Source organism: Gymnogyps californianus, chromosome Z (assembly GCF_018139145.2).
Source record: "Gymnogyps californianus isolate 813 chromosome Z, ASM1813914v2, whole genome shotgun sequence".
NCBI lineage: Eukaryota > Metazoa > Chordata > Aves > Accipitriformes > Cathartidae > Gymnogyps > Gymnogyps californianus.
Window position 1 is genome coordinate 82,189,323 of NC_059500.1, and position 269,832 is coordinate 82,459,154.

Below are 269,832 nucleotides of genomic sequence, written 5' to 3' on the forward strand. Positions count from 1 at the left end.
AGTATCAGGAAAGGCAGCCACTATGCTTAAACTCTGAAACACGGCCACATTTTGGTACCATTTCACTCGTACAAGGAAGTTATTGTAGATACAGCGGAACAAACTGCACGAGCAAAAAACGTTTATGATGTAGGATTGCATAAATTCAGTCTTGAGGTCTAATGTTCTTTTCTACAGTCAACTACTACAACAGCTTTACCAGCCGAAAGATAAGCAACCTCAGCTACAAAATGCCAATAAAAGAAAAAAGAAGAGGGGGGGGGGGGGAAAAAGCAAAGCTAGTTTTTGGTGAAAATTAAGCGTGTACGTTGTTCTGGATGCTTTTCATAGGTCAGACAGCACATGCCTGAACTCGCGTTTGAAGTGTTGGTTTCACAGCGATGGTAGTTTTTGTGATTTGGTTTTTGGGGCGTTTTTTTCTGACTCCCAATAGTGCTGAGATACATTATACATGCAAAAATCAGTATGGGCCAGTATTGTTTTTGTCCTAGGAACTTCAAAGTGTTTTTGCAGACCTCCTCAGAGTGAGATTTTATAAGCAGACTTATAAATCCACAGACAACTTTTTATGACAGAACAATAAAAATATTCCCACATTTTAACGCTTGTTTCAGAGAAACAGCAGTTGAGAAGTCAGTTACCTTAGTAACAGCTAAAGGCACACAGTGGGAAAATGCTCAACTTAATAATCAATATTTAAAAATGAAGACAGAACTGGAAAACAGCCAGCTTTCTCAAAGCCATGCTTTGTGTTAAATTTGCTTTTTAAATAAGTGCCAATCTGAGCAAAGAAAGGCATGCTTGAGCATAGCAATTGAACAAAATTAACATTTAAAAACAAATTTTAAAAACTGCTAACAGAAAACCTAACATATATTAAAGATATTTCATACAGAGTCCTCTTCCAGATGGATTTTAATGGATAACTACATTATCACAGATCAAGATATTAAATCCCAGTTCCCATCTATACGTACCAAGAGTTTCTAAGAAAGTCTCTTTGTTGTACATATAAATTATGATCCTGAAAATGCCAGTGAAAGACCATTATCCCCTAAAAGACCATTAACCCCATTTTATAATTGCTATCAGCAACAAAATCGTTGCGGAAGAGGATTCTGCAGCAAGCTGTCACTTAGGCTGAACGACAAGCATTGGTTTAATCAATCTGTTGGGAATCGCACTCTGAATAATTTACATCGGAGAGAGGTAGAGACCTGAAGAGCCTGAGAGGAAACTGCTGGCCTAAGATGAATTCTGAGAAATAGCACTATGTTAAAACCGCCTTACAGAAAGACTGAATTCTGCTTTGGATTTTTTTTTTTTATTTTTAAACTGTGATGACTACTATAGCGTGGAAAAAAGGGATAAGATGCAATTAAAAAAATTAAATTCAGAGCAATGCAAAAACATTCATTTGCAAAACGTGAAAAGAGGTAGGTACAATAAATAAAGGTCTTGTAGCTGAGCAAGTGACGGAAGAGCGTGGGCTTGCTGGGCACAGACAGCAAAATGGTGGCATCATCCTCATTGTACATGAAGGGGAGATGAAGGCACTACTGAATACGTGCAGTAGATGCAAGTGCTCAAGGACTGTCGTTTGGAGGTAGTGCTGGTACTATACAAGCAATAAATTTTCTTCTGTCATTAGCTGGGTGATGGTTAGGGGAAAAGATAACTTCTCCCTAGGGAATGGCCTTAAGTCTGTCCTTCACTGGTAACAGCTGTACTAAACCCTAGTCCGTTTGGAACAAGGTATTTACCCACCGGCATAGACCAACAGAATTCTTCACAGCACTCAACTTTTTCTTTAAAAATGTGCTTTTTGGATAGTAATATACATATATAGTACATACAGGACTATTACAGTTTGTATATACATAGATTATATACATGATGTTTAAATCAAAACACACTCCTCATCTAAAAAGGTGACTGCAGCATGGCGGGATTTAGTGTATCTGTAAGAGACTTCACATTCTATTTTAATCCTCTGAGGACCAGACAGGGTACCCGGTCATAAATTTGCTGTTTGGATAGGATTTACACCAACTAAAAGTAGTCAGATGCGGAGAGGTTTTTTTGAAAGCTCTTAATCATCGTGGAATTGCTGAGACTTCAGGAACCACAACCACAAAAGCGGGTAAGTTAAGATCTACTTAGACACGACCATTATGGAAGCGGAAAGGGCGAAATGCTCGCGGTGCCGAGACGAGCGGGGCTTTCGCTGCTGCCAGACATCCTCGCCGCATTTTGGCACGCTGAGCTACGGCAGAAGCATCGCCGCTCTGAACGGTCTGCAGACCGATCGCCATCAGGATCGTTGTACAGCGTCGCTCAGCCCCGGGAACCCACCTTTTCCCCTTCTCAAGCAAGGAGAGCGGCTCCGCAGTAACTGAGGATTCCACATGTCATGACAAGTACCAAGAAAAATCAATGACCGCTTTTGTGAGTAGCTGGGCCCTTTCAATGTCTACCTGGTGAGGTCAGAGGGTTCGTTCGTTTTAACTTACAAGTTAGGTAAAAAAAAAAATCCGAACAGAATTTGAATTGATTGCAATTATTCATTAAAGGTTGTTGTAGACAGAGTTCGTGTTCACTCTCAAAGAAATGGCTTACATTACTAACACACTATCTTACAGTTTTTTTGTGTTAAAACATTTCACTACTTATCCATTCCCTTTTGTTTTTAAAACTTTTTTCTTTTTTTTTTTCAAGTATTCTTCATTTATCTAAACCCTGTATTTGCACAACTGGTAAAATTCCGGATGGCTATTGAACCGAACAGAATTTTTCCATGGACTGCGATGGCTAGGACTAACCCACTGAACATAAGTAGGACTGGGGACCCAAATATTAAACTGGGTTGCCTTAGCATGTCTTATGCTAACTTACGAAAGTTTTTGACTTTTAAAAGCACAGAGAAAGCCAACAGTAGGGATCAGGATGATGCTCGTCTATACTAGAAGCAGGAGGCCTAAGGCAGTCCCTTGTCTCGAGATTATTTCACTAGGACAAAACGTTTGCAAGTCACTAATGTAAATTTGGTCAGGGAGGACTGCCAATTTATTTGAACTCCCATGAAGCAGATGCACTGGATGTGGGTAAGAGGAGCAAGAGCATTCCTCAAACATAGAATTTGTGGCAAATTCCACGTCAGTGGAAACAAGTAGCGTCCAAGCCCGTTACCTTAACCGACGTGATAAATACATACTTGCACCTTCTGCGATTTACCTTCTCAACTCACTATCGTGATACAGTTACTAGCAAGAACAGGAGGCAGGATTGCATGTCCCGTTATTAATACATACAAAACCACCTAGCTATTAGACAAATTATATGTCCTTCAAGGCAGCATAAGTGTCTCAGATTTTGTTTTTGATTTAACCGTTACTTCTTCATAGACACCTCTGAAGATCAAAGTAAGTTGTCTCCCACTCACCATTCTTTTTTGTTAGTGGCTTTTGGAGATGATTATGGGCTTCGAACTATGTCAACATAAAATCAAGCAGTAAAAAATAAATCTACATTTCAAGTATCCTTATTTCTGAGCTGCAAATTACCAAAAAAATCACATACAGATCAGTCTCTTTTGTACTGTACAGTTTAGCATCCATTTATTACTGTGTACTGGTTCTTCCATAAACCTGTTTGGTCCATATTTAAAGAGCTCCTTAAATTTCTTTTGTGATTTTTCTTTCTTTGCTGGAGGTCTCTGGGTATGAGAGGTGGGCTTAATTATACTTTCTTCAGACTTTATTGAGAAATTCCAAGTTGAGAGAAGCAGGGAGATGAATAGAGTCCATGGTTATGGAGGATGGGTTGAACGGGAACAAAACTGGGAACATGTGCTTGAAGTCTAACAGCAGCTGCGGAGGGTCATTTCGCTCTTGCAAGTGCGTCTATGAGGTGGGGGAGAAGAAAACAAATTTAGTGTCAGTTGTTGCCTCTTCTTTGCATTTGTCACGTTTAACATCATCAAAGGTTTGAGAATGTACACAATTTTAGAGATATTGCAAAAACCGGTGAGAAGTATTTTGTTCTCTATTGCAGCAGCCTTCCTCTGAGCAAATATTTACAGGAACTTCTACATAAGACTGTAGGAGACACTGCTTCAGAAGAACCTGGCTACGTTTTCTACATGACCACGAAGCAAGACACAGGACTTGGAAACAACATGACCCCCTTGCGCAGCAAAAGCGGCACTGCGTGATACCAGCAGACTGCTTTTGATTCAGCCGCTCAGTGATGGAGACATATTCTAGGAGTAGTTGAATGCATTTCTGTTTCCTTTTCCTCCCTCCTCCTTGCGAGCATTAAAAGATGTTTGGTTTTCATTTATTTATTTTTCCTTTAGTTGCCAATTTCTGCCTTGCACCTCAGAAGTAACTCCATTTCACCGATGCTTCGCTGACTCCTGCAACCTCACTTCTGAGTCGCGTAGCTACTAAAGAGCATTGGATTCGCTGAGCTGGGAACTTAGGTGCTTATTGCTCTTCGTGATTAACAGCCTGATTAGCCCTGCAGCTGTATGTTGCGAGTAAGCGTGTGCACACACAGAGCACTAAATTCAGGACAACATGCAGCAGCATGCCTATTACAAAATGCCTGAGTTAGTAATGATTTAATACAGACATCACTAGTACTATCTCCTCCACTTTACAGCCCTTTAACTTACCTGTATGTCTCGTATGAAAGCTACTGTCACACGTTCTTCAAACTCATTCACAGGAGTATAGAGATTAAGTATCTTTACAATCTGTTGAAAACAAAATAGGATTACAGACAGTCATGAGAAGCCAAAGTTTTCCAGAATACAAAGCACCACTAACAGTTTGTCTTGATATGGCCATAACAAGCCTCCCATGACACTACTGAGAAGGAGAAGCAGCACAAGTATCATCCTGGTGTTCCTTTGCCTGCTGTAAGGTGTGGTAAGCCTCTATGGACCTGTCAAACTTACTCCTAATGGCAACACTTATAAATTGGGAACAGACTTGAACAACAGATTTATACTGGGACTCCACTCGGTTGGCACATGGTGACATGGATGACCACTTCCCAGTACTTCTGATGTCACCTCTACAACACTTCTCCTGATGCTCCCTCACTCCTGCTCCTCCCCTACCACCCCTCGGCTTCTCTCAGGAATGCACGTTCAAGACAGAGAGATGGAGATACAGGAGAAAGGATCTCCAAGAACCACTGGAGATCAGCTCACACCTCTCACTTCTCCCTTCCTACGACATTATCAAATTAAGGCCAGGCAATCCAGCAGCAAAAAACCATGAGTTTATATCCTCCTGGAATGGAGTCTCAAAGTTTAAGGTCAGAGCCAGCCAGTTCTCAACCTCCTGCCCCAAATATGAATCCTCGGTGGGCATCCTGCAGACCTAGCCAGGTTAGACCTTGGCAAAAGACAACAGGTGGGTTTAAAAATCCCAAGTGTCCGATTTATACCATGAACTCCTCAGGGCTGGGTTTCATCTTTGCAGATTTCTGGAGCTCCAGCGCCATCAGCGGCACTGTAAGAGAGGAGCCACCGCGGTGAGCACCTCTGACAGGGGCCAGTACCGAACATCAGCCCTGAAAAGGACCGGTTGTCCCCACTGTGGGAACGGCACGCTGAGTCTGGGCAGCGAAGAGCTGGCACCGGGAGACCACCCTTTCCCACTCCTTTAATTCTCGGTACCCTCTGGTGTAAATCTTTGCCCTGCACCCTACCTGCTGGGTCGTGAGTGATGTGCACAAGGAGCAGATGGCCTCGGCATCTTCCGAGGTTTTCTTTTTCAGCTGCAGAAGCTGTGCTGCCTGAATCAAGGGCTCCAAAGTTTGTGCTGCTCCACTCTGCTGCAGATTCTTCCCACGCAGCCATTCCTCCAGCTGGCTTATGTTAAACCTGGGTAAGCAACCAAGATAAGACATGAGCTGAGAGCTGAGATAAGACGTAGCATCTCAAAAAATCCTCTATGAGACTCAAGGTATGTTGCAGTGCTGGTATATGTGGCTTTGTGTGATGCATATTTGTGATACACATGGCAAGAGACAACCAGACCAAAGCTTAATACTCAACAACTCAAAGCAAAATTTATACTTTATGTACCTCAGAAATACATGAGCCGTGTAACAGCTGAACAGCACAAGGGATGTGCTTTTCTACAGCATTCAGATTTGTTCAAGTTTCAGAATTCAATTAAAATTAAGCTTTAAGCAAGTTTTTAAACGCTAACAAAATCCTGCAGGGTACCCAAGTACCTTTGAAAATATCTACACAAAAAATGCCTTTGCTTGTGCCCACTCCCAGGCTCAAGGGGAACATGCAAAGGATCCACTGTGGGAGGGGGAGAGGGTAGCAAAAAGAAGGTTTAAATCATTTACACCAAGAAGTAAGTTGATAGATTTATGCCGGGGCTGACAAATATTCACGACCCCTTTCTGGCAGGTTTGCACTAGCTGTCCTTTCAAATTTCAATCCTTATTACAACATTACGCTAAGACAGCGATGGGGCACGCGGGCCCCTGATCCCAGCCCAGCAGACGTCGGTGCTGCCACTTGCCTGCAGCTCACGAGAGGCCAGAGGCACTGCCTGCAGCAACAGGGGTTTGTCTTTAAGATCCACCTGCAGAATCGGAGCCTTTGACACTACAGCACTTGTTACATTCAAAGCAGCAGACACGGCAGCGGGAGAGAACCACGGAGACGTCTCCATCCCAGTGTTCAATCTATCCTACATCACTTGGTGTAGTCTTTGGGCTGTGCAGCCTTCTCGCTCAGGCTGGGTGAGGAAAGGCTGGGGAAAGCCCACCCCAGAGATAATTACTGTAACATACGTTTAATTCACAAGCAGCACAGCAAACCGCATTGCACAGGCATTACTCAGTGGGGGTAAGCTCTAACTGCCACTGCATCAGTCTCCTGCTGAATGCAAACAGTTTCTCCCCTTACTTACAAAGCTGCATTTTATTTTCCTATTTTCCACCACCTTATAAAATTAACAAAACTTCCTTAAAGCAGGTACATTCCCGCCCCAAGCCCCCGTCCCACCTTAGCTGCATGCCCGTGCTCCACGAGCAGACATCCTTCCTCAGCAAGAGGTTGTTCAGGGCGACCGCGTTGATCATGTAGAAGAGTTGCTTGAAGACCTGCTGCACGATCTCTGGGTCCAGACCCTGGTCAGACATGATGCTGTGGAAGGTGTTCAGCTGGCGAATGATCGCGTCTAAGCTGTAGGAGCTGTCACCATCTGCCATGCTGGAGGAGCGATTCCTGTAGCCCATCGGTTTGACACCAGAAAGCCCCTGGATACTCTCATTTTCCAACACCGCAGACACTGAAAAAGGGGGGGGGCGGGGAAATGAGCTAAAAAAGCCTGCATCCACCTATTAGTCACTAAAGGTAAGAACCTATTCCTCCGTGGGCAGTGATAAACATGCAGCGGTCTCAGTGATGCAACACGATGGATGCTGGGAGGTCTGAAGGCAGGACAGATCCGTGAATTGCTAGCGTACTGTGATAATATGAAATAGTTGAAGCACAGAAAATATCTCTAAGATCACACTTTTTTTCCTTGGTGTTACTTCACAGAAATCCCTTACCATGCTGCAGAAACAGGGAAGAGCTCTCCTTGGAGTTGTAATCAATTCTCCCTCTATACCCACCACAGAGCCTTACATTCTGCAGTTAAAGTGATTAATTAGCTCAAAGGATTGAGAGAAATGAAGATAGATTAAACGTAATAAAATTCTTACAGCCTGACTAACCGATAGTGGAACAGGACAACCTTCTGCAAGGAGCAGGAGGTACATGCAGTGATAGTAAGGCAGCGATGCCATCAGATGCACCCAGAATTTGTGCAATGACATTTGGAGGGTAAAGGAAAAGAGTCCCAGATACAGAGGAGTCCAGGCTGTGAGCTCAAGGAAAACACCAGCAGCTAGAAAATATAAAGCACCGAGAACAGCCCCTCAATTAGCTTAGCAAGGAGGAGGACAGATTTAGTTGAGGAGGTAACTCTTCTCATACTGACTCACCCTTGCAAAACAAGACCTTTATTAGTCTCTTTTTCCTCTTCCCAATTCTCTCCTCCTTCATAAAGCACATTTCCACCCATAAAAAGCTTAACCATGAACCCGGTCTGGAGGGGAACGCTGTTCCTACGGACTCACCAGCACCTCTGTCACCTCTGTCACTACCTCCCCAACAGAAAGGAAGGAGGTGTATTCTATCGTGGGGGAAAAAAAACCTCATCCCTATTAGTTTCTGTGATGGGGGAAAATAAAAACTCATCCAGGTCTGCCTCCCTAACTCCAGGTCACTGCTAACACAAGGACCTGCTCCAAACCAAGACTTTTTTTGTAACGTACACCTCTTTGCCAACTGCAGGCTTTTCCTTTGGGGCGAAGTCATGCTAGCACTGTACAAAGGTCTGAAAAACACTCAGAGTAGATAATTACAGCAAAAAAAAAACCCCACAAAAACCTTCCTAAAAGCTAATGTGCTGTGAACTTACCGATCATGGGTTGGAGTATGCCCTCTGCTATCTTAATGAGCTGCTGGTAGATCTGGATGGAGAGGTGGCTCAGCACTTGGCGGTATTCGGTCAGGTCAAAGTTCTTCAGACAGTGCTCGTTCTGCTTCGGCGTGTTTTGTGTCATGAAACCCTGAAAAGGAGGAGATTAACACACCTGGTTTCCTTATTCCACCTATTTATAGTCCAGTGAAATCACTGTATTAAAAAAACCCCTTAGAGTACAATATATCCAGATATGTTACCAAAGTACATTTTTACTCTATTACAGAAAAGATCAGGACTCATAAACCACCTTTGATTTACTCAGCCGTTTGTTCATAAATTATTACTGGAGGGCTGCTTTTTGAAGAAAAGCATCATTAAGCGACAAGTTTTTCATTTCAGCTTTAGCAAGGAGCAACATTTGTATTAATTGCAGTATATATATGAACTAGGAAATGACATTTCAGTCCCTGAGAAACTTTTTTTAGCTATCTGTTTATCCCTGTGAGTCGCAATTATTTACGGGAAACCAAATATTTTGAGATTAAGATTTTAGAAAAAGAAAAAAAAAAAGATAACCACATGCTATATGCTTTGACAACATTTTAAACTGAAGTTCAGAAATCTCTCCAAGTAACTGAATTTATTCCCTGCCTTTTGCTGAAGGAGCAGCTGATCTCTGATCCTGCAAATGGACGCTGTAGCCCTGAGTTCTGGGCTCAGGCGTTAATGCCAGTTTTGCTGACAGAAGCAAAACTGGTCTAACTTCATTTTGTAATTAACACAGACGCTTTAATTGCCTGTTCATATGGTCTTATCAATTTGGTGCCAAAATGAGAACTATGCAACTTTTTTTTGTCATTTACTGACTAGCAAAATGCAAAAATACAACATGCACAATTTGAGTTGACTTCAGAATTTCTCCATTTTCCTGACTAATGAGGAAGTGTCGTGCTCTTTGTGCTGCAAGATTGCATTTAGTTTGGGATTTTCTTTTAAACCTGTTTTCTTCAAAATAGGTTGGATTTCAAACTAAAGACAACAGTATTTTGGAAACTGCTCAGAATGATTTTTCCCCTCTGTTTTTTGCACTAAATTATCAACTGAATTTGCAAATAGCTGGTTCATTTAACACAGGAAATCATGGCAAAGAATGTGAAATTTAAATTTGTTTGGTTTTTTCTTTCCCTGCTGGTCTTCTGGGGAGGATTTGCTTTAAATGTAATGTTGTTATCCAGGCAGAAGAGGGCAAACAGGAGCATAACTATTAGTAAGTATTATCTAAATTATTTTTCTTTTCAATTTAAATCTTGGAAGTCCAGCACTGAGATTTTACACACCAGTCATTATCTCGTAAATGATCCAAATAGTTAATTTGATTCCATGGAATTTTTTTTCTTTATTCTTAAAGCTTGATTGCTCAATATATCTAGCACATATCAAGACTAAAAGAGAAACGACATAATTTGGCTCCGTTGAAAATTTTAATACCCAGAACATATGGCTATAAGGATGGCAGTGTGTAATCTATTAAGAGGACTGTGATGATCTGAGTTTGTCAGAAGGGATTGGCTACAATAAAACTTATTTCAACTTATGAAATATTACTGCGGTGGCAAGAAATGCGAGGATTTCCTTCCCAAATCTTACATTATGATTATGCATTTTTGCTCTCTCAAAGTGTGGTTATTTTGAACTAGTCGAACAGAACAGGGAAAAAAAAAAAAATCAGTAGAAACACACAGAATAAAATTGCAAAATTTGGAACAGTCTTCCCTTGTCTAAAAATCTTGGTTAATGAAAAGCTGTGAGACCTACTAAAACCAGGGGAACAGCCTTCAAAACAGCCTAACAGAAAGAAATCCCCTGTTCAGACAAATCAAAGTGCATCATTGGCTATGAAATTCAAAATATTCTGTTGCGTGTTATGTTGTAAGGGTCCTGGTTTCAGCTCTCAAATGTCTTGTCTCAGTGCAATGCCCCATGAACCTCTGGTCCAGTTCACACCAGATTAGAACGAAGAAATTCTTTACGATGAGGATGGTGAACCACTGGCACAGGTTGCCCAGAGAGGTGGTAGATGCCCCATCCCTGGCAACATTCCAGGTCAGGTTGGACGGGGCTCTGAGCAACCTGATCTAGTGGAAGATGTCCCTGCTCATGGCAGGGGGGTTGGACTAGATGACCTGTAAAGGTCCCTTCCAACCCAAACCCTTCTGTGATTTCTAGGAGCTGCTGTTATAGCTCCTAGGGGAAGCTGCTGGTGCTCCTATATATAATTATGGCTAATTATATCCAAATTAACAAAGCAGAAAAGTCAGAGGTGACCCCACGCCATAGCCAGAGGGAAGCCACTAGACCCAGGAGACCTGAAGACCCTGCCTGGAGGAACGCCAACGTGCTCAAGATCAGTGACGAGTTTCTTACCGCGTCTCCGCTGTACTGCTTTAAACAGTGCAGGAGGCGACATGTATTCGCCAGCCAAAACGACGTCATCTGAAAATCATCGTTGTGTTTCTGGAGGAGTAAAATTAAAACATGTGAGACCCACTCCCCCTTCAGTGGGGGATGCTGGCATAGCAAGACAAAGTGATTTTGAGTTTCCCCACCTAGAATCAGGAAGCTCGCTCTCTGCAGATGGGCAATATGAGCCATTTGTCCCCTGCAAACTTTGTTTTTTTAATCTGTAAATGTAAACAATTTTATTGCTAAGATCATAATTCTCCTTGTTCTTCTAAAAAGGGTTTGAAAATCACTACGAGAGCTGAACATCACACACTTTGACATGGTTATTACCATCTTACACCATCTCCAGCCCAAGACAAGAGAAAACGGACACCTACCTTCAGCACTTTCTTAATGCCATTGATGGCGGAGGTGAGCAAGGAGTGCACTTTCTGGTCATCGTTGATGTAATCTGCGTGTCTGATGCACATGTAGAGGATGTAGGCAGGAAGGCAGGGAACAGTAGCAGACACTGCCTGGGGCTTGAGATCTAGAAGGTTCGGCATTTTGGGTTTTTTTGGTTTGTTGTTTTTTTTTTTTTTTTTTTTAAATCCTCTTAAAATTCTCCAACTGCCATATGAAGCAGGGAACACCAGAGCTGGAGACGTACCCAGGCAAACCCCTCTCCCCCTAGCCCTGGGGAAGCTGAGATTTTGGCTCTGCAGCTTGCATCCCTCTCTGCAGCGTGGACACAGAACCAGAGGTCCAACTGCAGGACCTGCTGGAGCCGGCCAAAGCAGAAGAGCCGCAGCACGAGGGCTCGGGAGGGTAGCATTGTCTGCACTGAAGTTTGTGACACTATCCCATTACACCTCACAGATGCACAGGTAGTACTAGATCTTCTTTACCATTTAAAAGCCTACCCAAAGCAGCACACAAATAACCCTAGAAAAGCTCCCTGAAGCTTTCAGGAATACCTCCCACAGGTTATAAACCCCCCCTCTGAATTCACGACTTATTAAATCACTCTGTCCCTCAAGATACTGAATCCTAATGGTAGCTGTGAGAATTTGCAGCCTCTAAAGCAAGAGCCTGTCTGAATAGGGGAACTTCAAAGACCACAGCAATGGGCTAGCACTACTCTTTAAGTACTTTTTAGATCCTCACTAGACTCTGCTGGGGTTAGAGAGTGATGGTAAATACTAACACTTCGCCAGGGAAGCATGACTTCTCTAACAGTGTTGAATAAGGGGATGCTGCAGCAATTCTGATCAGACCTTCCAGCGTAGAAGAGCTCACAAGTTTATTAACCGTCATCTGTTATTATCTCATAAACCAAACTACCTTTGTTCCATTGCTGCGCAAAATCCCCAGGGTCTATCCTTTGCTATCCCCTCCCCATCTATTACCACATCGTATGAAGCTCAGCAGGTTACTGCCTGCTCTGAAAACCACAGCCTCCTTTTTGTACTTTCCGTTTTTTGCTATCCCTAAGGATTATATCCATGCTGGTCTATCTGCTTAGTGCTGCGCTGCTTTACCTACCAAAACTGCCGTCACCATAAACATACAGCCCAAGGAGGGATTAATTTGAGAAGATCTATTTGCCTATCTTAAGATCTCCCAGGCAAGAGAAGAAGGAGCCAGGCACAGGAGCAGAGCAAGTTCCTCACCTGTAATGAGGTTTCGGATGAGGAGTGGCTCGTCTTCTTTATAATATTCCAACATGCCCTGAAAATCTTTCTCCTTCCTCTGGACAGCAACTTGCATGTTACGCTCATGCCGCCTCCTCTCCGCCGGTACCATGGCTTGGGATGCTGTGAAGAGAAAAGAGCACGAAAGGTGGTACCTGGTGATCGAGAACTATTCACGTCCTCTATTGGCCTTAGAGCAGACACCAGGTCAAAGCATTATATATTAAATTTCCAATCATGTCATCAGCTTTGACAGACTTATAAAAATATAAAGAACCAGGTCTTGAATTACCGGTCAGCAGTAGTTCTGACTCTGAATGAAAGAAAGAGTGCAAAAGTTGGACCTAAAGAGGAAAAGATGAAGTCATTTTTTACTTTCTAAGGAACCACAGGCTAGAAGGTAGTAACCCCATGGGAAGCTGTTCAGTGTATCATTTTCACAGAGGACAAAAACAATAGCCAGGCCATGAAAAAAATACCTAAGCATCACATCTTCTGGCTGGCTGTAAAGCTGAAGAACCGCGGTGGCACACGCCATTGAGCGCTGTGCTTCCAGAAAAGTTTAATAAAACAGGAGAGACCAGCGTGCGAGTACTGGAGCAAACAGCAGCGGGCTGCATGCAAATTACACTGACAGATACCAGCTGTGCTAGCCGTGGAAAACCTCCAGTTATTCAGCTTAATTTCACTTAATGCCTAGTTTTCAGAAATTAGCTCATGAGAACAAGGTTATGTGATTAATCACGGCATCTCCAGAGAATGGGAAGCTCCTTCTGTGCAACACTGATGTCACGTTTGAGGTGTTTTCTGATCAAGCAGAATATACATGTATATTTTAATCCTAAGTGGTTTTAATTCCCCCTCAAAATTGCCAGATCAGAGCAGTTGCCTGCTAGCCACTGGTCTCCTCTATCTCTGCTTGGGTCACGGCACTGACAGCAATGAAAGCAAAAAGGTTTCTTTAAATACCCTCCAAACCCTGGTACACCAAGCGTCAGACGAACACCTCCAGCAAGCGCTCGCCCTCCACCACTTCATGGACCCTCTTCCAAGTTCGCCACATTCAACCACGTTAACCAGCTAAGGCTACAGCAGCGCAGCTGTACTTGCTCAAAGGCAGCCTAAGCATGACCCAGGAGCTTCATTTGGACTTTCGGTTCCCCTGCTGTCACGCCAATAATGAGCTCAACGCTCGCTGCTAGTTCAGTGCCAGAATGAGCAAAATCTTACTTTAATAGAAAGAAAAAGAAAAAAACCTGCAGCTTTCCAAGGCTGGCTAAAGAAGTGAAACCAGAGTGCTGTTCCCCCACCCCAATGTCTACCAACAGCCAAGTCACCTTCAAAATCTTGGACCTTCTTCATGTAAATCTTCAGCTGCTTCTTCAGCTTCTTTTCATTCTTTTCCAACTTCTCTAGCAATTCTTTAAGATCCTGAAAAACAGAAGATGCGTTGGGTTAAAAAAAAAAATTAAACCCAAGAACAACTCATTTGGGGTGAGTCTGAGGCTGGAGTCACTCGGCAGCCTGGTCTACGCACCACTACTGCACGGTGTGTGAGCATCTTCATCGAAGAAGAGCCGTGTTATTTCTGGATCGCTCAGAGACACCCTGACCTACACCGCAAAGACTGTGGATGTCATGCGCCTGCTTTTTCTCCAAGTAGCCTACAGCAGGCAATACTCACAACACACCACCCAAAGCATTTTTACTCCTGGCTGTTAATCATATTTAAACAGTTCCAACACTATTTAGATACTAGAGTTGTTGAGAAAGGCATGAAAGCCCTCGCCTGAACATAGGAGGGGCCAATACTCACTCCAGACCTTGCACACAGATAGAGGAGGTGAGAAAATTTATCATCAGTCAGGATAACTTTTCAGAGTGGCAACTGCCCCCCACATCCCAGATAAATGCGAGTAAGAAGAAAGGATTGTGTTGACTTTGTGCATAATTAAAGGGAACAGGGGTCCCCAGCGACTTCAACAATCTCATTTGGTAGGCAGTGCCACAAAGTAGGCAGGCTGAAAAAACCATAAAAAATAACAATAATAATACAAAAAAAGTACCTAGGAAGTCACAAGAGTCATATAGCCACTGAACAACAGCTCAAGGCCAAGTACCAACGCTCCCAAATGCGCCAGTGGGAGACGCTGAAGGATCCTGCAGAGAGTTTAGGAGGGGTGGAAGAGACCCCAGTGCCTTCCCCTCCCCTTCACGTTTCCTATCTCCTTTCTCTCAACCTGTTTCTTTTTCCTTCTTCCTTCGGCTGTGTTTTCAGTACAGTCTCTTACCAGATTTTCATTGGTGAGACGTGTAATTTCTTGCTGAAGTCCAAACTCCACCTGGGCCTCCGGAGAAAGCTGCAGGGTCTGCAGGAAAGCCTGCTGCTGTTTCTCCAGCTCTTCTTTCATTGCATCCACCTCATTTTTCAGAGCTTCTACCTCCTCCTCATGCTCTCTTCTCTGATCCTGGAGCTGTGCTTCCAGCAACCTGAGAAAAGGACCGCACCGATCAGCCTGCGATTTCAGCATCGTGATAGTAAGCACCATTTGAGTTTAGACCCTTCAAAGTCAGCCAACTTGGGAGATGTTTCCAGTCAACCTCCCTATAAAACTGACACACACAAAGGGCTGCTATAGCTATTATTGCCATATTAGTCTGTCATTTGCTATACTGCAGATTAAATACTTTTGAAATCAGAGACACGAAATCAAAAGTTTTGGGGATTTGGGTTTTTTGTTTTGTTTTCGTTGGGTTTTTTTGGGTTTTTTAATAAAAGGAGGGGGCGGGGGGGGGGAGAATCCAAGAGCTCCCTTTTTTCTGCAACCGTATCACAAATTTGGGTTCCTTTACTCTTCCCATTAGCAAAAAGCAAATGCATGGCAAGAAAGCAATGCAGATCAACACCTGCGGGTTTTTTTTTTTCAAAAGCTCAGCTTGAAGGGCCTTTGTTCTTGTGCTCACCCCCTTTCAGACATCAGTTCTTACTCCTGAAAACTGAACTGCGTATCTTGCAAATGGCTCCATTCGGCTGGACTGCTACAGGCTTCATTTGCTACTGCCGGGAGTTTCAACAAAGGCAGAAGCTGAAACCCTTCATTCCTTCTAGTTGTTCATAGAGTTGTTATTTATTTTTGCTTAAAAAGAAGTATATTCATGTATATCTCAATTTTCATTCATAAACTACCTGCAGAAAACTACGCACAAGGCAATTCTCTGTCACTGCGATCGGTTCCTGCTCTCAGCTTTCATCATTGCTGCTGACTTCACCAGGATTCTTCAGCGGGGCAAAAAGACTTGTTTCCTTGTACTCCATGACATACAAATACTAACACCATGATACACAGCTGACAGAAGGCACCAAAACCAGCCCTTCTCCCACTTTTAGGTGGGCATCCAGCTTTTTCTCTAATAATTTGTCCTTTAACCCTCTCCTACCCCCCTTTCCCTACACCAGGTGTCCTGCCAGCCCTGCATACAAGGACAACCTGGGGCCGGGGGCGGGGGGGGGAAATGCTGAGCTAAAGGGTTAGTAAAGCATTTATTTAGTGCATTATCCAGCCATTTGCTAAATGAGAATGCCTTCCTTAATCTAGTGGAATAATGATTCATCACTTTAACTGCCCTCCCGTACATACCCTTGCTGATAGGGATGCCGACAAACCTGGCAAGTGACATGATAATTGATTTTTTTAAGGTATCCCCTACCCTCTGCTAAATGGAAATCTCCTCCTTAGCCCACCAGCTCTCTCAAGAAGCCTGAAATAAGTGACTCCAGAAGGGATGAGGACTCTGAGAAAAGCGTATCAAGCCAGAAACTCCAAAATATTAGTCCCAGACTACACAGGGCGATGGTGGCGAAGAGGAGGAATGACCCGGGGGATAACCAAGCCCGTGTCCTTGCTGTAGCTCATGGACGTGCTCTCCTGGGCAGAGCTACGGACAGCCACACACCCGGCTCAGGGGCTTCATCTCGTCTGGCATCGGATGCAAATGGCAATCCTCAAAGATGAGGAAGACTCTGGTGTCAATAGCTTAGCATTTACCCAGGACATGCACAGACACAGAGCTGTGCCAGTGGGGAAAAAGCTACAACTCTTTCGGGTCCACTAGGAAATTCATGGACATTCACGCCTGTGAACTGTTTCCCTGCAGGAACAATTAAGCATGGCAGGTTTTTTTGTTGGCTTTTTTTTTTTTTTTTTTTTTAAGGCTTGTATAAAAGAACGCATGCTTTCTATGGAAGATTTCTGGATGAAAAGCATTAATCATTCTCCAGTTTGGTTTTTTTGTTGTTGTTGTTTTTACAAGGTCTAAACAACCCAATCTCTACTCCCGCTTTGCAGCAAAACATAGAAGATATTTTCCAACTATAGAAACATGGGCAATAAGGCACTCAGCCTCGTAATCATGTTGTCAGGAGTTATATTCTTAATAGGCTTGGAAAATACAGGCCCACCATGAAATAACTATTAAGTACTTAATTTTCATTTTATTTCTTCATGTGGGTTCGGATTAACCGTGAGCCACCCTCAGAAAAAACACACTCCTCCTACAAACTTGGGTTCCCACATTGCTTTGAAAAACAAATTAATCATCCCTGGTATTTTTCCTGTTATTGTCTGGTTTTACTCTGATCCCTCTAGATGTGACTGCTTTAGACTACTTCATACAAAAGTTTATTTTAACTTTTCCTCTCTGTAGTGTCCTTAATCAGCTCATTTCATATCTTTTATAGAAATCATATATATTGGAGCCTCATAACCACCCTGCAGGAGAGCACAGACTGATTAACATTTAATTATCAGCTCTTCCAAGCACGAGGTTGAACCAGGAGAAGAATCCAGGACTCCGTCTGCCTTGCTTTAATCTCCATTTGTGTTTCTAAACGTTCATTAGCTTGGAGATGAGAGATCACTACAGAATCACCAGCATCCCCAGGAGATACGGAGGTTGCAGGTACGGCCCTGGTGTGTCCCACTGGGATATTTGCCCACCAGATCAGGACATGGGGAGAGCTGTGGAAGGAGGCACTGCGTGTCCACCACGCACCTTCCTCCTTATACCTATAGGCAATGCATGGATGGGAGCACACAATCCCCAGGAGCATGCAAAGCAGACAGCATCGCAATACAAGCACAGGGACTCCATGTCTGACACGTCAAGGATTGGGAGAAAACACTTTAGGGAGGTGCTATATCTTAGTGCAATTCAGAAAACCACCCATCTAAAATGGGGGTTTTTTTGGCTTCGTGGAGATTACAGCTTCCCAAACACCTTTATCACACAATTTCCCACTATTGTAAAATAATTCTTACTGAATCACAGCTCAGGTATTAGTGACAACAGCCACCATCAGCAGTGCCCAATTAGAATCACAACGACTCCCCTGAAAATTAGAGGAGGGTCTCAATTCCTTCAGTTTGGATATCCTACCTCTGGCTGCTCCCAGAGAGGACAACAGGTCCTACAGAGGACAACAGGACAACAGCAGAGGAAGAGAAAGAAACAAAAGGGCAAGTGAAAGGGAGAGAGGGGAGAAGAAGCAGTAGGGGAAAAAAGAAAGTGTTTGACCTGGCAACTTGCTTTAAACCTTGATAAGCCAAGCCGAGCTCTCCATCTTCATTGAGATACCCCCAGTCCTCAGTCTTGCTAGAAATAAAGGACAGAAAAAGGAAACAAAAGGACAGAAAAAGACAAAAGGTCAATTCCAATAGAAGGCGAAAAGGTGCAGAACCCTTATTAATTTAGTTTTATTTTTTAAAGCATGCTTTCATTACATTATATTTCCTTTTCCACCATGGTGAAGGAGAACCATGGCCCTGGTTGTGCCTCCTACGACACCCCTGGCTAACAGAGCTTCTCCTCTCTCCCCAGCTGTGCAACGCATCCTCGTGCAGCCCTTTCCTCCCCGACTCATCGCAGCCAACACGGGAACCCAAACTTATTCAGGTCGGAAGGGATGATCGCAGATCACCCACTCCAACCTCCTGGCAGGGCATCATCATTCCTGAGATGTTACTGTTTTTACCGAAAAGCCCAACTCCTGGAGGTCAGAGCCTGAGTTTTCATTTCTGTATGGCTAAACTGTTTCCCATTTGATTGCAAGGAAAAGCTGGCAAGCCCACACCACATCAGCTAGCTGAAATCCTCATTAAAACCTTCTGCTTAAAAACCAGGGAGGAGAAACAAGGACCAAGAGGGATAAATGAGAGAGCAGAAGTCAGCACGAGGGGTAAGGAAGAGCTGTCCAAACGCAAATGGGGTAAAATGAAAAGCACTGAGCGATCCTCAGCAGCTCCCAACAGGCTTCCTTGCTTCCCCCACAAAAAAATTAACTATTTTTGAGCTGGAACAGCTCACATGCACTTTCAACCCACAGTGCAAACATAATCCAACCCCGTATTTTATTGCATACTGATAGCTTGGAACAGCTCACTCCCCTTCCAGACCTTCTGCACTCTGGCACATCTCACTAATGAGACATTTTTAAGACAAGTTTCTCCGTTTCCTTCCTTCTGCAGCAACTTCCACTGGTCTAAAATAAATTCTCTTCCTTCTACTTCAGTCGAGAGTCTCCTCAATCATCAAATCAAACACATCAGCCTTTCCTCAGAGCAACCTTCGGTCCAAACACCCCTTCGATGTTTGTTTCCTCACACCCGCATGAGATCCAATCTCCTCCGTACCCATCCAGGCAGAAAAATGCCTAGAAAAGTCTCATCTCACTTTAATACTAAAAATTTCCTTCTAACAGGTGGGGGGTTTTTAAGTTATAAAAGGCAGGAAATTAATTTATCTTCTTTAATGAGGTGTTGAACACATTACAAATGAGTGATGGGAGCTGGTCAACCTGACCAGGAAGACTTGCTACAGCAAGATTTTACTTGGCTTCGATACGAGTTAGAAAACAGTTTTTCTTTTTGGAAATAATAATAATAAAAATAAACAACAACAACAAAAAAAAAAAATCGCTCAATATATTATTAAACTTTCAGAAAAAAAAAAGAACCAAGCCAATATGCAACTCCTACTTTGAAAAGAGGTGTAGCAGATGCCATTCCCTGGCAAGGAAAGCTCTGCATATTTAAATGGAAAAGTACAAATTTTCTATAGCAAATTTTCACGTGAGGAAAGCAGTGAGAACTGTGGTGGCGGCAACACTACCACGACAGGACTCGAAAGATGTCTCACTGCTGCAGGCAGCTGATACGTCCCTTCCATCCTGGTGTACGAGCATGGCATTTCTCAAAATCAGCAAACATTTCAGGCATTAACATTTGGAAAATTCATCTGTTAAAGCCGTATGTATGAACTTTAATTAAAACCTTGTGTTTACCCCATGCATAGCAGGTTTCCAAAAGGGTCTGTAGGCTGACTGATACAGGGAGGTTTCTTGGTCTCATTTGGGTCAATTTGTTAGTAGGGTATTTTTTTGGTTCAGATAATCTTAATAGAACATGTATTTAGGCACTGAAAACCAAGGAAAAAAAAAAAACAAACCAGGAAGGATCCTCACTATTTATTACATATCAGTAACCTGGGAAATCTCACAGGATGAGCAGCATTTTTAAGAGATGCATTCTCCTGGATAACCTTTGCAAAGGAGCCTTCCTTCCTTTTTTAATCATATGCATTGCGGTAAATGAGGAAAGCAGCTCAAGGGGGTGCCGTTATACTAAGATAAAACTGCCCTGGGAAATAAGCATTCAGTCCGTGTCCGTCAACACGGCACTGACTCAGAAATCATTGAGATCCCCTTCTCCCAGAAGTTCATATTGACCAAGACATTAAAAGTCAATAGGGGTCCTTTCAAGCTAATTAGATTAATTAGTATGTGCCAAAATAATTTCCTAAAATGCTGGGTAAATCCTTCTCTCGAATAAGGCTGAAGGGATTTGAAAAGGCATGATTCACAAAACCTCATTGCTCCTTTATCTTTATCTTGGAGGTACGGGTCTGGGGGAGCAGCTGGCGACCTGCAGTTGGCAAACTGCCTTCATGAAAGGAGAGAAATTCCTGCCCAAATGCCTCCCTCCCCTCCTCCAAGTAGCTTAAAGGAGGTGCACGTATACCAGACCCCAGAGATGTTAATTTTAGCATCTTCAGATAATTATCATCTCTTAATAAAGAAGAAGGGGCATTTCATTTTCAAACACAGATACGCCTTTTTTTTTTTTTTTAATTAAATGGAAAACTAATGCACATCACAGATTAGATATACGACAGAGTGGGAAGCAGTGATAAGAAGAGACGCATTGGAGAGTGGTAAGCAGAGATATGAACCCTTTCCGTGTGATGGCCTCTTTCAGCCGCAAAAGCATCCTTCACATGAAGCCGGCGTCAGCCCTTCACTTTGCACTGCAGCTGCAGGTGGGACTTACCCAGCAGGAAAAAAAAAAAAACAAAACCATGTACCCTACAGAAATCACTTGGAAGTTAATCACAGAAGTTAATTTCAAAGACTAAGCCTGATTTGCTTTGAGCTGCCAGGTTATTATCTCTAACATCATCACCTGGTCTTTTGTTGGCTCTATGTTTCCACCAAGATGAAACAGGCTTGAAAGAAAGATCCCAAGAACTGAAACAGGGAACAAAGAGCCTACCTAGCTTCGCATTCAGTTACTGAAGCAGAAAATTAGCTGGAAACTAACTTGATGCTTTTCCCTTTAGCAGTTGAAAGTCAGCAAGGCGGAGGGGGGGGGGAAGGAAGGAAAAGAAAAAAAAGCTGAGTTCACCGCATTTATAAAGGGCTGCTTTTAATTCAAGTTTCCCCTTGACCTGGCATCAAAGGGCTTTCCCCCGGGAGCGGCGTGGAGAAAGAGAATCACTACGTGGGCAGGGTTAGCGGCACCTGGCAGTTTTTCCTGTTTTCCTCCTGCTGTATTTAAAAGTCCTGGATTATACAGACATAGAGTGAATAAAAGGTCTATCTCCCACCAAAATAAAGCCGTGCTCCATCCCCAGCCTAAATAACTAAGACACAATGACTTCAAGCTAGGAGTGACCGATGGGTGGACCGTGGCTTTATCACATCGGTCAGACTGGACTGGTGGAAGAGCATCCACCTCAGTTAGAAACCGCCCACAGAATGAGAGGTATCAGGGTAAAGAGAAATGGGAGTGCTTCTTGCAGCACAGGTGGGAGAAAAAGCGGCTCTTGCTTATTAATCCCACTTCAGAATTGCAATCCCACCAGAAAAGCTTTCCATTAAAATATTTATTGATCAAGATTAGAAAGAGAAAGCAGTTTTATTTCTCATGCTGACATACTTGGGTATAGAGCCGCCTAAGTACGAATGCAAATTTGTGCTGGGGGGAAGCAATGTTAATTTATATCCACAAATACAATAATCCATGCTCCCGGAGCGTTTGTTTTCATCTGTTTTATTGCCATCGACTCCAGCCTACAGTTTATAAACCAACCCAACATACAGACAAACGCACAGGGCACCATATAACGGGGAAGCTGGTGGTGATTAATGAGCCATCGGATAAATCACCGCAGCAAATCAGGGTGATAGTACATAGAGGTACTGCTACTCTAACACAAGAGCCAAGCTCCAGCCAAGCTTCATACGGGAGGTAGACGAGAGAGGTAATAGGAAACTGAGCCTGGAGACTGCAGATTTCCCCTCCCAAATCTCAAGAGGCCAAAAACCACCCAGGCCTGATCACATGAACTTCTGAAATTGCAGCTCACTTGTGCAAGCGCAAGGAATGAGATTTATACGCTGTGGAAAATTAGATCATTGCGGCATTGTTGATGATTTCTGTGTTTGATTCAATCCTCCCTGCAGAAGTTGTTAAGTCTGGAAACCAGAACGGCTGAAGAAGGACCAGAGTCTCCCGGCAGGTTGAGTGAAAGTGGACAACATGTACTCCAGGGTGGCCAAATATCAGTTACTATTGGGGACCAGTGATACAACCTGGTCAGACGCACGCCCTATGAAAGCAACAACTCTTATTTTGACTCCAACTGCTTCACCAACACCTGAACACAAACTAACCATCCCTACACGTGCACACTGGAAAATGCAGTTTAGGGAGTAATTAAAGCCATGTCTGACAACGGGATTTCACATCCCACACCAGTGCCCACAGCTCCAGGAGAAAGTTGGAAGGAAGTAAGAGAAAATTCACAGAATTCATTAAGTGACCAAAAAACACACCTTGCAGTAGGAAGCACACTGAGCCCCACTGATTTCCTGACAAAAAGGTGATGTTTAAATCAATCTCATCACCTCTACTGCAGGAGGAGCAGAAATTTCATCAGCAAGTTCACTTCAGGAAAGCAAATGTTCAATGGCAACAAATTGAAAAAAACCAAACACTGGTCCTGATCCAGCCAGACATGATGCCCAGGTGAGAAACCAGTGTCATGGGAGTCCTGGACCCCAACACTCCCCACTCCTCCAGGTCCCCGGGGCCAAAGTGAAAGCTGGCAGTACTAGTGTGGGCAGAGCCTCAGTTCACCCATCAGCGTTTTAAGCTATATTTAAATGCAATGCATGTGGAACCCAGCCCTTCCAGCAAGTCCATCTTTGTACTCGCACAGGGTAACTGGAGAGATCTCCACAGGTTCTCCTAGGGCTCCTAGGGCTTTCCCAACAAGTAAAATAGATGCAAAGTCAGAAAATCCTGCCCATCCTATGGCAGGAATTTGGGAGACATACAGCACAGACATGATGACCAAAGTTGACTGCACAGCTATATATCTACATTGAATTTTTGCACATCAATCCGGGCACGTGGATTTCCCATTGCACCTTTTTGGCCATCCAGTTCTGAAAGCGTTAAGCAACTCTTCACAATTTTTCATACTGCATTCAAAGATGGTGTGCCTTTGCTCATATTCATACAGGTATGAATAAAATCCTAATTAAGTCATGGTCTTTCCCAGCCTGGACTGCTAAGAACCTTCTGTAACCAGTTTACAAAGTGGCTAAGCGTACTGTGTTATTAAAAGCCATTAATCCACAACAGTTAGGTCTTCTGACTACCTTGCTGAATGCAAATTATTTAGGAAAAAAGCCTCAAACATCTGTATTTGTCAAGAGAAAAGGAGATGAACATTTGATTTCCTTGCAATAAAATAAATATTATTTTTACACGTTATCTTGCTGTTTAATCCATGTAATTTTGTCTTCTTGCAAGATACTACTGTTTCACTTGATGTTCTCCTGGATAGCCGCAAGGATTGATTTAACGCCTCGCAATATAAGGACAGACACATGTTCACAATATTAACCCTCGCTATGGGAAACCTGTAATCAAACGAATGTTCCCGACTCTCAGTTTAGATGCAAGAAAACCAATAATGTGGGTGTTGCCAGAGAATACAGCGTGTGTTCGTTAGCTCAGTTCACCATCACGGGCTTTTGCCTCTGGGAAAACGAGAGGGGAACCATGCTATCTTCCCAGCACAGCACGAGGACTTACTTAAAATAAGTAACCCTTAAATATATCCCAAATCCTAGTCTTGCTACTATTTATGTACTGGAAGCAAAGTCAAAATCCAGTTTTGCTCACTTCCGTGTTGGCTTTTCTACCTGCCCAGTATCTCCCCTCTCTTGGGGACACGCTGCCCCAACGACGAGGGCTCCTCACTCACTACAAGACGTGCATCTTTGGTCCTATCTTTATGGCCCATCCTTGACCCAAGGTCCAGAACACAATCCAGAAGCTGTTAACTCTCTAAAACATGTTGTTAATTTTGGTCTGGATCTCATCTCTCACACTTTGGTCAGCCCCTCCTGCTGCTGGAAAAATTTGGGCCACACTTACCGGTTCGTCTCGCACATCCCCTGGTAGGCTTCAATCGCGTCCTCCTGATCTATGTGCTTGTCGCTGTTTGGCCAGCTGGCATTGGTGGTGATGCTTTCCTAAATTCAACATGCAAAACACAGCAGCATGACATCCTGCACATCTCTCCCTGTCGTTCAAAGTTCTTGATACTGAACAACTCCCGACCATCCTTAACAGAGCTTCCTCGGGGCATCCATCAGACTAGAGAGTTTCTACGAATTCATACACATGCCAACAGACAGCAGCAGAGATTAGGAGATGGAAGGAGGACGCAGTGAACCTGGGAGGCAGATAAGGGGGGTGTGCGGTCTGAAATACAAAACATACCAAAACCTCGAGGAATGATAAGGCAGTGAATTAAAAAGCCCAAGTGAGAGTCTTCAGAAAACGTACTCTTCCATCAGAACAGGCTCTAAACAAAAAGCCCTCAAACGACTGTGATGGGACAGGCTCTCTTCTTGCCTACACGCCAGTAGAAACACAGTACAGCTGTACCAGCATCAAGTGAGCAGAATCTGGTCCAGAAGCTCTTTTTCCCCCATCCCGTTTCCTTGCAGAATAAGCCAGTCGTCACAAACCATCACCGGGAACATCTCAGACCACCACACCTTAGGTGCAGGGCTGGAGAAGTTGTTCCTTGGTGTGGGCTGGCTAGACCTCATCAGGTATGGGATCAAGCACCTTACAGCAGTATAGACCACCACAGGACATATAGTCCTGGGCTGTCTGAAATTATGTCATGGACTATATCTTATTCATAGGTAGAACCTCCTACAACCCTGCAGAACCTCCTATAACCTCCCCGTGCCATCCTGCCACCCAGAGCCTACCACAGCAGAAATGGCATCGCTCAGGCAAGCAGTGAATTTCCAGCAACACAACGGGAAAAGGAAAAGAAAATCCATTACCCTCTCAATTACCATGTTTTTCCCCGTCTCTTTTTGCTGGGCTGCCTTCATAATCTGCGTCCTCAGGATGAGCACCTCTTCCTTCCGCACTTCCAACTCCTCGTTGGCCGATTTCAGCTGATTCAGTAAGAGGTTATAACTGTCCTGAATATCGTTGGACGAGTTGTTCTGGGTTGCTCGGTCTGCGATAGCCTTCCTCAGCTCATTAAGTTCATTTTTCAGCTTCTTGTTCTCCGACTCCAGCTCTTGCCTCTGGAAAATACCAAGCCATTAACCAGTTTAGATAAACTGTCTTGCAGCGCCTCATCCTTTTCCGAGATGCCTCTAAGGTAACTCAATTACCGATGACCACAGCCGAACGATCAATTCATGCCAGGATCTGGATTTTGCTGCCAGTCCAGCCACGCGTGGTTCAGAAAAGATTTTTGCTGTAATCAGTAGCCTGTTGCTACTTAATGACAACACTACAGGGTGACACAGAGGAGATTTTTTATTTGTTGACACTATTTTTAAACACAAAAGCAACCCATTAGAGAAGCCAAACACGATTGTTTCTTCTCCACCCCTTTTCCTTCTCAATCAAGAAATCACCACAAACCCCACAATATCTAGCTCATCTTTCATATTCATTAGATAAGCTGGAAGATGTCGATTTACATGATCCTTCATCATGGCAGACATCCCGTTAGGTGACCTACGGCTGTGTGAATACCCACTACAGCTTCTTTTCTGATACAGTTTGTAATTCCCCCACCCCGGCGCAATGTTTGCAGCTGGAGGATTTTCTGACCCTGATGTCTCATCAGCTGCTGGCTTTTGACAGGCAAGGGCAATATTGTACAAGTTTGACGCCAACTGCTTCTCCTGAATAACGAATGCACGAGCATCGCCGTGTTCGCCAAGAAAACTGAAGGGCTTATTTGCTTTTGCATGACAGTAGAAGACACAAGAATAAAACTCCAACAGCTAAGACAGCCTTTATTTCAGTATTTCACCATGAAGCAGGTGGTAACACCACATTTGGCAGCACCCAAAACCCACCTGGAGTATCCCAGCTGGATCAAGAGCAGCTTTGCTCCTGCAGATGGGGCAGTCCTTGCTATGGGTCGCAGCTGGGGAGCAGAGCCAGACCCCCAGGGTCGTGCTCATGGCCCAAATCCCAACAGCCCATCTTCTCTTTGCACCAGATCCTCCATCACCAAGCTGCTGCACGGTGGCACCCAGGACTGCTCCCTCCTGTCCCCATGCTTCCAAGCCTCTTGGACAACGCCGAAACCCAACAGTGTCGTGGTTTAACCCCAGTCAGCGGCTAAGCACCAGGCAGCCGCTCCCTCACTCCCCACCCCGCTCCCAGTTGGATGGGGAGGAGAATCGGGAAAGAAGGTTAAACTCGTGGGCTGAGATAAGAATGGTTTAATAACCAAAGTAAAATATAATACCAACAATAGTAATAATGAAATATAATAATAATAATTAAAAGGAATATAACAAAAAAAGGAGGGCGGGGGGAAGGAAAAAAACCCCAGTGATGCACAATGCAGTTGCTCACCACCCGCTGACTGATGCCAGAGCCGCGATCCGCCCCTCCCGGCCGATTCCCCCCTGTTTATATACTGGGCATGATGTTCCATGGTATGGAATATCCCTTGGGCTAGTTCGGGTCAGCTGTCCTGGCCATGCTCCCTCCCAGCTTCTTGCACACCCGCGTGCTGGCAGAGCATGGGAAACTGAAAAGTCCTTAGCTTAGGATAAGCGCTACTTAGCAACAACTAAAACATTAGCGTGCTATCAACATTATTCTCACACTAAATCCAAAACACAGCACTGTACCAGCTACTAGCACGAAAATTAACTCTATCCCAGCCGAAACCAGGACAAATGGGAACATCAACTGACTATCGCATGGAAAAACCAGAGATGCCTGCAAGCAAGCTGACAAAGTCTGGTGTCTGACTGATTTGGGATCAGCTCTTTCGTAGGAACCGACCGCCATCCATGTGGATTCTCTAGTCTCTACAATAGCACAAGCTCTTTCCCCACCGAGATCCAGCTGCTTCCCTCTCCCCGCTGCCTTTTGACCCTTTCCACAGCTTTCTTGCACAATCCCTCTTATCTATGGGATATCTGCTTCATTATCAGCTTCGGCTGAGGCGAGCTAACAAATCCAAAAATGGCTGGGGGGATGGGGCAATTTATACAATTTATACAGTGTGTAGCTAGCACAGCTGTGTAAACCTCGTTTCCATAGGAAACGGGTGTTATAATTATAAATCCTTACAAATTATAATTAGCATGCCTTATCACAGCAGAGGTGTGAACAGAATAGCTGATCTGGCATCTGGACAGCCAGCATACTCCTAGCTGAACAAACACCATCAGTTACGGAGCATATTCAGGTACTTTATACCATCTGTCATTTAAAAAAAAAAAAAGGATAAGAAATGCATTAGATCCGGCAATTCCTCCACATCCACATTAACCACAGCTCAGCAGAGGGAGCGTATGAGACACTGGCTTTTCTATAACTGGTTTTAAAACAAGAGTTTGAAAAGTGTGCGCGCTGTGGGGAATCGATACCAAACTGGGTTTAACTCTTCTTGCCGCGTGGCTAAAGCATCGACTCGCTTTCCGCTCTCTTCTGATCATGCTCAGAGACAGGTGAAGGGCAAGATGAAAGCGATTACCTGTTTTTCTACACAAATGGCTCTTCTGTGATTTCCGTTATTTGCTGGATAAGACCCCTGGGTTTTCTTTCTCCTTCCCTTCCTCCTCCTCTTTTTTTTTTTTTTAAATGGGTCAGCCACACTGCTAACTCCAGGGACTGGTCATATCAAGCTATGCTCTGGTTAGAAACAAAGCCAGGAAGATCAGGAAAGAAAGCAATAACCGACAACCCTGCTCCAAGAGCCCAAGCCCTGGACTCCTTTCAGAGTGTACATTTAAATTCATTCCCTACTCCTTTCTCGGTGGATTTCGTGGAGCAATGTTAAAATATCTATAGACACGGGCGAGACGTCTATTGTCCCCAGCCCATACACCCTTTTTGCACCAGCATCAGTGACGGCAGAACAGAAGCTAAAATAAAATGCTTTGAACGTGGAAAGGGAGATTTCTACTTGTGCTGTGAGAAATGCTCTTTCTCAGATTTATTTGACAAATTATACAGTCAGAACATCCTGAACTTGAACTCACACTTGTCCCAACATGTACAGCATTATGGAGGTGTGAAAGGGGTACCCAAGCACTAACGGTGATGGAAATAGCCTCACTCTTTAGGAAGGGGCTTATATAGCAGGGCTGGGTGAAGCATGAGCCTGTGTAAATGAGAGGTTAGCACTGCCATGCCAAGAATTTGCCCTCTCTTCTATATCTGGTACTCGATCGGAAAAGAAAATAAAATCCTCTAGAAGCTCATCGTATGATGAAAGAAACATCCCAGCCATGCGAAGAGCGAGAAATCAAATTATGCATTGTGCTCCTGCTAGGAACACAAAGTCAGGGCAAGGACGCCTTGGTGCTTTCACTCCCACTCCCACTTTCCCAGCCTGAAAAAACAAGCCGGAAAATACATTTTTCACTGGGGAACTTTTTGTTGTACAGGCATGACTCAAGGACATGACTCCCACCAGGGAGATGTTTCACATCTCTCCAGCCCTGCCTCATGGCTAACCAAACACCTGGCTGGGCGTACTTTGGGACAGTATCTACTCTATTTATCCATTACAAAGGACACAATTTATGCCTGCTGTGAATATATCAGTGTTAGCCCAAATTTCTCACATTTCTTTGCAGTGTTACAAAAAGAAACAACCAACCCTTATCCAAATGAGCCTCTCTAAGGAAGGACTGTGCCTCACTCGCTTCCCTCCATCAAAATCTGCACCGAGAACAAGATCCCCACCAAAAGCTAATCCCAAAGGCAAATCCCTGCCATCGTGGGTGGCAGTGACATCCTGTGCCGTGACAGTGCAGGACAATTAGACCGAGACACAAAGCTGGATGACAGTAGACACGTAGGAAGTAGCAGACCACGTGTTGGTTGCAAAAACCAAGTCCGCCTGGCCATCCACTCACATCCACACCTTGTATTGTCCCACTCGAGGCGCCGTGCACGTCAAAAATATCTTGAACGGGACCCAAAAGTGAACAGAAGGCAGTGAAGACTCAGGTCACAAAGTACTGAACAAGACCCAGAAACCTCCTTAACCCCCAACGAAACCTGCTCTTCAGCAATAGCCATATTGATTATGTTTAGCTAAACTGATATTTGTATGCATTATTGTAAAATAATGCATATACTTATAAATATATTTACATTTTTATTGTATTTCTATATTTTTTACTCATATTTATCAAAACCAAACCCTGGGTCACTCATGACCTTATCCAAGCATCTCTTCCCCCATCTAGTGGGGGAGGAGCTCCTACACCACGATGAGCTGTTCAGCTGCACCAGTAACAGTCTTCATACCTCAAAAATTTGTATTCATTTCAGGGAAATACACTGGTTTCTGAAAAGACACTGCAGCCACCTTTCCAAAACCTTCTGAAACCTTTCTAAACTGGCTAAGGAGTCTCAGTTTCCAAAAGATAGTGCATCAGTGGTGCATCAAAGCCAACATCCCTTCCTCCTCCATAAGCTGGTATCTCATGGACCACTCAAGAGCATCCACAGGAAGAGTTTGCTGCACGTAAGTTTTCAGACACCTCAGCCTAGTTCCCCAAGATAAAGACTTTTTAAGCTGACAAAAAGGAAAAATAAATCTAATTACACAAGACTCTTGAAGGAGCCAGAGACAGTATAAATATTTGAGAAACAAATTAGCAGGAGAACTAGAGAGAAGAGAGGAAGAGCTTTGTTATAGTCACAGAAGCAGCTGTCATGGGGGAAGGAGGGAAAAGCAGCACTCAAAATCAGCAGTAAGTCACTCCGTCATTGCAGATAGAGACTTCAGGCAGTGTCCTACATTCAGAAGTGGGGAAAACACCAGTGAGCTGTATTTGTCTCTCTTTTTCAGCAGTTCCTCTCAGGCCAACCCACCTATAGGGAACGCAAAATCCTTTCTTTTAGGACTAGGGGTTGCTTCTCACTATGGCATTTGAAGCAACTGCTCCTTGCTTTTCACAGGGACCTCAGCTCTTCCCAGACTGACAGTCACCCAACATGCCAGTACCCAAAATACCACGTGCTACAGCGGGTCTGTGCAGGTCTGCACTGCGTTAAAGCAAGCTCTTAGTCCTGGTTCTTCCTTGTTGCAACCCTCAGCTCATTTTCCTGCAACTCCAGCAAGAACCTTGTGCTGGAGAACCCTTAAGGAGAAACTCTTGCAGTGCAACGCCACTAAAAACTAACTCTGAGATGTGTTTCCTTTCAAGTTCTTTTTCTACCTGTTGTAGGCTAAAGGTTAAAGAACACTGCTTTTTTTTGTAACACGTGCTACCTATTCTTATGAAATGGTATTAATACAGAGTTATTAAGGTTTGTTAGGCATGTAGGACTACGTGTTAGTATGTTAGGAACGTAGACAGTAGGAAAATCCAAAATTAACATTTCCATTCTGAACTTCCTGGGTTAAAACTTGAATAAAACACAATTTGTGAACTCAAACAGAAGTCAGAACTCCAGAAGCCATTTAAGAAGGTGGCGGTTCTCATCTGCTGGGTTTTCCCCTTCCAAACTGCAACTTCACTTTGCTTTACAAGGTCAAGAAACTTAAAACTTCCACAGCCACATTTAACCAACTGGAAGACACTTGGGCAATGATCTTAAAGCTCCTGCCATGCTTCCACTCCAATGGGCTGTGCAGAGGTACTAATGAAACTCAGCAGGGTTTCCCTCAATCACAAGCAGCTTGTCTAGCAAGCACAACAAAAATATTGTTCAGAGACTAAAATTGGATGGACTAAGCGCCAGAAAAAACTACTGCTAGCGGTATACTCTTAGTGAGGGTTGAACATACATCCTTTCCATCTCTAGTTTCTGCTTTTTTGCATCCTTCTGAGGAGATCATGATGATCCTTATGGGTCCTTCCAACTCAAGATATTCTATGATAGCAAAAAATAGGTATTACTACTGTCAGATGGTTTAGTGTGATGTTACCCTGGCTAACATACATTCCTCTGGATTTCTCAGTTGTATTGCAATATTTGTTAAGGCGACAGGGAGAGAAGGAGCATCTGAAATGTAGGTCTCACTACCAAAACCCAAAACAAACAAAAAAACCTCCTTACAAAGCCTATCCCAGAAACTAGTTTTGCAAGGATGAGCAGGACATAAGAATTGGCCTAACAGTCAAGACCAGAAGTATCTGGGTACAGTTAAAGCAGGAGGACACAACCCACACAAGCCGCCATAGGAGCCTAGCAGGTTTTGGTCACTCTGTATGTCGTAGGGAGAAAATAATGGAGGCAGAACGGTAAGGATTTAGAGTTTAGGGACAAGATGAATTGCAGGGTAGGGCAATAGCTGGGAAGATGCAGGATGACTATGGTCAGCCAGCACTGCCGCTGAGAGGTGGAGGCTATGACTGCAATCCATGCAGCAGATTTATTTGGTTTTGACCTGAGTGGCACCTTGGGAATGCAAGGAAAGCGGACAAGAAGCAGAGTTGGAGCCTGGAACAAGAAACACGGTGGGTTTCAGCCGCGAGAATTCGCACCTACTGCAGAGCAAACTGCTGAGACCTGCAGTGCCACATCAAAGGAAACCCAAGAAAGTCCCAGGGGGAATACGTGCAGTGGAAAAAGCACCGTTCACCATACGTGGGCTTGTTACCGCCATGGATGACTCGGGACCAGGTAGACCAGCGCAGAACAGATGTTGCCCCAGAGAGAAGCATCTGTGAGCCCACCCCAGGCCCTTTCCAACTGCCATCTCTAATAGTAAGAGCCGATTACAGGAGGTTTTGGGTTATTACCATGTTCAGACAATTTGTTTGGGCTGTTGGAGCCATGCAATAAGTTACAGCACTAAGGAGGAGCACCTCACTCACCTTCAGACTGTTGTATGCAAAATCTTCGTGGTCCGAAGTCACTTCAGTCTTCGTTTCAATTACCTGCGTGGATTAGAGAGATAAATTAATATTTAAAAGCAGTCAGAGGAACTGGCACATGGCACAGGATGGCTAGGCATGCCTCCCTCCACAGCCAGCCCTGCCGCAGCACTGCCGGCCAACTCAAACATAATAATGTTATTAATTGGCATTAGACTGAGTTCCAGCAACACGTAGCGGGGCAGAGGCTGCTTCAGGAGAAAATGGTTTAATCTCTCGTTAATATCTTGACAACTGTGGCTCACTGCAGCTTTCAAACAATGACAGTCATTAGGGGAACAATCTTCAACATAGCAGTTGGGAAACAAGTTTTTAATCTGCCTCTGTCGCAACGATGAGAGGCTGGGGAAGTTTCCTATTTCATGTATCTCCTGCAAAATTGCTAGAGATGATCAGTAAGAATATCTGGTGAAGCAAGTAAATAATTACTGTTGATGCTTTTGTTGAGTCTCTTACTGCATTTGTCAACAGACACACAGATCTCACACTGGAGACAAATAAACAAAATAATTCCCAAACAAAGCAACAACAGCCCCAGAAATTTCAAATATGAAACCAAGAGCGATAGCATTTGCTCAGCATTTCATACAAGGGCATCTTTACTGCTTCACAACACCATGCACACAGCACCGCCGTTTCAGGGCATGCATCCTCTCCCACACTCTGGCCTCTGAACAAGCCGCAAAGCCTTGGTTACAGACGGCAGGGTAAGACATACACAAGAGATCTGCTATTAAAAGCCCCCTACACCAAACATCAGCTCACTGGCAGCTAGAGAGAGCTGTATTTTCCGACTCCCATTGCAAGTCAGGACCGACTCTTAAGTTACCACTGGGCTGTCAGTAATCTAGATTTTTTTTTTTTTTTTTTTTAAATGACTTCCAAGCAAACCACCCAAACTGTAGAAAGGTATTTTTTCACAAGGAAGAAAGAATATATCAAAGGAATATCCCTGCCCTGCAATACAGAGAAAAGGAAGAACCCATTCTTCTAACAGCTATCTTGCTATTTCTGACTTACTATACCATTTTTTAAGCTACATTCTTATATGATCATTACTGGGGAAAAAAACCCAAACCACACAGATTATAACAATACCAAACTGAGGACACAAGCCTGACAGACATGTCTGTGAAGTGCTTATCAGCTCACGCCACACACTGCTGGATGGGGGGGAAGCCAGGACTGCAAAGAAGCGCTTGAGTAACCCAAATCAACCGAAAGACATGTGGAGATGTGGGGTACACCAGGGCCTTTCTCTTCACAGCTCCCGAGCACTGACATGCCTCTAGGTTTGATCCAGCCAAAAGGTGGTATCCGTGTCCGTAAGGCTGCAGCATCACACCCATCTGCAATCCTCCAAATAGAATCACAGAATCATTTAGGTTGGAAAAGACCTTTAAGATCATAGAGTCCAACTGTTAACCTAACATGCCAAGTCCACCACTAAACCATGTCCCCAGGCACCACATCTACACATCTTTTAAATACCTCCAGGGACGGTGACTCCACCACTTCCCTGGGCAGCCTGTTCCAGTGCTTAATAACCCTTTCGGTGAAGAAATTTTTCCTAATATCCAATCTAAACCTCCCCTGGCGCAACTTGAGGGTCTTGTCGTATCGCTTGTTACTTGGGAGAAGAGACCGACCCCCACCTCGCTACAACCTCCTTTCAGGTAGTTGTAGAGAGCGAGAAGGTCTCCCCTCAGCCTCCTTTTCTCCAGGCTAAACAACCCCAGTGCCCTCAGCCGCTCCTCATAAGACTTGTTCTCCAGACCCTTCACCAGCTTCGTTGCTCTTCTTTGGACACGCTCCAGCACCTCCATGTCTGTCGTGTAGTGAGGGACCCAAAACTGAACACAGCATTCGAGGTGCGGCCTCACCAGGGCTGAATACAGGGGGACGATCACTGCCCTAGTCCTGCTGGCCACACTATTGTGGATACAAGCCAGGATTGGCCACACTGCCGGCTCGTATTCAGCCGGCTGTCGACCAACACCCCCAGGTCCTTTTCCACCGGGCAGCTTTCCAGCCGCTCTTCCCCAAGCCTGCAGCGTCGCATGGGGTTGTTGTGACCCAGGTGCAGGACCCGGCACTGAGCCTTGTTGAATCTCATACAGTTGGCCTCGGCCCATCGATCCAGCCTGTCCAGATCCCTCCATAGAGCTTTCCTGCCCTCACGTTCCCCTTCATCGTTCTGATCTTCGCTAACAAAACTCAGTCCACACTTCAAATTTCTCAAAAGAGAAGGAAACGGGATCAGTGCAGCCAGAATAAAACACACCAAAACTGATTCTACATTTCATTGCTTTCAAGATACTTAAGATACTGTCCTAAATCTGTTATAACCAGTTTATTTAAAAAAAAAAATATAAAAAATCAGTTCTGTCCAATTGTCCTTAGCTGCCAAAAAAGCTTCTCTTAATTTCCCAGCTGGATTTGCTGCCTCTTAACTTGAACTTGTCACTCTTAAACCTCAAGTCCTACATTGCATGTCCTCAGGCAATCAAGGAAAGCCAGTTACCAACATGAAATATTAGCATCAATGAAAAGACATCTCTTACCTGGGATTTCTTGCTCTCCTGCTCCTTCTTCTCCAGCTGGGTTTGCAGCTTCTTCCTCTCCTGCTCGAGCTCCCTCACTCGCTTCTGTAGCTTTAGGAAGAGGGTCATGTCCATGGCAGCTTTCTCCATCCCAGCCTCCTGGAGAAGAACAGGAGAGTGGGGGGGGGGGGAAAAAAAAAGAAAAAAAAAGACCTCAGCCAAGTTTTATAACCACGCACAGTGCCAGATATGGCCTGACTGTACATCAGCACCGACCCCAGCCACAGCCGGTAACAGGAGCATCCCAAGAAAGGCACGTACTTTCAAAGACCAAACCCCATTTTAAGCACCTATTTTTAATGTCAATAAACAGTCGACTCATTTTAATAAATCACTGAATGTTTAACAGCCCGATAGATAAGAGGGCTGATTGGGGCCACAGCTAAGAACATTAAAAATGCCCTACTGAGTCCCTTCTAGCCAAGTATTTATTAGTTGTTTTTTTAATTGGCTTCACTTGGAATATTTTATATCAGAGCATGGCCAATATTGATTACTTTGCCTTCAGCAATGCTCTCACAGCAGTTCAGAAATATTAAAGCAACATAACACAGTGGCCAACAAAGGGAAGTGGGGGTTTCTGCAGGCGTGCTACATGGGACACAAAATACAGTCCTGCTGGTGGGGTGCCAGATCCTAGGAACATTCGTCATCCACACATGCTCTCGAGTCATGAAAGTGGAGTTTAAAAAGCAGCCTATTCTAGCAAGTGTAAGCAAAAAAACACATTTCCCTTTTCCACGCAATTCTTGATAGCCAGGGAATAACTTATGCTGCTCTTTTCTGCATTAAGAGACTGTTGATTACAGGGGCTGGGCTGGCCAGCAAAGCATCCATGAAGATGCATTGGAATGAAAACGCTCGGGGCAAGGGGGTAATGAAATCTGGTATCCTTGTGGAGAAGGATCGCTATACAGTCATTGCCATCGGTGTCAGGAATAACTACATGTGACAACGCTGACCGCTTTGATGAGTTTTTATCAGTCTTTAAGCTGGTATGGCCAGAAGACAACACTTAATTATATTTAGAGCCCTACTTACATCTGACCCCACAAACGAGTAAGCATTTGCCACAGCACCACAACCCTGCAATCCCTCTCACACAATTAACAAGGTATTCCTGTAGCACAAAATCAATTTAATCCCTCACACTTTATAGTCCAACCTGCATTCCTCCTATGTGCTCCAAGACCCACGTCAACCATCCCCGCGGAGCAGGGCTCTCCTCCCCTCAAGCCTGCCCAATTTACTGTACCTCCACTTGTTGTATCACATCCTCAGTGTCTCCTATCTCAGAGGTTGATATGGATGGATAATTGGAATCGGACTCCAAACTGCTCTGGTTGGATGGGTTTCTTCTGTGCCCCGGTGCTTGCTGCCAAGGAGCGATGCAGATACATAATACATTCCGTGTTTAAGGAAGAATTCCTCGCGAAGCATTGTTTCTTAGAGCAAATATGTGTCCATATATTAAGGTTACCTTTACAAAAGGCTTGACTGTCACCTTACAGTGAATTCCATTTTCTAATTCTTATGCCCTACCATAACATTCATATTAACACAGGAGAATAGTTTAAAATAAAATGTGAAGTGATACAGAAGCTCAGTTTAAAAATTCTGCATGAATTAAAGGCTTTTCATGACACCAGATGCCTGTGAAGTGCGAACATGCAAATCTGAGCTCAAGATTATGCTGTTCACAGCACCCTCCAGGGCTCCCTTTAAACACTCAACCTTCCACCTAATCCAGCACCACTCTAATTATTATCTCATTTTCAACAGTTGTTCTAACACTTTAGCAAAGCTCAACCTAAAAACTTTGGCTTTTGAAATTCTGAAGTCATGTTGTTGGGGTTTTTTGGTTTTTTTAACCCAACACCTACACATGAACATCACTGAAACAAAAAGCAAAACAAGAAGCAGGAACCAGCTTTTGCTGAGATTCACAGATATCTCTATGCAGTTAACAGAGAAGCGTGAAAGATCAGGCTCCTTTTTCAAGGCACACAGTCGGTTTGGCTTCAGTGTAGAAGTTCAGTCTTAGAAATATCAAGCACAAAATGCACGATAATGTCAGTTCTATTAAGTGTTTTGGGGATGAGTGAGCCACATTATCCAGCCACCGACATCAGGTCGAGGACACAACAGAATAGGGATAATTTCAGTTTCGTTACCTTTATAATAGTCATTTCATCCCGCAAGTTGTCGTATCTCTGCTCCAGCCTCGAATACTCTTTTACCAGGTTCTGATAACGAGACCTCTCTTCTTCCAGCTCTTTCTTCATCTGGATATTTTCCTCAACTGTGTTTCGTGCAAATTCATCTTTAAAATAAGGAGGGGAAAAAAAAAAAAAAAAAAGAAAAGAAATTATGATCTTCATCTCTGAAATGAACTTCTTGTAAATATGTGCAATAACATTGAGTAATTAACAAAATGCTCTCTGCCAAGAACCTTTAAAATACATACAAGCATTCTCTAATATTTAGAGACTATTATAATCTAGATCTGTCTCCTCACCATTTGGAACAGCTTGAGCTCTTCTGCTCGGAGAGCAGAGTCCTCTGCCATTTGAGCTAAAGAAAAATCTCCGGCACCTACAAACCATCAGATCTATTATGCTTAACTCAGCTGTGCCAGCTCCAGCTCCCATGGGTCAGCCATAAACCCACTTAAGACCAGACCAGCACAGTATGGAAATACATTTGTGTTTAAGAAGTGCCTTTGGTACTCACTACATTTAAAGACTTCTCTGCCTGCTTCCCACCACCAGATTTGGCGTAGGAGCAAATCAACAGCAGCAACTCTTTCTCCTGTCACCATCAACCATTTACCATGATAAGACTGTAGAAGTTGAAAGTATCGAAATAAAATTCATTTCTTTGTTAAAAACTGCCTTTTGGAAGCAAATCTGGTCCCTCCCCTTTTTGAGAAACAAGCCAAATATAGTCCCCATCTGTCCTTTTAAATGGGTGAACACCAAAACCCCTCCACTTGCTTTCCCTGAGCTTCGATGCTCCAAAAGCTTCCCGTAAGAGATGAAGCAATATTTGCAGCAAGTTTCTTTTTAACATGTTATTTTCATTCCTTTATTTCGCATCGGGCTGAGAGCAAGAGGTACTTCACGAGTACCACGGAGCAGTGACAGATACATCCACAGAATGATGCATGATGCTCTTTATAAATCCTGCAACAAAATCAAAGCTGAAAAGGATAATAAAAAATAAAAAAGCTCAATACACACGGGAGTTTCTTTCGTGGTTTGGGATTTCCCAAGGTACGTCTCACCATCTAAGTCTCTGCTTTAAAAAACACTCACAGACTCCTGTCACGTTAGAGAAATCCTTTGTCACAGCTCAATATCGTTAACTGTGCTGTTCCTTGGATCCTTTATTCAGCAATCTTGGGATGCTGTTATTCTCTACCCTCCACCCCTAGCAGCCTCACTGCCTCCCACATCACCCACAGTAAATGCTGCAATGCAACTGAACTGAAAAGCCCTTTTGGGTACTTTATTCCACATTTCACCAAGTAAACCAGCCTCTGTCTCGCCATCCACCAGCAGGACAGCATGAACAGACCTCTCTGCACAGCAAAAACAACAACAAAAACATCCAGGAAAGGGGTGCAGGAAGATTAGCACTTTTCAAGGTAGGGGCTAACAGTGAAGCACGCAGGAAAAACAAATTTCAGGGGAGAACAGTTAAGCTCCTCGTTTAGTCGAGGCATTACAATGCTATAAGCATTTTTGCTTACCTTCAGATTGACACAGGATCCTGCTGTTAAGCTCCTCTTTTTCCTGCTTCAGGAGAGCGTTTTCTTCTTCCAAGTCGGATATGCGCTACGAAACAAGGCAAAGAATTACTGCTTGCTGCAGGTCAGAGCCTCTGCAGAGGGATTACATTTCACCTGGCTGGAGACAGGGAGCTTTGTTTGGGCTTTCTTTGCTGTTTAAAAGATCTATCCCCTTGTGCTTTGCCAGTTATCCTTTGTACATCAGGAGTTGAAGCGTAGGAGAACTGCACTGCAACAACAGAGACTAACTTTTCTTTTCCTGAGTGCATTTCTCCCTTAAATGAATGTATTCAGCAGAATCTTACAAAATACTGAGCAGCCGGACTTGGCGACCATGATCTGCAGGAGTGAAACTCCTACAAGTGATCAGGTCCATCAAATCAGAGGTTTATTTCCACATCTCAGCAGGCTTCATCGCTATCTTCAAGGCACAGCACTGACTGCTGTTGAGGGGGAAAAAAAAAAAAAAAATCTGCTGATTGTTTCAAGCAACATGGCACTTAACTACTTAAGATGGACACAGTGAATGTGAGCAATAATACTAAATAGTTCAGGCTTTTTTAGCTTCATGTGCATTACTTCAGGTAATAAGATTATAGTCCCTTTAATGCTTCACACTACGGCAGAACCCCTAGTACAGCGATGCATGGCATGCACCAGTGCCTTTGGTAATACAACAGGAGCATATATAGCAATTAACTCCAACGATTGCCTAGCAAAAATTAATGAAAACAGAAACTGAATCCTGCAAAATAGTTCTTTGGGTTGTTTTTTAACTACCTCTTTTTTAAAAAAGAAGGGAAGCAAGGCCACTTGTCACAACAACAAGGCTGGACTGACGCTGACAGCAACCTATCCTGTGACTCTGTTCACCCTCAGGAATTCCGATGCATTCAACAGCGTTATCTCAAAACACAAAAACATCACATTATCAAGTGAAATATGCTGCTATGGTTAAGCAGGATGATTCTGCTGCTGTCAGGTAGGAGAACAAACTGACATATCATCCCAGCGTAATGTCATTCCCTGTGCCTGCGCCGTTGCATCCTCTAGCCACGGCTTAGAAAACAGCTACACGCAGCAGAAGGATCTCAAGATGCCAACGATAAACAACACTGTACACACCACAATAAAAGTTTTCAGTGCCCAAGAATAATAATTTTGCTGTCACCACTAGACAAAATTTATAGGCAGCCCAGCTGGCACGCATGCCTAGCACGGACTTCAGTCTTCCACACAAAGCATGCTCAAATCAAGGTATTTTATCAAATACTACATATGCCAGATACATACTAATGCTGAGGATAAAAGCACAACAAATATTTTACTGTAAGTCACGACTGAAGCAGTCGTATCCCATGCACAGAAACTGGAAGACCCCACTACCCCTCGCTCTCCGATCTGTTCATTCGCTCCAGCGCATGAGACTATAATCTCCTGCACCTCTCTATATAGTAGGAATGCTGCAGTCTGGAGATACAACTAGAAAGTGAAGAAAACACAATTTAAGGTATGCAGAGCTACTGGTGTTTTAAATGCTCTGAACTAAGCCATGATTTTAATATTCTGTACCAAAACCAACTACATTCCTTCATTCATACATCACTTCAAATAAAAATCATAGCAGACGTGCAGCCACTAGAACAGCACTAGCGTTTTCAAGTTAGGAAGAATTCTTAAAAAAATTGAAGAGCTACAAGAGTAACGGAAGGGAAGGAAAACCTGCGTTGCAATGAGACAGCGAGGAACTCGACTCGTTTATCCCACCAGGGAAAAGATTAAAAGCACTGGCATTATTTTACTATTCCTCTTTAATGGGTGCTGATAATGAACTCTTCTGCCCAGAGGACAAAGTTATGACGGTTGGAAAACAAAACTAGACAAAAATTTGGAGTATTTTCAACTGTGCTGGGGGGGATATTTTAGAACTGAAAGACTTGGTAAAATCCACAACGATTATTCCCAGGTTTAAAAATTTCTAATCCAGATTGGGTACGGATATTTTTAAGATGTGATCTTAAGTGACTGAACTTGTTTATAGCATTCCTGTTTCCACTTGAAACAGAAACAAGCTGGAATTCAAAATTTGTGTTTAACAGAAACCAAATGAGAATGAAAACGGTCCATTAAACACAGGTAGAGACAGCGGAGCAGGTTACACAATGGCCAAGCAGCACAAACTCTATCTCTGGTACCTACACCGGTACCTTTTGTACTTCTTACTCATCTTTCTACAGGAAACAGATCTTTGAAGATGCTTCAAACACATCTGCACCTGCTTTGAAGGATTTCTATGGAAGATGTTGAGCAGTGAGCACTCGTGAGGGCTTCAGCCCTTATTTAAGTGTTACACGGCAACCATCTGCTCACGAGACCTGGCTCCGGTCCTCCCCTAATCCTGTGAGGAAAGGATGATGGCATTTAGGGTTTTCCTAATAAAATTCCTGGCCAGGCTTTGAATCATGCTAGCTCACCACGTGAGAAGATTAGGTGCTACCGAAAGGGCTAGGAAGAGCTGTTACTACTCACCCAGGTCTGATGTTTTAAACTTTATCACAAAATGGAATAAGAAGAGCTATTCTAAAATTAAGGAGTCAGAAAGAAAAAACCGTAAGGAAGAGATTAAGGACTTTTTTTCATTAACAAAATCATAACTAATTTGCAGAAGCTGCAGCCCCAGCTCAAGCCGATAAAATTAAGGCTGTCATCTCAGTCTCACTCAGAAGTGTCTGATGAGTTTGGGTATCACCTCCAGAGCGAATGCATCCCACCACAACCACGGCCATGGTGTAATCTTGACATTGAAGGTGAAAAGTGCTTCTCACCTGAATTCAGTTTCATGACACTCCCCACGCCTTTGGTAGTTCTTAGAACTACTCAAAAATCTCTATCAGAATTTTTCTCAGAAAGTGTTTTGGCTAAACAAATGTTTCCAGGAAGGAAACAGGTCTTCCCCATCTTCCCACTGACAAGGAACCGAAGGGAGCAATTGGAAGCTAATATCAGAAATGGGAGCCTGCACTGCTCAGTAGAAATGCTCTGTTTTATAATTAAACCATTTATTGTCATGGTAAAGTACATAGTATTTGCTCTGCTGTAGGCACTTCGACAACAAGGGAAAGCTTTTGCTTTGTTTTCACGCTTTTTGAAAGCATTTCTTTGGTCATTAAATCAACCTTTCTTCTGAGTGCTCGAAGGGCATCTGCAATCAACAACAAAGAGAAGCAGTTTCTCCCCAGCTGCATCACCTTCAAAATAAAGCATCCTTTCAGGCTTTAAAAGCCCGTGCTGCAGCCAGCTAATGAACTGAGCCCTGTGCCAAAAAGGATCTTCCAATTTGGTGCTGGAGCAAAGAAAATCGCTGATTCCATACGTCCCTGTGTGGGTTCAATACATGCGCAAAGAGCGGAGTAACAGCTTTTCTGACAGCTCGTGGTCCAGCCAAGAGACAACACGTGTACAGGCCTTTTGAGGAGCAGGCCCAAAAAGGCATTTCAGCTGTGCCAGTTGTTCAGATTAAGTTATCCTGACCACACAGTCCCCACAGCTCCTCACCCAAACCCACCATCTGAGGGCTTATCCACAGGGAGAGCTTGGCCAGGGCAGGTGCTGCCGAGTGAAGTGCCCCAGAAGAATCCCATCTGGGCACCCTTCCACCATAATAAAAACGTGGCTAATCCCAGACCTGGTTTTTTTGTTTGTTTTTTTTTTTAAATCTCCAAAAGCAACTCATCTTCAGGTTGTCACACAAAAAGCGCTATTCTAGAGTAACAGCTGCAAACCACCGTTTTCTATGCAATGTATTGAGTAGAAAAGCCCTAAGTTCTTTCCAATAGCAGGATCAAAGAAACCACTTCAATTGTCACTGCAGAAGAAGAAAGATCATAGATTTAACCCGAGCAGTCACAAGCATTCGCAGCAGGAAACTAAACCCATACCTTAGTGCCTTAGGTTATGAGAATGGGTGTCAAGGTTATTCAGAATGAACCTGGCCAGCAAAGAAATTCAGGGTAAAAGGTCCATTTTTTTTATTTGCAAAAAACCTGTACACTCTGAAGTCTTTCTCCCACTAGAACGCTTTCTTGTACAATGCTGGCAGCGTTGGACCACCTCCACCTCAAAAGGTCCAGAAAACATAGGAGTATGCATGAAGGAGGAGGAAAAAAATAAAAATCTTTAGTCTACATCACAACTCCAAACTCTATAAAGGTTCGTAACAACCAGCCTAGCTGGTGTTGGAGCAGTGCGTCTGCTTGGGAGGGACAAGTTGGTCCCCATACAGGTCATACTCTGCATATACCTACAATACCACCCACTACGACCAGCTGGAATGGCCATGGACTGCATGGCAGAAACCAAGCCCTCATGTCCCATATCAGGCTGGGCTGAGGAAGGACATCTTCCTAATATTTACAGCATCTACAACAGCCTTCCCCAATATTTTGCACTATATGCCACGAGGAATCACTGTATATACGCGAAGCTCTGGCATATCCACGGTTATTAAGCGTCCTTATTTCCAAACAGGTCTGGGTTTGGGGAGTTTCTTCATGGTTGGCAGTGCAAAAGGCGTCAAGACGGGGCATCCTCCTGACATGAGGCAGTCAGTGCTCCTGCAGGGATGTCCACCCGCCCTTGCTTCCCCATGACCTGGTTAAAAGGCAAATTCTAGGGGCATTCAGTGACAAAAAGAAAAAAAAAAATTAAAGAATAGAAATTCTTTCCCCTTCAGACTTATGGAGAGTGAGCTTTCACCAGCATGACCACCTGCAGGAGACCTACACGACATGAGATGTGACAAATAGAGGTACCTTTCTCAGTAGGTCTTTCTCCTTAACGTAGCTGTCTTCCACGACCTTCCTCTCGCCATGAGCTTTTTCAAGCTCCAGCCGGAGGTGCTCCATCTCTTCCTGCAAGCTGACAAGCTGGTTGCCGTCACCCTGGTGGCTCTGCTGATATTGCACCAGTTCCTTCTTCAGTTTTTCCACCTCAGAGGAGTGGGCTGATGCGAGCGTGGAGAGCTGCTCGTTCAGAAGTTTGTATTCCTTGTTCTGCAGCCGACACCCAAAAAGAAGAAAATATGACCATAAGCGAGATCCATGCATGTGCTGATGCACTACAAAAGTAACCGTTAAAAATCCTTGAGCATGGTGGGTAGCAAACTTCCGATAACAAACAATTCCATGCATCTGCTAATAAAGCTTACAAAGCTAAAAACAATTTCAAAACTGTGACAAAAGCTCAATGATATTTTGGTAACGATTACACAAGTATTTCTTAAATTGATCTTACACTTGAAGCAAAGGCAAACAACGCTTGGTAGCACTGGCAACCAAAACAAAAAACTACACTTTTATTACAGCTTCCAAACAATGTTGCTTAATGCAACTGGTTTGCAATTTTTTTTTGTCCGTAACATTGGGTTTGCAGTTTATCCTTTTATTCCTGACTCCTATGCCCGCAGGAACCTGGGGTGACAATGCACTGCAGCGTAATTGCAGCCTCGAGCACAAAGAGCTCCCTAAACCCCAGCTTTAAGTCGTGTGCCAGTATAATCATCTTTTTATTTGCTCAGATTCTCGCTTTTAAAGCATGTAGCCATGATTTGCTCCCAAGTTTTGAGACCTGAAAATTCAGCAGTCTCATTTGATTTTTGTGGTTCAAACCAAAGTCAATGGGAACTACATTGTGACTAATAAAACATCATCATTATTAGCCAGCCCCAGAAACGACAACGAATTCACAGCAGACCAAGAGTTTCAGTAAAGAGCCTATCACGTAGCTTTGCTAACATGAGGTAGATAATGATGAGAGCAAAAGAACCGTTTTGAAATTTAAAATGCAAGTCTGGTTTTTAAAGTTTCCTTTTCAAAAGCTTTCAATACAGCTTTAAAGATCTGAGCTCGTTATCACTCCGTGTACAACAGATCCAAAAGGCTTTCCTTTCTTAAATGGGACTTTGGTGGATATTTCAGTTATGTATCAGAAATATCAGGTTTGGTCTTTCCTGGTCTTGCTGGAAAACATTTGGCAAGAGATTGTTGTCCAGACCAGACGAGCATCCTGGTAATCTGCAGCTTAGCCTTTTGCTGTTTCTCAGAGCTTTAGTCACCAGCAGCGTTACACCAGCTCATGAGAAACTGCTCCTTCCATCCAGAAGTTTTTAGTTGATGTGGAGGCTAAGAAAAGCTTGAGGAGAAGAAGCCAGAAGACAAAAGTCTTAAGAGACAAATGTGTCATTTAAAAAAGTCAATGGACTAGGGAAGTCCTGATAGACAGTTTTTGACTGGTCAGGATAAGCAGTAAAGGTGCAAAGTCACAGATCCTGAGATGCAACTTCTTCCTCTAAGATGTTCACCAGAGTCAAGTAAGCAAAAAAAAAAAATTTCAATGCCAAAAAGTATGATCTCTCTCTGCAACAGGGTCAAAGGCTCCCGTTAGCTCCTCTACAACAGAGTTAGTTTTCAAAGAACTTTATAGCCTGGAAAAGAAAAAAACCACCCATGAAAGTAGAAAATTTTATCTTCTAGGTCTACACAGGTTCTTCCAGACCAGACCAGACAGGCCCCTGTACAAAAGCACGGTGAGTTGGTGGATACCGAAATCCCCATCCATACTTGGGATTAGTCTCTTTCAGATTCCCAATCTGGCTCGTAGGATCATTTCTTCTACCATTGCTCTGATCATCCTTTTGGCCCCTCTCTCTAGGTGACCTCCCAAAGCACCCCTCTCTCACTGCAGTCTCAGCGCTCTGAAGCAAGATTAAGACACATCTCAAATGGAAAAACAAGTAAACGAGGGACACGAACATCTTTTCCTTTGCTCCCTTGTAACGAATTATTAGTGAACATCAAAATTCAGTGTTCATGTGGTATTAAGGAATTAACATTTCTGCATGACCAAAGCCACTTCCAAAGAGATCCATTTAGAGAGACAAGCTTTGCAGAGAATGGCAATAATCACTCCAGTTCACAAATCTCTGCTGCTTCCCCCAGTCTCTGCTCGTTATCCGACACAAAACGTTTCATGGCTTTGTGTCCCAAGGTTTGTGTAGATGATTTTACACGCCGGCCAACTGAGATTTCAATCCAGATACAAGACAAATGCACAGGACTGCTTTTTCTTGTGATTAGCTACTAGAGACATGAGAGAGCATTTACTGTCTCGTACCGAAATGGCTGGTCCCCACTGCAATCGGAGATTGCTCAACAGACCCCATTAAACTTGAACTTCCTTTCTTCTAAATCATCATCCAGCCCAGCAGAGCTGGGACAGTCCTGATTTCAACCCAGGCTCCGTGAACCAATCTAGAGTTTATTTTGCTACCAATGGCAGAGACAACTTCATCGCTACTGTTACCCAAACTCGTTTTATTCACAATAAATGCTCACAGAGATACCACTGCTTGCAGAGACAGTGTAGGGAGCTCACTGTGAGTCTAAATATTGGCTGCAAGAACACATAGCACTAAATTAGGTTACAGCCTTAAAAGCGTCTCAGGCAGCTACAATATACACAGTTAAAAAAACCTCACTTGACTGAAAAGAACAAAAAAAAGAAGAAATTGGTCCAGTGTGGATAGAAAAAAGTGGTCCAGTGTGGATGTTCTGCAGCAAAGCAGATTTAAAGCTTTCTTATGTGTGCAAAAAATCCCCCACCTGATTTAGAAACTGAATTAAATAGGCCCAGTTACAGATGCTAGAGTGTGTGAGCTGAGGCTGACATATAATAATAGATTTTAATGTTTTCAAAGAAAGATCTTGTCTTCCTCACAGGCACACGGAGTATTGCATCTCTCTATTCATGCATGAGCTAAAGCAGCAGAAATGGAAACATTTTCTTCCACGGCTAGTCAGAAAACGATACAACTGCATCTCCGGGTTACCTGCAACTATTTTTTTTTTTTTTTCCCCCCCTTAAAAAGTTAATTGGCATTTTGAAAGGTCGTGTTTATAGATTAGCAAGGACTGAAATCAAGATACTTGAGGGAAACTATGATGCAACAAACTCACTGCTGCCAGAAAAAAAATCCAGCGCACTGAAAAGAAAGTCTACTGGAATGGTGCTCATGAGCAATTCCAAAGCATCCCAGGGAAACCTGTCAGTCCTGGAACGATGGTTAAAATCAGCTCACTGGACAGACTGCACGAGTAATACAGAGCAGCAATTCTTTCCTGCAAAAGTTACACAGAAAGCATCAAAGCAACTCCTTCAAAACGGTCTGTGCAGAGATTAAGGGAGATCAAGACGAGCTCCAGCCCATTATTTCTGCCTACTTAAAAGCTCTCCACATCTCCTTCCCCAAAGTAGACCTTTCTGCTGCTTTCATAATCCACAACAGGAAAGCCCACATTAACCAAAGATTGTTTTTTCTTTACTGTTCCACTCCCACACTTCCCCTAGCAGTAAATGGCATTGAATTGGGGGGGGGGGGGGGGGAATTAATACTGCTGCTCAACGGCCAAGTCCAGCAGCTCAGCAGAGCTAACGCAGACGTTCATGCTCACTGCACAAATCCAGCCCAAATACATGGACCTGAAATGACTTGTCCTAATTAATTCCACCAAATACCCTCCACACGAAGGGTCATATCAAACAGGTTTCTGATATATAAATATATAGAAAACCTTATGCCTAAGGTTTTCCATTCCTAAGCTATGGTTTGTCTGCAAAATCTAAGTATGCAAGCAAGGCGTTTTAAAATTAAACACCGCGGTTTAAAAGTCAAGACTCTACTGCAGTGCATGCTTTGCAGCCAATTAACACAGCAATGAAAGCGGCCAGCAGTAATGCAAATCCCCGGCTGTCTTGACTCTGCAGTATCTGAGCCAATGCAGAATCATTTCTCATCTTCTTCATCGCAAGACCTCTCGTGTCATACAGGGATGGGAGAGATTTAAGGCAGCGAGGAAACCGCGTGTGATATATAAGGGTCCCTGACAACATCTCAAACAGAACAATAAACTGCAATTACTAATAACTGGTACTACAAGTAAGTAGGTATCCTGACTTACAGAGAATGTTTCTCCTGCCTATAAAAAGGCTGTTTAAGGATATAGGTGGATATGAATTTCCCCGTTGATATTAGTGGATACAACTGGGTCCTACTCAGCATTTCTTACACTCATCCCTGAAGTCCTTGTACAGCACTGGGAAGCAACATAGCGGGTATTTATCAGAGTAACTTGCACACATGTTAGTAGGTGGGAGAACTCTCCTCCTAAGTGTATAATCAAACTATTATTCTGCAGCTCATTAATGACAAGTGGCAATTGATGAAGACCTCTCTGATCAAGTAGTCACAGTAAGACCATCAAGGCATCCACACAGGCGTCTATCGCTTACATTGCACCATCTCGCCCCTCATCACGGCTCTTACTTCTGAACAGTTGTTACGTCTAGTAACACAAACATGCTCAAACTACTTTGCAAAGTGAGTATTTACCCAATTTACTGTTTACCTTCTAGCTAACGTGATTCATAAGATACATGGTTCAGTACAACAAGCTGTGGCAGACACTGCATCCTCAGCGCTTGCAAAGCAGAAAGCATAATGGAACAATCCAGCCCAAAGCCTGTTTGACACAGGGATCTCATGTGGAGCTGGCTTGGGTTTTCAAGCAACAGCTTTCAAAATTGCCATTTTATCTTCCTCCTCTAAGTACTTCTGGGCAGTTCTCCCAACAATTACAATGCAGCTTTTGCAGCTTACTGAGCAAGCTCTTCAGACAGCAAGGTGGAGAGCCAAGATCCAAGTGCATCTGCACTTCCAAGGTGGTGTCCCACCCTTACACGTGTCTGGCCAGCAGCAGCAGAAGGCTGCCACCACCATGACATCCTTCCCAGACATTACGGGAAGATAAAATCCTTCCTAGGAGGGACAACAGAAGAGAGGTAAAGCAGAAGCAGGACCACACTTGTCCCAGCACAGCTCAGGACGTACCTGCTCATCGATCTTCCTTTGAAGCTGGACCACCTTGTTCTCCATGCCAATGTTGAGCTTCTTCAGGTGCTGTGCTGAGCGGGCCTCAATCTTCAGCGCCTTCAGCTCCTGCCTGGCCTTCATGCGCCGGTAGTAGCACTGCAGGACGATGGTGGCACCCCTGACCCGGCGGAAGCGAGTGCGGGCCAGCCAGCCGCGGGCATACTTCTGGAGGATGGTGGCCTTGTGCTCCGCGAGGATCTACAAAACATGGGCAGAAACGGGACAATCAAGGGAGAAAAGTCACCCACCGCAAAGGTAGCAGCAGCCCTGGTTTGGCTGCAACATGGCACTCAACACTTCCCAATCTGCCTTCGAAAAGGCTTCTCCTCCAAGCAGGAGTGTCCTGGTAGGTGCAGGGGGTGATGGCTGGAGATAGAGGCTGTTATTTTGCATCCTCTTTCACAGACGGGAAGGGGTACTTCAATCCCCCCTCCTCGGGGGTTTCTCCAGTCACCGCACTCAACTGGCGCAGCAGGACACGTCCAGTCCTCTCTTAGGAGCCATGCTGCTCTCTAAAAAGAGTCAAGACCTGCTTGGCCCCCGAAATGACGGGATATGATCCTGGCTGGTCAGTAGAGGACTCGATGGGGACAGGGGACATCCAGGCTCAAGTGAGACTTCACGGACCACCTCGGAATAGTACTCAGATCCACAAGATCCATAGCTAGCAGAATAAATAGCCATTAACACACATACCAACACTTAGCAATAAACTTACTGCCCCTTCAGCATCAGATATAGCTCACACCAGAACAGGTTTGTAGATTTTTTTTTTGTGTGTTCCACCCCTGCATTATGGTAATTTATACTGCAGATAAATGCTGTCCTGGTGGGATTTCCTGTCATGTGGATAACCTTCAAATAAATCCCTGGAGTCCTTTCACTACAGTCTGCAGCCAGTTCTCCTGCATGATTCAATTTCTAGAAACTTATATCTGGTTTTGTGAAACTTCTGGCACTTTTGCATTGAATTTCTCCCCCAAAATCTACAGCTATCTTTTCAGTAGGTGGCAGTTCAATTCCTCCCTCTAAAACTGAAGGCTGACACATCAGAGATACAACCAGCATGTTGTTAATAACTTTCTTATGTTGATCTATGCTGCAATATTACGAGGAAAGAAATAGCAGGAGAATTTGAAGATTACAAGACACTTTGCTGTTATTAGTTTGGGACAAGCTGTATCAGAAAAGGTACCACATCAGCTTCTCTTGCAAATCTTTTGTTTCACCCTAAGGCTTTCTTTGCACTTGGCAAATTTGAATTCAGAATAAAGGGATTGTGTGAAGTTAGGATGCAGTAGGAGTTACTCTGAAATGAGCTTTCGATGTCTCCAGCCTTAGCACTCTTACAGACGGAGAAAGCTGGGGGTGCCCAAAGAGCTAGAAGAAACCCTACTGGCATTGCCTTGGGGACCTATTCCAGCCTTACAGCAAAGTCTCGGAGGGCGCTGGGCATGGCAGTGCAGCTTCACCTGCAGCCCTGCATCTGTTGCTGAGCATGCACTTGAACCGACACCTATATCCAACACCTACATCCAGGTGCTCCAGAGATTAAGGATGTTTGAGAGGCCTGACCTTCAGCTAACTTCTACACCTTGTGAAGATTTTGGGTTGCCTGGAATCTCAGAGAGTTTAAATGCTGGACCAGCTACCTCCCCTGCAGAGGCTTCCGATTTAAAAAAAATAGATGCTGAAAAAGCAGCGGCAGCCCAAATTCCTGATCACCAGCACCCAGCCGCTCTGTTTCGGAGGACATCCCTGATCTCTCTGGTGGGTCACCAGGTGTCCAGGTAACCTCCATCACCTCCAGGAGCGGACTCTCCCCTCCGGGCCCATCGTGCCTCCAACTTCTTCGAGTATCCCCGTGACCACAATTAAGCATACATTTAGGTGACTACCAAAGGAAAGCTGGATCTGAGGAGTGGACAGAAGATTCCCCAAAGCTGTGCTCAGTTTCCTGACAGACAATTTCTCACTGTGTCACTTGCTGTCATCAAACCTTTACTGCCTTGCTTTCAGCTCCTGGTTTAACACAGAAAGCTAATGGAGAGAACTAATTAAAGAGGGATTTATATCAATAAATGACTTGATGCCTTCCATGACAGACCCTACTGGTCTTCCTACCATACTGGAAACGGCACCTGCAGCACGGCTCAGACACAAATTCGGTTTGCCAGGAAGGTTTTTCCAGAGTATGGGTTAGATCAAATGACATTTCCAGATTTCCACAATGCCTTCCGGCATCCAAATGACTAACTTCATTTAGCTGCTCCGCTGAGGTGCTGCTGCCAAAATCATTTTTGCTTGCACAGCTTTAAATGGCAATGCTCGCTGTCAACGTGTGCTCTCCAGAAACACCAGAGGCTGTCAGCTTTGTAAAACATCAAAACAGCCACAATAAACACATCACCGTGCTATGCCAGCAGAGGAAATATAAAGGCTCTTCCTACTCTTTTCTAATGCAAAGACACTCCGTGGAATCATACCTTGTGATAAATCCTCCTGACAAACATGCCCCGAGCAAAAGCCTGAATAGTGATGGTTGCGTTGCGGACCCTCTGGAAAGCTCGGAGGATCCGCAGCATTCGGTACTGCTTCTGGAAGATGATGGCAGCTCTCGTCCTCCTCAGGTGCTCAGCAAGTCTGTAAAGCACAGGAAAAAGGTGAGCAGTAAAACTAAACTCCTTTCTGTCGTAATGAGTTTTAAACCGGACCGAGAGAAAAACCTTTTGTCCAAAAGTAGCTTGATGGTATTCAAGAAAGACCATCCCAGCAGTAGGGCTAAGAAAAGAGCAGCTGAGAGCATGTCTCCGTTAGAATAATGGGAACACATATGCAATCAGACAGCGTCCATGGCACCCAGGAGCACTGGAACTAGAAATCAACACACCTCATTATTGCTAAACAGCATTAAAAATAAATATTTTCCAGCTTTTCCCTTGGTTTGAACTCTCTGCCTTACGTACTTGGGCCAATCAACGTCCAGGTTGGCTCCATCACTTCCCTAACTATAAAAAGCAAGCGTCGCATGGGGTATCTACCGACTCAGTGAAAACGGCAGCAAATTGATTTGACATTTAAACCAGTGTGCACTGGTTTGGCAACATTCACGAGCAGAGCCCCAAGCGATTCACAGAGAGTAAATAATGAGGGATGTGGTCAACTCCGTGCCATGTTGCTCCCATTCTCCAACTGACTTCATGTTCAATTTGCTGTTACACAGGCTAATAAATGCCCATAAACCCTCCATTTAATTTGATAATTAGCTTGTTTTGTTGAATTTATGATTCATTTATTGCTCTCAGTGTGAAGCATTATATAGATATTTGATCCACTTCTTTATTTTGTGAAAAGCATATCAAAACTAAAAGAGCCATATCAGATTGGCTTATATATTCTCTTCATCAAGGCTAATGGTTTCTCATTAGGACCCACTGAACCAGAGCTTACTAAAGAGGACAAGGGATGGTCCGTTTCCAAAAAGAGGAGAAAGCAGTTATTCAGATGAGATCCATCCCTATGAAACCTGCACGAAGAGGTGAACTGAAAAATCAAGTTGAAGAAACCCTGCAGCAGTGGTTTCGGCACATCTGCTTCCAGCCTCTCTTTTAGCTCATACCCCGTCACCTCGACATCACCAGGGATTCCTCCTCCCCTCCTTAGATGGATGGCTGGCTGATGCAAAGTCAAATATAGAGTCCAAGTCTGTAGGTGTGCATGGAGAGCCCATCGGAGAGGCTAAAGTTAATCACCGACTCTCCCTTTTCCTTAACCTTCCTCTCATTGCTTATGTCTCATTTGCCTTGTCTTCAAGTGAGCCGCAAGACTGCTGAGAGGGACCTGCAGCCACGAGCCTAGAGAACTACACGGACTTCTGAGGACAAGAAAAATCTGTGCTTAGTTTTAAATAAGTCACCAAACTGCCCAGCTTTGCTTATTTGAGACCTTCTCATCCCTGGATTCTCCACGATGCCGATCCCTTTCACAAATGGCGGCATTTGACATGAATAAGGGGCACAAGATGCAAGGTGACCTGTGTGTTGGGATGCTATTGCATTGCTTTACTGCTCCCTCACACCCACCCCACATCTGCTACCAGCAGCCTACTCTCCAGCGCAGCGTTATCTACGGAAATCCCAGCAAGCCACCGACACGAGGAAGGCTTGAGGTTCCTGCACACAGAGAGTTAAACATTGAGCTCTACTATTCTGTACTGTAAATAGCCCCATTGCCACTGATGTGGAGTGATTTTTCTCACTACAAAGGATACAGCAAATCAATTCTGAGAACCCCCCTTGGATACCAAGGAGGCACAAACCCGGTCCCTGCAGAAGAGGAGCGCGTACCAACTAGCAAAGTGCTCGCTGGCTGATCCAAATGCCCTTTGTCAGAGGTAGTCCCAGAAAAATATCAGTTCTATGAAACACTTCTACCTAAATATCTCAGAGTACTTTAGTCATCTGATTACAGCCTAGCTGCCTATGCTATAGCCCTGGCTCAGCACCTAGAAATTAAATCAATATAGATATGAAATCAAACTGAGACAAAGAATTTTGAACTCTTGCCCCCGAATAAAGCTGGAGAGAGGGGCCAGGAATGAGTCCTGACGTTAGCACAGAAACTTTGACCATAGTGGTACCTACGTGCACAATATAGGTCTTGTTTTCAGGGAGCTGAAAGGCAACACCCCATGCAGAGCATTTTCAATGTTTCTCATATGAAACCCCCAAGTTTAAGGTCTACGAGATGGAACAGATTGAGAATACAAGTGCCCAGAAATGTTTTTCCACTTGACCTCCCAGCTAGCCCTTCCTCGGAGGGCTTCCTCGGACCCACCTCCGTGCCAGGTGCCCACGCGTGTAGCGCTGGATGACGATTGCAGCTTGTCTCAGCCTTTGGTACTTGACCTTCTGCAGCCAGCCCCGCACTGTCTTCTGAATCATGATTGTGGCAGCTCTGAACTTATCTGCTCGCAGTTTCTCCAGATATGCCACCTGGCCTGCACGGAAAAAGATCTTGGTACGTCCAAACTGGAACTTGTCTGGATCCTTTTCAAAAGCATAAAGGAAACTAAATTTAATTAAGGCAAACATTTTTTTTTCTTCAGTCTATGTTGCTCAGTAGATACAGATTAAAAAACCCACTTTGAATCAAATTTATCAGCTCAGCTCACACCTCTTCTTAATTGGGTGATGAAGATATTATTAGACTCCAAACTACTTGAGCTTCTATATACCCATTGAGGAACGCAGCACTAGGATTCAGTCTTAAGTTCCATATATTTACACAAATTTTAAATGTTTTTTGGTTTGGGGGGTTTTGTTGTTTGTTTTTTAAGTTAAATAGAGCAATGCAATGCCAGAGGACTTCACGAAAAGATTTGTTTCTCGAAAAGATTAAGGCTTACACCTGCAAAGTCATACATGCACTGCAAATGGCTCTGCAGCTAAGGGAAACACTTGGTGCGTAAGGAGACCGGCTTTTGCAGAGAGGAACCTAATTGAGTAAATTCCTCAAAATCCCATGAGGAAAACAGAGATCAAAAATTAAAACCTGGCTAAGGTGCTGTGCACATTCTGGGCTGCTCAACAGCAAGACAACAGGAAGAAACGTTTGTGTGCACATCTGTGATTTAAAAATAATGCACAAGTGAGTAGTAAGGTTTTGGTGCGGACAGGTGGCAAAGACCTCTTATTTGCTTAAGAAAAAAAGTCCCAATCCATGGGACGCTTTTTCTACATACTGGTGGCTATTAAAAGTCTCCCACACATCAAGACAGGGCATTTATTGCATTTTTCTCTTACTCAGTTGTGCAAAGAGGCATTTAATGATTGACTAAGGTTCATGATGTTGTCCAAAGCTGGACCTCTAAAATGTGCTCCAGCTACAGCTAGCCAAAACCAGGAGGAGGGGTTGGGGGGGATGAATTTTCTAAACGTGACCAGTTGTTCACGTACAGCCGGCGATAGCAAGCTCTGGACTTCACCAGCGCTGAAATGGTATGTTCAGCTTGACTGCAATCAAGAGATCCCATGTCACGCTTGCTCTCGCTACCTCCTTACGAGAATATCTCATTTTGGAAAAAGCCCCAGGCTGCCTAGGCTGAAGAAGAACCCGCATGAACAGCTGGTGAAGTAGCAGCAGGAAGAGCAATTCAGATCATATCAAAGCCCCGAGCTTCCGTGCTGTAAAAATCATTGCCAAAGATTTGGTCCCAGCTCACCTTAATGAGGTCTTCCAACAGGGTCTGACAGATCTGCTTCTTGTCGTTCTTAGAGAGGTCTCTCTTTTTCATAAGAACACGGTATCTATTGAAAAAGTCATGGTAGGACCATCTGAAAGGCAAGCATAGACAGGATTAGTCTGCATGCTGGGCATTATTTCCTTAAAATAAAGCATTTGGAGTCATAGACGAGGCAAAATATGAAACTCATATACAGAGGGATCTCTCACCACTACCCTCAGCATAGATCGAAGCCACCTGAAAGAAGTTAGGTCACCCCAAATCTGACCCCCAGCCTCAGCCCTCCCCTGCCACTGAATGACCTCATCAGTGCATCTCTAGCCTGGAACAGAAAAGGCCATGGATCACCTTGTTTTCACTCCTCCTGATGTGCTTTCCAAGCTGCTGCATTTTACCAGTCAAATGCAACAATGCTGTTCCCTTCGGAAAGGATATGCTAGTTTTGAAGAGATCGTGGATCTCCTGATTTGGCCAAAAAAGTAAAAAAAGCAATCTTGATAAGATGATAGAGAATGAATCAAATAGAAACTCTTCCTTATTTTCCTTTTCCAAACTCTGTTGAATATTAATTTGAATCAATCAATTCATTAATCACTCCATGTTGAGGTCTGTGGCCGAGACCCTTAAAACAAACACAAAATCTTTGGATAATACAATCTTTTGTCTGAAAAGACAAAGCAGCCGCTTGGAAGATGCCTCACTGTCACCAGCAGTGAAGTTTCCAAACATGCAACACTAACTGAAGGAATTAGAGCACTGTATCTTACTGCTAGGAAATATCATCCCCTCCCACAGCTGTTAGATGTAGAGCCTGCAGACTGGATCCTGAAATTGGTTCAGCATCTGCCAAGTTTCAGCCTTCTCCAAATTAACACAGTGAGTTACGGACCCCTTAAAACCTGAGTTTTTAATTAAAACACTAGGCATTTCCAGCAATGTCAAGTACGGCCATCGTTATTTCAAAAAAATATGCGTAACAAACGTCAAAGGAAGATGGGAGAGAATTGCAGAGTTTTTGATTTCTGCCCTCACTCAACAAAACCATCTGTGAGCCTGATCCTCACCCATATGGATGTTCTGGCAGCCAAGATGAGAATAGACTGTATGAAGAGCAGCCATACAGAAACATCTCCTCCTCTGCCCAGCAGCCCCGTGCATGCCTTTGTTTGTGTTACTACACCCAATTCTTCCTATTTTTCCACTTCCAGAGATTAAGAGAAGGGGGAAGAAAGGCAAAATAAACTGCAAAGGGCCAGAGCGATGCTTGTGACAGGTCCTTATGCTTGGCCAGTTTGCAGCGGTTTGGGCGAGACATCACACCATCCGAGCACCTCCCATGCTCAAGACTGCAGCCTCTATAAAATACTTCATCTCTAATGAAACTTCTTGAAGGCTGGAAGCTAGGATATTTGGTAAGATAGGCATACCAGAAATATAGTACATATTTCAAAATACATGACCAACAGTTTCACATCAGTCCAGAAAATGCAGTAGGGAAGGAAAGCCAGTTCGATTAAAAGCAATACTCTAATTAAAAGAGCACAGTAGAAAAAAATGTTTACAATAAGAATGAAGGGAGAGAAAGAAAAGAAAAAAAAAAAAAAAAAAAAAAAGGCCTGCTAAGGATTGGGAGGTGTCACGCAATTCCTGCATGGACACATTGCACCCAAGACACTATTTGCAAAGAATACGGGAATGGCAAAAACTAGGGAGAGCCCTTAGCGCTGCACCTGAAGCAAAAGGTAAGATGGAGGGCTCCTGGAGACAGAAGGAAGAAGGAAATTGTGATGAGAGCATTTCCCATGCTCAGATAGCTCAGAGTAGCTCTGGAGTAGCCAGATTTAGTGATGATTTCATCCCTGTCTACATGGGCTAGCCCTGGGGCCAGGCAGTCAAGGCTACCCACCCTCAAATAACCAAAAGTACTGGATTATCATAAAAAAAAAAAAACCCAACCAAAAAAACCCCCACCTGCTATGTGGAGCTCTCTCTGGGGTGAGGCACAGCAAAACTGAACACAAAGATTATGCAAGACTACGGGCTTGTGTCATGTATGGTTTAAGTGTAAACTAGTTTTCTCTTTGCTTTCTAAACACCTTTGTTTTATAATTACATTTCCCATTTTGTACCCACACCTTAATCCTTTTGCTTTGTGCAAATAAAACCTGTTTTTATTTTAAGCACGTCTGAGGCTTTATACAGCTCCAAATCAAACCCGATAGGAGAAGCGGCGCACGCAGTGCCCGAGGCATGCCGCCAAGCACGTGATGCTGGAGACCTCCTGCCCGGCTCAGGTATTACTCAAGCCAGGGAGAGCTTCGGGGGGAGAAAAGAGAAGGAAGGAGCATTCCCATTAACCTGCCAGAGTCAGTTTAGGGGCTGATATTATTAACTGCTGCTATTTGGAGGAAGAAATCATCTTGCAGGTATCACCCAGGCTCCTCCGGCAAAGAGCAGATGGCGAAGAGGCAACACGCGTAACTGAGGGCATGGGTCCAAGCTGGGCAGAAAGCAGCAAAATCCATCATCTTCCTGCACCAAGACAGAGATGGAGATCCCGCAGCTGCTTCCAAACAGGAGTCAGACACCTGCAGAAATTCCTTAAAAATAGATCCTCACCACACAGAGGGTCTTTCTTCAGAGCCTGTCGTTCTCATTTCACAAGGTGGTAAAAACTGATTTTCCACTTGTTTCCATTTGAGTCCATCTTTAATATAACTACCATAACTCACTTTTTAGGAGTAAGTCTCCCATGAGATATTGGAAGCAGCAGGGAATAGGCTCACTGATTGCTGTCGGCATGTTTTGCTGGGCTGGTGGCATCCGTAGTCCTCTATCCACATCTCCCAGAGGTTCACAGCCAAAAACTGCACCTCCACGGCACAACACCGCTTCACCCTTGCTGCAGCAAGGCCGCTCTCACCATCCTCGCTGATTTAGCGGATGATGACAGCCCTGAGATCACGCTGCTTGTATCACGGTTCACAGAATATCAAGACAAAAGCTCTGCCACACCGGGGCTCAGCTGGTCCGTCAGGAGTTTCACCGGAATATTTGCAGTCCCAGTTCACAAGCAAAACAAAGCCGCAGGGGTTCATAGGTGCTGTTACAGGATCCTCCCCAGAGAAAGGAACAATTAAAGCACTCAGGTTTAATGTAACATGCCTGGTTAAACCACTTCAGGTTCAAGGCACTATAAAATTACCTTACAACTATGCGCTTCGAGAGAAACAAACACGATCCCCCAACCCTACAAGGGAGATCTCTCCGGTGCAGAAATACTGAAGCTCAATACTCTGGTGCACACACACTTTTTTTAATCCTTCTGCACACATATGGTTTTTGTTTTTTTTTTTTTTTTATGTTCAACATCTGCATCTTCAGCAGAGAAAAGGAAAAAAAGAGAAAACTTATTTCCCTCCTGCTAGACCACAAAGTGATTCCCAGCATGAGACAAAAGATGTGCCTTGTTACCCCAGAGCTTAGCAGGTCAGGACAGATTACGGGAAGGTTATACCTCAGTTCAACTTGTTGACAGGTATTAAAATAAAAGCAGATCTCGGGTTTTCAGGATGCTGCCACACGACACACAGCACGGGCATGCCTCATTGCTAGGAGCTGGAAACCACCAAGGGCCACTAAATAAATACAATTCCTTATAATTATCAAGTTATAAGATCCAGACAAGTGGTGTAGGCGAAGAGCTGTGACCAGGAGGATTTCTGTACCTGCACAACTGAGAGAAGAGGAAGAAAGAGGCATGAAGGACTGGACGGATACTACTCAGACTTTCCCAAGGGAAAAAAAAAAAAAAATCTCAGGGCTGAGATCAAGTACAACCAACCTCAAACATCAAAATTTTGCTTTCAAGTCAGCACAGGTCACTAAAGGGAAGAGGTCATAAAAGGAATGGATGGACACAGGAAAATAACTTATGCCTGTGAAGAAAAACCTCCTTGGGCTTGAGCAGCAAGGAGGACGCTCGAGGGCTTGGTCAGGAGCAGGAGACTTAGTCAACCCAGCAATTTCTTTGCCATCTACAGGAATTAGACAGAGGGAATAAGCCATAACACACGCCACAAATTAAGCCTTGTATCTGCGGTCTAAAGAACAAGATTTGGATGCTTTACACAAAACTACAACCGGGTGCAAAGCAAAGGGGGCTGCTCCTGCCCGAAATCGCGGGGCTACGAACCTGAGAGCACCCCTCGTGCTGCAGAGCCAGCCGGATTTATTACAACCTCGCAATTCAAGGGAGGGCTCAGGTAAGAAATCGGGGGTGAAACTGTGACTCCTGAGGAAGCCTCTGAAAAGCATCTCTCCAAGCAGTCAGCAACTGCCCAAAATATCTCCGACCTATTGTTTTAGAGCGATTACAGCAATGTTATTTCAGTGGCACTGAATGAATTGCTGAAAGGAGTATAATAAGAGCTTGAAGCTTTTATGATTTACCCACAATATGGTTTCTTTCGGTGGCCTAAAATAACTGAATGCAAAATCTTTCCATTAAGGGTAAATAAATTCATTGCCCCCCATCACCCAAGACCATCCCAGCGACCGTCTGCCGAGCAAACCCGGTTTCGTGTAAGAAATCCTGCCAGCACCACGTAGTACCATCCCCTGAAGGGATCAATATTTTAAGCAGTAAGGAGCTGGACTATATTGGTCTTTCTATAGGAGCCAAAGCCTGTTTGGGGGCATGCAGGTTGAATATTTGAGCCAAGATTTGACATGAAATTATTTTAGAAACTGCGGTTCAGGAAGAAAATGTCTCTTGCCTTGTTTACTGCAGCAGAACAGATTTGCCTTTCAATTAGCTCTAAAACATGCAGGCTGGCATGGCTTGAAATTATCTGGAATATATTCAAAGAGCAGAATGAGGGGGAAAAAACTCTCTATTTACATATTACACCTTTGTTGGGAGTGGGGGGAGTGGGCAAACAGAACTGCTGGCAGCCAAAGTCATTGATAGGTTTTGTTTCCCTGAAATGACTGCAAGACAGCTAAAGGCACATTATTTAAAAAAAAAAAAAAAAAAAAGATTTTCTATCCAAGGATGCCCACGATACATTTCAATTATGAATGTTTAATGTTTATAGAGTTGAGCAGCTGTGATTTCATACTGAATTGATACCAAGATGCTGCATCTGACAGTCAGCTCCAGCGACCAGAGGAAGCAGCCCAATGCCAAGAATACTTAAACAATAAATTTCATGCATAACAACTACAATAAGAGTATTTTGGAGAGACTGCAATGACGATGTTACTGAGAGCGATGGCACGGTGGGAGACCACTGCTGTTGTACCACCGACTGGCAATCACCAGAACCAGCAAGAAGAAAAACGTAGAGTTTTGACAAAATGCAAAACTGTTTGCATAAAAACCTGTTTTAAAGAGTATTTTGTTATTAATGGAGATTTGCACCAATTAATTCTTTACAGACTAACCTTTATGTAGCCAGTTGCTATAAAGAAGATGAATGGTTTTATAGTACAGAGACATCTTCCATGCTTTACCCACGGAAGTTGATGATAGATTTACTGTCTACACTTCTAAGTCCATTCATCACAGTCATTTATGTACATGCTAACAAATCCATTTCTTAACTGCTGCGTAACATTTCAAACCGAACGATACATTTTCAATTTACTTGAGATAGCAGCAGAGTGCAGCGTACCATGGAAATGATAAAATAAAGCCAGGCGTAACCCAAACTGGGGAGCGCAAGGCTTCATCTTTCAGAAGGAATATATCATGACTTACATGGGTTGAAGAACACTAAAAATTATATTAAAACTTTTTTTTTCCTTAAAGGAACCAGGTAAAAAAAGTTACCGAAGCCTCAAAACATTCAATCCTTCAACCTATAAAGTAACTGTGATGGAGAAGTGTGAAATAACAGCAGAAGGTGGCTTTATCCAGAGATCTCTGACCCAAAGCCCCATCACTCTCAGAAGTTACTCTTGTGACAGTATGCTGGAAAATATTCCGATGTAAATACTACAGGATGAAAATAAACATTTTCTCCTGTTTCTGTAATAAAACTTCTCTTGAGATAAAACATTTTGAAAATTCCCTGTTGCTCTAAAGGTAAATTGCTTACACCCAAGTGAAGCAAAACTCACAAAGATCAAGTTTTCCATTATTATTTTAAGTCGTTTAAATTTATAGCCTTCACACAGGATTTAAATTTAAAGCACTGACCCTCCCTTTTGGTTTTATCCTTAATCAACCATTACAATCCGACTTGTCTCAAAATACAAGGAAATACAGAGGAATAATCAATGCTCGCTGTGATGGAAAACGAGACAGATCTGCATTCGTAAAAATGCAGACAGAACTGAAACATCTACTACATTTCCCACAAAATAAGATCCTGCGGAAGCAGCTTTTGCCAAGCTGGTTTATAAAGCCAATTTAAATATACAGATTATTCACAATCGTTCAATGATGTTGCCCAACTCCGGGGTCTGGCTTTTCAAGACTGGAATTTTATGACCAAGGAGGGTGAACTACCAGAACCTAAAGGGAGTATCTTATTTAGCGCAGAGCTGTTCCAGTATACAGTTATCTCCTAGAAACATTAAAATAAACAAAAATCTGTCCTTGAAGCATCCCAAACACTGAACTGCAGAAGGTCACTCTGAAAGGCTGAAATAGCTATTTGCACCCTTTTTTTCCCCCCGGAGGAAGAACAAAAGCTGACAAGTTGCAGTGATTGAAGAGTTCGGTATTCTTAGTGTCCTGGGAAAAAAGACCTCATAACCAAAAGCACGCAAGCAGAGCCAAAAGCATCCCTTTTGAGTTTTTCAGGATGTAGCGGTCTTCGCACCGGTCAATTATTTGCCATAAATAGATCTTGGCTGGTCTCCAGGTGCTGCAGCGGTTTCTCCCCTCCCCAGTTACTAATTATACATCGATTTTAGTGCCATAGGGTCTAAACTGCAGAGTTAAGTGAGCAGAGATGGAAAAATGCTACAGGTTGTTAGGAAAATTATGAACGGAGAGGAACAGGGCATCCCTGCAGCCATGCTAAGACCAGTAGCAAAACCCATGGACAACCCTCAAGTCGGAGCTCCCCAAACCTCCCCTGGGACCCACACAACTGCAGAGCCAGGAGCCCCCACTGCACTGGGGAGCACGACCACTTGCTTAAGGAGCATAAAACTGCCTTTCTGTGGCCTTTTCCAAATGAAACTACAGCTGTTTCACTGCTTTAGGGCTTTCACTTCAAGAGGACAGACAGACGGATTTGACCCTGCAGCTACTTTAACAAAGAAGATAATAAAAGACCCGACCCATGGGCTGGTTTTTAATTTCCCTCCATGCCTTAGAGATCATGTAATTTAGGAACAACTCTTTCACAAATGCCTTGAAGATTTCAGGTATGTGAGCCAAAGGTGGTGCTGGGTCTTCTAACAGGGCCAGACCTCCAACGTGAGGACCCGAATCTCCACGTACCTCTCTGCCACTCTCCCACGCTGGCAGAGAGAGGGAGAAAATGGTTTCCATGAATCTTTTCTTCTTCTTCATTTTCTTTTTTTCCTTCTTTCCTACTTAAGGAGTTGAGCTCAGCCAGCCAGGGAGATCCCCATCACCAGTTTTTGCCTGTCCACGGAGCTCACGGCCAACAGAGGTTTTACACGGGTTAAGTGCAGCAGAGCCACCTCATGTCAATGCGCAGAAGCTGCCATCAATTGTCAGAGGCTCGTTGCAGCTTTGCACGAGATGAGAGTAACTGGTAAGGCAGCACACTCCTCCCCGAAAACCAGGACAGGGAGTTTCTCATGGCGTTCTGCATCACGCTTAGCCGACTCTTTACTGAGCGTATTTATAACTCCTTTGTTCCGTATAAAAATGCTGATGGCTATGCTGACATTAACACAAAGCTGCTTGGCACTAGAACGCAATTGATGCATTTTTAGAATTATCTGCCCTTGTCATCTTCAGGGTTTATTTACAGTTTATTTTTTCTGATTTATTAGGCCCTAAAAACCTCTTTTGAATTTTGTATCGCAATCAGCAAGAGCCACACCACCCATAACCTTTCCTTTTTAAGATGCAAGAGTTTGAAGCCTAGTAGGCTTTGGATGGGCGGTGTGAAAGTCTGCAATAATAATTTACCACCCTTGTTTTCTTTCTCTGCAAGTATAACCAAAAACTTTTTGGCTGAAATGACTATTGCAGCAGGTGTCTGAAGCCAAGGAAAAAAAAAAAAGAAAAAAGGAAAGCAAACTGTACAGTGCAAGGAGCTTTTGTATGGGGAGCTTCAGGCAAGCAGGGAAGAAGTCCTCTAGGGCAAGACTTTCTCCCAGGCAAGCTGGATGCGGAGGATATAGAGACATTACTTTGTTGCTGGCTGTCCACCTCCGTATGGGATCAAAGCTGGATTCCTTTTATCTGCCACGCACCAGCATTTTCAGAGATTTCATCGCATCAAATTACTTCTCAGGACCAAACTGAAAGGACCAGCTGGAATGCTGGACACAACACAACACACCCTCCAGCAGCCTTACTTTGCAGCTCATCACTTGATAACGAATCTCTTAGATTTGAGGAACCCAAGACCTAATGGGGGTTTTGCAAAATGAAAAAAAAAAAAAAAATAAGAAGGGGAAAATCTATCTTGGACATAAACCAACCTAAATAAAACCTGTTTGTCCTGAAAACACTAGTGTTTTCTTCTCCCTCCCTCGCCCCAGATAGTGAACTTGCTGAGTAAAGCACACCAGCAGCACAACGCCACGCAGAATTCCCAGCACGGTACCTGGACGGGAAGCCAGCTGCACTGATGCGGATGGTCTCCAGCACTCCACAAGCTCTCAGCTGCTGCACCGCTCTCTTCGGATCAAACCTGCAATTATATTTAGGATAGAGATTAACACAGTGAGACGGAACCCGCATCATCAACCCACCTGATAGTGACTCTTTTGGGGACAGCAATTAGCTTCCGATTTGTGGAAAAAAGCTCTGCTCTCGTCATTAGTAGAGGGGCTGAAGAATACCACACATCCATGGATAGCTTTTGTCCATAGCCATTCCCTTGCACACCTCAGTACAACCACAAATCCCATGCCTTGCTTTGGGAACAGGCTGCACAGATGTCACACGTTTTCTCTCCATGTCACAAGACGTTGTGCTTTTCAAGTGCAATGGACCTTGCTACTGCCCTACTATCAATGCCCAGTGGTACTCTTGGGACAAGATGACAATCTTGCAATTAGTCTCTACAGCCATAATCTACCCAGCTATGTAAAGCAATACAATTACAAGAAAGAAGGAAACAGGCTACCCCACCACAAGCTGCCTGATGAACCAGACAGTATTACTTTTGCAGCTATAAGGGCAACAACATATTTCCAGAAAGAAATCAAATTCAACAGCTAAATAAGTCTGATATATTAAATTCCATACCAAACCCAAGTAATTAACAGGTCTCACGGGTTTGCAGAATGTTAAGTTTACCAAGAACAGCAGTGCTCGTGTTCCAGACTAAGGGCTTTGGTAGGCGTCAAGGTATTTCTGCTCTCAGCTGTCTGCCCTCCTCTTTTTAGCTGGCATGACCCCTTACCACTCGCATCCCATTTCCATCAGCAATTTGTGCCGAAAGGCTTCGTGCCAACTTCCAGCTGAATACGTGGGCTGTGCTCTCTCTGGTTCCTGGCATGAACCCACTTTCAGATGGGTCTATCTTTGCACAGAGTGAGTCCAGGTACCAGCGTCCCCCATCGCTTCTCCCTCCTTCCACCCCTGACACCCAACGCATAAAGAGGTCCCAGCTCTCCAGCTCAAGACGTCGGACCCTGGAACAGGTCGTTGGATCAAGCTTGGACTCATAAGATGTAGATATCCATAGATGTAGATGTCCCTAGCTGTATGAGGTTTCCAGAACAAGGGTGAGGAACAAAAGCTTCTCAGGTACCTGCCTGGCCTTTCCTGAAAGCCCGAAGTATTTACAACGGCAGGTCAAGATTGCATGAATAATTCTGCCTGGCCTCTGCTGTGCAAAAGCAGCATAAGAAATAGTCCCCTGCTACTTTGTGCATTTTTAAATTCCCTGAACCTGTCAAGTCTACAGCAAATTATTCACTACAACACCGCAAACACGAGGCAGGGTGGAAAATCAGTCTTGGCTGTCACTCGCTTCAAGGAAGAAACCACAAGGGTACAATTTCCATAACAATAAATAATAAACAGGACTGGTAGATGGACGGGGAAGCTTCAGTCCTGGAAGATCCCAGGGCAATCTATGTTGTACACGAGGGGAACTTTCTGCAATGCGGCCAAGCCCTGCTCAGTGTGGGTGAAATGCAGTAACCAGAGCAGCTGCAGTCATTTATCAGCACGGAAAGCCAGGACCCTCTCCAGCAACTACTCCAGCTATGGGCTGAGGCTGAAATAAAGAGCTTAAAAGTGAGACAACACACATTATTATGAACTCCTTTTCCTCGTCGTGGCAGGCAGAAGCACCTGGCAGGTTGCTTTTGGCCTGGAAACCCAAGTAAGAGATCACAAACTCTGCCTGAAACGGAATTTGGAAGGAAAATTGTCAAAGGTACAAGCTGAAGTCAGGCATTCCCCTCACACCTCTCTCTGTGAAGTCTTATCCATGAGGGATCAACCTCAGACGCAGCCTGCAGTCAGATGCAGCAAATATCACTGCGTGATGCCAACGCTTCCTCCAGGATGGAAGTCTGACACCCCTCCCCTCCCTAAGAAACAAACTTTACATTTGCATCAAGATGTAAAGTAGGAACGAGAGCAATGCAGGTTGCAAGAGACCTTAGGAGGTCTCTAGTCCAACTTCAAAAAAGTTCAAAAGCTGGGGCAGCTCTAGAGGCAGACCCATAGCTCAGGGCTTTATCCAGTCAAGGGCTGAAAACCTCCAAAGATGGAGGTTGCACAACCTCTCTGGGCAGCATGCTCCACTGATAAGACTGTCCTCATGCAGAAAAAAAAAAAAATAAATAAAATGTTTCCGTATCTCCAGTCTGAACCTCTCATGTCAATTTGTGGCCATTGATTCCTGTCCTCCCACCACACACCACTGTGAAGAGCCTGGCTTCGTCCTCTTGGTAGCTCCTGTAAGTACTGGAAGGCTGCCATTAGGTCCCTTCTCTTCTCCAGGCTAAACGTCTCATTTTAGCAAAAATGTAATGTTCTTGTGAGCTGAAATATGTTATGTTTTAGGAAGAGAAAAAGGTCCGTGTTTTTTCACTGAACAACGCAACAGCGAGTGTTCTGCGTGCTACAAGATACCACTTCAACGCTAACCCAGAGCAGTGCCACTGATGTTTCATTTCACTAATGCCTCCTGGCACTGTGTATTTTTCAGCACAAGTGCCTCTGAAACACAGACTCCTTTACAGCCATCCCAGTGTTCTCCAGACCGGAGTTCTACATATAAGCAAACAGACTTTATTCGAGCCACACTACAGATACAAATTCCTCAAGCAGGTGGCAGCAAGATCAACATCGATCAAGATTCCCAGATCGCAATTTCAATTAAGCAATCGACAATGGGTGAGGAGGGAGAGAATCTCTTGCAGAAGAACCCCCAGTACAAGACACCTGAACCAGTACTTTCTGGCTTGTAGATGGGGATGCAACACCACCACCCCAACCCAAAGCACTCTCCTGTCGTTTCCAGCCCACGGTGACTCCTGCAATGCTGCTGGCTGCAGACAGACACCTGCACGCTGCTCCTCCAGAACCATTCTTGTGTCTATTTTCGGTTGCCCTTTGTTCCTGAAATCCTGAGCTTTGACAAATCTGACATTTGCCAGATGGGGAGCATCGCATCAGACCGAGTCATCACTCGGACTGCGAGCAGACACAAGCATAATTATCCTCCTGGTATTTGCTACCCCTAATGTCTTGGAAGTACAACTGAGTTCATTTAGATAATTACTGCACCTTGACAATGAGGAGCTTGCACATTTATAAAACGATACTAACTGTATCCTGAGCATCATCTGAAAAACTGAATTGCAAAGTTAAAGGCAAAGAAGTGAAGATGGACGGGCTGAAAGTAGAGCCAAGCAGGGACATGGAGTCTTGGAAACACCCTTTGGAAAGGCAAATCCGTTTCACCATGCAGAGCATCTACCACACTTCCACTACAGAAAGTTCGAAAATACTTTTGTGCTTTATCTAAAGAAAGCAATCAAACAAAAAGTGTCATCCTGAATTTCGTTTAAATGGACAACCTCTGCAACAGGCAACAAGAGACTGAGGCCCTAAGCTTCTGCAGTACCTACAAAATGGTACATGAAATAGATAAACAGACCACAGAAACTGCTGTCCCAGCACAGGCAGCCAACATAACCTTCTCCAGAGCTGTTAACTAATCATCTAATGAATCAGTTAAATATAAGCCAGTTCCTGAATGTCTTCTAACCATTAATAACCTTCGCTTTGCTGTTTGCAGGGGGAGAAGAGTCAAGCCAGGGAAGCTTCCTGGTGGATACATATCCGCCAGCATATCACAACCAAAGGTGAGTCTGTTTACGGATGCTTTGTCCTCCTTTGCAGGACGCTGTTGGAGCAGTCTCTGCACTCCAAGCTGGCACCGTGCTCCTGGGGGAGCACTCAGCCTGCACTGGATCAGCTGGAGGGCAATGCCTCCCTGCTTACGGGTTACCATTATAATCCTGCTTTCTTAAATGTCACCACCTGCAGTTTATGCCAGGACCTTTAGGAGACATCACAACAAGACCTATGAGGTCCCTGCATACTAATGGCCAAGCTTTTTTGGAGTTACAGGGAACAAAACTGGGTACAAATACATTATCAAGAGGTCAAACAAGGCTAACAGCTATTTGCTCGCAACGTTCGCAGCTTGCGATACATCTCTGAACTACAGAGGAAGATCAAGACTGGCTTTTTGCTTCAGCTGTTCACTCACCTGGAAACCTACCTGAAGTTGATACAAGTCATGTCTTTACTTTTTCTACATTTATTTTGGAAGCATCAAAACATTTTTGTTCATTTTACAAGCCATTGTGCAAGCACACTACTTATCTCCACTTTTTCAGTTCCTTCTCTGCTACTTTTCACTGTTTAGTACTGTAACTATTTAAATCAAAGCGATTCTAAGATGAAATCGTACAAAGACCCTATTATTGCCAAAGCAAGGATGATCAGTATTAGCAGAGTATATCTATGAATTATTACGACCTGCATTAGTCTTCATTTCAGGGGCACAAAAACCGCATAATGAAACTCAAGAGAAGCGACTCCAGCAGACTACTGGGACCTTCCAGTTACGGGAACAGCATCACAAGAGGGGCAATCTCTTTAGCAAAAAGAGAAGTCCAAAGCACTCACTGTTGCTATAATGCTGAACACTTTTGCTCATCTGAAAGCCCACTTACTTAAAGGGGAGCTTCTCGTCGTTCGGCTTGATGCAGCGCACGTAGTGTGGGGTGGTGGCGTTCAGAGTCTCCATGAGCAAATGCAGCGAGTTGCGGAACTGAAAGACAAAACCACCGGTTTTGAGGAGGGATGAAGGCGCTGTACCGTGCAACCCAAGTTGGTAGGCACTGCAAGGCACCTGCGGTGCCAGCCTCTGGATGTGACACAGCATGAACCTCCCCATCAGCCCAGCACATGCAGGAGCAATTCAGAGAAGACCCTGGTGGGTTGAGGGCTTCCAGCTCAGTGACGTACAACAGCAACAAGTGTTTGCTCAGGGCTTTACGAAGTTGAGTCTTGAAAATCTCCAAGGGTGGAGACAGCACAACCTCTCTGGGCCCCTGTTGCACTGCTTGACTGTGCACACAGGGGAAAAAATGCTCTTCTCCAGTTGTTTCAATTTATGAGCACCATAGTACACTGGGATACAGTCCAGTGAATCCCAGAGTGGCCTCCACCCTCCTTAGGCCATGTCTTAACCGCATCCAGTCAAGACTACTCGAGCCTGCTGTTCCAGAGACACTGCTAGAAGGTGTCCAAAACGCAACAGCCAAACTGTTCCCATCCTCAACACAGGTCACAGGAAGGTCTCCTCACTTATCCCTGCAACAGCTTTTTATTTATCTCTGCTTCAAACCAGAGAAACAAATCTGAACTGTAAAAATGTATCTGGATTCACCTGCCCCGTTCCCCTGCCATCGACTCACCCACTGAAATCATACGTTACCTGGTGCCCCACCGTTTTCTTGTGCTCCTTATTGGCAGCTTTGATCACCGGTCTGGCAGAACGGACGCTGATTTTGGATGTTCCCTTTCCCATGGAAGTGGTGGGTGCAGCATCGTTCTCATCTTGGAATAAGTCTGCTACCATTTGATACTAAAACGAAAGACAACGCCTGAGCACCTCTGACCCTGCTCTTTGCTGAATGAACCCACTCAAGTCACATTGCTCCGGTCGTTTTTTTTACCCATTTTAAACCAGGAAGGGGAAAAAGGGCAATAAAGTGAAAGTAAGAAGCGTTGCCTACATAAACCACATCAGCAGGACCATTGGCCATTCTGTTTTGTAGTTCATCAAACCTTGAAATGTGCACATTAAATCAAACAAGTGAAAAAAAGCAGATGGCTAGCTGAAAGGCTGCGTCACTGACATCTTGTCCAAGGCACGTAACCTCCTGAACGTGAAACGACTCTTGCTCCCAGGCTTCATTTTGAGCTACTCATTCAGTCCTGACCACAGCAAGGATGTATGCCCCAGGAAGGGGGGCTCCACGCCAGGACAGGCAGCAGCCTGCTCCCAGAGGCACCTTTGCTTTTCCGAACATTAAGAGACACCAGGACTTCCTCGCTAATTACCTGCATTTCAGCGTTAACAAGCAAGGCAACAGCAGGACTGCCACTCTGCAGCCCTGAAAGCACCACATTTAGCTCCTCAGATCCCTGAAGTCTGGGGTTTCTGGCAAGCCAGCAGCAACGTTTCCACTTCATAAACAGGAGAACAGGTGAGCTGGCAAACGTAGTTAACGCTTTTGTTTGATTGTTTTTTTTGAGGGGTGGGATCTTCGAATTTGCATTAGGCTGGGGAACTTGAATACTAAGTAAGTCACGATAAATCTGGTCTGTTTAGCAGGGCTGTTACCTTTTCACATCTCGACTCCAGCTATGCACCCACACTGGCTCCCGCTACAGCTGCACTTACACTGAAACACTAAATTCTTAAATATAAGAAAAACCACTGTCACCAGGTGGGATTTCACTTATCACCGAGCTGAGCTGGGCTCCAGCCCGGTGACACTGCCCAAGCACCCGTGACGCCGCCCCAGCAGCACGCAGACCACCAGCAACGCCTGCCCTGGAGCATCCGTTGGGAGACGGCACCAGCATCACGCTTCCCCGGTCCGTGGCACGCCGTGCCCGACACATCCACGCAAAAAAGCTGACATGAGGCAGCGGTGCACTGCACAGCACTCTTGCCTCCATCCCAGGCTCCTCCAAAAGCCAAACTTGGCTGTATTTCCATTAAGATCCCAAGAAGAGCGCAGGGTGTTACCGCTTTATAGACATTAACAGACAGCCCTGTGCCGTAAAGGGCTGCCCGGCTCTCTGCCACATCCCTGGACTGAGACAGGAATGTTTCCAGCCCCGGTCCCGCAGGCTGTTCGCACAGCTTGCTAGCATAGCAGCCTAAATACCACTGTGGAAAGGAAACTGTTTGCATTACATTAGCAAATTGCTTGCAGGCTCCAGGACAGCGCCTGCTGAGGATCTGCTTCATACTCACAGCTTTTATTTTTATCTCTGCAGCTCACCCAACTCCTACCAGAATACAGGCTCAGCACCTTCTTTGCCTAACCCTCTATCCCAAAAAAAGACATCCTGACAGCTGTTGTACTTTGATGACATGTCACTGTCTCGGGTGCTTTGACTCCTGCAAACATGGGATGTTTGGGGGCACGTGCTTGATGCTGGAAGTCATCCAACACAGGCTCCACTTTACTATCTCGCGCTTGACAATGTGGTAAAACCCCCAGCTGTAATTTCAGGTTTCAAAATATCTTCTTAACGCATAGCTGTGAGTGCCATCGACCCCTCCGTCTGCTTGCTATTAATAACAGGAGTGCTTGCTCCTGCACAAACACTCCAAAAGAATCTCAGAGGTGAGCTTTCAGCTTGTGAAATGCAAGACTGATGTTAACTGGGATCATCTTTAGCAGCCCAGGATCTATTCCATGGATGCTGGCGGATAAGCGAGAAGGACAGATCCCTCCTTCCCAACTGGCAGAGTCAAAACCGCTGGTGCATTATTTGTAATTACACAGAACTGGAATATAATATCTTAACAGCATGCCTGTATGCTTTCAATCAGTATTCAAATCTGTTTCCTTGATTCAAAAAAACATCAACTCTCAACTGTTTTAGCTGACCAGCACTAACAAAACTAATTAGCTGCTTTAAAAAGTCTCTTGCACCATCTTGTTGACAGCAATAATTGCACTCTAATTAGCAGAATGCAGTTCTGCCTTGGTGGGAGCGATTCATCAGGATGCACTTGCTGACGGAGAGGTGTTTAAGTCCTTGCGTGTTAAATGGAGTGTTCCCCCTTGCCCTGTGTATCACTTTAGTGGAAATATAAAGAAGAATGTAGCGAATACTGTATGCTGTCCTGTACTCGGGATCAGGCCTAAGTCCTCGCAGCACAGCCTTTTGCAGCACAAATTTCAGTTTTAGTCAAATTAGCACATCTGAGCAGCAGACTCAGCACTGCCACGGCTGCTCTTTTTGGTTCAGAGAAACCAGGTTGGTTTTTACAGCAAAAGAAAAAAATTTTTATTTGTTTATACCCCTGGAGGGCACACGGCAGGCGAGAGGCAAAAAAAAAAATCAGGATAACCGAATCTGCTGGCCAACGGGGTTAGTGAAAGCAAGAGCAGAAGATCAGGTTTTGGAGGCTTTGCAGGAGGAGGGTGAGGATACTCCTGCTGAGGGACGCGCTGCTGCTCTTCCTCCCAGGACACCACCGCATCGGCACGGGCTGACAACAGCCACCTCTCCTGCATCATTAAAGTAGTGGCTCAAAAGCAGAAGTTCATCAAACTATCACCCAAAGATTCTCAGAGCCAAGTGCATTTGAGAGTGTTTTAAGCTGGATCACGAATGCAGATGTTGCTGTCACCTACAGAGCCACCGCCGTGAATTCACAAGGTCCTAACGCCTGATCCCAAGCAGCATTCGCTTAGTTTGCAGGCCAGGTAAACCCAAATCTTTGATCCTGAGGCATACACATTAATAGCTTTTTCAGTCAAGCAAACCAGTTGCAAGGAGCAGGGTTTGGGATTTTTTTTGCTATTAAACTGAAGCCCAGCCTGCTCTGATATTATATTATGGCCCCTATACACGAGAGACAGAAGAAGGAGAGATGCTGTTAATAAACCCATTTCAGCATTATTTTTTTTTAATTTCTTTTTTTTAAGGCATGAGTTGCAGGTGGCACTGTCCCCACCACTCTACAACACACCACCCCGATGAGTTACAGCTCTCCTCTGCACCTACACCGCAGCGGCTACGGGGAGAAGTCAAACAGAAATCCCTATCAGACACGGCCAGTTCTGCAGCACTACCTACAACAGCAAGTTCAGGACTGGCTAAATAATTCATCATACAGCATCAATTATTGCTGCAGGTTACCTGGCGTTTCTAATAAGCTCTAATCACGCCCAGTTTTTATCCTGGGAAAGCTGTGAGCTTCCTGAACAGACAGAGCTCTTGATTTGGGCGTTATTAAAGCCCAGCTTCACAGTTATTAGACTCGCAACTACCCCCATGAATGAGAAAATTGCACATCTTGCCATCTTTGTATGGATTCATTGCTGAGACGCAGGGCAAGCTACTGACAACGCTCAATTAATTTCCCATTCTCATCTCTGACTTCGACAAGAACCAACTCGTGCTTAAAATACTCCTAAAAATAATATTTCCTCCCTCTCCCCTCATCACGTTCCTTATTTAGGGTGGCATCTGGAAGGTCAGACCCAGCCATAAACCCAAGGGAGGGTTCTCTCCTCCACAAAGAGGAGAAATCTGGATACGCGACACATCCGCTTGCAACATGCAGGGGGGATTCAAAATTTGTAATGGAAAAAAATAAATGCAAGTTAACAAGCTGGCCTGTGCTGGGGGAGGCTTTGAAACGGTTTGGAGAAAAGCAGATATATTCCTTCCCTACACCACGCACAAGGTCTGGTGGAAACAACGGTGCCCCAGAGTCATGCAGTCTCGATTTTGGCTGCTGGATGGTGCGTTGGACTTTGCAGGGCTGGATTTTCATACTAACTTCTTAATAAGAGAGCTGCCCCTGGAAGGGTTAAGGTCGTTTAAAGTCTCAACTCATTAATTGACAATGAAAGATTCAAGGTTGCAGGGAGGAACTTTTGGTCTGGTTTTAAACAACAAGGACTTGAAATTCCTTAGATGTCTGTGTTACTGACACTTTTAACCCAACCCACCCAAGTGCAGATGGAGCACCCAAATGCTCGCGGAGAAGAAGAGTGCAGTACTGGAAGTCAGCGTAAAATCTGCTCAGTTCATACATGCAACTGTGAAGTCTTCAACTTGAAGCCCACTTGCCCAGCATTCGTTCACTGCAGGCACAACCCACGCCGAAGCCTGCAGAGCCCCACAGCTACTGCTTTCCTGCTTCCAACAGCTCACCAAGTTCACAGCCCTCGGGACTAACAGAGACTTTAAACTCCAGGTGCCAAAAAGCTCTTTACCAGGAGACTTGGTATTCGAGGTCAGCCTATATGTCTCTGTTGGCACTTGATGCAACAAGGTGTCGACAAATTGTACAATCCTCGGGAGAGGAAAGGTACATGGCACAAAATCTTGTAATACAGGAGCGACAGCAAGCGTGATCATGAATATCTGTTAATTTGTTAATATTACATATTGGCAGCAGTGTAAAATAGCTCTACAGCAGCTGGAATGTCTCAGAGTTTGCATTATACTTCCAGCATTGTATATTAACCCTATTTTTTACATACCAATTATTAATTAAAAGTCGCAGGGCCAAGTATGATGGGGTACAGCTAAGGGGAACAGCCATTTTTGTACAGAAAGGTGGTAGGGTCAGCAACGCTACCCACAATATACAAACTATACTGCTGACCATGGCTTTTAATCCCAGGATCACCTGTGGCTCCACATGCTTTTGAGAACACCTTCAGCGCCAGGTGATGGGTGGGGAGCTGAGCAAGAGTTAAGTGGGATTTACACTGCCCCATAACTGGCTGTTCCTGATTTTTGCTCTCAGTGACCAAGAAAAGAAGAGGATCAGCAGGTTTGGAAAGGATTTTTCTGATGCACCTCAACGGGACACCGACACCAGGGTGGAGGAGAGCGCAGAGGACCATGCACATCCACACCTGGGTGCAACCATAGCCCCAGCAGCCTCATCCCTCCTCTCCCTCCTTATTCCCTCCTCCACACCCCATTTATTTGCCTTTTTTGCTGCTGTTCATGTAGGTGCCTCCAACCACTTTTGCACACACGACCTGCTGCGGCACGGCACAGGAACGCGAGCACGAAGCTCGCACTTTGAACAGCAGCGGTGCTGATTATCTCCCGACTCGCTGCTTTTACCTTGCTGGCTTTCAGGATGTTGATCTGTTCCTCGTACACGGTGTCCCTGTTCTTCTCCAGAAATCCCTCGCTCTGGTATTCCACCTAGCAGGAGACAAAGGAAGAAGCCCAGAGAGTAAAGTCCAACCGCACAGGGACAAGGTGCTGCATCCCACTGCTCCCCTACTGTCAGGAGCTCACCTGAAAAAACCTGAGTGGGAGAAGGGGAGAGGAAAGAACTGAATTTAAAGGTCACTTTTTGTCAAAGAAAGGGAATCTGAACGAAAGCAAAATCCTTACTGCAAACACAGATTGTTTCTTAGTCATCAAACTGCTCTGTATAGGACCCAACCGCACTTCCATGGAAACAAGGGGTAAAAATGCAAAGATCATCAATACCTCCAAGTTCACTCCTGAACTCCTTGTAAGCTAATCAATAAACCTCAAAAGCTGCCCTGGCTACATCTCTTGTAGGTCTCTTGGTTTTGAAATTGCAGAGGGTTGGGATGCGAAGGAAGAATTTAGAGAGGACAGAAGCAAATCGTATTTTATTTTTTACATTTGAAGTTGGCTGAAATAACTGACCACCAAAAAAAAAAAAAAAAAAAAAAAAAAAGGAAAACTTGCAAAGATTTATCATCTGTGTGCAAAATCACATGCCCAAGGAAAGGCGAGTATCAACCTTCGCCACGAAAAGTGGCACTCGCATCCAGGGCAAACCTGGTTAGAAGAAGCACCCGTAAGGGATCACGGCACCTGCATGTCGTCTGACTCCTCGGACACGTCCCCAGGTTGGTCTGACATTTTCCTTTCTAACAAAGCGTGTTTTGGATAACTGCAAGCTTTTCAGATTCTTATTTGCTGTGAGTGACGCCTGTCACGTCAGGGTTTCAATGAAGCTGGAGCCCACGGACAAGACCCTACAGCACCAGACACTGGGATTTAGAGTCCCACAGTTGGCATCGTCTCCCTCAGAAGGGTGGGATCAGCCCAGGGTCACCTCTCACGCGCTCCTCCCCACTGTGCCTTGCTGACGCTCATATCTCCTGCTCTTCAAAAATAATTCCCTTTTCCAACACATTTTCAGTCAAGCTGCCCTTACAGAAATTCATTTTTGCCACAGCTTTGAGAAAGAGGATTTTTCTCTCCTCTAGAAAGCACAACTCTTTAAAGCTTAGCGCAATAGTTCGGAGGCTGAAGCCCTCCAAGCTGATCTAGATTTGAGCACCGAACCAAGATTACTACCAACCAGGCATGCCTATCACCAAAAAACAGCTCAGCGGTGCTATAAACTAATTTTCCTTCACGAGGCTCTTTTTTCCCTTCCATGCATTTCCCATTTCTGCGTTCGAGTCCCAGCACACGCAACACGCGCCCGGTTACCTTATCGGCGAAGTGCAGGACGATGAAGGAGGTGTTGGACATGCGGGGCTTCTGGAAGTGCTGGCTGCCGGCGTGCCGGTCATACAGCTTCTGTGCCCAGTTCTGGTCGGTGCCTTTGGGAACCTGGACGGGGATAAAACGGATCAAAAAGGTGTCGTCAGGCACGCACAGGAGGTGCGGGGAGATTTTGGAGGAACCCTCCTTGTGGGCTTCCTGTAGTCCGCATGGGCTACAGGAATATTTGAGAAACAAAGTCCACCCCCCCAGTTCTAGGAGCGTGTGCTATTTTATTTTCATCTATATTCTTGACAAACACACTCAAATTTCTTTTCCAGAGAAAAACATCCAAATGCTGGTTCCGCTCCAGCAGCCAGAACAGCTCTTGCGGGGAAAAAAAAAATTAAAGTAGTATTTTTGCACTTAAGTTACATTAATTGCTCAGGCACCAACATTACTTTTTTAAATGCAATTTTTGGTGACCGAACAGTTTCACAAACTGCCACCTGAGACAACAAGCAAGAAGTTCTGTTTTATTTCATTTAAAATAATAATAATGATTAAAAAATGGTAATATTAAAATAATAATAAAATCGTAATTCTTAAGAAACCTCTGCCTCTTCTCAGGCTTGGGGTGGGGTCACTTGGATCCCAAACACAGGGTGCATTGACCCCAGTTGCACACAGGGTTGGAACTTCAGATCCACATCCCTGTCCTACCGCAGCCGAACGATTCCCGTGTCCCCCTCCCACACATCCAACCCCCTGTGCCAGGAATCTCCTGGATGCCAAACCCTCCTTCTGCATCCTATTTACACCGAAATCAGGGTGCAAATCCTACGTGGACCTGCCCTTGAACGGATTTGGCCCTGGTACACCAAGATATCAGGTGTTGCCCAAGACATTGCTTTGGGAGGATGGGGCAGAGAATGGAGAAATCGTAAACAACTGCAATGACTAAAAGAAACCTCACAGCACTACCTGTGCAGGAAGGGAATGGGCTACTTTTCACAGATCAGCAGTTACAAGGAGGGTTTGAGCTTACCTTCCTACCCAGCACCTGCAGTTTTTACCGACATATTGCCAAGATGAGGGAAAAAAAATTAAAAATTGGTTTTGTTTTAGTATTTTGTAAGCACATATAGCTGCATAGCAGCTTATAACAATATATTGTAACTTCTGATACTCTGATGATTACACTTCCCATAAAGACTCATTTTTTTAGGGTATGTTTAGGTCCCTCTCTGCTAACCGCCCAAAACCCCCAATGCTTTCCAAAAAACATAAGGGCATTTGAGGAAAGCACCATGGCTGTAAATACCTGTTATTTCGTACTTTTCCAGCACAACAAGTTTGCCACAAAGCAAAACTCTTGAAAACCAAAGGAAACAAGGAGTGAAGTTGCTACACCTGAGGGCTGAGGACTGCAGCTCATGGGATTCATCCCCATCCTTCCTGCCTGCCCGGCAGGGATGGGAAGGGCACAGGCTGGTCAATCCTCCATCACTGCTTCCCCATGACAGGACAGCAACGATGACACAGACACACACATAATTTTTAACAAAAAATAGCTGACCGGATTATTTAGCTTAGAAAAAGAGAAGAGTCAGAAGAAAAGTGTTAGGCAATATTTAAAATTAGATGGGACAAAGCCTAGAAACCACAGAACAATTGTGCAGCGTCAGGGAAAGCTCTGGATCATCCATCAAGTCTTTACATAGACCTTTATATGAAAAGTGACAGAGGAAATAGGGGCAGCAAACAGTAAGAAGGAAAACTTGAGACAGATGAGGAATATTTCTTTATGCTGCTCTGAAATAGCCTTTGATTTCATGACAGCAAGCTAAAACACCGCAGAAAGGTTCTGGACACAGGGACGAGCATCTCCTGCCCACCCCCGTTAACTGGAAGAAGTGGCTGAATTAAATGCAGCAGCCGCTCATGCAAGCTGTGCTATCCCAGATGTATTTATATTTTACAGTTGTAAGTGTAGCCAATTATGGATACACATAGAAATAACATAGACTATACATAAATATTAAAAGGCATTTATTTATGCAATTATATACATATTTTATTTATGCAAGACAGACATGCCTGTTTAAACTATGGAGTCATATAAATGCAGATGGGTTTCTTTTCATCAGTTATATTTCATATTTGTATGTAAAAAACATCCTTCCTGGAGCTATCATTAGGTCTCTCCCGTTCAGGACCGAGCCGCGGGTGCAGAGCAGGAGCACTGCAGCCACCCGAGCCGTCAGATGCTGCAGAGAGCAGATTTATCCTGCACCAGCTCTCTTTTAGGCCATCCACTTTGCTGAAAAACCTGCTTATCTCAGAGTTGAACTTCAAAGGTATCGCTCCTGCCTCCCACAAAGAGGGTTTCGCCATACCCTCGCACTGCTCCCCGCTCGCCGTTGTGCAGCCTGAGTATTTTTAGCTGCCTGAGAAGCACCTGATAGGGACCAAGTCCCAGAGATAAAAAACTAACAGGGCCATTATCTGTACTATCATAACAGCTTTTGGTATTGGCTTGGCAGTTTAAGGCCTTTAGAGCCACTGAGAAAGTTATTTAGAGACTATCTCATCAGTGCAAGACTTTTTTAGGGGATGGGGAAGAGGAAAACTGACTGCCTTGCAAGTATTGTATGGAAATCTCTAAACAGGAAAAACCTTAGACCAGTAATTTCACAAAGTCACTGCTTCTGCTCGTCTGTCCTCTCCATCCCTCCGCCCATCACTCTGCATGAAATTGGTCAGGCAGCATAATCCTGGCCAGCATCACCTCCCATCTCCATACACCGGCCTCTGAGCTGCCAGGAGCTACTGAAACCAAAATCAAACCTACCCAGTGCAGCCAGGGTCAGCCCCTAGGCTTGAGTCCAGAGCTTTTGTACCAGAAGCGTCCCAGGGTCAAGAACCCTCCATGACCACCAGACAGCCGAGGAGACGTTTGGAGCTGCTTGGACTAAAGGGCGAGATTCCCTCCACCATCACCTCCAACAGAAGGACAATTAACTGGATAAAAGCAACAAAGGTCCATTCAAACCTAATGATCTAAAAGTCAACCCTCTGAAAACACAGTAGGAGCTATTTTAATTTTATTTCTTTTCTCCTTATCACTCCAATATACATTAAAGCCTGAAAAGAGCCTGGGCTTCCTCCACGCTGCAGAGACACGTTCCACTGCAAGTGATGTGCCTGACTTTAAAGTTATAAAAGCTGACAGCATGACGTAGCGAGGTTATTCTGCCGTTGGATTAGGCGGTCCACCCAAAAGGAAAGCCCAGAGGTCCAACCTCCATGTATCTGCTCGTGGAGCGGAAATCCCCCCGGACAGGACCGGGCGGCACAGCAAGGCGACGCGCTGATTTCTGATGTTCAAAAAACTAACAAGGCCAGACAAAGAAAACACATTCGCTCGGATACCCAAGAGTTCACAGCGATGCACAGAGACAAGCGGGATTGAAAACCAGTCTGCTAGAAGCAGACTTCAGTGTTTCTGGCACTTGACAGAAGGACACAGGAAAGGTTAAAGAGCATCTTTTGAACAGCATTAGAAAATGCATTTGGCACATTAACAGCGTAACACGATGGCAACGTGCCATAAAACACAAAACAGATCCACGAGAGGGTTTGAGAACATGAGGGAGCTCGTGGGTTTGGTTAGACACATCCTACTTTGGCAGCCTCAGGGTCACATTGCTCCTCAGCAGAAAGAATTTCACTAAGATCCACAATAAATCTTGGACAACAATGCTGTGATTGACTCGTCAACCCTTCCAGCCAGCCCATTCTTGATCAAACCCTTTTAGATGCACTTTATGCTAATGGAAATTTTTTTTCATCAATTTTTCCATTCCCACTCCCATCCCAACAGCATACGCAAAAGCAAGAGGGCAGACAGGCAGCAGGATATCTTATGGAGAAACCTGGACATCCACAGCAACTTCTGCCTGTACTCCCGAATGACACTTAGGAAGCGTATGGAAGGCATGCAGCACTCCCACGGAACAAGCAGTTTCAACTGGAAAAGCAGGACACCTCATCCAGCTTTGATACAGAGACCTGACTGCATTTCTTCAAGAATTTTCAATTTCCTCGGAGGATATTTTAAATCCCTTGAAAAATCAACCCCAGCTGGCTTCTGCTCTCCAGAGCACTGAAGTTGCTCTTCACGTGTTCCCTCCAAGCACAAAGCCTTCAAAGTCTTCCTAGGAAGTCTGCGGTCCCCTCTGCCAAAGTCATTCCCTCTACAACAAGGCCAACCATACCCTAAAGCCATCCCAAACATCCAAGCAAGTCTTCCACACGTCCTCCCAACTTCCCACCACCGGATTTTCATAAGACAGCCTCCCTCCTTAGTGTCTGTCTCTTCTGACAGGCTCTACATTGGTCTCCTTGCTCTCCTCAAGGGCTCTGCTCTTATCCCAGATTATTTCCCACCACCACTGTTGGCCCTATGGTGACTCCCTCCACATTTCACAGCTCACCAGCAGGGAGCTTCTCCCGGATGTCCTTCTCCCCTTTCCCTCCTCTTCAGGCTCATCAGTTTGTGCTAGAGCACTTCAATGTTGTACCAGTCGTGGTGGCCTTGGTTTCTGGCCAATGACATTTCTGTGCACAGGACGTGAACTCTTGCTGTTCCTCCAGCATCTTTTTATGCCAAAGCAAAACCAAGAGGTCCTAAAAGCTTCAGATCCAGGCAGGTGACCCTCCAGTGCAGGAAATAGGGAAGAGGCTCTTTGAGGACTCCAAGGTCACTTAGCAGAGGACAGAAGGTCACAGTCCCATGGAGATTATAAGGCTTCCCGGGCAGACCAGTGACATAACTGGAGGTTGGACCAAATGACCTCCAGAAGCCCCCTCCAACCTTAGTAAGTTGTACAAGAGCTTCCAACTCCTAAGACCTCAAAGCTGTTTAAAAGCCCACAAACCCAAACATATCCTAAAGGCCTCTTTTTTTCAGAGCTAGGGGTTTTATCGTTTGCTTTCATGAGACAGGTTTAGTCCTTAAAACTCCAATCTCAACTCGAGAGCCCTCTCTTTCATTGCCGATTCCCACTTCAACCCTGTCTGGTCCCCTTCTTCTCTAAATGGTGACAAGACTTTCATATGACCTCCGTTAGCTGAACTGCTTCAGCACTTACACAACCACCCCCTCCCCAACCTCACATTAAAGATTAAAAAAAAAAAAAAAAAAAAATCCATAGTGTGAAGCGAGAACATTAGCGACAAACCCTCTGCATTTGCGCTAATGTTTCATTATGTTACCAGGACCCCCCTCGATGCCATTTCGGTCCCGGAGTATATTTATCCACTGTTGTATGTGCTAACGAGATGACTTGCAATTACCCTATTGCAGTCCCACAACCGGCTCTCCCCAAGAGGTGAAACGCTGCTGCCGGTGACGCGGGGGTGAAGGTTTTTATCCATAAACCAACGCTTTCAGTTGACAGGCTTTGCTGAAATTTTCATAAAGCTGGAGAACGCTTGCAGGTTATTATAAAAGAGCCGATTACAGGGCCTGTAATAAGGGCCTGTGACTAATGACAGCATTCCCCACTGACAGGTAAATACCCAGATAATTGGCATTTGATGGGGGGCAGGGGGGAATAGATCTTGTGTTTCATTTTTTTGGTCAAAAAAAAAAAGCATGGATGAAAAAAGTAGTACCAGGCAGATCTACAGCAAAGTTGCCCATATTCCTGCTGTTGCGTAGGAATTGCTCCATCTAATGCGATGTCACCAGCAGCAAGCGGTGCCAGGTGCTTCAGAGAGGAGCAAAGGGCGTTATCAGCCAATATGGCACGAGGGAAACTTTCCTTATGGTCTTCACAACACCCAGGAGCCGGTTCGAGCCTGAAGAATTTAACAGGCTTAATAGCGCAGAGACCAAATGAAATGGTGTTGAATATCAAGCAAATAATCTGACCTCCTTCTGAGCCAGCACTGGCTAAGATGCTATTTTTAAGGGCATCAAATTAAGTTTAATTTGTTCTCATTTTTAAGGAGTCTTCCCGAGACTGGATTTGAAAAGGGCAAAGCCTCAACTCCAGCTCATCACAAAGAGATAGCCGGGGTGTCTGTACCCGAGACGAGGGCTGAGCTCGTGGGATGCGCAGGCTGGGACAGCCCTGTCACGCCTGGGAAGGCAGCCCTGTCGCACGGAGGAGAGCGGCCACTTGACAAGTCACCTCCCTCCCAGACAAGAACAGGTCATGCATCTCCTCAAATCCCAACAGGGACACTAGTCTAAGTAATGGATCCAAAACCTTTCCCTCTGATGCAATGTGACACTCCTGCCCTCCGGCCACTGGATCTCTCCCATGCCCATCATCCCACAGAGCAACAAGAATTCGTTGTGTCCTTCTCATCACCTTGGCTGTCCTGGTGAGGGGCCCATTCCCTGCTTCAGCTCTCCCACCACCCTTTGCTTCACCCTTCCCTGCCCTCATTCAAAAACCCCAAAGCCCTTCCACAATCAGTAAGACATTTCCTGGCACAGAATATATCCAAGTCTCAATGGAAACTCTTCCCAAAGACAACCTGTTGATCACACCATAGCAAAAACAGTCTAAGGCTCTACAAGGCAGCCAGATCCAGCAGGAAGGCAGTCACCATCCCCTCCACCAGGCTGTTCTCAGCATTAAAAAGGCTTATTTCATGGTTGAATCTGTCCAACTTCAACTTCTAGCTATTGCATGCTAGGGTTTTTTGTGTCAAAGGGTCTGAAAACCCTCCCACTGACTATCACTACAAGCACTCATGTGCAGCGCTCAAGTTTCTTTATCTTCAGTATCACAATGTTTTATAGCCCTGATCTGATAACACACTTTCCAGTATTTCCTCATCATCATTGCTATGCAGACACCAGAACTGGAAGAGATACGAGCTGCTCTGCCCACTGTAGGAGCCCTTCTCATCACAGCATCACACTGAGCTCTCCTGTTGAGATGACCACACCTAAAGACTCTGGACTTTCACCTACTCTTCACACCAAAAGACCTTCAAAACAGGCATCCCAACTTCCCAAGAAAATCTCACATCTTAATTTCTTGTTCCTAGATATATTTGATAATTCATGACTGAACAAGGAGTTCAACCTTTCTTATGCATTCTCATGAAGGTTTGCAGTTCTGGTCTTTCTTCTCAACTTTTAAGCAAGATTTAATTTGAGTGGTATGAGAGAGAGAGGGTAAAAGATAGCAAACTGCTCTCCCAACATTACAAGCATCTGAAGTCTGTACACTAAATGCAATCAACTTTACCCCAAATAGCTATCGCAAGAGGACTCATGTTTCCCTTGAGACAAAATAACGCTTGAGACAGGGAGCAACTCCAGCTCCTGGATAACACTGAAGTAATCAAAAGTCACAAGCAATGGCTATTCTTAAGTACAGCCAGGCCAGGAGCATGAGCTCTGGCAACGCATGGTGAGATCAGGTACCCAGGTTGGTAGCAAACATCTGCCAAGGAGGCTCTGGATGGTCCTAAAGCAAAGCAAATGCCAACAGCCTACCCTAGCCATGAGCACCCCAGCAATGCACGTGAAAGGAGATGTTTACCCTCTCGCAAGCTACCACAGGTTAAAGCTCATTCTTTAACCTTTTACAAAAATAAAAATGTCAGCGAAAAGGTGGGTGGCCCTCTTTACCTTGCACTCTTCATCCAGTAGGTCCAAGATCCCAAGTTTCGCCTCTATAAGGTCTATACAGGGCTGGTTATCGTAGAAGTCTATGAGAGTCCAAGGGATTCCCTCCTTCATGTACTCTTCTTGTTCCAGCTTAAACACGTGCTGAGAGTGGAAAAACAGCAGAGTTACCGACTGTGACCCCAGCCAGCACAGCACCAGCCCCTTCCCCATTCACCCACTTGTCCCTGCTGGAGTAGAGTATTCCATCAGTACATACAGAAGGCGTAGAAGCTTTAGGTGCCCTCACATACAGCTTTGTACAGGCTCTGCCATTTACACAATCTAGCTTCTGGCAAGGAAAATAAAAGCATTATGCTAGGAAACCATGGGGCAGGAAAAAAAAAAAGGCTTTAAATGACTTTCACTAGAAAATGACTGAAGCTGTCACTACATCTAGGTGGAAGCCATATATTGAAATGGCAATGACATATATACCTCTTGGGCTGACAAAAATCTCTCTCTCCTTTAGTGCTCTGCTGATTAAACTCGTGACCTGCAGCAGGTTCACAAGCTGGGAGCCCAGCCAGGGCTGAGCGCGTGTGCCCCCATCTGTGAGCAGAGCTTCACAAAGAGCACCCATCGTCCTAGAAGGGATATCAGCAGCAGTATCTAACTGACTCAGGAACACTTGTATTGCAGATTCTTATTTAAAAAAAAAAAAAAAAAAAAAAAAAAAAAAAAAAATCTTTGCATGGCTTATATATCTCAGACCTCTGCCCAAGAGGATAAATTGTCTCTGGCTATTTCTGAAATACGCTAAGCATATTAAAAAATGATTTTTCAAATGCACTTTTTTCTTCAAAGATAGCTTTTTAAAATCTCTTCAAACATGTCATCTCAGGGTTTGAATTTATAAGCTTCAGAAGTGATAGCTGGACATACTAAATAAGATACGAATAGTGCAAATACAATCCATAATTTACTTTTCATTTTTAGCAGCAGGGATCTGATGCATTAGATATACTGCAAATGTTCATGTCCACACATATGATACGGTTTCAAAGTGCCAAACTACTTCGCAGTACTTAGCTGCTCAAATTTAACAAGTTTTCCCTTGTATCCTGAAACTAGTAGTGATTTTTTTTTTCCCCCTGCTTACAACAAAAGCAGAAGACAACCCCTTACTGGTTTCATTCCCAGTGCAGCTAAGCACTTGTATCTAATAAAACAGAAGAATCTCCAGTTTTTGCAAGGCATGTCCAAGTCTAAAATGGGGAGTGTGTCCAATCCTGCTATTTAATACAGAGTTTTCATTGCAGAGGTTTAAGCCACACTTAATGGGCAGGTCACCACCTATGCTTTGTCTCACACTGGAAATCAGGACTCGGCCACAAGACCATCGAGGTTTCGGACTGAAACTACGCAAAAAAATTGGCAATCTACCTACTTGTTCAAAACCATCAGTGAACCTTTGCCTAAACAATTTGCAAACCTGCTTCCAGTATCAAGCTTATAAATCAACCAAGCAACATTTTCAACTTGATGTGAATACTTAGCGCAATTGCAATGCACAATCATTGCCCGGGCGAGATGGTATCCCAAGGATTACATTCATGTTGGCCATGCAGTCTGGCCAGGCTGCAGGTAAGTGCCATTAAGCAGAAGCCAGACATACAATAATCCAGCCTTGATACATTTGCTGTTAAATTTTATGGAACGTTTCCAAGCTGACCTTACCGAGTTGAACTGCTGCTGGAGCTTTTCGTTGGCGTAGTTGATACAAAACTGTTCAAAGCTATTCACTTCAAAAGTTTCAAACCTGCAAAGCAATGAATAAATAAGCATTAAGCGTTGCTTCCTCTCAAAATCTACTTTTCGCTGCAACGGTATCATCTGCGTGACAGGGAACACCAGTTATTCAACCGTCTCTTCGCATTCCTCCTATCCCAGATCTACACTTTATTCCTCATTCCCCGAAACATCTATCTTTCCTTGCCACAACTCAAGGGATTCAAGAGGTCTCTTCTGCTACACATGAATGAGATATTCGGTACGACTGTAGCTTCCTGCCCATCAGGCAGCAGTGCTGTGCGAGATGAGAAATGTAACAGCCTCCCTCGGGGAAAAATATTATGAAATATTAAGTCCAAATATATTCACTGCAAAGGTGATGGAGAAACAGTAGCTGCTGTCTTAAAAGACCCAACATGGTATTTTTAATGCAATTCAATAGAGCAGAAAAAAGAAGCTATTAAATTCATAATTATAGCCTCTGTATTGCATCCCTGATAGCACAAAAATCAGATACATGCGAGCAAGCGACTTCTGGAAGGCAGAGGGAGAAATGGTGCTTTCAGCTCCAATTCCAACACGTTCCTCAGAGGGAGTCTGGTGTTGGTCTCGGTGATCCGCCTCTTCCCCAGGGCTTACAAAGCTCCCCTCGCAGAAACATTATCCCACCCCTCCACGGGCCACCGGCCAACTCCAAACTGAGCTCAAAACTGGCTTCCTAGTCACAATTAGAAAAGAAAAAAATACACAGTTTTAATAACACAAACTACAGGCAAGCAGGGAGCAGAGAGCCAGCGGATCCCCTGGGGCAGTCAGGGGTGAAGCATGCGATGCCAAGGGACAAGCGCAGGGAGCCAGGCTTGCTCTAAAAAAAAAAAAAAAAAAAAAAAAAAAAAAAAGGACATTTTTACATTTTTCAGCTACCACAGGGAATTATGTTATTTATATTTCTATTTTTAAGGCACAGTTGGAAGGGGGAGGAAAAAAAGTCTTTGACACATGACTGTAAGGATTAAACTAAGGGAAGAAGTGGCAAGGCTCCCTGTGCTTAGCGAATAAGCTGCTGTAATGATAAATGCACAGCGAAATAATTGCTCGGGTAATAGGTGCTGTAGGAGCTAGCAGAACAGTCTTAAAGCACTGAACAAATGAAGCCCCCCCTCCAAAAAAAAATAATAATAATAATAATAAAAATAAATAATAAAAAAAATCAGTATTTCTGGTGCTTTCTGAGGAATACCTGGCTGTTATCCACCTGACGCAGTTATTCCCCAGGTATGGCCAAGGTGGTAATGCCTTCACTATACAAAACGCCTGAGCCCTTGGGGAAAGGCAATGCAAAAATGCAAAAGGAAAAGGGGGAATGGGAGAAAGGAGCCGTTTTTGTGCTCTTATCATCCCCACAGCCCTCAAGGAAACCGTTCCCCCTCTGCCTGCCCCAGGGCTGGCACTGCTCCCAGAGCCGGTGCGGCCCGTGCCGAGCAGAGGATGCTCAATCCATCCCCATCCCAGGAACCGAGCTTTACAATCTTTAATGCAACAAAATCTGGTGTCTGGGACCAACGAATGTTTATATTAAACACGTGGCCAGAGCCTCAGTGATGAACGGGTCCTTGAAGAGCTCCCGCTGTGCTTGATCTTGGTTGCACGGACGTTGCGCCGAGCAGATCGGTGCCTTCAGCTCTTGCAATTAAAGGGAAGCGACTTTCCCAGGACCCCTTGGAAATACCAGCTCCTGCAGGTTCACGATCAGAGCAACGGGGCAAGAAAAGATTTAATTAGAACAGAGATGGAGAGGCACAGTGAGCTAGGTGGAAAAACACAACGAGAGCGGGGGTACAAGAGGAAAAGATATCGGAGTGGAAACTCTTTTTCTGCTTCAGAGACACCAGATGTGATTTATGAACCCTCTCAGCGAGTGCCAGCCAGGGGCAGAGCAGCTGTACAACATCAACTCCAAGGGAGATTTCATGAAGTCGCTAATTAAGGGGACCCTGCCAGCGTAATTTGCTAATTGATGGAGCAGTTTGGTCGCCAGCTCCACATATGCCCTCGCCAGGAGGTCCTACCCACACAAAGTGATTGCACTAAGACGACAACCTAATGGGAAAAGCAAACCAATGGCTGTTTGGTTTCTATTCATTTTAGTTCACTGTATCTTGGTGCAAAAAATAAGCATATTCACCACTCCAACCCATCACTGCACTCCCGGGAAGGCACATCCTGGCTTGAGGATAGCTCTCGTGAGCAGATGTCGGGGGGCAAACGCTGCATTTTGGCTTTTCTCCTGTTCCCTATTCTGCTGTGCAACTGATATCTCCTAAATCCACTGCAGCACCTGGGTTTACACTAAAATATTTAAAGTTCATAAATAAGTCCAGCATACAGCTGGCCGCCTGGGTGTTCACACTTCCTTTCACATGGCAAACAGAGGAAAAACAAACCGTCCCCACCAAGCCCAGGAATGCCACACAAATCCACTCTTCAGATGGATTGCAGAATTGCTACTATAGCAAATGATGCACTTTCAATAAATACGTAGACGCTTTTAATGCTGCACCCTCTCACCTCAATGTTAACAGAGAATTAAGGATGCGGAGTCGAGCATTAGAGAATTAGGAGACAAACCCCACAGCCTCTGCACCCTCTGTTTGGACCCCGTCCCTAGAAATCCCACCCATAGGGACAGTCCTCCCGCAGGAGTGCCGGGACAGAGGTGCTCTCAGGGTGTCAGGGACATGTGGTGAAGGCTGCTTGCAGGCTCCCTGCCCTTCTAGCTTAATTCCTCTCCCAGAGGAAAAGGAAAAACAACAGACATTTGGGGGGGAAAAAAAAAAATCCGGTATTTGGCAGAATGCATTAAAACTCCCAAATAACCTGAGTTTGGGGAACCAAACCACTGTCAACGACTGCAGAGAGTCAGGTTGTCAGCACCCAAAATCCCTGCATTGTTAATTACTCAGCATTTAGGCAGCGATGCCCCCTTCTGAAAGGGATTTATGGTCTCTTTAGGAGACTGGGCTCACACACAAGCATTACGGCCCGGAGCATGGACACCCTTCCCCTGCAAACCTGCCTCTTTCGATAGGATCTGCAGGTCCCCGTGGAAAAAAACCTGCTGTACTCTGCGGTGACACCGGTGCTGTAAAAGCATCTGCTGGCCCACGCACTGGACGTGACGCACAGGAGATCTGCAGCTAAGGGAGGTTCTTCTTCCACACTAACAGGTTTTCAAGCCCAGCTTAATCTTTCATGAGCGTTATCCTCAAGTCTCCTTTTACTAAGATTTCTGAAAGACCGCATCTGATTTTCTAACTCAGACATCCCATTTTCTGCATTGGCCCACTACCGTCCACACGGCTCCATCTCAAAGCTTTATTTCTCATATCCCAGCCTGCAGAAATCTCTATTTGTAGGGACACTGACGGGAAACAGCTTCTCCATCTCATCAGTCTTCAAACCAGACTGCGCCAGTCCCAGCTGATGATCTAAGATCTTCCAGGTCCTGTGCTATCTACCTAGGACAGACACTTGCAAACTCTGACAACCATCACCATCTCAAGCATCCACTGAAATCCCAAACCAAAGAGGACTGTATTCTTATCATACTTGATACAAGTGTTCCTGTAAACCTTGCCGTACGGCAGCAGTCATTGATGGAGATGAGCAGGCAGCGGGCTACACTGATGCTCCAGCACTTTCTGGCATCCTTTCTGCTGCCGTGACTGTCCAGCGGATGTTAAAATCAACATCCCAAACACCAGTAGCTGTAGAAACCCCAAGGGAGGTTTTATACACAAGATCCAATTCCAGTAACTGTGTAGGTATTACAGCCATAAAAGCTTTCTGCAGCTGACCCAGAACCGTTTTGGCAGCATTTCATTCTGAACTTCAGGTTCACCTACATCTGACAGACCTTACAAGGAGTCTGCCATTACATGAGATTTGGGATTGAGCAAGCACAGCAACTGCACTGGGTCAGGGACCAGTTCCTGGAGCAGCTACAACTCGTCCATCCCACCTTCCCTCCGAAACAGGAGCAACCGAGCATCTTAATATATTAAGGGAGCACAGCAGGTCACTGCTGTCCCACTTAGAACCACAGAACGGTTTGGGTTGGAAGGGACCTTTAAAGATCATCTAGTTCCAACCCCCCTGCCACGAGCAGGGACATCTTCCACTAGATCAGGTTGCTCAGAGCCCCGTCCAACCTGACCTGGAATGTTTCCAGGGATGGGGCATCTAGGACCTCTCCGGGCAACCTGTGACTTCTCCCTTGTCCTTGCTCCCCAGAGACACAGAAAAGGGATGGTGTTGAAAGAGGGGAGGGGAAAACCCAAACCCAGAAGACCTCTTTCCTTTTCCACCCCACAACTGACAGAATTCCCTTCCTTTCTCCTCCATCTTCTGCTTCTTTGCAGCACTTCAGCTAAAATGAACTCTTCACAGACAACTCTCGCATCCCTCCTCTACCAGTGCTCAAGTGCCAGGACAACAGACCGGACAGTAACTGGTACCCAGTCCAAATTTAAAGCAGCTCATTGCCCCTGACGTTGCAGGCTGCAAGCCTTGCCCTCGGTTATGGTGGAGCTTTTTGCACCTTACCCACCCACCGCAGGTTCCCAAAGTCCTCCAAAAGCTCTTGCTGCACAAGGGCCCTGCCGCAGTGGTTTCACAGCTGAAGAAGCAAAGTAGTTTCCTCAAACCCCACAGCAACCCCAGGCAGAGCCAAGCGCAGTCTTTGGTCTCCACATCGGCACCTTTACCCCTAGCTCATCTTTAAGCTTGACGCTTTAAACAGCAAGGGGTACAGAAATCCCAAATGGGAACGGCATGGGAGGTAAATCCCAAAAGCCAGCGCTCAAACAGATCCGCGTGCACCGTTTGCACGATCTAAAGGAGGATCAAAACTGCAAACCACACATGACTGTGCTTTTTTGCATCCCTTTCTATTATTCCCACCCTCCGCCACAAGCCAAGGTCAAGCGTGCATTGCCAGAAGGGCAAGATAAATCAGAAAGGACTGATTAAACAGCCTTAAAAGCAGAAAGCGTACCTACCCGTAGATATCGAGCACGCCGATGAAGGAGTGCTGCTTGACGGTGGTGTGCAGGGCCTTGTTGATGTGTTCCACGATCCAGCTGAAGAGCCGGGCGTAGATGTGCTTGGCCAGGGCGTTCCTGGCATTCACCACTTGCTGCACAGACATGTTCTTCACGTAGGTCTCGGCCGTAGTGACGAGCTTGCGATGGCAAAGCCAGTGCTGCATCTGGCTGTGCTCCACGCCCAGCAAGCCGCAGAAGTTGTTCAAGTGCTCGTCCTCGCTCTGGGGGTAACAAGAAGCAAAGTCAGCAGGTTGGTGACACTCCACAACTGGAGTTTTAACACCAAGTTCCCAGATCACTGCAAGAAATTAGCAGCGTTTCATAACTATCTAGGCAAATACTGTGTTTCTCTGTGGTTGACGGGAAACAGAAAAGCAATGAGCACTCATCCAGTTGCGCTAGTCTTCATGGACGTGGATGAAAAGGCTCACACAGAGCTCTGAATGGTGGTACACCCTATGGCTTTGCTCTGGCTATCCTTAAGGTCTCGACTGTCATAAAGAGCAGTTTTCCACAGTGACTGCCAACAGGAAAGCTGGCACTCTGCACTTTACTCCTCCTCTTAGTGTATGCCATTACACCATGCCTTTTACAAACTAACTCCATTTTGAGTAACAAAGTTGCAAAATGTGCATTACCAGAAGGGGTTGCGTTTTGTATAATCAATAAAATGAAAGGTGAACTTCATTTTCTCCAGTGCATCATATTTTTTCCCCCTCAACCTAAGACAAGGCAGTTCTGAGTCTCTATTATGATAAGATAGCAGGCACTGCCTTTTGGACAATGTGAAATCAATTTCCATTTCCTCGTGTAATAATACATATCTAAAGGAAGTAAATTGTTTCTAGTTAGATACGCGCATGTCCAGAAGCTGGATGGGTTTGGGGATGGAGAGAAAAATGCATTTTAAAAGACCTATAGGATGCTTTACTGCTATGATGCCTTCTTGACCATGGATTCAAAGTCATAACAGGATTGATTAAATACCATGCAATTACATCTGAAGGCAATTAAAAAAACAAGAACTCCATTACAGAACTCAACATTGTCAGGGCAGATCGCTTGCACATATCCATGTTGCCAAATATCAAGCAAATTACCCCCAGCACCTAACTAATTGCACACCACATTATCTGAAGTGTACCACTAAAAGTGTGTGCAGAATCCATTTTAATACTTTAATTAGAAACAAACGACCCAGTCTGGGACGCAATGATAATTGACCGGACAGTATTTTCCATATAATCACTTTTCCCCTCCCCGAATGAAAACACAAACAGAAAAACCACCACGAAGACATCTTTAGTCTTATTTATTCTTGCTAATTAACGGTGCGGTGCTCATTTGGATACTGGATGGCCACATTACAAGCAGCAGCTTCATGGCTTTGCCTGTAGCAAAGCAGTTGTAGAGCATCACACCTTCTGCCGGTTCGAGTCACCGTTCCCCCAACACTCTGTGCACCAAGTCTTTTAAGAAAGCAGGAAGAGTTAAAGATGGGTTGGGACATTAAGGTGGTAAGCAAGCTTTGAATCATCTCGCTTACAGGCTGGCTAGAGAGGAGAAATAATGCACTATCTTCAAGGAAAAAAAAAAAGCAACCAGGAAATCATGATGTGTTTTCAAAAAAAAGCAAAGAAAACCAGGAGGAAAAGGGCTTTCTACCAAAGGATCCAACGCATCCAACGTGGCCCGATTTATGAGCATACAAAGCTCCCCACATGCCCCACTCTTGCTGGTGACCTACCGATACGCTACAGGCATCGCCGTCTCGTTCCGCTTGGATTTCCAAGTTCCCTAGGTGCAGAATGGCAGCAATTATCCTAAAAATGGTCATCTGATGAGACTCCTTCACTCCTACGGGAACAATTGACAGCTGATGGTCACAACAGAAAACAAACTGCAATTTTCAGTTTATTTGAAAACGCTTGCGGTGTTTGATTTCCTTCCCAGGCTGTTGGTTTTCAGAGTTATTGGACTTCTCCCAGTAAACTCCCCATAAACTCTCAGTAAAGTCATCGCTCAAAAATGACAGCTGAGACGGTGAGAGGAGCTCTTCACGTTGTTTCTTTACCCCTAATGATTGCATCAAAGCAATTTTATCACAGATGGGTTTAATACTACTGTGAACGTGCACGAAATCAAGGATGCTACTCCATAATAATCAAACGGGATCAGAGCTATAGGGACTCTCCGGCTTTTATAGAACACGGAGCTGCTTCTCTGCAATTGTAGTCCAACAGTGAGATCTCGCTGACAACTGAGGCACAGAAATTACAACTTATTGCCGGTGTCCCACAAACAGGAGAGAAAATTAAAGCTGTGCACGTGATGCACAATGCCTCCAGACTGGTGCTACAGCAAGTCACCAGGGAGGTGATGTGAAGCTCTGTCTCATGGCCCCAGGGTCTCAACAGGAGCCACACATTGTGGGTCTTCACTGGGGGTGTAAGATGTTATTGCCTTACATATTTTTCTGGCAGGCTTTTGCAGGCATTCCCAGCAGGAGCTTTGCTCAGCAGCAGCCTGCACAAGGCTTTCTTGCCAGATCTTGCATTTTTACATTCCAACAGGGTTTCTCTGTGCCCCTTTTGTGTTCAGTGCTGGTGTCCTAATTATCCACCCAAGGTCTGAGACATCACCTGCTGGTTTTTGAATTATCAAGAGCTTCCCTTGCTCTCTCTTGGGACTTTTCTGTTATCAGCACAGTGAGAAATGTTTCAAGGTTACTAAAAGGAGCAATGCTGTGCTGTTACTTGGCACTCTTAATTGGAGTTAAGCCTGGCTAGGGTGAGGATTTGCAGATAAATCTGACTTCTTGTTACACATAAAAAGGCAAGGCTAGAAAGCATAGTAGCAATTTCACCAGGCCCTGAACAGAAGCAGACAGAGCTGGGAAACACTGAAGGAAAATAAGGAAAGGCAGAGCCAGAAGAAGCACGTGAAGAGCAGGAAAACATCATCAAATCAGCAGCAGAGGAAGATGCTCGCGCAGTGCTTCATAGGGACCAGCAAGGAGATGGGGTCTGCCTGGGGAGGCAGAGAAGGGGACCAAAGAGAGACTACACGTGGCAAGGGGATGGGGAGAGAGTTCCCTGGGGATTACAGTCCTGTGGGCAAGTTTGGAGCAACCTGTGGAGTCATATTTTTTTTGACTAGTTAACAGTTAGAAGTCACACAAGCAGGACAAGAGGAGGGTAAAGACAAGACCCCGCTGTTACCCCAATGAAAAGAGATCGAGCCCATCTAAAAAACACAAAGAGGACAAATTTGGGGGAAACACTTGCAGTTATAACGCTTTAAATGAGTCCCCACGCTCACTGTCAGTACAGCACAGTGGCTGCAATACAGCTGCTCGGGGGGATTTCACAGCTGGCTGCGAACAGCATGAGCTCCTCTCCCAACAGATGAAATGCAATGGAGAGGTACTGAGACTCACCAGGATTTAAAAACTTGGTTTCAGATAAATATTAATAAACTGGCAAAGTTTTTCCCTGCAAAAACTGGTTTTCCTTTCAAACAGTCGCTGCTGCAGGCAGGCTACGGCACTGCTCAACTGCAGCATGCACAAGTGGTTGTTGTAGCTGGCCATGCAAACAGGGACTCTGCACAGCAGGGATGTACTCAGCTCATTATTCCCAGGAATCAGCTACTCGGTACGATACTGTGATGGTCCGAGAAGTGACATCACCCTCAACCCTAATACAGATTGAACTGCAGAGTAATAGTTCCTTTCCTGTTCATAAACAGGGTAAAAAATAGCAAGTCAAAGCTGCAGCACAGCTTTGACTCCGGAATGGTTTATTTAGGTTTCTCTTAAATTCAATGTCCTCCTCCATTTCACTGCTGCTTCGCAGGTAGCTGCAAGAAGCACTGCTGCAGCTCATGTTAAAGAACAAGGTAAAACCAACTAGGTCAATAGGAACATGGATTTATGCTTCTTAGTTTTACAGGAGAGCCATATAATTCATGCAAAACACTGAAAACATTTGCAAGAGACTTCTGCTGGGAAGGTTCCAAGCAGAGCAACCCCTTACCAAGGAGGGTGAAGGCGTGCCTGGTTTTCTCCAAGTCATCAGCATCGTCCACGCCATCGATAGACGTGTCACCTCCCTGAGAAGTGTAGAAAAAGTCTTCGGCACATGCTAGGAGAGAAGAAACAGAAGAAATGCATCAGCAAGCAGTAGCTTTCCAGAGCGTGCACTGGGATGCTCCCTGTCTCTCCCCATCCTGCCCATCCCCAAAGGACACCCGTCATCTCTGAATCACAGTTTACTTAGAAATGGATGAAGTATAACCTTGAGAAGTGACTGTAACTACTTCTTGCAGTGATGAAACCCATTCCTCACGCAAAGCAAGTTCAACCAGGGCGGAGCTGTGGTATATCTGGGATTCGAATAACTGCTCTATTGCACAGGTGCATATTACTTCAAATACCGAGGCTACTATTTTCAATTTTTTTTATCCTGTTTTATGTATCTGTGACCGATTCAGACATTTTAACACCTTTCCCACATAACGCCTTAAACCCAGGGAGCAAAGGGAATGGAGAAATGCTTGTAATGCCAGCGTTACATCATTTAAGCATGGGTGCTTTAGCAAAGCTGTATCAGGATGACACAAAGCTAAATCCTATGGAGATCGAGAGGCATTTCAAATGCAGACACAACAAGAAGAGACCGCAGGATTTATATCCACTTTAAAAAGCTGCACAGGCAATTGCCCCTCCTTAAAACAAGGGCTTATTTGAGGCCAAAACCATTAAGAGATGTGCCCAAGGCTGCCAGGCTGAGTCCTGGCAGAGCCGGAGCAGGCTTGGCCCCAGGGAGGGCTGGGGGAGCCCAGGAGGTGGACAGCCTCCCCATCCCACCCAGAATCGGTTCTCAGCACCAGCTTCAGCTCGTTTCAAACCGGGTAGGAGTGACTTGCCAAGAAAAGCTCAGAAAGATCGTTAACGCTCACAAACACGTTTACCAAGTATCATGAAAATAATGAGAAAAACAGCCTACTGTGCGTTCCACATCAGCCTGCTGGTAACCTTTAAAATCACTGCAATCTGCACTTTTTTTGACTCACATTGCCACCAGAAGGTCCTCATCCCTTCCCAGCCCTCCCACAGGCTTTTTCATTAGCTGTACTTTCAGGCTGTAAAAAGAAACACCATTTAATTCTTTTTGGCATACAAAGCCCTGGGACCCAGAGGTTTCAGTAACTCTGCTCGTTGCCAAAGCATCGGGAACAAGGGGCAGAAAACGCTGATTGGGATCAGAGAGCCCATGCCCACCCTGGTCCCCCCAGCACAACAGGAGCTCACCCAGCCCGAGATGGAGCACATCGCATTAACAGCTTGATGTTGCTGCATGTCGCCCTGCAAGATGCATCCAGGGCTGGCAGTGGTTGATAGGACCGGGACATCAGCCTCCAATTTTAACCATCCATACTGGGATCCATTTCTGCCTCAAGTCATCTCTGGTATAACTGACTCCAATATTTACATTTCAATATGCATGCAATGATTTTAATAACCACAGAAACCCTTTGATTCACTGCAAGCAAATAAAACATATACCTGCTTTGCACCACTGCCCAGGCATCATGAAGTTAGACACCACACTTTGAAAGGCACTGTATTGCACACCGACTCCTGCATTTTAAGTCAAATATGTACTTTCTAGTTAAAAATCAAGCCTTTAGGATCGCTCTGACTGAAGAGCCAACACTTACTGGTTTGCTCTGCTGGGCTCACGTAAGTTTAGAGACTCTTTGTTTTTCCAGCATTTTGCAATATAAAAGAGAGTAACAACAATCCTTTGCATGTGCAAGACCCAAAGGAGAAACAACAGCTCCTACTTTTGATATGGAAAGATGTATGTCCTATTCTCTACCTAATAAAAGGTGGATTTTCACATTAAAATATCCCTTGTTTTGTATAAGCCTTGGGAAGAAAAGGTTGACAGGTAGGTAAGGTACAGCTCACACGGGTAAATAAATTTGGGGTTTGACTAGTCATCTTGAAATACAGGCGAGTAAATCTGATGCAAAGTTGGTAATGAAAAAATCCCTTGAAAGAAAGAAAAATAAATGAGTTGTGCACATCTGCAGTCACAGAAAACTGCCTAGCACTAGTAGTAATTCAACAGGTCAAGGTAGAGCCTGGTTCACCCCAACAAAAGCAGCTCACAGTGCCCATGTCCCCGTCTCCCAGAAGCCATCCCTGCCGAGCACATGAGCAGCGCCGCATCTGCCAGCTACAAAAACATTTCGGGGAGGTATTTTTAAGCTATTGCAAGGTGACAGTGCAGGAAACACCAAAGACACACACCTTAATTTTGGAGAGAATGGCTTCTTTTTCCGTTGTTGCATTTTACCCGAATGCACAAGCAGCAGCAGGCTGTACGGATACCTGTGGATGCTGTTGAATGCACAAGCACCACAGAAAAGTGCAGCTGAAGACTGACACGCACTGACAACATCAAATTTTGATTAGAAATGACCCAAGAAGGCTTCCTTGTGGGCTAACGGCCCTGGCACCCACCACCTCCTACGCTGCCAGCTGTTGCCATTACACATTCTCCCTTGAGACACTGAAGTCAAGAGCCACAGTCACAACAGCATAAAGATGCCCTGGATGACGCACCAGGAGAGCAGGGAGCTCTCAGCCTTCAGTATTACCAGTCATCACAAATACAGACGATGCTTTTAGAGAGTTGTGTTGAAAAAGACTGAGATTTCCTCTGATCCACACACTCCCAAGAAGAGAAAGGTGGTTTCACAGCCCGAGCTCTCCAATATCAACTCCTCTCCCAGACTGGCTTGAAATAATTTATTTTTGAACTCTAAGATGCCAGCGGACAACATCATTACTCAGGGTATCTTTGCAAAAATGGAGCGCATAACTCATGGCAAAACTTTCAAAGTGCTGCAAAGATTACGTGCTCTGGGGATACATGACCACGCAATGGACCAAACACGGGCTCTTTGACAGTAGCTGGGAAGCCACTGTCAGAGAAACATCATTTTGGGACCCTTAGAGACCGAAAGGAGCCCCAGGTCCATCACAAGCCTTGTCCTACGGAGCCAGGTTTCACACTACAGCGTGTGCACAGCGAATCATGCAAAACCTTCACCTCCCACCGAGGTGTCCTGGGACAGACATTAAGGTTACACCTAGACAATCTCAGAAGTTATCTTATGCCTTAGCAAACTCATGGATGCGGTTGTCTGGCTTGGTGTCACTGGGCAGAGTACGGACTACAGCTGGGTAATGCACCGAGGCTTACTGGTGACAACAGGACAAGAACAGGAGTACTTCCATTTCAGCACCAACACTCGGTAAGTGTGGCCAACGTGCCTAAGTTGACCCAAAAAGTCATTAACACAAGCCCAGAGTTACCCAGAAACCAAAAGCCCCTCTCTCAATCTACCACTCCTCTGTGGCCGTGATGGAAACCTCTGCAAGACTCTGCAGCGGCAAGATGCTCTGCGTTGCGATCACAACCTGCCTTGCTCACCATTTTAAATACTTAAAAGCACATTTGAAGCCTCGCTTCTCTTTTCAAGCAACAGCAAATATTCGAGGTCAAAAATTAATTACACCACATCTCTGTACCCCCTGCTGCAAGTGAAAAGCCTCTTATTCAGGTGTCCTACAGAGGTTTTGCTGCAAACCCTGGAAAAAAAACCAACTTGGGATATATCCCAGGAGCTAACCATTGAAAAAATATAATGGATTCAAACCACACAACTGCTCCTGCCAAGACTCTGGCCAGATCAACCCATGCTCACACTTCATTTAAAAAGACAGATCTTTATCCAAGTTTCGTACAATATTAACACACGATCTCCCTGCATCAGCTGGCATCTACCACGGCACGTGGTTCGCTGTGGTTCTGCAGGCAGTTTCTACAAAATGCACAGGCTTCTTCCACCATCATGGCTAACCTCCAGCAACAGCTCCTACCCACCAGCAGCGCTTGCAGGAGCCTAACAGCACCAACCAGCGCATCACAAACTTCATGCAGCAAGCTGCTGCACAGCGGAGGTGATGAGGGCTGGTGTCTCATCCAAGGTGCCACATCCCTGGAGACGGCATGAGCAAACCTGTGCACCACTGGGGAGAAGCAGCCCTTCAAGCTCATCTCCCTTTACCTCTTCCCACTGAACAGGCACACATGACCTGCATTTCTAACCCCATCGTGTTTTCTTGTTGCCATCACACCTAAGCAGCAGCTGACAGTGCACAGGGAGGTAGAAGTACTTACTTAGTCCAAGGTCTTTGAATTCTGGAAGACTCGCCGAGGCACAAAGCTGATAGAAGATGTGGTAGTTGCGCTCGTCCTCTGCCTACGGGGAAAACCACAAGTTACCAGAGGCACGAAGACATTACAGCAGTGCTCCCACCCTCAGCCCGGTGCCTGCTGAGCCCAGGGCCACTCTGACCCCATCCCCTGCTTCCCACCATCAAGATACCCTCAGTGCCACCAAGAAGACAGGGAACTTTTGCCAATGGGAGAAAGGAGGTGCCAAGCCTTGCCCTGACCAATGTACATCGCCCATCTTGCAAAGGCAATAAATAACTTTATATTACCTTCCGCACCTTATCCCTCTCTGGGATAACTGGGCTAAGTTAGCTAGCAAGCACCATGTTGCAAACTGACAGTAACGTGAAAAGAGGTGGCCTACACTCACGGCTTCCCAACATTGTTTGGTTTTAGGATTTTTGTAGTTGGGGTTTTTTTTGTGTAAGGACAAAAGTTTTGCAGGTGCTTCTGAGCTAGAACTCAAGCACAAACCAAGAAAGCTTGTCCTGAGCCCTGCACAAGAAACCCACGGGATGTGCCGTGGCAGAGACATCAGCCTCCTCAGCCCTTCTCCTGCCTCTCCTCCATCTTCAAAACTGAAGACTGTTGCCTGCAATTTATTCTTCCTGGCTTTTTATGAGGTTCAGTAAAAAGCTCAGCAGCTGCCCAGAGAAAGGCTTTCCATCCCTGCCCAGCAGCCAGGCCAGGAGCAGCGGTCCCTCCTCGGGGCTCCAGCCTCGGGTGGATGGAGGGAACAACCAGAGGCCGACTAACGAGTCTCCCACGTACATATTCCTCCAGAATGAGGTCATGAGGTTGGGATCATCAAGAACTGCAAAAGACTGAGCCTGAAAGACACATCTGGAAGCCATGTCCACCAGGAACGCTACTTTTAAAGCGGTTTTTTTAATCCATAGAAAAGACTCAGACTATTAAATTCCCAGACTACAGCACTCAAAGGAAAGAAAAGAAGGAAAAAAAGCACAACTCCTCACCTGGAATACAACTCGTGATTTTTCCAACAGATATGTCCTCATGTTGGCACCAATGATGTGGTATCTTTTATCAAAGCCGATCTGAATGTATTTCCCAAAGCGACTGCTGTTGTCATTCCTTGTTGTTTTAGCATTTCCAATTGCCTGCATAAAACAAAATTAAACATTAATTTTTAATTTAGTTTTTAAAATTTTTTAAACATTTAAATTTGTAATCAGTGTTACATAAACAGTCATGGGAGGATTTGAGGAAAACCCCTTCCCAGATGCGGAAGGCAAGAGCAATGACATGACTTTGGGGAGGACTCTTCACTGAAAATGTGGCGTCTCCAGAATTTTTAGGAAGAAAAAAAAGCATATAAACAGCAATGAGTATTTGTACAGTAATTAGATCATCTACATCCCAACAGCCACAGCACTCCTGTTTGGTCTTATAGGATGCCCCCACCTTTGTTCATGAACACTCAACATTAGCAGCTTTCCTGGAGGGGGACATGGGCAATGAAGCCCTGCGAGAGGGAGGGAACCAGCTGCAATCCGTCTCCAGATGTTTGGGCTTCAGTCCATGGATTTGGTGACATGGCCAGAGCCCCTCCGTGCCTCTCCAGCATCTACCTGTCACCTCCCGGGCAGGTAATGCTGCCACACGCAGTGGCAGAAGGGAGAGGAGAGAATCCAGCCCACGTGCAAACATCAGGGGTGCAGCATTGCAAACAGGCGAATCCATCAAGCAGCCAAAGGAGCAACTCGTGGTGATGCAAGAGGGCCAGAGAAAGACAATATTCCCCTTCATGGCTACACCAGCCTTATTTTCTACCACCATTCCCCTGTTCTGAGATGATGAGCCTCAAGCAAGCACAGAATAAGTGACAGAAGGGAATGGACATGTATAGGAAAGAGCCCTCGGGCACCTCTCGAAGGCTGGCTGCCTTTCCCAGGCTCTCCTTGCAGACAATCTCTACCTACAGTGCAGCTCTTGGGGAACGCGCCAAGCACGCACACTTAGCAAGAATCACAGTATCACCCTATAGAATCACATTGACGTCATCCAAAACTTCTGATCATAGGACCCGACGCCTCCAGTTGCATGTAGTGGACTCCCCAGCTCCCCAGGGAATTACTCTGTGCAGTACAGTGCTGCCCACACCAAAGAGGCTGTTGCATGTGCAAAGCTGCTTCTTGCTGCCTGCGCCCTCGGCTGCTCCACTGAGCATCCACCAAGGGTTGAGGGCTCCTTGGCCCGACAGCCTCAGCATCACACCCAGAGCAAGCCCTGCCTGCTCCCTGCCCTATCCATCCACCACCACCCCAACTCCTCTGCTCGCTAAACGCACCTCCTTCCCCCAAGCCCATTTATTTACCCCTGTACCGCAGCTCACCCTTCCCCATCGCTTACGGCGCTCCCAGACCCACAGCCCCTGCTTCCCACCTCCAACCCTCCAGCACGCATCCCAGACCATATATAAAAGCAGCAGGGCAGAGGCAGAGCACACACGCTCCATTTCTGCCCAGAGCCCAATGCCCGTTCCCCAGGGAAACAAGGAGTTCACAAATCGCTACGACAAACACTACAACTAGATCATTTGCATGCTGAATTGAGCATCCAGAATACCATCATCGTCTTATCTCATGTGCTTCGATTCCTTGTCTATGAAGCAGAGATACCTGTCCCATCTCCCAGCAGGGATGTACATCCCACACATCAAACACAGCGCACCTCAGCGCTAAGGACGATTTCACGACACACACATCCCTCTACCCCATCTTCACACTTTAACTTTGGGTTTTTTGCAAACCAGGCAGTTGTCTTTTATGGTTTGTGCGTAGGCAACGTTCTCATCAATTTCCAATACAGACAGACAGGTGCCCTGGCCCCAGCACTTAGAAATTACATCCAGAACTGAACACAGGCAAGAAAATTAGAGCAATAAAATTATGGGGTCATATAGAAGAATAGCGTGCACTATGAATTTTTCCTTGGATGCTTTTAAGTGTTCCCAGGTATTGCAGCTACATTTCATGAAGGCACAGGAGGTGGGTGAGGAAAGGAGTAAAACAGCGTGAAGACCACGCTGCAGCAGATATCGAGTGTCCTCTGCCAGCTGTACACCTACGTGGCTTTTCTTACTGCTCATCTGCACCATCACTGGTTTTACCATTCCAGCTTGCACCCCACATCAGGCAGCACGATGCTAGACCATGTGTGCTGACTCTCAGGCTGGGGTGGGCTTGGTTTTCATCCTGGATCAGTCACCACCTCCGTGTCTATTAGACCATTGTGGTGGGAAGCCTCTCTGCAGGCTAAGCCAAGCCTAAGGTTAAGCAAAGGACAGGTTAAGCGCAGGACAATGCTACGCTCCACTACAGCAGCGCTGCTAGCTCCTGCCTTTAAAAGAAAGTCACACAAGTCTGAAGTGCTTAACCGACTGCGGAAAAGCCCAAATGTTGTCTTCATGCTGACTTGGATATTTTGCAAATGAAGGCACTCTCCAAAATCTGTTTGGAAAATGGGATTTAGGCACTCAGACATTTATTTTCACCATCTAGTCATACTGCAACGAAACAAAGCCGCTTTTTCCCTTTCTTTTATATTTTTAAAAGGAAATTTTTTCCTTCAGAGCAGGGATTCTCCTACAATGGGACTTGTTATTCCCTATATGATTGACAGCAACAGAAAATTAACAAAAATAACACTGCATTGAAATGTCTCAAATAGATTAATCCCTTTCTTTTCTATTTCATGCTTGTACAATTAAAGAAGATTAGGAGGTACCATGTGGTGGCAAGAGGAGGAGGAAGATGAAGATTACAAAACACTAACGATGCCAGCAGCACCGCTCGGGCTCTCTGCTCCAGAACCCTGGTCAAAGCTCAGCTCCTGGAGCCGTGCTGGGGATGCACGGGCTCAGCTTCAAGACCATCAAATAGAGGAGCAATTGGGGTGGGCTAAACAGAGGCTATCAGTGTATTTCTGCATTTTCTGTCCAGCTCAGGGCTGCTGTGAGGCTGCAAATCAGGTCTGGCTCACAAGCCTCTACGGCTCTCACTGGTTTTGTGACTTCTGGAGAGACACAGTGATCACTGCTAGCAGGACAAAGGAAATTATGCAGCTTTTACCTCCATAATTGGGCTCGACGCTAGGACTTTGGCTTCGATGTTGGTCTCGCTGGCAGAACCACCGACGGTGGCAAAGAAGCGCATGGCGTATTTGGCAGAGACCGTCTTTCCAGCACCCGACTCCCCGCTCACGATGATGGACTGGTTCTTCTCATCCCTGTTGCGGCAGAGAAGAAAAGCTTTTGTAAGTGAATCCATTATCTTGTTAATAGTTCGTTCACATCATGCAACAATCTTCCATCTTCACATGTCTCCGTCTCCCTCGCCTTGTTACCACCTACATTATGGATGCTGGGTTTATTCTGGACTCTACCAAAGTAACTGTGAATAATACACAATTGTGATACATCTCAGTTAAAATGTAAAGGACACTCTGAACATCTCCAGAACATCTCCAAGGGCTTGCAGAGACAGCGAAAGATGAACCCCTGCATGAAGCGCTGCTGCTTTCTTCACCCCTGGAGCACGTAGCCCAGCGTTCAGAAGCTCATTCCTTACACGCCACAATAACAAACCTCTGCTGTTTGACATTTGTCTGGAGAACTATTAACAGGCATTGGCTGAATATCAGCTTCTAATATTATACATTTAATTTTCCCTCCAACGCTGTCACTCAAGCATTTGAGATTGTGCTCAACAAAACATGGGCAATTAGTTGTCAAACTTGCTCGAGTAGCCTATTGCTGAGCTATTAAAACATAGATACCCAGAAAGGTTCCTCTGTGCTCAAAATATGTTAAAAATATTGCAGCTGTGAAATCAAGCACCCTAAAATTAGGAAATAGCAGAAGTCATTTGATTCCCTATGCAATTATATGAACATTAGTATTTTCACACATATCCCAACACCTGGTTAAAACTTTGACAACAATAATACAAAGCATGTCTCTGACGTCAGACTCACACCATCTATTCATGCCCAAATCCTGCCAAATTGTAAGTCACCGCTCCAAAGCGCAGAGGTACTTCTGGGACCAAGGCGTAAGAAAAAGAGGATAAAGAGTTTAAAAGCAATTCCTGGTAGACATCACTAAGTAAAGTTTGTTCAGCTCCTGAAGCTTTGCAAAACAAAGTAGTTTTTAAAGAAGGACTCGCTCGTTAATGGAAGGATGAGGCAGCCTTACCCTCTCCAAGCACACACCACATTTGCTTACAAAAGGATACAGGTGTACCAGCACCAGGACAACAAAATTCAAGCAAATACACACTGGACCTTTTTATCTGCACGTATGAAAATGCTTTGCAGGAGTGGGAAGCATTATCTTGGCACCGAGGGGCTGATGTAAACCCTTCTCCAGCCGTGATGGGAGCAGCCGCTGATGCCCCATGCCCAGGCTGGTGCCGGGTGGCAGGAGTAGCTCTGATACCATCAGAACTAGCACAGACCACCAGATACCTACAGGGCATGGGACTTTGCATGGGGAAGTTGAGAGTGCATCACCTCGTGTAGCTTTTGAGCCTTGCACGGAGCACAAGACTCATCCAGATGCTTCTTCTACTTGCAAAATTAATCATTCACACACAAAAACTTGCACAAGTCATCGCGGCTATATTAAAATACCCAGTCTTCCCACCACGGGTGCACAACATGGTGCCCACTAGATACATCCCAATACTTAATCAGTTTAATGTGCTTGAGCTGCAAGGCAGAGAAAGGGCCAAGGCAGCAAGAGGAGCTCATTTTCAGAACTACATCCCTCTAGGCAAAGATCTGCCGGCACCCGGAGCAAGTGCCTCTGCTGCAGTGGAATCCGCTCCTCAGGCTGTCATTGGCACACGGCAAACCCAGCACCTCTGCCATTTGGCCACGGACTTTGGGAAGGAGGGAGCTTTCACTACAGCTTTTGATATAAGCTCCCAACATATCAGAGCTATTGGGGTAAGCTGTAAGTACATAATTGAGTGTGTTTTTAAATAAGATCAAATTAAACTTCCCGGACTCTGCCTGGCTTTCATGAATCACAGCTGAATGCAGGCACACAAAATCCTATATACGACTGCAACAATAAATTTACACCTTGCAGTTCTCTTGACATCAGGAAACACCATAAAAATGCATTTCAGTTCAAGATACTCAGTTCAAGTTTATACCAGCGAGAGATGACAACAGAGGCTAAATGATTGCCATATACCACTCTTACACTTTCAACAAAAATACAAGCGTGCTGCAACACCACACCATTACTTTCCTCCACTGTCAGGCACGTACATCTTAATTCCTTCCAGGCTCAAGATAATTGGTTTGGAATAAAACCTCAGTCAAGTCAAACATGTAACATTTTGGTGCATACCACAACTTTCCAACACTTCCAGCAGGAGAGGACTGGCGAGCTGATTTCCAGTCGTGTTTATATTTTTCAGGGATCGATTCATAAGGTACATCTTAATCCATCCCCTGGCCAGCTCCACCGCTCTCCTGGGCATCCACCAGCAGGAAGGCAAGAGAAACCTCCAAGCACTCCAGCTATCAGGCAGTTAATGCAGAAATACCGGCCGTGAACCGAGCACAACCTCACCCAGGCAGCCAACAACCCGGAGCCAGCGCTCCCGGTGACTCATCCCGGGTGGGGACAGCCTGCACATCTCACCCAGGACTTGCTAAGTCACGGCTGCGTGCCCTCTGCACATCTTGGCAAACCCACCGTGACTCTCCCGCAGGCAGCCAGCTGGCGGGATCCAGGCACGGGGCTGCCAACGCGCCCGTCTTGCACCTTTAGACTTCCATGGGTGTGTGATAAAGCTCTTTTTGTAGCACGAGCCATCAGACACATGAACCCAACGGAGGAAAACCAGTGCCAGACCCAAAGTGAGGAAGGAAGACTAAGCACCAAAATCAGAAGTAAGCTGGATAAACCCACAGGAGCGGTTCCCAGGACAGGCGATGGCAGTGATTTATCATGGTTTATCTCTGGTTAAAGTAGGTAAGAAGCTTCACGTCTGCTTTGATCATCTTTGTGGACAACCACTTGCTGAGCTCCAGTTGTGAACATCCCATGTTGGCCATCAGTAGGACGCAATCCATAAAACTCATGTCAGCTACAAAGGAAGGAGCAGACAGAGAGGCTTTGGCATGGGCTGCAAGCGTGGATGAACAGAATATCCTTCATCACGGGTGAGGGAGAAGCAGAAGAAAGAGGTGACAACCGAGATCTCTGCCAGCAAGCACTGGCCCTGCAAAAGGAGCTCTGCAAATGCAAAGGTGCCTTAGCTTAGAGCTACACTTGCCTAAAAGTTACTTGAGAATTATCGCTTCTTATCCTTCTCAGCATGACAGGTACTGCCCAAGCAGCAAGTTTCAGGAAACATTTCCCCCCATTTTTTTCTTTAAGCCAGAAAATGAAAACTACACCAGTCTGGGAGAGACTCTTCAGTTGAATGAAGCCAATAAAGCTCAAAAAAGAGGAATTATGCATTACTTGGCATCCAGTCAGCACTGCTACAAGGTAATATTTTGTAACTTTTTTTTTTTTTTCCCTAAGATTCATAATTAAGACCTCTCCTTACCAATTTGGATCTCTTTCATAACTTCTCCATATCAGCTATTGGGGTGTGCCTGGCTGGAGGAGGCAGAGACCAACCCACCAGGGAGCCCATCCAAGGAGCTCCCCAGACCCACAGTCTCCACGGGCTTCAGGTCCCATCACAACCTGTGGCACCCCAAGTGGTTTATTCCTCCCTCCGGCTTGTCTCTTTTTAAAAGTACCCTCATTCTCCAAAAGACACCAAACCTAGCGATGAAAACCACGGCCAACACCATTTCCTGCTATTGTAGCTGCTCTGCCAGGTCACTTTTTTCCAGAGTTTCTCAAGAATTTGCCCTAACAGCTGATGTGCTGCTACATGAAATGGGCCAGGTGGGTTCTCCATGGCACAAGAAAACTTCTGGAGTTGTATTATACTACTAAAATAAAAAAAAATTAAAAAAAATAAAAAAGAGAAAGCTGCTGGCTTCCAAGCAAGACAGCAAGGCCACTCAAGCTCCTGCATTTGCAGTAACATGTCTCTTCGGTTGTTGTTTTTTTGGTGGAAAATGCATGTTCAGACATTTCTTTTCCAACTTCAGGAATAAAAGCCTTCAGGAATAAAGGCTACAGAGACTTTCCCTTCTTCGGTGTACAAGTTAACCAGCTAATGGTGCCAGCAGGGAAAGACAGATGAACCCCATGGAGCAGCTGGTAGCAAACAGGCTGCTCAGGGAGCAGAAATGGTTAAAACCAGGCAGGACTTGTTTGTATTCAGTGTGGAATAAAAAATACTGAAATGTTTGCCCATTGTGCAGGTGCGGTATGCAACACGGCTGCTTGAAATACAGTCAATTTTGGCAGCATCAGCACAGAAGAAAATTATTATGGAAATAAAGCCTGGATAAAACAAAATGTTATGGGTGAATACCAGTTCTGCTGCAGCATGGCAATGCTGTCACATCTCCTCCTGGGGCTTATGTGGCTCCTGTGCACCTCGGGGCTGCCACCATGGCTTGTTATGCTGCTACGACATGTATTAGTACTCTTCTCCCCGTGGCAAACAGCTCATGCGATGCACACTTGCCGGCACACAACATGCTCACGCTCGTCCAGCAACACGGGGTGTGCAACGAGGATTAGGCTTCAACAATGGCTGAAGATGCTGTTCCCACCACATGCCACTGCTACAGCTCAGAACTAGGTATGGGGCACGTAAAGATGCAACCCCCAACCTTCACCTCCATGGGTCTGCAGTACTTTTGTTTCTTCACTTAGAGCAGCTTTCCAGATGACCCGCAGCCTGGAAAACTAATACCATGATCTGAGCTACAGCCTCCATCCATCAGAGACGCCTGCAAAACCATCAAGGCGCAGAAGTCCAACCAGAACAAAGTCCAGGATTATTTCTTCAACGCGAGGGGCAACAGCACCTCCAAAGTGGAGGGCTGCAAGTGTCGGTGGCATCTGATACAGCCTACGGACTGCCGTCTGTCTGTGCAATCTGAACGTCTTGTTTCACTTTGCTATTTCAATGTGCCCTCTTCAAGCAGTAATACCTGTTCATAAGCTGCTATGCAGGTGAGTGAGTAACACATCTCTTTTTTTGCAGACATTTGTCATGTTATGAGCAATACCCATCAAGATTCTCACCCTTCACCACACAGAGAGTAAGAGATGGGCGAGGCGTCCAGCCCCGCAAAACGAGTAAGGCAGCCACTGGAGTTTTCACAATGTGAAAAATATCATAGAATGGTTTGGGTTGGAAGGGACCTTTAAAGGTCATTTAGTCCAACCCCCCTGCCATGAGCAGGGACATCTTCTACTAGATTCAGTTGCTCAGAGCCCCGTCCAACCTGCCCTGGAATGTTGCCAGGGATGGGGCATCTACCACCTCTCTGGGCAACCTGTGCCAGTGTTTCGCCATCCTCATCGTAAAACATTTCTTCTGTATACCTAGTCTGAAAGTCTAGTAGATATCAGGGTTTTTTTTATTAAGGCAACACCTAAAGGTGCTGCCCGAGGCAAAAAAAAGTCAGTTGTCTACAAAGAGAAAGGGCACTTCAAACAGATACCTGCGCTGATTAGGACTAGCTGCTAATTACCAGCCTTTGCATGGAGGAAACGGATTTCCCTGCTTGTTTAAGCAGTCAGTCCTTCACGTGCAGCAACGCAGAGAACACCGCTACCCTCGGAGGTGCCTCCAAACAGCCTGGGAAAGGTGTGTAGAAACGTCCAAACTTCAAGCCCGCCCAGCTGGACACAGCTCTCCAACTGTACTAAGAGCTGCACCCATTTTGGTTGCATCAGGGCAATCAGAGGTGAGACACTGCTCAGTGTTTCCATATGCAGTTCTCAGCCTGGGAATGTCATTAGTCATAGTAATATATGATTTCCCATCAATTTACCTGGTTAAGTCAGGGCTGAACATCCCTGGAAACTCCTCACTGCAGGAAAGGGGATGGTCAAGCCATGGCAATAGCAAAGGGGTTGAACTGACGGACAGTGATAGTTCCCACCACCCCTCTGTCTGTCAAGAAGAGATAGGGGACATCTCTGCACATGTATACATTCAAGATTCTTAGCCTTCACCAACACTACTTGAAAGCAGGAGTATTTGAAGACAAATATACCCCAAAAGTTCTCCAGACCTAAATCACAGTCAGAATTTTTCCAAAGTCAGCCTTCTTTCAAGCAGGAATCTAAAGCCATGAGAAGGGACCTAGAACTTATAGGACTTCTTTTCATAGTCATCTCTTCAGAAAACCATCACTGGCACCAGCAGCTTAAGCAAACCACTGCACATCATCATCTTGATCTCAGTAGTGAGAACAAAGCCAGTTGCACTAAAGACATGGCTCCTCTGAGAGGGAAAAGTATCCGAAGCAAACGAAGGCAGAGCCAGACCCTGTGAATAATTATCAGGGGTCACTCCAGCTCTAATCCCGGATCCGACGCTAATTCTCCACGTCGTGGAACGAGTCAATGAGTCTCTCCGCCGTGGAAATCATATTTAACCTACTTCTTCCAGGATGCTTGGAGGATTAGTGTTCATAAAGCAATCTGAAGATTAAAAATGCTTTAAGTAGTTTGAATTTAGCCTGCCCACAACAAGAACACCCATAAAGCCCCGACGCACAACAGGCTCTAATACACTTCTGTATTGACAGTGCTGTGCAGGCTAAAAATGAGCGTAGGTATTGCATGGCATTGTTAGCAATATATAAAAATGCAATAATCTAATTACCATTGGATTGCATCCACCCAAGTGCTAACAACAGCGATGAAAAACCGAGACAGTCTAATTCTGCCTTCAAATGAATAAACAGAAGTTGCACACTGTGAAGACAAAAATCAGGGTGTTGCAGCGTTGTAACGCGGAGAAGAGCCAGCTCTGAAATGGTCTCTGAAGCCAGGAATCGTTCCCATTTCAGTGGGATAACTGGAATTTGGAGCAGCATCGCTGCCGAGAGCGGCAGCAGCTTGTTTTACTCGTCAGCTTTAATGCAGGTTTTTAGAATACCACGCCTGGCATCATCGGTCAATGCAAATACGAAAACACAACTCTGGGGTAGTCAGACTTTTCCCTCATAGAGACCCAATAAGGTATTATTTAGCGTCCGGTCAAACAAGAGTGTTTAAGGGCATGCTTTCTGTTTGCATTATCGAACGACTGCTGCAAATGCATGTTTTATGCTGCAGCTGCTGAAGCCAGCAGCAACATAATGACAGCTTTTCAAGATGTATACATTCATCTGGGTCTTTTTTACACTGTATCTTTCATAAATAGCATGGATTACCCTATACAACTTTTTTTTTCCTTCTTTTGGGTTTTTTTGGTGGTAGATAACTTTTTATACAGTGGCTTATACTGATGGGGGAGAAGAATGAATTTTTTCACCAACCACCTACACCCACATGGGCCACACCACAGCTCCAAAACACATTTTGGCCAGGACCGCCCCAGAGCTGCTGTAGCACTTCCCCATCCCGGTACCATCGCAACTGTAAAGATAACGTTGCACCTTAATGCAACAAACTAGAGAAAGAAAACACTTTCAGCAATGCCAAAGCCTGGTGTAACATCACTCAGTTGTTGCGGGTGTCCCCGGGGGATGTTAGATCATGCACAGCCCATGCAGGGTCTTACTTGAGAAGATGCATCGGGGATGATGTACCCTCCGGGGTCCATCATGCGCAGCTTTGGAGCTGATTTGCTCACACACACCTGGGTTTTAGCAAGAAGCCAGAGAAAAAAAATGGGCTGGTATCTCTCAGTTGCTGGGAAAAAGGATAAAATTAGCAGTTTGGCCCTGAATGGGAAAGGATGAGCACGCAGAGTGATGCTCAAAGAACAGGTAACATGCAAATTAACCTTATCTTCTGCAGCAGTCACCAGCAGCGCAAAGCATTACCTTCCCTCTGTACAACACTATTTAACATGCATATCAATCTGACGTTTCCAACGCTGAGATCAAACACCACAGTGCAAATTAAGATGTCTTTGCAGAGGTCAGAGTGCTTTTATGCGATGCTCCAGCAAACCAGTTACTCCTCCCGCGAGAGTGGTGGGAGTCCCACTGGTCCCAGCTCATTAAGGTACTTTCTCCCCGGACTGCTTTGTGCAGCCAGCTGGAAATGCCCCTTCAATAGCAAAGAAAATCCTGCGTACTCAAAGTTTCTGCAAAATGCTGAGCTGTCTCCAGTCTTTCCACCAATTCCTGAGGGCAGGCAGAAAGGACGACCTTCTCCCAGGATTTATGCTTTGCATACCCCGTTGGGGAAGAACACGAGCTCCTCGGCCACACTAAAACGAGGTCAGCAATTCTTTTGTGCGCTGTTTCTAACGAGAGCAGAACACGCACCCGGCCAATTTTACTAGCTCTCTGGCACCCTGATGCTCTTTTCTGCGCTGGGATCGCACCACAAAGCATCCCTGGCTCCAACCCAAGCCACCCGCAAGCAGCAGCTGGCCCCTGTGGAGCACTGCAGCCCTGCAGATGGAGGAGGCTTTGTACTGTGTCCTCCCAAAAAGCATCACATAGGAGCAAGAATCATGCCAGCTTTCTTCTCCCCAAGCTTGTGAGATGCTACCCCAGCAGTTCAGTTCTGCGGGCACCAGGAGGACAAGTCAGTAGTTCTTCCACCCCATGGCAGTCCCAGAAGGTCTCTCCTACAGACTTCATCGCCTCAACCATCATCAGCCACTGATGTTTGTAAAACTCCTACACTACAATCTAATTAATTGCAGTCAATATACATTAGGAAAACCCCAGAAAACTTCCAGAAATCAATGGGACCATTGACTTTTGGGCACGCACTCCAAGTTCTCCATCCTGAGGTCTCCAGAACTTCACTGAGGATGTGGGATGGCAAGCAATGGCTGGGAGGTGGGCAAGGGCCATCGCAAGTCTTTCTGCTCTGATGTAATTATGATGCTCGTAAACACTGTTTTGAATGTTTAATGATACTTGATGTTACAGCTTTCACTACCTCAGAGCTCGAACAGTTCTCCTGCATCGCATCAGTAATAACTTGTCTGATGTAGCCTATTACGACTTCTTCCAAGTTGGTGATATTTCACACACGCAATTACTACTCTTAGTCAGGCACTGACCTTTCTGTACCTTAAGCTCTCCCATGACAGTGCTGTCCCATTATGAGTATTTATGGTTTTTCTATAAGGGATGTCTCATTTATGATTAAAGCTGCTAGCAAATAGCATCATTCTCTTTCCAAATTGCCAAAGAGGAAAAAAAAAAAAGAAACTAAAAAAAAAAAGGATCATTTAGTTGGCCGCTTATCCTCAGAGCATCTCTGTCCTCTCCCATAGCATGGGAAGTAAGACTGGAGGGTGTCTCCTCCAGTCCTTGGGAAACATTACCTGGAGCCTGTCCCACTTTTTTTTTTTTTTTCTTTATATCACCTCTGGAGAAGTTGTGTCCAGCTGCTTTTGCAAACCCTGAAGTCTAACACCAGCACCGGCATGTTTATGGGATAGCTCTTCCAAAACCTTCTCTCCTCCCTGTCCCACTTTTAACTAAACAGAAGAGATGCCCCTCGGTTTCTCCCCTTCCCTAATTCAAGGATATTGAGTGTTTTTTTCTTCTGGTCCTTTTTTTAGACCAGAGCTTTAGTTCTGAGATGGTACCTGCTGCAAAAACCTGCTGAGCTGCAGCACAGATCGGCCCCGCAGCTCACTGCAAACCCCCGACTCAGCCTCATTCCCCAGGAGACCTAAACCTTCCTTGCCTTTAATATAACACAGCATTCAGCCTTATTTATTGTGCCAGTCTGATTCCTCTTGCATCTCCGTCGGGGGTTAATCTCTCTTTTAACTCCTACCCGCTCTCTCATTGTGTGGTTTTTAAATCCTCTTGTAGAGCTTGAAATTTGAAGTGCTATCAAAGGACGTCCCCCACCGTGCCCATACCCCTCCCCGCCTCTATTAGCTCATGGGCAGGGTAGATGCTGCAATTTCTGCTCTTTTCCAGCTCCAGCATTGCACCCCACAGCAGAAAAAAAAGAGACCGGTCGCGGCCACGCGCAGCCCCAACGGCACCTGTATCTCTGCAAGACACAGATCATCTGTGTCGCCTGTTGGTGTAGGCAAGCAGCGATTTTTACACTTTGACATATGCTTTTGACAGTGCAATGCAAGACTTGGGTGCACTAACTTCCAACAAAAATGGAAAGCAACTACTAAATAGAGTTACCTGTCTGCAGTCCAGCTGTTCGAGCATTCAGTGCCAGAAACAGCATGCTGGCAGCAGGGCTGAAAAGGGAAGACACGCTATTTTCATATAACTTATAATTTAGGAATCACAGAACAGATGCTGACCCTGGTTTGAATTGCAGACACCGGGGGTTAGCCAGTACCCACCGAGCCGCAGGTGAGACCAGCAGCCCAGATAAGCAGAAGCTCATCCACCAAATCACTCTTGCATTTCTTATTTTATTTCTTTTGCAAGAACTATCGACAAGGCGCGAGGAGATCCTCACACTGGGAAGGAGGAAACTCCAGTCTAACCAACAGGTTACCAGAACACTTGCTTTCCCACCAACATTGCAAGAGTCTGTTAAGGTCTGCAGAGCCCTTTCATGCTCCTGGCAGAACGTTAAGATGTTCTGGATTTCTGATTTAGCAGAGTTATACATGGATCAGATCAAGATATTTTTGTCTGGTCGCATGGAACAGCTTTGCAGACATCATGCATCTGTGAAAGCATCAGCCTGATGGATGCACCAGTGAATAAAGAGCATGGCACTTCACCCACTCCACACGCTTCTTAGGAGGCTTTTGCAAGTCCTTTATAACCCGAGATCTTTTTCACCGTAACATTTGAACATTGCACTTATTTTGTGTTTATTAGCTGACATGGACTCCTGCCATGTCATGCTAATTAAGAGGTCCGCACATGTGATATAATGTTGCTATCACTGGGAAACATACAGAATATACAGCAAGGGGTTTACGATGCTTTTGCCGTTTGATTTACGATTTGAGCAAAGACCACCTTCACTACCTGCTCCCCATTTTTGAAAGATGTTTGACAGCCTTGGGAGGGCCCATTCTCCTGCCCCGTCGCCCACAGCAATGCTATTCACACCACATACCTCTATCATCTAGTGCTGTTCAATTCTGCATCTTATTAAGTATAATGCATGACTTTTAAAAAAAAAAAAAAAAGGCATTAAGAAACCTTACTTGGACTAGCAAGTCCTGGCCTGTGCCCAGAGTGAACCCAAATCGGTACAAAAGGAAGAGATGGGGGCCAAAGACAGAAAAGCCACACAAATATATTCACTACTCTAGCACACTGCAGTGATTTTCCTAATAGACTCAGCTCAGCATCTGCAGACAACACAGCGACCACACTGGCAAGCCGAGCTGGCCAAGGACAGCTGGGGAGAAGAAAAATGGGGCTGCAGACACAAAGGGAAACATCTAATTAAATATCTAACTAAAGCCCCAAAGGCTGGGAACGGGAAGCTGGTGTTGCACTGTCACCGTGCAAACTTTGGTCACCTCCATGGAGCTGGCAACAACTGATGGGACATATTCATCGAGAGGAACACGAGTCAGGGCGAGAAGTGAGAAACAATCCCTGCTCATGCATGGAAAGCTGCTGGTTGGGCTGACTTCAGCAGAAATAAAGTTTCAAGGGGGATTTTTGCTACACTCCAGGCTTCTGCCCAGAGTGATGACACACAAGGAAATTAGAGCCACCGCCAGGATTTGGGCACACAAGGGATCTTTTGTTCCTCTGTAAGAAAAGCAAGAAGCAATCAGCCAGGGCACTGGAGGCTGCGCTGGCTCTCCGGGCGATCCTGGATGTTCCCCCAAAGCTTTCAGTCCACTTTCAGGAGTGCAAACGCCTTCTGCAGCACCCAAAGGTGTAAAAGGCACCAACACCCAATTCACCTCGCCAGGCAGCATCAGGAGGACGGAGACCAAGACCAGAGGAGGAGATGGTTGCATTGCCCTGCAGATAATACGCATCCCAAAGCACAAATTGCTTCAAACCCCACAGCCTCAGTTATAAGCAATCACTAAAGGATCCATCCTTCCACCCCCCCAACACTTGACTCCACTGCCTCCGGTAGCAGGACTTGGAGCAAATTAACTCCATGCTGTGTATTTTGCCTAAAACAATACTGTTTCAATGAACCGAGTGCGCTTAGTCTCACGCTGGGTATGCAGGGAGTTTCTAAAGAGCTGGTCACTGTAAAAATTAGAGGCTGTCACATATGACTTTTAATCACTTGCCTTTTTTTAAGCTGTTTTACATGCAAGTGCTGCAAAGCAACTCTCTGCAAAGCATAGAGAGTTTTACCTCTTTGGTAAAACCTTTCATTTAAAGGGGAGTTTTGACGCATGCCCAAATCATAGTAGGTGTTCAGATGCTTTGTGAACTATTTTGTCCCAAAAAAGGGATCAAATGTTGTTATACACCCTCTGCAGCCCCTTGTCCAGCCCACCCACAGGTTTTTATTCCCCCCTTTTTTTTTCCTCCTTTTAAATTGGCATTTCCTGATGACAAGACAACACCAGACAGAGGATCCAGCAGAGCTTTACAGCCACCTGTGAAGATGCCTCCAGTCCCATCTCATGGACACTATGAGCTTGAGGCAGGTGAGAAAGCACAGGACAACTTCACTAACACTTGTACACCAGCAAATATGTTAAGTTCTGCCCTGGCACCCTGTCTCTACATGGCAATGGTATACTAGAAGCCCAGAGAATTAAAAATCTAATTGCCTCCAACTTTTCTCATTTAACAGAGGTTAGATTTTGTGCCCTTTTTCCTTGCCATCTACTCAATCCCATTCAGGTCACCTCCACTGCGTCCTCCCAGTGTGCTCTGGGCCACTAATAAAGCTAAAATATACATATATATTTATTGCATACATATATTATGCATTTTATATAATATATTATATATGTGTATATATTTATTATATTTTTAATACATATATATATATATATATAAAAAACCTTGCCTTCTGCACTGGAGAAGAGCTATTCAAGGTGACTTCACGGTTCCTCATTATGTCCTTGCTCTGGTTGTCCTACAAAAACATGACACACCTTGCAGCCTTCCTTATCCAGGTCTTCATGAAAAGGACGAAAAGTTTGCCCTCAGAGGACCACTGCAACTTGAAACCCCGCAGCAAGGGAGAAGCTGGCACCATCAGCCCACTCACACACTTGTTTGAAGTTTGCGCTATTTGCCTGTGGCCCCAAAAAAGTCTCAAGCGCCATTTCAGCGACGCTTTTTTGGAAGGGTTTATTACCCCAGTGCAGTGTCTGATCTCAAGGAAGCAGTTTACTGACAGTCAGCTTATGAAGTTCTGCTCTGCCACGCAAATTGCATGAATATTATCTGACAGACATATAGAAAAGCATGAAAATGAAGCCACTCATTGCAAAACTTGGAGATGACACTCCACCAAACACCAGGCAAGCTCACGCAGCAACGACTGCTCAGTGGCTCCAGCAAGTTATGTACTCAGCACCTTTTTCCTCAGTGATGTTTCAAATAACGTCAGCTGTTTCCAAGCAATCTTCCACAGAGAAAGTTTGTTTTACCTGTTTGATTTTCTTTCTTACAAGGAGGACACTCTTGTTGAGAGAACACCAGAGAAATTAAAATAGAATGCACATCTGCATTATTAGTCTCACTTTTCTATGGTGTGATTTTCATTTAATTCATTTTTAGAATGAATAATTCCATTTTTTAAAAATTATGTAAGCCTATATATGCATATACATACACAAGTACACACTTATATAAATAAATAAAGAAACCAACCCAGAAGGCTAGCCAGAGACTGCTTTCCTGCTCTCAGTCAAATTGCAAGTTTGACTTTCTGAGATTGCAGGTTTGAGTTTTATTCCTGGTCTGTAGGACACACCAGACATAATGCAATTGTTTAAAAGCTAAGACACTGCAAAACGAGTGATGGTTTTGCACCAGTTTAGGTTTAACACACTCACAGACCTCCATCCTGATGGCCGAGCTGCCCAAGTACCCGTGTCCCACCATGTTCACGTGCACCCCCATTGCCTAAAGCAGAACTGCAGATACAAGGCATCTCGCAGAGTCAGTAATTCAGTTTAAAAAAAAGCAAAAAGTAGTCCTGTCCAACACACTGCCATCCATCACACGAGACACACCATCCACACACCGTGCTTAAGGAGCTCCACCACTCTCCCTGCAGCACTGCAGAGGGAAAAGCCCGGATGAAACTGCGGAGAACACAATGTCTACCCAGAAGCTTTCAGATTTAAAATATAGTGTGCTACATTTTAAGGCACATTTCAAATAACCAGGTAGATTCCTATAATCCACGTTACATTCTCCTCTCAGTCCCATCTGAATCCCTCTTTTGTACCCAAGCCTGCAATTACCGTAATACCAGCCTGAGACAGAAAGCACCAGAGCAGCGCTGAACAGTGAGCGTCTTGTTTAAGAGCTTTGAAGGCGGTTATTTCCATGTCCCCTTCCAAACAGAGCAGTCCTAACCATCCAGAGACAGCAGTTATCAATTATAGGTGGCTGTCAAAAGTAGATTTACTCTGATAAGGAGGAGAGCAGAGTCGAGCACCTCTGGCTACAGCTCTGTTAGCCCACTGCCTGTAAAATTACACAGGGATGTGGGAAACCACCAAGTCTTCCCTAGCACCGACTTCAGCAGAAAAGCAAGTCATTGCCTTATATTTTAGACACACGCCCAGGAAAATCCACGGGTCCTGTCCACGTTGGTCAGCAAAACCCTGACATCTTCTAAAAAGAACCGTGCAGCTTGCTGCTCAGCCTGGATTCACGTAACAAGGACACAGCCCGAAGTCCTCCTCTTTCTACAGACAGCTCCCCAAATTTCTAAATTCTTTTCAAAGCAGTTTTGCCCAAAGCACAAGCACTTGCAGGAGGTCTGAACTGCAGGCTGGAGTCAGTTTGGGTACAATCCATCCGATCTCCGCCCATGGCAGTGCTCCTCCAGATGCATTTCTGGATTGAACTCTGGCTCATCTTTGATTAGAAACGCATCCTAACTCACTACTTAAAGCCAAGACACAGCAGAAAACAGGCTGCAACCCTTGGTAAATGGATCAGTGCTTAAAAAAAAGCACTTTGCAATTAAAAGCCAGGGCTGTATAAAAATCACAGCTAATCCACAAGCAAATCTAAACACACCGTGCGAGTCCAGACAACTATAATAGAGTGATCCCCGGTGCAACAACTTTCAGCTTCCTCTCAAATTCTCTTTTAGATCATGGCTTATCTGGTAAGAACAAAATCCTGCATCTGTCTTCAGCCACACAACAAACACAGAAATAAGTAAAGTAAAACTCACATGAGATTCATCTGGTGAAGACACTGCTTTGAAGGACCCATAAATATCTCCAAATATCTGCCAGTCACCTCCTAACTCAAAATCACAGTGTCTCCATAAAGACGACTAACATTAGCTTCTAGGCTTAGTCTGATTATCTCACCAAATTATCTGAAATGCGGTTTCCTCCAAGCTATTAAACATGACATTTGCAGAGTGGTTTGAATTTCTTCCAGGAAACTCATCCAAGAGAGCAACAGGAGAAGGATCCCCATCTGAATCACGGTTGCACCGAACCCATAAGTTCCTGAGGACCACAGAGATCCCCATCAGCCCAGCCGGCACGGCAGTCTCGGCAGCTGATAACGGGGTCAAGTCGGCAAGCAGAATTAATTAGAAATACCTGACCTCGAAGAGATTTCGGTGTGAAGCAGTTCTGCACCGTGCAAGGGAGGCTGCTGCAGGAACCAAGTCTTGCATCTCGCAGAAGAGGGACAGAGCTACAGCACGTGTGGGTGAAGACGGCCACCACGACGGGGAGATACCATACCAACTCGGGGATATAAAAGCATGATAGAAGACCCCGTATCCTCAGCAGAGGAGAAAATCTGGAAGTTTCACACTCTTTTCCGCAACTTCACTTTAATTGCATATTTGCAATACTTAATTGCGTATTTGCCCGTTTTTGATCCGACAGTTCGATCTGACCCGTTGACCGAGCGCCTACTCACCTGGCCATCTGCTTATAGGCTTCCTCTGCCACCGCAAAGATGTGAGGATCCATGTCCCCCATGTTTTGGCCACTGTACGCGTAGATGACATCTTGTTCGTAGATTGGCAGCTGCTCATATGGATTGATGGCAACAAGTACAATACCTTAGAACAGATAAATAGACAAATATGTTACAAACCAAGCACAGAGTTAATACTTCAGGCTTTTCAGGGCTTGCGTTAGTTGTTTCGATCCATTTTTCTAAATACGATGCTTGGAGGAAAAAAAAAAGGATGATAAGGGAATGGGGAAGGACTCCTAATTCTTATCTCAGCATCTCCTTCAAAGTGCTATGCTTTGATAGCAAGGCAATAAGCTCCCGCACAGCTACAGGAGGCATACGAAACTGGTGAGAAGAGCAAATATATAATAATCTTCATTGTGTGAAGCCACACTTTGCAGGAGGAGTGAGAAGAGGAGCTAAACAGTGCCTGAGCCATCACTTCAGAAAAGCAATTCCTATGCAACCAAAGCTCTGCTAGACCCAAACAAATATCCCAGATTTTCCCCTTGCTTAAATTCTGAGTAAAAGCTCATAACAAAGAATGTACTCAAATCAAAAGGAAATGCATAAATCACAGGAAAGGAATGCCACAGCCTGCATTAAAGCTTTAATGTCTCTTTCCTCTCCAGCTCTAGGAACACCGTGCCTGCCCGGAGGAGGCAGTGAGCCCAGGAATTAATGAGAGGCAAAGCCACGTGTGGTGCTACCTGTGTGCTCGAGAGAGCTGGTCTGCACCCTGCAAAACTGAAGCACTGACAAGTTCCACCTCCAAAGTACCTTCAGGTTTTGCAGGTTTAAATTGTTATTATACGGAGCTCCAGAGAGCACGTGGCTGGTAGGAGTGGGTGCTGTGCTCCCAGCCCGGCCGATTCAGGGCTTGGGTACGCTCAAATTACAGCCCAGCACGGGAACTCTCAGCCTGCAGCGAACACCAGGATACGTGACTTAACCCGCAATGAAAGGCAAAGGTCAGCTAAGTCACATTACCTGCCTCCGCGGGATATTAACCCAACAGCTTCACCTCACCGTGCCCTGCTTCTATCTGCTTGCATCTTGGTTCTTTTAGGGTCACGCACCTCTTTCCCTTAGTCGCCAAAACCAGACCTGTAGCCGTGATGCACACCGAGCTGAAGGGCAGCAGTTGCCTCAGCACTTGCTGCCAGATAAGCACTTCTCTCCCCTTCTCAACTACTTTATAACCAAAGCACAAGGTACACTGCACCCATGCAGAGCTTTGCAGCTAAACCTACCTTGCTAAGCCCAAAGGGCTAAGCCTAAACCCATGTATCTTCATTAGCACGATGCTGTGCTCAAGATTATCATAAATCTTCACGAGAAGCTGCATGAATGAAACCTCACTGATTTTGGATGAAAGCAGGCTTGCAGCTGACTGGGAGCACACATGCAGCTGCAAAAGGCTGCAAGTTATGCCAGTAGTCTAACATTACACATCATTAAATATTTAAAGGAAAGTCACCACTACTACCAGCTGCTAAGGCCACGTATTTCAAGGGCATTACTCTAAAGAAGAGTCTCCTCCTGCCAAGCATTTTCTCAGCAGAAGTTGCAACACGTAATCATAACTGTACATACCAGCCTTAACCCTGCCACATAAATAGTCCCATGCATTTCACAAAAATCTTGCAACTTATCACTTAGAGAATCGTTAGTCAGCATCAGTGCTAGCAAGGTCATCTTGAGTGCCAGCAAGAGGGCTCAACATTCAATATTCTCCAATGTAACCGAATAAAAACGGCTGAATTGCCTTCTTCCTTTGTTTTTAGGTTGCAGTTTGTTGCCATCCATTCACAGGTAACTGCTGTCGAATGGTTTTGGCAGGCCACCCTTCCCAGGACTGACAAACCGAAGTTCACCCCTGCCCTCCTCCTGCTTTGAATGTAAGAGTTCTATGACCCCCAAAGTCATCAAGAAGAGGAAGGAAACAACAGTGCAGCAAGGGTTTTTTTGCAGTCTTTCAGGAGGAAAACCCGCTATGGACATTTCTCAGTTGGATCGCATCTTTCTGGCACACTGCTGTTCTCCAGTGGTTTGCTAGGTCCTATTTTTTTCCCTACGTGCAAAGCTGGCCTCCAACTCATCTGACAAGACATTCCCACCAAGAGTTACTGTCGTGGTTTAACCCCAGCCAGCAATTAAGCACCACGCAGCCGCGCGCTCACTCCCCCCACCCAGTGCGATAGGGGAGAGAATCAGAAAAAAAAACCTCGTGGGTTGAGATAAAGGCAGTTTAATAGGACAGAAACGAATGAAAAAATAATGATAATGATAATAATAATATGACAATAGTAATACTAAAAGAATTACACTATACAAAGCACGCAATGCACAGTGCAATTGCTCACCACTCGCCAACCGATGCCCAGTTAGTTCCCGAGCAGCTATCCACCCCTCCCAGCCAGCTCCCCCAGTTCCTGTACTGGGCATGATGTCATATGGTATGGAATAGCTCTTTGGCCAGTTTGGGTCAGCTCTCCTGGCTGTGTCCCCTTCCCAGCTTCTTGTGCCCCTCCAGCCTTCCTGCTGGCTGGGCATGAGAAGCTAAAAAATCCTTGACTTAGTAGAAACACTACTTAGCAACAACTAAAACATCAGTGTGTTATCAATATTATTTTCCTATTAAATCCAAAACACTGCACTATACCAGCTACTAGGAAGAAAATTAACTCTGTCCTAGCCGAAACCAGGACAGTTACATACATGGACCGTGAGCTCAGGAAGTTCACAGTGCACCAACCCTCAAAAACCACCTCTGGTTTTGCAACCTAAAGCTTGTTGGCACACGCTCGTGTCTCCCACCTGCCCCAAATTCACAGGCCCCAGCCCTTCCTCATGCCACAGCCTCTGGCTTGTGGTCTCAAGGGGTTTCTATGTGGACATGCTCTAACCCACTGCTTTCCAGGAGCTGAACGCATGGCCTGGACACTCACCACAGTACGTGTAGATGTGGTTGGACTCGAGGAACCTGACTTTGAGGTTGTGGAGGACCGCGGGCTCGTGCAGATAGCTCAGGGCTGTCAGGTCATTCTCTCCCACCAGGATATCTGGATTGCGCAGGAAAGGCAGCTCGTTTCCTTGGAGGTCAACAGGATATTCGTAGAGCTGAAGAGATGCACACGAGGAACATGAAGAACAAAAGCTCCTTTAATGTCTTATAACTTGTCCAAGCATAACTCTATCCTGATACGATAAAATACTTATACATCCTGCTATAAATAAAATGAAAGCCCCTGTATGCTAAATGCTATAGGGACCTAGATGACACACTACCAGGTGACAGGTCATCCCCTTGGTAAATGGCTTTGAGCTGGCCAACTGATGGTCCACAAGCACCAACCTGAGCATACCCGAGTTGTTTTCAAGCCAGCCTTGGGGCAAATAGCCTTTAGCATGCTCTGAGCAGTAACAGGCACCATTACAGAAAACCGCAGCTTCATTTGATCTAAGCATCTTCATGCTCTTTGAAAAGCAGCCTCATTCCAAACTAGACCATATTCTTCCCATCAGAGTCATTTCTCAACTCATTTTTAATTCAAGTTACTTTTATACTCAAAACCTTACGCTCCTTCAGGCAGAGAAGGACAGAGAGAAGCCTGGAGTCCCTGCTGCTTCAATATCTGAAGAGCCAGGTTATGCCACTGAAGCATACGACTGCCCATATGCTAACTATTTTTGACTCATCTCCAAATGAACAGCAGAGCCAACAACTAAAGAAAAAGTGTAAATTTTTCTTCCTTTACAGCGGAGGAAAAAAAATTGCCTGTGATGTTGCTTCCCACAGGGTGTCTCCAGAAGGGGTCCTGATGCTCAGCTCCCAGCAGAAGGGAGGAATCCCAGTTTGCAAGCAAAGGGGCATCACCACCGTTGGGTAGTGGTACTACTGGATCGCTGCCCATGCAAACAGCACAAGAAAAGCTGACCCAAGTACACAAGGACAGGCTCACACAGCACGTCTGAGCACCTCAGGCTTGTTTTATACTCCAATTCCACATTGCCAATGCCATTTTTCAAGAGTTTGCGCTCAGTCTCACATCTTAATGGCAAACACACCAGGGATCCCTTGTGATATTCAAAAATCAGCTTTTCATTCAGAAGGAGTACTCTTGCATACAGAGTACAGCCAGAAACCACAAAATCCATGAAAATTCGCTTAAAGCACAAGGACAAAAGAGAAGCACTAAACAGTTGGGTAATGCATGTTGGCTGTCAGGAACAAAAGGCTTTCAACAGCTTCGCATCCCCCGAAGATATGTACGCTCGGTATCCCCATCTGATGCACACGTGCACTGTTCCCCTTCACTAAAGCTTTTCAGTCTAACATGACTTGGGTCCAGGCAGGGCTTGATACGGAAGAGCATCAAACAGGCGTCTCTGGGAGCACCCGCACTAAGCAGCACTCTCTTGCACAACCCCAAAATGAGATGTTCCTGTGTTTCACCGTGACAGTGACATGCTTATTAAGCTACCGTCTACAACACCTACTAATCCTTTAATCTCCTTGTACTTTAATGTTGCTGACCCCAAACTCAGCTGTACAAAGAGGCTAGCCCTTGCAGGACTTCTTAGCCCCTTTGGTTTCCAGGGAAATATCCAGATTAAAGAGAAGGGAAACCCCCCCGCCCGCCCAAGTATTAAAACTGCTGAAGATCTCAACCAGAAAAGAAGGATGGAGGTTGCAGCACTCAGCAATACGTGCAGACATACTTTGGCAGCCTGAGCACAACAAGCAGTAGGAAGGACCCGCTGTGGATGAGATGGGTGCCCACCTGCACCCAGGCACCCATCTCTGCTGGGCACCCCAAAAAGGGCACCCATTAGCGCTGCTCATGAAATCTGCCCCAGGGTTGAAGCCTGTAGTGCTTTTCACACCCGTCACGGGTCCCTCACAAAGGCTTCAGCATTGTTGCTTGGTTTCTCCAAGGTTTCTACCTTCTTGCCTCAGGAACGAGAGAAAAAGCATGTAAAAAAACCTGCAACGAGGGTCATCTCTGTGGCATCCGATGCCACTGGGAGGCAGGGACAAGTCGCTGCGTGGAATGACTGGAATGGTGGAAACACCCAACGTGAGCATCATGCTTGCATCATGAGCACAAAGCATCATGTCATTAGAGAAAAGATATGCTCAAAGGATGATTGATACGACTTGGAATAAAGAACGATAGACACAGGATGGTAAATCCACGAGGTCCAACCACAGGGCTGCTGGGCAGGGAGCCCACCAAGCAGCAAAGGACACAGTCACTCGTGGTCCTACAAGAACATGCCTGGTGCTTCCAAGGGACAGTGAGGTGGCATCCGTGCATCTCCTCATTCATATGTATCACCACTGAGGGAAAAAGCCTCTCAAGAGGAGCATCATCCATCCTTCACCCTCCTCAAAGATCTGCCCTATGCTGGAAGAGCAAATTGGGGAGGACAAGCGCAGCCAGGGCTGACCCCAGCAGAACCAACAGCTCCACGCACAAGCCAAAGCGCGCCGGGTACAGATTTCAACGCAAATGACTTTCTTTGCAAGCCTAGCACGTTCACGTACTGCAAACAGCCCGTGCTTGCGCTGCTCTGAAAGTAGAATGGTTTCAATCAACAGCCTAATCAAGCGTGTCTCATTCCTGTTCTCCATCTTCCCATTAAGTAATATGGTGAAAATATTCCCTGCAATATGGAAATGGTTGTCTGGCAGGGGATGTGAATTACTCGCCCTCCTCGGAGCATTTTCAATTTGGAGAAAGTGGCCTCTATTAATTCTTTTAAGGAACAGAGCAGATCACCCTCTAGACAATTAAGGAAACCCTACCTGCTCAGTGAAGAAAGCTAGTTTAGGTGGAATTCTTCATGAAAAATATATTTATTCTTCCTGCTACACCAGGCACCACGCATGGGAAATGCGCCTTGTGCTGGGTACATAGCATAGCTGCTCCCTTCCCATAAACCACCCAAATTCTGCAGCTGATGCAAAAGCCACGGTTAACTTCATCTGCAATCCCCTGCTGCTACCTGACATCCTACCCCATGAGCTTTTTGTCTGGGACAGAAAGCAGCTGCTCTTCCCCAGCCTCCGTCCTGCTTTGGGAATGATTTATCGCTGGCTGGCACACACACCGTGAGCCTGGGCCGTTTGCGCATTTAAAAGCAGCACTTGCTAAAAAACATCTACATTTAAATGAGTTTCTCATTTTTGCCTTTTAGAGCTTTTTTTATTTTTTAAAAACAATGGAGAAAAAAAGGGTTTCACATAAGATTATACTTAAAGAGAAAAACTAAGGCGCGGAGAAAGCTGTTGCACAGCAGTCACTTCTGCGCTCTATGTGATTTTCTATTGGTACCCAAGCTTGAGTAGATGCCACCAGCCGCGCTCTTTCCAATTTGTTCAGCAGCAAAAAGCATAAACTGGTATTTCTAACAAACTGCTGCTACAAAAAAACACCCCCTCATTCTGACATCACAAACTATTACAACTTTGCCAGAGGATGAAGAGAGATGAGAGGGGTCAAGGGCTTTTCTTGCAACCTACTTTAACACAACTATCTGGGGAGGGAGCATACAGGGAAAAGCTGGAAGTGCTAAGGCAATTAAACACATTTTAAAATAATTCCTAAAAAATATGAGATGGCTCAGGTTTCCTCACACATTAATTTGAAGCTTTAAATTACTGAAAAGAATAACGACATTCAAAAGCTTACAGTTTCATCTTCAAGTTTCAGATGGAGGCTTTTATCTCCCTCTTTGTAATCCTTGACAATTTCTGCTGATCTCCAAACTTCATCAGTGTCAGGAATCCAAACCCTAGTGTACTGGAGAGGGGGGGGGGGGGGGAGGAAAAAAAAGAAAGAAAAAGCTTAAACACATGGAAACCTCAGGAAATTAAATCAGAAATAAAATTAATTCACCATGGATACAATCTCACACTCACTGTAAAGTCAGCGCAGCTAAACCATTTATTTCAGTCCAAAAAAAAAAAAAATTTCTAATTTTAGGTTTTGGGGTAAATTATAGACCAGAAGTCTGATTTCCAATCAGACTTTCAATCAGGCTTCTGGATGAGGTGTAAACTGGCTTGTTACCAATCTAACAAAGCAGGGTACTGACTCAAGGTAAATGTGAAATTTAATTTCCCTGGGAAAAAAAAACCAGCCTTCTAGAAGCTTTTATGAAATAACACAATTGCCCCCCAGCAGACAGTACACCAAAGCGTATTTCTTTTGCACAAAACAACAGTAGGTCGCTCCCCACAGAGCAAGCCCTAACCCAAACCCACCACCATGGAGCTAAGCAGGCAATAGAAGACACCAAAGCCAACTTCTTCGGTTGGAGGCAAACCTGCAAAAAGACTTCAAGGCTCCAGAAAAATGCTTAGATGCAACGTTCAACCTTTTTAGCACCTCCAAAGTTACGGCCACCCTTATGTCTCCAAGGGGAAATCCCAAAGGCAGACCTGTACAGCCCAGCCAAAGTGTCCATGAAGGGACAAAACCCAGGAGCGAGCAGCACCGCTCACGCTTAATCAGATTATGGCGTTACTCGGAGCCACAACACCTCCTGCTAATGACATTTAATTTGCTTTTATGCTGCAGAGATAAATACTCTGCCCAGGCTGTGTAAAAGCATCCCCCCCCGTGACAAGCAAGTAACTGTTGCTGTGCTAAGACCTCCGGTACTTGCTCTCAGGAGTTGGGACAAACGTATTGCAGACCCAGCAGTAATGCTGCAACCTCCACGCACAAGTTTCCCTCACCCTCTGCATCCACCTTTCTTTTTGCCAGAGCAGGTACCAGTTTCCCTGCTCATGGGGCTGCCAGGGCAAGGTCCTGAGAACAAGGAACCCAAAATCGCTCCGTCTCTGCAGAGAGTCACCTTGAGTCAGGCTTTTGTTGCTGGACACGGACCCATAAAGCCAGCCTGATGCTGGACGTCAACACAGAGTCAACAGGAACCCTTCAACGGTCACCTGTTTATTGGCATTTTTGGGGTCATGTCTCCCCCTAACTCTTCCTGTTGATTGAAATAAGAGCTATATAAACTTATTCTTACACAAAACACAAGGGGCTGGGGGAAATCCCAGCAAACCAAGCAACACCAGCACCATAGCACCAAAGATGGTTTTGGCCCTCATCTTAAAACCAAATCCCCAGCACACGATGGCCAAATAACGCTCGTAGTGACCCAAGAGTTAAAGCAGCAGCAGCAGCCGTCTAACAGCCTGCTCCGCAGCTGAAGAGCAATAGATTTTTATATGTATCGCGTGTAATTATTTTTAGAGCTGCTCAATAGCTACAGCAGCGGGAACCTTTAGATGTTAATAGAGCTACACAAATATATTGCCAGAACAGCAGTTTTATCAGGGAGGGGAAATAAATCAAATAAATAAATAGACTTTTCTCAGCACACCACCTCTAGCACCCCACGGGCCTCCAGTACTTTCCCTGCCACGAGGAAGGGAGGCTGCCATGGGGAAGGGGCCAGTTTGGGACCCCCAGCTCAAATCTGCCCTGTCCCCTCCAGCAAGCAGCATTGCAAGAGATGAAACATCCCTGCAGCATGGCCAGGAACCCCATCTTTGGCTGGACCATGAACAAAGGAGTAGGTGCAGCTGGCGAGATGGCAATGCATCACTCAGCTTTCCTCCCCCCGTGCACCTCACCCCAGTTTCTCCAGGCTCCGACACTACGGGAAGGGCTTTACGGACCATTGCTGCAGCTCTCTTCCCACCCTGCAAAGCGCCTTGCCTGCCTTTTCATCCCCACCGCTGCGGTTTCATCCAGTGCCAGCTCTCTCCTGGCAGAAGAGAGATCAAACACGCTCTAGAAATGCCCGAAATAGCCAGGGATCAGGATGTACCCAGCTCAAGGCAGCCTCAAAAACAAAATGTTGCTGGTCTTGGCTGGAATCCTGCAAATTCGCCACCTGCGCATGGGGCTGGGCTGAGCCATGGACCTGCCTGGACAGACGGATGCAGAGAGGGGCACGTTGACCCCAAAGCAACCCAAAAACCATGGTGGTGCTCCTGCACACTTTGGTGGATGAAATTTGGGTCCACCTCCAGCAGCAGTAAGAGGTCACGTCGGCCCCTCTCTGCAATTCATCGCCGACCACGGCCAGGAGCCATCCAACACCCGGGCGAGATGCGAGGCTCTGTACCGCTGAACCGCTGGTGGAGGGTAGCAGCTCTCAGCATCCACTGCCCAGGGATGGACTTACAACCTGGTGGTGGAAGAGTTCATGTCCCATCAGCCACCCTGATCACAAAACTACAGAATTTTAATAATAAAACTGATTTTCCAAGACTCTTTGTATACACACACGTGCAAAGGATCACACAGTACAGAAGGCAATAAGACATAGGTGTTTGCAAGGTCTCAGGAGCCCTGGGGGTAATTTGTTCCCCGGCTGGGAGATCCCAAATACGATCGCTGCTCCAGCACAAGTACTCCCCTCACCGAGCACTTCCCAGCCTGCTAAATAGCTGCTGGCTGTTAGAATAGGCTGTTATGAATGCATTTCCCCAAGCATCTATAATGCTGTCCTCTCGTGCGTGCATGCACACACACATCCAAAAAGGGGACCACCATTTTTTTTGTTGTGCACTTTCACCGTCCTCCCCTCCTCGCTGTGCTCCAGCAGAGATGCAAACCCTCCAGGCAGGGCAGGCTGCGACACAAATCCGCATCCAACCCTTCCCTTTAACCCATAAATCCAAAATATGTCAAACCATACAGCGCTGAAATAAAAGCACTTTGTCATTCTTAGATCTTTACAAGGCGAGCTTTAATTAAAACCCGACGAGGCTTGGAGGCAGCCCATGGTGGGGGCACGCCGGAGCACCACGCTCACATCGCCTGCCTTCCTTGCCTCCGACTTCTGCAACCCCCTCCCTCCAAAGCGGCTTCACACGTCATACGTTTGCCAATTAAATTCATATAGATGAGAGCCACCAGGTCACCAAAACCATGCCCCCAGGCAGGTACCCCCCCCCAGGCAGGAGGAAAGCATCTCTGTGAACCTCTACTTCCATAATCTCACTTCTAGCATAATTATTCCACTTTATATGCCATGTCCTGGTTTTGTTAGCTCTAACAACCTCTTGATCTTCTGGAGGAGTTTGTTATAAAGGGAAAGGGCAGGCGGGTCTATCTCAAAGCACTGGGACCAGAGGATTAGCCTGACTTCAGGCTCAGGAGACACAACCCTGGGCAGATCACTTAATCTCTTGACACTCCAGTATCTCCATCCACGAGGGCAGAAAGAAAGCATTTCTTTAATCTTCCAGGACGCCTTTGAATGATGTGTTAGCATTAATCGGAAATAGCTCCACACGCTCAGCCTCGCAAGAAAAAAAATAAAATAATCTGGTTCGTCTTGGTTTTTTTTAAACCAGATTCCCAATAAAACCAAAGTGATTTGGTGCCCTCGAAGCCTCCTGCATTATTCCACCCAGCTTAAGCAAAAGCTTAATAAATTCAATCCCCACCTCCTGATTTGATTTGGATTTTAGCAGGCTGCCGTTGCGGATGCAGATTAAAACCAACATTAAATTAGAAGAGGTAGGTTTTGGTTTGCTGTTTGAAAGCCCTCAGTGCCGGCCAAAGGCATTCCCAGCAAACTCCAGGCGATGTGCTCGGCGGATGCTCCATCGCAGCGGGAAGGGATGCTGGTCTGCACGGAAGGAGTTACACCTCTGTGTGGACAGAGTATAATCTTCCATTAAATTAAGAAAAAAACACGCTTAAAAATTAGCTATCTCAGTTTAGTCTGGGCTGTTTGGTGGTTGCAACAGTCTTCGTGGCAAGCTGGAAGTCAGCAAATCCATCTTTATTATTACTAGTTTTTAATCCCCTGAGTTATTTCAGGAATGGCAATACTCACAGCTGACCCTGGGAAGTTTTCATTGCTCCTGGGTCAAGGGCACTTTTCCAGGGGCATCCTTCCAACGGGACTGCAGCCAGAGGGAGGGCACGGCAAAAAACCCACAATACTGGCAATACAATAGCACCGACCGCCTAGCAATCAGGAATTCAGTAACGAAGATTAAGATATAGTATCTCACGGCCAAGGTTCTTCCACACAGGTTAAGAAAAACTCATAAAAGGACTTCAGCAGAAACCAGAGACGGTGATGTGCACCTTAGAAAATCAAAGGTGAACACACATCAACTAAGAATGAGGTGGAGATTGGGACAAACATCTGTATATTTTTCTTCGTAAAGCAAGCACACTTCTACTTTTCCCTCTTTGCAGTGGGCTTATTGCCAACCTCATTCTTTACTGTTCAAAGAAATAACATGATCCAGTATTACTGGATGCTCTTGAAGAGGACAAAAACACACACGAAAGAGGAAACAGAACGAGCTTCAGTCCTGGCTTCCCCAAGAATATTTACATTTGTATATACAACATGTGAATGGTTAAGCAGCTTACTTTGAAACAGTCCAATAACTACCCTTCAGCTCTCACAAGCCATCTATTACTAAACTTAAAGTTTTCCCAAACTTTGCTTTTCCCAAGTAAAAAGAGCAAAATACAAATTCTACCTTAAATTAAAAGAGACAGCACAACTCAGGGTTTGGATGTCATTTTTCTTTTCCCTGGTTTTTTTTTTTTTTAAACCACTATTAAAGATAACTCCACAGATAATTTAAAGACGCTCTTGCAGCAAAAAAACAGATGACTCTCCTTGCAGCCACTGTGCACGGATGCTAACAGCATCCCCTTCCAGCTCTGCACTACAGCAAACGAAATTCTCTTCATTAATTTGCACTGGGCATGCAGTCCTGGGCTGAACTGGGGTCACCGCCTCACGTGTTTCTGCCCATCCACTGGCATTATGCCCACTGCAGCAGGATCCCACGTCCCCCACGATTAACAGCTGCTTATTTATGGAGTTATTTAGCTGTGCTAAATGTGCTTGTGCAAGCCACTGCATTTGTTGGTGCTGGGAAGAGCCACTCGATGGGTGCTGTCAGCAGGAGGGCATGGAAAGGTACCGGCTCCAGGGCTCTCCTGGGTGCCTTGCAGCCTTAAAAATCCCTTCTGCCCCACTTGGCAGTGACTCAGGAGAAAAATCTGCTTTGCCCATGATGCAGCAAGGCACAGGCGAGGTGCTTCGGCAGCAGGGCAAAAACCTCTCTGTTCAGGGACTTGTGGATCATTAACTTTTTTATTATTGTTTACAATATTGAACATCAGGGCAGATGGCAAACCGTAATCCTCCCTTTCCCATCCTCTGAACGAGATTTTCATCCCAGGAGGGATTTCTCCCTTGCCTGACAGACAAGCAAAGCCCATATTTAGGTCAGAGCTCCCCAAGCTGTGCCGTGACTCCGGGACCCACTGACCCCTGCATCTCACCCCAGGCTGGCTTCTCCATTTGCTGCTGGGTACCACTGGCTGGCAAAACCCTCACAAGGGTCAGGAGGGAATGGCAGCGGGTTACAGAGCGGGCAGGGATGCTCCGGTGCCACACACCCCTCCACTGCCTAATTTCTGCAGCACCAGGACCCGATGTTGGGACACCGTGCAAGAGCCCAGCATCCCCAGCACGAGCCCAGCATCCCCACCCTGGCTAGAGAGCATCCACCCACAGCAAGGACCTCTAATAGGAAAAGACCCACTTCTTCCTCACCATAAAAACCCAAAAAGGCTGAAAGGAGAGGTCGTGACCGGCAAATGAACATTTCAACACACAGCAAGGGACACACATGACCCCATTATCATGCTCAAGGGGTAAGGCAAAAAAAAAAAAAAAAAAAACCAACCCACTGTGTTTTACTTGTTAAAAACCACAAAAAACATCATTTTGAGCTACAGAACACAAATGTTAACTTGCTGAGAGTGTTAAATGCAAAGGGAAAGACAGTGGCACGCTGCAGAAGCATCTCTAATTTCCCAACATGAGAACAAGCAATTTGTGCATTTCCCAGGGCTGATAAAAACGCACAAACCCAAACAGCCGAGCCAAGGCAGATGAGCATAATCTAAACCGTGCCTCATATTCCCCATCCTCCTCACGCCATCAGCGTGGCAACGGACCCAGCGAAAGCACGCAAATGCATACCCAGACCATGCCCCCATCAAGGCAAGGCTCCTAAATTTCGGGGAGCACCTCTGTTCATTCCAGAGCGCTGCAGGGGTCGCTGGATTTGAGCTAGCAAAGCACGTGCTTTGCTGATGCCTCCTAGGTACAGGCATATTTTCCTCCACCCCAAAGAGCTGTCACGCTGATGGATGGCTCCACGTCTCCCACCAGCACTAAATATGCTCTATTTCTCTTTGCTGAATTTTATTCCCCTGCGTAAATTAACTCAGATGATGATTTGCATAAAGTGTCACAGCAGCTGAGCAGTACTCAGCTGCTCGGACAAGCAGCGTCTGCAGCATTTATCCACCGGCTCGTTAGCAGCATTTCTAATGAAGGGGCATTTAAAAGGCTTCGGTTCATCATTGCACCGGCTTCATCTCACCAACGGCAGAGGTAAAACTGGCACCAAGCAGAGCAGGGCTGCAGGTGAGCCCCGACACCAGGATAGAAATACTGGGGGTATGCTTGAAGGCTTTACTTTAATTAAATGTGATTTCCAGGATGATTTCCAGGACTAATCAATAGTCTTACATGTAACTAACAGCCAACTCGTGTCTTCCCATCCTCTCCCCTGCCATTTCTTCCGCGGCATCTCAGCAGTGCTCATTACTGCAGGCTTAATTAAGACTGACGGGTTCAGCACCAAGGTCTCAGGCGCACACACAGCCCTGCTCTCACTGCAGCAATGGGCTGAAATGCAAAATCCCCCTTGCAATAAGTCATTAGATGCTGCAAAACCAGGCAGAGCCCCAGGTGCTTTGGGACAGTGCAAACACACCACTCGATCTTCATTTGGGGGGAAAAGCAGACCCTCCTGGGCTGGGGAGTGATCCCCTCGTAGGCTACAAGATCAGGATTTGCTCTGGGCGGTGCAATAACTCTTGTATTTTCACTTTGCTCCTCTACTCTTTAAGAACAACAAAGCCAAACCTCTCTGCCAGGGTCAACAAGACTTCACCCGCAGGGGACGTGCATTACCACCTGCATCGCCGCTAACGAACCATCTCACAGTGGCCTGAGATGTTACAGGAGGAGAGTTGTGCCTGTCTAATCGGAGCTGGCAGCACTCGGGGTCTCACTGCCCGTTCTCCTTCTCCAGCGGTGCCTTTCCAGCCTCACATCAGGTTGAGCACAGGAGGCCTTTGCCTTTGGTTGCTCTGAAACAGCACTAGCAAAGGCTGAGAGCTGGCAACGGGACAGGCAGGCTGCTGCCTGCTGCAAGGATGCAGCCAGGAGCCTGATGAAATCACGGGGTACAAGGCAGGGCTGCCCCTGTGGATTTCTAAGCCTGGATTTAAAGGACATGCTCCCCTGAAGGATTTGCTACAAACCCTGGCAAAGCCCCTCCAAAACTTAATATTCACCAGCATTAGAGAGCTGCACCAAGAGATGCCAGCCACTGGTCTGCTGTGTGGGAGACCTCTCCCCAGGTCCTGTCCCATCGAGCACCAGGAGCAGGGGATCATCATCCCAATGAGCCACAGCAAGCGCCAAATTTCTCTTCTATCAGGCCTGGCTCAGCTCTACAAGACACTTAACCATCACCATCAAGTCTCTGCCACATGGCCAGAAAAAGGGATGTTCTGCAAACCCCCTAAATCACCGCAGGGTCCCTGGGAAGCACAGAAAGTCTGGTGCTAAAGCCAACCCAGATAATGGTGCACTTGACTTGCAGCTCCTCCTGGAAGAGCTGCAGGCATCAGGGCAGTAGCAGTTTGGAGCAGGAGGCTCAACACCCCCTTCCCAAGCATCTCCCCTGGGTCTGGCACCCATGGGATGCTCACAGCCACACTCCAGCACCACCCACCGGACCCAGGTCCTCCAGTGCTTGTTACCTCTTCTACCAAGTCACTGATTAAAAAATTGCCACATTGCACAGGATCAAGAAAAAAAATCCTTGACCCAGTGTCTAAGGGGAATCAGGATGAGACCCATGGTCCTAACTCAGCCATGCAGCCAGGTTTTTTTTATTCCAGTAAGGGTTACTGGGGTTTTACAGACTTGGTTTTTTGCTTTTTTTAATTAAAAACCTCATGCAGGGGTCAAGCGTCTCCGTAGCATGACTTTTACCAAACAGCCTGTCATATTACAAAAGTTAAATCCTTCCAGGCTACTTTCTGCAAATCCCTGTTGATTGGCATTAATTACTCTTCTCTCACCTAAGTCTCAATTAATCAAAATCTTGAGCAGTGCTGTGGTGTAATCTTGTCTTCGCAGTCCCGCTTTCCATCTGAACTCCACATAAGCACCTTGATGCACACAGGCTGGATCCAAAACATGCTCAATATACACCATATACATTTGATTATTAATAAAGTAGTTAAAAATGGCCTTTCACCCCAGGTCTTCCTCTGTCTATAACGTAGCCTCGCGATGCTTTAGGGAAACTCATAAGCATGTTCCTTCCCCAGTGCAGTGACCACCCTCCATTAAACGATTTTATATTAAAAAGATCCTGGGAGGAGCCGGGCTCAGCAGCACAGGGCTGCCCCGGCCATGGGACGCAGCCAGGGGACACCAGGACTTTCAACTGGAAACGTTAAAAACAGTGGCCGCTTCTAGGCTGTAATTGCAGTAACACACGTAGCATTCACGGCGTCACAAGCATCTTCTGAAATTCAGGGTACACACCACCTCGCCCCTCGCCTGCCGCTTGAGCGCTCAGCCGTCCTCCCCACCGGGCACTGCTATGCCCAAACAGCACTACCAAAATCTACCTTTAATTGCAAAGCAACTTCTCCACCAGACTGGATTTTCAACCTTATTAGAAAGAAGTAATTGCATTAATCAACCTGTATAGTTATCCCTCACCTGTCCAGAACTCATGCATTAAAAACCCTCTTGGAGCATCACTCCATGCATGCTTAATTCAAAGGGGTTTTGATCTATAGTTGTATTTATGGGGCATTTCTTCTGCCCTTTCTAACCAGAGGGGTGTGCTGGAAAGGCCCCCAGGGCCACATTTGCATCTTTTTCATTGCTAAGCAACTGAAGTAAAACAAATTGATTACCAAGGATTTAAGTAAGCAATGTTTTACTGGTTATAATTAAAAAATTCCAGCAATAGGGTTTGTCAGCAAGGAGACATTCGATGCCTGGAGAATGGCACCAGTGGTCAAGAGCAAAGCTGGAATAAATAACTTTAAATATGTGAAGCAGCGAACAAATATTCATACAACTCCATCTGCTTAGGAATGGGGGCAGAGAAAGGGTCTCCTGGAGGGAAGGACTGCTCTTGCATTTCCATTTTATTGCAATAATTTCCAGGTCTTTGGGAACGTGACTTGTGCCCGGCTCCGCTTCTCCCAGGACTGTCCACGTGCCAGACCTCAGAAGTGCACTTGTAGGATGAGTTACTCTATATTACTGTATATATTTTGTCTCTTCTCCCCAGTGAGACAAAGACAATAAGCAAGATTTTGACATCGCTAAACTGAACTTGGTTCAAAACACATCTCTGAGGAAACTCAAACACATCTCTGAGGAAACTCAAACAAAAGGTGGTTTCCTTTTTAATATATAAAATGGAAGGTACAGGATGGCTAGACAGTCAGCTACGTTTTCCTCCTTATTTCCTTATAACTTCAGCTGTCCAGCTAAAATACTGAGATTCTGGCTTTCCAGATCTTCCAGCACTGATAACCTGCAGCCTCTTATTTATATCACACAGCAGCTCCCTGGAAAACCATCCCCTACATCCCACATACTATTTCCTCTAATAAATATAAGGGAGACAAAAGCTTAAATAAGGAAGGATGGAGGAAAAGACCATCTCTGCCAACCCCTGAATTTCGAATCGCACGAGAAGATTTGGGAGGCAACGCCATTAGCAAAAGTGTTGTGTTCTGCAGAAAGGGCTCAATGAAGGAGATCAAAATGCAGAAGACTGCCCAAGTGGAGGAAGGGTTGCAAGAAGGGCAATTGCACCCCCTGAAATGAAAAAAAATAAAAATAAAATAAAAATAACCACAGCACCAAATGCATCTTTTGTAGCCTTCACCTTCTGGTTTGAATTTCTCCCCTGACTTGGCAACGTCCGCCGTGAGTTAGGCAAATCCAAGGTTATCTCTTCCCCTCGGAAGGGCGGATGCCCCAGCAGCACACAAACACACACTCCCACGCAGACCAAACACAGCTCTCATGGAACATCGAAGTGTCCACACAGCAAAACACCCCAAACAGAAGGAGAAAAAAATAAAAATAAATTTAAAAAAAAAAAGCTATCGCAGCCACCAGGTGCTGCTTCTTCCTTCCCCATCCCCACAACACAGCCGCTCTGCTGCGTGTCTCTTGGATCAACACACAGGACAACATCCATATCCCAACAGAAGACGTATTTACTCACTTAAACATCCCTCCCCATGTTACAGGAGTCTTTCTTTATTCCTCCCAAGTGCTTACACGCTACCTCTGAGCAGGCAGTGGGTGCAGAGTTTCAACGCAGGCAAGGCTCAACTCCAGCTCTTCCCATCATCACCAGCAGCATCGCAACATCCCAGGGACATCCCAGCTATAGGATTTCCATCCCACTACACATCCCCCAAGCTCAGGCCCAAGGGGTTTTGCTCCAAGACTGGGAAACCCAGTTCCCATCCGAAGGATGCTTTTCCCTTCGGAAGAACGTGCATTTATGGTCACACTTCAGCCGATGCCACTTGCCTTGAAGCCACCCAGTCCCACCAGCGCAGCTTAAGGACTACAACCTGTTTCAAGCAAAACTAGTTAAATCTACTCCTACCACCCAAGGTGGTGGTGGGGGAAGGATTATTAATTAGAAAAGCAGCAAAACAAATGAAAATACACCCCAAAGTTATAGTGGTTTAAGACTGCACGAAGATAACTCCTGAGAGATGGAGAGTGGCTCACTCGAGTTAGGGCAAAACCATAACTCAAATCCGTCTCTACCAAACATTGCATTGCAACTTTCTTTCCTCCTCTAGGGAACGGCTTCATGCTTCGCTCGGTAGATGAATAAAACAAGGGAAAAAAAATCAAATTGAAGAAACATTATGTTATCCCAGTTTATTTTGCTGTGAAAGCAAAGCTTTTGCAAACTGTGCTGCCACTTCCCAGCTCATAATGTACAAGCCCAAAAGTTTCTGCCCTTTCTGACAAAATATTCAGTCCCAAGACCTGAATTCCTGCAAACCCCGTGGGCCAGTGGCTGCATGGGGACACGTGAACTTGTGCTGCTCCCTTCAGCCACCGCCATGGGCAAACTGGCACATGTGAAGCCTCAGATAACCCACGGCATCACTCAACGTTACGGGTTTGTCCCGCGGGACCTCCAAATGCATCAAAAGAGGCATTAGTGGTCATGCATGTCCATGCGCGCAGCAGTGGTTTAGGACCCTGCTCAGAAAGAGACGGGATCTACAAAAAGCAGACAGATGCTGAAGCAACACATCTCCCTTCATAGCTGCTCTTTCTTCCAGCCACCCGCCCTTTCATGTCCCCCTTGGGCAAGAAGGTCTTTTCCCCTGTCCCACACTATGGCAGAAATTGCAGTCTGCTGCAAACTTTCAAAAAGGTATTTTTAGGTGCTTTCTTAACAGGGAATAAATAAATAAATAAATAAATAAAAATCCCTGTTTGGATCACCACGTCTGGCCATCGTTTATAGCCACCCAACCTGTGAAGCACGTATCAATGTGTCAGTCCTGGGAAATGCCAAACGGCACAGCGTGTTGGGGCTGCCCACACGCAGCGGGAAGTCAGTCAGTCATGGGGGGCAAGGCCTGATCCTCCCCACTGCCCAAACCTCTCCAGCCTTCTCAAACCTCACGTGCAGATCAGCAGAGACTTCTCTGCCTAATAGCTGGCATGCAACAAGTGCAAATTTGTATTTTAGGAACCGTTTCCAAAGTCTTTAGCATCCCCGCCTTGACAATAGCCACTTAATAAGACACGTTTCAAGTTCCACAGCAATCAGTCTTTGAAATCCTATTGCCTTTCGCAGCGTGGTGCGTCCACACCAGCTCCCTCCCAGCAGCTAATGGGAAAACAGGCCGCTGCAAGCCAAACAGCTGTCAACTCAACAGGTTGCAAGAAAAGAGATGACGCTCATCCACCTCCTCCTCAGCAGCAACATTAAATTTAGAGAAATCCCTCAACGTTATGTTGTTCACCAGCGTTTCTTGTTAAGCCATTGCTGGTGAGGCACCCACCAGCATCTTCAAGTGCGTGCCACGTCCAAAATTTGGACAGAAATGAAACGATTTGCTGGATGAAGGCTCCTCGTCCCATAAAGTTCTCAGCATAAATGTGGATGTTCAACAGTTGAGTCAGAAGCAGTCATACCAACCTAAATCTCAAGCAACATTCAGGGCGTGCAACATGATGCAGTAGGCTGTAATGTTTCTTTCCCCAGTCTATGAAATCTCTTGTGTATATTCTTAGTGGGAGTTTTCTTCAACTGCCTAAAACTTGCACTTTGAAGCTCTGTTCCCCCACGTACCTGGTGCTAAATGCTGCACAAGCTCTGGAGCGTTAAGCAAATGCCACACAGGAGATGGCCTTGCAGGACCTCCCCTTTGCAGGGGACTTGGCATTGTTTGAAACCCAAGGGCACAAGCACACGATGGCACCAGACGAGGGACTGCAGCTCCACAGGGTTCAGCAGCACGGCCAGCACTGGGAAGGTGCTCAGGAGAGATCCCATCAAGGCGTGATATATTTTTGGTGCCCATAAATAAATGAAATACACGTTCTTTTTGGAGGGACCAGCAGACGGTGCTCTTCCATATATGCCAAGTATAAATGACTCCTCCATTCTTGAACAATTACAGTCAATTAGTAATTTAGATTAAAGAGATGCTGCTGCTTTTATCCCCAAGCCAAACATGACCCACAGAGCTGAATTCCCAGAGCTTAAGAAACACAGAGTGAAAACTCCCAGGGCAACCTTAGCTGTGCTTCACACCACGACTGCGAAGGTTCAAGGTATTTTAACCTTCAGCTTGGACAGTTAAAGGCACTTTCTAACTTACTGCCCCAAATCAAGCCAGTTTTTCAGACATACAATGCAGGCACCTCTTGCCTGTACAAGCATCCCACGCCGTGATCCCATCACCCGACCTACTGAGAAGCAAATTTCTGTTTGTTACAAACAAGCAGCAAGCATGACCGTGGGATTAAACTGAAATTCATGATTTGAACTTCAGTTATTCTCCGTGCATGTCAAAACTGCCTGGAGGAACTGAAAAGGGTTCCCCCACCCCAGCTGGGTGTGGCTGGGGAGACAAGAGTCACTTCTTCTCTATGGCTTGCATCACACGGAAGTCATGCTTTCCTAGGTGACATCAGAAATAACCCAAGTATTATTGCACTTTGAGCACAATTATAAGCCCTTACTCAAGCAACAGGTATTTAACATGGAATTTCTGATAAACTCAGGGCAGCCCTTAAGTAGAAATTCTGAGAAAAAAGTTATTTTTTTTATGTTTATATATATATATATATATAAAAAATGAAGCCACAACAGTAGGAATTAGAATTTGGAGTGAATTTTTCATCAGCTTACCACATCAGAAGAGCCATAATTCAAGCTTTCAGCTTTTCAGACCACCTCAGGAGGGCAGGCAGAGCTCAAGGATAAATCACAGGGGACGGCGGCCTCACTGAGGCAGCACCAGGAACCCAAAGCATGTGGGAAAACTGCAGAGTTATCCAAGGCTCAGCTGAACAGATGAAAGGGGTTTCCATCGCATCCCAAGCTTCTCTACTTGGACCAACTCCCTCTTCCCCTAAAACCACAAAGGTATCGCCGATACCTATCACCCCAGAAATCTCAGAATATCAGACGCAAGTCTCAAGTCACCATAATTATTGGAACATAATTCATGACAATAAAGCATGGCAAACTTGGGTGTGGGACGTTTAAGGAATAAAATAACCTCAAACCACTGACTTGATAAATATAACAGTCACTGAGATTCATTTTTGATCAGAGAAGTCATGCCCATGCCTCTCTGCCTCCCAGGATATTGAGGTGAGCAGTGCATAAGTGCTCTCCAAACTTAAGACCATGCCCACCCTCTTCACCTCCTTCACCCACCAGCCAAGCAGACTACCAAACACCAACCAGCCTTTGCTACCATTTCAGTTTTCCTCCTCCCCGCAGCACCTCTCACCCTGCCACTCCCTGATAAGCCAGCTCTCCCTGCCAGGACCGCGGCAAGCCCTTATCAGAGCATTATTAAAGCTACTGTCAGAGCACAGCCTCCCTATTCCCAGCTACGGTGGAGATGAGACCCACTTTCTGTAAACAAATGGTACATTCAGAAATACTTTAGGAAGAGCAGAGACTCGGATGAGAGAGGAACGGGTCCTATCAGAGCATCAGTGAGATGGATTCAACAGGAGAAATGCAAGTATTTGCTTTCCCCTCCTCTCCCCTGTCCTCCCTGTATTGTATTTGCAAAATGGGGTCAATTCCAGATGCAAAGCTAAAGGATGTCCCCGGCTTTAACTGCACCACGCTGGAAAGCCACATGCCAAGTAACCCTGCAGAGCAAAACCAGCCCGGCCCAATGCCCAAGAGACCTGCTGGTCACCTCCTCTTGCTCTTCCTTAATGCTTTCAATTATTCCCCTACGGAGGTGGTGCAGAAGTCCCCATACTTCCACGCTCCCTCCATTGCTGGTGTTTCCACCCATGAGAATGTGGATCTGAGTTCCAGCCTAATGCATTTCGCAGAAGCCATCTCAGTCAAAACCCAACGCTGCCCAAGTCTTCGCAAGGTCTACAAAGACAGCACTGATGGCCACAGTGATGCATGAGCAGGGGATGATGCAGCCATCACCGATGGGCACGGCACAGCACAGCCACGAACCGAGGTCATTTTGGCTGCCAGTGCTAACATCCCAATGAGAAACCCCGAGGGACTGGTTTTCACAACAGCTCTTTTCATAGGAAAGCAGCTTAACCTGTTTAAAGAGTATTTTAGTCTGTTCTCAGAGGTTTCCCCTCCATCGGCTACCAGCAAAGCACTGTCAAAAGGCTGGGTGTCGTTTGAAAGGAAACAAGCAGACTAGATATAAGGAAGAAATTGTTTACGCTGAGGGTGGTGAAACACTGGCACAGGTTGCCCAGAGAGGTGGTAGATGCCCCATCCCTGGCAACATTCCAGGGCAGGTTGGACGGGGCTCTGAGCAACCTGATCTAGTGGAAGACGTCCCTGCTCATTGCAGGGGGGTTGGACTAGATGACCTTTAAAGGTCCCTTCCAACCCAAACCATTCTATGATTCTACAATAACCAAACCTCAGCATCCCCACTGCCTGTTTCCAGCCAGAAATGCCAGCTGAGAAAGCTCACAAGCTGGGATTTCCCCGCTCCTCCAACACTTCTGAACTCCCTTCAGGATTTGCATGCACAGGAGAAAGTCCACATCTCGTTTTGCACTGACACTGGGGAAAGCAAGTCACAAATCTCTCCCCATAACAAGATATTAAAGGATAGGGGCTGCTCCAGTAGCTAGACAGACTAGTGCAATTAAATTTTATTATCAGTCCTAATGTGTGCTTTATCACTACAGTAAATTTATCCCCAGCGCCATATGCTCAATCTGCAGAAATCAAATGCAAGAGACATCCCCAGCAACTGTTAAAATCCCCCAAAGCGGGAAGTTCTGTGAGCATGTGGAAGTGATGTGCAACAGAAGTAGAGAGGTCAGCAACCGCTAACTCCATACAGGGGAGCTCAGGGCTCTCTAATTCAGGGATGGGAGAAGCCCTCAGCAAGGCTCGTGCTGGTAGGAAGGACACTGTTCCGGTGGGCAGCTGCAGGACATCACCACCAACATCAGCAACATCTGGTAAACGAAGGGACACATCAAGATTTCACGTGTCACTCCACCCCCACAAATATTCAAGGCTGGTTTAGCAGCTAAAGGCCACTACCGTATTTTCATACCTGCCTTGGCTGCCCACATTCAGTGCAATCAAGAAAGCGATTATGGGATGAAGGAGGCCCCATCCACCCCCTCGCTGCAGGTTTATTACCGGAGCACAAGACCTACACATGCTTCTCTGGTGGCTTCAGCTTTTCTTAAGCTCTGCCTGGAAATACAGGGTGAAAAAAGCCAAGCCTCCATTTTTAACTGGCCTGCTTCCATAAAACAACTTAAACATCCTTAATACAACCCAACTCAACCATCTAACATGAATTCCTTGAATGGGTGCTGTGACTCCCAAGAGACTCCTCCAAGCCTGAATCACGGGCACTGAACAATTGTGTTAACGCAGCAGCCAACTTTTAAAGCAGACATAAATTACCTATAAAACCTGTAAGAGACAAGGGTCAGTGCTGTTTATGGGGTTAAAGCAGGTAAGACAGACGCAGCCAAGCCCTCTTCCATCTCTTGAGGTGTTTCGAAAGCTATTCACCTTTCAAATTATGAGCCATGGTTCAGATCTGCATTCGTCTCCAGCACGTCCAGCTGCTGGGCTGGCTCTTTCAGGCCTTGGCCACTGCATTTTGCTCTGTCCTGACTTGCTAAATTACATATGTTTTGTGTGAGGAGGAGTGGAGCCAAGTCCTTCCAAAACAGCCTCTTTCCTCCCAGACAAATTAACCATATTGAAGTTTAGCCTGACTGCAGGACAGGTTTGTCCAGATCCCAGATATATTTTAGCTCTTCCCAACTTTCCAGCTGCTTCCCAGGCACGTGACAGGGAGCAGGCAGGCATCAGCATCACCGCTGCTTACAGAAGCGGCAAGACCACCTTCCTGCCCAACCGGGTACCATCGTTCCCGAGTCATCCAAAGATCACACAAGCTCTCAGCGTCACGCATGGACTTCAATCAGGGCTTCAACATCCACCGTTAACGCTTCAGAAATTCCACTTGAATATTTCATGGGACACAACGGTAATTTGGAGTTCAGAGCCCCCGTGAATACCCCAGTGACCAATTCACCAAACACCCAGAGGTATGCGTGAAGGAAATGGATTTATCTAGACACCAGGGCTACATATCTTCCAGCTATCACTGCAAGAGCATGTAAAAGCACCATTTACCAACAGAGATACACCCAAAAAACTGTCAGTCTACTGGCTTCGAAGCTTAAAGGCAGAAGCAGCAAGACTTTAATCTGAGGAAGGCGCTAACTTGCTTGGTAAAGATGCTTGAAGCTTATTATAACACGGCTCTTAAGAGAACAGAATTCAGGGAACCACTTAGAAAACGAGAAGGTTTTTTTTACTATGGAAGACACAGCAATGAAGTTCATGGCTGCAGGCAAAAATAGAGCATTAAAAACCACCTACAGCTGAACGATCATTCAAAAGGTTGTTTTCAAAAATAACAATAAAAGGTTGAAAACTTGGACCCCCTTCCAGAAACCAGCAGCAGTTCCAGCACACCCCTAGGGTGGAGTTTTTTCCCCCAAAACACTGCCCATGCAGCACAGCACATCTTCCCATTTTCAGCTGGCTTCTGACATTGCTCCATCTCGTTGGACATTCACACCAGCGTGGCAAATTGCAAGATACTGCCAGAGTTTAGCTACAATATGAAATTAAGACAGAAGCGTTGTTGCTATACTCTGGAAGGATTACAAAGCTCTTTAATAAGGGGTTATAATAAGTTTTAAGCAGACTAAGTTGTTTTTGCTCAATTCATGTGGCTGCGAAGACAAAACCTTGCACAAAGGAACAGCCACAACAAGTTGCTTGACAGAACTTGCAGCGCTGGAAATTACGCAGTTACTACTTAAAGAATGCTCTCTTTTGTTATCTTTCAATAAAAAGTTTATATACTACAAATTTAAGCATCAGGTTTGGCGCTCTCACAGTTTTACAACATCATAGTGCTGCACCTCTGTAATTTCTGTTGTCGTTTTGGCCAGAAGCCCCCAATAACACAGGAATAGGGATGAACCGCATGCAAGGTTTGTGATATGAAGAAAACACAGAAATCTGGCTTTATGAATTAATATTCTTCTGCCTTTACGTACTTAAGATGCACTTCATCAGGTGGACACCTTCCTGAGCTGGGACACTCAAGGCAAATTCCCACAGCAGGTTCCCCATCCCCACCCCACGCTGGTCACCAACAGCTGGACCACAGCTCCCAACACCCTCCATTACAAGACCCATCAGCCACCCTCTGTGCCCGAGGGAGCATCCCAAAGGTGACACGCATCCGCAGCCCAGGGATGGTCATCGCTGCATAACGCAGATTTGTTGAAAACCAGTTAGTGCCAGCATTTTCTTTTTCTACAAAAAAAACCCACAAACAAAAAACCCCCAAAAACCCCAAAAACAAAACAAAAACACACCCAAAAAAACAGAAAAAGAAAGCAAACCCATCCTGAACCTCTGAAAGAGTCAGTACAATAAAATAAAAATTAAAAATTATAAATAATGATTAATTATTTCTACCCTGTGAATGTTTCTCCCTCCCCCACGACACCGTGCAACCTCTACTGTCTGAAAAGCATTTATCTGAAAGTGGGTCATGTCTCCTGACATTACTAAATCTTCCCAAGTTTCCCCTGATTAGTCAAACGCGATATCCTCTCTGACATCTGAGTGATTGAGGTAGTGTGTAATGCCATTTTTCTCCTGAATGAGCCACATCAAACAGGGTTATAAGCCGAGAGATGGCACGCCGGATAAAATAGTCGCCAACAGATTGTCTCCAAAATATTACTGAGGAAAATTAAATTGTTTTGTTGGAAGGTTTTTCCATTAGAAACATCCAGCTTTTAGTACTGAATGCTGAGAGATAAGAAACTGCCTTCAGAGTTGCTAAAAGGATGAAACCTCACTAACTTACGAGCTGCGTGGTCCAATAGTTAAAAACACTTCTGCGCACTAAAGTCCCAGGGATCTTCTATCAGCCACAACATCCAGTCTGCTCTTCACACAGGGACACCAAAAACCATCGTGCTAGAGATTAGTGACAGCCTAAATTTGGGTAATACCTCACAAATGATTGAATATTAAAGCAAAGTCATCTGAGACTAAAAAGAAAAAGGAGAAAAAACAGTAAAGCTGCTACTCAAAAAAGAAAATACCATTTAAAATCAGGATATAACAGCAAGTCTTCACTTGGGCACAATTTATATCCAAAGGGTTGAAAAATATCATCCTTTGGAGCAGAAGGATGCCAGGATGCCGGGAGGATGCTCAGCCCGGGACGAGCGCTGCCCCAGGGACCGGAGCTGGGCCTGAGCTCCCTCCTCGCAGGAAAAGAGTTGGAGCTCCTAAGTACTTATCAGCTCGGTGATTAGATGAGATCCGGGCGAAGTTCAGCAAGTAACAGCAGGGTTTCCATTCTGCTGATTTACTTCACGTGACCTTCCAGTGCTGAAACTTTGCACCAGAGCAAAGACTGCCAGGATGTAGCACCTTTTTCAGTCAAAAAATAAAAAATAAATAAAAATAATATTAAAAAAAAAGAAAATAGTGAAATCTTGGAGAGTCTACAGACTTTTTGGCATTGCCAAATACAACATTCTATTTCTGAGAATAGACTTTTTTTTTTTTAAATATGGATTTCTGCACCACACTGTTCCTTGGACAAAAAGAGGGGCCTCAGGGAGGCTGGATTTGGGTGAGATCAGGAGTTTTTCTGCCTGATGCTGGACTTTGGGACGCAAACGCCGGTGCAGCAGCGCTTAGGGAGGAAAAGCCTGCTCGCAGCTCGCTCTTCGGAGACTGCGAGGAGTTGCGCAGCCTGAAGCGGCCTCAGCCATCCCATCTTCTCCAGCATGGAGCATCGGGTGCTGACAGGCAAATTCAAGCAAGTTTTGTTCCTAAAGATGATTTAGACCCACCTTGATGGTCAAGCAAATGGATATTTCAGGTTTCTCAAAGCTGGGCAGCACTGCTCGTGTCTGCCTAGCATTACGGGATGGTCCCCACGCTGGGGAGGGATTTCCCTAAAATAAGCGGGTGCGAGCACAGCCATCACTCACTGAAACAGCAGTGGGGAGGGCAAAGTGCAAAAGGATGAAGATTAGCTCCGACAGCCTCCACTCTGAGTTTATTTTGGCACGGCGAGAGCGCACGAGGCTTCAAAGCCGCTCCCGGCGAGCAGGCAAGGGGCCGGGCAGCAGAAATCACCCCCAGGGTGGCAGCAGCGCTGCGAGGCTGAAATCCACAGCCGGTCCTGCCACCAGTTGCACCAAAGCACCAGCCCTTTAACCTTGAGCATCAATATTTTCTGGAATTCAGATTCTCCCCCGCCTTTTTTTTTTTTTTTTTTTTTAAAGGAAGTATTTTATTTAAGAGCTCTGCTTTCATCCTCCAAGGCAGGGCAGACGAAGCATAAGCATTCATCTCACCACCCTGCACAGGGAGGACCGAGTTACCGCCTCACTGGAGCAAGGTCCAAACAAAAACGAAGGCTTTAAAAAGGAAAAGAAAAATGAAAACAAGCAGAAGGAAAGCAGAGCAAGAGATTCCAAACCCGGTATTTCTAGGCTCTACAGCAGCAAGCCATGACCTTCCTATCTCTCTGGCCAGGGTCTTTATAACACCCAGGGCCATAAAGCACATGCTGTGGGAGAGCCAAGGGCAGGTCCAGCTCAAAAGCAGAGTCCGTCGCCCAGGGACCTCGGTCCCCTGAAAGCCATCCAGCCACAAACAACGCGTCCCCAGCCGCACTTCAGCTGCCACAGCCAGACAGGAGAGGAAAAGCAAATTGCATCTCTGCAACACCAGAATCTGGGGGAGAAAACCCCAATATTTGGAGCAGGGAAGTCCCTGCAGACACCCCCAAGGGCAGCTCTCCACCGGTCCCCAGGTCAGATGTTCACACCTTGTGCAGACATGGCTTCCAGAAGAGCTTTTTAGTGGTGTTAAAGGTCTTGCTTCAGCCAAAACATGCCTTGTTGGTACCATTAACTACAAGATGGCAGTGCAGGTGTTCACAGTCTATCCCAGCAGAGAAGTAATTTCCTACAAGGCCAAGTGGAGCCAGGAAAGCAAGGGGACAGCACGTGACGCGAGACACCGACCAAGCGCTGGATGAGTGGCACTTGGTCTTTCAATTCCTTTGTTATTTTATTTCTTACCACTGAACATGGTGGTGAAAGCAGGCATCAGCTAGGCAAGAAACAGGCACTCCATAACCATGGGAAAGGCTGGCAAGAGCTGCACCAGTATTCACACATCTACCTCCCACTGTGTGGGTCTGGAGCAGGACCTTCTTCTCCTGCACCTCCACCTTGTCTCTAAAACAGGACACATGGTCCTACCAGGAGAAGCGGGACCAATCCAAGACCACGCTAGTCCAGTACTGCCATGTGAAAGCCACCTCCAGCTCTCCATCCCCACCCCACCAGGAGATTAAGTGTCCTTGACCAAGACCCGTGCCATCCCCAAAGCACTCAGTGGGTACCGCTCCTCAACCCCAGCTGGACATCACGCTTGCTGCCCCAAAAACAGCAATACCCACAGCATCCATGTTATCAGAGCTCAAAGTAATTAAGAAGCATAAATCCACAAAGGAGTTACTCAGCTTAATTAGATTGAAAATTATAGCTTCCATCATCTGGGTATCTCTGCATCCACTCGCTGCCTTGAGATATGCTTACGCCAACTTTCTGCTCGCTTGGGGTGTAGCACCAAGGACTGGCTTCGCGGCAGGCACAGGGATCAGATTTTTTTTTTTTTTTTTTAAAAGCAGTTTTCAACACCCATTTTCTAAGACACATGTCGGCAGCCCCAGCTGCCTGCTCATGGCCAGCCTGCTCAGGGATTTGGCAGCTAGAGGTTTGCCTGAGCTGCCTGAAATCATCCCTGCAGGGCTGTCAGAAGAAACTGGACATTCCCATCACTGTCCCCCATGATATTTAAAAGCCATCTTTAAATATATTAAGGGTCTTTTTTCTTTGAAGAGCAGTGACTCGCCAGGACACGTCCCTGAGATGTAACGTGTCATTTTGATAAGTAGCGGCCATGATTCATCCACAACACATCCTGCTCCCAACAGCCCTGTAAATGGTGGTTAGCACTTCCTACCAGCACCTCACACCTCGGTGGGACTATTGTAAGGGAGTCTGGGCGATGACTCACAGGAAGGGTGAAGGTATGGATTAGCTGGGTTTAAGTGCTGGCTCCACACCTCGGTGGAGGCAACAAGTGAAACATATCCCTTCATGGAGCCCACCAGCCCCACGTGGCTGCCCGTGGTTCAGCAGGATGGGAAGCAGTCAGGAGCTGAAAGGGTTGGTCAACCTCAAGTATGGAGAAGACTTGTTCTCAGGGAAGAGCTAAACTGGAAGCACGTGGCAAACGGAGACTCACGGGCAGAAGGATGGAGGAGAGCCAACGGAACATCCCAAAGGCAGGATGGACACAGCGCGCACCTCCTATTGAGGAGCCAAGCCACATTAGCAACAAACACCTGGAGCACACCAACACCGAGCACTCAGACAACACAAAACCACCCCACTGGCACCACCACCAATGCCCATATGGGAACATGAAACATGGACTGAAGGAGGCGGCGATGGCCGTGCATTAAGGAGGAGATGGCCACAGAATCCTACCGCCTGTCCTGCACCATAAATAGAGTTGGGGAGGGCAGCAAAATGTGTTACGCAGTATTGCTGGTGATCTGCTCTAATTGCCAGAGCAGGGTCTGAATGTCCTAACAGCACCACCAGCTTCGTACAGACAAGCGTGGGGGACTAAAAGCCAGTACTAAAAAAAACTGCTCGTGGAGAAGAAAATAAACAAACAGATTTTTTAAAAAAATCAAAACAGGATTTGGTTAAAAGTGGTGAAGGATGGTGGCACAGCAGGTCGGGAGCACACGTTGCTGGAGGAGCTGCACCACCATCCCACCACCCGTCACCAAACGACCGTGTTGGGGCCATACCCTGCAATTAAGAGCTTATATTCCTTATAGTAAGGGTTTATAGACCTACGTTGCTTATAGTTCTGTGGGCCTATAGCCCAGCCTTTGATACATTTAACCCATGCCCCTGACTCACAGGTTTCAGTCAGCTGGAGAAGACCAAGCATGGACAAAGCGAGGACAAAAGAAGAGCACAGCTGGAGAAAAGGTCACATTTCCAGGCTGCAGGCTCTTCCCTGTAGGGATGTTCCTCTCCAAACCCTCTGGATATCACAGGAAAGGCAAAGAGCAGAACTACCAAATCCTTAACAGCCTCATTAGTAAAACTGATGAGTTCACCATGACCTGGGCATCACGTTAAAGAGCATTCAAATGAGGAAGGCTATGTGAAGCCCATCACCCACCGATGCCTGGTCCTCCCCAGCCCTGCAACCACCTCTGGACAGGTCTCTGCTCATTTCTGGAGGACCAGGCTAAGCCAAAACCCAACCCAACCCCACAAGATGTGTCTTACAGCAGGCCAGAGGCATACGAGGGCAATTGCTTTATACAACCAACTCAAGACACAGAAAGCTCACGGTGAATTCTTTTTCAGTTTTGCCAAATAGCAAATTCCACGCTAAAACGTTTTGCAAACATTTCAAGTGTCTGCCAAAGCTTGGGGTCTTGCTGCAATAAAAGCAGTCATTTCCCTGACCTGAACTGTAGTTCGTGCTGATATTCCTTTAACCACTGCAAAATGCCTCTGTTTGCAGAACAGGTCAAAGAGCAGACAATAACACCACAAAAAACCCGACTCAGGGCTTCACCTATGTTACCTGCTATTTATTACACCACCAACTAACTCAGAAGGTCCAAAGTCCACCTTCACGCTAAAGTTAGGCTACTCCTGTGGTTTCCCTGCCAGACAACTATTGCAGTAAGGGTACACTACTCCTTTTTTGGCCAGAGCTACAAACTAATTGGTGTGTAAATTAAAAGTTCAATGTGCCTAGAACTGCATTGCACTACAGCAAACCGAGATCAGCTTCAAACTTACATATATTAAAAAAAAAAAAAATACAGATACAAACATACATAGCCTTCTTTCTTGGTCATCAGAAGGGATGCACGCATTCACATTCAGGGTCATTATTTTCTACAGCTGGTTATTGGCAGCAGAGAAGAATAACGAAGCAAAAATCCTCCCTTGTAAATACATTCCTCAACAGCAGCCAGGCTGCCTGTGACAAATACCCTCAGTTAAACTCCTACCTTAGGGTAAAAAAGGGTAGGACCGACTCAGCCCATCCCATTCCACCCCACAAGACCAGCACAAGCCACACACTGCCTCAAGCTCCGGACCCGCTGCTGTCCCAAGGTTTCCATCCTTCACCCTGGAGTTAACCCAGCAAATGGCTGCAACTTGGGCTTGTGTGCATTGGGATTTCCCCACCACCACCCCCTCCATTTCACACCCTTAAAACAACATCAGGGCAGGAATTCTTAAAAATAATTTTTAAAAAAGGCAAGTTGACTAATTCCAACCAGCAAGAGGGCATAAAGCAGGAATCCAGCTAATTAAGCCCTGCCAGAGTCATTCCCAGGGCTGTGTCCCAGCACCTGCACTGAGCTCCACGTTCCTTAGCTCAGCGGCTCTTGTCTAACCCCAGCGCAAGTGTTATTAAACGCACAACTCAGATGAACAATTGCATGAACAGAAAAGAAAACGCGGTTATTTTTGTAGCACAAAGGCCCCGGCACAGCGTGCCCTGCAGCGGGACGTGCATCTACACAGCACCGGGAGAGCACAGGGTGAACTCCGGCCATCTCCTGCCCATCGAGGGAGGGAAATGCCCTCAAAGCCACCAGCACCCATCTCTCACCTCCCTTGCATCTATTCAAGGCCATATAACCAGTGGACTGAACGGTATTCAAACCCCCAAGTTTGGCTCTGCTTTTATCTCCTCAATACCGTCCCGGGAAGCCGAGAAGGTGCCTGAGCTGCTGCAGAGGTGGCCGTGCCCTTGGCACGGTCCCCAGCTGCAGAGAGCCGGCTGGAGCAATCATATTTTACATTGCAATGATTTTTCTCTCCACAACTGCAGCTAATAACGAGGCAGGATTGGGAAGAGACCGGGGATGCCAACAAATCTGGCTCCTTCAGCAAGACAGCCCCATCTTTAAATAAAAATCCCAGCATGGCCTCTGAGCTCTCCCTGCCCTTTGTGGCATGACCCAGACACGTTCTCATAATCTAAAATAAAGAAGAAAAAAAAAAAACCCAAAACCTTCAAGTATAACCTGCTTTTCCTAACAGCAGCTGCAAACGGCAGAGGCAGGAGTTCAGGAGCTCTGCAGCAGAGGTCTCATGGATGTCCTAGGACTGAACCCCAAACTTCCCTGTCCCCTACACTCATTCCCAGAATTTTTTTCTACACAACACACAGAAAATCTTCTCTTTCCTTCCCAGCTGCTCCTCAACCCCAAACCAGCACACAGGCACCCGCTAAGGATGAATCCTCCCTGAGCCTTGAAGGATAAATCATTTTCAGAAAGGTTTTATGCCAGAAGGTTTATGCCAATTCATTGACTCAATCAGTGTGTGATCACGCTGGCAATATTTATTTGCTTTTGAAAAGTTTCTCCCCAGGGTCAGAAACACCAATTCATTCCAGCTACTTTATTTAATACAACAACTTTAAATGAAAACCAGAGAGTTTTCTATACCCAACACTAGCCAGTAGAAGAGGATTTTTTAATGCATTAAGTTCTATCGTCTATTAAAAAATACTTGGCAAATAACAGTCACTTTGCACAATGGGAGGAAAAAAAAATTAAAAAAGAAATAAATACCCTGGTTTCTTAGTCATCCAGAGCTTGCAAACCTTCTGAAGAGCATATCTCGAGCTGCACAACACCCCAGGAGCAGAAAGGCACAGCTTATTCCCTAGCCTGGCAGAAGCACTATTCTGCATGAGGTTCAGAGGCTACGCTTAAATTAACAATTAACATATTTTAAGAAGTACCTTTAAGAGAGCAGAACATCCAGAAGCAAAAGCAATTATATTTGTTTTAGTAATACAAAGAGCTTCACCTTACAATAACGGAGGCTAGCCATGCAGACAAGTCTAATCTCCAGTTTAATGCTGCAAATCAAACCGTTGCTGGAGATGGCACCTTCCAGGGGCGATGTCCTCCCTCCATCCTGCCCAGCACCCAGCTCAGAGGAGCAGAGCGTCCCCATTATCTCATTACAGAGTAATGCTGGCATCTGCACAGGCTTACAGGGATTGGACTGCAGTTACCTTGGCTGTAGTTTAGCTGCATCAGCAACAGGTTTCTTTGGAGAGCTCTGGGCTGGAGAGGAAGGAAAGAGCATTGCATGCAGGGAGCTGCCTTTGCCTCCTGCTGCAGCTAAATAGGGTTTGAGAAACTCCCCTGCCCAGCTGCAACCAGTTTGGCTGGGCACGTCCCACCACTGCCACGCTCCAGCAGGAACCCCAGGGACACAGCACGAGCAGTACCGGCCTCAGGCAGCCTTAGAAAGACATTTGCACAGGGGAAACTGGGCGATACACAGGTTAGGCAAAGCTCCACCAGTTCTCCATCTTGAACAGGTTTTTGCAAGCGGGAGTCCTCGATGCCACTACCTCTCCTACTCCTCTTGCATGCACTGGTGCCAGTGGCTCCAGGACCAGGTCTGCACCCTTTAACCATACAGCTCCTCTTCTGCTGGGACACAAGTCGCACTAAATTCCTGTTTGCTTCTGCAACAAAATAAAATCCACAGCCAGATAATCCCATAGTCCCCTGGTACTGCATCGGGAGTGAGAAGAGTATTATAATCGTCTTCTCATAACTATTTACCCAAGCGGAGTCCTACGTGCTTGAAGGTTGATGCAGTTCTAGAACTACTCTCATGCTCATAATTAGGCATAGCTGTTAATTATCTGGTTTGATGGGGGCTATTAAACACCAGTCATCCCTGCTCTTAAAGGGGCACAGGTGAGACATCACACGGAGACGGCCTCCACCAGCAACTCCCAGCTGCTGGTGCTTCCAGGATGGGTTCCTCTCCAGCTTAAGTGCTCCTCAGGGCAGCGCTGAGTCTAACACAGCAAATTCATCAGCATGGCTTAACAAGCATGAACTTAAGCACCAAGAAACTACTACATGTCCCACAAGGTCCCAGGAGATCATCTGCAAGCATCAAGTGGAAGTTAAGGGCTCTCTACACAACACATAGCAGCCCCCACTGCAGCCCAGCAGGAAGGAGAGATGGGAGGACCTGAGAAGTCCCACTCGGCCGCTCTGAAGCGGCTCCCCAGCAGTTTCTCTCATCCTGGTTCAAGCAGGAGGAGGAACAACTCCGAGGGAGGTACCGTTGTGGCTGTGCTAATGCAACACTGCAAATCAGATCGATAGGCTTTTAGCAAGACAGCTGTATTGATTCCAGCGAGCCGGATCGTCCACCTTCCCTCCCTCTGCATCTTCCCTCAAAAAGCCTCATCCCCATCCTGCTGACAAGGTGATCCAGGAGGCCCCACCTCTGCCCTTGGAAAGTCATCTCCTGAACCGTAACCCCCCCCACTGAAGCTCTCCCGCTCTTCCCCTCTCCTTTCCTCTGTTCACCCCCATGCCCAGTTACTCTGTAAGAGCATCTTCTGGCAGCCATGCACAGAGGGTGCATCAATGCCCGACTGCTCGGGGCAGGGCAGCCCTCTGCAGCAGGTTGTCTTCTCCCCACCACGCTCTCGGAGGTCTCTACTGTATATGAGCTATAAGTGCCCTGAGGAGCTACAGGCCACGGGGCCGAACACCCGCATCCGCACAGAGGTGATGTGCAAGCGAGAGCCGGGACCTTCCTTGATGCTTTCCAAGAGCAGGCTAGAGAGCAACACATCTGCTTCAACTTGGGGACCACCATCAGGCTCAGCATCTTAAGGCTGTTGGGTTTGTTGTGTTTTTTTAAAGCCACCTTTGCTCTTTTTCTTATATACTCAAAGTCACAGGAAACATTTTCCTGCTGCTTCAAAGCCCAGAGCTGGCACAGAGGCCCCATGCAGAAGATGAACCAGCAGGACAGTCCTAAATTTCACCGCGATGCCGGTGCTCAGCCCCACAGATGACCCACATGGGTTGAAGGCACCATCCGTGGCCCCACCACCTACCACACCAACTGCGTCCCTAAAATGGCCCCGCAAGACAGAGGGACACCAGCAGAAGGGCCAGCGCTGAAACACCAGCTCTCATCGAGAATCTCTGTTGTTATTAAAAATAAATTAAGAACTAATGACACGCACAGATTGTCACCAAATCCCCATCACTTCCCAACTGCCTCATCGAAAAGTCCCTATACAGCAACAGCATCACAAGTGATGCCCCAGCAAGCATCTTATACCCATTCAACAGATGAACAGGAATATAAACCTCACCAAGTTAGCACAAAACCACAACACAAATTAATTACCTGATCATCAAGTTAAGAATCAATTAACCTGGTTGTTATAACCAGCCCATAGACAGGGGTAACACGGCGCTTGCAGCCAGCCTCCCTCCTCCCCAGGGATGCTTGCCATCGCATCCATGCACTCATCTGATGAGATACTGCGGTCAGCACGTTGGAGCAGCTTAGTCACGGCTTTCCTTGTGTTCCCCTTCAGATTTTCCAAGGGAAAAAGGTTTTCCAAACCTGAGACTTTGCTTCTGAAGCACTCCCGGGAAGGATGGAGGTCAGCCCGCTCACGGACAGCCCCGCTCAATGCTCACGGACAGCCCCGCTCAATGCAGCGGGGCTTCTTAAATTCCCACAGGTTCAAAGGAGGAGCCGCCAGATTCACACTTCATCCTGCATCCGTTTGATATCGACAGCCAGAAAATTAAGTGGCCAACCCCCAATATTACATAAAAGCTGTCTGCAAAATAAGTTATAGAAGCAGAAATCTGCAGCAAAGTTAAGCCTGGGAGACTGGCACGGAGACAAAAAGCGGTTCCTTGAGAGGGTCGGTACCAATCTGGCAGCATCTCCGCGCTGACCGTGGTCACAGGAAGAATTTAAAACACTAAAATTCTCATTATTACATTAGATGATGCTGGCACTTTATAGTCTTTCAGCAAAAAGCATTCTGAAGCCAAGCACTTTTCTCGATGAGCCCCTGCCTAGCGTTATTGATGGTTTTTACTAAGCACATTCCCTGGATCCTGGCTGCCCGCAGCCCTCCCGGGTAGCCTCGGGAAGATGCGGAGCACAGGGGAAGGGCTCTCTCCGTATCAGTTACCACTCCGTATCGGGAGGATCTCCCGCTGCATGCGAGGAGCTCTTTCATCAGGCCAAGTCAATCAGCAAAGATCTCTCCGGACACAAACCTGTCGCTGAGAAGGGGGCAGAAAGCCCCGAACTGTGCAGGGTGCATCCCCAGCCCGCTTTGGCCAAGGAGCAGGAATACTCTTCACCCTGCCCGAGTATCCCACAGCCACAGAATAATTAAAAAAAAAAAAAAAGAAAGAAAAAAGAGTGATATCTTGTCTAGATCCCAGGCTCTGCTTAAAAATCAGCACCTGAGCTTCCCATTGTCACAACCACCACTTTTTAGGAGCAAATCTGAGTTTCTCTCTGGGAAGCGATGGGGAGGGCAGATGGCTGCCACCCCGCCGGCACACCGAGCACCGGCCAGGCGGTGCGTAGCACCCTGCGAGGCCATCAGCCATGTTACATTCCCCGCCTGCCATGAGGAAGCGGGTGCGTTTGGTCGTACCCCTGCCGAGGGATTACATTCGGGAGTTGCAGAACAAAAAGGAGTCTGGCAACTGGGCACCTTAGGAGCATTTCGGTTAGTTACAGCAGTTGTAAGGACTCTCCCTCCACCCTGATGTTTTAGGAATATGAGGAAAAAAAAATTATTCTATGAGGATTTTGGGAAGCTGAGCGTGTTTTATCTGCGTGTTCACCCGCCCTGGTGACAGACCCCACGAAGGACGAGGCCAACGCTGCCACAACCTCGACCCACGGGCAAAGTTCACCCTTCCCTGCACAAAACCAGCCACGTCGTTCACCCGGGCGGCTGAAATCCGGGGAACAGCCGCTCACCCCCGGGGGGGGAACCCATCCCGGCTCCGGGTACCCGCGGGGCGGGGGGGGGGGGTGTCCCCTCCGCTCCCCGGGCACCTGCGGGCGCTGTCCCGGGGGGTACGGGGAAAGTTGCGGGTCCCCTCCACCACTGGGAAACAACCCCGCTAAAATACAAGGAACACACACACCCCGCCACACACACACACGCACCCGCACCCGCGCCCCCGCCCCGCTCACCTTGGTGTAGAGCTGCGCGGCGGACATGGCCGGGGCGGGCGGCACTAGGCGCGGGGCATGGGGCCGGCAGGCAGCGAGCAGCGCCGCCAGACCGACCGACAGACCGACCGACCGACCTTTACACCCGCCGCCGCCGGCCGGGGCGCGGGGAAGAAGGGAAGGGAAGGGAAGGGAAGGGAGCGGCGCGGCGGGGGAGCGGCAGGAGGAGGAGGAGGAGAAGGCAGCGCCGCTCCGCCTCCGCCGCGCTCCTCTCAGGTATGGGGCGGCTCGGCTCGGGCTCGGTTAGGCGCGGTTGGGCTCGGCTCGGGCTCGGCTGTGCTCGGTTCGGGCTCGGTTCGGCTCGGCTGCGCTCGGCTCGGGCTCGGTTCGCGCGCTCCGCGCCTCACGGCCGCCGGGCGCCCTCACGGCCCCTCAGCCCGCCGGGCTCGGGCGGGGGCAGCAGCGCTTTGCCTCACTGCCTGCGTCGGCTTTTATTATTTTTTTTTTTTTTTAAAAAAGCCCCTTTTTATACATATTTTTTCCTTCCCCTCGCCGGTTCGGCCGCTTGCCCGGGGGTCCCCAGGAGCCCACCCCGGCTCCTGCCCCCAGCCCCGGGTAGTGTCCTCCCGGCAGCGGGAGGGAGCCGCCTCGCTTCCTTCACTTGAGGCTCTGAAACCCACCAGGTTTGTTGTTGGGTTTGAGGGTTTGGGTTTTTTTTTTCCCTTTTATTCTAATATTCTTCTTCCTTTCCCACGGAAGAAGAGTAACAAAGCCCCAAGCGGGTGCCCCTCGGTGATTTAAGGCTCTGCCATCCCAACCAGCCGCTGAGCCATTGGGGATCACCCATATATTGGGGTGCAAGGAATGGTTTTAACGGGGTATCCTTTGCCAGGACACGCCTGTGCCTGGGACGAGCAGCATTACCCACATGAGCCCACTGGAAATGCATTCAAGGAACGCATCAGGGAGGGGTTTTTCTCCATCTTCCCCTGCGTGGAGGTGGGTTTGGGTTCCCACCACCAGCACGGCAGGCACTGCTCGCGTACCTCTCCATCCTACACCGATGTCAGGAATTGTTTATTCAGCAGAAACAGCCAAAAATTGTCCCAGCTTGTCAGCCCGTAGCCACGCTGCCTCCCCCCATCCTGTGGGAGCAACCTGTGCTTCAATTCGTGCTTATAAGGCACTTTTGGAGCCCGAGAAGGATGATGCAAAGGCAAAGTATTCCTAATTAATCACTCTTGCTATTTGTTATCATTCAAGGTATTTTGCATATTAACTAAGCAGGCAGAAAACGTCCTCAGCGGGGCTTATTCTCTGCCACAGTGGTTTACTCCATAAGCGGGGATCCCTCCTCCCGCGGTTTCGGGCTGTGCTGTTCACAAGACACCCTCAGCTTTCTTTTAAAGTGATGGCTGGTGGCATCTCACCCTCCGCTCCTCGTCCCTTGGGGGGTGAAACTACCACCCCCCTCTTGGCATCTTTTCCCTCAGCCCCCCCCCCGGAGCCTGGTAGGGAGCAGCACTGATTTGGTGGGAGGACAGCCAGCATCGCAGATATCTCTCTTTTTCCAGCTCTGATGTCCTTGGTGAATCCAAATAAATTGCAGGTGGCTCCAGGGGAAGTTTGGGAAGGAGCAAAGAAGGGGAGAAAAAGCTGCACCCTGTCTAGAAATTACCCTGGGTAACACATTTGACAGCGCAATCTCTGCAAAGCCTCCAAGATCGCTTTGTTGGGCAAACAAAACTTGCCCGTCTCCTTTTATTAAATCAACTGTAAAAACAAAATGTGAACTACCAGCGCAATCGGGAGCAAAGGTTTCAGTGAAACCTGGGGAGCAGTGATAGCCCAGAGGCAAAGCACAGCCGTTCCCATGAAATGCCAGCTGGTGCCATCTGTGATTTTCCATCAAATTTATCGTAATCTAAAAACTTTAATTAAAGTTAGAAAATAAAAACCCCAAAATACATACGAAATCCCTGAAGTATGTCCTAAGTGCTGAGTTGCTGGAAATTACCTCGTTCGGGAGGCAGAAGCTTCTTTCCATTTGGGAATCAAAACTTGTGTTGATCATAATATTTAACGAGCACTGGCTTTTAAATAGCATTTTATGGTACCACCTCTTGCATTCACACTGAAGGCACTTAGAGGTGAAAATGAACCAAATACCATTTTTTTTTCCCCTCTAAGCAGAGCCAGCAGCTTCCCTGCAAGTAGAGGACGGGTGTTGGAGATGTGTGTGCTCCCCCGGGTACTCACAGGTCCCAGCCTTGTCCCCATGTTGCAATGACACACGGAGACCCCAGGGACAGATGGATGGACGGACGGAGGCACAGCGTGGTGAGGGGCTCTGGAGGGCTCAGCGAGGCAGGCAGGGTGCTAGGGCTGGCACTGGAGCTTAGCAGCGGAGTTATCTGCTCTGCACCCGGCACCCCATCATTCCACATCGGCTTTGGGGTTTTATTTAGGTAGAGGAGCGAAGGCGAGTTTGCCGTTGAATTCAGACGGGCAGGAGAAACCAGCATTTCTGCGGTGAAATCCCCTGACCCCCAAACTACAGTTACAGCGTTGAATTTCGATGCACGAGCAGTATGTTAACGCTGATAACCCCATCCTGAAATCCTCCACGGAAATACTTCGCAGCAGGAGCTACTGCCAAGAGCGCGCGTGGTCAGGGGTAAAACGAGAGCTGAGTCAACCTTATTCCTCAAAATTAGGGGTGATATCTGCACGGTTCAAAGTACTTTAAACTCTCTGCGTGTGTATTAAGGTTTGCAGGGAAAGTTTTGTGCTTTCGCTGGATGCTTCTTGTACGTGACACCGCCTGTGTGGGGCACGGTAGCAGGTAATGCAAAAATACGGAGCATCAATTCTGACAGCTCCGAATGTCATCAGGACAGAGTTGACTGTTGCTAAATACAACCCCAGATCCTGAATTTGTGCATGCAGAGTTGTCCCAAAGACCTCAAAGCTGGGCTTCCCTCCTCCTGGGCCATGCAGAAGTCACCACGTGCTATGTCTGGGCATGATGCTCAGGTCTGGCTGGGGCTGAGGTGTCACTGTACCCTGGGCATGGTTGCACTGGCTGTTTCTGCAGCAAGTATTCCTACCCGTCTTAAAGTAATGAAAAATTAATCAAGGTGTTAAAGCAATGAATAATTAACAAAGAAGAATTTTCCTGCAAATAAAACCAATTCTGTCCGAAGCTGGATGTAGCTTTGCAGCAAGCCTCCAGCCCCGAAGGCGCTCCCACAGGCCCGGGAGCCTGCAGCCCAGCCCCAGGGAACGGGGACCAAGCCAGCACCGTGCCACAGGGCACCAGGAACCGCTCCCTAGCTCAACGCCTCGTGCGTGGCCAAAAACATCACCGTGGAAAGTCCTGGGGTCAGTATAAAAGCTCTTGTGAGCAGACGGGTGAGTGCAGAAAAGTCTTAAAGCCTTGGCAAGTGCCGGGGGTTCAAACCTTGGAGTAGGTCTGGGACGAAGCGATCGGGACTGGTGTTCCCGGCTTTGCCACAGGCAAGTCACCCACAAGCTCCACACCTCTGCTCTTCCTCTGTCAACGTGAAAAATGTAATAAAAAAAAATACAGGAAAGAATATTTTGCAAAGCTCTAGTACCTGTATAAATGAAGAGGCTGTAACTGCCTGGTTTTTAAATGCCAGTGGTTTCGTCTCTGGGTTGCTCACAGCCCTGGTGCAGGGAGAGGTCACCCAGCTGCGGACCAGGCTGCTTCACTTATCAGCGGTGTCCCTGCGCTCTCGGTTTAATAGGTGGTTTGGCTCCAGGATTGCTCACTCGAGGGGAAAATACCACGCACGTGAGCAGTAGCTAACGCTCCTGAGGTTCTCGGGACCCGTAGGCCATAATTTTGGACCCGTTTTGCTAGTTATTGCTTGCTGGTGCTGCAATTCACAAATCTAACATGAGCGTTGGGTGGAGGGAGGCAAAGGCACGACCACTCTTTGAAGCACGCGCTACTCCTCACCTTGTTATTTGCCCAGTTTACTGCAAGGACATCCAAGGAACTGGGAGAAGATGGAAATCAATAGGATTAAGGAAACTCTTCAGTCTTGACACAGAAAATCATTCTTACTGCGTCGCTCCTCTGACTGTTAGGGGCAGCGAGAGGATGCTTCTAAAGGAGTCTGCTGACCCACCCAGCCGCTCCGCAGCCTCGTATGAGCCTCGTCCGTTCTTCTAGGCCCACCTAAAGCCTCCAAAGCACTCGGCAGCAAAGGGGTCAGCCCCAGCGACATGTTCATCGACCACAAGTTTTCTCTCGGAAGAGTTTGGTTGCCCGTTATCCCACGGGAATTCATTTCTGCTGAAGGTAAACCTCTTCCAGTCTGATCTTTCATTTTTGTGCAGACTTCACGTTCATTGCAGAGGAATTTTGCCTCCAGGAGCAGGAGTTCAGACACTTTATAAATGCTTGATAGCTCTGACCACCTCTTCTGAGTTATTATTTTATTAAAAAAAAAGATTTATTATGATTCTGGATGGCTCAAATTCACCGAGCTCACCAATGTAGTATTTTTTGTCTCTCACATATTGGGTGTACCCAACGACAGTGTCACGGCCTTTAATAACACGCTTTAATTAGTCCTGGAATTGTGAATGTACTATTATGTTCATTTTTCAAAGAGGAGTCACAGCAGTAAAGAAAAGTCTAGATTGCTTGCGCAGGGCCACACCAGGAGTCCGTGGCAGATAGGAAATTAATCTCTTAATCATTCTGCCAGTTTGACCCAGCGGTGAGAGCAGAGACCTATGACTACCTGAGCTCTCTGGCCTGATGAAACTATTTCCATGATCTGGGATGGCTTTTCCCACCTGCAAAATAGGAGGAGCAGCTCTGAAGTCCTCTGTACGGCTTCGGAGATGGCTGCTGAAAAGCACTTGTGTAAGGGCTAGCCGTCACAACTAACCACCCCACCTCTCCCGGTTTGCAATGTTTTCACATTCCTTTCACATTTACTTACCCTGTTTGGATACAGGTGATTGAAGGAGCAAGACGTGAAGAGGCTCCGCTCTGCTCTGTCTAGTCACCTGGCTGGATGGTGTGAACTTGTCCCTCTTCCATCCGCTGTCTCAGGAAGCTGCGCTCAGAGAAGTTTTGTCTGTAAGCAAGGATAAAACCCCACCACGCTCCTTTGCCCCTCAGCAGGGCCAGGTTCTTCCACCATTTACACCCGTAATTAGCTGGGTTGCTCTGCTAAGATCACTGGTAACTGTTTCAGATTAATACATCTCTACCTGCCCTTTGCAAACAGCTGCACGGCTTTCTCCACAGACAAAAAGCGTTTGTCAACTTGGTGTCCGCTTTAAACCAAGGAGATGAGGCGACTGTGCAGGCAGTTTATTCCCGATTCATTCCAAGAGGCCTGGGAGCTGCGGCTCCGATCCCAGCCGTTTATCAGCTTCTCTGCGCATCCGTTCACGCTCCCACACGACAAAAAACACACGAGTCCTGGTACTTGCCACCAGGGAGCCAAACACGGAAAGGGGGAAGGTAGGGAGGAGGAAGAAGGTAGAAGAAATGCTTAGATGGAAGTTGGAGAAGAAAAGGGTGGAAAAGCAGGGGCTGGAGGAAAGATAGTAGAAGCTGAAAAGCTGAAGGAGGAGAGAGAAACATCTGCAGATAAGCAGCAGCAAAGACTCAAATGGAAAAATGCGAGGAAGAAGATAAAACATTTCCAAATGCCACAAAGTCTACGAGCAAGAAAGGATGCGAGGTTGTAAATGGATTCTTCACTTCCCTCCTCTGAAAAGGACAGAGGAAAAACTAATGAAATACATGGCAGGGAGCTGGTCGAGGGCAACGCCATGGGGAGAAGCTGGAGGGCAATCTGGCCATTAACATGGGGGGCAGAGAGCAGTGAGGAGGTGTCCCTTCTCCCCACTGCCAAAACCCTTTGGAGACCTTCCTGCTGACATCTGGCCATTCTTTGTATCGCTCCGTCTTAAAATATTGTTGGTGCCCCCCCGCCCCCCGTTCTGTGTGTTCGGACTGTGGCATTGATGGCAACCCAAGGCAGTCCAAAGAGGCAGAGTTGCCATCAAAATGTTAAATAATAACCCTTTTTGCAAGAAAATGACGACTTCAGTCCTGCACAATTAATTCCATCCAAGCAGAGGACTCACAGACTAGCTTTGGGACTCGGATATTCCACAGATCATTCAATAACTATCAGAATATATACAAAGCAGTATCAGCTCTTTACTGTCCATCCCATAGTAAAAGAGATTCATGGTGTTATATTTAACAAGGAAAATGAAGATGTGTCACCAAGTGCTTTTAGTCTAAATACAAAAAACAGATTTTGCAAATATTGGCAGTTTGAAAGGCATTTTAATAAAAGTTTGCTGAAACTCTTCTACAAATTTTCTTTGTGCACATTTTAAAGAATGCCTACATATCATTTGTGTTGTAATAATACATTATTATACTGCAGAGAACATACAGTATTCTTGTATTAGTGTCAAACACTTTGATTTGGATCAATCATTTTGTTGAAAAAAAAAAATCCATAGGGAAAAAACAACCTTTAAAATACTATGTTTCTTGTATTTTCCAGTTAATTATTTTGAGCATCACAGTGAAGAGAGGTCTGCTCACTCGAGTCAGTTATAAACACCCGTAGAAAGTGTTTTTAAAGGCAACTCAGTAAGCTAAAATATCATAGTAAGTGATCTTCTTCAGAGTTAGACATTAGTTTTCTTCTCAAAGGGTGGGTTTTTGCTAGTTTCTCACAAGGCCTTGATAGAATGTCCTGTACCTTCTCTTGGTAAGCTCTCTCTGCTGCTAGACCCGATTCATATTCTCGCTGCTTCTCTTCTTCTTCAGCATCACGGGCCTGTTGTCGATAGGCAATTTGAGCCCTGAGTTGCTCTTGGTATTCTTTTGCTTCCTTTACTTTTCTGGAAATGACATATGAATAGCTTATTTACGAAGTGTGGGTAAAAAAAAATAAACAGCTTTTTTATTATTATTATTTAATCTCCTAGCATTCAACCTTAGACTAAAGAGCCATTCAAAACTCCTTTTAGGTGTTAAGAATAACTACCACTATTAACCAAATGCTACACGCTAACCTTACGTTCTTTGGAGAATTAATTGCGTTCTGTTGTATCTTATAAAGCAGATTGCAAAATCAATGCTTAACAAAAAAAAGAGCAAGAACAACTCCTTGTAATCAGCATGCCTTCCCTGCCCCTCACAGTGGCGGTGAGAGGACAGAGAACGAGAGCGTCAGGTCTCAGTCCTTTCCCAGCTCAGGCTCATTGCTGCAGCAGCCTTACACCCCATCTCCACTCCCTCATTCTGAAGACAACAGGTTACTGCCAACGGGGAAGGCAGGGCGCGGGCTCCCGCTGCGGCGTTGTACTGATGCTCTAGGAAATGGCTGTCAGAAGAAATCATTCTGCCATTCTACCTCGAGACTCGTATATTACTTTCACTACCCGCTGGAGCAGCGGTGGAAGCCTACCTACGTGTTCAGGCACTTTGGGAGCAGGAGTCACACAGACTCACACAGACACTTAAAATGCCAACGTTCTAGTCAAGACTTGTGCGCTAACGCAACACAGTTGAACCAGAAACGCTTATGGACACCACTGAATGCTTTCTTTGCTAAGTGAAGTATATCCAAAAATGAAGCCCAGCATGTTTCCTTCAGAAGGGTGAGATTTCTGCCATAGCCAAGAGACTGTTACCAACAAAACATCAGCGAACACAACAGATACCGGCTCTGGAAGGAGCTACTCAGTTACCTCCCACGGACAAGTGTGGAGAAAGGGCAGGAGTACAAAAGGGAAATTGAGTAAGTGAACTAAGACCCTTTGCCCTAGGCTTTGCATGACACCCAGAGGAACATTTCAGCTACTGCGTATAACTATATTCTCACCCTGAGTAACCGTAAGGTAAGGAGAACCCCGTGCAGCTGGGTTATGTGCAGTAGGCTGGTATTTTGGTGGCTGACTTAGATGATTGTTTAAGGGATGTGTGTGGGTGGAGTTTAGCAATAAGCCTGAACACACTAGTTCTCCTAGGTAAGTAACCAACTAACCTTTCATTAACCCTCCTCCCCAAACCTCTGCCACTCCTAGTAACAGCTCAGAGTACGAGGGGGTACATTTAATAAACATGATGGATGTAAGTCACATGATGGTCCAAAAAGACCAAAACAAGGATACGTAATGAAACACCATTATTTGTATGATGAGATCAGAATTAGTGATTTAATACCAAGTGCAATATAACAGGGCTGCTATTGAGCAGTTTGGAGCAGAGCCTCTCTGAACAGAAGAAAGCCGACACAGTGCTCTTAGAGTTATCTGAAAGTGAGAATTGGTCTACTCACAAGTTTCAAAGATCGATCTGCAATGAAATGAACTGATGGCATAAAAGAAAAATACCTTGCATATTTTTCTTCTTCTGTATGTTTGAGTTCTGTGATTGCTTCAGCTAATAACTTCCCCCCTTGAGCGAGTTCTTCCTGCTCCTTTGCATTTCTCTGCACTGCAAAAGAAAAAAAAAAAAAAACCCTAACCAACCTTTTAGAAGATAACAGCACTGCTAAGCTTGAAGGGACAGTGAGACTGTATTCAAGCCAAGTAGCCTAAATAGCAAGCCTGAGTTTTGTTGCTTCTGAAGAGGCACACAAACGATGGCAAGTGTATTCTCAGCTTATGTGTTTTTCATCCACTCAGAACAGAAAAGATTTCACATTCAGAACTTCATCATCATCATAATATAATTAATAATAATGACTGCTAGCTCATGCAATCCTTACTTTACTAGGCTTTGCTCTGGTGACAGCCATGGGAAATTAGTGTAAGGAATGCCTGTAGGAGTAAAGTTTCAGAAGCAGATTCAGAGACAGTAGCATTGCTGTCCGCTCAACCATACAGCCTGTGTGTGCTGGGCCAGATGGTCTTCCCAAAAGCAGCGCGTTGTACTCCCTCTGCCTTTGCCAAGGCTTGCATTCATGCAGTAGGTTTGGTGCACAGACAGCGAGCTGTTATTACTTACGCTTCTCCTCAATCTGCAGTTGTCTTGTATTCAGGACATCTTTCAGTAGCTGCTTTCTAGCCTCCTTTTCTAATCGCATTTGCTCAGCCTTCTTGGCCCAAACCTTTGCCATCTCTTCATCGAGGAGCTTGTCTACTTCTTTTTCTCGCCGTTTCTCCTCCTCCAGCTGTTGAGCCAGGTATGCCAGATAAGTCTGTTGCTCCTTGAACAGCTCTTGCTGCAAACACACAGACATTTGCAGATCTGAGTAAATGAGTTCAAAAAAAGCCTTTCAGAACGTGAAGAGAAGTGGTGGTTTGCAGCCAACGCGGGAACTGGGAGCCTACAGCTCCGTTCCAAACCCTGTCATGGGAAAGAGCTGTGCAGAATCTTCTGCCTGGCCAGTCGACAGTGCCCGGACAACAGCGTAAGAGCAGAACAAATACAGAGTGATCCCTTCCCCCATAGCAGCTCAGCTGCCTACAACACAGACATTTTACAAACTTTCCACAGCTGACCAGGCTACTTCACCATCCACCTGCATTAGAAGCCTTGGGATCCAATAAATATAATAATAAATAATAACAAATATCACCTCCTCTAACTTTGTGCCAAGGTCTAATAGTGAGTTTATATAAAACTTTCCTAACCTACGTGAGCTTCTAAATACCTTGAGCAGAGTAATGAATGCAGCTCCCTGCTCTGTCTTAAAATTACCTTAAGAGCTTTACCTTGAGACCCATTTTCACCCTGAAGTTGGATAATCTACTTGTTTTAAATTTAGGAAGTGACAGACACATCCATCATTTCATGGCATCTCCAAGATATTTAACGTGAGGTTTTGCTATATCCAGCTATTAAAGATTTAAAACCATTTCTTAGTATTAATGAATTAGAATAAGTTAAATATTTACTTTCCTCTGCAGTTACAAATATTTAATAAATCACATCCCTGAAACAAAAAATATTTTTCTAACCTCCATTACATCCATGCAGTATAAGGATGAAAAAGCTCAGGTCATTTACACACAACAAAATCAGCACAGAGGGGTAAGGGTCCAGGATTTCCTGAGAGCCCCCTTCTTTTATCTAGCCTGGTAGCCTTGCTGATTGCAAAGCATGTTTTAAAGTACTCGCTGTGGTTTTAACGGATAACGGGCTTCTTCAGAGAAGCAGAGCGCTGGCAGGAGGAGAGGCAACAGGCCATGCAACAAAAGAATCAACTTGTTCAAAGAAAAGGGCTTGTGTCTGATCTCATTTATACTGTGCAGTTCACTAAGAGCCACAAAATTAGTCTAGATGAGGTATTGCCCCACAACTTCACAATGAACACCTCTAGCCCTTACTTTTCTTTTTGTTTTCTCCTCAGTGTCCTCCTGGGGTTCCTGAAGAGATTTTTCCAAGATCTTCATCTCTAGGGCAAGTTCACCTTGTTTTTCTTCATTAAGACGATTCTTCTTGTCCTGTGCTGCACTGAGCAACATATCCCGGCATTCCTTCTGTTTCTGTAGTTTCTCCATCTGAAGTTGTTCATTTTCTAGCTTAAGCAGTTGCTGCTGTTCTTCCTACAATGGTAAAAACAGCCAGCTTGTAAAATCATTGCATCACATCAAACTAAGTGATGGCTAGAATTAGTTTAATTGGAACATTGAAGAGCAAAGATAAATATTTAAAGCCTTTCTTGCTGACGTTAGAGAATTAGTGTCATCCATTAGACCCGTTAAAGCACGAACATTTTAGCGTATCATTCATTAGAATTCAGGATTTTTCTCTTTAATTATCACATGCACTTCAATACCAAAACACTGGAATGCCTGATGTTCTCCAAATATTTCAAGCGGGTAGACAGAGTCAAGTCTTTAGAGAAATCACTATCATTGCAGCACATACAGCCTATAGCCAAGTCTTCACACGCAGCCATAACCACTAACCAATAACAGACCCACGTGCTCCTCCTGTTTCTGCCTTTGTTATCTGTCCTGTGTCCGTGCTGGGCGTTCAGAGCACTGCATCTCTAGTGGACATAAGGTTGCACAAAGTAATTGCATCCTTATATTCTGATGGGCAGTTACGGAATTTCCAGGGCTTCAAACCATTCCACTTTATATTGGAAAGAAGAGGAAAATGGACAGTAAAGTGGAATTCTTAAGAAAGAAACAATGAAAAATAGCAAACGTATATTCCAGATCAGACAGGTATATGTACATTCAAAATTATTTAACCAAAAGAAAAAAATCCCAAAGAAGCATCAGTAAAGTAACTCAGCGTAATTCCTGAACATTCTGCATTTGAATAAGTTTACAAGCACTCATGGTCATAAAACAGTATGTGGCCATCATTAGCATATCCACAGGTCTCAGAAACAATGCCTCAGCTGTCTTGAAGGTACACAGTTTTTTGTTAACCTGTTTTTAAATTAAATGTCTCTTTTGTAATGTCAATAAATATTCTAACATGCATCAGCAGGTTTGCCGTAAACAACGTGTCTAATCTTCCCCACACAGAAGTACAAGCTGCACCTCCTAAGGAACACAACTTGTTATGCTGGACAAAAAGCACCCACTGACTCTTCCAGTGTTTCAAAGCCAAAGCTGACTCTGCTATCTTCCTGAACGGCCAAATTCACTTTCAGAAGCTGGTAAAACAGCTTTGAAACTCAGTCTATTATTTGAACCACTAAGGAATCCAAAAAGCTTTGAACAGTAAAGAAGGAAAGGAGGTGGAAGTAGTTAGCAGTCTACTGGGCAAGCTGGCACATGCCTTAGGCTGAATTCTGACGTCAGTGAAGTTGTATGAGAGTAGCTAAGGATGGGATCCATGGTGCTTACTCTGTGAAAGTTTATACGATGGGGTAACACAACATTGCAAGTGTACAAAGAAATCGTTGCTAACCATCCATTTGCAAGCCAGGACCAAAGTGCTATGGCAGAAACTCGTCTAGCGCTTGTGAGACTACAGCCAGAATAACGTGATTTCAATCGCCTCCAAGAAATCACAATTCTTTAAGGGAGAGAAAAGACAGAGGGGGAGGAAGGCAGCTCAGGTAGGTAATACAGCTATTGTAAAAATTCCTGTCTCTGTTTTGTCATCCAGCCTGAGATATCTCGACGCACACCTATAGTCTATCGTGGCAAAGGTGCAAGTTTTGCTTCCCTAAATAGTCTATTTCCATTGCAACCACCAGAAGAAGCCATTATACACAGAGCCACTTAGCTGTCCATAGTGTGTCCTTCACCCAGATGAAACCCCTGATCATTAGAGGCTACCAACTCTGCACTGAGAAACTTGTAACGAGGCCATCTGTCACATCCCTCTTCTGCTGAAAAAGGATTACATCCCATTTTCAATACAGAAACGCTCCTTTATGGACCCTTTGAAGAAAGCTTTTTTTCAGAGGCTAAACCACTTTACCGGAAATTTATCTCCTTGACAGAGCCCAAGGCAGCTGTCTTCAGGGAACGCTACAAAGTCTTCTATTCTAATAGCATTTTTCTGAAAAGGCCAGTTAAGTAGAAGCGTTCTTTGCCTGGGAGGTTTGGCAGTGCCTTAAAAGTTGTTACAAGAAAATAATTTTATTCTGCATGTTTTTAAATAAGTGAAACATTACAGTCTAGCTAGGAATAAGGACTCCACTGTTTTACAGCCAGGATTTTCAGAGCTTTAGATTTATTATTGTCATTATTTTTAAAAAGTAGTGGAGTATGTATCTTGCCAACATCAGCTTCCAGTGCCTAACAGAATACCCTGAGTGATCATTCAATCGCTACATGTAAATAGCTGCAAAGTGAAGACCGAGCCTGAACGAAGTAGTCTCCCATAACTCACAAAGTCAACACAGAATACTGTGAACTAGCAAGCCCCACTGAAGTCAGCACAACTACAGCAAGCCTACGCCAGGGAGAGATGAGGGGAAAAAAAAGAGGGTAGTGGCTAAACAGTTGGGCCAAGGTAGCCAAATGCCTCCCACGATGTGACGCCCAACAACAGCTAGCACCAATAGGTGAGAGAGCTTAGGCACTGCTTGCTAATTTGTTTAAAAAAAAATTTAAAAAAATGAATGTAGATTCAGAAATTCAGTCAGCTGGGGCATAAGCAGTTGGGATTTTTCCTATAAATGTGTCTCCTCATGTATGTATCAGGGTCCTGAGTGCACCAACAGGCTCTACCACCTCTCTGCAGGGGCTTGGCTGCCTGTGCTCACAGCCAGCCCCGACGTGAGCGTTGGATCAGAGAGCTGGGAAAGAACGGTGCGAGAAAGGGCTGAGAGGAGTCGCTTGGGAGCTGCGCTTAGGCTCAGTCTCTCGCCGTTGGCGCCTACGTGAGCTACTCTGCAGTTACGCCTGTGCCTGAGGTTGATCCTGACCCTGACCTGCTGACTTGACTTCCTGGCTTCATCTTGGACTTCATCACTACAGACCTGCCGAGCAGTTGGGATTGTTAGGTGACCCCGGTTACTGTCAGCAGACCTGCTCTGCTCCGTTCCTTCGGGTACTGCGGGACTCTTGTCAGGGAGCACAGCGCTTGCTGTCACCCTCAGCTCCTGGCTCGCCTTCCCTTCTGGGAGCAGCACACTCTTGCTGCTTCCTCCTGGTGCACTTACCGTGATGATTTAACATATGTATCACGGTCTGAGATCTGGTGTTACGCATTACAGCTGGGACACACCACTCTCTAGCTATCCCGCAGGAAACTGGAAATCAGAAAATTGCAAAGATGTCTGGCAAAAGCTTAAAAACATTTGCCACAAAGGCTCTGAATGCCAAAATCCTTTACAATGCTAAGTTTCAAAAGATGTATTTCCCTCTGTAAACAGGAATGCATTTGCCAGAGCTCTGGAAAAGAGGCTTAGCATAATAGGACAGTCTCAGATACTAATGGAATCAGTGAAAATACAAATAAGGTATGGATTAATCTAAATGTCTAGTAAGCCTATCATTAGGAGGGCCTTATACAGAACCCTGAATTGAGAATGATACGGAAGTTACCAGCAATCGAGCCTCTTCTTCCTTCAGCCGCTTCGCCTCCTCTTTGTGAGCACTGAGCACCGCTACCTGGGCACTGAGCGCATTCAGGATTTCCCGATTCTGTTCTGCCGATTTCTGCATCTCCACCGCCTCTCGCTTTTCCTTCGCCAACCTATCCTCTTTCCAGAGCTCTGCAAACATCTGCTCCTCCTCCTTCTGTTGCTTTTTCAATTCCTCCTTCAGAGCTAGCTGGGCCAGCCGGTCTTCACACAATTCCTTCTGATGCTTCTTCATCCACTGTATGCGAAGCTCCTCGCATTGTTCTCTGAAAAACAACATAAAAGTTAAAAAAAAGTCTCAAAATAATAAGCAAGTCTGGAGGCGTGCGATGGATGGAGGCTCCCAGCTCATAACTACTCGAAGGACTACGGCTCAGGATGCCAAATTCTACACCTGGTCCAGCACTGACTCCTTGTGAGGCCTAAGGAATCACAGAGCGCCTGATTTGATGGAGATTTTGACATTAATGAGCTGAAGAGCAGGTCCTATATTTGCATTTGTAAAAAAAAATTCTATATGTACACACACAGTATATACATACATTATATATACATTGTGTATTTTATATAAAATGTATATATGTAGTTGGAACATGCGTTGTGTGGGGTTTGTGTATATATATACACACTTTTTTAACATATAAAACACATGCACACTACACTTGTTCAAACACGTAGGTTGCTCCTTATTCAAATGAAGACTTAGAGTAGGTTTATTAGTCACTTGAAAGCTCATTCATACTCAGAAAATACTTTGAGCGTGGAAATTTAGGTTACACAGTTGAACAGGAACCACTAGAAATTTATTAATTTTTTTAATGAAGTTTTGTGGGATAATTCAGAAAAGTTGCAATAAAAGTCTGGAGAAGCTAGAAAGTCAAACAAGTAATGCAGCTTTCAATTTTAATTTACTCACTGCAACTGAGTTGCATATAAGCAGATATTTATCTTCAGTTGAAGAGCACACGACTACAGATTCTGCTTTTATTTTTGCAAACAAAGAACTATTGAGATCAACATATGCTATCAAACAATATTTAATTTGAAGAATGTGCAAGCATTTTAATTCTGTTCTATAACCAGGATATAGATTTTCATAAAATCAAAATATGAAACTAGCAGACAATGGTGAAGATCCACAAGTGTTAAATATCTATAAGCTCTAAGGGTGTGTGATAGACAGACATGAATGCTGTGAAGTAAAAAGATATCTCACAATTTCATGCTGAATGAAACCATCTTCTACAGGTTATTGCAATGCTATTTAGGAATTCATAGCAGACATCATAAGATATCATTGACTGAATCTTGAACCACTGCATGACAGCAGTAGCTACCTGTACAATGTGAAATACTATTACTTTATACAATGTGTAGCTGATAATCCTGTGCAGCAAAAATATTAAATAGTCATCAAGCAACTATCTCATAGTACTATCAGTCTCCACATCAGGGTAGTTATTTAATTTTCATAACTACAGTAATGAAACAAAATCTGAATGAATTCCATTGCGTAAGATTTTTTCGTTTTTTACTTAAAAGCAAAATTAAGTTTGCCAGCACTACAAGTAGGTATTTGGTGGTTTGCTTTTTCACATTCTGTGGCTCTGCTAAGGATCTGTCTTTCCAAAGTCTTCACTTTTCTAAATGATTCCTAAATCCAATAGCTGCTGTCTCCATCTAAACCCACATCTATATTCCCTGACCTGGGGTTTGGGTATAGAATTAACAGGAGCATTATTCTCTGTCTGGGGCCATGGGTTCACACCTCCACGGAGGCTACAGAAACGATGCAAATTTGGCCTCTCCTTGAGGTCAATTGCTATATCCACTGGCAATGAGGCAAACAGGGAAAGAGTTTAGGAACACAGGATGTGACTGGTGGTCTATAACTCATTTCTGCCCTAAAACTAGCAAGATTATGCTATTGAATAATGGCTTCTTTACTTGACACTGCTCCTTCATCACCTCTTCATCACCTCATATCATTAATATGTGGTTGAGGCAACTACCAGTGTGTAATAATTATGTGTTGGCTTAGAAGATCTACCAAAGCTTTACCAATAAACCTCCATGCTAAGCCAGCCTAATAAAAATTACTTAGGGCTTATAAACTGCAAAGAGCATTTCCCTGCATAGCCCTCCCCCAGTTCAGAACCGGCTGAACAAGCTGCTGACAGACAGAAAAAGTGACAGTGCCGAAAGCCAGCCTGACCCTGTTCTCCGTGCCACAGTGAGAGCCATCCAACCAGTCAAACTGACAGTGGAGCGGTGCAAAATTGAGGCTGTGACGGCGGAGGGGAAGAATTGCTACACCTTGCTCTCCCTTGGTGCTGCAGGAGTGAGATACAGCCAAAGAACACAATGCTTGACCTGTAATTTCACGCAGAAGCAGAGGTCTTGCCACATTTTCTTCCTGTCAGCATTCACTGTTTGCTGCCTCACATTTCAGCTGTAAGCTTCTGGGGCCAAGGGCATCTCTCTCTTCATCCTCTATTTGTAAAGCGCCTAATGCCACGGAGGCAGTGGTGAGAGGTGCTAAGCACTATACACAAACGATAAAAGGGAGGGCAGTGCCACGAGAACAAAATTCTCATTTTACTTGATATCCAGAAGGCATTTCTAGCCTCTTAACTGTTCCTGACTGAGAAGAAACAACAGTAATCTGCCAAGTCCCCTTTCATCAACATCAAGTCTCCATAAGACAAAACCTCCCACACTTAGCACTTTTCTCCCCCAATCCTAGGACACGCCGCATCCTCTAACCAAATGTTGCGTTCTTCCCCGAGAGCTGGGCTTGTATCTCTAAAGGAGAAACCATCCTGGAACGACAAACCACCCTCAGCTCGGGTCTTCAGAAGAGAAGGGTGAGGAAATACAGGAGCGAAGGAGCGGACGCCAGCGCAGGCTAGTGAAAAGGGATGGCTGTTTTACTTTCTTGTATGAGACAGGAACCTTCTGACCACTGGTTGTCCCAACAACGAAAGCAGAGAGCAGCACAGCCACGTGCACGCCGTGAGCCACGGCACGCTCCAAGAGGTGCTCCTGCCTTCAAGCAGGTCAACAAACATACTACCTCATTGCCGGTTTTCTTACATTTTAACACTGGGATCTATCGTCCGGCTCCTGGGGAGGAGTTAGTGGTGATTAAAGACTCCAGTACTAATTAGTATTCATGAAAAACATATTTCTCAAATGTTCTGAGGGAAACATGCCATTATTAAGATTTGAAATCTTACACCATTAGAAATAACTGTATTACCTTAACATAGTGGGTTCAAAGTTCTCTCAGCAGTGAAGGAATAAAGAATTAGTTATTCTTTTTCATGATTATAAACTAATCTGAATTTAATTGAATTCTCAGAGGGGAAGAGAAGTTAAATAAAAGTTCGGCAAGGTTAGAATTTTTATAGAAAATAAGCCTGTAATTGCTTGATTTCATCAAAATAATTCCTTCAAAGCAGCTTTTACAGCAACGTATAAACATCTGCTCCCCCAGATGGCTGTTTTTCTTCCTCACTTTGCTACCCTAAGCTTCTTAACATTAAAATTCTGCCTGTATGTAGCCACTTCCCAAAGACAGAAACTCCATTCCCCCCCCGCCCCGCCAGTTATTTATTCATTTTATGGCTGCACTACAAAGTTGCTGTGATAACAACATTCTCTCTATGGATGCTTCTGATGTTATCAGAAGAAAGAGGATGTAATATGTGTTTTATGCAAATTTTAAGGCATTGCAATTTTCTTTAAAGATACCGATGATGAACATTCCCTTGGGCTAAAAGTAGCTGAATATCTTTTCATACAAGTTGTAGGCCTTCATGAAAATGAATTCCAGCGGGACTCCGGTGGTCCAAGGACTGTGCCCTCTGTCACCTTGCGACAAAGGACTCTTCCTGGCTAACATCACCACCGAGAAGCTGTTAAATCTACGCCCTCAAGCTACAGCTCCAAACCCAGCCCGCATGGCTGATATGAGAGTTGCCTTTTAGTACTCTGGAATAATGTACTGGAGCGCTGTACCTTATACGTGCTCCTATACCTCAGGTTTGAGAACCTACACCTGCAAAAGAGTGGAGCGCCTTGCTTAAAGTTAAGAAGAAATATAAAGAAGTCTGTATTAGGTTTCGGAAAGACATTCAAAATAGTTGTAAATTCATAAGCAAAGAGAAAATCATGTGTATATCCACCTGCTCCTGAAATGACCTCCCAGGGCTCCTCTGGGTGTGCCCTAGAGCAACAGCCTCCAAGGCGGGGCGTGCAAGACAATCCATTGGGGTGTGGGAAGAAAATACGTTTTGTACCATTAATAAATAACATTAAAAATAAAAATAGTGTTTATTTCATCTTTACCTCACCCTCTTCTAATTTCTATTTTTGCATGTACTTTATAATGTACATAATATACTAGTACAGTAGTACAAGTATATAATTTATAAATAAGTAAAAATATTCGGGGTGAGAGCTAACATTTTTTTTTTACTGATAGGGGTGCGCAATCAAAGAGGTTTGGAGACCACTGTCCTAGAGGACAGGTTGTGACACAATTACAGATTGCTGGTTGTGGATCTTCAGTAAGTGTTGGTCTCCTGAGCAGCAAAGCCTGCTCCCACATCTCTGCGTGGACCAGGATGGTTTAGGAGGAAGAGTAACAGCTACCAGTGGGGGAAAAAACAGATTTGGGGCTACTTAAAGGAGACAAATACATGCAGATTCAGATATTAGAAGTTACTAATCTAATCAGAAGCGAGCACCACAGTAGAGACTTCCTTTCGCATTGGAAAAGGACAGAGAAGAAAACACTAAAATATTTCTAAGCATATACATGAAGAAAGATATCTGGCTTTTGAAGGAGAAATCAACAGACAAGGTGAACTGTTGTCAGCTGGTGTTATTAAAGTTTTGAGTTTTTATAGACACTTTAATTTAAAAGTAGAAGGAGACAGAGCTAGAGGAACAGAGGGAAGAACTGACTATGGAAATGTATTTCCATTACATCAGGACAGTCAAAGAGAAGGACTCTGTGCACTGTAGGATGAAGATTTATTTGCAAAGATACTCAAAGACTGCCATGCATGACAGCTGTGAAGAAAGATGATTTCACTGCCTCTAAATCCTCTGAAATACTGCAGCCAGCAGAACACCACCTAGTAAAGCTCCAGCAACACTTTTTAATGGGATACTATGTGGCGTGAATATTGCCTAGATCCAAGAGCAGACTGGGAAAAGTAGAAGGATGATGGGAATGATCCTGTGAGACTGAGTGAACCGTATATCAATAGGGCTGTACCAGGAAGAAAGAGGACCCGAGACATTAAGACAGGCAACTGCAGCATGAAAGTCCAAGTATGTATCACCAGATGAGGAGATTCACTGGTGGGATTCATTTTGCAATTAAGATATCTAAAATTAGGCATCTAGACAGGAATCTACATGTGAGCTAAATTCCCATTCTAATCGATGGGAACCTAATCAATGCAGTCAGTGAAGGCTAGGGTGCAGTTCAACTGGCAGACCAGTATATGCCTACTTTAGGATGACATTAGGTTCCTTTAACTGTCCTGATCTCAACAAAGATCTACTGAGTAGAACAGGATTTCAGATTTCCAGTGAATATAAAGATACCAACACTTCAGACACCTACCTTTAGGTGTCTAAATCACAAACTGAATCCCTTCTCCTTGGCATGTAAGACGAGCTACAAGTACAAAATAAAAGGCACTCCAGCAGCGTCTCCTCGAAACAATTTTAAAAGTGAACTTCAACCACTTTGTGTGACGGGTAGAGAACAAACTAGGAATTGTAAATTGCAAGGGCCATATTTTAAAGCCAGCATGTGAATTTAGAAATGCATACACTGCCTTAACACCTGTCTCAGTTAATAAACCCCACATGTGAGCAGCAGACATTTATCTGTGAAATTAGTTAATTAGAGTTTATGTACAAGTGAAAGCAAGTGTTGATTTTTATCCCCAGCCTCTGCACACTGAGAAGCAGGTGTTGTGGATTTCCATAGCACTGTGGGAGACTGGGAAGAGACAATTCAAGTTATTACAATTAAATTACATTAATATTATTTTCATCCCTTCCTCAGAAAACCAGATTTCCAAGAATTGAACAAGTCAGATTTCATGCCAAGGCCTCAGGGCCTGATAAGCACCTGCAAATTTTAATGACTTCAAAAGAGGCTGCCAAGCTCGGCATCTAGGAAGATTTGGCACAGAACTTCAGGATGCATTAAAACCTTCGCTTCGGCTGGTACTCTTGAAAAGGACGCAATAAATAAAAACACTGTCTTTATCGACAATCTCAACTTTTCAAGGACTTTCGCTGTATTAGCTTAATAAGCATGATTTAGGCCAAATTAACCTTCCATGAACCCTTTTCACTCCAATAATAGAAAGCTGAAATAGAACTATATGCCAGAACAAGGAATTACAAAACCAGCTGATTTGGCACGTGAAAGCGCAGGGACGCTCACGTAGGACAAGGACTTCGGCACTGCAGTTGGAAGAATTTTTTCATGGTATCTCAACGCTTAAATCAAATAACGGAGACAGGACAGTTCTCTGTCCCTGTTGCCTTCATCTCTGTTAATGAAAATTTCTCTCACACGCTTTACTGAACATTACAGCACTGCAAATTTGGATCCCTGGTCTTTAGAGGCTGCACCCCTTCATCGCAAGTCAGAAGACGACTATACTCTGCTCCACTGCACGCAACATAGCTGAGGCCTTTCAACTTCTGGCAAAGCTCATACACCTCTATCCAAACCACCTTAATTTTCTTTGTTTTACCATTTCAATCACATTCATCTTTCCTTCCTCAGTTTATTATTGTCACCTTCTTGTTAAATTGCCTCTTTGTATTTACTTAACGCAAATTCTATTTTATAAGATACCTGAATTGCTGCTCTCGTTTTTCAGCCACCAGTTGTTGTCTGTCTTTTTCTCTCTTCTCTCTCAGTAATTTTACTCGCTCCCTCATTTTCTCTTGTTTCTCCAGTACCGTTTCTTCAAGTGACTCCATCTCAGTGAAGTACCTACTTTCCTCTGCCTCCAGGAGCTCACGAAGCCTGTAATGAAAACATTTAAATAAAAGCTAAAACAATCCTTCCGTTAAATGATAAAGTTTTAGTTTATTTGTTCTGAGTGCAAAATGGGTACTGGGCTTCTTTCAACACTTCCTGCAAATGCCAAAGAAGGGAACATCCAAGGGAACATCAAATTTTAACTCAGGGATCACTCCTGTTGTGCCCGTGGAGGGGATCTTACAGCACAACACGAGTGATTCTGCCCTGGCACAATTTAAGCTCCTTATCTTACAAACCCATTTCCAGCGCTGCTTTACAACTTCAGTCCCCTGTTAAACACATTATTCTAATTTCCAGACTACATTTGTCACCAGTGGATATCAATTTGGTCTTGTACTATTGTTATCCTTCAGCATAATCCCTCCCTGGTATTTACCACCCTTCTCTACGCATCTATAATTGTATCTATCTTCTCTCAAACTACCTTTTGTTCTTTTAGCATCACTCCGTAAACCACTTCATCCTGAAAGATCTTCGATCAGAAAATTATGTCAAATGGGCAATTTTTAAACACACCACCATTCACCTCTCTATTAATCCTAGCAGTAAGAAACCTGGGGCTAAGGAATCCAGAAACTCACTAATTCCAGACCGAATGCCACAGCGGCCTGTGGAAAATCCCTCCCTTTTATGCAACGGTATGCCCCTGCTACGGCGTGAGCAATAGTGCCACGGACCTATGCCAGCACTGCTGGTGAGAGTTACAGCAGCAAAGCCAAAGACTGCCTAATTCTGGAAACTGAATTGCAGTCTCTTCACCACGCACTGAGCCGAGTCTCCTTGCAAAGACAGCATGGGGATCTCAAGCAGCTAAATAAGAACCAACCCCATGAAGTTCAACAAAAATCCCGCACCTGGGGAGGAATAACCCCACGCATTGGTACGTGCTGGGGGCTGACTGGCGAAAAAGTGGCTCTGCAGAAAGGGACCTGGGGCTCCTGGCAGACAAGCTGAACATAAGCCAGCAATGCACCCTTGCGGCAAAGGCGGCCAACAGCATCTTGGGCTGCAGGAGGAAGAGCACTGCCAGCAGGTCAGGGGAGGTGATCCTTCCTCTCAGCACGGATGAGACCTTGTCCAGGGTGTTGGGTCCAGTTCTGGGCTCCCCAGCCCAAGGAAGATACAGACTTAGGGGAGCAAGCCCAGTGAAGGGCCACTAAAACGATTAAGGGACTGGAGCATTTCTCCTACAAGGAGAATCTCTCCTGAAGAGCTCTCTCGCCTGTGAGATCTGGGACTGTTCAGCCTGGAGAAGAGAAGGTTCAGGGGGATCTTATCAATGTATACAAGTACCTGCAGGGAGGGAATGCAGAAAAGGGAGACAGCTGCTTCTCAGTAGGGCCCAGTGACACAACAAGAGGCAACGGGCACAAATTAAAACATGTGAAATTCCACCTGAACACAAGAAAACACTTTTTTTTTTTTTTTTTTTTTTTACTGTGAGGATGGTCACATACTGGAACAGGTTGCCCACAGAGGTGGTGGAGTCTCCCTGTGTGGAGATAAGCAAAACCCAAATGGACACAGTCCTGGGCAACCTGCTCTAGGTGACTGCTTGAGCAGGGGGACGGACTAGATTATCTCAGGAGGTTCCTTCCAACCTCAGTGATTCTGTGCAATTGGTGTACAATTCCTGTCCTATGAAGGCACATCAGACTGGGATACCAAACTGATGACCTTCACAGCTCCAAAGTCACTTAACAGGAAAGAGCAACTGAGAGAAAAAAAATCATATGGTTTAGTTTAAGATCAGCACAGCACAATTCTGTTCTTTACAAGACAGTAATATGCCTCACCTTTATTATTTTTGACAAACTTCTGACCAATTTTCATTTCTTTCAACTGCCTGTGCTGCAAAGTATTACTTGTAGGACCTAAAGATTAACTTAACGAGGTTGCAACAAAACCCTCAGTTACATCCAACAACTAGAGCTTCTGACACTTTTATCAAAGTACACTTCATTCTCTTAAAAAATAAAAAAAATCAAGCAATGAAAGTGCTATAATACTACTTTTATCTTGCATTTGGCAGACAAGGCTCTAAATGCCACCTAAACTGTACTAGTTAGTTTGATTAAGTATCTCTAGTGATTGGCTCACTGACTAGTACTAGTAACGAGAGCCCAATGGCTACCATTTGCTCTACGTTGCTGCTTGACCGCCAGTTAAGCACGCCTATGTTTTCTGTTACGATGAATAACAAATACCATGCCGCAACGCACAGTGTAACGTACAGAGCTGAGCTCAGCTGAGTGTTTTTCCCCATAGCCATTCCTCTAAGCACACAGTTAAGTTGAAAATAGTAGGGCAGATATTGGTATTAGCTACTTGTTTGCTACCTCTCTCGTCTCTCATCAGTCCCTGCCAGATACTCCTGCATTGTCGCATCCACCTTTCTCTGCACAACGCTGTGCAGCCATTTTTGTTCGTTGCGTTGCTGCCACTCGTAGACCTTGCGATACTGGTTGTAGAGCTTTAAGAAATGGGCATTTTCAAGGAGTTCCTTTTCTTTCTGTCTGTGGGCCAAGACAAAATTTTCACTTGTTTGTTCTTTAGGAGGCTTGGCTCTCTGTAAGAGAAAGCATATGGCAGTGGTGAAAATATAATCAGTTATTCTGGGGTTTTTTTTAAGTTGAATTCATGGCCAAATAAGTACATAACACCAAATGATGAGCGTTCAGGGTAATTAGGGGTAAATCCTGACGAGCCTTGCCTTGAAGAGCACACCACCACTACAAGACCATGAAATGGCTTCAGGTGCCAGCACTCGTCTGTTGCCCAGGCTACAGCTTAAATATTACCCTATACATCCAAAAGGGTCTTCACGGTTTGCTTTACACATACCGAACAATCATTCCCACTACAGGCGGCCCTCCCAAGACCCTCAGCCCGCACGGTACCGGGCTCCCCCGGGAACCCCACCCCGCTCCCGGCTCCTCTCAGAGGGCCCTGCCCCAACCGGCACCGGGTTGGGGCACCCACCCCAAGGACCCCGCACCGCCCGGGAGCGGAGCGGTCCCTCACCAGCGCCAAGGAGTGCGGGACGGGCCCGGTCACCTCCCGGTGCCGCTGCCGCCACCGCCGCTCCATAGCCGCGGCCGTGCCAGTGACGCGGGGCTGCCCAGCCGCGCCGCCCGTTGCTATAGCAAAGCACAGCGGCGGAAATGACCTCATGACGCCGGGGACGCGTGCGTGGAAACCCCCGTCCGGCGCAAGCGCAGAAGGGAAGTGCGGGGGGGTGTTGCGCGGTCGTGCGGTGTTGCGCATGCGCAGCCTGCCGGGAGCGCTAGCGGGGGGGCTGTCATGGCGTCGTGAGGCGGCCGGGTTGCAGCCTTGGCCCGCACAGGCTGTGGTACCGCTCCGGGCTCGCAGCCGCCACGGGGAAGCCGTGTGGGCGCTGAGCTGTGGTGCCGCAGGTCCTCCGAGGGTGACAGAGCATACAGGGCCCCACAGAGCCCGTCCCCTGGTGCCCCTCGTTGGTGTAACGTTGCCTCGCTGCGTAGTGCTGGTGACATCTGGTGGGAGCAGAGGCTGGCACAGATGGGTACCGGAGCGAAAAAGTTCAGAGTGAATAAGCGCATAAAAGGAAGATGGAGTTTAATGGCGAGAATGGGTTCCCTGTGCCCGCAGGTTGATGGTAGCTGTGCGAACCCCCCAGCATCAGCTCCCCGGTCAGGACGGGCGTAGAGGCCGCCTGCGGTACACGTCCTGCTGACGGACGGGCTCCGGAGCTGCCCCCGGGGTGGAGGAAAATGGGAAATAAAACATTGGCTGTGGATCAGCAATTGCTTGAAGTTCATTGCCCACAAAGAAGTCACAGGAAGAAGCTGTTGCTGAAGCTTTGAAGCCCAGGAACACAGATACCGCGAAGAACTTTGCTTTCTTGCAGATAATCAGGACTTGGCTGATAAGTTATAAAAATGATCCAGAGGAAGAAAGGTCAATGTTTAAAGCTGACTGTAAAGCTTGTTCTCATCCAACTGAAATATGTAGTGCAATTGCTTCAGGTATCAGTGATGGGATCCTTGCACGATCAAAGCAAGCTGTATGATACACAGCATTTACACACTGGAGTATGCGTTATCCCACCGTGGTAGTGCTTGAACTGGAATCTCTTGAGTTTCTTTCAGTAGAGACGCTGTCATCCTATTGTGACTTAGTCTTTGAGATGTTTGGGAGAGGGAAACAACTCCACAGCAGGAAACTGTGGCTTTTCCCCGTCGTATTTAAGTGTTGGGAGGGCTGTGTTTCTTGCTATGTTATAGTTTTGCCTAATATTTTATGGGGTGTTTAATGGGAAATGTTGCCTTACTCTTAACATTTACACAAAAACACAGTTCAATTTTCTGTGTAACAAATAAATACGGACAGTACACAAACGTGCAGCACTTCCATCTGTTTGAAATCTGAGAAAAAAAACGGGGTGTGTGGATCCTCCAATCCCCATATTAATGTTTTATGTGAAGTCTCTCCACCAGCTTTGAAAAGATTTCCTCCTGAAAAAGCTAATTTTAGTCCACAGGCATGACGGATGGCTTGTGCCTTTGAGCTTATTTTACGTTAACGTTAGATGATAAAACAGATTCTCCTTAACTTAGATGCCAAAGGGGATCCTGGTTGCTGCGTCGTTCTCCAGGCTTTCCTCACTGGGGGAATATATATAGGACATATGTAGCATATGGTCTGTCCTGGGCTTGCTGGCTTGGATTCTCCTTCCTGAAACCTCTCTCTAAGGAACAGCCAAGGAACTTTCCAAGAAAAACCTCCATTTGACACTCAGGTGTCAACAACTGCACAAAAGTCAAGAGCTTTAGATGTGGGCCGAGGTTTCAAACCGCTTTAAGCGGAGTGCAGCCAGCCACAACAAGGGATGGAGTCACCTCTCCTTTCTCTCCCCGTCCAGACAGATCAGCACAAAGATACAGCTCATGTCGCTAAGCCCTAATAACGGGATGACGTGGCTCCTCGGGCTTGATCTGCCTTGGCTCGGCTGCCAGAACGCTAATGTCGGCATGAGGGAAGGGCTGGGAATGAGTCAGGGGTAGGACAGCAGCATGTGATGAGTTAAAGCAACTCGGCAAAGCAGAGCCATTTTTCAAGAGCAAAATCCGTGGTGGGAAAATCCGGCGAGGACAGTAGGGCCTTTCTGCTCTTCGAGGAAGTGTAAGAAGTTGATTGATATCAACTGATGAACAATTCCCCCTTTTCTTTGTACAAAAGAAACCTTTTACTTCTTCCTCTAGAAGAAAAATTAACTCGATTTAAGGGAACCAAAGGCATCTCCGCCCCTCATAAAAGACAAAACTTTTCCTCCAGTGGCTGCCTGTTCCTTTTGTGTGGGATTGTGGTGGCTGGGTGAGCCAGCACTTGGGGCGCACCAGGTCCCTGCCTTCTCCAGCATCAAAAGTCCTTCTGCCCCCCGCAGATGCTCTGGGCTTCCCAGGCTGGGGCTCTGAGAAGTTGCCAGTTCCTCTCTGGTTCAGAATTCCCCCGGGGTTTCCTCACCGGTCACACTCCAGACTGTCTCAGGTTCCTCCGGTCATGCTCCCTTTTAATCCGTCCTGCCAGCGCCTTCAGGCAATCTTCCAAAAACTTGCTTAGGGAAATCATGACTCCTGGTTTTTATGTCTTTTGGGTACTTTTTATTAATTTTTTTGAAGGATTTGCTGTTTGCTCAGATCCACATGACTGGCTGAGTCAGGAATAGGGATAGGAGAGTCACGCAAACATGCCTCCAATGCCATGCTTCGCATGAGTAGCAGAGCTCAGAACTTACACTAATGTACCTTAAAAATGCAAGTTAAAAATAAAGCCTTTCTTTCAGCCGTGTGTCACAGCCAGTACCTGCCAGCCGGCACCGCGTGTCTTGGTGCAGAGCCACGCAGCCCCAGCTGCGGCAGGAATGTGTGGTTTCCCCCGAGAAAGCAGCCTCACATCTTGGCTCTCATCTCTCGCCTTCGTGATTGATTTGAATTCGTGCTGGTACTAAGTTCTGCGGCCTAAAAGTCCCGCAGATGTTTCATCGCGCAGCTGTAAGCAGCGTTGGCTATCAGCATTCTTCGGGGTAATCTGTAATAAAGCACGTGTTTCTCTTGCAGCCGTGTATCTCCCCATGGAATTGCGTGGCAGCGAGATGCAAGCTTCTCGTGTTGGCACATCATTTGGAGATGAGTAATTCTTAATGTTTAATCAACTCTGAGCTTCGTGTGAGGGCTGAGAAATTTTGAGTTGGAGCCCAGGAGTAGCTGGTCAGCTTTCAAATATTAGGGGCTGAAAAGAGATCTGCAAACTTTCTGAGTGAAGAAAGGAGGCAGCTGATGGGACAGGTCTACGTTTGGCCTTGGCTGGTGGTGTCATGCTTGGTCGTTGTGGTTTAAATGTAGAAGTGCAAAGATCAGAGCCCTTCCCCGACCACGTCTGAGCCAGGCGCCATCAGACAAATGCTCTTTTTTACCCCCGACCCGCACAAGCAGAAGGGAGTGGGAGAGAAGATCAGCCGCTCTCCTTTCTCCATGCCCACGGGCGAGTAGAGAAGATGTTATTCTCCTTTCTTTCTCTCAACCTTGAAAGAGCAAAGAGTAACCACAGAAAGGGAACACAACGTCAAGGAGGGATGAATAATCCCAGCATGAGAAGATCGTCATGAACACAGACAGTGTATCTTAGGGCTGCCCCGCCAGCGGATTTACACGGTTTGGTGGATCCAGCCATCAAAATTGCACTTACTTCTGAAAAGCTGCCTGTGGTCCTTCCCTACCTCCCTGCCCCAAGAGCTGACCCACCAGTGCTCTCCTCAGCAAACTTCTCCTCCTTCCCCTCCCTGCATGCTCCAGGTTTCACTGAGAAGACTCTGTCCTCCTGCCCGGGCTTGCTGGTACCCAGTCCTGCCGGTATTCCAGTCCCTCTAGAGTTACTGGTTTAAGTCCTGTCCTGGACACAGCCCCTCATCTGGTTTTAGGTGCCAACTTTTCACTGCTGCCACCGGGATCCAGAGACCAAAACATCTTTGAGTTGCTTTAGCTGTATCTTCTAACTGCAACGAAAATATCACAGGAAAGCTAACCAGGCATCTTTCAGGGTTTCATCGCCTACGTCCTACCTGGCTGTCCTCGGTCACCACGTCAGCAAGTGGGGTAAGAGCGGCGGCGTGGTCAAAATTCCCCTCCCAGCAAATCAGGGTCGATGGAGCAGAGCGGAGCGTGGGGCTTGAAATCGCTGCAGTCCCAGCTTGGGGTCGGTGCGGCGTTATCTATGGTACCTGCTCAGCAGAGTGCTGACGTGTGGTAGAAATCAAAATGTCTATGTCTAGCGCTGTGGCAAGGTCTAAACTGCAAATCCTCGCACGTGAGCGCTCCAGTGAATACAGCTGCCGTGGCGGGCTCTCTGCTGCCGTGGGATGGAGAGCCATGTAGAGTCCTTGCCTTCCTAATGAAACTCCATGCGGGAACGATTTCCCTGCTGTCAAAATGAGAAAATGTGAATATTTGTTGCTGGGAAACACATTTTTTCACGACTGGGACAAGAATTGAGTGTGTAACCCAGCTGGAGTATTTAAAGAGGAACTGCAAGTATTTGAGTTTTGAGTTTTTCAAACTTCACTTTTCGCTAATTTTGTGATCTCCATAAAAGACTATTTCAGTGTTTTTAGCGAAAAAGCTATCTCTGCTAACTGTAAACCTTCCTTCCCGTTATTTTTACAGGAGTGTTTTTAAGAGATCCAAACCATTCTGAGAAATAAGATCGTGTCCTATGAAAGGTGCTTCTGCATCATCCTCACGTGCCAACCACAGGAGACTGATTTTCTCTCCCCATTGCACCGCTGGTCACCAAAACATCCGACACAATCGGCACGGAAAGCAGAGATAAAGGGTTCGAGTCAACGGGAGAATGAGGAAAGGACAGGTTACGCTGAGGTTTTATAAACTGATGGTTCTCAAATGAGCTTTGTGTGATGGGGTTTATCCTAGATAACTTAAAAAGTGTTTCCAGCCGTCTCCGAGCTGTTGGCAATGGGGGGTTTGGGAGGGAGGCGAGGTGCTGGCAGGCTGAGAAAGGGGGAATATAGGCTCCATTTAAAAAAAAAAAAAAAAAAGAGAAGGGCTTGGAAATTACAAGCCAATTAACTTCAGTTCCTGAAAAACAACATCAAAGAGACCATGGAATAAGTAATTGGGAAATCATTCGTAAGCAACTAAGAAGAAAATACGGAGATGAATACCAGCCAACGTAGATTTGTCAAGGACGAATGGTTTCACTTTAATCTCATTTCCTTCTGTGATGGGTAACAGGCCTTGTGGGGAAAGAAGCAATAAATAGCATATGATAAGGCTTCTAACACCTCCCCGCACCCCACGGCAGCTTCATCCCCAGTGCCTGTCGGGAGCGATCCCCGGCCCGGGGACAGTCACCTGCGGTGTGCTGTCACCTGAGCTGCTGCACCCGCCTCTCGTCGTTTTTAATTTCAGTAATAACCTGGAGGAGAGACTGGAGAATTTAAATCTGGAGAGCACGTGGAGGTGGCGAGGGCTAGGACTGGGGTAGGGATGGAGTTTCCAAATGACCTTGAGGATTTGGAGGAAAAGGCTGAAAAATGGGATGTGGTGCAGAAAGGACAAGGGGAGGGTCACCCACCCGGGCAGGAATAATCGGGAGAAGCGGATGGGGAATAGCTGCCTCGGCAGCGGTTCCTTCGGCAGAAATACATCTGCAGCAATAGATGATCACAAGCTGGAAGTGAGTCGGCAATGCCACGGTGCTGCGGAAGAAGCCAGAGGGGTTTGGCGTCCTCTTCGGCACTGCTGTACCCTCGGGGAACATGCTACCCGTTTTTAGGCACTTCAAAAAAAAATGGGGCTCAATGGGAGAGAATCAGTTCTGGAAAATACCAGAGCTGACAAGTTGTTTAGTCTAGCGGGAAGAAAACTAAAAAGAGATTATTTTCAGATACGTGGTCTAATGCGCAGAGGGGAATTTTTGTCTTTACATCATTAATGCCTGGTAGATAAGGGAAAAAGTAAAGATCCTTCTCCTATCGCACGTTACGGCTTCCAGTGCAAACCGTTGAGCTTACACGGTGCAAAACATGCAATAAGTAATTAGTGGGAAACCTGTTGTTTTCCCAACATATTTCCTAAACCAAATTCAGACTTAAACCAAACAAACCCACCCAATTCATCCAGGGCAAAAGGTCCCAAGGCAGAGAGCAGCTCTGGAAACCGAGCCTCCTTTTAGGCTATCTTTCTGTTACTGTGTTAGATACTTTTAATTTCTTTTTTTCCCCATTCGTTTCCAAAGTTGACTGTGAAACTTCCAGCTTGCTGCTCTTTTAAAATCCCATGTTCAACAGGAAACTCTTGGTTTTAAGACTAATTTGGTGGAGAATGGTGTGGAATATCATAACCGGGGCTGTCTGAGATGGTTGGGATACGTCTCCACGGGCACATCCTTGTTCCGGCAAGTTACTTTCTAGGCCACCTTTAATAAACGATCAGCCGTCGTTGATTTTAATAACATTTTGCTTTGAAAGAAACAGCATACAGCTGGTAATATTTTGATTAAGAATGCTATTTCATTCTCATTGTGAAACTACCTGTATTTTATTTTTAAATAAAATAGAGAACTAACAAGCGACAAAAATGGAAACAATATTTTGATACTAAAAAAAGATGGGGTTTGGTTGGCAAGGTGGTTTCTTTGGTTTTTTTTTTTTTTTTTTTATTCCTTTACATTTCATTTCAAATGAAACTTCAGAATTTGCCCTTTCGTTCTAATTCAAATTACCAGTCTAATTCAGATTACCAGTCATTCCTACAAAATTATGAAGATAAATGGTTTCCAGGTGATTTCCTTTCTTTATTAACACCTCAGCCTGCCATGCTGCAAGGAAAAGTGAAAATGCTGATTTTTTTTTTAAATGTCTGTTAATATTTATTGCCGTAATAGAAATTATCATGGCAAAGACAGGCTTGCTGGCAGGAAGAGCTCTGTCAGCAGTCATCAAGGTCTGACTTTGCACTGATCTTTACTCTTAAAGGAATTTAATTTCGATGATCGGCTTCACCCCGCTTTCTGCGTGGGTATTTCTCTGATTTCAGCAGCCGGCACAGGCCCTTCTGCTGCCTTTCAAAGCAGCTGCGGCTTAAATTCACGGGCTGCGGGCAGAGACTGTCCAGAATCTCCCTTTCCATGATTTTCCGCTGGAGAGCTACTTCAGCACAACCCTTCCAAAATCCATATCCCCCGTCGGAAACTGGATCACATCTATTTTTGCCGGGAAGGGGCAAAGACGGGAAACTTGTTATCGCTGCATCCTGCAGCCCGGCAGAGAGTTGGGTTCAGCTCAGTTTGGGCTGCCAGAAGTCATCTTTGCTAAACAAACCCCTGGCTGCCGGCCCTACACCTTCGGCTTGTTTTTAAAAGCATGAGGCTCGGCTGATGGAAATAAAGCAATGTTTGCAGCCCTGTGCAGTCCCCAAATTCAAATCCTTCTCCCTGTGGCTGCTCAGCCTCACATTTCAGTGGTTAGGACAGACTGCTGAGTGTCCAAACCCACGCTGTAGCCGTATTCTGGCTATTCGTGGCGCGTGCGATTGAAAAGATCGGCATGAGATGGTGCCGAACCAGAAAGGCTGAGAAATGCTGGATGAAGGGAGACGCTCTGCTGCGGGTTAGCAATCCTGGAAGGCAGACTGGATGGAAACCTTTTAGCCGCAGTGAGAGCTTTTCACAAAAAGTTTAACTGAGCTTGAAAGTTGCAAAAGTGAAAAGAAAAAAAAAAAACAAAACCCACAACCAGAACACGTTGAAGTCAAGAATAATTTGCTTTGGCATTTGTTGCCGGCGTTCCCTCCTTGGGAAACCGCCTTGTTGGCCACCGGGAAACACCGACCGCCTCCCCCCGGGGGTGGGAAGAGACGGGGCGGGCAGGCTGCGCTGCCGGGCGGCGGGGCGGGCCCGGCCCGGGGGCGGCCCCACGCGGGACCCAAAGCCGATCCCCGCTCCTTACCTTCAGACCTTCTCCCTCTGCCCCACGACATGGACTGCGGCGTGATCACCTCCAAGACCGTGCTGCTGCTGTTGAGCCTCGCCTTCTGGGTACCGGGATGGGATGCTGGGACGCGGGGGGGGGGGGGGGGGGGGGGGGCGGGGGAGGGATGCAGACTCGGACCCGCGTGGTTTACGTGGGGGTTGCAGTCCCGGGTGTTGGGTGCGATGAAGGGCTCTGGCAAGAAGGAAACGGTGCTGTGGGACGTGACCGTGTTCTGGTTAACCGGGGTTTCCAGAGTTAATCGGGCGTTTAGTTTACCGGTGTGCAGGTGACTTATTCATTTGAAACCCTACGCCTATATATTTTTAAAGAACAAGAAGATTTGGGGGTTTTTAAGTTGCTGAGAAAAAAATGGCGTTGGAGTTTGGGGGTTTTGGCAGGGTGTTTTTAATGTAGTAGGGTTTTTAGTAGTGCTTTTAAAGGCATGTCATTAAAGCAATCTACAAGCTAATTTTGCGTTGGAAACAAAACCGGAGCTGTTTGGCTGCAGTGGGGTGAGGGCATTCCGCAGGGGCTGCCCTCCCAGTTTGGGGTGAGGAGCGTTTGGGGGGGAGGAAAATGGCTGAGAACTTTGTTCTAACTGTGTTTTGGTACAATTACGCCTCTCCAAATCACTTCCTAGGTATCAAAAAAAAAAAAAACCCCGAGGGTGGGGTTGTGTACTTTTTAGCCTAACCCCTCTTGGTTTGGGGGGCTCGGCATCGGAGGCTGGTGGCACGGCAGGCTCGTGACAGCGATAGCGGGGCCTCGGGTAGGTGGCTGCTCGGAAGAGGCGGTGGTTATTCTGGTAACCAGTCTCAGGCTTTTCCCCTGCGTTGGGAAGTTTGCGTAACGCCCCCCCGTCGTCATCCAAGGACTTGAGTGCTGCTCTTGGAGAAAGGGCTCAGTTAAACCTCCCATGTATCGGTAGCGTGGTTTGGGCGTTTGCATCGGCTTTGTAGCACTTGAGTATTTTCAAAGCAGTGTTTTGCAAAGGAAGCTTTCCGAGTGCTGGTGGTAGCCTGAGAGCGAGGGTCGGGAGCTGCATGGCCCGGGTTAGGGCTCAAGCACAGGGGTATCCCCCAGCTCTGCTCTTCCCCCATCGCCTGGCCGAGCAGGGCTGGGTAATAGGGAAGGCAGAGGACTTTTCTAAAGCAAGGAAGAAAAGCAAAGACAAAAACCAGAGATCTAAAAAGAGAGAAGCTGGGGGGCGGAATAAAAAAAAAAAAAAGGAAATACTGCTTGAATTAAACCCTGAAGTCTCGTGGGGTGTTGTGCCCTGTTTTGTAAATATGGGGCTTGCTGCTGGTTGTAGTGAGGAGCGCGGAGCTTGTCCCCTTCCAGTCCCGTGCCTCCTTTAGCGGGGCTCAGCACAATTTATTGCTGCGTGTGTTCCAGGTAACTCTCGTACTGTGAGCCTGAACAGTGCAGGAGGCTGTGTTTACTGCTGCGCATCAAGTAATGTGATCTCACCGTGTACGTTTGTTTTGTAGTGATTTTTTGGAAATACCTGCAGAGAAGCACTGGAGCATCCCACTATTTGTATGTGGAAATCCCCTGAGCTTCAGCTCAGGTGTACCTCCGATTAGCATCATTGCTTGGCTTTTTAAAAATCAAACAACAGCCTTATGTCCTCCTAGAAGTGTCTCTGGTACCTTTTCTTCTGCTGTAGGAGAACTCTCTAATCATGATTGAAGCTATTAGGTCATCTGGATCCACAGACCATCAGTAATTATCCTTCTGCATGTCTGTAGCCTCTGAATTTGGGGTGACCCAGACCAGCCCTTTGGGTTTTTTTATCCTAGGAAGAGCAATGCAGCCCCAAAGCTTGTGGCGTTTAGATGCTGCCGCCACCATTACGTGTGGTAATTGCATTCCTGCAGCAGAACTGCAGAACCTGGAATTCAGGTTTTAGGAGGGTGGGGAAGGAGGACCTGACTCTCCTGTGTTCTTTCAGAACATTGCTAACAGTTGGGGCTCTACAAATACAAGCCTCCAGATCATTATCAAAACGCAAGATTTGTAAAGTACGTTAGAGTCCTCCTTTAAGGAGTAATTCGTGCTCAGGCATTGCATGCTGCAAATCTTCCCCAGCTTGGAAATGACTATGGAAAATAATTCACCACCTGCGTATTCAGCAGCCGGTGCAGTTATGGTGCTTTGACAAAGGTTATTGCTTAGAAATGTCCTAAAAAGGCAATAAATCCTCTTTTGGATCTCTGATCGTTATCAGAGTGCAGGAGTGAAGACAGATTTTACAGAATAACAAATAGGGGCTTCCTAAATGAGGTGAAAGAGCAACTTTTCTCTTACCCACCAGGCTCAGCATCATATCTGTGGGTCATTCTGCTACGGGGGGATGGAGTCGGGGGCTGTAGGTGTGCATAACCCCCACAAACAAGGCATTGATTGAAGCTGTTTTCACTACACAGTTACCAAAGGTGGTTCTTCAAGTTGCTGGAGATCAGCCCACCTCCAGTTTTGCTTTTTAACACCTACTAACTAGGTCCAAGTGTGTGGTTATGTCGGTAAATGGGTGTTGGCCTGTTCTAGGCAAAGACTGGAAATGCTGGTTTAACTCAGGTCACCTAAAAGAGGGAGAGGAAGGGTTGGAGGAGGCTCTGACGTCCTTGGCAGTGTCTTGTGAGGGGACTTGGCTGGGTGGGATGTGCTGATGCTCCTTGAAGGAGAGAGGTGAAATGCTGGGATTCACCTGGTGGTCCAAGGGAAGAAACTGGGAATCTTAAAACTAGATTTAAGTTTCATGCTCTGATATTTCTCTGTAATGTGATCTGGACATCCTCCCAGGTTGCTTTTCTTCTAACCCCGCTTCTTTAATCCCAAAGCTGTGCTGCTGAATTCAGCCGTTGGTACCTTGTAGCTGCTCACCTCCTCCTTCAGCTTCGTTGTCACCAAACAGAACTCTGCTTCTATGGGTTTGGCATCCACCAGGAGTCCTAGTGACTTCATTGCCAAAAGGCTACCTTAAGTGTTGCTCCAGTGAAAATCCTGTTTGCCCAAGTTTCCCATTCACTTTTTATCAGAGGTGGGCATATCCCCAGCCTTGCTTCACTTGCCCAACAGTAGAGAGGAGGATAAAGGTAAGTAATTGCCCGGGTGGTTTTAGCAGGACCAGTGGATTTGAGAGAGCGGAATTTGATCTGTTGACAGCAACAGAACTATCCAAGGAGGAGAAGCCCAGGAGAGTGATCCCAGCATTGGTCCATGCCAGGGTTTGCTCCACCTGTGAGAGACGAAGCCAGACTAGGATTTCCCCAGTTGATCCCTGGCTCCCTCTGTGCCCGCACACGCTCGGGGTGCATTGGAGCCCATCACAGGTCGTTCAGGAGCTTTATTGACTCTTCAGAAAACCCAGTTGGGTTCTGCCTCTTTGCTAACAAGAGATGTGAACTACAGTTTCTGGGTTGGGATTTGACTCCAGATGGTTCCAAGAGTTTTCCATTGACTGGAGAACAGAGAGGGGCTTTGCCTTCCCACCTGGTCCCTGCTGAGAATGTCCCAGCACTGCAAAGCTCATGGTGGCTGGCTGTCCCCCATCTCCCATCTCCACCCTCTCCAGCACCCTACATCAGGTGGTTTTTGCAAATATCTTTGGATTTGTTACCCAGGAGTTTCCAAGAAGCATGAATCAGATGTGTTTTGGGGTACTAGTGTCACCTCTGCTTTGAGGAGATACTTGTGCTGGTCTAGACATCCTGGAGTATTTGTCTGTTTGGTCTGTGCTTAATCTATCATCTCCTTTGCCCGTGGTGCATCCAAGACCAAAAGCTACTTGTGTTCAACCTTACGATGGTGTGCTGAGTGATGTGAGAGCGTGTATCGGGAGCTCAAGGAATCACAATATTGCTGTGGTATCACTTGTAAGTAATTTTTAGTAGTTGTGAGGGATAAACTTATCTGTAACAACAACAAAAAAAAAGTTCCTGCATCTTGAGTGGTTTAAAATCGCTCATGCCGGTGATGGGTGGTGTGGGAATGCTTGCTCTGAAGCCTCAGTCAGAGACAAATCAAGATACTTAAAAAATAAAACCCAATGAGGAGGAGAATTTTTAACCCCTCAATGGGATTAAAAATGTAGTGAATAGCAAAGGTTATGTTGGAGACTAGTGGTGCTAGAAACACATTTATTTTTAAGGATGGAGGTATTCTCCACAGAGTCATTAGAGGTCTGGGTGTCAGCAGCCCTGTGACCTGTTTTTCACCTTTCCTCCATCTGTTCTTAGGCAAATCCTTAATCCTGCCTGTAGCTGCCCGCTGTGCGTGACAGTGAGGGATAGGCAGCTCTGCCGGGTTTTAACGCTCTGCGTGATACTTGACAGGAAGATGGAAGAGCTGTGGAGGCTCTCCTCCCCACTCCAGGTCAGGGAAACGACGCTGATGGGCCGCGGGGTCAGTCTGACTCACAGCAGCGTCTGTGGTGGAAAAAGCTGCTGCTTAACCAAGAGCTTCATTTTTTTTTGTTGTTTTTTTTTTTTTTTTAGCACATCCAGCAAGTAAAGCTGTGGTCGTTCATCCACTTCTGAAAGGGGTCGGGACAGGTTTCCCCCTGGGCTCCTTCTTTCTGCCCCTCTGATGGAGCCATCGTACTAGTTGGGGTTCCCTGGGATCGATGGGGTGGTGAGCCGGAGAGGGCTGGGGGATGTCTTGACCCAGCGTGAGGAGTGTTGGGTGGGACGTGGAAAGCAGTGGGTTCGTTTCTAGCTCTGCTGTGAACTCGTTGCCAAACTGTGGGGGGAAAAATAGCCGCATGAGCCGGAGTGGTCACTGGATGGGGCTGATGCCAGGGCTTGGTACTGGACCTGGGCACTTTGGCGTGATCCACTTGAGCGTGCCTTGAAAGGGCAAAGTTCTTCCTTATTTTAAACCACTCTGCCCAAAATCAGGAAGCAGAACTTAACTGACTTTCAGGAAAATCCACTTTGCTGTATGCGTAGGGGCCTCATGGACAAAATTAAAACTAAGATGTCGGTGCTGTGTGGTCAGGAAAGGGGAAGTGTTCAGATGGCGATGCAGATATGGTGTAAGAAACTTTACCCTTTCCTGTGCGCTTCTGGGGAACAACCTTCGTCTGGCTGTCCCCAGCGGTCCCTGAGGTTCTGAAAGGACCTGTTGGATGGCTGGGTTACGGATCTGGCCCTAAAGGTGCTTTGGTCCCTTCACAAGTCTCTCAGTTTGCAGGTCTCCGAAACGAGAGGTCTGATGTTGTGGAAGTGCCTCTGATAATTACAGCTGCTCGAGAGGTCCCATTTTGTTACCCCTTTACAAGAAGTTCAGAGCTGGAGGACACTTTATCCAGGGGGAATAGAAAGCAGCTCTTTCCTGTAGCTGAGGTATGAACTGGGCATTTCCTTCATTTTCCCCAAAAGTGTTGCACTGCCAAGCTGCGTTCGCTTTACCGGGGAGCCGGCAGGATCCCTTAGCGGCAGGAGAATCCGAACTTGCATTTTTCTTTATGGGAAGAGGCACACAACAGCCACGTGGCCCCACTCTCCACGTCCCTTCCGTTTCAGCTGGGTGACAGGCAATATTTCAGGGCAGATTAGAGGCATCTGCCCCGTTACCAGCTCCGCGAAGTTTCCCCAGGCTTTAGGATTAGCTCCACTGTGTTTTAGGTGCACTTCGCTATTCGGTTTAGTCGCAGGATCTGGTGGCTGAGCCAGAAACAGTTTATTAAGAAACTAGGGTGGGTCTGAAGGCAAATATTGAACTAGAGGGTGTTTTGTGTCTGAACTGGCCGTTCAGATCCAAAACAGCTTGGCAGTGGCTGATAAATCCATCCATGCTCAGTTGAAGTTATACTCACAGCAAGCTCTTGCCCTGCAGTCTGTGTCTGTATTTGGGGAGAATAAGAGTGAAAAGGGTGGTGCTGCTTTCTCCTAATAGTAGTCCTGTTGTCCTCAGAGGTGCGTGATGCTCTGTGATTTTGATTAGCAGCAGCACACTGACCCCAAGGCAGAGCTTTAAGCACTAGAAGTCAGAGGATTTGGGGCAGGATTCCTTGCTTTGCACTGGTGTGCAGTGTCTCCACGAGGATATCCCATCACTCAAGCTTCATAGGATACGTGCTGGCTTTTAGGGATGGGAAAATAACACCGAGTTAGGCTCGGGGAACAGAAGAAGGCATGCTTGGACAAATCTAAGGAGAACATTTATTTAATATAACTTGAAAACAAACCCACTAAAACCGGAATCCCCTCTTGAGTGTGTGGGTTTGCAGCACATAAAAACTGCAAGTAGATGTTGGTTTAGGTTTCTTTTTTGTTTTTTTCTTCCCCCTGAAAGAGAACTACAGGTTTTCAGAGCCTTTTGGCTGCTGTTTTCATTTGAGGAAGAAAAAGAAAAAGCAAGCGCTTCCCACCGTACCTGCCGTGCAGCCCTGCGGTGTGTTTTGAAGGCAAGCTGAAACATGCCCCGTAGTTGTACATCGCAGCTGAATATCTAGATAAAATGTACTTTGAAGAGTCTCCCATGGCTTTGTATAAGTAGGCTCAGTACAGTTTTGTTGGTTAGGTCCCACCTCCATACCTCACATGAGGAGACTGTGGTTTAAAGGTTTTAAAATTGTGGGTAATGACTGGCATGAGATCAGTGGTAAGTCCCTCCTGGGGCTGTTGGTGCTGCTGGCAATCAAGGATGGCTTGGTAGGGGCTCACAGCTTTGGTGCTTTTTGCTCCAATCCAAAGCTAACTTGTTGAGTTCAGTATTTTTTATTATTTTGCAAATCAATGTTTTCACAACTTGAGAGTCTGAGGGAACACAGAAATGTCTGCGCTAGGTTTTTAAATTGCTGATTGCTTTTTTCCCCAGTAGAAAAAAAGTGGAGAAAGACTTGAAGCGATGGGCTTCCAAGGCCACAGAAACTAAAGGACCTGTAGGACAGTGGGGAGCAGAGCAGAGCCGTGTGTGTCCTGGAAAGCAGCTTGGCAGAAAAGGCCCTGAGGCTCCTGGTGGGCACCAAGCTGACCGTGAGCCAGCGACGTGCCCTTGCTGCAAGAAGGCGGAGGGTACCCTGGGCTGCATCAGGAGGAGAGTTGCCGGCAGTTGGAGGGAGGTGGTCCTTCCCCTCCGCTCAGCACTGGTGAGGCCACGTCTGGAGTGCTGGGTCCAGTGCTGGGGTCCCCAGTAGAAGAGATACAGACATACTGGAGAGAGGGCAACAAAGATGATGAAGGGACTGGAGCAACTCTCCTGTGAGGAGAGGCTGAGAGAGCTGGGACTCTTCATCCTGGAGAAGAGAAGGCTCAGGGGGATCTTACTGATGTACGTAAATACCTGAAGGGAGGGTGCCAAGAGGACGGAGCCAGGCTCTTCTCAGTGGTGCCCAGTGACAGGACCAACGGCAACAGGCACAAACTGAAACACAGGAGGTTCCCTCTGAACATCAGGAAACACTTTTTCATTGTGAGGGTGACCGAGCACTGGCACAGGCTGCCCAGAAAGGTGTTAGAGTCTCCATCCTTGGAGATATTCAGAAACCATCTGGATGTTGTCCTGGGCAACCAGCTCTAGGTGGCCCTGCTTGAGCATGGGGTTGGACGAGATGACCTCCAGAGGCTCCTTCCCACCCCAATCCTTCTGTGCTTCTGTGACCTCGTGCTGTACCGGTGCGTGGCCAGCCTGTCCGGCGGTGGCCGGGAGCTATGCGTGGCCGGGAGCTGCAGCAGATGGTGGGTACATCCCCTCCGTAGCAGTCGGTGCCTGCGTGGCCGTCTGATGGGCATGCTGGAGCCTGCCTGCTCCTCTGTGCCACAGGTGGAGGGTCACACGCTCTCCTGGATGAAGCCAGATCACACAAGTGCGGCAGTAACTGATTGTTCAGAGAAATGAATACCATAAACGAGGTTAGGAAACGGTAGCTGAAGCCAGGAGGTCCCTCTGAACTGGCAGAGTTTTAAACCCGGGACAGGAAAAGGGAGAGGAATCTCTGCAAGTGGGATGGGAAGTGCTGAGCTAGGGTTGCTCTCATTGCTGGGGAAAAAAAGAGCTCTGCCTCAGGCCAAGGGAGACGGTCAGGTCTGGGGAGCTGCGTGGTCTGTATGGGCTAAGTGGAGTTTTAAACAGAAGCTGTGAAGTCGTTAAAGCGAGCATAAAATGAAGAAGGCTTTCTCGGAAGTGCTCAGAGCCTTTGCTTTCCCCTGAAGTCACTAGAAAACCTGTTGATTCCATGGAAATGGAGTAGTGCAGCAGCTAGGGAGGACTTGAAAATCTGGTGGCAAATGGGAAGAATAAAACTTGTAGTACAATAAAGCAGCGAGGGAGCCAGAAAGAGTAATTCCCCTTGCCTTGCATGCTGGCTGTTGGGTAATAAAATAAATTATTTGTGGAGGAAATGGTGTGCAAACCCTTTTGAGCAAAGGATTTACCTCTCAAGGTAAATCAAAAACCTTTGTTGTACAGCCCCCCCCAAAAGATAAGGAGTGTCTTCTGTGTTAAGGACGCGGTGTGCAGCTGTAATTGGGACCAGTGTTGCTGGGGCTTGATTCTAGATATTGGGGGCATGGGGACAGCACAGTAGTGGCAAACACTTGGCAAACTAATAATTGAAGATGATATCCTAATCTGTCCTCCGGCAAATTAAAATTGCTGAAAAGGGGATAGCATCCCAGTGAATGTAGTTGTTGGATGTGAAGGCAAAACATCAGCATCAGGTAGTATATTGGGTGAAGTGCTCTGACTTAAATCACTGCTGTGCAAAGATACTGGTGAAAAGAGTGGTTTTTGAGCCTTAAAATTATCTAAAACACCTGCATGAGCTGATGATTGTCTAATGAAGAACTAGAAGGGAATGGTTCAGAAAGTGTTTACGTGGATATTGATAGTTCTTCCAGTATGTATTTGTAGTAGTTTGCTGCAGAAAACAACTGCTATTACTCTTGAAAGATAAACAATATTATTTACCATATCTTTCTTTGCCCATAAAAAGTGAACAATATGGGGAAGAAGTCAAAATCAGTCCAAGTTTTGTGCTGTGGTAGATATTAGCGCTGGCCCTGGGAAAGTCCTGTCTGAAAACTGATGCGGGAGAAATGCCTTTTTTACGTCTCATTGTCTCAGTTCTTTTACTGTATAGGGGATGCATCTTGCTGAACACACTTGTTCGGTGAATTTGCAATGTACCCTGTTCTTACAGCTTTTCCTTTTAACACTATAGCTTTGTTACTCTGTATTTAACTGAGCAGCCTTTTAAAAAGATAAATCCTATACTGGTCCACATTAACAGACCGAATGATCAAATCAGCACTCTGAAATTGGAGGATGCTGGGAGAAACCTTCAACAAAAACCCGAGAAAACCTCGAACCAACAAACACTGCCTTTTAATTTCATAGCTAGTAGTTTGGCTCCTTTACTGTATTTTATTTAGGTGTGGTGGGGGACAAAGAAGCCCATGCTAATGAATGCAAATGAACACAAACTTCTGTTCCCAGCCATCACGTAAGGTCAACTTATTAAAACAAAGAAGGGAAGGTGGAAAAATATCTGTTCTGCCTGATTGATAGATGCAAATTTTGTAATTTTTTTTTCTTTTTCAGAGCTATTTTATAGAGGGAAGTTTAAGGGGCCCCTTCTATGGCTGTGACAGTGATAAAGTGTCGTGAAGAACTTGCATGGCCATAAGTCTCTCTAGAAGGGCAGGGGCTCATGGCCATCAGCATATAAAAAATTCCCCTTCTGATGGTGGGACACAAGGTAAAAACCTTGCTGTACTTTAAAAAAAAAAATATAAAACCTACTGTTTTCCAATGGCTGTCCTGTTTTGCGTCATGGAGACGGCTTGGGCTCCTTATAGCCATCCAGCCCTATCCCCTTCTGTTTCACAGGCAAGATTGAATAGTCGCGGTGTTGTGAGTGCATTATGTGGCTGGAGAGAGTTCCAGCTCGTTATATACGTTCTTGCAGCAGAGCACCATTGTATACCTGCCTCCCTGGCTCAGCCGCCTGGGCTGAGTATGGAAGAGCGAAGTCAACTTGGTGAGTAACCTTGCCCAGGTCCTGCCCAAACATTAGCCTAGGAAGACCCGGTTGTTACGGCTTTGCTTTCTTTTCGCTCAGCCCCCACAAGGAGTTCATTGTTCGCACTCAAACAATTTAAGATCTCTGCTTTCTGTCAGAGGCGCAGGATATGAAAAAGCAAGTAATTCTTGCTTAGGTCCTTGAACGATGCGAGCTGTGGTGGGTGAGACAGCAGAGGCGGTCGCAGCTTTGTCACTCAGCTGTGAAAAGGGGCTTTCTCGCGAAATTTCCATTTGCCTCATCTCTTCAGTTTGTCTTACGGGAGTCATCAGCGTTGTAAAGAAATACCAGCAGCGTTTCCTGGAGCCCCGGTGAGTCAGCTGGGGATGTTTGGGGAGGAAGGGGTAAGGTTAGGATCTTCTGCTTGCCGTCGCTGGCGGACCACAGATAAGTGCAGGCAACGATGCAGCCCCATGGACCAGGTGAACTGGTTCTCCCGTATCGGCCTTGCGTCACTCCTTGGCTGCCTGCGCTGGGGTTTCTGCCAGCTGCATTGGGCCAAGCCTCTCCGTGCATCGCGTGATCCTATTCTGCGCTGAATTCTTCTGAAAGAAAACTTCCAAGCAGGAGACTGAAAAAATTGTAAAGAGCAATAACAATTTCTAGCGTGAATTTCTTGGAATAATCCTGGCAACCTTGTGTATAATTTTAGATGTATTTGAGAAGGTGTTTGGCTAATCATGAAGAAGGAATTATTTGATCTCTTCCTCCCCAAAAGTAATTGCTTAAACTGGCCTTTGTATTTGTGAAAGATTCTTTTTTTTTTGAGATCCAACAGAAACCTGTTTAATCAAACGTACTTCACACTTTTGACTTAAGGTCTATCTTCAGCAGTGCAAAGGACATTTCTTGTTGTACTTCTCTTCTAGAGAATTTTCATCTTAGATCTAGGAATGGGCTGAAGGTTTTGCAATGCTGGGGGGAAAATCCCTGCGCCAGATTTTGAACTTGTCTTAAGTACTGGGAAGGCTTAAGGGGAGAGCTCAGATTTAAGTTCTGAAATATTTTTCATCTTTGCTTTTGAAGTTTGGCTCTGGGACTCATCTGCAAAAATAAAACAGGGAACAGATCGTTAGCTGAAATGCCTTCCACTCCTGAGTGACCCTCCTCTTCAGGCTTCAAAATCTTCACTTTTGATTAAAAACCATGGGTGAAGTTGTGGCTGTATTTCAGTTTGTGGGGAAAAATGTGAACTTCCTTTAAACCAGTTCTTTACCCAAAGTCTTTTATTTTTACCTCATTACGCTTCCTGTTTCTGCTTCGAAGCAGAAGTTCGGAAAGTGTAATAGACCTCTTCTTGCTGGCTGTGTTTCGTCTCTGACCAGAACCCAGACAATCCTGAATGTTGCAATAAAACCTACTGTGAAAGTGCTGGTCTATATTTGCATTGGTAAAGTTTGAGCAAGAATCTCCTTGAACTCAACACTGGACCCTCTGATGTTGGCTTTCTGCTGTGGAGCTTTGCTAGTCCTGGCTTTATGAGACTTCTGTGAATTGGCTTCGCAATTATTATTATTATTATTTTTTTTTAAATTTGTGGTAGCCCTTTACTAGCAACAAGGTTTTTCTTAGTTTCCCACAGTTGGTCCGCCTCTAGCGTTTCCTGTGCGTGCTTCCTTTGCATCATGGGTTGAGCATGCTGAAAATAGGTAGAAAACCGGGCGTAAAGTATAGACGAGAGATGAAGAATGTGTCTGTCATCTAAATCGCTTGCAGAAGGATAATGGAAATGTTGGGGGATTCTTTTGTGTAAAACATCCTATAGGAAGATTAAATTATGAAGCAGACTGTCTTTAGAAGTACAGAACTACTTGCAAAGGCTGGGACTAGAGTTACGCAAAAGAGCAGGGCTTTACATTCTCCGAGTATGACAAACGATTAACTTTGCACTTTGCACGTTAACTTTTACACATTAACTAAGTCACAAGGCTGTTTCATTGTGCGCGTTTTGACATGACATTGCTGCTGAATGCGGATGACTGATTTACTTGCCAAAAACATGGTTTATGCCTTTTTGTATCCCGGCTATTTAGTCTGTGCCGCCTTTCCTGCGGTAAAGTCACCCCTGTTCCATTTCCCCAGGGACTGCCTTCCTCCATCATGAACCTTTCTGAGGGTCTCGCAGTCCTTCTGGTTTTCTCTTGGGGCTGTGGGCACTCGGCAGTTGATGACAACCGTGGTGGGACATCCCAACCTGGGTGCTGAGCTGCACCGAAGGCTGATGGCCTCGGGAAAAACGTTCTCCTTAGTGGCTATGCCCAGATGCGAGCGCTCGGTTTAAAAGTGCACGTGCAGGAGGCTTCGTGCTGCTGGTGGCCAGCTCCACCTTTGGTTTGGGGCGACTACCTGGCAGTACTTTTCTCTAGCCTGGAATTTGTAAAGCCGTAACTCAGCTCCGCGTTAGGTTTGCGGTGATGGCAGCAGCAGAGAGACCAAGGATGAGGTGATTCTGGGGTACAAGCACGGTGGCTGGGAGCATCGCCATGTTGTGTCTGTATTCGTGGTGGAGGATTATGACTTGATGCATACTGGGGAGTCGTGGTGCACCTGCCAGAAATTTCCCAAAAACCTGAGAAACCAGAATACCATTACTTTCCAGCCATACCCATGTTTTACCAGGAAGGCTTCAAAACCCAGCAACAAATGCAGTCAGGGGTTACAGGCAGGATGGGAAGGCTGACAATAACTGCAGCATTATTCAGGTAATGCTTTTAGCCATGCACGGTGCTAAGTAGGGAGAAGTTTTTAAGTCAACCCAGGGCATCACGCTGTTCCTGCTGTGGTCACTTGGATGTTTTCCACAGCTTCCATGGGAGCAGGGGCCAAACTCTGAACCCTTTTAGGAACTATATGAGCTGCTTTCCGAGCTGGTGCTGGCCCAGCTGAGCAGAGCATTTCTGCGGTTAATAAAAGCCCCTGCATCCCATGTCTTGAATCTGCATTGCTTTCACTGGGTTTAGAACCAACGTGGCCAATCATGGTGCTCAACAGTCCTAGAAAATATTAGAAATAACGGATATATTGGGCAAATCCCATCACCACGTTTTCTCCACAATGATGGATAGTTAGCCCGGGTGTGTTGCTTCCTTCTCCGTGGCTGCTCTTGCCCGGATGATGCCGTTCCACGAACGCAGAATAGGTGGACAGTCGCACGTGCATCCAGCTCTCCAGGCCAGAAATATGGGATGCACTTTTTGAGTCATACGCCTTGCTCTTTTTGTGCAATTGAAGGCAAGGCAGGATGGAGGTGCAGTGTCCCCAGCCCCACCTTTAGTGCTGCTGCCACTGCAGGGACTGCTCCTGTCCCACAGAGCGTACAGGAGCATAGAGGAGGAAGAGGTGAGGTTGCTCACAGTGGTGAATTGAGAAGGCAATTGAGCTGAAGTGGTCTCATCCTTTCCCTGCATCCCTAAAAAGGGGTGGGAGGAAGAAGCCCTGGTCGCTCTACACCTGCAGACAGGGAAATGGGAAAGAGATTTTCCTCAATGAGAGGAAAAGTTAAAGGAAGTTTTAGGAACTGCTTTAATCATTAGCACCGCCTGAAAACCCAATGCATGTGGAGAAGATAAAAAAGCCCTCTTGAGAACTGGTGATCCTATTCCTTTTCCCGATATCTCACTTTGTAGAGGACCTGCCGTATCTGAGCCCCAGCACAGCAGGATCTTGTGTGACGTGTGCTAAATGTCTCTAAGGGTTAGTTTGATCCTGGTTTCATCACTTGGTGTATCTGATGCCGGTAATTTTGAGGTACAGGCAGCGTCCAGGAATGCGAGAGTGGTGTGGGTTGAGAGCTGTCTGAAATGAAGGATGTGGAGGTAATTGAAGGGCAGGCACCAGACCTGGCTGGAGGGGAAGGAGCCAAACAAGGTAAAGGAATTAGCAAGTCCTAGCTCCAGTGTGAGGAGTGCTTGATTTAATTAAGATGTACAGCACTGGGGGAAGTAAGGAACTGTTCGTAAGCTGCATGATGAAATCCAGCTGTAGCCTATGGAAAACGAACAGACTGGTTTCCCTCGAGTTTCCAGAACATGAGTACGGACGGTGCTTCATTTTCACAGGCATAGTCTTGTGCTGCAGGATTATAGAGGGTGGATGAGCTGTTGTAACTCTTGAGAGAATTTTTTTATGCCATTTGTGAGGTATTGACAGGGCATTGCTGAGTCTTTTGGTGTTATTTCCAGGGCTGTAACTGGTTCTGCAGGTAAAAGCCTTCAGTCTCCAGGGCTGCGAGTTGGGCAGCTGTCAGTGGTGCACTGTCTGTTGGCCTCAATCGGCAAAACATCCTTTTGGAATAGAGTTTATTTTAGAGGTTGCAGAAATCTGTTTCCTCCAGGAAAAGGCGGGACTGTGTTTTGCTGAGATTAGGAACATTTGTGCCTGTCTTAGTGGTTAATGCTGTTGCGAGAGTGGAAAGGATGAGTTTTACTCAAAAAAACCACCCCAAACCAACAAGCCACCCCTGTGGTGATCATCTTAAAAGTTGATTCCTCCAAATGCAGCGTTGGGTAGGATGTAGGTGATGTTGGGTAGGAAGTGTGAGCTTGACCCTCTGCAGAGACACTGACTGGTGCATGTCAATAGACTCCAGTGTTTCAGCTCAGCTGAAGTGGTGCTTCATTAGTAGAGCAGTGATTCCCGGGAAGTGAATTCTCACTTCTCTGCATTAAAGTTTGAATGGGTAGCTAGTTTCAGATGCGGCATTTTTTGTTCCTAGATCTTTGCATACTGTAGTCATTGCTTCTAAAGTTGAAATATTAATTGCACTGTTACAAAAAGGTCCGTATTTACTTTCCTAGGCGGATGCTTAATAAATAACTGCTAATAACTTTATTGCATTTCAGGCAGCAGCAGCAGGTCTCAGCTATGTTGGGGGATACGTCATTAACACCTACAAGAGCTATGACAACTTTCTGCAGGACAAGTATGCTCTGTTGCCAGCCGTGATCATTATTTGCATTGCTGTGGTACTGTTCATCATTGGGTTGATCGGCTGCTGTGCCACCTTCCGGGAGTCTCGAGTTGGCCTAGGGCTGGTGAGTGTTGCACGTTCTTGCATGTCCTCTTCTTCACCCTGTTGCATGGTATGGGAGGTGCTACACTAGACCTTCTCAGGACGCACAGAACAGAAAGTAAAAGATTATTCTGAAATATACTGCTGAGGCACTGCTGCTTCGTGGGAGTTACGTACTGCTGTGAGGCACCGATTGATGGTGAGTGAGGTGCAAGCTAAGTTATTAGTTGCACTGCCTCGTACAGACAAATACCCACAGCCACGGACAGTTTCATGGCTCTGCCTCAGCTAGCTTGCTGGAGATGAGTGTGGAGAGTAGCCAGTTTTGAGAAGGGTGATGGTGAGGGAACAAGAGGAGATGTGAATTTCCAAAGCAAGCAAAAAAAAAAAAAAAATCTGCTGACTTTAGTTCTCTGAATCCTGAAAGTACGCCTCTACTTCTAGAATGATTTTTAAAAACGCAGAAAGGTTCAAGCTGAGTAACTTCAGGCCCCCAGCTCATGCCTTGAAGGCAATATGAGCTCAGCAAGCAGCGCGCAATGTACCTAACTAAGCTGCTGGTTTATTTGTGCAGTGTCCTGTTCGACAGCCACCTTGTGAAGTGTTTCACAGGCTCTTCACACAGATCACATCATGGCAGTGTTCCAGAGACTGCCTACATTGGGCACAGATCCCGTGGAGCTGCGGTCAGAGTCCCAGCCATGCACAGTAATCTCCTGTTCTAAATTATTTTCTGGAAACTATTTTGATTGCAGAGGCAACAACAGATAACGATAACTTACCGCTATAAATTAATGTGATGGGTAATGTGCAATTGAATTCAAACGCTGTGGAATTCTTCCTTACAGTCTCTCTCTTTTAATTTCAGTTCTTGGCCATTATCCTGGTTATCTTTATCGCAGAAGTATCTGCTTTTGTCCTGGGATTTGTTTACAGGGAAAAGGTAAGCAAAGAATTAGCATCTCTGTACTAACCTAAAAGTAAAGAATAGATCTTGTGTTGTTAGAGCGTTCTAGATCATATCCATTCATATCCAGTTTCCTTGCCCGTCATCCCCTATCCTGCAATCTGCAGGGCAAGTGGGAGTGGAGATGTCACCATCTGGTACGTGGATCAGTCTTTGTCAGGAACATGGTGAATACATAAAGTACCTGGCAGGCATCGCAGCAGTCTCTAAGTTGGATTAAAGAGTTGTTGATGCTCACAAAGGAGAGCTCTTCCATCAGGGGAGGCAAGCTTCTATCCAGGAATGTGACTCTGATTAAGTGCTACCTGCATTTTATTTAAAACATCGCTTGATTTTTTTAATCTTTTTTTAAAATTTTTTTTTCCCCCTAACTTAGTGGGGGATACAGATCTTTTGCAGTTTCCACTAGATAAAATTCTTAGCTCTCATGTTAAAACAATGTGTGGTTTTTTTTTTCCTCTCTAAATAGGTAAAAACTGACGTGCAAAGTACAATGCACTCAGTCTTTGAGAAGTATGATGGGAAAAATCCAGAGTCTATTGTGGATTACTTGCAAGAACAGGTAAGAAAACATTTAAATTGTCCTGAGAATTATTTAGAAAAGAACAGTTGGGTCCTAAACAAGGAATTTGGGCTGGGAAGCAGGGGGAAAGAGGGTCAGTATGGTCGTATCCTGGAACTTGGCTCTGCAGCGGTGTTTAGCATCTGATTCTCCGAGGCAATTGAGGGCGCTCCCCGCTTTGCAGAGTTGGCCTTTTCAGGCTCCTGGTGTGAAGTTCATGTAAATGAATGAGCTTGTTGATGCGAGCGGCCTTTGGATCAGACCAAATGAGTACCTATGAATAACTGCTGCTGAGAATCCTGTACCGTAAAATAGAAAGATGACAGAAGACTCTCTCCTGCAACCTGTCACTTTAATATTAGGGCTTTCATAAAGAATAAACCAATAAGGAGGTAATAATGTTTGAAGGGAGGTTGATCTATTATATCTACGGCTGTTTTCCTAAAGTACTGCTGCTTGTAAATCTGTTCCATACTGAGGGCAGCTCTTGCCCAGTATGCCTAAGAGAGGTTTAACTCAACACTAGCATTCATGTTGGTATATATTCATACATCCCTGTAACTGTCCTGTGTTTGGCAGCTTCATTGTTGTGGGGTAAAGAACTACAGTGACTGGACAACCACACAGTGGTTTAATTCCACTGGTAACAACAGCGTCCCTCTGAGCTGCTGCAGGCAAGACGTGAAGAACTGCACAGGGCGTCTGGATCAGCCACAGGAACTCAATACGCGGGTGAGGATAAAGGGCACAGTTTCAGAATTGGGCCGTGGTCATTCGCAGCCAGCCAGAACGAATGGGGAAGGCACTTCAGGCAGGGTTTAGGGATAACTTCATCCCGTTCTGTTCAGCAATTTGTCCCCCAAGCCTTTTTCTCCCCATGGTTTTCCTCTAGCTAACTTCCTTCTGATATAATTCTATAAAAGCTCCTAGGTGATGAAGGAGGGGCACCAGTGTGGATGTTTGGTCTTGTCTGTCTGCTGGTAACTCTTCCGTTTCATGTTGCTACAGAAGCAACGTGACAAGGCTAGAGCACTAGCTACGGGCATGTAGTTGTTCAAACAGATGTGGGGTAGGGGAAGAGACTCTTCTAGGATTGACCATGCTGAATCTGGAGAACTGCATACCAGGTTCTTCAGTCTGGGGCACAAGCCCCAGTTGACTTCTATAGATACCATTGCTGGTCTTCCTGGCACTGAGTTTTGGGCGCTTCTTTAAGTGACCTGAGCTAGAGGAGATTAAGAAGCAGCATATGTCAGTGAATTGCGGTTTGTCAGTGCCTCTCCTCAAGCAAGAGGAGAACGACAAGCCATCGGGTCCGGAAGACAAGAAGGGAAGCCCTCAGGTCTGCAGCGGTTGGTTAGACAGGCCTTACAAGGTCCTGCTTTCTTAGAAGGGTTGGGGAGAAGAAAAGAAAAAAAAGTCCAGCTGAATTAACATCTTTTAACTTGTTTTCACGTCTCTCTTTCATGGCAGGGCTGTGCGGAGGAGCTGGAGTCTGGGCTGCAGAGCGTTATCAGCTATGCCATGCTTGTAATCCTGGGGTTTGCCATTGTAAAGGTAAATGTTTCTGTCTCTTCCCTCATGGAAAATAATACTGTTTGCCCTTTGATTTCGGGGCTTTTTCTTCTACCATGTCCTATTAGCTTACAGCCTTTTTCTGGCTGTGAAGTAGACCCAGTCCTCTGTTCCTCACTTGTTTTCTTCCAACTGTCTCCATTTCGTCTGCCTGACGATAAGGGGAGGGATCCAAAAAGCTAGTAGGGGATTTGGGATGGCAAGTCAACGGAGAATCCATCTTGGTCATTTGGTAGGAAGTACAAAAAGCTAGGTGTGCTAAAAGGCCTAGACCTAGAATTCTTTGTTAAAAGAACCAGCTTTTCTATATTTAACTAGGATTTAAAAAATTCCTCATCAAAGTTTGTTTTTAGATAGAACCCAATGAATAGTCCGGCGCTTGGAGACCCGTAATCAAAATGGACTAGAAATATGACTAGGAATGAAGCCAGCGGGGCTATCTGTAGACTTATAAGATTGAATTAAAAGAAATGTGAAAACAGATCATCTTGTGGGGGAAAACTAGATTTGAAAAGCCGTGATGGAAAACTCCTCACAATTGGCACGTCGAAGAAATGCCTAACACAGCTTTGTGAAGATTTGACCCATAAATTTTAGCCTGGTGGTTTGTCATTGTTCCCTGTACCTGTTCTCCGAGATTAGTAACCTGTTCCTTGTTGACAGAGATTTGAACCATTTAATAACAGCAAAGTGTTTTTTCTTTGACTATCTGCTCTCTGAAAAAGAGCGGCTGTAAGTTGAGCCAGTGCAGAACATTGACGGTTTAATACCCCACTCCTGAACTCAATGCAGAAGCCAACGTCTGTCCCGACGTCATCTCAGGACTGACTTAGTTAAACTTTCCTTTTCTTAATTTTGGCCCTAGCAGAGAGGTGATTGTTTACAGCATTTGATCTCATGGGCTTAAATTGCTCAGCAACATCGTTTCCATCATTTTCTTTCCCTCTATAGTAAAGTGATGAGTTCTACACTCCCATTACATGTCCCGTTACTATTTGTGATGAACCCTCCCATCACGATCTCTCCTGTGATCATCTCTAAAGATTGCCTTAGCATATTCTGCACTATCTTTATTTGCATATTTTATATGCTTAAATATTTTGCAGAACTCATTTTAAGTCCAGAATAATCCCATGCTTTCACTGAAATTTTTCCCACAGTAAGATAACTAGGAATTAACATGTATGGATAAATTAATGGGAGAAACCAGGGAGGAAAAAGTTGAGCTGGAACTACTACTGGAAATTGATATGCAAAAAAATCACTTTCTATGGATGTGTTTTCTAGGTGTTTTTTAATATGAAAGGAATGTCCTTGCTATGATGAAGTCGTCGAATTAACATATAGGTGTTGAGTCTGATGACTGAAACAAAAAATACAGCAAAGCTATATCTCTTGTGCACTCTCTCTCTCTTTTTCAGTTCTTCGGCATGCTGAGTGTCTGCGTGCTTACTTGCAAGAGAGAAGACAGTGGATATCAGCCTCTTTACTCAGGGGTGTTTGCTTAATAAAATGCAAAGATCACTTTTCTTTTGCTTCCTGATGATAAAATAGACTTGTAAAGATGAACGCAGAAGGACAATTTACGACCTTCTTGCTAAATAGTTTATGTACATGAAACAGAAAGAACATTGTGTATTGATTTGGGAAGGTTTCTTGCAGGTGACGTGAAATGGCAATTTCAATATTCAGTGCCCTACAGTAACATACCCTGATCTTGCATACCACAGCTTTCTGTAATGTTACTGTATATTTGGATTTGTGACATTAGATAGCACCAGATGGTGTAATAGACTCCAGAAAGAATCTTTCTTCTGCAGTTGTTTCCTCTACCCTTGAAACATGCAGAAGAAATGTTATTTTTCATCACTAAACTGATTGAGACCGCAGGAGGGGTTTCAGTTGTCTGCACAAACATCAGATTATTCCCATGGCGTGGTTAAACAGCAAAAGAAACTTTTGAATGCCAGGTTCAAATATTCTTCATGAGCATGAGGAGTTAGAATATGTTTTTTCTATATCTGATGGTGTTTCTATTTTATTTTATATTTTTTCCTCCTTCTTATGGTCATATGTTGTAATTCAGTTTACTGCAGAGGTTGTTAGTGCAAGACAACCCCGTGTTTAAAGTCTAGAACAAACATTTGAGTTGTTTTTTGAAGCAGCTGGCAAATGTGAACAATCCCAGCTTAGGAGGGATGTGTGTTTTGAGCTTTTGGGCTCGGGACATCTCTCTTTGGCTTGGGTTTTTTTGTCTTTTTTTTTTAATTATTATTATTTGACATTAAAAATTGCTTATGAAGCAGGGCTTTTGAAAAAAATTTTTTTTTCTCCTTTTACTGATGCTTTTATGGTTTGTCTACACAAAGACGGGCTATGTCTCTCCGTTTAATGTAGAAGTTGCAAGAGTTATTGAGGCAAATACAGGCTGGAAGATGGGAGTCACAGGACATGTTGGCTCGGTGTGGTTGTGTAGGCAGGACTGCTGGAGGGGTTAGTGCAGCCGTCCCTGCGCCACTGAAGGGTCTGATAGCTTTTCACCGCTAAAAATGTTAAGATGATGCATTCTTGTACCGAGCAATTTCAATAACCTGTTGTCTGGCGGCGTCATGCGACTCCCTGTTTGCTCGTTTTCCTTTCTCCTTAAAGGTCAGCTGAATGCGGTCACTTCTTGGATTGCATCACTGCTGTAAAAATGGTCCTTCTTTAACTCATTCGTATGTTAATCTGTTTCTCAGTTCTTTAGGGTCTTTTTGGGTTTTTTTAGAGTTGAGGAGGGAGGGAAGTACAAGCTATTCTTTATTAGGGAATTGTGGAAAAGTTTTGCTTATTTTTTCTTTGGAGAGATAAGCAGTCTATCCTTAGCAATAAACCTTCATCTCTGTAGCTAATTAGAAAAAATGAGTTTGGGGTAAGTGTAAGATGTTTGTTTGTCTTTTTTTCCCCGCCCACTCCCCCCCGAGAAAAAAGCAATGGGTGATGATGATGTTCTATAGGAGACATACCAGTATGAGTATGTATCTGTCGAAAAGCGACTTAATTTTTAATAAGGGCTACGTCTTCTGTTGAATGCCGAAATAAACTGAATTTATATAACCAATTAATAAACGCTGTGCGGTTTTTTGTTGGTGGAATCCCAGTTCCTGCGGAGGCAGTCCTCTGGGACGGAAGGGGAGCGGGAGGCCTGTCCCCTCAGCACCGCCTCCTTCCCGCCCTTCCCTTCCCGCCTTCCTCGCCAGCGGCCTCCCCGCGCATGCGCCGCGCAAGCGCCTGCGCTCTCTTAACGGCCGGCCGAGGGCGGCGGGTTTGAACCGGCGCTGCCGCCGAGAGACGGCGGGGCGGCCGGGGCTCTGCGGCGGGGAGCCGCTTCTCCTCCTCACCGCCCCGAGCGAGCGGGCTCCGGTCATCGTCAGCGGTGAGAGCGGGGCGCTGGGGGAGGAAATACTCGTGTTGGGTCAGGACGTGGGGCAACATGGAGGGCGGGGGCTGCCGCGGGTTACGGAGGTTTCTCCTCAAGTATGGAAGGTGTGGAAATCGACAAATCTCTAGTAACTAATTCAGCGAGCGTGCTAGTTCCACAGTATTTTAAAACTAAAGGGGAATAAAAGCTTCATTTTCAGGTGTGAGTTAGCCACAAGAGGGAGCTGTGTGAGCGCTGTAAACACAAGGACTGCCAGACAACAGTATTAAATGGAGGTTTGTTACGCTGCGATTGGGGAAGATGCATTTCAGCAACTTTTTTAATCAATTATTTTCTATAATAGAGTTAATAAGTATACGTACACAAGAGTAACCTTTATATAATGCTACTTTTTGTGCCTCTGTACTTTGCTAGCAAGCAAGTGCACATTTTGTTTAATTACTGGCCTTTTTTTTAAAAAAAAACAACCTCTTTTAAATACTGATCATCTGATGCAATCTCCCTGAGAGAGCCTTATAGCACTACTTAATATAAACTAGATATTTCTTGTTTATTGCAGTAAATTTCCAGCTCCTTTAGTAGTGAACATGTTAATATAGTGAAGACTTATCCAGTTTGATGAGGAATCATTGTACTGATATTACACTGCATTTATCTCCAGAGTTCAGGGAAATTGCTTTGTCTTGTCTAATGCCAGTCACTTTGTGCTGCCTCTCCTGCTTTCAGTTTAGTAAAATAGAAGATAGTTACTACATTTACTGCTTCATTTAAGTTTCCTTTGCTTCTTTGACAGATCAGAGTCCTCTTTAAAATTCTGCTCGTGTGCTTAGTGTTTGCAACTTAGGTCTGTCTTAAAATACTGCATTCTTTTTTGTTTCCCCTCTGTATGATAATAGAGGATATGGCGTCCTCAGACCTGGAAGATTTATGCTTTCACATCAACACGAAGATTTCAACTATTAAAAAGACTCTTCAGTTAAGAAACATAGGTAAAAAATTAAGAGTGGGGTTTGGTTTGCACCTCCTTGCAGAAAAGGGAATGCTCTAATTAGACATGAAATGTAACATGAAGTGGAAATCAAGTAAAAATATAGAGAACAACAACAAAGTGAGCAAGGATGGCAAAATGGGAGCATTATCAGGGAACTAAGCAGAGAATGCAGGCTAAGTGGAAGTATGTTCCTTTGAGGGACATGAAGAATATGGGTACATTAACCACCAGTCTATATACTTGGTGGGGAAAGCTCCAGATAGGACAAGAAAAAATATCTTGGTGAGTATGTTAAGCCTAATTACAAAAATGTGCAAAGGCATAGATGGAGGTTTATACAGGTGTCTTGTCCTAGCATTCCAGGAGTGCCTGGCTGTGATGCAAACATGCAGTGGGTAACAAACTTTTTTAAACTGGCGTGCTAAAATTGATCTATTTTAGATTCAACTCTTATCCTTTCCTAGGCACAAATAGAGGTTACCCAGGATCATAGAAATGTTGGCTGGGAGGGTCATCTGGTCATCTAGGCTAAACTCTTGTTGGAAGAGGAGCTGTAACTGTTTCCAAAAAGGGCGGTAGCTTTCGGGCTCCCCTAAACAGAGGGAGATCATGAAGCAGAACAGGGTGCTGCAGCCAAGCAGTTGTGAAAGCCAGGCTGCGTTTAAGACCTGTGTCCTCCACCTGCAACCCGCAGTGGTGGTGGGCACAGCTTAGCGCTTTCCAGCATCATGCTGGAGAGAGGCCTTTATTCCTGCAGCAGCTTGGAATTCTGTTGGCTGTATGGAGTAGGAGGTTGACAGTTTGACTAGTGAATATTGCTGCTTCTCCTGGGAAGATAGAGTGGTTGGGGAGCATAGAGTTAGCAGATAATTGCTGCTTGTGGAAGGAAGGGAAATGGGATTTTGGTTTTGTGCTGGAGGTGTTTTGGCTTAACGTTCTCTCTTTGACAGGTCAAGAACCATCCCTCAAATCTATGCTCTGTAAAATAGGAAATGAGATGGTTCTCTTGCATGATCTCCTGAATAAAATGGAAACCGAAGTTCAACAGCAAGAAAAACTGAAGAATTTGCTGAAAGTAATCTTTTTTTCCTGTTCATAAAATACTGAAAGATTCAAAGGAATCTTTGATAAGTGCATAGTTGTTCTTTTCTGGATCCTCAGTGATATGTTTGGATGCATGTGCTTACAAGAGAAACTGGGGCTTGGAACAGGCTTACTGATGGTTTATTAAGCAGCTCTCCAGCATAGTGAACATTAAAGATTTTATTTTTCAAGGTTTATACATTGAAAGCATGTGTTTATCATAATAGATACTGTGATCTAAAGAGCAGTTCTATTTTTACATCCTTGCAATAGCTATGAAAACTATTTAATTAGAATATTTCTCTGTTGTTCTAGTGTGTGTTTGCAGTGCCTTCACGTGTTAAGTCTTTTGTGAAAGTGTTGTTTGGGGAATGTAGATGAGTTTCCTGTAGTATCTCTTCATCACCACCACCATTCCCCTACACAGACCTGCTAGGGTGTATTGTTAAAGATTTACTTCTTGCCCACTCAAATTTCTCTGACGCTTTGAGGGCAAGGACAGACAAGCGTATGTTTTCTCACTCTTAGCTTTGTTTTTCTGAGCTTTACTAGTTGCTCTTGGGAAATTAAGGGGTAAAGAGGCAAGATGATGGGGAGAGAGCAAAGAACACCTCTTAAGTTAAAAATTATTTTAGCATCACCCTAATAGTAAACTAATTTTACTGGCTTGACATTAATAGTTTCAGATTTCTGATGAAGTCTAATGTCAATTTCAGGAGCTCCAGAAGTCTGCTGAGAGAGATCAAAATGAAGCACAGCACCTCCGTGAAAACATTCCTCCCCATCTGCCTAAACCAACTCAGAGCTGGTATGTGGTACATGAGCATGGAGGTACCGAGCTGCTCCTGGCAGTGTCCAGCTGCAGCATTGTACAGCTCTACTCCTTTTACTGTATATTAACTGTGAACTTTTGGGGAGCGAAGGTTGTTATATGTATTGATTCTGGAGTTTTGCTCTTGACTGTTAACTACCAGGCTTGTGCTAGCACCCTAACAAATCCCTCAGGTAAAACCTATAAAATACCAAGTTGTTCAGATGGAAGCTTCCAGTGGCAGGTGTGACATTACAGTACAAAGCTAGTTCTTCGATAAATCCGAGCATTCCTTGCTTTAGGATTGCAAACACGCTGATTTGATAGCTGCAGTACCTAAGGATTGAAGGGTGGGTTAGTTATCCAAATGCTGGGTCACTAGAACTGAAGTTCAACACTGCCTTTCCAAATATCATTTAAAAAAAAAAGTCCTCTAACTCAATCATCTTTCTGTGGGGATTTGAATTATGGTTGTGGTATTTTTATTCTCCTTTCCCTGCAGCAGCCTGGCATTTATTTTAGCTAGCAATGACATCCACCTGCCTTTGAGAGGGCTGTACTAAGAAGCTGTTCAGAATAAAGTAGCTCAAGTGAGAGAATGAGACACAAGTATGTGAAACAATAGCTATTATTCAGAAGGCTTCTAAGACATTATAACTCTGACTAGGTTTCTCAGAGTGGTCAGTTCTTTCTCTGGCCTGTTGGAATTGCTTTTTATTTTTGAGTGACGTTAGTGTGTGCCAGATGGCGGTCTTTTCTCTTCTAGAGTCTAACATCTGGAGATCCCAGAACTTGTTTCCACCCTTGTAGCTTGTCAGAAGGCAATGCATCAGTCTGATTGAATTCAATGCTTCCAATATGTGCCCTGAATCTATCAGCTTTACCTGGTCTTGCTCCTAATGCCAGACAAGCCTCAGGCTGAAAATATTACAGGCGTATTCCAGCAAAGTAAAAGGTTAAGGATGTGGAAATAGGGTTACAGAAGAGAAAAATGAACAGCAATCTTGGATAGTATGTAGCAATATTCTCATCTGTGTAGGTGCTGCTTGTATTGAAACTAGGACTAGTCTTACCTGGTAAAGAGATGACTTGTGCAGAAGCTTTCTTCTGAATGTGACCCTTTAGACATGAACCCTCAGTTTAGGAAACAGCCTCCTAAAATGTGTCTAGAGATGTCTTGTTCCTTTTCAATTTCCTTTTCAATTTAGGTGTTGCTTTTTGTGTGTGTGTATGTGAAAGAATGGCAGTTCTTCAGAAACTGTCACTGGGGTTCTGCCTTCCTTTTGTAACTTTCTTAATTTAGGAAAAACCTTTGTCTTAAGTTTATCTTAGCTCCTGGAAATTGTTTAGATGCAAATGAGGCTTGTTTAGGGATTGTGTTGCCTCTGATATCAAAAAGATTCTTTGGGATGTTGGTTTCCCTTCCATTCTTGTCTGACTTTTGATCAAGAAGTTCATTGTGATACCACTTCAGCTGGTCCTTCCCTTTCTAGAGAGAACCACACATGTAACAGTAAGCAAGTTTTTCTAATAATTTTCTACAGATTGTGCTCTGCCAGATTACAGTTGCTGTTCTGTCAGTGTCAGTATGTGTTGTTGGTTTTTCCTGAGGAATAATATATTATATGTTAATGCCATTTGTCAAAGCACCCTTTGTCCCCATGTTGTCACTTCTTGGTGTTCACTGTGTTGTGCAGCAGAGGATCAAGCAAGTGCAAGACAGACCGTAATTGGTCAGAATCCATCTGTATCACTGTAAATAGGTCTTCAGTCCTCTTCCCCAAACCTTCCTCCATTGACCTTCTCTATTTCTGTTCCTCCGCGTCCCAAAATGCTTGCAGAGCTGACTACTAATTTTCTGTTGAGTGAATATCATGAGATAAGTAATGCAGAAAGCAGAGCGAGCACTCGAACACTGAGACAGGCCTTCGAATCTCAAAAAGAATGAAAACGCCCACACAGACGAATTGAACAATTCATGGCTTTAGCTATTGTTTCTCTCCTGTGTTCTTGGTTTTGATGTTCTTATTTACCGGAGGAATCTCACTGAAATAAAAAACAAGTTCAGTGTATCTTAAGCCCTTTGTATTCCAGGTGTTTCTTGAGAGAGCAGTTTCTCACTACACCAAAGCCAGATTCTGAATACAAGCTTCGGTTCTTTCTTTTCATGGTCCAGGTCAGCAGTGAGCTGTATGCGTACCATCTCACTGCAGCAATGTACAGGCAAGGTAGTGGGTAGGAACTCAAAGCAGAAGTACCTGGGGATGGGGAATCATCTAGAAAAGATAAGAGGTTTGTTGCAGTGAGGAGGATGGCAGGAGATTGGAGTGTACGAGAGGAGTGAAGTTTTAAGATGCAAACTCACCTCTCTCGGACCTTGTGTTTATCCTTCTATTCCAAACCCACCTCCAGCACCACCAAAAATCCCCACCCTTCCCTTTCCCTCTTCCTTGCTGACATTCCCTGCGACTAGTGCCAGCTAGGGTGCCAGGATTAGTTTTGTACAGGGCCTCACCTTGTTTTTCAGGTGTTTACATCTGAGTTAGTTTAACTGTTGGTATCCTGGATTTCAGAAGGGCTCTGTGTTGTGGCGTGGCATGGAGCAGAGCTTCCCCTGTCCACTGTGTCACGGACCAGTTTGGGAGCCCAGCAGGTGGCACTCGCTGTCCTCTGCGCTGCAGTCTTCTTCCCTAGGAAATGGGACACTGGGTTTGGGGGTGTCACACCAAGTGACACATCAACTCCCGGCCCTCAAGTCGACAGATGGGGCACTGCTGTGCCGTTTGCTGACTGTAGAGCCCCGTGTCAAACAAAGATCTCTTCTTTGGTTAGATCAAATGTTAGATCAAAGTAGAGGATCAGTTCTTTGTGACAGGTCAGCTCGGTACTGCTTTAGTTATTTCTGTTGCGCATCTCAGCCCACTAATAGCCTTGTATTCAGATGACAGTGAATTTGGCCAAATGTATCCTCTTTGCTGTCCTCCTACGGATGAGTAGGAGAGCAGCTAGGTGGGTGGCTGGCAAATAACTTGGCGTTTGAGGCTCTAAGCTGAGGGTTTGGAGGAAGGGTGAATTTATAAAAATAATGCTCTAATAATCACTCAAAGCAGGAAATTCCTCTGCTTTTGGGATCTTGCCTAAAAAAAAATAAAAAATAAAAAATCCCAGCCTGCTAGATGGTGTTGAATTTCTTTGCTTCAAAAGATTAATGGATGAGTCAGGCTTCCCAAGATTTGAACTTGTTTCAAAGAGCTGTGAAGTATTTCAAATCTGCCTGTTAGGCTGCAGCTCTGTGCTGTGGTTCATCTGATAAAAAGCGAGGCCTCATGTTCTGTGAAATGTAATGGTACATTGAATTCTTAACTGCTCTGTGCTGCATTTGGACGGCTTCCAGTTCACCTGCTAGCAGCCTCTCTAGCAGAGAAATGAAGAGCTATAATGAAGTCAGCTAAAGTATGCAATTTGAAATGGAGTAGGCTTTCTTTATTTATTTTTCTTTCAGGAAAGAGCGTGAATTGTGTTCATCCAGCCTAACAGATGGGTTGGAACTTAGGTCTGTGAGTAAGCAGACTTGATAATATAATGGTATTCTCCTTACTACTTATCTGCTATTTATACACTTAATATTCATTCATTTTACAGCATCACTGGGCTAACTGTGAAATGTGAAGAACAAACAAAAGTTGTAGAACCTGAACGTGCAAAGAAACCTACAAAAGAGCCAAGACTTATTAAAGAAGTACCCTTAATAACTGCAGAAGAATTTGAAAGTGTTCCTGCGTAAGTAAGCATGGCTTTTCTTAGACCCCGTCATGCCAATTTGGGTGGCAAACGCAGGTTTGGGAAAGCGAGCTCTTGCAGAACTGAGACTGACAGAGATGTTTTGAAATTTTAAATGTTCCACAGGATGAAACATCATGATGATAGCTCCAAATAGTTTATATGCAATACTGGCAAACCTGAAAATGAAATTAATAGAGCTAATTAGGTTCTTTTTTATGTATATGTTGGGAAGATCAGAACTAATAAGTTAAAACCCAAACGTATTATCTCAAAAGTCACTTTAATAGTATGAACAGAAATGTATTAGCTAATAGATGGGTTCTCTTCTTGTTTTGAAAACTGACATTTAAAAAAAGAGCCATCATATCATAAGATGAAAGGTATCGTTACACTTAAAAGGAAAAATAATGATAAATGCTCTTTTTATTTGACCTGACTATTCGTTTCTGAAAACTTCGGTTCTTGACTTATCAATCTCTTTTGAGACAGGAAAAGAAATCAGACTTGTTAAAAGCAAAAAAATAACCCAAATTTCTGCAATAGAAAGCTGTGGGTTTTTTCCCCTACCATCAGGACCTGATTAATAGATATCCTTGTCTGAAGTCTGTCATGCAGGAACAACTTTTCTTAAATGGCGTTTTGGGGACAAGGACAAATATTTCTGCAAAAAGGAGAAAATTCTCTTGATGCCTAAGGCTAAAGTGTTATCTAGACTCTAGATTCAGTGTGTTCCCTGACAACACTTGTTTCAGTAAGAATTTTTTTTGAGTCTGTGTTTTACTTGAGGCTTTCAAATCATCTTTCCTATAGCTTCCAAAATTTTCAGGTGAGCAGTGTCCACTTTCTTCCACCAAATTGCTCAATCCAAAAAACGAAGGAGCCTGAAAGTTGAGCTGATGCTAAAGGACTCTTTTGGTTACTTCTTAAAAGTGCATGCACCTGATATTTTTATTCTGCAGATCATCTCTAGTATTTGGTGGATTTACTCCCTTAGGTACTTCTGATAAAATTTTGGAAAGGTAAAGCTGGAGCATGGGAATTTTTGGTCTTTATCTCTGCTAAGGCAAGATAAACCATCCCAGCCAAATGTTGTTTTAACCTCCACTTAAAGCTGATCTTTCCTGATAGCCCCTTAAAATGTTTCATTACCCTTGAAAGTGGAAGGTGGGAGGGGAGAATGGGGACAGAGGCCAGCTGGATACTCTTACATTCATCGCTGGTTTATAGAAAGGTTGCATCTTAAACTGTGCTTGTGGGGCTATAGAAATATTTTTATTGAGATGGGAAAGGCATGTTTGTTCTGTGGAGGAAGATTTGCATGAATTTAAATAGATCTATTAATCTACCAGTTTTTCCTGTTGCCTGGCAGCATTGTAATACAAGACTGAGGGATTCAGCTAAGCTTGCAATTTCACATACTATTTAATAGTATTTAAACTATTTAAATCTAAGCAGCCAATGTTTGTGACCCCAATTTTCTCACACCTAACATATTCTCGTAAAAGAATGAGAATTAGGTTCATATCCCAGTTCTCCAGGTCAGGACTGATTCTGATGTAGGATCTCTTTATACCTGCTGGCAACAGTAACAAGGGATACTACCGCATTTTCATGCAGCTCTGGTCCCGGAGCTGCGTGGCTGTGCTAGCACAGGACTGTGCCTATGCTAAGCCTGTCTGAGGGACTTAATAAAGCACAACTGTGCATATGCATCACATATGTGTCTAAATCCCATACCAGCTGGGTATCATGGGTTTTGCATCTGCCAAGAGTCTCATTCCTCTCTCCCTTCCTACTGCAGCTGTGGCAGACTGTAACTGAAAAATCGAGGTGGTTTTCGCCCCCTTTGTGCTGAAAGTGAAAGAGAATCTATCCCTAACATCATTAGGGCACTAAAAGGGATATACAGTCTTCAGTGACTTCATACTTTTAGAACTCTGCAGCAGGTATTTAACAAAGGTACATGCTGTGTTAAGGTGCAGATATGGAGCGCCTTGATCAAATAGAATACTCTCACACAGTGAGAAACTTGCAAATTATCTTAGCCTTCAAATCTGTTGCAGGAAGACACTTTTTGGAGGAAGAAAAAGGAAATTGCACAGTAGATGTCTCGGTTAACTTTGAATTCAAGGCAAAGGAAAATGCTTGCTTTATTCTGTCTCTAAAATTCTTACCGCTTAAGATATTTTTAGAATCTGCACATTCATTATAACTCTAAAGTCTCAGAAGATGGCAACTTGGGGGAATATATGTTTCTTTTAGCCTAAGCGTTTTTGAGGGAGCAGGGTTGGCCATTAGGAGATTTCTCTCTTTTCCAGTGGTATATATGTGATATATTGATGTTGTTGTTTTCTTTGAAGAACACAGCACTGTGCTTTGGTTTTCATACCTATGGAAAAAAATGTTTTGAAAAGGGCTTCTGTGGATTAAAAAAAGAAATTGGGTCACTAGTTTGTTTTTTTTCTTAAAAAAAAAGTTCTGAATGTTTTTGCTTTTGGTATAGTGAAGCAGATCTTAAAATTATTTTAAATCTAAATTAAATGGATGAATTTGGAACTTCTCAACTTTGTATTTTTATATTAGTGTATGTATGGACTGAAATAAATGTCAGCATTTATGGGTTTGCTAGCCATGGCTGGATAGAAACATGAGAAGACTGTGGAACAGCTGGAGTTTTTATGATCCTTACAGTTATGTATAGAAGAAAAATTCCAGTTGCTTTTGACAGAATTTAGTTTCAGATTAAGGCGCCTACACTTAAGTGTCTGTGATGCAGGTGTTTCCACACTCACCGAGTGTCCCCAGGCCCACTCTTGTCGCTGAGCATCTAGTCAGTACAGTCGGTGAAACTAGAAAATGGCTCAGCTGCCTGGCTGCTAATGGCGTGTTTTGTTGCCTGAGCAGAACTGTCTGGTGCCACTGCAGATGCTTTAGCATGCACTGCCAGATCTTTAGTTACTGAATTTTCTGTAAACCCCAGCACATCTGCTGGCCCCGTGTGAGCATCTTGGATGCCTGAGGGCCTCTCAAAGACCACTCGGTCCTTAGGTTTAGGCAACCAAATCCTGCTTCTCTTTATGCTTCAGGACGAGCTGAGGTGTTCTCTTGGCTTTATTAAGTGTATTCACTATGTCTATTGATAGCGGGAGCATAGGAACTTAAATACAGGTATTTTATACCTCTGGCCTTAATCTTCATAGCTCTGCACATTCCCCCGTGACTTTATAAATAGGCTAAGGGATGCAGATAGAGCAATAAATAGCAGTTAATGTATACAGGCAAAGCCGTTCTGTGGTTATAGGCTGTGTTACTTGTTTATGCTGAGTGTGATGCATTTCAGGGCTGGTAGTGCTGCTTTTATTTGAAAAGATGTTATGTGTGCCAAGTAGAGCGTTTTTATAAAAATGGCTGCACCTCCAACTTTGAATCTGGATTAATCAAAGTATCAATAAAGTTGAAAACTGGCAGCAAATAACATAGTGGCAATTCAGTCTGAAATTAGAGCAATTGCTTTGAATTCAGGAGTTTTTGCACACCCTGTGCAGACCTGTCTCCCCGGCAGGGACTGGCTATTATTAAAATCTACAGCGAACACTTACTTTTAGTTGGCAATTGTAGAATGCCTGCCCGCATTCTGGTTTGGAATATTGAATTTGTAATTGATTAGCTACCTGTGCTTTAAATCCTTTGTATGTTTTCCACAGATGGAGTTTTTCCATTCAGATTAAAATGAGGGAGGAATTTCCTGTTCATTGATCTTTTCAGTCTTATTGTCCTACAGCTTTTAGCCGCCTGATGTACTGACCTAAAGAACCCCATTCATTCTGAAAATGAATTGTAACACTTTTCTCAATTCCACACATCTGCAAGCCGATACTGAACCAAACACAAACAGCCCAGTTTGGTTTGTTGTAGTGACTGAACGGTGATCACAGGATAATTCAAGTTGTAAGGTTGCCCTGGCTTTTACTGCAGTGTTTTCTGAGGTTTTGTTTTGTATTTAGCTTACTGCTTGTCATATGAGTTTCAGATTTCATTTTTATATAATGGCCTTCAGTTTGTAGCATGTTTCCTTTTCCTTGAATGCATGCCTTTACATCTATAAATACTGAGTAGCTTTACTTGCAAATATCCCAGTGTTCTAATATTTCCACATCACTTTGTTTTTATCTTCTGTGCTTCCTGTACCTCTAGGCTGTTATCAACAGATCTTATTATTTTAGTACTAGTTTTATGAATTGCTCTGAAAGTTCAGAAGTGGGTATTGGTAGTGCAGAACTGTGTCTGTATAGCTGAGTAGGTTGCACAATAAAATATAAACAACAAGACAAAACTGCTCTTTCTTCAAAAAAACAAAGGAATGGCTGTAAGATCAAACACAGGTTATTTATGATTATAACATGAACCAAATGGCGCTCTTAGGCAGAAACATTTAACTTCAGTTTTGGCTCGTGCTATGTTTTCTGCAAAGTTGCTTGATTTTTCTGCGTTTTTAGTTTGTGGTACACTATAAAAGCAACCTTTATTCCATTTTGAAAGGCTCCTTACAGCTTAAGCACTGGACATTTTTTACTTCTTAATTTAGCTTTCTAATGTTTCATCTTTCTGGTTTAGGTTTTATCATGGCTTATTTACCTTCAAGATTATTAAACAATCAAGGAAATGAACAAAATTATCTACTATGTTTATTCATTAACACAAAGCGGAAGAAACTGCCTCTGACTAGGAATATCATGATCAATTAAGGCTGATGAAAGAGAAAAATAAACACAGAACTTAATCTGTGACTTTCTAGTTACTGATTTTTATTTTTATTTGTAGGTATATGAAAGGTCGTTTAACATATGACCAGATCAATGCAGTTGTTCAAGATATAAACAAGGCTGTGGTGGGCAAGTATAAGATTTTGCATCAGCCTCTGAAATCTATGAATGCAGCAGTCAGAAATCTCTACCACAGGTTCCTGGAAGAAGAAACTAAGGATACAAAAGGTATTTTTTTTTCTTTTTCCTTTGTTAGTACCAGACTCATAACACTTCGATATTGCAGCACAAGTATAAAAATACTGGACAAAATATTAAATGACTAATGACAGCACGTGCTTTTCATGTTATAGTGTAACTTGCAGCATCTTATTCTCAGAAAATAGTCCATCCAGGCTGGTAGTCTGGTGGTTGGTGCAATGGCCTAACCTGTGGGCATGTTTAAAACCATGAGTCCTGAAAAACTTTAGAAAACCTGCTATTGCTTATTCTCAGATGGAGAACAGGGGAAAAAAAAAAATTAATCTGTAGACTTAGCAGGGCTTTCCCTCCCTTCCCAGCACGGGGTGCCATAGTCTAAATCAGATTTGGCCCTGAAGAATTCCTGTCCGCTACAGGGGGCAAACAATGCTTCAACAGTCTGGAGCAATGAAAGTTCTGGTTCTCTCTTGATATAAGGGGAGGAGAACAGAAATGAGCTTCATCTCTGGATCAGATTCTAGGCCATAAGGAATATAAATGTCTTATTATTATACAGAACTGGGTAGTCAGTATAAAATCCAGTCACCTCTTCTGGATAAAGTCATACAGTGTAGCAACAAGGGTTATTGTTGTGACTGAAGAGTTTTCCCATAACTGATTTGGTTACTTTTTATATGCTTTCACTGAAAACATGTCACTTTCATGGTATGTTGTAGCAAAAACTTTGAGGGCACCAAGATTTTATTTGGAATCACTACAAGTTCTGGAGACTCCTAGTTTGGTAACCAAACTGCATAAACTGCGTTTTCAGTTTTTAAGCTAGAATGGACATGAACTATTAAAAATTTGTTCTGAAGTTGGGAAATCTGGGTAATCAGTCATGCTGCAGTGACTCTGTGGAAGAGACAGGCCTGTCTGATAACCTTAAGAAGTTTTCCCCTCCTAAAGCATAGAGGGAGCAAAAATGCACCAAAATGTCTGTCTCTCAATTTAAAAGCAAGTTGTACTTACAGGTTAGTTATTTCCAAAGATATGTGGCACAGTAAATCTCTAATATTAAAATCTCCTTTCTGACATTCCTTTCCTTTTGAGTAGAAGTATGTAATTATTCCTGGAGGGGTGTACTGCACATATCAAACTTGGCGATGTCCTTAGAATGCCCTCATGTTTCCAAGCTCAGACATAAGTGTGGAGCAAACTCTCTTCTGTCTCACAGAAAGAGAGCTCTTTTTCTGACAACACCTTGGCACCCGCACCTCAATTTTTGCCCTGGACAGAATGCAAGAACGTTCTGCCCTGAGCCCATTCACTGGGTACTCAGGAGTCACCTTATGACAAACTACAACTTCTTCCTTCCTTTGGACTTGTCGCTGATCAAGACTCTCTCAGTATTTATGGTATGGTGATAACATCACTAACTTCTAGATTCTGAATGTATCTCTTCTGTAGGGAAGGAATTCTGATATGATGGACATGCCTGGCACTTTATTTTGAGACCTATAGGATAAACATGTCATATGAAAGTCAGTGTTGTAAAGGACTTTAATAAAAACATGCTGAAGGCATGCAGCTAGACTACTTCACATGACTGGCTTCTGATTTGGGCTCGGATAGTTTGGTTTTTTTTTCTAGACGAGTTCTGCTTCAGTCTAACAATGGCTCATATTAATCTGGGATTTCGTAAAATACTTGCTTCATCATTTTTAACTCACAGTATCTTTTTGGTTTAACTGTTAACTGTCCTCAGGATGATAGTAAGAAGTGTGAGCCCGTGGCTATAGAGGAGAGGTTAAACACTAGAAGGGCCTTCCTAGGCCTGGAATGCTGCTTAGTCTGCACCGTGATCCATGACAGCCTTGGCTGCAATGAAGGAGCTGTTCTAGCAACTTGAGAAAGCTACAACTAGTCAGAGATAATTTTCTGCCAGAAAGTATTTCTTTTAAGTCTGAAAAATTGAGGCTTTTAATTTCTTAAAGTACCTGAGAGACAGTGTTTATTTTCTTGTTGATGTTGGAAAGTTCAGTTAGGAAACTAGGACATTCAGCATCTGAGAGTGTGTGTATGTGGTAGGGTTTTTTTGGTTTGTTTGTTGTGAGTAATCATCTAGAAAGTCTACAGAAAAGGTCTGGCAGGCTGTCAGATGGTTCTTATCTGGCCAGCACAAAATGATTAAATGTCTTTATTCATTGCATTTTTCAGGATGAGGTTGTGCATTCATTGATTTGTTTGCTTAAATTTCTACTGTGAGTGTCTCTCTGCTTAGGATTCCCACAGTTTCTCAGCCTGGGCTGATTGCCAACTGACCTCTTCCTCTGATTTCAAGAGAAGAAAAGATGCTGCCTGGTTTATCAGGGTAACCTTCCAGCCAGTAAGGTGATTCAGTTAGTTTAGCTAGCTAATTTAGTGCATGGACTTACTGTTTCCAGCCAAACCATTGCCCTTTATCCAGCTCTGGTTTCTTCATAAAAAAAGATCCTGCTATGTTGAATGTTGCTGCCCTGAATTCTGAGCAAATATAAGAAGCAATCGTATTCTGCACAGGTTCAGGATATTCTGATGCTCCCCAGATATAACAGACTGCGAAACCGGTATGTGGATTATCCCTGGGTTCCTAACACCATTTAGGCGTATTGCCCTACTACTGGAAACTGCAAATGGTCTCTATCCAACTGTAGTTACGTTTTAAGCAGTTATGCAGGTTTTTTTTCTTTTTCTAGTAAACAAACTTTCCCCTTCTCATCTGTATGTGAATTCGGCAGTGTTGCAAGCTCTGTTGAGATTCCAGCACAGTTCCCATCTGGGGGAAGACCTCCAGCTTTTGATAGTTATTGTCTCTGGAAGATTCTACTTCCTTATTAGACATCTGTGTCAGCAACTCTCAAAATGGCCCAGTCTGTGAGAAAACACGATCTGTTACTCTTCAGCTCTGGCTAAGCAATATTTTGGGGAACGCTACGCTTATTAACAGCACTCTGGGACCTTAGTTCCAAGGGCTGTCACATCCTTGGATGCTTGTTCAGAGTGGAGTGCGTATCCTGTTAGATCACTCATGAGATGAAATTTCAAGATGAAATGTTCACATAAAAACACAGATTTGCCTGTGTAAAGCTATATTGTACTTGTTTAATAAACAAATAAAAGCTTTCCTGGCAGCTTCAGCTTTCCAGCTAGCATCAGCTACTTTCTCCTCAGTTAAACTGGAGGGACTCTCCAATAACTTAAGATGGAGCATCTCTTCTTTCTATTATCTAAGATGAGGCTGCCTCTGCCTTACTTTAAGGGCAAAAAGGAGGAGGAGGGAGAATGCTATCCTCTTTTTCCAAGCTAGAATGCCCCTAGCCTTGTGACTTCTTTCTCATGAGACTTGGAAGCATGATACTACAGAAGAATATGTTATTTCCTTCTGCTTCCTCTCCTTAAAGATAACTGGATGTTTCTTTCTTATACCTTAATTAGCATGTTCCTGGTTTCAGATTGCTTTTCTTTCTTATGGTTTTGTGAAGATGCGTGGTTAAAACCTTATGCCTTGTTACAGGAAGTATTAAATGTACAGTCATTTTACTAGATCTATAATTATCTCTATCTGAGCAGTGTATAAAGACTGAATATGAAATCACAGCTAGTGAATACAGCTATGGAGTGCTTAGAATAACCCCTTCCTTCCTTCCTTCCTCATGTCTACTGTAAGCTTGTGGGGACTTTCTCTTGGGGCTCTGTTGCAGGTATTTTAAATGCTTTAAGTCCAGTCAAGGCCTTGGTTTCTTGCAAGCACTTGATAATGAGAATTTCCTTTTAGAAGTAGTTAATCAACTACAAGAAGGGATGGGCTGCCAGCTCTGATGCAGGACCTTCCTATGCTGTGTTCTTAAAGAGACAGAGGGAGGATGCCTTTCCATGTGGTTAGACTTTTTCTTGCATTTTCTTAATTAACAAAGAATTATTCTTTTCCAAATCTGATGGAAGCCAAGGGAATGGTGGGCTGCATAGCTCTGATGTATGCAGGCCTCCTTCCTTTTATTTGCAAAGGACCAATTCCAGAACTTGAGTGCCTGCTGAGAGAATGTCATCAGGCTACAGTTTATTTCAGACGTTGCAAAGCAGTTACTTGGGATTCAAATTACGCTGCTGCTCAACTGTGTTCCATGATTGAAACACTGAAGCGCGGTGCCTCTCTCTGTAAAGCTGTGCGATGATCTTTAGGCAGACCCTGAGCATCTCTTTGGTTTTGCTCAGGTCAGTGCTTCGGATGTCATCAAGAGCAGAACACGTATGGGCAAGGCCTCAAAGAGAAGTTTACCGTTAGGCATCAAGGCTCTTCAAGGTGTGCTGTCAATTGACTTTCTACCCTCCACATCTTCTGGCACACCTGTGGAGCATCTCATATCTGGCCCTGGGTGGTGTTTTGGACTGCTACGGACTTTATAGCCTCATAGAGGAGCACGGATGGTTTGAGAGATGTTAGTAGATAGAGCTGACAACAGACGGAGCTCGCTGAACGGGGCCTGTGGACCATGCAGGGTAGTTGAACTTAATGGGAAGGCTGGTAATTCTTCTTTCTGGTGACAAATTTAGAAAGCAGAACGAAGTTCCTAAGATAGCGTGAGGCTATCCTACTGCTGATTTGTATTTTGTCATCAGTGTGTGGAATTGTTAAGAAGAGGTTGTATTGTTACTGGTGAAATGTTAAGTGTATCCTACAACATAGTCATTTCTACAGCAAAGTCATTATTTGTTTTCCAGGTGAATTTTTTATTGTTGAGGCTGATATCAAAGAGTTCACTCAACTGAAAGTGGACAAGCGCTTCCATAGGATCCTCAATATCCTGCGCCACTGCCAGAGAGTGAGAGAAGTTCGTGGCTCAAGACTTGTCCGCTATGTCATCTGCTAACGAGCTTTCCATATTCTGCTTACCCAAGATACGGAAGGCAGAAGTATTCTGAGATGCAGAGAGATTTTGTTGTCTGCAGAGAGATTCTATGTGTGGGCATTCCTATCCAGCTCTCTTATTTTCCAAAAGGCAGTAGTAAGGACCAAGAAATGCTTTTCAGACATCTATCCTAAATTAGGAGTGGCAATATCAAATGGCCTGGAAGTATTTGAGTTTTGCTTTGAAAGCTTGAGAGGAACTACTGTCTTTTGGTAAGTTACAAATGCAAACTAGAGAGGCACTTGGTGCACCTGTGGTCACAGGCGGTTTTTATCACATTTTGAGGTCAGCCCTTGAAAGTTACATTCTCTGCCTGTTAATAATGTTCCTTTTGTGTTTATGAGTTGCAGACTGTTTAAGACTCTGTAACTACTCAAAGGAAGCATTTGATTCTTTTTTTAATCTCTCAAACCAATTTCCAGTTTTCCTTTTCTTAATCTTTTTCTTCTTATCCTAATTGTATGTTTTGGAGTTTCCTGCAGCGCTTGAACAGGAAGATCTGAGGTGGCTTAAACACTTCCAGACTGATGATCTGTAGTTCTGCTAGCCATGTGGTTTTCATACTTCATCATGGAGCCAGATTTTTCCCTCAGACCAACCCATTAGACTGAAACTGTAGAGCAGTGGGGTTTAAGTGAAAATGTTGACTTTCACTTTGAAAATACTGGTCAAACTCGTCACAGTTTTTTATTATAGAAGGTTGCTTTCAAATGACCTATTAGTATAGTAAGTTCCAGAGTAGAATTATTGTGATAAATATCAACTCTGCAAGTAATAAAAACTGTTTTGATAAGAAAAGCTATTGTCTTTTTCTTCCATGAGCCTGTATATGCTGTTATCCTAACATCTAATCTAAAATACCTCCTCTTGTACCCTCTCGGTGTTAAGATGACAATTTAATGAGCAAAAGACCCTGAATGAACTTTGAACTTTCTGAATAAAGAGATGCTGGTGAGTGCTATGTAATGCTAGATTCCCTTTTTTGTGTGTGGGGGGGGGGGTTGGTCTCAGGGGTTTTTTTGTCTTTTGCTCTGGGATGTTGAGATCCAAGCTGAGGTCTCTACTCTGCGTTGTATTGGAATATATTTCATGTTCAGATAAACACATGGCACAAGAGGATGTGCAAAATCAGTTTCTGTAGGTGTCAGTTGAGTCCATCTGTTTTTTGCAAAGCTGATTTTATATCAGATAAAGTGTAGAGGTTTGGGTCCACGGATCATCAGGTCTTCCCCCCCCCCCCCCCCCCCCCCAGCTTCATGTGCTCTTAAGAGTCTTTCAAGATTCAGGACTTGCAACCTTCTATTTAATAAAAAGAAATCTCCTCATAAAGCAGTTACCCTGGCTTGCCTTTTATTTCATGTTTGGTTTTGACACTTCCAGGCGACTGGCTCCAGACTGTCCAGCAGCCTAACTTCTGTTTTCTTCTGCTCTCCTCTGATCATCTGACTCATCAGCCCTCTAGCCTGCACCAGGAGATGCTGCTGCATAGGTGTCCCTAGAGGGAGGGTCTGTTGGACGTGGGGCTATTTCAGCATTTACAGCATGTTGACTTTTCTTTCTCTGCAATTTACTTTGTGATTATGTGGCTTTAACTTTAAAAGTGTGGGGAAGAAGCAAAAAGAGCCCCAAATGGGCCCAGGAGAACCATGTCCCAGTGAACGCTTTGTTGTAAGGAGAGGTCTAAGCATACGGGAGAGTTATGGCAGGCTTAAAAAGGAACTTGTTGATGGGCAAACGAGACTGAGACAGGTATCTAATGTTTCAATTATTATTGTAATCAGGGAGAGATGCGAGACCCTTTTCTTAACGATTGTTTAAAAGTTGCTGTTCTCAAAACGTTTGATTCCTCACTGTTCAAATGAGCAGGGCTTTGGATCGTGAAAGCCCTGCGGTACCTGCGTAGCACTAGGGACAGGAAACACGCAGCTGCGGCAGCTCTGCGGGCCCTTCTGGCCGCGCACAGAATCGGCACGAGCAGATTTAAAGGCTGGAGTAGAGCGAGAGCAACAGAAATCGGGCAAGCTTGCAGCAACTGTGCCCTCTGACGCCTGGTGTAATTACAAAGTGTAGCCAAAGACTAACCTGAGCTTCTAAAATGGCCGAGCATTGCTTGTGCCGGCGTGCAATGTGATGGTGTTCACAACCCAATGGCTGCTTGTTGCCGACGGGGGTGTTTTTTATACTTAGGTTGAGGCTGGGATCCTAGAGATTGCCTTCTGCTAGATATTAAAAAACAAAACCTGACAGTATACAACATAACCTTGTTTTTGGCTATTTGCAGTAAAGTCCTGATAGTTTTGGCAAAAGGTTTTTTTTTTTTTTTTCCTGTTCAGGTATCATCGCTGCTGTGGTGGTGGTTTTTTTTTCCTTAGTACTTGTTTTGGTCAGGGTAAGCTTGGTTGCTGCATGAATATTTTTCTCCTGCCTGTAATTCCTTTTAATGTTTTGTTGTGGGGATTGCAGTTTGTGATTAATTAGATGTTGGTTAACAGCTTTCAGTCTGTTACTATGGAGTTTTTAATTTTCTAAACTATTTTCCCTCGGGCAGATTCTCACAAATGCACTCATTATTTTAATCCCCTATCCCAACATTGTGTTTTCTTTCTTTTACTTCTGACGAGGAAGTCTAGCCATGGATTGTGGTCACTTACTGTACCCTTCCGCCTTTCTTCCTCAAAAAGTTCACGCTGACTTGCGAGCTGGAAAAGCGTAATGCCCTGGTGCCCCAGGTGCTCAGCAAGTTCCTGTCTCCTCTCTTGAATGAGTTTTTGGTGTTTCCAAAGTGTTTTGGGGACAAAATGTTTGTCTCCAGGAGTTACCTCAAAAGATTACTATCTTCTGCTGTATGTTCTTACTTATTTCTCTCTTTGGCTAGTGCTCCCCGTATCTTTCATCGGCATACAATTGGCAATAGCACTAGATATCAGTAAGCGTTTCTGACAGTCCTGCCAGATGGTTTAATGCAATACTGCTCCAAAATATAGCTACCTTGCAGCTTTCCAGTGCTAACTTGCGCTCTTCCAAATGTCAGCTTCTCTGATATTTCAGCTTCAGAAAACAAGGAAACAAAACTGAGGTAACACAAATTTGATTACCTGATATACAAGAAAGGAATCGTGATCTTCTCGCAGCCTTCATCTGTTCTCCTCGGGACATGGCTCGGTTCGTGCTTTCACACCCGTTGCTCTCTACCTCCTGGACATAGCGGGAGCTGTAAGGAACAAGGGACGCGGTTGATGAGTATGTATTTGGTGAGCAACGTTACCTCCTTGGGCTGGTCTGGACAAAACACCGAACTTAATGTTTGCGATAATCTGATATGATGTGGTAAATGTCTTGGACAGAGGCTGAAAGAAATGTCTGTTAAATTTGGCCTTGACGGGCAGAAATCAAACTGAATCCTACTGCCCTGGGCGTGGTGGCGGGGGTTGGGAGGACGGGAAAGATGCCGTCTGGCAACGAGAAGGCAACGTTGCACAAGCCTGGCAGGAACAGGACTGATGAACTGCCCGGCCGTGCTGCTGGAAGAAGACAGCCAGTGATCTGCACAGTCCCAGGGGAGTTGGGTTTTGCGCCTGTCGGGGACCCGCGTGTGCATCTAAAAAGTTGAGACAAAACAAAGTTGCTTTTTAAAATGCTCTTTGTTCCTGTTGCTTTGCTGTTTTGTTGGTTAAAAAAACGCAATTTTTTTTTTTTGTTCTCCTTAACTCCTCTTTTGAAGAGGCACTAATGGAAATAATTATCTGTTGAAATCAGTGCTCAAAGCGCTCTTACCCATGAGTATTTAGTTCGGTGTTTAGCTGCGTGTTATTTCAGGAGGCGGCGATTTCCATCTGTGAGAGCACATGCTCCCTTTCACAGTGCCCACGAGGAGGAAGAGAAAATGAGCGTTTTGTGTTGTTCATGCTGGATCTTCGCTTACAGGGAGTTAATACTCAACAAAGCTGGTAAATAACCGTGTAAGAGAATGCTGGATAAAGAGAACTGGTATCAAGGACTTTGACAGAAGAGTCTCTGAGTTGACAAAGGTGTCTCTCCCATGCACAGTTTTATCAAGTGACCCTCTGAATTGTTCTCTTAATTTAACAAAAAGTAAAAAATCTTAAACTTTTCTCTAGGATGGTGATTATTACGGCTCACGGGACTAAATAATTTTGACGTACCATAGCGATCGCAATCACAAATCTGCTTGCCTTCCCCTGCCCCATACCAGCGTGTGTAAGAGCTCGCCCTCGTCAGAGGAGCGGTGTGGTTGTGTTTCAAATGAGCTACAAAACCGTTCCGCTGTCTACAGAGAAATCCTGTGCTGAGGAGCAGCATGGAAAAGCAGGAAACCTTGATTTAAATAATTATTTTTAATCCAGTTTTACATATATAGGGGTTTTTTTGTTTGTTTGTTTCCTTGAGTGCTTGATCCTCACTGGACGAGAACGCTGAAGAGATGTTGACTGCAACAAAAACCAAGAGCTGGGCTAAATTTGGAACCCGTGCATGTGATAACCAGGAGAACAGATATTTAAGCAGCTACAAAGTTTAATATCCTCGTAATTAGGCTTACCATTTTCCACAGTAAAGTACAAAAACTAAATGGTGCTTTCTTAGTAAATGGTTGATTTTTTTTTTTTTAAATCAAACTTGTGTCACACGGAATTTCCTGGGAATGGGATGCAATTAAAATGCAGGAAAACTTGTTTAAATGAAACCACTTTAAACATGCTGGGGTTTATGTATAGGCAGAGGCATTTACGCATTTTATACGTATAGACAGAAACATGGCACAAGTTTATTCCTACATGTGTAGCTTTCAAAGCTGAATAAAAACAAGTATTTTGGAAAGCTATGGTCAAAACTAATTAAGTGTGTTTGTGCTTTCTATTAGGTCGTAGCCTCTGCTTCCTCATGTTGAGAATTGCACTGGGAAAATTGGTTTCGCCATTTCCTCAATTCTTCATGGATTTACTGAAGGCAAATAAACTAGTGGCATATCATAGTGGTGAATAGCAACACAATGGCTTTAAAATTTTTTCTATTCTGGTTTAGTAGTGCTTCTTATTTAATTGATGTGAGATTAATAAGTGATGATAAGTCCAGGCCTTGTGAACTCGAGCTGCTTGGACTCTCCTGGCAATATTTTAAAGCAGTTTCATGCTCAGTAGAAGTCTTGTGGGTTGATCCATTCCGAAGTTTGCCTCTTTTTTCCTTTTTTATTTTCTTTTTTTTTTCCCCCAAATTTCAGGGGGAACTTGTTCACGGGAGAAGCTCAGCCCCTGTTCCCACATGTGTCTTCGCGCTGGCCAGCCTCGTCTCACTCAACCCTGCTTCTCTTGCCTCTCTGAGCGCCAGCATTTCAATTATGAACTAATGTTTTATGTTTGATATTTACGCAGCAGCTGAGAAACCTTAAATAATTAAATTTCCCTGGGGCCTGAGCAGGCCAGGAGTCAGACGAGCTTCTTCATAGACGTGAGCTGTGCTGGCTTAAAAGATTTGCTGGCGTAATGGTTGCTACCTGTATGCTCGTTCCTTAATAGAAACCACAGTGCTAATCATTAATAATTCAGTTGTGGCTCAAGCAAATCAGATTAACCTTTGGAAACGCACCGAGGTTGCTTTTCTGTGCAGCCTTCATTTTCGAAGTAGGAAAACGATTCGTTCAGAGCAGGGAAGAGACCTGCGACTTGCTTCTGGGCGGTTCATTTGGGGGAGATGGCCGTGAGTCAGCGTGACTTGCAGTCAGCTGTTGTGCAAGTCTGAGCTTTATTCAAACTATTCAAATGTTTGGTTTTAATAATCCGTATTCTCCTATTTGTTTTAATAGTCTGGGGTTTTATGGGATGCTTCCAGCCGTGCCACAGCACCTCTCCCTTGAGCTGTACGGGGATGTCGGGAAGACTTGCAGAGTTGCTGCAATTGCCTGATACCTGCTGTGGGAGTGTACGGGTGTTCAATCTCTGTCCGGTATCTCCTTGCTTATGTCTCACCTTGGTCTCTCCGGAGAGACCCCATCCCGGAGCATCCCTTTCTTCTCTTCTCAGTTACAGCTGGATGCAATGAGTTATCCAGAAGTTCAAGGTGCTGGGTTGGTGAATTTTGTCAAAATCCGATTTGCAGACAACCCTGCTTCCCTAGCTTGTGCATCTAACGCTGCCTCACCCCCTCCTGCCACATCCTGGGATGATGATAGAGAGATCCATGGGAAGGAGAAATCGGGGGCAGGCTGGGAATGAGCAGGCGAGCAGCAGCAGTATGTCGGAGGAGACCTGATGATCATAGCGGAGCACAGACTAAAGTAGGAATCAATTACGTGTGGCTATTGCAAAGTAAGCCAATAAATATATATAAAAACTGGCTTTACCAAATGGGAACTCTACGTCAGAAATGGAAAGCAGTCGGTCAACCTACTAACTAGTCATAGAATGGTTTGGGTTGAATCTTAAAGACCATCCAGTTCCAACTCCCCTGCCACGGGCAGGGACACCTTCCACTAGGCCAGGTTGCTCAAAGCCCCGTCCAACCTGGCCTTGAACACTTCCAGGGATGCGGCATCCACAACTGCTCTGGGCAACTGTGCCAGTACCTCGCCACCCTCATCGTAAAGATTTTCTTCCTTCTATCTAGTCTGAATCTCCCCTCTTTCAGTTTAAAGCCATTACCCCTTGTCCTATCGCTACACGCCCTTGTAAAAAGTCCCTCTCCGGCTTTCTTGCTGGTGGGCGCTTGGCTTGGACCCTTTCTCTGTGAGGTCCTGGTTGCTTCTTAGGACAAATTAAAGAGGAGCCGGAAGATGGAAGTGAGGATGGCTATAAACCAGTTTGATGGAAGGGAAAAGAAAGGACTTGGGGTTACTTAATGTCGAAAGAGGTGATTCAAGGGGAGACAACACTGTGTTTGAAGAGGCTGTTACGCTGACCCCGCTGCGGGGCTAGATGGGCTAGGGTGGTAGGAGGCTTTTGCAGAGCCCAAAACCTTGCAGCGAAGCTGTGGGCCCTTAACGGTGGGTTCAGGTTTACCCGCGTGGAACTTGAGGGTGATAAAACAGGAAGGTGCTACGGAGGGATGACGGACAACTACCGGAGGCTGTTGGCCGTGGTCTAGGTTGCACCAAGCCTGGGCCAAGACCTCAAAGAAATCATCATCCATCCTCTCAGTCCTGTAATTTCAAAATCTGCTCGTTCAGGCTAATTCTTCCTTGAATGGGCTCGTTCCTCCCTTGTGGTGGCAGCGGCTCTCCGGACGTCCTGCCCTTCTCTCTGCAAGATCTTGGGAATAATTGCAAAGGAAGAAAAAGACCTGTTAACCTTTACCATCTGTCTCTTCTCTGCATAATCCAGTTGGTGTTTGTCTTGATGGTGATAATTACTCAGAAGTATGTAATTGCAAGACAAATGTTTAATTAAGAGCGGGTTTATCGTTAGTCTCTTGTCTGCTTCCATCTGGAAAGAGCGTGGTTGTGTCAGTCGTCTTGGCAGCCTGGATCGAGGGTCTGACACCCCAATTCTGCACCCTCGCAAAAAAGTAAGGAATAAATAAATTGAAATACTAACGGGACCCTTCGTTCCCTGCTGCTGCCGTGGGAGCTTCTAATTTCTAAATAATACTTTGCCCAAGATCCACACCTTCTGGTGACGCCTGCTGTGGATAAACCAGGTTCGCCTTCAAATGAATCCAGAATTCGGGACGGTGTCCTCTACCTGGCCAGAGCTCCAGGTGCCTTGTAAGGAAAACGGCTCTGCTAGATGATGCAGTTATTTGCCTCCGCATGAGCTTCAATCAAAATTACATTTTCTAGCTCTTTAGCAATGCCCAGTAATGTATTCCTGCACTATCCTAGAAGTCAGAAGGCTTTTAAACCCCCCCAAAAAAACCTACACGGGTTGCAAAGGCTCCTCTTCTAAGCATGTCTAAATAAACAGACTGTAAATTATCAGCCTGTGCTGCCTCCTGGAAGACTCAACAAAGTGAAGGTGGCCCCGTAACCTGGCTGCACGGGGAATTAACATTCAAAATATTCCTTCTCTCATCGCTTTCGGGTGGGGTGGGTGTCCGGGGCAGAGCCGCTTCCCTGCCTTACGCTAACTACAGCGAGCATCAGCTGCTGAAGTAGTTTAAATATGTTTTCCCCTCTGGGAAATCACACTCATCTTAATAGGGTTTTTTAATTAAATAATGTGCTGACTGTCACAAGCTGGAAATATGTTGATTTTTGTGTTGATTCTTTGCAGCAGCGTTTCCTTCTGGTTGTCGCTCAGTTGCTTAAGGAGAGAGAAGCTCAGGATTGCTCCCCGCCGGGAAATGGCCTCAGGACCCCACACGCGGGCTACACCTGGGAGGATGCAATATACAGGAAATATATACGTATATATATATGAGCAGCTGGGGAAGTGCTGACCCTACAGCTGAGTTGTTGTAGGGTCTCGTCGCGGGCTGCATCCTGAACCTGGCGCTGGGGCTCTCCTGGTGAACCAGCCCCACCGAGCTCCTGCTTCTTCCCTCCCAGCAACCAGGAAATTTGGAAATTGCTGGAGTTTCAGCATTGCTTTCCCCCGCTGATAATGAAGTGGGTAATTAGGCAGAACGGCGGCAATTTCACTGATTCTTTAAAGCCCCATGAATGTAAAAAAGGGCCTGGATTTTCCCCGTGCTGGCGCAGCCCGGCTGTGAACCCCCCGCTCTCGCTCAGCAGCACCGAGCGTGAATAATCGGCAGCCAAACGCCGGTGCTTTGGGGCTGGGAGATGCCATGGCAACATCTCAGACAGGAGCTGGTTGGGTATGAATGTATATGCACGCCTCAATTAAAATTTAAACAGCCTTCGATGCGGAGAGCGAGCTGAGCCTGGGTGGCAGGACCCGCGGTTTATTAATAAAGTATAAGAGCATCGAAGGGATGTCTCTGTGCTGCTGGGTGCCTGGGGACGGGGCTGGCTCCAGGGCTCTCCATCCCTGCCCGGCCCCGCAGCCGCTCATCCCTCTCTCCTGGAGGGGTTTAGAGGTTTTGAGATACTTTGGCTGCTCCATCACCTGCAGCAATGTGCTCATGGGGCTTCCTCCTGCTTTGGGACGGGCTGAGCTCTCTGTCAAGTACCTCAGCGTTTCCCACCCCCAAATTGTCACAAACGACTTGAAGTTATTAATATTTTGTGCTGCAACGCGAACCAGGAGGGGTTCTCTTGTGATTATGCCTTAATGTTAATGTCTAGAGTGGTTCCTAAGCGTGGATTAGTGTTATTATCCCTATTGTACAAAAGGAAATGAGTCCTCAGGGCATTAAAGTACTTCCCAAGGCCATGCCGCAAGCTGACGGTTAAGATCGCAGTGCAAAGTGCTTCATTCCTGGCCGCCACCTCCCCACGCTCCCCCGAGCTCTCGCCTTGCAAATCCCTTTCCGAGGAGCAACGCTTTTTGCTTGTTGACTTGCCAAGCTCCGTGTTAAAGCTGCTTGGCTTCACCTTTACCCCTTCGACTTGGGAAGTCCAGATCTTTCCGCCTTAACAGAAAGAAACCTCTCCCAATATCCAGCTTAAATCCAGTCACGGCTGAGAAAAACCTCTTGTCCTTGTGCCCGGCCTTGGGACCTGCTTGGTGCAAGCTCTGGTCCCGTGTTTCGCCCTCTTCTCTAAGCCGGTCCTGCTCTCCTTCCCTGTCCCGGCATCTCCTCGGTCAGGGACGCTGCTGCCAGAAATTAGCGGGAATCTACCTCCCCACTTTGCTCCACGGGGTTTGGTGACACCATTTGTAGGGCCAAACGTTACAGACTCAACTCATGTTCATGGACACCAGGCTGAAAGCAGTGAACCTTCCACCAGAGTCATTCTGTTAGCAATGATTTGCGTCTTTTAATTTGGGCCTTTATCTGAGCGCATGGGATGTGCGTTTTCTGTGATTCTGGGTTTTTCTCCATGTTCGGACACTTCTCCTGGTTGTGGCTGACTGGGGTTTTGAGGTGTCTGTGCCCAGAGCATGAAAGAAATGGGAAAGAGGGAAGAAAGAGGGAAACTTTACCGTCTCTGTGGCTGCCTGCTTCTGAATCCTGTGCAGGTGCTGCTGCAGGAGCCCTTCCCCACCTGAAGCCACGTGCGTCCGTGTTTCTCCCGCCTGCGCTTCAGATTTGCTCCCTTGCATGTTTTTTTTTCAGCCCCGTGACCGTATTATTTATTAACCTCGGGAAGCTCACCTGGAAACGGAGCGCATAGGAGAGATGCTCTACAAAAGAGTATCAGAAGCATCAGAAAACACAGCAAAACACCCTTTTGTTTAAAGCCGGAAGCATGCTGTACGGAGGTGGCGGGGGATGCAAAGCTGCTGGGCTTTGCAGAGCCAACTTTCGGAGGAGATCAAGCTTAAACCTGCAGGTTTTTGAAGGCTTTGCTCAGCTCGCCGCTGCTGCGAGGGTAGCACAGCTTTTTTTGATGCCGGTTTCAATATTTCCCTTCATCTGCCTTCAGTTGGGATACTTTCATCCAGTCGAAGCTGAGGTCCCAGCTTTTCGGCAGCGTGGGGAGAAGCCGGGCTGCCTTGCATGAAGGATGGGGAGCCCACGCAGGGAGATCTTGCCTTGGTGGCTGGGGAAGATATTTCCTATTTTTTCCAGCTCTACAAAATACCACTTCAAGGCACAAAGAGCACGGAGGGAGGTGACAGAGGGACCGTATGATGGCGTCAGCAGCACCTCTTATCCTTTGCTTTCTGCTGGTTTTACCTCCTATCATCTAACTCTGGTGTGGGGTGATACAAAAGCTCTACCAAACTTCTCCTCACCCTAAAAGCATCAGCGAGGGAATGGGCTGAAATGCCGGTTCCTCTCTGCACCCACGTCTGGGGGACGAAGCCTGGAAGGGGACCCAGGCGGTGGTGGCAGCGCTGGCTGCAGGGGGGTTTCTTGCAAAGGTGCTTCAGAGACGGTGAATCATAACTCGTTCCCGTTTGCTGAACTCCGATGCAGGCAAGCGAATCGCCAATGACCAGGAAAAGGGTGCTTAGAAGTCTCCAGCCCAACCAGTTCATTTTCTTAACCGGGCTGATGGGACATGCCGTTGCACCAAACTTCACCCAGGTCCAGCCACTGAAGGGTCTTTCTTGCTCGGTGTGGCCACCAAATCCTCCGTGCTCTGACTCAAAAGCATGTCCTGGCTTCCAGGCCCTCGGCCCCTCTGGTTTTCTGGCTCCGTACACATGCTCAGCGCAGCCATCAGAAACGTGGTCTGCGTTTTCAAGAGACTTCTTCATTCTTCTAAAGCCTTGATTATTTTGCTCTGGCTCTTCTTGCTGGGCCTAATATCCCTTGAATGGCTCACTTATCTGAATTAGCTTGATTAATGATAGAGCCCAGACCCAAAGCTCCTCAGGCTGTTCAAGTCATCTTTTCCACGGGAGCATTTATAGTCTTTTATTCTCTTTTGCTACGGCCAAGCTTTTGTCTCAGCTGTCAGGTGGGAGCACACAACCCACAAACACATAGACAAGGTACAAATAGGTCACGTTCCTCAGATGATGATGATGATAAACAAAATTTCCCCGGCTGAAAACATCAAATTACAGATTAATCTGTTGCACGTGTCTTAGAGGTCTCCTCTGAAATCCTGCAGCGCCTTCCTCCTCCTCCTCCTCAGGCCTTGGCATTGACACTGGTGGTCTTTAGCGACAGCGATGCTGAGGTTTGACGCTCGATGTCTTCTGTGCCTTCTGCACGTTGTCCTGCCTGAAGGCCTGTTGCAACACGACCTTCAGCATCACCTTCCCTGCACCGTCCTGCCTCTCCTCCCCAGCCCACGTCTGTGCCACGATGGGGCAGGTTTCCAGAAAACCTCTTGGTGATGCCAACCGGCTCTGCGGTGGAGGAAAGGAGTTAGGATGAGCTGGCTTGACTCCACTTGCCAGTGGTGAATGTCATTCAGATGGAAGTTTTCAGTCCGTATCATGCAAAAAACAAAAGGCCGTGCCTTGCTTGGGGGCTGGTGGGGGCTGCAGAAGCGGCAGGTCGTGCACTTGGGTTGAGGTGCACCTCTGGATGTGTGGACGGAGCTGAGGCCACCTCGACCTTCCCGAGACGAGACCTCGAGCAGAAGCTAGCAGGTGGATGGGGCAGCTGATCCAAAGTTTCCTTGGGTTTGAGTGAAACCCACTCCTGGCCTCTGAGCTCGTACCAGCCGTCACAGAAAGGAAGCTGGAGGAATAAAGTCCTCCAGGCGGGTGTGAGGAGCAGGGCTGGTCAATGCCAGAGGACGGGCCTCCAGAGCTGCTGCTGGAGCTGGGATGGAGGCTGGGCGCGAGGAGCTGCATGCACGCTGCCGCGCTTTGCCCCACGCCTCAGGGAAGAGAAATCGCCCTAGAAAATTGTCTCCTTTTTTACGATAAGGAATGCTGCTGTTTTTTCACCCGGCGCTGATAGAAGAGGATGTTGATTTTTCTCCACGCAGCCATCTGTTAGGGAATTACTCTCTGAGGGAGCCACACGAATCCTCCTTGGGGCCACCGTGACTCGGCCCAGAGCAGGTTTTGCCTCTGGCCTGGCAGAAGTCGAGCATCATCTGCTGCCGCTACCCTGCCCAGGCTCCACTTGCCGTCAAAGGACTTGCTTCTGTAGAAGCTGTCTGGCAGCTGGAGTCTTCTCCAGTCCGAAGGCATCGGTTGCCACTGGCGGCTCAGCTGGTTATTCCGGTTTTGTTCTTCAGCTGGAAACGTCTTCCCCATCTTGCAAGCTTGGGAGGACCAGGGAGGTCAAACCAGCACTGGAAAAGCCTTCAGGGCTCTGCATGGCCGTGTGAGCCGGGGCTGATGTTTCCTTCAACTCACATAAAAGCAGCCCTGGCTGATCCAGACCCTTTCCCGGTCATGAACCACAGCGTGCACCACAAAACAGATGTCCCAGTGAAATCACATAGTCCTTGCCTTTTCTTGGGGACCACCAAGAGGAAAAACATGGGTGTGGGAGCCGCAGGCTGAGGGGTAGAGCCCTAAGCTCTGCTTTCCACCTTGGCACAGTGAAACCTTTGCCTGCGGCCACCTAAGGAAGGAGAGGATGGGAGAAACAGTCCCCACGTCCCCACCGGCAAAGCCAATGTCCCACACAGCAGTGGCATTCCCGGGATGACCCGCTGGTCAGTGAGGACACACGAGGCTTGCTGGCTAATTCCAGGTACAAAAGCAGCGGCTGGAGCCCATCAGGAGAAGGCAGCGGGGAGATGCATGCAGGGGAGCAACCAGTTGCCTCCCCATCCCTTTCGGACAACAACTCCAGCAAAAAATCCAGCTCCGGGGATTTGGGAGGAAGGAGGTGACGGGGACAGCTGGGGACCCTCAGCTATCCTGCCCTGCCCCATGTACCATGCCTGATTTTGGGGCTCAAGCCCTGTCTGCACACCTCCAGCGACGGCCAGGGCTTGCCAGACTTGTCCAGCACTGTAAGGCCAGAGGAGACCCGGCTGGCAGGGAAGATCAAGCTCACAGCTCCCTCATCATTAGCACCTCGTCGGCAGCCAAATTCTCCCGCGCTGCTGGTGACCTGGAGCCTGCGATGCCAGGTCGCGGTGCTGCCGGCTGCCACGTGCCAGCAAGCCACAGCATCGCTTCCCACATCCCATCCTCAGGCTGCCGGCGGGCCGTTGCTGGAGGCACACTGCAACCTGGAGTATCACAGCCGGTGTGTGATAACGCAGGCGCCGTCAGAGGAAAGGTTTAAGCAATCTTGGGCTAAACGCGCGTCTTAGGAGCTATTCTTCCCCAAACAGCCGTGCTGCCGTCATAAGCACATCAGATGCAGGGTATTTTGCATCTTCTCAGCTTGGAGTGGAAGAGAGCAGCTCTGCATTGCTGTCAACCTTGCCCTGCCGAACTCCCAGCTAAGAGCCTCAAGAAAAGGCACAGTGGTATTAATTAAAAGCTCATTTCCCAAACTACCTTGGGCATTATCTCAAATATGCTCCCCGTGCGACATCCAGTTGCTGCTCCCAGCCAAACTGTGTTGGGCCGGGAGACTGTTGTCGGCGTCTGCTCCTTGACCCTTTTGCATTCCCAGCTTTGGAGTGTTTGGGGTTGAGTTGTAAATTCAAGCTGACCTTCTATTAAAAGGCTAACTCAGCTAAATACTGCTCGGCTTCAGTATGTCATGGGATCTGAGAGCTTGGGAGGTTAGACAGTTTGCGTCACATCCAAAACACTTTTTTAAGTTTAAAAACACTACAATTAATGCAGGGAAATGGCCAGTCTTGGGGAAAAAAAAAATTATCTTGCTGTGCACTTGGTGTCGGTTATTTCTCACATTGAAATATTCCCCAGACGTTGGATCTAAAATACAAAGGGCTGGATGATGCCTCAGCCGGGTTGTTCTCGGAGGAGATAGCATCTCCTGGCGCAGACAGCACAGCTTTCCCAAACCAGGCTGCTTAAGGTCATTTGAGAACTTCACTTGCACATGTTCAAACAGCTCCTTCATTATCATCCATCAATCCCTCCGTCCTCGCTCAGTCCCTCGGATGATACCCACTGCGGCTGCTGCAAAGCCATCCCACTTAATTGAGACCTCGGGGAAGCTGTTCCCATTCTGAAGCCTGCTCTGCTTTAATTAATGGATAAAATAATCTGTGAATAGGAAGACCTCGACTAACTCCCATTTTTATTTCCCTTCTGCTTCCCATGCTTCTCCCAGGTAATTTGGAGCAATGCTTTGTGAAGGTCCATGCAAAAGATAACCTGGCTGCTTGTTTTCTGCAGGCTCAGTCCTGCAAAGGAGCAGGAATGCAAATGCTGGGAGCTGGTAAAACACTTAAATACCCACGTGAGCAGGTGAGTTGTTCCTGGGCTGGCTCCTTTGTTAAAGTTAAGCTTGGATCCAAGTACTGCGAGGGATTTGCCTCAAAGGGCGGGGAAACGGCAGTTTTGAGGTGATGCTGTTTAATCTGGGCATAGTCTGGATTTGGCGTGCTGGGGACAGCCGTGGCAAAAGAAAGGCATCTGCTTTTAGAAAGAAAAACACAAGTTTTAAAATAATTCTGTTGTTTTCTTTCTTGTGCTGGATTTCTGTTATGGGTGCAAAACGCTTAGAGCAATCAGGAATGCAGCTCATCCCGGTACCAGTATCCAAAATTGCCTTGCAGCACCATAGACCCTGCGTGGTCCCTTCCCGCTGTGCCTGGGCTCCCCTCGCCCATCGTGGTTTCGGTAGCCACGGCTAAACCAGTGACATCGGGGCTTACGGGCAGGCAGAGACTGTGCTTTTAATTAGAACCTTTATTAACGATCGAGATGCCACGATAAATGGCTTGTGTGGTAAGCAGGGAGGTGGTGAAGGATGCTGGGCAGGGAAAGGGAGGTGATGCTGCGGTGTGCGGGAGCTCCTTCTGCTCGGGCACATTGGTGCCAGCGTTAATTGCTCGCAACAAACTGACTGCGGGGTGGGAGAGAAACTGGGAAGCACCATGGCAAAATTCAGGCTCTCATTCCCAAGGGTTTACAAAGGTGGCTGCCTACGAGATGAGAGAGACTTGACTTGACTAGGTCAGTTTAATAAGACAGAAGAAAAAAGGAAACCTTCAAGGAAGTTGACGCCAAATTGGTGACAGTTTGGGAAACCAAAAGCTTTGCTCTCGACTAGTTTTGTTGCCAGTGAGGTGGAAGGAGCAGGCTGGGATCCCTCGCAGCCGGGGAGCGGCAGCGGTCGCTGCTCTCCTCCCGGTTGGGTGGGTGGGTGGGTGCTCTGACACCAGCGTTAAATCAAACGTGATGTGGGAAGATGGAGGAAGCAGCGAATAAACAGTGTTATTTCAGGATGGAAGGAGGGTGCTGAGGCCTGGGTGCAGCTGTGGCGGGGTGGGGACAGGGAGGGAGAGCAGCAGGGACAGGCTCTGCGGGCGCAAGGCAGTGAACAAGCGTTTGCAATAAACAGAAAGTAAATGGGTTGTGCTGCTGACACCGCTTTCATCACACGGACTCATCCCCAGGAGCTCGATGTCTGGGCATCACATTTGCTCAGCCGCTCGATTATTCTTCGAACCGGCCGCTCCGCCCCGTCCTCTGCCACGTTATCCAGCCCTGGATTCAGTGCTGCTCCGAAGTATCTCAGACCCTTCCACCTCCATTTAATTCTCCATTCCTCGCGGTAGCCCTGGAGGAGCTGGCAGGGGCTGGGGATAAAACTTCACTTGTGCCTGATAGATCTTGTACTCTTGACCTTTCCTCCTTTGAAGCATTCCCGTTTCGAAGAGGCAGACTCTGTTCCGAGCCATTTCCTTAGCGGACAACTCACCGGCGGGTCTTGGCTGACGTTCTGGTGTCCAGCAACGGTCTGTGCCCGAAGCCAGGGTCTCGCTGCTGCTGTGGGCAGGGCGAGGCAGGCACACAGGCAGCTTGGTGCGCAGCCGGCTTTGCTAAGGCGAGAAGAAAGCTGAGCCAGGGCTGCAGCAGCGGCTCGTTGCTTCTAAAGAGATAGAAACTCAAACCCTTGACCTGTCTCTGGCGTTTTAAAGGCAGGGAAGAAAGAGGAAGGTGCGGTGCCCGTGCCAAAGAGCTTGCGTTGGTTTTTTTGATGTCCTCAGTCGTAGTGGGAAGGGGAAGGGCACCGCGCACTGACGGCGGTGTTGGAGCAGCACGATGTGACGGGTGCAGGCAGCTGCTGCAGGGCGAGTGGCGCGGAGGGCTGCTTCACTCCACCGACGTGTCCCCACCAGCCAGGACTTACCTGCCCAGCTGCTTTGTGGACACCGGCGTTTAAGTATCTATTTGATTTATAAAGCTTTGGGGAGAAATCCGAGCACGTGTGGAGGAGCCAACGGCACGTGCGGTGACTTAGAGTGGTTTAATGTCCCTGGCTTGACACTCGCAGCACTTTCCTGTCCTGCTGTTTTTAATTTCCACTTTATTTTTGTACATTACTACTACTCCGGGGCAACTGATCACACATTACTGTCACACGTCCCCCTGGGGAATTCATCTTTTCCTGATGGCATCAATGCAAGTGCAGAGTAATTTCAGCGGAGCTGCCATGGCTAACGCAGCCGGACCGCGCTTGAGCGGTGCCTTACAATGTTTATACCATCACCAAAGCGCATCCGATGAGCTGCACCAGAGCTCTAGGCAGGGGAAAAAAACCATATGCATTATTAAATGGCTTTTTTTTTTCCTTGCCCCAAGTCCAACTAGTGTGTGCTGCACTGAATCTGGAAATATAAACTGACCTTTACGAGGCAAACTTAGTTTGAATAGGAAACATGGACGTGGGAGAATAGCTCTTAATCAGCCTCTCTTTTTTTTTTTTTTGGTATTTTTGTATGTCCTTTTTCTGCATGAAAGGTTAGGAAGTCAAAGAGCTTTTTAAATATTTTATATTGTCCTTTTTTTTTTTTTTTTGGCCTCTGTTTAGAGAGCTATTCACTCGGTGCAGTTTGGGGTTGAGGCGATGGCTAAGGCAAGTGCCGTACCCAGCTCTCTGGGTAGTTCTGCATGGCTGCTCAGCTGGGCTGAAATCCCGGAGATTTGGGTTCATCCGCCCCGGATGAGCAGACAAAGTGACACCTTGGGTGAGAAGCAGGAGGGAGACGGTCTCGTAGCTGTGTTTGCTTCCCCGGTATCTGTACAGAGCCTGTCCGGACAAGCATTCCACTAATTATCTTAATCTGCTGACAAGGGGATCCAGCCTGGACGAGGTTATTCTCCCACCCGTGGGCTCCCGGCTGTCCTGGCCCCGTAGCACCCGCAGCTCCCCTTGCTCTGCTGCGCCAGTTGCGTTCTTCTCCCAGAAAGCTGGGATTTGTTTACTATGCACCAATTTATTTTATTTTCAGTTTAAAATACAAAAAGTACGTGGGTTATAGCAACATAATTTGTAGCCTGCTGATTAATAATACAGCTGACGGAACGAAATTGGGCTGCAAGCTCAAAGTGCTGAGGAAAGCTAAAATTTGGTGAGCAGCGTGTACGTGTGGGGCAGGCAGCCTGCAGCCTGGAGAGAAGAGGAGACCGCTGAGGCAAGAAACACTGTTTTCTTTTTTGCTGCCTGGCACGCAAAACCCGATTCTGTTAAATCCCCTTCGCCCTACCCCGCCGTACAACCTGCCATCCTTGGAGCTGGTCAAGACTCAACTGGAAAACTCTGCAAGGGACCTGATCCGAGGAGACGCGCTCCAAGCGGCGGGGGGCTGGACTAGGGGACTCCGGCGGTCTCTTCCCACATAAATTATCCTGTGGTTCCCCACAAGCACATGAAAGCTATTCTAAGATGGGAAATTCTTACAACACAGAGCAATTCCTAACAGTATTCCCCATCTGGGTAGAGAGAAGGCAACCTGCAAAGTGTTGATGAATAAAAGCATGATTTTTTTTTTTTCCCCCATGGGTTTTTCATGGGTTTTCCTGAGATGCCCCCAAAGCCCAGCAGCCGGTCTTAGCACCTCTGGAAATGGGGCCACTTTTACACCGGTTCTTCATTTTATGGAATTTGTTATGAGAAACGAGTCTTTATTCTCTGCCTGACGCGTCTGGGCCTGTGAAAGCATTCGCGATTCATCCCAGGGTGTGCTACTGCAGGTCACTAATAGACAGGGCAACTACCGACATCTTGCACCTTGTTCCAAGGGCTGGTAAAATATCAGGGATGTGCCTGGAAAAGGCAGCATTACGTGTATCAAAAAGGATGTGCTGAACTTACTGTATCCAGTGGGAAACGATGGCGCCGGGCTGACTTGTACCACTTCACTGACGTCGCCGAGTTCCGATCTGGCAGGGGATTTCTGAAACTCATTCATGCTGTAGATGCTCAGGTCCCGTTTATTTCGGCAGCTAACGATTTAACTTCCTAAATATGTTGGATAAGTCCTGTAACAGGAGACAGAACAATATTATGCAAGACAAACATTTTGCAGTGGGTGTAACAACAGCATCATTATGCAACTGGGGTGAAATCTACACCCGGACAGGGTATAAGCCCCCCAGTACAGTCTGAACGTCACCCCTGTGGGTTTCAGCTTCTTTGCCTGCAGAAGGGGTGAATTTCAGGCTCTGAATAAAATGCTGCACATGCTGTGACTAGACAATAAAAATGCCCCCTCTCTCAATGAAAATAAGAAGCGTTGGAAAAGGAGACAGCAGAGAAAAGCACCCTCTTCCTGAAGGCATCCGATAGTCCAAGCCTGCAGCGGGAAGGCTGAATTGCCGGGTTTCAGGCAGGACTAACGCTACGCCTTTCTGCCTTTGCCTTACCTGTGCTTTCGGCTGTCTGGATTAAAAACCACATTATGGCAGGGTGGGAAAAAAAAGAGATTCTTATAGCTCCCATTATTGGCACGTGCTTCAGGCAACAGCGCTGCCTGCTTTGATCAAGTGTGCCAGGTCCCTCCTCACCAATCACCAGGAAATTGATGTAAACACTCAGGCAGGTTTTGGAGAGCTTTGCTTCTCCCCCGCTTAAAAAGAGACACAATTCCTCGTGCATGAAGATGCAGCACAGGCCCATGATTATCTATTCAGGCTCCATAGTGTTTAATTAAGTCGCTTATCATGTTATCATCCTGTCTCTCTTCATCCTGCTTGGAAACACGCACCCTTGCACCCACCTCACACCAGAGAGCGCCAATAATATCCAGGCTCTTCACCAAAACCAAACCCGTATCAACCAAACCAGCGGCCACCCTTTAAAAGAAAATATAAATGTGGATGTGTGTGGGCGTACACTTGTTGTTTAACTGCAAGAGGGAGATCGCTGGCCTACTTGTTAAAACAAAACGGCTCAGCGTACGGCAGTGCCACAAACCAAAGGGTTCAAGCTGCGGAAGAAAAGTCCTCAAATCCCCGGATCGCTCCCAGCCAGCACGGATGCAGAGCATGCTCCCACAGCACAGGGTTTGCGTGCTTCAGCCTCACCCCACGGCTGGGATGGTAATTTATTTTCCATTCCCATACGGCACTCGGCACTCGAGCTGAGCAGAGCTGACAGCCGCTCCGGTGGTGGAAACCTCTCTGCTCAACGCCGGGCCAGGACCATCGAGTCAGGGCCGGGGGTATCACCGCACGGTTCGCTGGAATAAAACCTTGAAGCAAGCCGCCAGCCAACAGTCACGTTTGAGAACATCTTTGCCCAAACATCCCCATTTTCCCCCATCGAGCTCTTCCCCGGCGGGCCCCAGGACGCCCTTCGTTCTCCCTGGCTGGGGGTTTGTCACCTGTGTCAACCAGGGGAATAACCTCCACACTTGGCTTTGAAAGGCACTGGGAAGCTGCGCCTCAGCTCGCAGTGATGTGGGGTGCATGAAATCAGTTTCCCTGGGATGTTTTAACAATAACTGTTAATGCTCCTGTTCCTCTTTCTTCTCTCTGATTTTTTCCCCTTGTGTTCACAGGCATAAGCACCAGTTCAATACCTTCCTGCTCACGGGGTATCCGGATGGGAACGTTCATTTTAATCTTAGACAGTGAAACAGTAGTGTGGTCTTGTTACAGATTACTATACCACCAAAAATTGTTTATACACCTTCATTTCCTCCTGTGTAATTCCCTGGGAGTTTAATTTACCGGACCATTTTCTCTTTTATTTTTTCTCACCATTTCCCCTGCAGAAGACAAGGGAGACTCCGTTCCTCCAGCTCTAACAAAGCGGCACGCTTGTCTGGAAGGGATCAATAACTATCGAACTATCGCGCTTCCTCCACTTAAGACTGTTGAAGCAGCTTCCTTTAATTGTTCTTTCACACTGCAAATAGAGCGTACGGTGAATTTTTTTCCATTAAGCCCGCTCAACGGGTCATGCCACCCGGGGGTGGAAAGACCTCAGCTACCTCACTTGTAATAACCCTCAGCCCCTTGGGGCACTACCCAAAATCCGTTACACCTTTCTCCTCGGGAAAGGCCCCGCTTCAGCGAGGACAGACCTCAGGAGCGGACAGACATGAGGATGCTGCCATGCTCCAGGGGTCACTGGGGCCAAAGCAGGCCCCGGCATGGTCTCATAGGCTGCCGGGACGCTGGTTTGGTGCAGACCTGGAAACCCACAGGTTAATACCGATAAGCAAATACACATTGGCTACAGGGGGGGAAAAGGGCAGAAAGCCCAGTCTGGATTGTCTCCATGTTCAGAGCAAGGGGGTTCACCTCAGGCCCACCACCCCCCTGCTGTGAGGGACACCTTGAGGTGGGGGGCCAGGTGGGATCCCCCCTCGGTGGCTCCTCACAGGGACTATGGCAGGGAGGGAACCAAATCCCCTCAGGCGGCTCCTCACCGGGGACGGCGAGGGGTAGCCGGGGGGGGGGACACCGGATCCCCTCAGGTGGCTCCTCACCGGGGATGGCAGGGGATAGCCGGGGGGACCAGATCCCCTCAGGCGGCTCCTCACCGGGGGGACGGCGGGGGATAGCCGTGGGGGACCAGATCCCCTCAGGCGGCTCCTCACCGGGGACAGCGAGGGGTAGCCGGGGGGGACACCAGATCCCCTCAGGTGGCTCCTCACCGGGGGGACGGCGGGGATAGCCGGGGGGGGACCGGATCCCCTCAGGCGGCTCCTCACCGGGGACGGCGAGGGGTAGCCGGGGAGGACCAGATCCCCTCAGGCGGCTCCTCACCGGGGGGACGGCGGGGGATAGCCGGGGGGGACCAGATCTCCTCAGGCGGCTCCTCACCGGGGGGACGGCGGGGGATAGCCGGGGGGGACCAGATCCCCTCAGGCGGCTCCTCACCGGGGACGGGAGCCGGGGGGACGACCGGATCCCCTCAGGCGGCTCCTCACCGGGGACGGGAGCCGGGGGGACGACCGGATCCCCTCAGGCGGCTCCTCACCGGGGATCGCCCCCTCCCCGCCCTCTCCCCTGCCCCTCCCCCGGCAGGTGGCCCCCGCGCGGCGGCTGAGGCCGGTGGGTGACGTCACCGGCGGGGGCGGGCGCGCGGTGCCGGTGCGCCGAGCCGAGCCGAGCCGAGCGGAGCCGGGCCGGGCCATGGCGGAGCGGTGGGGCCCCGGTAAGTGAGGCGCCCCGCCGCCCTCCTTGTCCGCGCCGCGGCCGGCCGCTGCTCCCGCGCCTCCCGCGCCGAGGCGGTGCTGCGGGCTGAGCCCGCCGGGGGTCGGTGGTGAGGGGATTTGGCGGGGGGGGGGGGTGAGCCGGCCGGAGGGCGGCGGTTACGGCGGGGCTCGGTGAGCGGGTTCGCTGCCAGGGCTCCCGCTCCTGCCCCGTGTGGGACCGGACCTCGGGGACGGCAGCGGGGAGCCCACGGGGACCCGCCTGGGAGGGGAGCCGTCCCTGGAACCGCCCGGCGGTGTTGGTGTTGCCTCACCCTTCCCCGGGGCTCAGCCCAGCCCGGCCCGGCCCCGCTGCCACCGCCGGGCCTGCCGGAGACCCCCTCCTTGGAACGGTGGGCTTAAAACCTATAAGACGCCTGCAGCGCCGGTTCGCTGCCTGAGAGGACGAGTGAGTACATATGCATTTGCTTCTCTCCGGTTTTATACGTGCTTTATGTCTGTATACATTCAGACTTGTGGGTTTGCACAGTTAAATCTGCACATAACTGAGCTGGTGTCAGCGTGCCCGGGAGGTCCCCGGCCCCCTTCCCCATGTCCGGAGAGGGAAACCTGCTTCTCTCCCTCTTCCCCCCTCCAAGGTAGGCTGCGTTTGCTCTCGGTCTTATTTATTTACTCCTTGCCCGAACTACACCCTGGGGTCTGAGAGCGTGCGCTGGAGATGGCAGGTGGCGGTGCTCCAGGCTTTAATGGCATCAAATGTGCTCAACGTGTGGTGAACGCGTGCTTGGCTGCCGCGCCGGGAGGCACGGCACCTTGGGAAGGTTTATCCCAGGCTGGTGTAGTGTAAGTACCAGAAACGGGGGGGAAAAACCCGACCCTGATGTCCCAGCAGCTCTGACAGACTGTCCCCATACAGCGCTTTGCCGAGCTGCATCCTCCAGCCCCGAGGTGTGGGGCAGGTTAGGGGAGAGGGATCCCCCCCGGGGTCCGATGTGCATCCAGAGCTCGGCCTTTTCTGGGTGTTGGAGGTGTTCGGGTACCTCTGCTACCTGTTGCTTGTCTGTATGCTTGGGGGATGTCATGGCCGGAGAAGGTGATGTGCAATATCAAGGGATTCTCTTGACGAAGCAGCTGGCTTGGTTTTGGACACACAATGCTTGGCTGCTGCTGAGGGGGTTTTGGTCCCTGCATTCAGCTCTGTGTTGCTTGCTCCTCACTGCTAATTAGGCACGTCTAATCCTACCTGGCACTGGGAACTTCCCAGGAAACGCAGAGTGCTTTTCCCTTTCCTGATTTGCAGCAGGAGCCCAGCCTCCTGCAGAACGAGGCCTGGGGAGGGTGACATCTTTTTCACCACCTTGGACATGATAAAGGGATGCAGCTGCGACTCAGATTTGCGGTGCACTTTCCTCCTTTTGGACGGGCAGATGTCTGTCAGGTTGAAGGTGACAAAGAAGCCCCGTGGAGGTGTGTGTGTGAAGGATTGCAGGGAAAGGGAGACCAGGACCGTAGCGAGGATATTGCAAGAGCCGGGGCTGAAGTTGCACATAATATTTTGAGGATAAATCTCACGCCTAGCAGGTGAGCCTCAGCGTTCCCCCTCCCTGCAAAAGAGGAGAGGGTAAAGGGACGTGATAACCCACGTACCATCGATTCCCCTGTGCTTGGGAGAACCACCACTGTGAGCCTCTGCCTAGCCTTGGAGCCAAAGCAGAGAAAAGTCAGGCTCACCGCAGTCGTTTCCCTCCTCAAGCTGAGCCCAGGCTGTTAGTGAGGACCGATAAGGTCTGAAATCCCAATCGAATAACCCATGTTCAGAAAGAAGGATGCTGAACTGTGAGCATCTCGGCCAACCTCAAGCTCTCCAGGTTGAGTGCTTCATGCAGATGGTCTCTCTTTATCTCTTCTTTATACCTAGAACAGGGACATGAAGACCTGCCTCCAGGTGCTGGAGTAGCTTCTCATCCTCCTTCTGCCTCCTGGGTGCTGGGCAACTCAGCAAGGCAAAATCACCAGAAATGGCATTACGAGCCGAAATTACCTCTCGATTTTCCAGGCGGCGTGAGGCAGCTCACTTGCAGTTGAAGCTGTTTTGGTGGATGCGATTCGTTTGCCCTCGCTCGGGCATCTAAAAGTGTCTGCTCTGAGCTGCCCCCCGCCAAATGGAAGGGACAGGCACCTCCCGAACGGGATTCGTTTCGCCCTGCGGTAAGCCTCAGACACAGGGCAGGCGAATGCCTTTCAGAGTGCTGGTTCACACTTGGATATCTGAGTTTGAGAGGTCTAAATTTAAGTGAGATGAATCTCACCCAATGCTTGCAAACCTTGGTTTTTAGTCCTTTCGCCTTGATCTTTCCTTTTTTAGCATGACCCTGCTGTTCTCCTACCAGTCAGGCCTTTTTTTGAGGCATAAATAATGCTTCTGAAACTTTCCACGTCCCCAGGTGGGAGGTGTTGCAGAAATGCAACTGCAGGGAAGCGTTTGCAGCTCATCCTCCTGCAGACGCAGAAGGCTGGGTTAAAAACCAGCCTGTTAATTTTGTTTTAATGGCTCTAAGCAATGGTTAGCCCCCACACACACCTTCCTCCCACACTTTGTGCCAACATTTAATTGCTCTCACTCTGGGGAGATGCTATCTCATTTCAAGGTTGAACTTATCTAGCTTTGACTTGCAGAGGGGGGATGTTGTTGTGCTCTTGTCACAAAGGTGACTTGTCACTCCCAGCTCTTTGTCCGCAGCGATCGGGTCACCTCTTCACCCGCTCCTCAGGAGGCTGAAGTATTTGAGGTGCTACAACCTCACGCTGAGAGGCTCCTGCTCCATCGCGTATGGTTTTTGTGGCCACCCTTGGGACTTCGCTGGTGTGACCACATCATCCAGGTGCAGGTCTGGATGCAGCCGTGACCTCGGCAATGCCGTGTGTTGGTGTGAGTTTGCTTTCCAGCTTCTAATGGACATGTTTCCCATTGCACCTTCAAGGACCACCTCCTTTTGCTCTGGCTTTGCTCTGACAGCGTATGCAGAAGAGACGCCCTACGCTCATCCCAAGTCCTTTTCTGACTCGGCCAGAGATCCCTTTTCTGGCCTCGTGTGTTACTTTGCCACATGAAAGCATGGTCTGTTGGACTGTGACGTCCACCGAGGTGATTTGGGTCTCCATGCAACTGTGTCATCAACCAACCATCCACTAGTTACTGAGGTTTTTTCTGCTACAGGTTTATATTTAATATAATCCCCCAGAAGGAATCACAGATGAGACTGAGCAGCAACAAAAATCCCTGAGGACCATTCTGGGGTGCTGGCTTCCCTCCCTGGTCTCGCCTCATCAACAGCCGCGCTGGGGGCTGTATCGGCACACACCTAACGCGTGTGGAGTTGGTTACACCTGGTGTGAGATTCATCCTCAAAATATTACGTGCTTTGGAGAAATGCAAGCAAACGCTGTGTCGAGGCAGTTGCCTGCGTCATGCAGCCCTGTTGGCTGTCAAAAAAAAAAAAAAAAAAAAGTCTTTTAAATAGATCTAATTCCGGGAGACTCAGCTGGCTGATTGGAAATGTATTTTTAGTCTCCAGTTCGTGTATTTACCTGAAGTTTCTGTCCCACTGTTCTAGCTGGAGCTGACCCCAGGTTGCCTGCTGCTCCTGCCTTTCACCTTTTGTCCTTTCTTAAAATACTGTGACTACACAAAGTTTCCCTGTGTGTCACCGGTTGATTTTAAAATGCTTTATTTTAGCAGATGTTTGGCAATTCTGAAATCTCTGTCATTAAGGGATTTTAAGGCAGATTATGCAGGAGGTTGTTGGGAAAGACCCTGCTTTTGCACAGTGGGGTGCACATGGTTAATCTGTAGACCGAGTTTCTCTCGTCCTCTTTGGTAACTGTTTTATCCCATCAGCAGCACAGGTACTCACTTCCAATTTTGCTGATGGTACCTATAGTGAATCTAGCAGCTATCTCATTCTCTGTTCCTAGCATGCTTAAAAAGTGCCTTATTTTACAATTAATTCTGTTGGCTGTTCAGATTTAATGGATTCCTTTAGAGGTCCTCATCAGTCACCGACCCTGGACATTTCAGTACCATTTCTTTTTCCTCTTCCTTTTCTTTGCCTTTTAGAAAGATCATGTTTCCATGTGTTTTCCACATCTCATTTTTGCCAGAATGGTTTCTGCCTGATTTAACTCTTGCTGCTTTTCTGGATTTGTAACTTTTGGGGTCTTTGGCAGGTGCTTCAAGCGAGTCCCATACTCCCAGTGATGCTAATGATTGCTTTGTAAAACTTGCCCTTTTAAATTTAGACACTGCTGCCATTATTTTGGGCTCATAGTTTCTGTAACTAGCACAGAAACAGAAAGAAGCTGTAATGGAAGAGGACTTGCATTAGACACGGCAGTTCGTTTTGGCTTCATCCTCGTCACGTCGATCTGCTGCTGCTCCGTGGGCAATTAACACTGAAACGTGAGCTACTCCACGTGCCAGCAGTGGCTTTTCATCTGAAAGACCTACCGGTGTGTTCCTTGGGTTTGGTATTGATTATTCATTAGTTGTTTGCATTGTGGTATTTTTATTTGCCTCTTTGGGTGTATGTATGTGATGTATAGTGGCAAGATGTTGTCCTCCTTGTACCAGTGCAGCTGAACGTGTGGAAGAGAGTGAAATTTGGTGCTTATGGCCTGCGAACACCCAGCAAATGGTCTTCGAGTGTCTTTGACACCACTGCGGGAGAAAATCACATACTTCATATGGTTTGAATTACTTTTGCACGTTTAAGCACCGAATCTCTTCTTTTGTGCCTTGACGTCTTCATACTCCTCTCCTAACCAACCGCTGCACCTTTCAAACCTCACTTAGCTGCGCTTCCCAGGCAGGCACGATGCCGAGCGGTGCAGCCCAAGCTTGGCACCGGGAAGCCACTGTGTGTTTCCCGTGATCCGTGCTAGGGCAAGGCTAAACAGTGATCTGCTTTGAGGGCTTTCCAGGCAGAATTGTATGTGAGGATTTACAGGAGCCGATTTCAGTGCTGTTGAAAGGTGCCAGGATGACCTTGCAGGCGCTCGCTGTCCCTGAGGCCAGGCCAGGAGCGGGACAAGCTCCCAAATCTCCCTACTGAAAACTTCTCCTGGCTTGGAGGCTGCAGGGGGAAGTAGCGCTGCTTGTTCCTGCAGCACTTTGCATCTGAGCTAAGCCTGTCTTTAAAAAGCAGCCAGCGTGGTTGTGCTTGGAACAAGCAGCTCAGTTTCTATATTATACACAACAGTCATCTCTGTAGGAAGCTGGCCAGCCCACGCCGCTGCAGCAGCCCAGTGCTACATGGCTCTTAGCGTGCTTATCCTCGGGGCGTTCCTGGGAGGAAGGGAAGGAGAGGGGGAACTCAAGGAAAAAGCTTTCTGGAGCGCTGATGTGAGCATTCCCCGGTGGCGTGAGAAGCGGTGTCCAGGTATGTGCGTGTCTGTCAGGTCACTGGCGGGGATGCTCACATGTTTTTCTGGGTGCACAGCCGCTCTGCGGCGGGGAGAGCGGTCCCCTCCTGGGACCTGGCGTGGATCCGCCATGTGCAGGTGGGAAACCTGCATTCTGCTCTTGCACCCGTAGTCTTGCATCTGCTCTTGCACCCTTAGTGCCTTCCTCACCGGCCGCGACCTGCCGCGGATAAAAAGTTACCCTCCGCTGCCCTGAGCTGTTGTCTTACTCCCAGGCTGAGTGATGGGAGACTTTCCGAGTCCATACAATTTCCCGGGGAAGCAGGTCGGCTGTGTCTCAGCTTCATGTTAGGATCCCTCCGGATTCAGGGAAGAGCAAACAGCCCCCCAGGCCGATACCCATCAGTGTCCATCTGTCCCAGCTACTCAGATTGTTTGCACAAGTCAGTTCTTGGCTACACCTGATTTTACAACAGTATTAACTCCATGGTAACTGATACACCTGCAATAATTAGCTATGTAAACTAAGATAAAAAGCCTAATCAAATTTCATGTTTCAGAGTACAGGTTGCTTCCCTCTGGAGGCTTCCTAAGCCCTTCTCTCGAAATCCCTTCCCAAAGGAAACTCTGCAGATCACCTGCGGACCCTGAGAGAGGCTTGTTCTTACGTGTAAGTGAAGCAGGGCAGCTTCACATCAGCTACGGAGGCATGAGCCTTTCTGGAAGGACTTGTTCCCCCTTCCCCATCTCTCACTTTTGTGGCTGTGATGCTGCCGGTCTCTCTGGAAGGAGCTGGGTGTATTCCCAGCCCCAAACCGCATGCTCCTGGTCTGGGGTTTTATGGAGGAGAGGACGCAGAAGAAAACATAGGCTGGATCACGTTTGCGATCAAGGTGGAATATCATCCCACGTCTGCCGTAACAGCACCGGCTGTACCCGGCCCCTAGCCGGGGCTGTGTGCTCCATTAACTCCCCCTGCCCCGTCCTGTGAAATACGGAAAGTTTTGAACTATTAGAAAGTGCCTTTGGGTAAAGGTAAATTAAACCCTTGCCTGCTGTGAGGAGGCAGGGCTGGAAATGTGAATGTGGAAATAGGTCCCGGCTTAAAATGACTTCAAGGACAAGAGGGTAGGTGCTGGGCTTCTTGGGATCTGATTCAGTTGGGACCGGTTCCAATTAAAATGAGATCAAGGAGAATGGGAAGAGGAAAAAAAAAAGTTGTTTCTTTGCATTTCTGTAAGTATTGCAGCTTGAAACATTGGGACTGGTTTGCATCTCTTCTACAAGCAATGAATCTGACCTGGAGAGTATTTTAGATAATTTCTTTTAAGAATTACAATTCTTTTGCTCTCTAGGGATTCTGCTTTCTCCCTGTTTTTTTTTAATTTGAGGTTGTATCAACTTAAGAAAGCCTTTCCTCAGAGCCTGGAATGAGCAGGCCAGCCTTAGTTTCCTTCCACATATCTCCCAGGCTGAGTGTGGTCAGAAATGCCATAAATTAGAAATAATTATGTGCTTTTAGTAAGGCAGTAAGCATGGAGCAGACTGCTGCTGTTTCTGTGAAGGTAGGCAAGGCTTTTCGTCTTGCTGAGGAAAGCTGGGAGCGGGGAATGGGTGGCCAGGGAGCTGGTGGGGAAGTGGATTTATGGGGGAGCCAAAAAGGGAAGCCTCCTGAAGCAGAAAAAACGCTTGCAGGGTGGAAAGGGGCAGCTCTCGTTGCTCCCGGAGTTGCTGCTAGGTTGAAGGGGATACTGCAGGACTGGGGCCAGATGTGCATACAGCTGTGCTAGCAACGGCAGCCGGCACGCATTCCTTGCTCCTGCACACCCGTGCCACCGTTTGCTAACCTTAAGTTTTAATGCAAAGTTGAAATCTCATATGCACATTTCTCTCTTTTCCTGTTTTTGCTTTACGCTTGAGGTCAGTTTTGGGTTCTTTGGTACCAGAGGCGAACAAGGAAATGTAAAATTTGACGAGACTGTTTTGGGACAATAAAGCTCGAGTCGTAACTGGGGGCTGTGAGGGGATCGCGATGCACACGGTATCGTCACTGAATCATCTCCTTTCTCGCTTGAATAAGGGGCAGGGAACTCTCAGATGGCATCTTGAGGAGCTTTATGTTTGCCAAACAATATCAGTGGTTGATATTACTGACTTCTCAACTTGTCTCACATTCCAGCTTCACCTGAGTTTTATCTGCTCTTGTTATTAGACAGGGGCTCATTCTGCTTATTTAAAAAGAAAAGAAAAATTCTGAGAGTCATGAGATGGCCGCATCCGCTCCCAAAATACCTGCTTGATTTTAGGCACGACAGACGTCCGTGCCATCTGCGTGCCTCTTTGGCGCTGGGTTTTGCCCGGGGTTAGCGATTGCATCGCTGCATCCCCTGACGTTAAGGCAGGTGAGCAGGCAGAACAGCTCAGCGCAAGCAACCTCAGATTTCTGGTAAATACCAACTGATTAACAAAGTGTAAATGCTGCAGAGAACGCTTTGTTGAACTGGGTGAGGATGGTGGAGACACAAGCAAGATTGTTAGGAGTTTGATCAGGGCACTTGAAGGGTCTCATCTTGTGTGTTTGGAGAGCGCGGAGGCAATTCTGCGTTCAGGAAAGGCTTTTACAGTCTTTGTCTCTTTAAGTCATTAGAAATGCCACAATCTCGTCTGTTAGAAAGATGGGTCTAGGGATGAAAAAAAATAAATACGTCTCTGAGCTGGAAAGCTAATTGCTGTCTGCTCTTCAAATGCAGCAAAATGGGCAGAGTGCGTTTTGGAAAAAGGGAAGAAGTTTGAAGGAAATTCCGATTATAAATCTTGCAACATCTTTTCAGTACATGAAAATGTTGTGTGTTTCAGCAGATCCCAAGAGCAGTCGCAGGATTAATGCAGTAGCTGAACAGCTAGGGAAGAACCGTCACGGCAAAGTTTGGAAAACTTCTTTTTCCCTACAGAGGAGCGTGGGTTAGTACTTTTGCTCATCTTACCCGTTTCATTTCACCAGTGCTGTGACACTGAGGAGGGCAGACAGTCCTGCAGACCCTGGGAAGGGTACGGGGATGCCGCTTTTAACGCAGGACTCACCCCGTTGGGGATGTGGGATGCCTGTTCCCCGTGGAGTCTCCAAATCTCCCCATGATTTAGGTTTACATCCTGGAATATAAGCTCATCTCCTACGCTGGCCTCTTTTATCTGAATAAATCTCATGTGCCTGCTACTACTCAGACAGAAAAAATAATCTTTATTGCTGTAATATGTTTGTCAGCTTTCCTTTATCCCAGCAAAGTACTGTAAGATCTGCAAAATGCTTTAGAAACATAAGCATTTTTTGAGCAATAGATATTGAAAGGGGAAAAAAAAGTAAGTCTCTGAGACTTGAGTCTTGCAAACCAAACCACTCAGCCAGGTTTTCTTGGCACGATTCCTTTTGCAAAATGGATATCTTACCGCCCACTGGAGCCAAAAGTGAAGAAATGGATTAAGGCTGTGAAATTGCTCCATCCTGATCACTCTTTTATGGCCCTGTGCAGAGCAGAAGGAACATTTCCGAGCAATATTTGGCTAAATGCTGGGCACTGGTGGTCTAGAGCCCAAGCTGGTGCAGAGGACCTTAACTGCATTGCTCTCAATGAAGCGTAGGGCAGGCTGATGCTCCAGCCCTACATTTAAAGCATCAGATTTGAAAACAGAGCAAACCAGCCCAAACCTTCAGCAGCCCCCCAGTTTTGCCATAGAGCTGCTGTCTCACTCCCTCCTCCCTTCTGGGCACCCAGGTCTTGATGGGGAGCAGGATTGTGCCCGGTTCAGATGATCCTTGTGTAGCAGGCAGCGATGGGCAGGCAACGCTCCACTTGTGCTCCTGTGAGATGCTGTTTGGGCTTTGCTGCGTATGCTTGCCTCCTGTTTGCATCTTTTTTTTTTTTTTCAACAAAAGTGTGGTGGTGGAACACTTCTCCTCCAGAGTAGTGGGAAACGTGGACACAAAGTGCTGGGCAATTTCTGAGAAGCACGAGCCCCATGTGGGATGGAGCAGATCTTCTCAGGGCTATGGAGTACCACGGTGCATGGTTGCACCCTCTCAATTTTCTCATCCTGGTTAAGACTCCTTCTGGCATGAAGAATATCAACTTCATAACTGTCTTAATTGCATCTAGGCAGCAGCCTGGGTGGTGTGACCCAAAACAGACTGGGTGCCTGCAACGGGAGCCCGTGGTGGAGCAAACCCAGCAGAACTGAGCCTGGTTCTTGTTGCAGAGGAGCTAGGTACAAGAGCTGGAGGACTGGCTGGATCTGTTTCCCCCCTCTCCACGACCCCATTAAAATTTAAGGGTGAAAGTAGGAGGAATGGAAGAGAATTTACTGTTTAAGGCTTAATTCATTTTCAACCTCAAGCATTAGCTGGAGTTTGTGCAAACCACTGGCAAGGCAATTAAAGTGACTTTTTAACGGGTTATTTTTGTCGCTTCACCAGGGTGGGAGCTAAAGATCCCAAGCTGTGAGCTGCCTGGGTAGGGGCCATCCTTTTGCTGTGCTGCTCTGATGCTGGATCCCTAATTGGGTTTTATTCACCAGCCCTGGCTGAGTCACAACGAGAGAGAAGGCGCAGAGATGCGGCTGGGGAGAACATGGGGAGCAAAACATCCAGGCTTCAGTCCCCAAGGCTCCAGCTTGGATCCATCCTGGAAAAGAAGAGTAAAAGACTTTGGACAGTGCAGTGTCCAGTTTATTTTGAAGTTGCTGGGTGTTTTGCAGGAGTAAGTTCCAGGGACAAAAAGCAATGAAAAAAGAGATTCTCTGAGAGTTCCTCTTAAATCCTGAGGATAGTTAGGAGAAAATGAGAGCGAGTACATGAGCGCTGGGTTTTCTGAGCAAGAGTGCTATGACTATAAAGCAGACCTGTCCCTCCGAGCGCTAGGCAAACGCCTGTCTGTCCCCACCTCGGTGAACTGCTGCCCCCGCTCTCTGCGTGGGACATAGCTGCTGCATCCCACGTGGTGAAGGATGCCGTGATGATGATGAAGTCCAATTTCAGACTTGGTTGAGGGACACCTTCCCAGGCTGCAGCTGGGGGGAGGACTTGGGGCTTGTCACCTTCGCAGGGCTGCGGGGTGGGCGAGTGCAGGTCCCCCGAGGGCACCAGGCACAAACCCCAGCGCACTCGTCCTGGATCATCCTGGCCTCACGTTTTCCTCTCTTAGCAGAGCGCGTCCTGAATTGCTCATTCCCTCCAATGTTTGAGTCTCTTTCACGACACAGCGTTGGAGGAATGCAAGCTCGGGTCCGGCGGAATTAATTTCTTGTGCAACTCGGCCAAGAGAAACCAGGGATGAATCTGTTTTTCTCTGCAACATTCGTTCATTCAGCTACTGCCTGCATTAACGCACCTCTGTTGCCTTGTGATCTCTCTCCACCTAGGTTATTTAGAGGAATGCTTTCTAAAAATAGCTGCCTGGTTTGATGTCTTTCCGGTATTCTTCTGTGTAGCACTAAAAACCTGCCTAGAAAGGCTGTCCAGTTCATTGACATTCCCTTAAAATACAGCTAATCCACGTAATCTCATTATAGTAGTAGGTGATTATACCAAGAGCAAGCTTTAGCAGTGGTCCAGCAAAGCCTTTTATTCCCCATCTATTATCTGGATGGCTAAAAGTCACTGGGAGTGTGTTTTGGTTTTGCTAGGGCTATTTTAGGACCAGGACTTACAACATTTTTGTTTTAATTCTCTAGAAAATCTCCGGCGTTATTTTTGACAATGCCGACACATTTCTTCCACTGGCTTTCAGCTTTGCTGGCTGCTGACATCCCATGACTACGCACCCCAGTCTCCCAAAATCATGAGACTGAGAAGCATTAAAACAGCAGAGACTTTTTTTCCAGAGTAGAAGAGGAGAAGCTTTGCCGTGTGAAGTCGTTTAGTGTGGGATTCCTGGTCTCCAGCATCTGTTTGCAGGTGTGGGACCTTGTGGCCCTACTCTTTAGGGAGTCTGACCAAGGAAAGGGCTGAAGTTTGGGATGCCAAGTCCCCCATCGTTGGGAAGGACCTGCCTTGTTCCCCAGGCAGATGGGATGTATGGGGGCAGGCGGGCTGGATGTGCGGGGCAGGCTGGGGGGGCTGCCCTTTCGGTTGTGCCAACATGGGGCAGAGGTGTGCACTGCAGAAACCCGACCGCGAGCGAGGGCTTGTGTCTGTAGGAGCGGTGAAGCAGTTTGGGCTTGAAAGCCAGCTCAAGCCTGCCCTTGAAGAGGAACATGTTCCAGGAGACATTGCTACCCAAACCCCCGTACACTTGGATGAAGGTGGCCAAATATCAGAGAGCTTATGGTGAAATACCACGTCTGGACATTCTCCTGGATGTATGATTAATTCTCCTTGAGGTTTGAACAGCCTGTGCTCTTTATGATGGGTTACAGGTTATGTTCTCTGCATATTCGGTCTTGCTGTGCTCAGCAGCCATGCCCCTCAGTCCGGCAGCCCCGGCACCTTGGGGGAGCATCGGTTCAGTGAAGGCTGCCATCGCCCTCCCAGAGGGTTGTTCGTAGATGGATGTCTCTGATCGCTTGCTCGTAGATGGAGGCAAGAGCATGCGGCTGGAGGTACAGCTCCCCCAAGCCCCCGGTGGTGCTGCCTGGGAGGAGAGAAGGGCATCGGGGGGGTGTTTCTGGCTGGGGCACTGGGCAAGTCTCTGCATCGCGTAGTTTTACCCCTTTTCCTCTCTCAATCGCTGGGGGAGCATCTCTCTTGCTGTGTTGGGGCTGCAGCAGCGTGGGGCCATCACTGCGGGACTGCGGTGGGAGGAGTGGGGGTGGAAACCTTTTACAAAGTGGTTTCTGCAGACAAATGCAGGGTTTTTTTTCTTCTCCATAAAGCCTGTCTTCGTTGTTTTCCCAAGCTGAGCATGCAGATCTGCAAGCGGTCCAGCCCTGTCCCCCAAAATAAACTGGATGAGATTTGTCAGTGAGCAGAGGGATTAAGGGGGAGGTTAATCTCCGAGAGACACAAGTGCAAGCACTTTTGTGAGATCCCAGTGCGGTGTTTTGAAAGGACATCAGGCTCTCCGCTCGCAGAGGTACCTCTTGGGGCCCATGGAGGGTAGGGGCGAGTCAAAGGAGTCACTCTGCCCTCTCTCTGTCTGCTGATGTGTGCTGCACATACCTCCTTTGGGGCAAATTCCTGGTGCGGGCTCCTCAGTCACAGTAAGAAAACCTCTAGGGCTGTTTCTGTATTTTTTTTTAAATTATTTTTTTTAATAACCATCCTGCTTTTGCTTATCTTGGTCCAGCCCCTCCAGTGATAACACAGGCAAAGTCCTGACCCGTGGTGTCCTGGGGAGCTAAGGCACAGCTCTCCGACGAAGCGCTGGCAGAGAGCGGATCTTCTCGTCTCTTTTTTAGAAGAAAAGACTGTAGGTGCCAAAGCAAAAGGGCAAAGTGATTTGCACTGATGAGGTATCGTGTTTCTGCTCTGATTTATGGCTAGGGGAGAGGCTTCTGAGTCATCCATTGTAGGAATTGCTTTATTTAGGTAACAGAAATAATTCTGCTGATTTTAAATCGATGTATTGTTAGCCATTAAAAGCCTGTGCAGCATGAAAACCTCAGCTGGCAGGACTAGGGCTGAAGAGGGAGCAGGGTGGTGGCTACAGGTGCAGCAAAATGTGCCGGCTATGACATCCGTCCGTCTGTCGTGGACGGCTTGACATAGGCGGATGCCTTCATCGAGATGGAGCTGGGCTTTTCCAGCTTAATACCATGTCAAACAAATGTACTTAGGCTGGCGGGAGAGGGTGCATTGGCTGCGGGGCGCATGTACTGAGCCGTGTTTGTTCAAGGCACTGTCTGGTTGGTGTCTGGCTGCAGACCGCCGAGCCCGGAGCAGTTTCATGTGCTGGGTCCCACTGGGAAACGAGACCTTTCCCCACATCTCGCCTATGTTTAGCCACTCGCAGCCCCCTGCCACGGCTGATTTACCAAAACCGGGTGTCTGGCTGGGGGTGGCCGGGTGGCTTTCCCGCACCGCTTAAAATCCCTGTGAATGTCAGCAAGTTCTTCATTGTTTTCTGTTCTTTCTCTAAACTAATGAGCATTGTCTGATTTCCCCCCCCCCGCCCCGCATGTAATTTGGCCTGGCCACAAGTGCCCTAGCTGTTAAGGAGGAAAATTCCTATTTTCCTGTGAGAGGTTTGGGCAGCAGAGGTGGCTTGGCAGTGCTGAGTGACGCTGCTCCCTTCGCTTACGGTACAGTGGTATGCATGGGAAAATTGTGTGTGTTTTACTACCGTTCAAGCCAGGACTCTGGGGTCATTTTTGTGCTGCTTCCCTTTGGTTTTGCCTTCTCCCTCCGGCTTTTCCTACAGGCTCACGGAGATTTCACCTTCCTTTTGGGATGATGCTACTTGGTGCCTTCTGGCCTTTAGCTGGTGGCAGCTCTGCTCGTCTCTTCATGGGTTTCTGTTTGGATCCTGTTATTAAAGGCATCTGATAAGTACTGTTTTGGGGGAAATAGGTATGTGATCCACTCCTGAGCAGGTTGCATGGCTGTTGTTCGGTACAGCCGGGTTGTCAGGGCATGATAGATCCCAAAGGAAAAAAACTCTTCATGAAAAACAGTTTACTTCAGATCACCCAGGGTACCTGATATGCCGTGCATCGGCAGCTCTAGCGAAGCTGGGAGGATAAAACCCATGTTCAGAAACCCAGAGTGCGCTCGTCGATTTGACTGTGGTAATCTCTGACTCTTTGCTATAAGCAGCTCTGGCATAAGAGGGTCTGATTCTGCCTGGGGGGAGGACTCTGCCGGTGATAATTAGCAAGAGCTTCACTCAGAGGAGCTCACAACAGTCATCCTCTTACTTTGCAGCTTGCTTTTAGACAGGTCCAAGTGTTTGCCAGTGTCTGTGCCCAGGCTTGTGATGCTTTCTGGGGTACCAGGGTGGGATGTCTGTGGTGGAGACCCCAGCACCGAGGTAGCTGAGGACACACAGCACAAGAGCATCGCTTGTTCTTCAGCATCCTTCAAAGGCTGAGTGATTCCTGTCATTGGCTGTATTCATCATGAGGTTTGGGGAACAGCTCGTTCCTTTGAGATCAGACTGGTTTTGTTGGGGTGGGTTCTTGCCCCCCGTTTTCCTGTTTCCCTGGGATCCCATCTGCCGGATCTGGTCTCCCGCTGTGCTGCTTCTCCTGGGGGGCCGGTGCAGAGCACAGCCCGTAGGCATCGGGGTGTGTGGAGGGTCTCAGGATGGGCAGGGCACGGGGCCCCCCAACTCTGTGATGGAAACCTCGTACTTCTGGGAGGTGCAGGAGGTTGCAAAGCAGGGAATCAGATTCTGTAGTTTATAGCTTGAGCTGCAGGAGAGACGGAAGGGAAGAGGCTGTTTGCCAAGACGAGAGCAGGAGCGTTGCCTTTACCTGCGTTCAGCCCTGAAGAGTGACCCTCCCCGGGGCTCTCTGCGGGATGTTCCTGCAGAACTGAGCACCAGGAGCCTGTGTTTATTGATGGGAAGGACTAATTAAGTTTCAGCCTTGAAGCAGTCGCTGGCCTGGGAGCTAAGAGCTACAGGAGACTTGCCCATATTTCCCTCTGCTTCAGTAACTCCGATACTGTGACTAAAGCTTGGAGAGATTTCCTAAAGACATGCAAGTCCATCACGGGAGCGGCGGGCACCAAACTCCCTGGCCTCGGTCCGCTGCACCCTCTGCCGCGGGGTCTCTGCTGCTCGGCTCCTCCGGGTCGGAGATGGCCTTCACCGTGCACGGCGGGGACGCTGCTGCTGCGGCGCGGGGAGCGGCGAGGCAGAGATAAAGGACGTTTGAAAGGCTTTTGCTGCAGGGGGGAGGGATGCTGGGGCGAAGAGAGGGGATGAAAAAATGAATCTCATCATGCTCCTGCTAGATCTACCCGATATGGGAATCAATAAGCTAAGCCTGTATGATGAGCACAGCCCCTGCTAGACCGCTCCTGCTTTGCAGCCCGGTGTTTAAACTTGGGCCCAGTTGAAAAGGCTGTTGAGAGGTAATGATTTGCAGGATCCGACCCTTTACAAGGTGTTCAAACAAGAGATCGCTGTTATCTTCCTTTAATTAGCACCTGTGGTGCTCTGTTAATAACAGACATCTTGTTACGACACTTGAGCTTTAATGAATTTATCCAGCTAGAGACATCGCCGCCGCTTGGAGTGGGTTCGGTGAAAAGGAAAAGCTCATCACAACGTCGCGGTTGGGTCTTGCACTGGGAAATGCTGGGAGCTTGCTGGGAGACAGCAGCAGAGCACCCGTGTGAGGGGAGCCAGAGCCCCCCCGAGCACCCGTGTGAGGGCACCGAGAGCCCCCCCGAGCCCGTGTGAGGGAACCCAGAGCCCTCTGAGCTTTCGGAGGAGTGAAAGGAGCAGAAAGGTCAGCGCAAATCCCAACAGCAACGCGAGGGCAAGTGCTTTCCTTGCACAGAGTGGTGTGGGGGAGAGAGAGGAAGAATGGAAGAATAAAAGAAAACTTCTTAATTCCCTCGTCCTTGTATTTTATGGCACAAGGGGTCCTGATTATAAAATCTCTGTTTGCATCTCTGCAGAGGCAGCTGCTGCAGCTGCCCTCAGTGAAAAAGCGAGTGAGAGGTAAATTGAAACTGTAAAATATGTTCAGTGCTCATAAAGAGGGAACATGTCTCTCTATTTCCTGCATTTTTCTTATATGCACAATGTTTCTTGGGAATTTGATTGTATAATTCTCCGGATAAGCAACCGCATCCCTTCCTTAGTTGCCCCTCCGTGCCCAGCCGTGCCCAGGCGACTGGAGGGCAGGCTGGTGGGAGCACGGGCGTCGTGGGAGCTCCTGACCCTTCCCTCTGGCCATGCTGCAGGTTTGAACGATGACTTTGACCTCACACATATTTATTAAATCGATGGGATTTATGGTCTGTAGAACAGGAGAATTTTCCAACAGAGAAAATTTTTGGTGTGTGCTTTCTGAAAGTACCCTAAAGCTTTCCTAGCTTAAACTAGGATAGATAGGAGGTGGAAAAGAGCATGGGAATAAAGTTAGCAGTCAAATCCCTTAAAACTAGAGTCCCTTTGTGTTCTACTGTCTTCCACCAGCAAAACCCTCTATCGAGCACATGAGCAAAAGATTGGGGTGACTCCACCGATATAAACAAGTCAGATGTATTTGCCCCGCACATCTTCTTGGTGTAACCACAAATTTTATGACTCTCTGCTCCTGACCCTCTGTTGTGCTTCAGGACCTGCTGGCTGTATGCTGCTGCAGTTTGCCCTGAAGCTCCCATTGAATTCGGCTTTTCAAGTGGATGGCAGATCCTGGCCTCATCAGCTGAAAAACCCCTGGGACTCTGGTTCGTAGTTCCATGAAAATAGACCACGTTTTCCGTCAACTGCAGCCAAATAGCATCGCTGCTGGTTTTATGACTGCTGTTGGTCTCAGCAGCTATTTTCATGAGGCAACTGAAATAATACTTTTTCATTACAATAGACTTGGAGAACCAAGAAGAGAGGAAAAACCGGGATTGCTGATGATGGAGCCAGCATCCCGAAAATCCCCCTTGGTTAGCTGCAGTACTGCCTCAGGATCCAGCCCTTCGTTGGAAATGCACATTTAAATAGTCAGATGGTTGTTCCTCCGCTGCAGTTTCCAGGCATCAGCTGCTCGGGTAACTTGGGAGCAGCACCCAGGCTCCGTGCGTGCTTTATTTCATTTCTTTAGTGCTTCTAATGAAATAACCGGTCAGAAGTGATGTCTGATTTGGATAATGGAGAGCGCTGGAAAAATAACTGCTGTAGCCTTTCAGGGAAGGCTGGTCAGCCCGATCCTTTGGGTTTGCGGTCGTCGCAGTTGGAGGAGGCAGAGATAAGAAGGGCAAACGTTCCCGCAGGACTGACTGCCGTCTGCGTGTTGCCTGCTGGTCCCTCAGCCCTGGTGCATCTCTCCATGTTCGCCAGCAGCTTTTCCCTGGATGGGTCAGTGAGAGGGACCCAGCCACGACAGCGAGGACAGGAGCACGGCTTGCCATCCTCCAGGGCCATCCTTTTAGGGATGGTTCTGCCTCGGCCCCTCTGTAATTGCAGAAGATGCTGCAGGGTCATCACTCGGTCGGGGACTGAGACGTAGCCAGGGGCACCACGAAGCCCATCACTTTGCTCGTGAGATAAAATAGGGCTCTTTCTTCCCTTTCAGTCTCATGCAGCGCATTTTCCCTTTCAGTGCTTCTAGAACTGTACTAATTATTAATAATTAAGCTGACGAGGCAAAACCTGGTTTCCTTCCATTGAATCTAGAGTAAGCCAACAAGCTTGGCGTGGGAGCTAGCACCGCTTCCCGTCCAGCCCTGCCTGGTCTCAGCAAACCCATGGAGTTTGGCTCATAGTGCCAAAAAGCTGAGAGATGGGGTGGGTTTTGGGTGATGGGGCTGAGAGGTGAGATATAGAAACAGATCTCAAACCCGATGTGGCACCTTGTTGAAGCATGTTGGCCCAAGCCCTATTTCACAGAATTCCCTTTGCCAGTAGGAAATTTTTGCTAATTTTCTTGGGTTTTTTTCCTCCTCAGACATCCGGGAGACCCGTGCAGAGACTGAGGTCTTCAGCACAGGCTTAGGAAATTTGGGTTAGTCACCACAAGTGGAAAAGCTCCAGTTTTGCTGTAGCCAGGTGTACCTCTCGCAGCCCCCTGGTTGCTCGTCAGGTCCCAGCCTGCCCTTAAACCTTCCCGTGGTCCCCAGACCCCCCACCGCCTTCTTGGGGTTTAAGCAACATGTGCTCCCTTTCCACGGCCATGTGGCTGGGCTGCAACGCAGGGGTAACCTTCCTGCACAGGGTGCTCTTTCCTGCTGTCCTTGCAGAGCCTCAAGATTTATTTACCTTCCTTTTCCACTTCACTCCTTGTTTCTCATCCTTTTTTCCCCCGCCTTTGACTGTGGACCAAGGCACCTCTCTGGCTGTGCATTGCCCCGCTTCCTAATAGCAAGAGCGGCTTTCTCTGTTCAATCCTTGCATGCAAAAGCCAGCATTAGATAATTGCTGGATTGAAGAGAGGCTGTAATTATTTTTGCTTCCAACTGCAGAAGCAAGCAGTGTTTGCCAAACTGCTTGGTAACTGCTGGCAGATGCTCTTCGGAGGGTATCCCTGCCCTGCCTACATCCCTCCCTGCCGTCATATGGTCCATACGTCTTTATTTTAACCGTTAACTGGTTCCCTCTTCAAATAGCTACTCCGTGCTGGCCTGAAGCATTACCGTTTTCTTCCACCTTTAATGATTGATGGTTGCAAACCGAAACAAAGCTCAGCATTTAATATTTTCCCTATCATTACTCTGGGTAACTTCTGCCAGAGAGCAGGAGGGTACCGCCGGCGATGCCTGATGCTTGGGGAGTGCAGAGTGAAGGACCAGGCTGTGAACCTGCTGCCGGGTTAATAGAGCAGCTCTGGTGATTAAGGGCTATAACAGAGGCATTAATCTGGCATGGAGAGCACAATGGGAGCAGATCCACCACAATTTTATTTTATTTTTCCCCTCTGAGCAGCACTGGGACCGGTCGGTAATCTGGGACATCCCTGTGCAAGGTCACAGCCCTTGTCATGCGGCTGGCTGGTCCCTGCAGGTCTCCCCAGCTTCAGAAGGACCTGGTGGTCCCCTCGGCGGGTGGCACGGGGCATCGGTCTGCGTGCGGGTCTCGTGGAGAAGAGGGGGTGCAGCGAAATGAGGTGTTGGGGGGTGTTTGGGAGCAGGATGGGGGCTGGAGTCAGGCAGGAGAGGGTGTCCTCGCTCCTCTTGAGATTCATAAACATCTGCAGGGAGACATGGTAGGTCCAAAGCTTTGATGAGCTGATCATCTGGAAGCAAGAAAAGCCCAGGCATTTCCTAATGCTTCACGCCTTTTGTTCGATTCTATTTCTAAATGAAGTAATTGTGGGTGAAAAATCGCAGTGGTTTATCTGGAAAACTTGAAGTGCTTTGAGGGCTCTGAACTGTCTTTTCCCAACTGGAGTATCTGCGAGAGGTGGTCCCTTGCCTGTGGCCACCCCTGCATGGTCACCTGCCACTGGAAAATGACATTTTGTCAGGAAAATCCCCAAAATATTGAGATCCTCTGGCTAAATCTGCATCCTTGTCCCCAGCGGACGTCAGTATTTGCCTGTTATGCCGTTACCAGCAGTGGGGTGGGGGGTCTGCCATCGTGCTGGAAGGGTCCTCTGCTGCTTTTCTTTTCTTTAAAAGCCAGTGCATCTTGTTAAGAGATTTCTCCATCACTGAGGAGCACATGTTAGTACAGAGAGGCTTTGAAACATGGGGTTATGCTCCTGAGACGCCGCAACTCGCTGCTGTTGTTCACCTTGCTTGCCTTGGGTCCCCGTTCATTTGTTCCAGCTTCTTAATGCCAAGGGTGTCATTAAGTCTTTTCATATTAATAGGGGGTGAAAAGAACACAACTTAAATGTTCTATCATTCGTCTATATGTATTTATTCAGCTGTACTTTCAGTGAGGACCAGAGGACCCTATGTCTTATCTTGTAGCATGCTTTTGCGTGGAGAAGTTCTTGGGTCTGTGAAACCACGACCTCCTGGAGGAGAAGAGCAAAGCTGGGAGGCTGCGGGCTGGCTCATGCCTCTGAAGGGAGTAGCTGCTAAACTTGGACAGATGGGGGAATTGTTTTTGTGGCATCCGGGTGCCAAGCACACCCTTAGAAAGGACGCGGTGAAAGATTGTCAGCTCCTGTTTTCCCACCGGGTCATCCCACCCCTGCGTTCATCACCGGCAAAGCTGTTGTGGAAGCAGGGGGATGGCCGCCCATGCCGAGCGGCTCTCGGCGGAGCCGGGCGCCTGAGCTGCGGTCGTAGGCGCTGCTGATGGATGGCAAATCCCCGCAGCTAAGGACACGGCTCGTCCATCTTAATGAGGATGCTCTCCTCCTTCCTCCGGCGCAGTGGAGGAGAAACGAGCCCTGTCCTTAGCTGCTTGTGCACCCCAGGCTGAGCAAGGCTGGAGCATCGCTCTTTATAAATGCACTAACGTGGTGTGGTTTGCTGCATGAGGGAGGGGCTTGGCAGCTCCCTGCCACCACAAGCATGGAGCCAGCAGCATCCCCAGGCTGCTGCCAAGGTTTGCTGTGGGACCCCGAATTCAGGGGGTGTCCCACCCTCGTAGCTGCTTTTTAAGGCTCTTTGCAAAACCGGCTAGGGTGGCACCACGTCGTTTCCCTGAGCAATTTTGGTGGTTATAAGCTGAAAAACTCCGTGGCCCTCTCTGCTCTCAGCTGCTCGGCAGGGAGGGTTTGTACCCTCGCGGGCTGCTACCGTGCTTTCCTTGTGATGTGCTTTAAATGGGCAGTCGGAGACATAGTGTGCTGCTGAACCTTTGCCTTCTGCAAATTGCTCTGTAACATTTTCAGGCAGATTAAAATAAAAAAAACAACAAAGGGGAAAGGAAGAATTACCGTTTTCTGTGTATTACAAATCGAAAAGGAAAAATTAACCATCTGAAAAATGCTGGTAATGATGCGTGCTTTTGGAGGGGATAACTAACGAGTCTCCGAAAGGTCACAGTTTTGCTCATGGTTAACCTTCAGCAAGCCATTACGTAGGCAGGGCATAGGCAGTGCTGGTATCAAATGAATCCATCTCCTCTTTTCTTCCAGGAGTGGGGCTGAGACCTGCTGAGGGATAACCGGGCTGTGCAGCGCAGGGAACTCCTCCGGCACGCTGTAAAGATCAGATGGCGCTTGGCTTCGCCAGCGAAAGACGTACAAGGGGAAAGTGTTGGAACTGCAAACGTGGACACTTGCTGTGCTGAATGCAGCCGATAAAGTGAGTTTTGGTCTGCAAAACGTTTGCTGCCATCGAGAGTTCTGTCTGCTGATGGGGAAGATGAGGTCTGCCCGTACCGAAAAGGGAGCGATGAGAAGGGTGAAGCTTTGCTGACCGCTGGAGAGCCCGGCCAGTGCCTGGATGCGTGTCGCTGGTGGGGAAAACACTGTCAAAACTGGTGGGCAGGGAGGGTTTGGGGCAGCGGAGGGGCCATGGGGCTGCTCTGGGCTCTGC

The 269,832-nt window shown here is 46.2% G+C and overlaps 4 protein-coding genes across 5 annotated transcripts; 2 read left to right on the top strand and 2 right to left on the bottom strand.

The window, feature by feature from the left end:
* Nucleotides 1–271: 271 nt before the first annotated feature.
* MYO5B (myosin VB) lies at nucleotides 272–156,243 on the bottom strand. Of its 2 annotated transcripts, XM_050912846.1 has the most exons (40): nucleotides 156,179–156,243; nucleotides 125,683–125,793; nucleotides 121,933–122,104; nucleotides 118,940–119,084; nucleotides 102,907–103,063; nucleotides 99,790–99,933; nucleotides 98,756–98,837; nucleotides 94,532–94,639; nucleotides 92,242–92,351; nucleotides 90,450–90,715; nucleotides 85,336–85,417; nucleotides 83,620–83,760; nucleotides 75,963–76,085; nucleotides 74,601–74,684; nucleotides 69,190–69,339; nucleotides 68,423–68,520; nucleotides 63,814–63,900; nucleotides 55,025–55,136; nucleotides 53,638–53,849; nucleotides 51,288–51,444; nucleotides 48,760–48,999; nucleotides 43,628–43,867; nucleotides 38,778–38,862; nucleotides 37,198–37,346; nucleotides 36,279–36,398; nucleotides 34,985–35,122; nucleotides 32,361–32,423; nucleotides 25,380–25,619; nucleotides 24,439–24,536; nucleotides 18,227–18,304; nucleotides 14,944–15,142; nucleotides 13,990–14,083; nucleotides 12,632–12,775; nucleotides 11,357–11,508; nucleotides 10,941–11,030; nucleotides 8,511–8,661; nucleotides 7,046–7,331; nucleotides 5,725–5,899; nucleotides 4,679–4,759; nucleotides 272–3,902 (listed from the first exon to the last, which is right to left on the bottom strand). In XM_050912846.1, exons 1-40 carry the CDS (start codon nucleotides 156,203–156,205, stop codon nucleotides 3,750–3,752), a joined length of 5,544 nt encoding a protein of 1,847 aa, XP_050768803.1. In that variant the 5' UTR covers nucleotides 156,206–156,243; the 3' UTR covers nucleotides 272–3,749. The 2 variants fall into 2 exon arrangements, with proteins under 2 accessions (XP_050768803.1, XP_050768804.1); XM_050912847.1 differs by lacking the exon at nucleotides 18,227–18,304 and having other exon boundaries at nucleotides 25,368–25,619.
* Nucleotides 156,244–162,471: 6,228 nt separating this feature from the next.
* On the bottom strand, nucleotides 162,472–180,463 carry CFAP53 (cilia and flagella associated protein 53). Its single transcript, XM_050913645.1, has 8 exons — nucleotides 180,314–180,463; nucleotides 179,629–179,858; nucleotides 177,098–177,271; nucleotides 170,159–170,462; nucleotides 166,520–166,738; nucleotides 165,195–165,411; nucleotides 164,579–164,681; nucleotides 162,472–163,081 (listed from the first exon to the last, which is right to left on the bottom strand). The coding sequence occupies exons 1-8, from the start codon at nucleotides 180,461–180,463 to the stop codon at nucleotides 162,841–162,843; spliced, it is 1,638 nt and encodes a 545-aa protein (XP_050769602.1). The 3' UTR covers nucleotides 162,472–162,840.
* Nucleotides 180,464–196,159: 15,696 nt separating this feature from the next.
* On the top strand, nucleotides 196,160–209,565 carry LOC127027255 (tetraspanin-36-like). Its single transcript, XM_050912851.1, has 7 exons — nucleotides 196,160–196,177; nucleotides 203,190–203,381; nucleotides 204,228–204,302; nucleotides 204,796–204,888; nucleotides 205,468–205,620; nucleotides 206,362–206,445; nucleotides 207,885–209,565. Exons 1-7 carry the CDS (start codon nucleotides 196,160–196,162, stop codon nucleotides 207,969–207,971), a joined length of 702 nt encoding a protein of 233 aa, XP_050768808.1. The 3' UTR covers nucleotides 207,972–209,565.
* Nucleotides 209,566–209,811: 246 nt separating this feature from the next.
* Nucleotides 209,812–227,410, top strand: SKA1 (spindle and kinetochore associated complex subunit 1). The gene is made up of 7 exons (XM_050912850.1): nucleotides 209,812–209,878; nucleotides 210,781–210,873; nucleotides 211,826–211,950; nucleotides 212,675–212,766; nucleotides 216,412–216,549; nucleotides 221,374–221,543; nucleotides 226,257–227,410. Exons 2-7 carry the CDS (start codon nucleotides 210,786–210,788, stop codon nucleotides 226,403–226,405), a joined length of 762 nt encoding a protein of 253 aa, XP_050768807.1. The 5' UTR covers nucleotides 209,812–209,878; nucleotides 210,781–210,785; the 3' UTR covers nucleotides 226,406–227,410.
* The last annotated feature ends 42,422 nt before the right edge of the window (nucleotides 227,411–269,832 follow it).

Coding starts and splice junctions, on each gene's coding strand:
- MYO5B (XM_050912846.1), bottom strand. CDS start 156,205: ATGTCCGCCGCGCAGCTCTACACCAAG. Junction 74,685..75,962: donor TCCTGCACTTCGCCGATAAG/GTAACCGGGCGC, acceptor GTCTCCTGCTAG/GTGGAATACCAGAGCGAGGG. Junction 32,424..34,984: donor AGGAGAGCAAGAAATCCCAG/GTAAGAGATGTC, acceptor TAATCCACGCAG/GTAATTGAAACGAAGACTGA.
- CFAP53 (XM_050913645.1), bottom strand. CDS start 180,463: ATGAGGTCATTTCCGCCGCTGTGCTTTGCTATAGCAACGGGCGGCGCG. Junction 164,682..165,194: donor ACTGCAGATTGAGGAGAAGC/GTAAGTAATAAC, acceptor TTTCTTTTGCAG/TGCAGAGAAATGCAAAGGAG. Junction 163,082..164,578: donor GAAGAAGAAAAATATGCAAG/GTATTTTTCTTT, acceptor TGTCATTTCCAG/AAAAGTAAAGGAAGCAAAAG.
- LOC127027255 (XM_050912851.1), top strand. Junction 203,382..204,227: donor CTCGAGTTGGCCTAGGGCTG/GTGAGTGTTGCA, acceptor TTTTAATTTCAG/TTCTTGGCCATTATCCTGGT. Junction 204,889..205,467: donor TGGATTACTTGCAAGAACAG/GTAAGAAAACAT, acceptor TGTGTTTGGCAG/CTTCATTGTTGTGGGGTAAA.
- SKA1 (XM_050912850.1), top strand. CDS start 210,786: ATGGCGTCCTCAGACCTGGAAGATTTATGCTTTCACATCAACACGAAG. Junction 210,874..211,825: donor TCTTCAGTTAAGAAACATAG/GTAAAAAATTAA, acceptor TCTCTTTGACAG/GTCAAGAACCATCCCTCAAA. Junction 212,767..216,411: donor CCTAAACCAACTCAGAGCTG/GTATGTGGTACA, acceptor TTCATTTTACAG/CATCACTGGGCTAACTGTGA.